The sequence below is a fragment of the Rutilus rutilus genome (assembly GCF_951802725.1).
Source record: "Rutilus rutilus genome assembly, chromosome: 12".
NCBI classification, from domain to species: domain Eukaryota; kingdom Metazoa; phylum Chordata; class Actinopteri; order Cypriniformes; family Leuciscidae; genus Rutilus; species Rutilus rutilus.
The window spans coordinates 22317340-22605697 of NC_140217.1; the positions used below are offsets into that span (position 1 = coordinate 22317340).

At 38.8% G+C, this 288358-nt stretch overlaps 5 protein-coding genes and 1 long non-coding RNA gene across 15 annotated transcripts; 2 read left to right on the forward strand and 4 right to left on the reverse strand.

Moving 5' to 3' along the window:
- The first annotated feature begins 100779 nt into the window (after nt 1-100779).
- Nucleotides 100780-101198, forward strand: LOC311301694. Its single transcript, XR_014629490.1, has 3 exons — nt 100780-100866; nt 100940-101008; nt 101132-101198. It is a non-coding gene; the product is annotated as an uncharacterized lncRNA (long non-coding RNA).
- A 14621-nt stretch (nt 101199-115819) lies between these two features.
- znf326 (zinc finger protein 326) lies at nt 115820-121412 on the reverse strand. Of its 4 annotated transcripts, none has more exons than XM_084424954.1 (13): nt 121255-121374; nt 120584-120630; nt 120401-120464; nt 119729-120092; nt 119486-119651; nt 119314-119330; nt 119199-119244; nt 119018-119099; nt 118536-118683; nt 118335-118434; nt 118056-118186; nt 116373-116458; nt 115820-116271 (listed from the first exon to the last, which is right to left on the reverse strand). In XM_084424954.1, the coding sequence occupies exons 2-13, from the start codon at nt 120609-120611 to the stop codon at nt 116151-116153; spliced, it is 1353 nt and encodes a 450-aa protein (XP_084281080.1). In that variant the 5' UTR covers nt 120612-120630; nt 121255-121374; the 3' UTR covers nt 115820-116150. The 4 variants fall into 4 exon arrangements, with proteins under 4 accessions (XP_084281080.1, XP_084281082.1, XP_084281081.1 ...); XM_084424956.1 differs by having other exon boundaries at nt 116363-116458; XM_084424955.1 differs by lacking the exon at nt 119314-119330 and having other exon boundaries at nt 116363-116458; nt 119199-119260; nt 119482-119651; nt 121255-121412.
- Nucleotides 121413-123568: 2156 nt separating this feature from the next.
- lrrc8db (leucine rich repeat containing 8 VRAC subunit Db) lies at nt 123569-134133 on the reverse strand. Of its 2 annotated transcripts, XM_084426131.1 has the most exons (3): nt 134067-134133; nt 133517-133840; nt 123569-129773 (listed from the first exon to the last, which is right to left on the reverse strand). In XM_084426131.1, the coding sequence occupies exon 3, from the start codon at nt 129769-129771 to the stop codon at nt 127255-127257; it is 2517 nt and encodes an 838-aa protein (XP_084282257.1). In that variant the 5' UTR covers nt 129772-129773; nt 133517-133840; nt 134067-134133; the 3' UTR covers nt 123569-127254. The 2 variants fall into 2 exon arrangements, with proteins under 2 accessions (XP_084282257.1, XP_084282258.1); XM_084426132.1 differs by lacking the exon at nt 133517-133840.
- A 4513-nt stretch (nt 134134-138646) lies between these two features.
- On the reverse strand, nt 138647-153438 carry lrrc8c (leucine rich repeat containing 8 VRAC subunit C). The gene is made up of 3 exons (XM_084426133.1): nt 153236-153438; nt 146670-146811; nt 138647-141686 (listed from the first exon to the last, which is right to left on the reverse strand). Exons 2-3 carry the CDS (start codon nt 146805-146807, stop codon nt 139446-139448), a joined length of 2379 nt encoding a protein of 792 aa, XP_084282259.1. The 5' UTR covers nt 146808-146811; nt 153236-153438; the 3' UTR covers nt 138647-139445.
- Nucleotides 153439-159892: 6454 nt separating this feature from the next.
- LOC311300796 (kynurenine--oxoglutarate transaminase 3) lies at nt 159893-167799 on the forward strand. Of its 5 annotated transcripts, none has more exons than XM_084425373.1 (13): nt 159893-160080; nt 160992-161073; nt 161156-161300; nt 161382-161531; nt 163076-163162; nt 163237-163362; nt 163432-163552; nt 163651-163727; nt 166543-166632; nt 166724-166910; nt 167027-167100; nt 167177-167263; nt 167472-167799. In XM_084425373.1, the coding sequence occupies exons 2-13, from the start codon at nt 161015-161017 to the stop codon at nt 167526-167528; spliced, it is 1260 nt and encodes a 419-aa protein (XP_084281499.1). In that variant the 5' UTR covers nt 159893-160080; nt 160992-161014; the 3' UTR covers nt 167529-167799. The 5 variants fall into 5 exon arrangements, with proteins under 5 accessions (XP_084281499.1, XP_084281501.1, XP_084281500.1 ...); XM_084425375.1 differs by having other exon boundaries at nt 159922-160080; nt 161009-161073; XM_084425374.1 differs by lacking the exon at nt 159893-160080 and adding an exon at nt 160642-160803.
- A 4619-nt stretch (nt 167800-172418) lies between these two features.
- On the reverse strand, nt 172419-235231 carry pkn2b (protein kinase N2b). Of its 2 annotated transcripts, none has more exons than XM_084425596.1 (22): nt 234796-235231; nt 209213-209513; nt 194924-195078; nt 189157-189280; nt 188905-189062; nt 187503-187716; nt 186645-186830; nt 185443-185552; nt 183789-183932; nt 183615-183690; nt 179629-179806; nt 178178-178304; nt 177403-177527; nt 177229-177304; nt 176987-177078; nt 174962-175138; nt 174811-174873; nt 174648-174724; nt 174415-174557; nt 173960-174067; nt 173695-173775; nt 172419-173614 (listed from the first exon to the last, which is right to left on the reverse strand). In XM_084425596.1, the coding sequence occupies exons 1-22, from the start codon at nt 234814-234816 to the stop codon at nt 173411-173413; spliced, it is 2940 nt and encodes a 979-aa protein (XP_084281722.1). In that variant the 5' UTR covers nt 234817-235231; the 3' UTR covers nt 172419-173410. The 2 variants fall into 2 exon arrangements, with proteins under 2 accessions (XP_084281722.1, XP_084281723.1); XM_084425597.1 differs by having other exon boundaries at nt 188905-189059; nt 234796-235217.
- Nucleotides 235232-288358: the final 53127 nt, after the last annotated feature.

The window sequence follows — 288358 nt, forward strand, 5'->3', positions numbered from 1 at the left end:
AAGCAGGACTTCAATTCTATGAAAGTTTTATTTCAATTCACAAACAGAAGACTAGGAAATGCAGGAGAAAACAAAACTAATCATCTTAAACAAGACTAGAAGATTAACAATGAGACTCAGGCATGAACAGAACAGATCAAAAACAAACTTTAAACGTGATCAAACAATCTCAAAATATGACATTTATGTCCTAGGAATTGTTTTTTATTACAGGCTAACAAATTTCAAATAATTTTGCTACATGATACATTTTAAAGTATCTTGGAAACTTTTTAACTTGCCTTTATTTATTTCTGCTACTTTTCAAATGACTTGTACATATTTTCCCCCATCCCAGTCAAAAATATATATTATTTTCCACCACAACAATAAGTTTATTCCCCGACTAAAGTTTTTCAAAAGTTAGTGTACTGAGTTACCAAGGACTGACAGCATTAATGAAAAAACATAATTAAGATGAATGAGAATTGTGATGTTCAAAGAAAAAGAAAAATCAAGGTACATTTTAGAATTTTTTGCTTGTGAAAATAACCTTTTATTGTGTGTCAATTTATGTGCACTGTAAATTCTGAGTTGAATCTACCCACATTATTTGAGGAAACTATATTGAACAAGCAATAAATCAATAAGCCTTCCTGTAGTTCAAACAGTAGAGTGTTGGCGCTTGCAACGCCAAGGTCATGGGTTCATTTCCCAGAGAAAGCAAGAATTGATAAGAATGTAAATGTGTACCTTGAAATGCAATGCAAGTCGCTTTGGATAAAAGTGTCTCCCAAATGCATAAATGTAAATTGAAAAAAGTTATTGCCTCACATCAACAGCTTTATTTAGGTTCAAACTGGTTGCCATTAAGTCTCTGCCTTTTCCTCCTGATTAATTATTTTTTCCTTTGTATTCCACTGTAACAATAAAAGAAAGGAAAACATACTTGTCACATACTGCTCTGAGACACAAAGGTTGAGGATCCAAATGCAGTATTTATTTGAAAGGGTAATCCAGACGTAATCCAAAGTACAGGCAAGGTCAAACACAGACAGGCAGTCCAATCAAACAAACAAATAGGCAGGGAACACAGGCAAAAGGGTAATCCAGAGACTGACAAGGTAATGAGACACAGGTGGATGCAATCAGGGATGATGAGTCCATGCAGTGAGTTATGGGAAATGTAACTGGTGGCTCTCAAGGGCACTCCACCATCCGTCTTCGGCCATCTTGTCCAAAGACACAGGCGCAGAGGCTGCCATCTTGTCCGAAGACAAAGGTTGTTGCTGCTTTCATCTTGTCCGAAGACACAGGCGTAGAGGCTGCCATCTTGTCCGAAGACACAGGTGTGGAGACGGCCATCTTGTCCGAGGGCTCTGGAAGGTCAACCTTGACCGGAATAAGCTCAGGCTCGGCAGGCATGACGTGAGTAAGCTCAAGCTCGGCAGGCATGACGTGAAGAAGCTCAGGCTCGGCAGGCATGACGTGAAGAAGCTCAGGCTCGGCAGGTATGACATGAGGCTCAGGCTCTAGTGTGGGAACCAAAGGACAAGAAGGTACATAAAACACAGGACTAGCAATCATCAGACCTGGGCATGCTGGTGACTGTGATGGGCCAAGCTCCGTGGCCACTGGATCTTAGTGTGTGGTGCCCCTCCCCCAAAAAACGTTTAGGGGACATGTTCTCCTCAACTTCCCCAACAGTGAAGGAGGAACCACTTAACAACAAAGCATAGTCTATGTATTGTTCTAGAATAAGTTTGTTCTGTCCTCTAGGCATAAGCAATCTTATGGGCTCAGCTAAGCCATGACAATACAAGTCCTTAAAAACTGTATCTTTCCAGTTTAACCAGTTGGCGAGAGCACAGAACTGTTCAGTGTAGACCTCTATAGTAAAGGTACCTTGACGTAGAAACAAAATTTCCTCTGCTGGATCCATGTAAGGTGAAGTCTTCTGTCACGTATCTCTGAGACATAGTGATGTTATGTATGACACTGAAGCTTCGATGTGCGTATCGTAAATGCGACACGATTTCTAGTGAAGCCCCGTATCGGGGTGTGTATTGGTTTACTAGAGTCACGTGATCGACAACAAATGAAGCCTCACTTTCTGTCCAATCACGTGCACGTTTCGCTTTGGGTGTCAGAAGGCTCAAACCCCAGATCTTATTTAACGAGTCATTGTTGGCTCAGTCTGGTTGATGGGTTTGTGAGGAGAGAAAATGAATTTATTTAATGAACAAATCAAACACAAACATGTAAGGCTTTTATTTGTACACATAACATTGAAACTATGGAGTGTGTTGTGGTTGCTTCATCTGCCAGAGCTTCTAACACAGGCTTTTGGCTGCTTTATTTTAAATAAGCACCAGATGGCGCTTTTCGATGGCGGAGTGTCGAGTTCTCGACACTCTTGAAGCTTTGAATCTTTTCCCGGAACAGTCAGGGGAAAGCCTCAGTGATTCAGTGACAGAGAGGCTTAATTTCCCCATCCCTACTGAGACACAAAGGTTGAGGATCCAAATGCAGTATTCATTTGAAAGGGTAATCCAAAGACGTAATCCAAAGTACAGGCAAGGTCAAACGCAGGCAGTCCAAACAAACAAACAGGCAGGGAGGAAACACAAGCAAAAGGGTTATCCAGAGACAGGCAAGAAATCCAAAACCAAGAGACATAAGACCAGGAAAACGCTCAGAGATGCAGTGTAAACAACTAACAAGACTTCGCAGAGAGTGAATGAGAAAACCAGGCTAATAAAAGCTGAGACTGACAAGGTAATGAGACACAGGTGAGGGCACTCCACATCAGACTATTGTCATTCCCTCATAAACTACATTTCCCATAACTCCCGGACTCATCATCCCTGATTGCATTCACCAGCTTGTGACCGCTACAATACTGCACATTTCTGCCCTACAAAGGCAAAAGACCTTAACTTGCCTGCACTTTAAGGTGTGGAACTGAAAAAATGACTTTAAAGATTGGTTCTTTTTTTTGTCCTGCCAAATTAATTATAGGTAGGACACTGGAAATCTGGCAATTAGATATTTTAGTAATGAAAATGATCTACATAAAAAAAAAAAAATTCTTGAGCTCAAACTTGTCTTTTGACCACTATTTTAAAGTTACTGTACTCTGCCTCTGTATTGTCAGCAAAAAGTGAGAAGTCATGCCAAGGCAAAAGGCAGTAACTTCCACATTATCTGAATTTGGTTGCTGATCACCATTAACAAAATCATTATAGTAACACCTGTATAAAATCTAGTGATCATGGCATTTATTTTGTATGATTTACAATTACTTACAGCCATCTACTTATTGTTATCCTGTGCTTTGGTTGCATTCTGATGGCATTATTAATACATTAGACATGACAAAATACCTCCATAGCAGTAAAAAGTATCTTCAATTGGTACCGAGTGGCATAAGACTTGCTAAGCGCGCGTTAAAAATGATCACGATAAAACAGATCCTCATGCACATTCGACTCGGGGACTGGTTTATAACGGTGGACTTGAAAGACGCATATCCTTTCGGTAACCCTTTCTTTTACAGTCCCCTAATTACTAGGTATTTACCTGGTAAATATATGGTAAGTTATAGTTGGTTATTGGTAATTACCACAGGTAACAAGTATGTAAATGCAGAGAAACTACAAACTAACTACTAAGTATTTACCTGGTAAGCATATGGTAAATTATAGTATTTTAGTGTGTAATTACTTAAGGTGATTAGTATGCAATTACAGAGAAACTACCAGGGAAAAAAACACCACTGTTAAATATCAACTCAACAAAATACTGTGTACTTGTTACCTGTTTAGGTTGGTAATAACTCAGATTTAATTGTATACTTCCTCAGAATGTAGGCAGACTATTTTTAGAAACACCTCCAGTATTACCCATCAATTCAAGTTAGGTTTGTAGTTATCCTAGGGTTATGTTGGTAACAGTCCATGTTTATTTATTACTATCTTGAAATTAAGACGGTAGTTTCCAATAAATTACCTTGTCTTACATAGTTGTTGTTCATTGCTACACCCATTTATAGAGGGTTTATCAAATAATTTACCTTACACTTACCTGGTAACTACCCCGCAGGAACAGTTTTCCCTAATGTCACGGCACATCTTAAATACTGGGTATGTTCTTGCAGATGTTTTTACAATTTACTCAGTAAGTAAAGTGTAACTGTACTGTAAAATGAAGCCTTGTTTATTTCCATGGTATTACCGGAATTGTACCATATAACTTGATCATTCCCTTTTCCATATAGTCACAATTTTTTACCTCATATGTCCTGCAACGTTACCAAGGAAAACATGACAATTTACTCAGTAAGTAAAGTGAAACTGTACTGTAAAATGAAGCGTTGTTTATTTCCATGGTATTACCGGAATTGTACCATATCATTCCCTTTTCCATAGTCACATTTTTATTTATTTGTTTTCCTAGTATGTCCTGCAACATTACCAAGGAAAACATGACAATTTACTTGGTAAGTAAAGTGTAACTGTACTGTAAAATGAAGCCTTGTTTATTTCCATGGTATTACCAGAATTGTACCATATAACCTGATCATTCCCCTTTTCCATATAGTCACAATTTTTTACCTCGTATGTCCTGCAACGTTACCAAGGAAAACATGACAATTTACTCAGTAAGTAAAGTGAAACTGTACTGTAAAAGGAAGCCTTTTTATTTCCATGGAATTACTGGGATCTTACCCTATAATCTGTTATAGCTACGTAACTGTAGCTATTACAGATTATAGGGTAAGATCCCAGTAATTCCATGAAAAAAAAAAAGGTTTCCTTTTACAGTAACGTTCCAGTTTCACTTTACTTACTGAGAATGTTCAACGTGATCTCATGAGAATACGTGTGTATTTTTACGTAAAGTGTAATTCTACCATACGTACATTTACTTACGTTTTATACACACAGAAACGTATAGTATTTACAGCACTAAAACGTAAAATGTTTGCATAACAGCACAAAAACATAAATTATTTACGAATGAACAACTCTATACCGACGTACATATTTGTATATTCTTATTTATGCATATTAAAATCGTGGCATTAATGTTTTGACTCTATTGCATTCAAATGTCTTATCAATTACGTTTTCAGTCGCATTTATGCAGTTTACTCAAGAAATAGACTAATAACATTTCGCTCTGTTCGTGCCTTCTGCTGCAAACTCGTTTCGGAGGATTAGCATGCAGTTAAACAAGAATACACTTTAAAACCTTAAAAGTACCTTATTTAATCGTTTAACCATTTTAATATTTAGTTTATTTACAGTGAGACACAAAATGCGTTTTCTCCAATAGAACAATAATACACCAAAACCCAACATAAATTCACAAAAGACATCAATTTTATTATAGCCTACTTGATATAATCCAAATCTTTAGAATTCATACGTTTGCAAGAAAGAGATCCAAATTCAGCCCTTTATCCAGTGAGTGATCTTCATCTCCATTCCACAGGCTTTAACAACAGCGCAGTCTGTAACTGTCAAATCCCGCCGCGGACCCGCGCTCGTGATGATGAATTCAAATTCAAAAATTGCGCCCTCAAGAAGCGTTACGACATGTTTTACGGCAGTGATATCAAACGCTCATTGGCTCTCGCCTGTTGGTCTATGTTCGTCACAGATTGCGACATGCCGTATTTCAGTCGGTAAACTATATTTGAAATGGAGAAGCGCGCGCGCCTTCACACAGAGCGAAGCCGGATTAACATTTTCATGGATTAATAACTTAAATTCTGCTCTGTACCTCATTCAAAACTATTATATACTGAAAGAGAGGACTGTGACTGCAACACATCGTCATGTGAACGACTTTTGGTACCGGTTTTGACATTTTCACAATAAATAAATTATTGTGATTACACATATGTTGTTTTTCTTCATAACTGTAGCCTATGTAGTTTTCTATCTTTGAAAATTACGTGTTAATACTACGTATTAACAATGAGACCAGGCTGGAATGTTTTAGTTAAGTTGCAGAACACACGGTAAAAGTTTGTGATTTCAAAAATGTTTAAGCAGTAGCAAAGGATGTGGTAAGAGTCTGGTAATACCATGGAAATAAACAAGGCTTCCTTTTACAGTACAGTTTCACTTTACTTACTGAGTAAATTGTCATGTTTTCCTTGGTAACGTTGCAGGACATATGAGGTAAAAAATTGTGACTATATGGAAAAGGGAATGATCAAGTTATATGGTACAATTCCGGTAATACCATGGAAATAAACAAGGCTTCATTTTACAGTACAGTTTCACTTTACTTACTGAGTAAATTGTCATGTTTTCCTTGGTAACGTTGCAGGACAAATGAGGTAAAATTTTTTGACTATATGGAAAAGGGAATGATCAAGTTATATGGTACAATTCCGGTAATACCATGGAAATAAACAAGGCTTCATTTTACAGTACAGTTTCACTTTACTTACTGAGTAAATTGTCATGTTTTCCTTGGTAACGTTGCAGGACATATGAGGTAAAAAAATGTGACTATATGGAAAAGGGAATGATCAAGTTATATGGTACAATTCCGGTAATACCATGGAAATAAACAAGGCTTCATTTTACAGTACAGTTTCACTTTACTTACTGAGTAAATTGTCATGTTTTCCTTAGTAACGTTGCAGGACATATGAGGTAAAAAATTTTGACTATATGGAAAAGGGAATGATCAAGTTATATGGTACAATTCCGGTAATACCATGGAAATAAACAAGGCTTCATTTTACAGTACAGTTACACTTTACTTACTGAGTAAATTGTAAAAACATCTGCAAGAACATACCCAGTATTTAAGATGTGCCATGACATTAGGGAAAACTGTTCCTGCGGGGTAGTTACCAGTTAAGTGTAAGGTAAATTATTTGACAAACCCTCTATAAATGGGTGTAGCAATGAACAACAACTATGTAAGACAAGGTAATTTATTGGAAACTACGTCTTAATTTCAAGATAGTAATAAATAAACATGGACTGTTACCAACATAACCCTAGGATAACTACAAACCTAACTTGAATTGATGGGTAATACTGGAGGTGTTTCTAAAAATAGTCTGCCTACATTCTGAGGAAGTACACAATTAAATCGGAGTTATTACCAACCTAAACAGGTAACAAGTACACAGTATTTTGTTGAGTTGATATTTAACAGTGGTGTTTTTTTCCCTGGTAGTTTCTCTGTAATTGCATACTAATCACCTTAAGTAATTACACACTAAAATACTATAATTTACCATATGCTTACCAGGTAAATACTTAGTTGTGTCTCTGCATTTACATACTTGTTACCTGTGGTAATTACCAATAACCAACTAAAACTTACCATATATTTACCAGGTAAATACCTAGTAATTAGTTTGTAGTTTCTCTGCATTTACATACTTGTTACCTGTGGTAATTACCAATAACCAACTATAACTTACCATATATTTACCATATATTTACCAGGTAAATATCTAGTAATTAGGGGACTGTAAAAGAAAGGGTTACCATCCTTTCACATTCAGATCGCCCCTCATCACAGGCGCTTCCCAAAATTTGTGTTCGAAGGTGTCGCGCTCCTTGTACGTTCACGAAAAACACAGTGCTTTCCTCAGACTCAGTGGGGAGCGCGTTCTGGACTACCTAGACGACTAATGCATTTATAGCACAACCATCTGTGTTCTGCATCTTTTCAGTATGCAGTAGTTTCAGCTGTCTGCCCTATTATTGTGCATTACGGAGCATTCGAAATGCGTTTCTGTGTTTGTAACTTGAACGGAAGCTTGAAAAAGGGCCCGAACCATGAGACACAGATCCAAGATGGTCGTTTCTCACCTTTACTTGAGTACAATGAAGTACGGGCAACTTTCAGAAGCCGGCCTGCATATCGGCTGGAGGGCATCCTTGGCCAGTAGGAATGCGATGACAGCGCGCACGACAGATGCAATTTCAGAAACACTGAAGTGTAACGAACAGCGCTGAACATGGGCGGGCGCCGGGCGAACTGAATCGTCTAGCCGAGTCTGCTGGCACAGAGGAACCGGCTGGATCGGTCGGGAGCACCATCTAGTGCTTCAACGGACTGACGCAAGGGGACCAAGGGTACCACAGAGTGAGGCAGCGAGGTAGAGAACAGGGACACAGCTCAGAAGGCCAGAAGGCGGCCCGAAGCGGGGTCTGAGTGTGTAGTGTAGCTCTTACCTGTCTCTACATTGCAGCAGAGAGTGCGTGAGAAGGCGTGACCGGGTCCTCGAACCACACCCAACTGCCAGCTGGCGATAGAAGAGGTAGCTGAGGGGTGCAAGGCTTTACAGGGTCGCACACCGCCAGTCTGGCCCTCTTGGGACCCAGAAACAGAGGATATTGCTCTTTCTTTGAAAATGTAGTGGCGGAACAGACACATACACAAACAAAGACTCCTCCCGGCCCTCCACCGGGGGAGGGAGTGGATCGGTGACCATCTCCAAGAGCTGTCTCCTCCAACCCTGAGTGGCCCGCTCAGGAGCGCTTGCGCTTACGCTTATCACCTGGCTTGGTAGTGCCTGGAGCGGGCTAGGCACCTCGTCTGGGTGGAGGCTGCTGCAATGGCTCAGCGGGAGCAGAGGCGGAGGGACGCCCTCGATGATGAGTAGGTGGAGGATCTGCCCCAGGCGGACCAGTGGAGGCAGCAGAGGGCCCCGGGGGCAGGATATGCCGGATGGCCTCCGTCTGCTTCTGGGCAGCAGAGAACTGTTGGGCGAAGTTCTCCAATGCATCGCTGAATAGCCCAACCTGTGAAATGGGGGAGTCCAGGAATCAAACCTTGTCCGCATCCCTCATATCCGCCAGGTTGAGCCAGAGATGACGCTCCTGGACCACTAAGGTGGACATCGCCAGACCGATCTGGCACACAGGGGAACAACCTCTGCAACACTTTTCAGTGAAGCACTCACCACTTTCGCCCTCAACTGGCCGTCAACAAACATTCTTTTAATAAATGCTGTTAAAACAGCAGTTGAGAGCTTCCGTAGCTCACGATCACCGCTGCACTCGCTGTAGAAACACCAGCACTGGGAGAGTCTTCCATAAGAACACCGACAAACTCCCTTGTTATCCCTTGTTAACGCTCTTCAGAGACATCAGACAGATCAGATCGGCTCCAAAGCGAAAGACAACTGGTGTGTGCATCCACTTCCGTATTTATACAGGGGCTGCGGGGCGGAGCGTGTGATGCAATTCTATTACTATTCTTGGGACCTTATGTGATTTTTTTTTTTTTTCTTTATTAGATTATAGAATAGAAAAGCAGGTGGATTAGAGCAACAAGTAGCATCAAGCTACATGACACAATTTAAAAGATTAATATTACACTTTTACTTAAAGCTCACTTTAAAACACCATTGAGTATTTGTATCATATTCCGGTCGCGGTTTAAAATGGTTTTAAGTCAAAAAAAGATGTTGAAATATGTTTTATTTAGCATTTTATATGCAGCTAATGGCTACTTCTTGCCTAGCATGCATACTGTAAACATTCTTTATTCAAATGAAAATACCCCAAATCGCACGAAAATCACACACAATGCATTTATTAGCTTCCTGTTTCAGGTGAAGAGGTGTGTCTTTAGCTTTGTTATCATGGAGGTCAGAATGAGGAAGTGTACACAGCACTGCGTCATGCAGAAGGACAGGATTATGGTCACGTGAGATGATGAGAGCGCTGAGATCATAACTGACGCAAATCAGGAAGAGGAGACACTCCACTCTTCCTGATTTGCGTCAGTTATTATGTCAGCACTGTGTTCGCTGTTTGAGCTCTTCAGATCGCATAATTCAGTGGAAAATGAATAGAAACGTTATTCTGTATGACGAAATATTTTACAAACATGTGATGATAAATCATTATTCCTCCAAATATGCGCACCATTGGACTAATAGCCCTGGCAGATGCTGTATATTGCATGTATGTGAACACAAATAAACCGGAGAAGATGTGAATGACTTCTTTATGAGTGATGATTTCTATTCAAAATAACGAATGTTACAGATTAATTATTTTGCACTCCTGGCATAAATTAAGAAATGAATGTCACTGCAAAACAGTTTTATCATAAACAGTGGTCAAATATTGAAGCTGGAGTCTTAAATCTTTCTAATGATGCTCAGTTTGTCCAGATCAAGTAAGAGTGTAATGTTTTAACGAGTAATGAATGTTGAACAACAATAATCTGGGGCCGTCTGTGATCTTTGCCGCGAAAGGGGTTAAAATCTATAATTTGAAAGATTTTCATGTAGTCACACTAATGCTAGCAAATGTCACTGCTGGATGGTCAAACAGCACCAGTATTACACTAAATACTCCAGCAAATCAAGGTATTTCAGACACAGAACTCAAGTGTGGGAAGTCTTAAAGTGGCCCTAATTCTCACAAAGGCACCGTGACTAGAACAGATGCCGGGCATACACTGCGGTATGTTGACGTGTGTGTGCAAGTGTGTGTTCTTCAGCTACTCTATGAATACATGAGAGGTTGTTAACTCCGCCTGAGCAGCACATTAACAGGCCGCATTAGAATGAGTTTCATGGGCTTCTGGTTGTACATGCCCAGGAATGATGATGGAGCCCATTAGCAGGAGGAATGAAGGCATTGCACAGAACGATTGAGGATGCTGCGCTGATGCCTGTCTTTTCTGTCTTTCTTTCTCTCCCTCTCATCCACTCTCTTCCTGGCCTAATTGCTATGAAGGCCTGCCTGTCCACACAGACACATATACACTCATCCCTATTCGGCCTTGCAGAATAAATCCCATCTTTCCCTTGCATGGGGTGAAATTTAAAGAGATGTATTATATTTTTATCACCTCCTGCTCCTCGGAAAGACACTGTGTATGATTTTTGCCCTCAACGTGGGATGAAGTCTAATTACATATTCCACAGGGGGTCCAAAGGAGCCATCGACCTGCCGAGACAATTCCGACACCATCAAAGAGCTTATCCTGTTCTTTGACTTTTTAAGTGGAATGAAGCAGGGAACATCATATGGTTTATGTATGCAGCAAAATCATGTTTGGAAATCATTCTTCAGATGCTGAATGTTTTACAGGCTAATAACAGAATCACTGCCTTGCATTTTGCTCTAGGCTGGATAAGAAATAACACTCATCCTTAGAGTGAAAAAAATAAAAGTTTAATGAGGTCAGGTGTGAGCCCAATTTTTAATAGGAGCATCATCTATTTGTTTAGAAAATGTTATATGCTGTGTGTTTTTGTCTAGAAAACAAGCCTGACAAATTACTGTTTCCTTTTAAGGGAACTCGTGCTGCATCGGAAGCTGCAGCGATTGCGTCTTGAAGCATGTGTGTAATCAGTGCAATGGCATGGCAGGACGTCATCCTGTAGCGTGCAATGTCACTACCAGGAAGCTATAAAGAGCATTTTGGACCAAACAATGTCAGCTTCTGTGCCTTCTGCAAGTGCTCTGTGTTCATAGACACCATGCAATCACAAATTTGGAATGTGTATGATGTTTTAATAAAGTTATTAAAGGGACAATGTGTAGGTTTTTAGGTATTTTATTATCTAAAATCAATATTTTTATTCATAAATATGTCCTCAATGGTGTACAAATACCTCTGCTAATTATCTGACTTATCCTCATAAACGAATAATTTATTATCTTTATATACATGGGACGGGTAGCTCCACGGAGGCTTCCATGTAGTTCCGCCATCTTGAAAAACTATAATAGCAGAGAGGGACAAAAAGTACTAGGCCAACACGTTTCCACAATGCGTTTTCGTTCAGAGCCAGCGTCACGTGACTGAAACCAGCAGAAGCGGAGCAGAGCAGTGAGAGACGCTTGTCACTGCCCCGGCAAGTTTAAAAGGCTGCACTGTATGGTTGTTTATAATGGAGGAGTCCATACATATGCTGAGTCACAGGATAAGGAGTCCTCGTCGTCGAAAAAGTCCAACATAGACCGTAAAAGGAAACATGACCGGAGATTACAAGGGTTAATGTCGGGATTGCTAATTCAGGAGAAAGCTTTCAAAAGAGATGCTGAAGTTGTCTGCTTTCTTCTCGACAGGTAAGTCAATGTTACGGTCTTAATTACAAGCTTTTTTTCATTGCTTGGTTGTGTACTTTATTATATAGACAGTAGAACATTTATAGCTAAAAGTTAAACAGGCTCTTTGATGAATAGCAGCTATTGAGTAAAGTAGAGAAGGCCCTAAAAACAAGGTTGTAAGTTTTGTTTGTTCAAAACTGTAACATTCGTTTGTTCGTTGTGTGTTTGACACAACGTTGTGTGTTTGAGTTTGTTTGAAATAACAAACCAGTTCACCCGAAGGAAAACGTACTCGGTTACTAACGTAACCTCGGTTCTCTTACGAGAGGTTCTCTCGTACTGCGTAAATCTTACGCTAGGGGAACACAGTGTAAAACGCCGTGCATGCTAAGATCCAGCACCAAAGACCCAAGGGCATGTGCCCGGGTTCATATAGCACATGATCATAAGGGACTCACAGAGAGTCCAGGAAAGAGAGGCTAGAATAGCATCATTCCTGTAATAATAAACATCCTATAAGGAGCAATTATACTGATGAAGAATCATACAGCCAGGGCGGCCCTCGGCCTGAGCTGACGAATATAGTGGGTCTTACACACTGCCCACAGAGCTGCGCGATCAGACAGCGAGCATTTGCTCGAGCAGTTTCAGTATTCTGGGCCGAACACATCGGGGCAGATAGTACCGATTTCAGACCGAAAGCAGCTTAGCCTGCAAAGCGGGAACCTCTAGGTTATAAAACCTTATAAATGTAGACGGGGAGGCTCAGCCTGCCACCATACAGATATCTTGTAAGGCAATCCCACTAGACCAAGCCCACGATGAGGCCACACCTCTCGTGGAGTGTGCTCTGACACCTAATGGGCACTGCAAGCCCTTAGAGGCGTAAGCCAGCGCAATAGCATCGACTATCCATCTGGATAGACTCTGTTTCGACACGGCAAGTCCCTTGGAACGTCCGTAGAGTGAAACAAAGAGCTGCTCCGTCTGTCTGATGACAGACGTGCGAGACACGTAAGCCCTTAATGCCCAAACCGGGCAAAGGAAGCTGGCGTCCTTTTCCTCGTTAGAGACCGGCAGAGCAGACAGGGAAATCACCTGAGCCCTAAACGGTGTGTTGAGGGATTTAGGAACGTACCCGTGCCTTGGTTTGAGTATGACTTTCGAGTCATTCGGCCCAAATTCCATACATGTCGCGCTCACTGAGAGCGCTTGTAAGTCCCCTATGCGCTTTACTGAAGCGAGAGCCAGAAGAAACACTGTTTTGAAAGACAAGTGTTTGATATCTATTGATTGGATTGGCTCAAATGGGGCACTTTTCATGGCCTCCAAGACCGTGGAAAGGTCCCAAATGGGAACTGAGGGAGGTCTGGGAAGATGTAACCTCCTAGCTCCTCTAAGGAAGCGAATGACCAGATCGTTCCTTCCCAGTGACTGACCAAGCGTTGGTTTTGAAAACGCTTGCTATAGCCGCCACGTAGACTTTGAGCGTGGATGGGGCTCTGCCCTTATCCAGTAGCTCTTGTAGGAAGAAGAGAACCTCCGATACTCCACAGTCTTGGGGTGAAAAGCCGCGTGCTGTGCACCAGCTAGAGAACACAGACCATTTTGAGGAATAGAGCCGCCTCGTAGAGGGGGCTCTAGCCTGCACAATTGTGTTTAACACTCCCTCTGGGAGATCAGTGGGTACCCGTTGATGGCCCACGCATGTAGGGACCAGAGCTCTGGGCGAGGATGCCAGATCGAGCCCTTGGCCTGAGAGAGGAGGTCCCTCCTCACTGGTATTGGCCATGGGGCAGCGTTCGTCAGCTGCATTAGAACTGGGAACCAAGCCTGGTTCTTCCAGAACGGAGCGACTAGTAGCACTGAGCATCCGTTTTCCCTGATCCGCTCTAACACCTGGGGTAGGAGCGCGACGGGGGGAAAAGCATAGAGCGGGCAGCGGGGCCAGACGTGGGCCAGCGCATCCCTGCTTTTGGAGAAAAACTCCGGGCAGTGAGCGTTTTCCTGAGACGCAAACAGGTCTATTTTCGCTCTGCCGAATGTCTCCCACAGCAGTTGAACTGTCTGCGGATGTAGAGACCATTCCCCTGCCGGAACATTGTTCCTGGACAGTCTGTCTGGTCCCACATTCAGGTGGCCAGGCACATGCGCTGCTCTGAGCGAGCGCAGATTGTGCTGAGCCCATAACAGGAGGTGTTCCGTCAATCTGTAAAGGTTTCGGGATGTGATGCCTCCCTGGCGATTTATGTAGGCTACCACTGACATGTTGTCCGAGCGGACCAAGACGTGGTGTCCTGCTATTTGGGGGCGAAAACGCCTCAGCGCATTGTCGACTGCCATCATATCCAGGTAGTTTTTATGTGCAGAAGCTTTTCCCGTTCTGACCACTGGCCGAAGAACGGTCTGCCCTCGAGCAGCGCTCCCCATCCCGAGGTGGAGGCGTCCGTAGACACCACCTTCACACTCGAGGAAGTCCCCAGGCTTACACCTGACTGGTACCAGTCGGTCGCTGTCCAAGGTATCAATGCTGAGATGCATTTTGGATCGACCTTGAGGCAAAAAAGACCAGAAGTCCACGCTCGGCGCGGTACTCGCGCTTGTAGCCAGAGCTGCAGCGGGCGCATGCGAAGCAGACCCGGCTGAAGAACTGCTGATGCTGCGGCCATGAGACCCAGCATCCTCTGAAACCTTGAGCGGGACTATAGCGCCACTGCGGAAGGATTCCATCATGCGCTGAATAACCAGTCTGCGCTGCGGCGATAGTTGAGCTGTCATAGACAGCGAGTCCAGTTCTGTGCCCAGAAAAGATATTCTCTGACTGGGAGACAGTGAACTTTTCGCCTAATTGACTTCGAGACCCAGATTCTCGAGATGCTCGAGTAAAATGGTTCTGTGTTCTATGAGCTCTGAGTGTGACTGAGCTAGAACCAGCCAAATCGTCCAAGTAGTTCAAAACTCGCATTCCCCGAAGTTTCAGGGGGGCGAGGGCTGCGTCCATGCACATCGTGAATGTACGGGGTGCTAGGGACAGGCCAAACGGTAGTACTGTATATTGATATGCCTGGCCCTCGAAGGCGAATCTCAAAAATCGCCTGTGACATGACGCGACGCTATTTGTATTTAGAAATACGCGTCCTTCAGATCTATTGACACAAACCAGTCCCCCTGGCGAATTTGCGAGAGGATTTTCTTGGTCGTGAGCATTCTGAACCGGCGTTTTGAAAACGCTTTGTTCAGCTGTCTTAGATCTAGAATGGGTCTGAGACCCCCGTCTTTTTTCGGTACCAGAAAATATCTGCTGTATAGCCCCTTTTCTTGCTACTTCCTTTTCTACCGTGGTTTCGATTCGTGCCGCGCAACAGCGGGGACGTCGAGCGAACTGTAGCGAATAGCCTCTTTTTATAATGTTCAGCACCCATTCTGATACCCCGGGAAGCTTTGCCCACGCATTTGCATGGATAGCTAGGGGTTGAATGAGATCTGGGCTCTGGCCGCGACATGGTGGCAGCCGGAGCGCTCCGGTGTGCTGAAACACAAACATCGCTCTTGTAACGTTCGAGGCGGGGGGCGCGCTGATCACAGCGGGCAGCCTGCCGGCGCTCGACTCTCCTATTTCTCCTATTATATCCTGTTTGCAGGCGTGCATGTATTTACAACAGGCTTGTTTACTGCAATATTGACATTTCCAGTCGCCTGAACTTAAGAGGGAACTGAGAAATGTGTGAGAAATGGAGGTTAGTCCGGTCTCGACGGGACTAAAACACTCTTTTTCCTTTCGCCGGTGAGTGACGCGTGAATGGGCGAGGGTAGCTTTCTTGTAACGTAAAGAAAAAACTAACCCCGTGACCGTCCGCTCCTGACATCCCCTGTGAACGGCGCAGTTTGCGCGGCTCGAACAGAGGGAGAGAAGGTATCATCCCCCACAGACGTGGCTTCTTGGTCGATATCCACGACGGAAGCGGCGGCAGACGGCGGCCACTGTCCATCAGGAAGAGACTCTAGCGAAGCAGGTGAAGCAGGCGGGCGAGCCGGCGAGCTTTGCGGGTTGGGGGAGGTTCCGGGACCCGTTGAGCACGGCGCTTTTTACGGCGCGGTACCGCGGCGGGCGGAGGTGCAGTCTCGGAGAAGGATACCAGGCGAGTCCTCAGAGTCACCATAGGCATTAGCGAGAGCTGCGTGATCCTTACCAGGAAAAGGGGCGTCTTGAAAAAGACGCTCGGCTCTTTTAGTGCAATGAGAGTGTGTGTCGCGGCAGCGAACACACACACACACACACACACAAAACACAGTAGCAGAGAAAGGATATAACGCCGGATAGCGCAGCAGGAACGGCGACTGAAGGCGGCGCGGCCAGCGGCTTCAGATGCAGAGGCTCGTCTTGCTGAAAGGCTTTCTCAAACGGCGCGGCTTCTTCTCTCAGGATCCAGCGATGCGCGAGCTCCGCTGAAGAGATGAAAAATCAGTGAGCTAGCCTCTCGAGCTATATTTATAGCCCTAGGCTACGCCTGTCTCGGCGGGACGTGACGTAGTGGGACTCATTGGAGCTGACGTCGTTAGGGCCTCATCGATAGGCTGCTGCAGTTGCCGCAGGGCAGCCAATAGGCGCGCGAGCTGTCTCGCCTATGTCTGCATGCTGCCGCAACACGTTTTACATTATTTCAAAATTAAGGATAATTTTTTTGGCTTCAGTATCTCGCGGAAAAGAGATTTTCCCCTAGCGTAAGATTTACGCAGTACGAGAGAACCTCTCGTAAGAGAACTCGATGAAGTGCTATTATAAGACATCCTTTCATAGCTTTTTGGTACATAACGGCTACCGTAGATGCAACACGCATTTGAAAAAGCGAGGCGCTGGAGAGCATTATTTGTTTGAATGCAAAATACAATTTCACTGCTAGATGGGAGAAATTCCTACACAATGTCCCTTTAAGCGCAATAAGCTATGAAAAAGAACTCATTGTGGTTGGTGCTTGTGCTGACTGACATACACCCGAGGCGCACACAATAATGCCAAAATGCCTGTTGTGTGGAGGATTCACATAAACATAGTTGGTTATGTCACGACCTGATCATCAGGTTCCTGAGAGGATCGAGGAGACTGAATCCTCTTCGCCCTCCTCTCGTTCCCTCTTGGGACCTCTCAGTGGTACTAACTGCCCTGCAGAGTGCTCACTTTGAGCCTCTGCAATCAGTGGAGCTTAAGTTCCTGTCAATTAAGACAGCGCTCCTGGTTGCATTGGCCTCCATCAAGAGGGTAGCGGACCTGCAGACTTTTCGGTTGACGAAGCGTGCCTGGAATTCGGGCCGGCTAACTCTCACGTGATCCTGAGACCCCGATATGTGCCCAAGGTTCCCACCACACCCTTTCAAGACCAGGTGGTGAACCTGCAAGCGCTGCCCTCGGAGGAGGCAGACCCAGCCTTGGCACTGCTCTGTCCAGTACAGGACACTGCTCCGTGCTTACGTAGACAGAACGCAGTGTTTCAGGACCTCAGACCAGCTCTTTGTCTGTTATGGTGGGAAGCTGAAGGGAAAGGCTCTCTCCAAGCAAAGGTTGTCTCACTGGCTAGTGGACGCCATTGCTTTGGCATACCAGCAGCAAGGTCGACCATGCCCCCTTGGTGTGACGGCCCACTCCACCCGGAGTGTGGCATCCTCTTGGGCTCTAGCGCATGGCGCCTCGCTAACAGACATCTGCAGAGCTGCAGGCTGGGCGACACCTAACACATTGGCAAGATTCTACAATCTCCGAGTGGAGTCAGTTTCTTCTCATGTACTCGCTTCAACCAGCCGGTACTAGATTCTGCTCAGGTGTCTTCGCTTGCTCGCCATTCCTCTCCACGGATGGGATACATGCGATATTTTCCTCAGGTGAGCCTTATAAGCCCTGAGTTTCCTTCAGCACTGTTGACGTCAATGCCAGTTATGCCACCGGCAGCTTTCGCACTTGGCTAGGTGCCTCCATGTGCATGGTTCCCCCTTTGGGCGACCCCCACATGTGTATTTCCACTGTAAGCCTCTCTGAGCATGTGTCTTTCCCTCGGCAAGCCACCTTGCCACCCCTGGGGTTGAAATATTCCACCTGCGGCTGGACACCCCAGTGATACTCCATATGCAGCCCCTCAGGGTCATATGTGTATTCCAAGTCCCCCCCTTCGGGTTGGGCATGATTGCATATTTCCTCTGAGATATGCTTCCCAATGTACCTTGGTATTCCTGTGTTAAGTAGGAGTCCTTTGTCCGTGCCAGTCTCACGACAGGGAGCTCAGACTTACGCAGGGCACTGGAAGACAGCCGAGGTGGCGTGATTAGACTGGGAACCCCATTCGTCGTCACTGACGTAACTCGTAGTGACCACGAAAGGGAACGTTACGTCTCCCTGCCACTTCCGCTGTACCGCTGGAACGCTTGAGTTTAGTCTCAGCTCCTCAGCGAAGACATATCTGCATGTTGCCGGCGTACTTCCTTATATACCCACGAGGTGGGGCGGAGTTACGCTATGCAAATTCCGCAGACCCATGGCATTTCATTGCCATTGGCTCGTTTTATATACTTGAAGATGATAGGCTTTCTAAGCGAAACCCCATTCGTCGTCACTGACGTAACGTCTCTACTCAGGGAACGAGGGTTACATACGTAGCCGAGACGTTTCTCTCTCTCTCTCTCTCTCTCTCTCTCTCTCTCTCTCTACCACTTTCCCCATTCTTCCTGCTTCTTTGCCAGATTATTGTTTGTTTGTCGAGGCTCGTTCCTGTACTATCAGCAGTTACCTTCTACTCAGCTAAATCCACTTTTGGAGAACCTCGTATTGTCTTGTCCTGTCTACATGTTAGTTAAGACTGTTCTCTGCCCAGCCATCCCGCTGCCTGCATATCTGCAACTACTGGCCTAAGACTGTGTCATCCTCGCTGACCACTGCCATCCAGCTTGGAGACCTTTTGCTGTTGAGCTTCACTAGCCAAGTTATCGACTTTTGTGTTTACCAGTTCTGCGTCCGCCTGACGGCAGACTGTTTTTGTTCCCTTTTCTATTAAATATCGTTTCTGTACCTGCCTTCGCTCTTGGGTCCTCTGTTTATCCTGACAAAAACTTTCTTCAGCTAAACAAAGACAAGACTGAAGTCATTGCGTTTGGAAACAAAGATGAAGTTCTCAAGGTGAACGCATACCTTGATGCTAGGGGTCAAACAATGACCCCTTGAGTCAGTCCTAGAGCTCCTTCTGTCCGATTTTAGGGAAAAATCGGGTTCATCGGAGACATCCAATAGATTTCTTAGGCACGCCGAAAGAACACCACAGACACAGTGTAATCGCCATGGAAAAATCTCAAAGAAAAACTGGGAGTTGTGAAAAATATGATACACCGGTGTTTTGCCAGATGAGAAATGTATCTATGTACCATCTTTTTACTCTTTTAATTCATTGTATAACTGTATCATAAATCTCTTTTAATTCCTTTTATAATTGTTTTAATTTTCCTTGCTATTATTTTGTGATTATTTTAATTCATTTCTGTGTAAAGCACTTTGAATTGCCATAGTGTGAAATGTGCTATATAAATAAACTTTCCTTGCCTTGCCTTACAATCGGTAGGTGTGTTGTCTCGCGCTCTGGATGAATCGTCAAATGTATATGCATTCGGAGGACTATAATGATAAAAATCTATTGAAACTGACCTTATTTCTGTGATCTTCCACGGTTAATATTTGAAAATCGGCTAGTATGTCCCAGGTTAAGTGACTTGTGAAAACACTCTCAAAGACGGAGGAGATTGCTTGAGTGCATTGCCAAAATGAACCCCAAAAGAAACTCCAACCTCCTTTGACCCCTATATGTCTCAAGGACGTATATTTTGATCATTTTCACAAAAGTTTCATGGCCCTCAGTTGTATGAATATCTGAATATGCAATAAATCAAAAGAAGGAACAGACCCTCAACTTTTAAACCAAAAAAAAAAACTTCTAGCTTAATTTATCTCTTTTTTATCAACACTCGAATGTTGGGTAAGTTTCTTTTTTTTTAAAGCAACATTTTGAGCAAAAAGCTCAATAATAAATAATAATAATAAATGAGTACCTTGACTCTGCTAATAAAACCTGCAGATTCAAGCACAACTAACATTTATATAAAAATACAACACAAATTCTAACCATTAGAATAGATTTTTGCTTAACTACTAAAGTACTAAAACATGTAATAATATATTATAAATACTTAATAACACCATCCTAAAATTTGAAAAGCCTATTTTTTTTTTTCTTCCTCCATAATGGTGGTATTAGTCTACAAGGGCACATGCATTTACATTTAATTAAAACATCCAATATGTAGTGCGTTTTAGAAAATCCTTGAATCTGGGATGCCTGCTTGACATATCTAATAAGCAAGGGGGCCTGCTGTACACCGAAGTTCCACATCTAATATTTCTTACATGATTGACACACTCCCTTATGTCCACTGTGAACCCCTGAACCTGCTTAATAAAACATTTGCCTTCGAAGAGCAGCTGAATGGGGAGGAGGAGATGGGTTTTAACGCCAAAATAATGCCGGCACTCTTTCGTTTTCTTTCCTTGTCTTTCTCAGAGGACTCCAGCACCCCCGCCCCCACTTGCACTCCCAGTTACATCACAGGGGGTCTTGGCAACCTCATTAAAATCAAGCAGATCACATGTAAAGACCAGAGGAAGTGGTCCATCCCCTCACTCAAAGCTTGGCAGGCTCTGGGGTATCAAACTTTGAGCAGCCCTCACTGGTGAAATTGCGAGCAAAGGCATCAGATCAGTCAAAACAACAACGTGTTAACATTGCCTTTGAGCAACCTATAACTACAGCACAGTACTGTCCAGCTTGCAATAGCCATTCTGAAATGATTACAAGTATTATGATAACCATTTGGTGCGGATTGTTTTGTTGGGATAGTCATGCTGCTTTTATAGCCCTAGAAGAATGAAATTTGTCATTTGTTTGTGTTGAGAGTATAAGGGGAAGTTCATGTGGTTTGATAGTGCTGACGTTCTCAATTAATGGTTAATAAGAGATTAGCATGCCTCTGTTTAATGAGGATGCTGCACATTGCCGTTTGGCTTAGCATGGATTCATATCCAGTAATTGCTTTCAAAGGCATTCAACTGCACTCTTCCGGATAAGCATGCTCCTTTATCCCAGGGCAGAGAACAAATGTTGTGAAGAAACGCTGCTAAAATGTATAATTGGGGCTTGGCAAAGCAGTTATTTATTGAACAATTTATTTTTGATGATATGTTTTATTATTCACAGGATTGATTGTTTAAAGAGAGTAAGTAAAGCATGCTCTTGCAAGTCATTGCGTTTGTTCAACTGTCTGCTGCTGGTCGCATACATTTCATCTTTGCCGAGCTTTTGTTTGCATTGGGCCTTGGCTTCTTTCCTAGTCGTGTACTAATGGTTGGAGCTTTGCAGCAACAGTAAAGCTATCATTATGTGTGTGTGTGTGTGTGTGTGTGTGTGTGTGTGTGTGTGTGTGTGCCTAATATTTTGGGGACAAATTTGTACCCAGAGATGAGTTAAACCTGACAAAAACTCCAAAAACCTCCTTCTGGGGATGTCCTCATTTGTAAAAGGGGCATAACATTTAAGTAAATGCAATTTTTTTTAAATCTTTTTTTTTTTTTTAAGTAAAAGTAAAAGTAAAAAAAAAAAAGATGTTACAAATTTTAGTTTTCCGGTGGGGTGTGTGTGTGTGTGTGTGTGTGTGTGTGTGTGTGTGTGTGTGTGTGTGTGTGTGTGTGTCAGTATTTTTCCAAGGTCTTTACTATGAAGCATGAGGTCTACAACAACCAAATAACTGCAATAGTGAGGTGAGATCTACAAGAATATATTTCTTTATATAAATGAAATCTAGCAAATATATAGTGATTTGTATTAATGCATAATATAACAAATGATTGACTTTGAATTCTGCAGGTTAACTGTATAACCATCTTATACTGTTTGAATATTTTAGCTGACTTTTGTGTCTGACAGTTGCACATTAGCTAATGTGAATCATGATGTCAGAACTGATGTACTTACTAGTTTCCCACTCTTTAACCAGGCTTTGAAGGACATTGAAAAATTAAGAAAAAAAAAGAAGAAAAAAAAACTATTTGGTGCAAAAATAAATAATTATTAAATAAATAATATACAGCTCAAAGTAGAATTTCTAAGCAGTTTTCTCATTTACACTAATTTGGTGATTGCAGCATAACACTCACAGTAAACAAGCTGCTACACTAACACTGATATAATACTAAAAGTAGCCTATGTAACACGCAGAAATGTGTGAAATTATACATTTTAATTAAATGTTTTGGGGTACTACTTTATATTTTCACTTTTTAGGATTGTATAACAACATATGATTTAAAGGGAGGACTGTTAATGAGAGAAGAGAATTAAACTGCAGTAGACCTGCTGGTCTGTGAAGGTTGTTCAAACAGCCCTCTGGCACCAGGTGAACAGACAAGCCGGGAAATCAGATGCAAGACTGGATGAAACAAGCGTGACAGTGACCAACATTCAGCAACTACGGCATCCTTGCCTCTCTTAGCCTAGCCGGAACATTCGTGCCCCAAGATGGCAACACTGCCAACTAGTCAACCTGCCAGCCATGTGGGGATAATTAGGTACGGGACTCTCACATCTCTCCAGCTCTCTCTGTCACCATTTCCAATCGAGAAACAGAAAGGAATAAAACTACAATTGCTATGATGTTCTGGATATCTCTCAGTTTGCAGTGCTATCGTGAGGGCAAGAGGGAAGAGGAAGAAGAAAACCCCTCAGGAGGAACTGACATTGCTGGACACTTCCAAACACCCACTGCATTCTGGGTAGCCTTGCCGGAGTCTTCTCACAGCAAGAAAATCCTTCCTATCATAACGCTGAGGAATCTTTGACACCTCTTTTACATGTTTGTATCATAACTTGTCAAGAGGAGGTAGATGGTGTCCATCTAAAGCACGACCTGGCCAGACATGAATTTGATTTCTCCATGAGCAATTCATCTCTACTCTGTTGCTGTGTCTTAGAAAAAGATAAGAAAAAAAGAAAAAAAAATTGACTATACTTAACTCTTCAATGTGGTTACTCATGGAAACAAAGAATTCTTATTTTTGCCAATATTTTTTTTTATTAAATAAATAAATAAATAAAAGTGTGATCACCTGTTTGGTTTGAAAATGCTGTAACACTCTGAAGGTCCTTGCACACTGAGTCCGAAATTTTCGCATGCGTTTTTTCGTATTCGGGAATATTTGTGATTCGGTGGCTCTGAATTTTCAAAACACCATTCAAAATGCTTGCTACGGACACGAAAAACGCAGAAAATCGAACCTGATTCGATTTTTTTTTTTTTGACGGACGAAAGTTTCGGAGGCAGTGTGCAAGCGTGATTAACATAACGTGAGGTCGTATTTATTTTTTAACGTGCGAAAATTTCGGATGCGAATTTCGGCCTTCACACCACAATAAGGTATTTTTAATCTTCCGTTAAAATTAGTTATTTTTACAGCATTTATTCATCTTTCTTAATGTTAGTTAATAAAAAAATACAATTGTTCATAATTTATTCATGACAGTTGATTTTAAAAAAGTATTAGTAAATGAACAATTAAAATGATAAATACTGCAGAAGTATTGTTCATTGTCAGTTTACGCTGATAATGTTAACAAATGAAACATTACTGTAAAGAGTTACCAAAACCCAAATGTAATTTATCTAAAAAAAAAAAAGAAAAAGGTTTGCAGTATAAAACTTAAAAAAAAAATTATATTAACATGTTTTGATATGTGGCATTACAAGCCTATGAATGTTAAATGCAGATAATTTTCTGTTAATAAAGAAAAATGTTAATTCTTATTTAAGGCACAGCTGCAGTGAAAATCCATGCTGAATTCAAGACAACAGAACCATATGTTTGGTGCTAAGAAGTAATTATCATAGATAATACAGATTATTTTAATAATCAGAAAACAATATGACCGTTTTAAAAGGTGTTATCCTTTATCTCAGCCACCGTAAGGTGTTACTCTCCTCAGAATTCAGGTGTTACGTCTCTCTTCTGCGTAAACCCATCTGTTTTTTAAGATGTTTCTTGTGCGAATGATTTCAAGGTAATTATATATGCATTGTGCTGGCCAGGCGAGACCTAGCTGCCTTCTGGTCTAAATTATGCCAATACATATGTTTGTTGCAGTGATACCACATTAATAAATGATGGAGGAGTCTCTCCATGCTGTGGCAACAGAGCAGCACAGTAATATGCACTATATGGCAGAATCATTGAAAGACTATGGTACAACAAGAGGGCGTTTTGGCAGATTTACAGATCATCATCTATAATACATTGTTAGTCTTTCAGCTATGCACAAAAGCCAGATGTTCTTTTTATCAGTCAGTCTCTGGGTTGTAAACATGCTGAAAGAGAGATGGTGAGGAGGAGAGAGGGAAATACATTTAAAAAAAAAAAAACGTTTTATGTTATCAACACAGGCTGTTTGGATCTAACAACAAAAGGATTTTTTGAGTTTGCGAATTGTTAAGAAAAAGAGGAGCTTACGTCAAGGCAGATCTATCATTTGGCTAATTCACACAGGGCCGGTGGGCTGGTTGTTTTCAGGGCCCAGCCCTGCACACTTCATGTTTCTGTCTTCATATAAACACACCTGAAAACAAGGGTCAACATGGGAACTTACTATGACTGTGTGCAAGCAATCACCGTTTCAAGGGGTGCGTTTGAACACCATCTTGGCGAGCTGACAGTGTAGTGTCCCAGAGCAAAAACAAACAGCTGTGGACATATGGGTAGGAGGTGCAAGACGCTCCTACTGCAGACTGCCTTGGGAAGAAGGGCCAGATAGATGAATGCGAGCTGCTGCGTTCTCTTTCTAATGGCCCGCGTGGTGGTAGTGAGCCCTGGTGGAGAACTCAACATTTATGAGTGTGAATCTTTAAGAGCTGTTCTGATGAAAGCCAACACTGGGCGCCAACTCTGATGCCACGGCTATAGATGGGTTTTGGAGGGGGGGTGGGTCCATGCCATGAAGATCCACCCCAGGGCATCCTCCACACAAGAGTCGAGATAGACAGAGAGACCTGATAAATAAATCAACTTAAAGGACTGCAGAGGGTTTGAGGCCTATTTCTCTTCTTGAACCCTAGTTTTGAGACAGACGGTGGGAGGGAGAGGGAATGAGGGGGGTGGGGGTGGTGAGGGGAAAGCAGGCTTCTTCATGGCTTCGTCCCAACAGGCATCAAGGACCAAAGACACCAAGTCTGTGATTCTTTCAAGAAATTAAATATATTCACTTATCTGAAAGGCCTTGGCTCAAGATCCTCATCATTTTCTTTAACGTCCGAGATAAAAGCGTAAGGACTTTCCCATTGGCTTTCAATCGAAGAGTGCTTTGAAAGCTCATACTTGATTTGAAGGTCTCTTAGAACTTACTTTGGGACAACAAATTCTGAACTGCCCCTTTTCAAGTGGAGATGAGTAGAAAAGAGATTTTTTTAAAAACATCAGGGAGCTTTCAATTACCACCCCCTCCCTCCCTCCCTCCCCTTAACTTTAGAGGCTGCAGTACTTATTCAAACTTAATTGAACAAGACTAGAGTTTTTCCTGTGGTCTTATCCTCAGTCTAATCCACTCAACTCTGGTTCAGAACTTTTATGTGTTATTATTTATTCATAGCAAACGCATACTGCAGAGTTCAAAACAGCGACAATAACAGTATTGTAATTAATGATAAACAGCTGTGCGGAGGTGAGATGATGCATTTACGTGTTGACTGATGAGGTACCTGTTTACTTCCGTTGGTGAAACTCTTCTAACAACACACTTTAACAGCAGGTGAAAATCTCTCACAATCAAGGAATCATGCAGAGGAAAACAATAGACAGTAAAAACAAAAGGGAATAGGAACGAAAGTGAATATTTACATTTAATTAAAATTTGATCTAGAGACAATTTAAAGCTGTGTTCATCCATCCCTGTCTAAAGTTTTGTTTCCTGTTATTTTCTATTATTATTTTAGTTTTTGAATGCTTAGTCATTAAGTAATTCTAGATAGATAGATAGATAGATAGATAGATAATCAGCTGGCAATCATTTGACACTCAGGAAAGCCATGTTTACGTGACATTTTGAAATAATCAGGGGTGCGCTTCACAAAGGCATCGTTGGCCAACTATTTTCGCAAGTTCCATCGTTATCAGCATAGTTCAACGAGTCGTGTTTCCCGAAACCATCGTTCCAACGAACGTTTTCAAACAGCATCGCAAAGTTGTGTGTTCGGAACGACAGCTCTCCACCTGTGGTTAGAAGCATAGTTTCTAGTTTGCATGACATGTGGACTTAATAAATCCTTATCTTGAGCCAAATAAGCAAGCTGACATTCAGTACAACCTGTGTCTTTAAAGCTACACTGTGTGATATTTTCCCCCATCTAGCGGTGAAATTGTATATGACTACCCAGTGAATATTAGTTTCTGTTCCTTTCAATTCCGAGGGCGTTTTAACTCCTATGGTGGCCGTATTATTCCAAGATTAACATGGCTTCCAGTTCGACTTCATCCATGAGTGTTCCTTCAAGTGATGAGGTTAGAACTATTCATCACCTGTGATCCGTTACAAGGTAAACAATACTTTTTCACCATTGACGTGATTTATACTATTGTAGAGGTCGTTCTGGCGTTATGCACAACCATGCTATGGTTAGACAAACAACTATAAAACTTCGAATTTACACAAATAGGCTGAATTACCTGTCGAGAAGAAAGCAAGCAACTTCGGCGTCCGTTTTAAAATCTTTGCTCCTCATGAGCTCTTTCCATCTGGGAAAAGTTACTCCAATATTGACTTTGGTCTTGCTGATTTGCCTGTCGCGTTGACGTTTTAATTCTCTCTTTCGCTTCCTTGGTGACTCTGCTACATGTCCTCGAAAATAGGCGTGATCCTCCATCAGCAATCTTTCAAATCTGCCGGCAGTCGCGAGTAATCTCCCCCTCGCATTCGTCACAGTGTCACTGAGTGTAAAACGCGAAAGGCGAAGCTTGAATTTCCAGGTATGTCCCTCTTTGGCGAATGTATTTTCAAGATGGAGGTGCAACATGGCTGCCGCCATTCGAGCAACTCGCTCATATGTATTATAAATGGCAGATTTTACGCTTACGAGAATACTTTATTAGTTGGTGGAAGTAATTACACATGAATGAGCACATATACTTTTGATAGAACAAATTGTTTTTGCTAAGAATCAACTTAAAAAGTTACACAGTGTAGCTTTAATTTAGAATACATAAAAATGTCGAACGTCATTTACGACTTTTTGTTTGTCAAGAGATTTAAAGCACTGTTTTTGAAGACCGCGCATGTGTGAACGTGCTCGACTATGTAAGAACGAGCCTATGATTGAATCTGGAAATAAAGCAAAATAACTGAGAAAAATTTGAAATAGTCCTCAAATGCCATGTCTGTCATTTATATCAAAACATCTAGCGTTAATTCGAACACAAACAGTTTCATTAAAAGAAGGTATTACTCCACCACGTGCGTGACCAACGTGGTTAAACGACCAATTTGCGACAAAATGGTTTCGGGAAACAGTCGTGACTAGCTAGTTGATTTCTTCAACGATGCATCGATTAACTATGATAGTTAAGCAGCGAGTTACGTCGTTGTTCGGGAGACGCACCCCAGGTTTGCTCCAGTCTTGATGTCAAAACATCTTCTTGACTGATCCAAAATATTGTTGGGAAACTATCAGAAGTGATATCGTGCCACCTTCCCTCATCAGGTGTTGCATGTTTTTTTGTTTTGTTTTTTTAAGCATCTAGCTTCTCGTTCAGCTGTATGAGATGAGGATACATGCATGGAGCAAGTTGGAGGGTACAATTCTTTACCTAATCCCCATCAAAACACCCACTCTTGCTGGATGTGCACCAACAACAAGAACTGATGGGAGCAAGTGTTCTTGTCATAATTCTCCGAGTACGAAATGAATGATTGCTACTTCCTGCTTCCAATTTATTGTGAAATGTTCTTGTTAGTCAGACACGCAGATGTCAGGCTTTATTCATTAAACACGAGCATAATAAAGATATTAGTAAATTGTTTATAAATGCATTCCCATGTACATTTCTCCTTTAAACTGTTTCATGTGTGACGCAAACAGAAATAAAATTGTGTAGCGTTTATACGCCCACGTATAAATATTATTAATTATTATTCATAACGGAATATGACCAATAACTAATATTTTAATTATGTTTAATTATCTTCAGAATTTACTGTAGCAGAATCAATAGTATGATCATTTTATCAGTTCATCCAATGAACAGAAAGCATAAACAAGTATTAACTCTAGGAAATATAATATCTTCCTGGTCAAGAAAGACTTAATCCCAGCTAACAATAAATTGCGAAGTAAATTAAGGGTAACAGCATAGGTAACTTAAATCGAAGTTCAAGACAATAAATCTGATAAGCACATACACAAGTAATCTCTTTTCAAATACAAACAATACTTTATTGATTATATATAACACATAAGCTAATATCTAACACACAAACACACACACACACACACACATTCATACGCGTTGCAGAAAGGGATAGAGTGAGGAAAGAGTGGGTTTAAGAGTGAAAGGATGAAATCTCACGATTCCATATACACTAGACATGACCTGAACGAACCATCAATCATTAATTTAATCCTTCTATCGTTTTAGGCAGGTTATTAAAGTTATATAAATACACCAGTTAAGATTTTAGCCTGCATGGAGGTACTTGCGTATTTGCTTTTGGGGATTCCCTTTTTGTTGCGTGAAAGGGGTTTTCCCGGTCCGTTCGGTCTCCTCGTGCCTGATGTCTGGATCACGTGGTCAGTCACGTGGTGTGCTGGCGGAATGAAAGTCTTTGTTTGAAGCTGGCTTTGCAGAAGAAACGTGGCTCGAAATCTTGTCGCAAAACTTAACTTAGAACCGACACTCACAACGAAAAGAAATGAAACTAAGAAAAGAAAGGAAATTGAGAGTAGATGATGATGGCTTGAATGAAGCTATTTAACCCATGTTCTTCAGATCTTGATTTGGGTTATTTCGTTTGCGCGTTTACATGGTTCCTATAGAGAGAGAGAGAGCTTCGAGAGCAGCGAGAGAGAGCAGCGAGAGAGCGCAGCGAGAGAGAGAGCTTTGTTTTTGGGTCTAAGGTTTTAAACTAAAATTTTGTCCAACCTCCAGGATGAGTTCTGGCCAATTAGACACTGGCTGAATTTAGGAGGTGACGTTCTTTTCAGTTCTGATCGTAAATCATGCTTATCTGTGCTCTCCTTACTAACAGAGAGAACAGGGGCCACAGTTTAGACATGATTTCTAATTAAAAGAAGATCAAAACATATTACACCGATATCATTCAAGCCATCTTGCTAGTTGTGTTCGTAAGATAGCATTGATATGAAACAGTACACACTTTCATTCATTCACTCCTTCTAATAGTTAATATAATAACTATTACCTGAATTAAATGGGATCAAAACATATTATCTTATTAAAATATACATATAAGTGGTGGAAACAACCCAGGATTAGGTAGTTGCATGATTGTTTGATCATGAGTCCATTGAAAATTGTTCTTGAATGATTGTATGTATAGTTATTGATAAGAATCAGTTCTCTGGTGAAGAGACAGAGCTCTGTTTGTTCAGAGGTCTTAAGGAGGAGGTGGTTCAGGAATGTTGTCGGGGGTTTCAGTAACATCTGCTGGTGTCGATTCTTCTTCTAAAGGGTCTTTTGCAGACTCTCTGGCACCGGGATGGGTGACTTATGGCTCTGGTCTTGGTGATTTGACTCTGGAATGTGCGGACACTGTCTTTATCTTAACCAGTCCTGGTAGGCCATAAAGCTAGCCATTGACCAGTTATGTGTTAGTGCCGGGGGCTCCTTCAATTAGTCAGACCGGTGATGATCATGAGACGTTCTGAACAAATCTTCCCCCCCTCAGTCATCGAGAAGTAGAGAATTTGAATTAATATTCAAAAAGACGATTAGTTGGTGGTTGCTTTCTACCCATTGTCGCTACAATTGTGTTTCATAGAAAATGCCCATTGTGTGTCCTACAACTAAATGCTGAGAAGTATTACAAATAAAATATACATAATAATAATAAACAATGGTTCACATGCAACAATAATATAAGAAAACTTTTTTTCTTTTTTTTTTAAGAAAATTGAGAATGTGTGTTCTCCATTTGTTTTCTTCTGTTTTGTGTCTTGAGTCTGTGTTTATCGGATCACATAGTTCAAAACTGGTTGTTTTCAAATGTAATATATAAATACAGTACATTTGACCTGACTTAAAATCGATCTATTTTTCTGTTTGCTGTTGTATTGAATGCCAGTTTAGAGGGCAGGTCTGCAATGCTAATACAGGTAAACAAAGGATCTGCTTAACAGCGCTATTCTCTCCAGAATTTCATGTGTATTACAAGTTTTGGCTTGTTTCTGCAACACACACTGGCAGCAATGTTTGTTTCATTTTGCATTTTTAGGTGATGATGCCACAAATATACCTGCAAGACTTCTGTAAAAGCAATTGCTGTTGTAGTACGGCAGAGGAAGGAAAATAAAAGATATTCTCACCATGCTGCTGTCACATGCTCACTGACAGCAATTTTGATGCGGCAACAATAGCTTCTGATTCCTTTAACAGCTGCTAATGTACTTTCCTTTTATTCAGTGATCCAAGAGCAAGGCGTGAAATGAAACCCCGCTTTTCGCTTTCTTTAGACCAAATTTTTTATATATATATATTTTCACTTGTGTCTGCAACCAAAGTCATTTACATCTCCCAGGGCAAGGGGGTGGCATTGAGGAGGGTGTCGAGCAAAAATAAAATTCATAAAATCTCCCTCTCTGTCTTTTACTGTAACAAAAGATTATTTAAACTGAGGTTTACTTACTGCTCAACATCCCTGGCCTCCTTCCAGGGTCCCATTATGAGAGTGGCTGCTACCTAATCAACAGAAGCACCTCTTCATCAATACATTATTAACAAGCCTGCTAGAATGCAATGCAGGAGAATGGCCCTCCTCTGGGAATAAGCTAAGAGGAGACAGCCAGAACGCAGCTAGTAAGTGAGATAGAAGAGTATACACAGGCAAGAGATGATCTGCATGTTTGTACTAGCAGAAATAAAGAAAGATGGACCTGTTACCTAAAATGCTGAGCAATTGTCCTCTTTACAATTATCATACCTAATAAATTATTAGCTAAAAAATATATCAATTTAGAACTCAGACATTGAATGGAAAATATATTTGGTTATTTTAAGGTGACATTGTTACACTGCAATTACACAAATAAGTAGTGAGTTGTATTAATTAACTACATTTACTCAGTATGGGGATATGGTTAGTGCTTGGTTTAGGTTTATTACTATATTAAGTACAGTGCCCTCCACTAATATTGGCACCCCTGGTAAATATTATCAAAGGCAGCTGTGAAAATAAATCTGCATTGTTTATCCTTTTGATCTTTAATAAAAAAAATAATAATAATAATCACAAAATTCTAACCTTTCATTGAAGTAAAGCAGTTGAAAGTGGGGGGAAAATCTCATTATGAAATAAATGTTTTTCTCTAGTTCTCCAATTATTGCAACCTCCTTTTGCCAAGATAACAGCTCTAAGTTTTCTCCTATAATGCCTGATGAGTTTGAGATAGAGATTAGAGATCATTCCTCCATACAAAATCTCTCCAGATCCTTCAGATTCCCAGATCCATGTTGGTGCTTCTTCTCTTCAGTTCAGCCCACTCATTTTCCATAGGGTTCAGGTCAGGGGACTGGGACGTGGCAGATGCTTAATTTTGTGCTCAGTGACACATTTTTGTGTTGATTTTGATGTTTGTTTTGGATCATTGTCCTGATGGAAGATCCAGCCACGGCCTATTATAAGATTTCTAGCAGAAGCGGTCAGGTTTAGATTTTTTATCTGGATAGAATTAATGATACCATGTGTCTGATGTCCAGGGCCTTCAGCAAAAAAAAAATAATAGCCCCGCAACATTAAAGAGACAGCAGTATATTTAACCGTGGGCAAACCTATATGGTGGGTTTGCTGCCAAAAAGCTCTTTTTTTTTGTTTCATCTGGCCATAGAACCAGGTCGCTTTTGAAGTTCCAGTCTTGTCTGAAAACTAAATATGCTGGAGTTTGTTTGTGGATGAGCGAGGAGGATTTTTTCTTGAAACCCTCCCAAACAACTTGTGGTGATGTAGGTTCTGTTTGATAAATTTATTTTGGGCTTTCTGACCCCAAGACTCAACCAACTCTCTGCAATTCTCCATCTATGATCCTTGGAGAGTCTTTGGCCACTCAAACTTTCCTCCTTGCCGTGCATTAAAGGAGAACTCCGGTCAATTTTAACATTGAGCTCATTTTTGTGTAAATTTGGAGTGCTGTCAATACAGAGAACAACGACAAAAATCGGTGTTGCCTACACCGTGTTATCCTCTTTTTAAAATTTGCACCCTGTTGACTTCAATGGGGCAAGTTTTAAACCTGCTTTTAGCCTCTTAACATCCTTGATGTGTCATTACAAGTGCACAGGTCATGTGAGTGATTCCTTCGGGGTGAACGCGGGTGAATCTGACTGCAGTAGATGTGAAAGATATTAATAAAAATGATGTTATTTCAGCCAGCGCACATACCTGTATTTACATCCTGTTTTCGGTCGAAGTCCATAGTAATCGATTGTCGAGTTCACACGCATAGGTTTAGTTACCTATGATCACGCGCGTGAACTCGACAATCGATTACTATGGACTTCGACCGAAAACAGGAAGAAAACACAGGTATGTGCGCTGGCTGAAATAACATCATTTTTATTAATATCTTATATCTAAATATCTCACTCTGAAGGAATCACTCACATTGGCCTGTGCACCTGTAATGACACATCAAGGATGTTAAGAGGCTAAAAGCAGGTTTAAAACTTGCCCCATTGAAGTCAACAGGGTGCAAATTTTAAAAAGAGGATAACACGGTGTAGGCAACACCGATTTTTGTCGTTGTTCTCTGTATTGACAGCACTCCAAATTTACAAAAAAATGAGCTCAATGTTAAAATTGACCGGAGTTCTCCTTTAAGACAATATAAACACATGTCCTCTTCCAGGCAGATTAGGAACATCTTTAGTTGATTGAAATTCCTTAATTGTTGCTCTGATGGTGGGAATTGGGATTTTCAATGCTTTGGCTATTTTCTTACTGCAGCCTGTGAAGCTCAACAATCTTTTTCTGCACAGCAGAAATATATTATTTGGTTTACTAATTGTAATGAATGATTAAGTGAATTTGGCCTGTGTGCTTCCTCATATTTATACTCCTGTGGAACAGGAAGCCATGGGTGTACAATTTCATGCTCTTAGCCACTCTGGTGTGCAAAAAAAAAAAAAAAGGGTGCCAATAATTGTGTCAAGATCTTTTTGTTTTGTCTTGTTAAGGGACTTTTATGTTGAAATGCATTCTGAGTTTCCTGTGTTTGGTTTCCATTCTTCTGTGGTGTCATATTAGTCACCATAGTCACCCTCATCAGTTCTAGCTGTTGTTAATTATCTACTCATTGGTTTGTGTATTTAAGCTCTTGCTTTTCGAGTCATTTTTATGAGTTTTCAGAGTCATTGTTGGTGTTGTGTGTAGTTTACCTGTTTTTTTTTTTTTTTTGTATGTTCCTGGTTTCCCTTCTGTGTTGTTTGAATTTTGTCTTTATGCTCTCAGTTGGATTATTTGCCTTGATCTCTAGTCTGGATTGTTTATGTTTTGCCTTTTGTTATTAAATCTGTGAGAGCATTTGGATTCGCCCTGGCCTCATCCTTGCCCACCTGTTACAAATTGTGGCCAACATACATTAGAGAAAAACATTTATTTCATAATGTGAGTTTTCCTCCACTTTCAATTGTTTTACTTCAATGAAATGTTAGATTGTTGTGAATTGTTTTAATGAAAGATCAAAAGGATAAACAATGCAGATGTATTTTCACAGCTGCCTTTGCTCATATTTAAGGGTGCCAATATTAGTGGAGGGCACTTAAAATAAGGTATTACCAAATATTTTATGTAAAATTACATTTTAACACATTACCAGTATTAATACAAATTAAAAAGTACTTAAACTTTAATCAGGAATTATAAAAAGATAAGTATTACCATTACAATTACAGTATTTAGCATTACTTTAAAAAAAAATTGTACTTGAAACATTACTTGAAAATGTATAATGAAATTTACCAAGAATTGTGTGTACACTCTACTTGAAAACTTGTTCTGTTAAATTTACTGAGTGATTTTTTGGAGTAAATCATTTGACTATTTTCTAAAAATACATTCAAATACAACATAGAATAACTTGAATACACTTCTAATATAATAAACATTTAATTTATGAATTAGTAATTTTCCTGACAACATGACGAAGAACATGATTTAAAAAACAAACTTTATTAAAGCACTTTGGGGTAATTCTGATTTCTTAAAGGGGTCATATGATGCTATTTTCAAAGATCATTATTTTGTGTATTGGGTATAATAGAGTATGTTAACATGCTTTAATGTTCAAAAAATTCATTATCTTTTCACATACTGAACACTATTGTAGCTCCTCTATGCCCAGTTTGTCTAAATCGCGTAGATGTTTATGATGCCCCTCCTTCCGAAAAGCGCAGTATGCCCTGATTGGCCAACTGACCCAGTGCATAAATACATATCACAAACACAAACAGCTACATAATGCACTAAAGAATAAGGAAACCATGCAAACACATCATATGACCCCTTTAAAAAAATGCAAAAAAGCAGTTTTATTAAAATATGTAAGATATATACACTCACATGTACTGAATTGAAAATCTAATTGAAAATGGCATTTAAAAAACAACATGAATTATTGAGTACATCTATAAGAACTAAGCTTTCAAAAACATTTTCTGATTGGACAATCTCATTGGTCATTGGCACAAGTAAGCCATTTAAAGGTTAATTTTTCTGAAAAAGTGTAAAGGCTGGGGCTCTGTGGCACTATCATAAAATTGCTCTGTTGGTTTGAGCATCCTAACCAGTTCAACACACCAGTTGGTGTGAGTGCGGGGCAGGATGTGTCTGGATGACCAATGGCAGGAAGGGGTACTGCATGTTCAGGAAACCTGTTTAAAAAGAATCTGCATCTTTTTTCCTCTTTTTTTTTCAATTCTGTTTGGTTGTTACAACACTAGATATACACGACCTTTAAACATAACAATTAAGATGTTGTAAAAAATACTCTGATAAAAAAAAAGTATATCTTGCCTTTCATAAAAATCTTCATCTTTAACTGGCCTAATTAATTGTGATGTTAATATTGCATTAGTCTTTGCTTAGCTGCACTTCTATAAACTCCATTTCTGAAAACAATGCTTATGATATGATACCTCTATTTAGAATTAGAGGATTATTTATCTGGATGACACAAGTCATTCCGATTTGATTCCATTTACACTATAAAATCAACTGTTGAGACTATACAATAAAAAAATGTTATGTCCCTGGTCTCCAGCCTCCTTCCCCACAAGCGCTTTGTTGCATTTCCATTTACGATGAATCTTATTTTGACTTTGCCTCTGCTGACCTCCATTTTAGCCATCAGACTTGCCTCACCCCCTGCTCCGTGTCTTGCATTCATATGCTTTTCTTCATTCCTCACACATCTAATTGACTTCATGTCTGATCATGTAAAGGATGCTGTTCTCCACCTGCTCCACACACTAACACTGAATCCTCTAGTGCTCTCACTCCATTAACGAAGAACAGCACCAAAGTTCTGCTCCCTGCTATCAAACCAGTGACTGCTAAAATCTCATTTTCAACTCAATTTAACCTGCTACCCCTCAAGGGTGGTGCGATTATAGCAAACCTGCTCTGTCACACATAAATTAGGACACAAACTACCTATAATGCTAAAGGTTACCTAATGACAGACACAATGCATTTCACAATGCCAGACAATGTCTGAGCTTTGCTTGTATTTTCTACCAAAATTAATGTAATGTATTTCATCCTCTCTTTTTTATGGGTTAATGCAGTATTTGTAAATTAGTATCATTTACCTGTACTGTTATAGGCCTGTTCTCATTAGTGTCATGAGATTTAATTATGGATCCACTTCTTACGCAACCTTCCTAGTCATTAAAGATCGGGTGCGTATGCATTTATGACACAGGATATGACAATCCCCTTGTGAAGGACCCGATTCTCTAATGACATATTATGTAATATATGTGCGCATAAAGACAACACATGTTGTTTCCAAAGTTAAATTATTGGATTTTGTTGACATTGTAAGCCAAAATTATTAATTCACTTTGTATTACATTTTCTCTGCCCAGTATTACAATACAAGAGAAATATATATATATATTTTTACACCTTTCATTTAAACAAAAATTTAAAATATATACACACTGTATATTAGTCATATTTTATTAATATAAATGATAATTTTATAGAATTATTTTATTTTATTTTCATATTATTTGTATTACTTAAAAATGTTTTTTTATTTTTTTATCCTACATTTTTAGATAAATAGATAATAGATAATCTTTTTTTTTTTTTTTTTTTTTTAAATGGTCAAGTCTACAGACCCCCTAGTAGCCCAGTGGAGTCCCCACACCCCATTTTGTAAACCATTCCCCTAAAAACTATTCCTGAGATAAATTGTTTCTTTCTTTCCTCCATATCTGAACATTCTATGTCCATTCTTAATAATATGTTTTCCTATTTTTCTTTAAAAATCGATGCCTTGGATTGCCATTTGAAATAAAAGACAACTCCTTTATATTTCTTGTATATTTTCATGACACAAAAAAAGGTTGCTAATATATGTTTGCACTTCATTCAGTGCAGTCTGATTAGTACTGCCAGGCCTCATGTTCCTACCAGCATACTAATAACATCTATATAGATAAATTCATTGGCACTAGTTGCTGGGTGTTTACAACAAAACTTGCTCTTCATCTGCTTTGATATATGTCATTCACATAGCATATGGTTTGATCTCTGTGGTTCTTGCTTTGAGCTCGCTGCTCGCCTTAAGCAAATGTATAGAACACCCTTAGAGTCACTCAATGTAATGATGCCTCACACCTGACAGGCCTGATGGTCTGTGGATCTGTCTCTCAGTCTAAGATTACCACTATTGTCAGATTTAACCTACACATCAATAAGTTACTTTGGGCCACTATAACATAAATGAGTTGTCTGTTCTTCATATAGTAAATGAATCATTTATACTCAGGAATAATTTAGAGAGGTGATGTATCCTAACATTTTTTTTAACAAACCAGAGCTGGCTATGTGGTATATGTCTGCATGAGAGATCACTAGTGGATGCTCAAGTTGGAGGGTCTCAGCAGGTCTTTGGGCCTTTTCATTCTCACCTCATTCACAGCTCATTCACGCTTGGCGAAGCGTCTGCTTCCCATTAACACTGGGTCATACTCTCTCTCCACACTCCCCATCTCACACTGACATCCTCAATCTGCATGCAGGACAGCAGTCTAAGCAGGGCCAAGCCACCCCACAAACAACACTTACTGTCCTCACAACCATTAATAGCAAATCAGCTCTACAATGAACATTCATCTGTATTAGGATATCCTAATTTTTAAATAGTATTTTTAATTTTTAATAACAGAGATATTATTAATTAATTAATTAATTAATTATACATTCATAATTTTACAGAGATCGGGGAGGATTTCTATTTGTATATGGCATGACTTATGTTTCACAGGACTTACCATGTGCAACTCTGCATTTGTTGGGCTTCCAAGGAACTTGGCAACTATTGTGTCAGAAAAAACATACATAATGGAGCTGGATATAAGATGCAAACGTCAAAATGTATTTGTTTACAAATGATGTGCAATAGTGTGTTTTGAGGTCATTGCAAGGTCTTTTGTAATCGATAATTTGCCTTGCAATTATAATTTGTGTGAATAGGAATAAAAGTTGTTGTTCCAATTCAGTCAGTCACGTTCAACATTACATTGATACTGACATATTGTGGTTTCACTAGGGAGCCCCAATCACCTCTGAGTAGTGAGAAAATGGGCCAATGAAAATTTGCAAGTGAGATTTGCATGCCAAGCCACTCCTCCTGGACATATAGGAATATAAGCTGCGGGCAGCTCACTCATTCAGATTTTTGATTTGGAGCCGAGTGCTTGTGCACAGTGATCACTCTCTTCCAATCGCATCACAAAATAGCTTTGTTCCTGATTGAAAGAGCATTGCTCCTGATCTAAAAGAAAATCAGACTCAGCTATGTGATTCAATTTGCCAGGCATCCCCCCAGGTTCAGTGGCATCCGGTTTACCTCGGAGGCAGGCAAAGACAAACCCTGTCCTGCGTGCGGAAATTGTGGCCCTGCTGGCGAAGGACGCAGTAGAGCCTGTCCCTCCAGCCGAGATGAAGTTGGGGGTTTACAGCCCATACTTCATCGTACCCAAGAAAGGCGGGGGGTTATGGGCGATGTTGGATCTACGAATCTTGAACCGGACTCTTCACAAGCTCCCGTTCAAGATGCTAACACAAAAACGCATCCTCACGTGAGTTCGCCGGCAAAATTGGTTTGCAGCGATCGACTTGAAGGACACGTATATTCATGTCTCGATTTTAACTCGACACAGACCGTTTCTCTGGTTTGCTTTTGAGGGTCAGACATACCAGTGCAAGGTCCTCTACTTAGGGCTGTCCCTGTCTCCCCGCGTCTTCACCAAGGTTGCAGAGGCTGCCCTTGCCCCGCTAATGGAGGTAGATATTCACATTCTGATCTATCATGACGACTTGCTCATTCTAGCCCACTCTTGAGATCTGGGGGCAGTTGTGGCCTAATGGTAAGAGAGTCAGACTTGTAACCCGAAGGTTGCGGATTCGAGTCTCAGTACTGGCAGGAAATGTAGGTGGGGGGGTGAATGAACTTCCACTTCCACTCTTACTACCCACAACTGAGGAGCAAGGCACCTACTCACTGCTGTGTGTGTGAACTTGGATGGGTGAAATGCAGAGCACAAATTCCGAGTATGGGACGTCACGTCACTTTCACTTTCAGTAGGCGCGTTTCCATTACAGATTTGCGCAAAACATTTGCAATTTTTTTCTAAATGTCGACAAAAAAATATTGCGAAATGATGCCGTTTCCATTAACCGTTGTTATGCGACTAAAACGTCATTTTTTCCTCTCACGATAAGTCATTCCAAAAATCATGGTGACGGATGTTGGTAGGTTTACGTATATATCCCAGCCACTGCACTGGCCATTAATCTAAGGAGACGGATGTGTGTTATCCAAGCATTAATGGTAATAATGGATTGTGGCATTTCTTTGAGGTTTAGAATCCAGTATCTGTAATTCTTTTGTCTTTTATGAATTTAATAAAGAACTCTATCTCGTATTCTGTCCAAACATACCGCACCTTCTACGTCAGGTGACCTGTAAATGCGCAAAACTGTTTCCATTGCGGTTTTGCAAGATATTTCTTTTTCGAATTGCCTGAAAACCCACCTCATGCGAGCATAAAAACTATTTTGCAATAAATGGGAGTTTTTGTGAAATTGACGTATTTCCATTAGGCGTATTTTCAATTCGCAGTTTCAATTTGCGCAATTTGAAGGGCAATGGAAACGCGGCTACTGTTATGCAAACACATGGACCTGGTGCTTAGGCACCTCAGCTATCTGGGGCTTCAGGTCAACTGGGAGAAGAGCAGGCCCTCCCCTGTGTAGAGCATCTCTCATTCAATATGACGGTGCATATCATCAACAAGGTCACACAGTCTGTGCTGAACTGCCTGAATACATCCAGGGGGAATACAGAGGTTCCACTGAAACAATTTTAGTGGAATATCAGTGGAATTTCAGGCTACTGTGGCATATGGCATCCGCAGCCACGGATACGCTACTCGGATTGATGCATATGGGACCAATCCAACACTAGCAACATGGCTGAGTCCCGAGATGGGCATGGCGCCATGTGGTCATCACTCCGATCTGTCGCCGAACATTCAGCCCTTGCTCAGACCATGCCTTTCTATGGGCCAAAGTGCCCTTAGAACAAGTTTCCAGGCACATTGTTGTTACAAAAGATGACCCCAGAATGGGCTGGGGGCATGCAGTGTGCTTTGGGCATGCAGCTTTGTGGTCCTGGATGTGACCTCGACTGCAATGGCATAACAATTTTCCTAGAATTGCTGGCAGTGCTACTCACCCTGCATCGATTTTGACCATTGCTTCAGGGCAAGCACGTGTTTGTCTGCATGGACAACACTATGACGGTTGCGTACATCAACCGCCAAGGCGGGGTATACTCACATCGCATGTCACCATCTCCTCCTCTGGAGTCATCAGCGACCTGGGCCACATTCATATTCTGGGCAAATTCAATCGTGCACGGCCAACTCGCTCTCACGGCAGCTCACTCTTCCAGGAGAATGGAGACTTCATTCCCAGGTTGTCCAGCTGATCTGCAGTCAATTTGGGCATGCACATGTAGACCTCTTTGCCTCCCGGGAGTCCTCCCATTGCCCACTCTTTTACTCCCTGACCGAGGCACCCCTCGGCACGGATGCATTGGCACACAGCTGGCCCAGGGGCTAGTTGGCACACAGCTTTCCCCCAGTGAGTGCTTGCACAGACACTTTGCAAGGTTAGGGAGGATGAGGAGCAGGTCTTGATGGTTTCAGGTTTTACTGGCCCACCCGGACCTGGATTTTGGACCTGATGCTCCTGGCGACAACCCCTCACTGGCGGATTCCCCTGAGGACCGCACGCAGAGCTTCAGAAGCTCTGAGCAGCTCGTTGTCTGCTTTGGAGGTTAGCAGGAGGGAAAGGCCGTCACCAAACAGAGGTTGGCCCACTGGATAGTGGATGCCATTGCCTTGGCGTACCAATCTGATTGTGCAATTTCCTCCTCCTGGGCGTTGGTGCGTGGCGCCTCTTTGGCAGATATCTGCAGAGCTGCGGGCTGGGCAACACCTGATACCTTTGCAAGATTCCATAATCTCTGGGTGGAGACGGTTTCTTCCCGTGTGTTGGGTACAAACAGGTAAAGTGCGGAAAGGCACTATCTCGTTTGCAGCACCATTAGGGGGGATAGGAGCATCTTCTTTGCTCTCCAGGTGAGTTCCCCACTCGGCAAACCCTGAATTGAGTTTCCTCCGAACATCCTTCGGCTGTCAGACGCGGCGGAGGCGTCTGACACCAGGGCCCGTACTCGAGTTGCATGCCTGGTCGTCAGCCCTTATACTGGGCTAGTTGCCCATATGCTGCGATTACGTCTAGGTAATCCCATATGTGTATTCTTCTATGGTACGGTTTCCCTGTCTCTGCGTCTGTAGTAGTTTCATCCCTGTCTAGGCAGGACGTACCGCAGTGATATTTCAATATGTTTCACTGCCCCACAGGTCAGTCCATATGTGTTTCCACATGCTCTCCATGTCCCTCTCCTTTGGACAAGGTACGCTTTCCCAGCGTTATCAACACTAGTCATGGCTAATAAAAAATGGGAATAGGGAACCAAAGCACTCTTCCTGTGAAATTACATTTAAAAGGAACAGCAGGTTACAACCGTCTCCATGGTAAGCCTAGCCCCTTCCATCCTGTTGGTATGGAGGACTATTTTTCTTGGGGCTTAAGTGGGGTGCTGGGTAGGTACCAAACTCAGGCATTAGCCAAAAGGGCACGCTACAGCTTGCCAGCATCTGCGTCTCCAACACTCGTTACACAGTTCAATGGCTGTGGTGCTTTCAATAGGGAACTTGACTGACTGAATGGGAACGTCTTGGTTATTGATGTATCCCTCGGAGGAGATGAAGATGTTATGTCCCTCCTGCCACAACCCTGAACCACCCCACTACTGAATGGCCGGGATCTCTGTCTCGGCTCCTCAGCATAAACCTAAATGAGTGAGCTGCCAGCTAGCTTATATACCCATGTGTCCGGGAGGAGTGGCTCAGCATGCAAATCTCACTCGCCAATATTCAATGGCCCATTTTCTTACTACTCAGAGGTGATTGGGGCTCCCAAGTGAGAGCCAAAACGGCAGTATCGATGTAACGTCTTTGTTCCCTCTTTAAGGGAACGAGGGTTACATCAGTAACCGAGACGTTTTACTGGCTGTTGTGCTCATTTCAGCTGGAAACTACAGTGAAATTTATGTATTGGTACGTTTTTGCAGTTTTGCAGAAATGTAGGCACTACATTTCTAATGATCCTGGATTTAAATATTTGCATGAATTATTTGCATGCATGAAGGATTATTAGGAACACCTGTTCAATTTCTCATTAATGCAATTATCTAATCAACCAATCACATGGCAGTTGCTTCAATGCATTTAGGGGTGTGGTCCTGGTCAAGACAATCTCCTGAACTCCAAACTGAATGTCAGAATGGGAAAGAAAGGTGATTTAAGCAATTTTGAGCGTGGCATGGTTGTTGGTGCCAGACGGGCCGGTCTGAGTATTTCACAATCTGCTCAGTTACTGGGATTTTCATGCACAACCATTTCTAGGGTTTACAAAGAATGGTGTGAAAAGGGAAAAACATCCAGTATGCGGCAGTCCTGTGGGCGAAAATGCCTTGTTGATGCTAGAGGTCAGAGGAGAATGGGCCGACTGATTCAAGCAGATAGAAGAGCAACTTTGACTGAAATAACCACTCGTTACAACCGAGGTATGCGGCAAAGCATTTGTGAAGCCACAACACGCACAACCTTGAGGCGGATGGGCTACAACAGCAGAAGACCCCACCGGGTACCACTCATCTCCACTACAAATAGGAAAAAGAGGCTACAATTTGCACGAGCTCACCAAAATTGGACAGTTGAAGACTGGAAAAATGTTGCCTGGTCTGATGAGTCTCGATTTCTGTTGAGACATTCAGATGGTAGAGTCAGAATTTGGCGTAAACAGAATGAGAACATGGATCCATCATGCCTTGTTACCACTGTGCAGGCTGGTGGTGGTGGTGGTGTAATGGTGTGGGGGATGTTTTCTTGGCACACTTTAGGCCCCTTAGTGCCAATTGGGCATCGTTTAAATGCCACGGCCTACCTGAGCATTGTTTCTGACCATGTCCATCCCTTTATGACCACCATGTACCCATCCTCTGATGGCTACTTCCAGCAGGATAATGCACCATGTCACAAAGCTTGAATCATTTCAAATTGGTTTCTTGAACATGACAATGAGTTCACTGTACTAAAATGGCCCCCACAGTCACCAGATCTCAACCCAATAGAGCATCTTTGGGATGTGGTGGAACGGGAGCTTCGTGCCCTGGATGTGCATCCCACAAATCTCCATCAACTGCAAGATGCTATCCTATCAATATGGGCCAACATTTCTAAAGAATGCTTTCAGCACCTTGTTGAATCAATGCCACGTAGAATTAAGGCAGTTCTGAAGGCGAAAGGGGGTCAAACACAGTATTAGTATGGTGTTCCTAATAATCCTTTAGGTGAGTGTATAAGCAATTGCAAAAAATTCAGTTTTCTGTGGTTTTAGAAAAAAATGTGCTTTTATTTAAATTCAAAATAATTGCATTTATTTAAAATGTAGAACTCTGAGCTTATAACTGAACATTGGATATAATGACTTATTTACACTCTGAATTAATCTGTTTATAAATGCTGATCATAAAACACTACAATGCTTCAGTTTAAGATAAGGCAATATTGTAAATAATAATAATAATAATAATGATTCTGCAGCAATAAACTGACATTGTCATTCAATGACTTGCTGATTTTAAAAAGCCCCAGAGAGACAGAGACATCCTGGGTTTAAATGTGTGTGGTGTATCAACAAACCATACATTTTACAGCAAATTTCAGTTTGTGCTTGTAAAGTAATCCCTACCAACAGTGGATTATAGCGTGAAAATCTCAGCCCGCCATTAGTGAAGTGGTTAAGATGATGAGAACTGTCCCTCTGCTCCCAAAGCTGTCCCCAACGGCAACGCAACGTCCCTGTGTTCCCCTCACCTTCTTTATCTGCAGACTTTGACAAGAGAGATCAGAATCCCGCAGATCTATTTGGCGTCATCACTGAGTCACTCACAATATGTAAATATATGAGAGGGGATCTGTACCTTCATCCATTATAGATGAAGGGAACCCACAGCCGGGAAATAGGTCTCTTTAACCATCATTCTTGGGCCCTTTGTGCCTGTGGCTACAGAGCCAACAACTGAATGTAAAGCTACTCACTGTACATTTTTGATGGCTTATTCGTATGGCCGAGACTGATTTATAAAGTTGTTACAACTTGCATGCAAATCTACTCATTGATTTTCTGCAACTGTAATCCACAATTGAATTAGTCTTATTTAAAATTTTGTATCAAGATTTAATTTATTTTCTGAAAATAAGATACCATAATTATCCATGGCAGCAAGATCATAATATTTATAATAATGGTAATTTACTAAACATTAAACTGTAATTTTCAGTGTTTTGTAGTACTTTTGGACTGTACTCACACACACAAGCTTATAGAAAGTTTTTTAACGATCAGGACCTAAATTCTTCCATCAAATGCAGCACAAAATGCAAATTTGGATGTAACTACTTAATAGCACCGCAAAAACATGCCTTCAGTATGTCTGAAGGAGTCTCAAGGCCTTCAGTTCACTAGCATGTATCATGTGCAACTAGCTGTGATGTCAAAAACAACTAATAAAGAAAATGTATAAGATCACTTTTTCAATGATGCTCTAAAAAAGTATCACTGTTAAAAGGGTCAATAACAAATAAGTGTGTCCTCAATAAAGAAAAGAAAACATCTTTTAAAAATCTATTTTAAAATGTGTACCAACTTCCTAGAAACTGTTTGTATTTATATTGGTTTCATATTGTTTTGAAAAACATTTACAAATTTTTCAAGAATTGTTTAAATTTAATAACTCTACATGTGTTAAAAAAGTAATAGCATATCCTCAAGGTATAACTTCCTTATACCTTGAAAACATGTACGTTTTATAATAAATAAATAAATCAATGTAAAGCATGTTTTTAAATGATGTTTTTCATGATTTATTAATTCATAACATCAATATCAATTTATAGTCAAACCATATGGCATTGTACAACCTGACCCAATCTTATCATAAATAAGTAAAATGATTATATATTTCAAGAGACATATTGACCTTGACACGTTGTCATTTGGGGTCTGCAGGGGTCATCTCGCACTCAGAGGTATGAGCGCGGTGCGCGCTCTCAGTGCTTGGATACGGCGGCTCGCTGACAGCGATGGCTGGTTGTTTTACACACGATGTCCCGGACGGGGAACATTTTGTGGGAAAACTGGGACGCGCGAGCAGCGCCGGGGGTAAAGTGTTTGTCAGTAAGTGTGAGCGCTCGTGAGCGGGCACAGGACTTACATTTATAACATGACCAGTAAGAGGTCATTTTGGCCGTGTGACAGAGCGGGCAGTGAGTAGGTGTGGGATACGGCGGCGGCGGCGGCCGGATAGCGTGGCAGGCACGGATGGCTGAAGGCGGCGAAGACGACCGGCTTCTTCAGACGCTTTCCTCTGCTTGCTAGTCGCTTGTTTCCACGGCGGCGGCTTCTTCTCAGGATTCAGGATGCGTAGAGCTTCGCTGAAGAGAATGAAAAGAGGGCGTAGAGCACGCCCTCACTTGGGCGTGACGTCACGCGGGGCTCAGTGGTTGGCTGCTGCAGTTGCCGCGCGGCAGCCAATGAGCGCGCTAGACAGCCGCTCTAGGTCTGCTAGCTGCTGCACTGCGGTGACAATAAATACAAAAATTAAAGCTGCAGTCGGCAAGTCTGGCAGATTGAGTCGATTTAGCCAAAATTTTGAATGTTTACAACTCTCATGCCCCTCCCCCACTACCAGCGAGCACCCTCCCATCGAGTTCGTGCTCGTCAGTGCGTGTGCACCATGTTTTCTGTGAACGCGTCCGTCTCTTCAGGATCGATTAACACCATGGACTCGGAGGTAGGTTGCCCTGGCTAATCTACCCATAGATAGCAATAACCAAGGAATTGGAAGCTTGTTAGTAGATTTTCTCTCCGCCATCACGCGTCGTACAATCCAACACACCTGCAAACTTCAGGCGTGTGCATGTGATATTGTAACGTGCGCGACTCAGCGCGAGGGGGGAGTGGGATCTGTGGTGTGTGCACGACCTGTGATTGACAGTCAGATCTCACACCCCCCTGCGCTGACTGGACCCGATGATCCGGGAGCGGTGGATTTTTGCAAAATAAATAACGCTCCAGGTGGAGTTAGAAGCTCTGTTTTTTTTTCTAAAATCACCTTATTTATGTTGTTCTGTCGGATTATAGTGTCGATTTCACTGAATATGATCAAAAAAAATTTGCCGACGGCAGCTTTAAGGATAATTTTCTGGCTTCATATCTCGAGAAAAGATGACTTTCCCGTAGCGTAAGCAACTTATGCAATACGAGAGAACCTCTCGTAAGAGAACTTGTTGCAGTCCATTGAGTAAATTCTAATATGAAAATAACTGAAAATATCTGAATCTGATTAGCAGTACATGCTAATGCACTTTTAAGCCTGATAATAGTCAAGTCATTTCTGTTTGATGTTTTAACAGGTAGAGACAGCAGCAAAGCTCTCATTATGTTTTCAAGTATCAAAGCTTTCCTGTGTAAATGCAGGTTTGCCTAAAGCTGTCAGAGCCTCAACTTTGACAGCTCAATTAGGTTTAGAAAATGAATGTTAATTATCAAGAGTTAACACACACACACACAGCGGCTCATTATAATTTAACACAATGGCCATTTTTCTCTCTAAGTTGAATTTGAAGACAATACTGATAACTTGTGCTTAAAAGCAATAAAACTGAATTATATCTCGCTCTCGTCAAAAAACTGATGTATGTTTGGAAGTGATGGTCTCAGAGATCAGTAAACATCCAGCATAAGTCCTCATACACACCTATTGTTAATGAGTGCCACTCTTCGGGTAATGAGCTGGCTCCATCTCAGACAGCATAAACAGCGAGCTGGTGTAGAGAGCTCGATTTGAGCGACAGGGTCACGCACCTCGCCTTTAGCTGAATTAAAAGAGGATCGCCAGTGACGATGTGCAATATTGCAATGCCCGTTTGCATATGTGCGGTGATATTAAAAGGGATCAGCTTCATCTAGTGAGACACAACAACCAACGTGAAGGGAACAGGATGGTTTAATATCACAAATTACTCCCAGGGAATGACCTCCTCACTTTCAGCTTGATTACAGAGCCTTAATTAGGAGGGATTCCCAACTCTCTCCATCCCTCTGTCTCCTTTTTCTCCTTTTCTGCTTACATAGAGCTGGGAGTTTAGTCACATATTCAATATTTACCTTGCACTACTGTGCTTGTACTAAGTCAGGTGGGGGGGGGGTGGTGAGTGAGAAGGGGGAGGGAAGGAGGGAGAGAGGGAGGGGAGGAAGAAATTAATAAAACCTGCTCTTCAGGATTCAGGTGCAAACCAATTTACAAGCTGGCATTTAAAGGACTTTAATTAATATTTTGTCACAGATGAAATTCAATGAGTTTAAAAGCCTTCCTAATGAATATACACATAGTACCGTCATGCTATTTATTTATTTATTTTTTACAGCAAAAGAGGTTGAAAGTCCATTTCCTGACCTGTCTCAAAAGCTGAGGTGCTCAATAATTTAACAACAAAATCAGTTAAAATGGAAATCATTTCCTTAATACAGCTTGTGAAGAATTTGTATTTATTTATTTAATCATTTTTATCCTACATAATGGGATAGTGAGTGCAGTGAAGAAAATAACATGAGAACCTATATTTTATTTTATGGACAGCACAATACTGCCTATTTTGAATGTCTCTCTTAACTTAGAAATGACAATAAAATGTACTTATGTTATATTAAAGCAATTGATTATTAAGCAAGAAAGAGATCACTAAAATCCTTCTTTTGATGTTACTTTACAATATACACAGGCTCTGAAAGGGATGAGAGGGATGGGATGGATTGGATTGGAATTAGGGCCCTATGAAATCTGTTTTATTTCTTTTTTTCATTTTAATAATCAAAAAGAATGTCCAATAAAATGTTTGTTTATTAAATTTATAATAGTGCACTATGAAATTTATTTTATTTTTTTCAGTAATTCTGTGTTGTCTGTTTTAGTTTTTTGAAAATAAATGCATGGAAATTTAACATTTTATTTAATCTTTTAAAATGTAATCAAATTAAACTGTAACAATTCCTTTTATTTTTTGGCAAATGAAGTGCTGCACAACAGAGGTTTACTGTTTAATTAAGAAAAATGCTGGTGATGTGAACACTCAGAGCAGCTCTACAGATTAAGTTCATGCAGAGTGGCCTCATATAGTGCAATGGCAAATGCTGAAAACACCACGAGCCTCGCGTGTGCTTGAGTATTTGTAGTGGACAAAACTGCTCCACTCATTTACACAGAGGCATAAGGGAACTATGTCATGGAATAGAATGGATTTGATGGGTGGATTAATATAGTAATGCATAGTAAAAAGTGTCGCTATGCATGCAGTGTTGATCAGTGTAATATCAAATTTAAAGATATCAAGATATCATCATCAACAGCCAAGGTTTACTTCATGATGAAATCTACATAATTTCACATCCATGTGCATGCAAAATTTTGATATATCCCTAATCAGCCGCAGAAGATGAACTAATATGTAGTGTGAAACTATTCCAAAGCATTAACCCTGAAAAGATGGAGAAATCTGGCAACAGACAGAAATAGGCTGTTTGATGACCTGGTGTCCTAGGATTCGAAAAGATCAGAACATCAGATCATGTGGTGTCAAGCCACTAGTCCCTTAAAAACAAAACCCAGTGTTGAGTGTAATGCATTTCTATAATTAATTACTGTAATTTAATTGCTTATTGCTTTTCATTTGTAAAAGTAAATTAAGTGATTAATCTTAAATGTTCAGTTATTTACAGTTTATTCTGTAATTGCATGAAATGCTGTATAGACAATGGAACAAAAACAATAGTGGATTAAAAAAAAAAACATGTCTAATAATGTTAACGTATGTTTATTTTTATTTATTTTTTTACATGTTTTCCCTTTAAATACTTTGGTCAGTTTAAGAATAATTGATGCAATTTTATATGATTTATTTGAAAGAATTAAAGGAGCAGTTTCATGTCTATCTTTGTATTGTTTAAGTGGTCGAAATTGATATGGGATTTAGAAAGTAATTAGTATCAAGTAATGCAATACTTTTTAGAGAATGTAATTAGAACAGTAATCTAATTACACTGCTGATGATGTAATTAATTAATTCTTTTTTTAGAGCAACTTATAACACTGAGACTAAACCCTATATTGAACTAGAAGCCAGTGAAGTGACGCCATTACAGGAGAAATACTTTCTCTCTTCTAGTCGAGACAACTCTGAACCTCTTTGCCAGAACTTGCTCTTACAGATCAGTTTGGTCAGTTTTATAGCTTCAGAGTTTCTCCAACCCCTCAGCAGGTAAAAGGACACAAGCATATGACCTGCTAGGGGAACTGCTCTTGTGACTCTTTTCACCTGCTGCAGCTCTCCAGGGTGAAAGGTCAACTGTCACAGAGGCCAGGGAGGTTCCCCTTGGGGCATGCTGCCTGGAGAACTTCTCTTGAAGCTGAGACACCTCTGCCTGGTTTCACAGCGCTGCCCCAAACTGCCCTGGGGCATGAATGCAATTCGGTATTTATGGGACTGCTGGGCTATCGCTGGACGTACAAACCGCAATCCCTGTCTCTGTCCCAAAGGAGAGTGCCTCATCGCCCTCCTCTGAAAGAAAGCTGCTGGGGCCTGCCCTAAAGTCCTGAGATTTATCAACATCCTGAATCTTTATGATGTGTCCACCCTTAATACTGATAGGTGATGGAGTAAAAAAAATTACTACATTGGGATCATTATTTAATAATAGCTGAAGCCACAGAATGTGATATCTGCCACAGGTACTGCATAAGTCATGGCAAAACTAAAGTGGTGGTTTATCCCACACGTACAAGTTTATTTTTGCAGTGAGGAACTCCATTAAAACAGATCTTTCATAGATTTCAGAGATCTTAAAAACAGTTTTTCACAGATTCGCCAGATTGTCCATTCTTTGTCCATCTGTAGATCACACAAAAAACATCACTTTTCCATGCATTTACAATGACTAGAGCTTTCAAGCTTCAAAAAGTTTCACAAAAGCACCATAAAAGTATTATAAAAGTGATCCATACATCGTGTGTGCTATATTCTGAAGCCATACAATAGATTTTTTTTTTCACTGATATTCCTAACCATACTCTAACCACTGCAACAAGTCAGTGAGAGGAAAGAATCAGACAAATTAACAATAAATCATTCATTTGTGAAGCAAAAAAAAAAAAAAAAATCGGACCGGAATGAATCGGAGCGTTTTTTCTGAACGTATTAGAAAAGGCAAGGACAGATTGTCAAGATTTTCAGTGATTTAATGTATTTGATTTTTAACTTCTTAAAATTGGTCTGTTCATTTAAATGTATTTTATGGCTTCAAAAGAAAATAATCTTTTACACCCATTCATTGTAATATCATGGAAAAGACAGCCAAAATGAGGGTGAGTAAATGACACAATAATCCTTTTTGGGTAAACTACTACTTTTAGGCCTTGGTTGAAGACTTTTAAAGACGGAACTGCATTATCTTCTATTTTTGCAACCCTTGCATGATTAATGGAGCGATTCAGCAATCTACTAACTCGGAAGTAAAACTGTTTGCTCAGTCCGTGCCTGGAAAAAAGGGAAACATATTAGCAAAAATAAATGTTGGTGAGTGCTATAAAGAGGCCGATTATGTATGTCTCGGGCAAATTGGTGGTAATGAGTCAAGAGACTGAGCTGGTTCACATATATTAAAACAGCGATCATTAAGGCATTTGGGCTTAGATTAATCCTGTTAATGACATGCCGGTGCCACTGGGAATAAGAGAGCCGGCCCCAGATGTCGAGGCTGTGGCTCAACTCGACACGCAGCAAATCTCTGCCTCTCCCTCTCGCATACTCCGCACTCTCTCCATCTTTTCACTCTCATGCAGAAGGGATGCTCCTGCACAGTACCACCACTTCAAATGCAAACGAAGGGACACCATCACAGCAGACTACTAATGAGAGCAATACGAGAAAGAGAGCAAGAGAGAGGTGGCTGAGATGAATAAAAAAAAAGGAAAAAAAAGTGATCTGAACTGCAGATAAAAAGCGGCAGCAGGAACCCTGATGTCCCCAATTAGGAAAGATGTCACCCCCTGTCCACAGAGCTGTAATAAAACCCTCACTCTGTATTCTCCATCACACGGCTCCAACACTGTTAACATTTTAATGTCCTGGGCGTGCATGGTAACACTAATTACTTGGCCATTTGGCTGACTCCAGAATCCTCCAAATGGAAATCTGATCTCGGGCTTAAGACCGTTACATTAAAAAATAATAAGTCATATTTACTGATCTAGCCAGTAGTCATACTTATGATTCAACCGGTTCACTCTTCTTATTGACTGATAGGATCTCCAGTCATAAAAGGAAATGACTGTGTGAATTTTAACAAGGACATGATCCCCGATTGTTATCCCTTTTCCCTTCCCTTCCTCCCTCCCATCCAGCCCACATAACCCCGCTGTTTGAGAGAGGCCATGGCACATTTAGATTTCATCACAGGTGTTTTAAATCTATGCAAATCCTCCCATTCCAATCTTAACAGGCAAATCCAATCATTTAAAGCAATCTCCAGAAGCCATTTCTGCCAACATTAAAATGTATGGTCACTAGTAGAAATTTTTGAACCGTATTGAAAAGGCATATCTGTGTCTGATAAAATCCCATCATCTGTAGACATTCCTTCTGACTCCTGCTCGGGGATAAAACACCTTGTTCCAAGGACGCCCCTCAGTTGTGGCAGATTTGAAATTACACAGAAATGAACAAGCTCCGGTCTCACCCCCGCCGAATTAAAGACACATATCTTTCGGATTCAGCAACCAGTGTATTGTTTTAGGGCCAGGTGAACCCCAAAAAGAAAGGGTAAACTAATTTTTCCCTCTGAGTGCTTTGTACTGTTTGGCGACGGTAATACAAAAGGAAACCTTCGATAAAGGCAAGAAATTAGATTCTATCCCCACATGTGGAGCCGGTAGCACCAGCAGCATGAGATAGAAAAGAAGAGGAGCGAATGTAATGGTTGTATTACCGTGCTCAGTCATGTATTATTAATGTTAACGTGATCAAGGCAGGTGGACGAGCCCAGGAGACATCGCTGCCTAATGAACACAGCCCTCTCTCTCTCAGTGGAGCAGGCCCTGGCAGCTGTTACTGTTTCAGAGCAAGTTGTTAGCCTCTGTACCTGAGCGGGCCTGGCTACCCCACCTCCCCCCAAATGCACACACATTTAATTTACAAATAATCTACAGCCACCCACAATTGACACTGTTCATACTGAAGGGCTGGTGTCCGCTAGGTGACTATACCAGAATGCATTTTTAATGCACAGGTGACTAAAAATGCTCAGGAGGTTCCCTATAAGAAACAACATGGTGCATCTGTTTAAACAGAATAACCACTGATCATATTTGTTATCTGATATGGCCTAAAAAAAAAATATATATATATAAGATGTTACATGGAATGGTGTGTTAAAAAGGTGTCAGTTCACAGGATAATGATGTATTTGCAGGGTGGGAAAATCTAGTCAAACTAAAGGCATGCAACTGAAGTCTTCTAAATTATTAGAACTCCTCTGGATCGCAAGTCAAATGTATTTAAGAGCAGGTGTTTAAAAACTGGAGTCTCCTATAGGATATACTGTACTATTAAAAAGTCATCAAATTTATACTTGACCTTTTAGGAAGGGGGTCCTTCACACTTGGGTTCTTTGGTATTTTAAAAAAAACTGTTTTAGATGATGCATCACTTAATCGCTGTCCATCATCTTCAAGGAAAGCAATAAGCTTGAGCTCTAAGTTCGCTCTATCCCGTTAAGAGTCGGAGGAAGCTGGAACTTTGGAATCCTTAATTATTCATGTGTGGGCCGTACACTATTTATAAAGCATAAAAGGTATAGCCATGAAAAACTGCAGCACAGCATCCTTTGTCAAGGCCTTCAAAAAATGTTGAATAGAAACCTGTGCACAATACCTGCAGTAACTTGCAGGGGCTTACATCATTAGTTGAGTACGAAGCAAACACACACACACAAGAAGAAAAAGAAGAGTGTGTTCAAAATCAATCCCAGACAGACTATATACACTCGGTATATGGCACAAATGATCCCTTAAAACTGTACTGGACCTGCAGAGATTGGCCTTGTCGGTTCAGTTTTGCTTTTCTGCACGGTTGAAAGACAAAGGTCTTGCAGGCTGTGTTTTTAGGTCACATACTGCCCCCTGGTGGAATAAACGATGATGGCAGTTATAAATCAGTGCAGTTGTCTCTGTGTACTTCAGTCAGGGTTAACCAGCCATACTAAAGACAAATCGTAGCTTTTAAAAATGAATGCACAGGGCAAAACAATTTGGTCAACTTTTAAGTTTGTGTGTCTGTTTAAGGAAATCTCTTAAATTCTTAGATTATAGAAATCATGTTGCCCAACATGTCCAATATACATCAGGACAAAAAAAAAAAAAAATCTATAAAACAATTTATTACCCATGACTTACTAGTGATATTATTAACTAAAATTAGCCACATCATTTAATTGGTTTAACTGTTTAGTGTTTAAAAGAAGGAATAAAACATCCATTTTAAAAGTAATCAATTCATCATATTGTTCATCAGTGTTTTTACTGGAACAAGCACAAGAACTAACTGCAAATAAGGTGAGGTGAAATTATATTTTCCAACTACATCAGCCATAGCACTGATCATCATTCCAGTGACATTCTAAAACAAGCTTGGCACAAACACAGTTTGAAAGGGTAATGTCATGAGTTATAAACTTTCTTTTTCAATTTTAAGTGGTTTTAAAATATGCATTGGGATAATAGCAATAAATTGGTATTTTGCAAACATTTTGTGGAAGAAGGAAGGAAGGAAGGAAGGAAGGAAGGAAGGAAGGAAGGAAGGAAGGAAGGAAGGAAGGAAGGAAGGAAGGAAGGAAGGAAGGAAGGGAAATAAAGAAGAATCAATCAATGAATAAATCTTTTGCACAAATGTTATTGTTTCCTGATAATGACCCATAAAGAGCTGCAGTGAGGGCTGGTCATCTTATTTGCTTCACTTAGATGTTAACATTAAGTATTGCTTGAACATTATTTCTCTATATGTTTAAAAGTTAATATTGTACCTTTAATTATACACAAAAAAAAAAACCCAAAAAAAACACTTCATTGCAAATCAGTATTATCTGACCATACGATAAAAGTTAAGCTATGTCAACCATGTGTCATTTTAGCCCAGACACAACTAACATCTTGCCAGAAGGATCGCTTAAAACACCACTCCTCAAAATACAAGTCACATTATCATAGGGTACAGTTTGGAGCTGAGGTAGAGATGGTCTATACATAACAGGAGTCAACCAACGTACAATAAAAGATACACTTTCATTTGAACAGAATCATGGAAACACACAAACATGGAAAGTTTGTAAATGAGCCTCTATGGCGGACTTCACATCTTACAGAGGGATAAGATCTTTCTGATTAGCTAAAATATGACTCATAATCCTCCAGCTACCAGTTTCTATCAAACATACTCTATTGCATCAGGTATAAAACAAATCAATCCACGGTTGGAGTAATTACTGATCTCACTGAATTTAGGTCAAACTACAACAGTTGAACCACTGAGATGTTTCTTGATTGCATTCATCGTCTGATCATACATTGTTATAAACCAAAACCAATCCTCGGAATGATTCGCAGCCAAGTCTCAAACAGAGACAGAAGAATCAAACAGACGCCCTCATTCGCACAAACACAGGAGGGGAATCTTATTAGCTGCTCTACAGACTTTCTGCCAACAAACGAAATGTCAGTTGATCCCTGTCATTACCTCCCAATAAATCAAATATGAAATGTTGCCATGTGTCTGTGATGTACTGATGGTGGATTTAAGCAGGATTTAATTAAATTGTATGTATTCCATCTGAGATTTTTACAAAGTGTCCATGTTTACTTTTTTTGCATGTTTTAGCAGCATGTGTAGTCTCTCATGCATCAGGTTTCTGGATAAAGCAATATTTCCAATAAACTGGGCTGTAAATAAAACAGACCAGTTTCTTCTACTCAGCTCACCGTATTATTCAAAAGCCTCTTCAGTGCTTATGTATTGCAAAAGCTTAGAAGAACAATATCACACATCCTGTTTCTGTTGGACTAAGCAGATACAATAGATAGCAGCAAGGCAGTGGAATATAAACACAAAAATTGTCAGGCCTGCTAGGAAAGAATAATCTGACAGATACAAAGCAATTTTGATAACCAAAAAGTTAACTTTCGCCAGCTACAAGATCACTGTGAGTGTGTCCATGTTTGTTACACGTGTCTGTGTGTGGTTGGTATGATGGCAGTGGTGAGGTCACTAGTCACTTATCATCAGTTTGTAGTACAGGCATTTTGATCATATAGGTATGCTGTCCTGGGATGTCTGTGTCAGAGCAACAGTAACAAAGCCCATGCCATCAACCTGGCTGGAGAAAAATACTGAATATTTCATTACCTGCTCCAGGAGAAAAAAAACACACACAAAAAAACACTCTAGGGCCTGCCATTTCATTACAGATCTGAGTAATACAGAAAAGCTATGGGTAAATAACAGGATAAATGTCACTTTCCATGGATAGGACTCTCCAAAATTATGATCTGAAATTTATTTATTTTTCAACAAATAGTCATGGAAAGTATGTGCTTAACAAACAGGAATACTGATCATCAAACATGTGTATGGATAAAATTGAAACCAATTCTATAAAAAAAAAGTCAGAAAGGAATCTAACAATGGATGGGTGTCACGATGTGGTAACAGGGTTTAATATGAGTTCTATAGATTGTCTCAAATAAAACATTGTTGTATGATTTTAACTGTTGGATACGTTTGAACGTGAAGACAGGTGAGACAGGCCCATTATTTGGTTGGTTTAAAACTAGTTATCTTGATGCACACAACTTCACTTCACAGATAGAAAACTGTCCTAGCAAGATTTTCACCACAGTTCCGTGGTACCGAATGGCCCAGCTCCTTTGTCGCCGAAAGCCATAGCAGAGCACCTATTTGAAGAAAGCCACCTGATCAGCAAGGAATTCCTAGTTCGGTAATTGCCGTTCTTACCGTAACAGGAAAATGTAAAAGGTTTTCAAAACCCTGAAGGCCCAAAAGCGAGATGTTTAGCTCGGTGTGACTTCTGTGTGCAAACAGCAATCATGTCTCACACCCTGCTCAGGGCTCCAGTTGTCATGAGGAGAGGGGCTGTCGCTGACAAAACTGCACAGGGGAGCATCATCTGTGAAATCCCTCTCTACTCCTCCACCGTTCACTCCCTAATCAATATCAGGAGCAACAACACACAGGAAGGCGAGGCCAAGAGAGAAAAACGAAAGCAAAGCAAACAACACATTTTCAGTGGGGGAAGAAAATTAGCGTGCAACGAGATTCTTCCACGCACCTGTCATCATTCGCTTCGGCTCTTAATGAGAGCGCTTCTATTCCTGATCACATCATATTTGTTTTATACAAGACCCTTTGAACAGCTCAGAGATATTGAGCCTTCTTTGATCATTGCATCTTTCTGAATTCCAAATAAGAAATGAGTCTCTCTCTCTTTGTCCCATTCTCTGTCTTTCTTGCTTTGCTCTCTCCTCCCTTGCTGCGACTACTTTGTTTGTTTACTACACAAGACCCATTGCCAGAATTAGCTAGAGAGGAGAAAGAGTAAAATAATGATAGAAATAAAGATGAAAAAGAAAAATGAACAGAGAAGAAGGGAGGGATAGAGCTCAGGAGCATTGCAGGATAGAAGCGTGGGGCGTGAAATTTTCTTCATTAATGTTTATGCACTTAACAAAGAGAGAGGGGTCTAGAGGTATAACATTGCCACGAGACATCGCAGTTAGCAGGGATTTTTTGAAGGCAGTCATATTCTAATGATGACCCTTGGCATGCTGTGGCACTTGGGACTGCCCCCTGTGTGAGGAAGGCTGTTGAAAATTAATCCTTTTCTCATTTCAAACAGAATATCACCCGGCCCCCTGATCACAGCGTCAGTGCCCCCTTTCGTAAGGCCCATTGAAAGAAAAGGCATTGTAACAACCCCAGATCTTTTCAGGCGAGTCCACGAGTCCCACCAGTCCTCTTCTCCCACCACTTCTTCTGGAACACACAGTGACACTGTGACCGAGGGACGGGAGAGGTCTGGATGTTCTCTGGCTGTTTAAAGATTGAAACCATTGGTGTGTGATGGGCTTCTTTGATGTTTGCTAAGCACAATGCCTGGGTGCAGGAGAGTAAGGATAGCGAGAAAGGGAAGAAAAGAAAGGGCGAAAGAAAGACAGTGGTAAAAAGTATACGCACAAATGGGGTAGTGAAATAGAGGTGAACTGAGGAATGGCTTTACCAAAAGGCAATCATCTTTCTCAAAATCACAGTGGAAGTGAAACACTAGAAAGAGGAAAGGAGGAGGGAATTGGAAGAAGCAGTGCAGCCACCCTGACAAAGGAAGATAAAAGCATAGAGGTTGAATCAGGGGCCATGACTGACTATGAAGAAGAAATTACTATGCCAGAGACCACAAGTTCTGCTGCTTCTTCCACCACAGAAAAACTTTCAATGCTTACTCTTGAAAAAATAAATCCTTTTTCACTCTGATTTTGCAGAAGGACAAGGGATACTTGCGTCCAAAGTCATGGAATAGAGAGACTATTGTGAGGTATGCTCACTTGCTATGCTAAAGTGAGCATACCTCACTTTGGGTAACGTTATCCCTTGGATGTGAAGACCTTCATTACTAGACCTGCAGGAACAACTATAAATTCACCTTTGTTTCTGTGTAAATTGTGCTTTACCTTTGCCTTCACCTTGAGAAGCTAGTTTAAATCCAGGAAAAACTGCCCGATGGACCTTCCCCAGTCTTAGTCCCAGAGGCTGTCCAACCCTATAGGCTGGTGAGATCTGTTTCTCGCAGATGGAAGCAATGTCCAGTGATACCATGGTATCAGAGATGCATATTACGCAATGCTTAATTTTAGTCAAATATTGCCATTTCGGAAAACATGTATCTTAAAGGACAATATTCTATAAATCTGCCTAACAAGCATTTTTGGACTTTATGCATGTTCATTACTTAATTGCAAGAGGGATTTCTTCACCCTTAGTACCATTAGAATAGTCTCATCTGGGAATCTCTTTTAACTTGACTCCATGGGGATCGATCTCCATCAAGAAAAACTCCTTAAAACTTATTTTCTCCCAAACCCTCCATGCTGTGTGCCCTGTCCTATAATTTTCCAGACAAATGGGGCTTAATTTACTGCCTGCTTTTTTAATTAAAATAACATCCTAATTATGAAACAGTTGAAAATCAGGGAGAGTGGAGTAAGATATGACAGTGGATGAGCTGTGTTGGCCCATTATTCTAGCGAACTTTGCCCAGTTTTGTTTATCACTGAGAGATGCACTTACAGAAAAAATAATTTCTTAATGCAGAAAAAAATAATTTCTTAATGCAAAAAAATAAATAATAATAATCATAAAATTAATTGGCAGGTCAAATTTATTGTCAAAGCAAACGTATATAGATACGTATGTAAAAAAAATTAAAAAATAAATATATATATATATATATATATTACAAATGTTAGTAGGCTACATTTAATATTTTTCACAAATGGTATTCACAGAAAGAAAATGTCCATATGTACATTAGATTATACACATATAAACCTAAATTATACTTTATAACTCTGACTAGACTTCCGGTTCAGTTAATAATATACATACTGAAATACAATTAGACATATTAGTTTTACTTCAAATATTAGTCTTCTTTGTTTAAAAGGTTGTCATTATTCTCTACATTCCTATTACTTTGAAAGCAAAGAGTAATTAGTTTTGTAACTTTTTTGAAACTGATAGCATTTTCAAAGTGCTAAGACCCCTAAAGCAAGAAAGTCAAACAAAGAGCTTTACCAGTTCAAAGCCTTGCAGAGAGCTATCTCTTCTTTAAGTGCTAATCTTCACTTCTTTAGTTTGGAGTAATCACATGACACTTGGTTTGAGACATGGTGCTCCTGAGGTTTGCTGCTTGTTTTCTTTTTTCTCCCTTTCACACATACCCATGCAGATTGTTTACACTGATCCTAAAGTGGTGTAAATTGAATTCCAGTACATCATCTTACCAGTGGCCTCAAGTGTATAGTGGTGTATGCACCCTCTCTGGACATTAATTCTCTACAGTTTTTGTTAGATTTGCATAATATCTATCTATGAATCCATCCATCCGTAACTGAAATAGGGCAAAGTAACAGCACAGATTTATCAATCCTAGTTGCAATCATCATCCATTAGTACTTGTGTATTAAAGTCTTTTTTAAATTAACATATCCATATAAAAAATGTGATTGACCCTACATTGCTGATTTTCAACCACATCCTACGTTGGTAATGTTTACATTATTGACTATAAACTTGACATTAACGTGTTTCTACCATCCAAGGACAAAGCTAGTGGGAATGGTTGTGTAACCTTTAGCATCAGATTGTCAGCATGACCTACCATGATATCAGAACATATCTTCCAGTGATAGCTTTTCTTTGTCATTAAATTGTGTATGGAAGGATGTGCTAGTGCAATGTAACAAAAAGTTCAAATTGTGTGTGTGTTAGCTTATTCACATCAAGGTCACCTGCTGCATCGAGAGCAAAAATGCATCTTCAGAAAGGTCTGTGAAATGTTAGTCTCTTGTCTTGTCAAAGGTCTTGATCAAACAAACCACTGGAAAGGACAGATGGTGGCTGCACTAGAGGGGGTGGTTTGGGTGCTGAGCTATGACAAGTCCTCTGAGCTGGAAGAATGGTGAGCCGCTGCACTTAGGTGAGTTAGGGATCAAATGACAGCAAAGATGTGAAACCAAAGGGAACATGGCGTGGTCAGGCACCTTTACCCATTTAGAGACAGGTGAGTGGGAAACAGCCTTTCAGTGTGGATGGAATGGAGGGTACACGCAGGTCAGGAGGCAATCATCATTCTAACACCTTTCTGCTCAGCGTGTGGTACCTTTCATCAGACAGCCTCTCACTCTCAGAGCAGCAATGTTGCAGTGCAAAGATTGTGCAGGAAGTCATGGATTCAACCACCACTGACAACAGACGTGAACTCAGAGTAAATGTGTGAAGTACGGCTGGGAAAATTAGCATGCTAATTTCTGTGAGTATTGTGGACTAATTAAGGGATTTTTTATATATTTACTGCTTTACTTTTAACTAAAAGTGCTTTACTGTAGAGTCCAAGTTCAAAAGTACAACAAAAAAGGAAGCCGAGGAAGACCTCACAGAAGTCTGTATATTCTGAGGGGACTCAAGACAGCTCAGGAGGAAGGACAGGGACCCTGGAGGCCACAGGTTTAAGCTTGGGAATAGTTTGGTTCCAAAAACACCTCAGATCTGTTCTTCAGATCTGTCATCTCCACAAAAAAAAAAAAATCCAGTCACACTTTTCACATTGGGGCAGCAACCACAGCAGCCCAAAAAGGCCTCTCCCAGCAGCAGATACAAGCTCTCGGGCAATGGTCTTCAGTCCAATGCTACAATGCTAAATGCTAAATGCTACAGGTCCAATCGATTACACATAAAAAAGCCCACCAGACCCTCATTGGCTAACTAGCCCACACCTACGAAACTATGGAAAAAATCTTTGGGTTGCTATCCTTGGTGGACTGATGCTTTCTCTGTTCGACAGCCGGCGAGGCATACCCATCCAATGCCGTGAGTATTGAACTCCCATCGGATGCTGCAAGAGCCCTCCTGGTCGAGCTACTATGCTTTTCTTCATCCGACTGCTGGAAAAGGCTTACCCGTCCGATACCGTGAGTACTGAACTCCCGTCTGATGATGCGAGAGCTGTCCTGGCTGGGCGCTTAAAATTTGTTCACCCCGTCATCGGTCGGTGGGCCCTCCCACCGGTCAGGTGGCTCAAATCACGATGCACTTTGTCATCAGCTGGTAGGGTCCACCCGCTGCTCCTTGTTTAGTGGCCGGTAGGGCCCACTTATCCAACACAGTGATCTGCTCCCGTCAGAGGCTGGGCAGGCCCTCCTGGTCGGGCGGTCCAAATCATGCTGCTCCTCGTTTATTGGCCAGTAGGGCCCACCCTTCTGACGCCGCTAGCTATTCCCGTCTGAGGCTGTTCCATGACAGTTTTACAGCATCCCTCCTCCACCACCTCTTCTAACTTCTAACTATTCCCATCCCAACCTTGGAGGGGGAGTACTCTAGGTTCGGGCCAAATTCCGAGCTCTGAGCCCTCTCCTCAGACAGCACGCCAAATATGCATAACCTTTACTGATTATATGTACTCGTGAAGGGATCATGAAGATTATCATGAAGAACAAAATGTGTCAGAATCAAAAAGTTTTAACCCTAAAGCCAATTAAATTAATTTTTGTTGAGAGAACATGATGATGCCAACTTCCCATCTTCCCAAGTCATCACTACAGCACACTGACAAGGTACTGTTTAAAATTATCTTAATTGTGTAGCCTGGTATCAGCAAATATTGAAATATGATTAATTGTGATTTACAGTATTGTTTATATATATATATATATATATATATATATATATATATATATATAGTACATTTTAATCGATTTAATTGGTCTTAATTATAAAAATTACATTAAAATTAAACTGGTATTAAACTAAACTGGATTTCAAATAAGTGGGGCATGCAATAGAACACACAGATGGGGAAAGGAACAAGAAATGACCAATTAGTAAGCAATCCCTAAAGAGAAGCCCCGTGTTTAACAGCTAATGAAAAACAGAAGTTGGACTAATGTCACTGCTGACCCCAGTTGAGCCTCTGACAGGACCTGTGCTAGGGTGAGAGGGTGGACTGGACCTTGACAGTGCTAAGCAGTCTCTATAGCATGAACATTAACCCTGTGCTGCCCTCCCCTCCAGCACACATCTGGCAGAGAACTGGACTAGTACCAACTCTCAGCGGGCAATGCCCTTCTTTACCAAAGCATGCTGGGACAGATTGGGTATGAGTGTGTCAGTGCCAAGTTGCTATATTTACAGACGTAGAGAGCTGAATGCCAACTACACTCAACCTCATTTTTACCATACAAAAAGACATTCACAATCAGTACATCCTTTCAATAAAATACATTTCATTTGGCTATTAATTTTAAACAAACAACATGAAACAACTCAGAGCTTGATTCAAAAACTGTAGTGGTAAGGACAAAGGGATACCACCCAATTATTTTTTTTTTTTTTTTTTTTTGTAAACTAAATGAAACTTGTTCCAAAACTATATAATTTTCTGTTTAGTGGAACACAAAAGGAGTTTAACAATTAGGGATGCACCGATACCACTTTTCCCAGAACGAGTCCAATACTGATACTTTCATTTTTGGGACTTTCTATACCAATACCGATTTTCACGGCATTTGTAATGTTTAAATATATTGGCAGAGGCGGGTAGTAAACTTGTAGGCTACTTTTAAGATTAGATTTAAATGTGGGTACTTTTACTTTAACTCGAGTACATTTCAAATGAAAAAAAATTACTTTTAATTCGCTGGGCGAAGTTCCTCTCATTACTTTAGTTTAATGCAATACATGTTAAGAAATGTGTAGTTATTCCAAACGCGCGCTGTCTCTTTTTTCTGGGGCATGAGTGATGCCCCATTGACAAATGAATCACTCTTTTGAGTCGATTCTGTTCAAAGACATTGTTCAGTTTTAATAATTTGTTCAGTTCCCTGTACACACTGAATCATCTGAAGCGGTTTCTCACTCGGTAACAGGAAAGTTAAAGCTGCAGTCGGCAAGATTTTTTTTGATCATATTCACTGAAACCGACACTATGCTCCAACAGAATAACATAAATCAGCCAGTTTTAGAAAAAAACCCTGCGCTTCTACCTCCACCTAGAGCCTGTTATTTGTTTTGCAAAAATCCACCGCTCCCGGTTCTTCTGGTCCAATCAGCGCAGGGCTGTGTGAGAACTGACTGTAAATCACAGTTCGTGCACACACCACAGATCCCCCCTCGGGCACGTTACAATTTCACATGTACACGCCTGAAGTTCGCAGATGTGTTTGGATTGTACGACGCGTGATGGCGGAGAGAAAATCTACTAACAAGCTTCCAGTTCCTCGGTTATTGTTATCTATGGGTAGATTAGCCAGGGCAGCCTACCTCCGAGTACTCCATGGTGTTGATCGATGCTGAAGAGATGGGCACGTTCACAGAAAATCTGGTGCACACGCACTGACGAGCACGAACTCGATGGGAGGGTGCTCTGTGGTGGTGGGGGAGGGGCATGAGAGTTGTAAACATAAAAAATTTTGGCTAAGTCCCCTCAATCTGCCAGACTTGCCGACTGCAGCTTTAAGAACATCAAGAGCGTTGGATGAAGTGGCCTTGGACCTACAGTCAATTAAAAGCAAATATGCAAATATGTTCTATTATTGAAGATGAAGATCTTTATTAGTTGAACATCTGCGTGTGCTGTCTGTGAACGAGATAAATTATATTTGAATTCATTCAGGTAATACATTTCAACCAAACAGATTATTACGACTAAATATCACTACTACAAAGTATGACATTACCAGTTATATTTGGACATATACCTTAGTTTACACGCGCCTGCAGAAATATTAATTTCATTACATTTTGGAGAACAGATGGAAGAAGATCCAAGCAAACTACAAACTTTCCACTGATGTCTGTGAAAAAAGGATGAGCTCGACAAGCTTGTGCCGCTGCGTGCTCAATCCACTGCACGTCTTTTTTTTTTTTTTTCGGCTTATCAGCTCACGTACCAGTTACGTTCAGTTAGTTTTGTTTTCATTAACTTTCCATATATATTCCTAAATTACGTTTCATGCGTTTCCTTTGCTCTAGATTCCCGCCATTCTCTGGTGTCATGGAGATGAATTTAACAAACACAGCTGTCTTCATTTAGTTCATTTAGTCTAATTCCCTCAGTTTGTTTCAGTCTTTGTCCAGTATTGTTCATTTCTGTTTAATACATATTTACTTTATTTTGTAACTCTAACCGTCTTCATCTTCATTGGAAATTAAGCGTGACAACTTTTGCATAGGCCATACTATTTTAATTAAAGCTACAATATGCAAGAATTTTTGGCCTCTAGAGGGCGCTACATTCCAAACAACAACAACGGCGTAGCTTGATGACGATTGAAGGAGCGTGGAATGATGGGAACTGTCGTTTTAAACTCCACCGTGGATGTAAATCAGTCAGACGGGAATCGAAAAATCATGTTCATGGATGAGGCTAAGTTCTTTTTTTATAATGACATGCTTTTTGTGGCGAGGGGGTGTGGTTCAGAGCGGTTCAGCGCGGTCTGTAATGGGAGAGAGAAGAGACGAGCAAGTAGGTCAAGTGCAAATGACGAACACCTGTGTCTTATTGCTGTGATCCGCGTGGAGAGACCGCTTATAAGCCGCGCGCTGGAACGAGAGAGAGACTGAAGAGAAAATTGGACGCAGAGAAAGAAAACCGGTGGATCCGAGCTCTCATTTTTGAACTGTTTTGTGCCGTCGCGGTTGCCACGGTGAATGCGCGTTGTGCACGACTTTTGTTTGTTTTGCTTTATTTTAATAAAGTACGAGTCCCAGTCACGCCGACCCCTGTCTTCTTCCTTCCTGATTCTTGAACCTCATCACACTTTTATTTCATTAAAATGAATTAACCGCAAGAAAAGTAAGGTTTAATACTAAATTGGTTATCATAGATGTTACTGTATGTCTAATTCATTGTTGTGATAACGCAGCGCAGTTTTACGTGTTCTAAACAACTGTTGTAAAAGAACATTCGAACATACCCACATCATTTGCCAAAATACTGATTAATCTTTATGTATAACACATGCTATATTTATTTACATGGCCATAAACACCAGACGTGATAAACAATGTCAATAAACTAAACACAAATCTAAAGCAATAATACTTCCCTTACATAAACATAACTATTACCGAATGCTACATTTGGAAAATATAAAATTAAGCATACTTTGTCGACAGAACCAGCTGCAATCGGTAAAGAAAAATTGTGTTCCATAACGACTGCAAGAAACAAGCTAACGTTTGTTGCTTGATAGACGCTACAACTACAACTTCCGCATTTGTCCAGGACTCCACGCAGTACAAACGGAAACCGAGGGTAACGCGGATATGACGAAATTGACTGGCGACTCCCAGCTCCCCCCTGCTCTAACGCCCCGTTTCCTTGGTTAAAATCGCAATTTTCTCACGATTTAAAAATAGTTGGAAACATTTGGGATATTGTAAGTAATCAACTTAACAAAATATATAACACTGGCCTTGAGATTATGGGATATTTTAATGCAAAATTCTTGCATATTGTACCTTTAATTGATGATTGGTTGACTGCCAATTTGAAATATGAAACAGAACGATTTAATAACGTTATTAACCGGTAAATGGTAACTTCAAATAAGCGTTTCTGTAAAAAAAATATATATATATCCTGTAATCGGCCTGTAATATTCCTGTTAAAATTTGGTTTGTTTCTAGTTTTTGTTTTCATTCCTTCAACCGGTTTAAAGCCCTACCCATAATACACGGTAGACACGTGTTTGTGCAGCGCAGACCGGCTCTATCGCACTGTAAGACATGACAAACTAGTTTTCCAGTCCGGTTTAGTTCACACAGCGTGGGTTTTCTGAGAATGTGGTTGTCTTTGTGAGTCCTAAAAATTTACTGTTGTGAGTTTGTTTATATAATGCGGCTGTCACTCCTGTTAATAACCGAACTGTGTGCGAACACCGTATTAAGGATTCAAATACAGGACTGACAACCGTATTCTGCTGCTGTGTTAATGTGGCCCATTTGATATCCTTGCCCAGTCCACATTAATTTTCATTAAAAAAAAAGACTGACATGAACTTTCTGCTGTTTTTTCTTTTTCTTTTTGTGCTCAACAGAAAAAAGAAAATCATACTGGTTTGGAACATGAGGGGGAGTAAATTATGCCAGAATCTTTTTTCTTTTTTTTAACTATCCGTTTAATATGGGACTTCAGATGTGCGAGCATCAAATGGATTGTTCATATTATATTTTAACTACAACAAACATGATATATGATATTATAAATTTATTAAATTATATAAATAATAAAATCGGCATGAAATATATATAGCTTCAAATGGTTGAAATGAATAATTGGCATCCATCATCAGCAAACATGCATCATGGTGTTCCAGGTTGATGCGCTTTGACATTGAAGAGCTGAAGCCCTGATAGTTTTAAATAAGGTCCTCACAGGCACGGATCGCAAGCACAGCAAGAAGACTGAACTCCCTCTAACAGGGCCTTGTGGCAAGGTTTTGTTAAACCTCATTTTTTTAACATGGGCTATGGGGAACTTTAATCCTATCCATGTCATGCACTATCAAATCTGAACCTGTGGGCATAGATTTGATTGTTATTCAATGTAAAGCATGAAGAGACTTACTAAACAGTGTAAACATGCACACTATCCCTGTATGAAACATGAATTCTAATATAAAATTCCTGACCTCTGGAAACTGTCACTGAGAAGGGCAGATCTTCCTACAGAGAAAGATCTAGTTACACAGACGTGAGACAGAAACAACTGGTTCATCTCTTAAAACTTTATTTGATCGGCCCTGATCAAGATGGAAAAATAAAAATCTAAATAAATATTGTATAAATGGATTTTATCATGTGAGCAAACAACTTAATTACGGGTTTCAGGACTGTTAGAAGCCAGTGTAACCATGCATTTTTTAGTACTACCACATCTACCAAAGCATTTGCCCATAAATATGTCTGGAGGTCTTGGATGAATTTTTAATGGATGAGCAGAGGAGATGAAAGAAAGAATGGTAGGATCAGGGGGACATGAGCATCGAGCTGCTGGCACAAAGCAGAGAGGCCGCTCACCTCCAATCTTTCTCAGTGACATCCTCTATGTCTTATTGCTGTAATTACCCTTTAGTTTGTCACAAGCCCAGTCTCTCATTATCAGGACAGGGAACAGGAGGGAGAGCAGACCCATGGGCCAGTCAGACAGGAGGCGCTAAGGATGTCACCTTACACAGGATTTGCTTATGATGTTGAAGCCTAAATGCATATGGTTCAGAGGGAGAGGAAACAAGGAAACAACACTATAATGAGAAGTGAGTCATAGCCCTTGTTTTAGACACAGAAAAGAATAGTTAATCGTTATATACTTTCTGTCATTCAGTGTAATGCAAATTCTTTGTTACACCAAAGTGTCATCCATTACACTGAATGACAGTATCACAGTATAAATGAGGAATGAGGAAAATGAGGAAAGCTCTATAAATGTTAAACAATAAATGTTTTTATCATTCATTAGCTAGAAAAAAAAAATTGCTCTGAAAGTGATTCCACAATACGTTTCGCTGTGCCGTTCTCATTATAGCTGCGGTGTGGACTTTACTATTCTTTTATATTTAGAAAGTATTATAGTTATCATTATAGTTATCATACTTGGTGTGAGCAGGCCTTTAGCAAGGAAAATAGAAAGGTATATTCAGGATAGCGATTGTCAAAATAATAGCTTACCAATGTTTTTAAACAGAGTTCCCCCTCACTACGGTATGTCACAAGTTCAAAAGAGACCATTGAGGGGATTCTCCACCCAAAATACTCATCCTGATAATGTCATTTATGTTGGCAAAAAAAAAAGTATTCATAAAGCTGTAAAGAGTTAATTTGGGAGCCGAGCAAGTCAGAAACAAAGTGACAAGCTAAGCAAGCACGGCAGGGAGCATCAGAACAGTAGAATAACATGCTTATTATTTTTCAACATCTGCTTCTGCCATCATTTACTCAGGATTATTATTAAAACTAATTTAATGATACAGACTAATACTAAAAACATTGCAATTAAGGAAACAATGGCAATATTATCTGCCTTTTTGACAAAATGTCATTCAGAGTAACAATCCCTGGTCATTCAGCGTAACAGATATATTAATGTATAAAACGATACACTTGTTCTAACCTGTCATTGTTTACGTATATAAAGGAATATGTGATCATATAAATTTTATCATTATTTTAAATGATTTTCACTTCCTTACAAAAACGTATTGCTGATAAATTGGTAAAACCAAGTGCTTTGAAGGATATTAGCATAACGCGTAGATCCAATGATGATAGTATAACACAAGGCTTAATAGAAAGCTAACATGCGACACAGCGTGAAAACGCGCAACATGAACATACCGGACACTGAACAGAACACAGGCAGGAACTTAAATACTTAAGGTGATGATACACAGGGCAACTTTTTGAGCAATGTTGCTGGGCAATCTTGCCGAGCAATTGTTGCTAGGGCACTTTCCCATTGGAAATGGGCAATAAATTTCTATCTCGATAATGTAGATAAGTCGTGGGCCCTAGAACAAAGCAACTAGAACAAAGGAACACATGTGATGAATGGAAACAAACAGAAAGTCCAAGAAAACTGAAACAAACTGAACATGACTGTAACAATTAGCAAAGTATAAATATTTAAAAATTACAATTAATTAGTATTTGGGGGATGCACTGTGATCCTTAAATAGAGTATTTTAATGTCATCAAATTATTCCTGTTTTAAATATGCCTAATACGACTTTCTGATACATGGTTTTACACTGAATGACATTTTAGTGGGTGTCTTCTGTAAAACATGGTAAAAAAAAATATGATAGTAATTATTATTTTTTTTGCTCAGAAAAATATACAATTAAACAGGAAACATTCTAATGTATAGGGGAAAAAAACTAAATTTAAAGCTGTTTAACATTTATTTTGTTGATGCTTGAAACTCCCTTTTTGTATAAGACCCATTTATACAGTTATCCATCTTGGTTTAAGTTAATCCATCCTTCCAACCCAAATAAAAATGTCATTAATAATTATTATTTTATTCACTATATTAATGTAAACAAATAAATAATAATAATAATAATAATTAAAGCTGCAAGCAGCATTTATCGGGGTTCAAGCAGTTAAGGCCGTTAAGGACTTTAAGCACAAAAGCATCAAAAGTTATAAAGTTTTATTTAGGAAGCATGTAACCATTGACATCATAGATGGAAAAGACCATGTTCTAGCATCATTTACCATGATATACCACATTCTAGCATGATTTACCATAGTTTATCATGATTTACCATGGTTTACCATGATTTACCTTGTTCTAACATAGTTTACCATGAATTTATCTGTTTACCTTGATTTACCATGTTCTAGCATGATTTACCATGATATATCACGTTCTAGAATGATTTACCAGGATTCTAGCATGATTCACCTTGATACACCACATTCTAGTATGATTTACTATGATTTACCATGTTTCTAGCGTGATTTACCATGATTTACCACATTACTAGCAATTATGTGAAGTGTCATTGCAAATGAAGTGATAAACACTGTCAAAATATGATTTTGTTATAATAGTTATTGTTATATTAGTGATTTGCACAAAGCACATGTGAAAAGACTTCATAAGTAGAATGGCCAGCAGAGGGCACTAGAAGACCACTTATTGGCTCAGTTTCACTTTAAATTTCATTATTTTTACCAGTTTTCTGCACTAAATCAAACCAGTTTTTCCATGTTAACTCAATAATGCATGCTTACACACACACACACACACACACACACACACACAAAGACAAAAGTTTTTTTTTTTTTTTAATGCTATTGGGATATGTCATTATGAAAATATATGTCAATGGTCTACAAACATTTCACAAAGTCTTTGTAAGCTATTAATCAGATTATTCAGAATTTATTCAGAAACCTAAGACTACACACACACATTATGTTGCAGATACAGATATTTGAAATATATGATGTGATCAAACTGTCAATACTAATACTTTAACAGATGGATTTTGAGTAAATGTAATTGTAAATGTTAAAATAGGGAATGACTATTTTAAACAGCAGGGGGCAGTAAAATACACTTATTGGCTTAATATGCCATTATATTCATATCATTTTCACCTTTTTAACTGTTATAGAGGCAAATTTTGTCCGATCTGTCTGAAAATTTCCATGCATGTTCAGAGTGATATTTCACATGTTCTGACTTGTTTTTAAGAAGGTTTGAACATTCATTAAAGAGATATAGGCTTTCGGGGACACTTGGTAAAGGCCACATTTTGAAGTGAACCTATTATAGCTATCCAAATGAAGTAGTTCAACTTTTTCTGACAATTATTGTTCTAGTGAGTCCAGAGAATTGTATTGCACTAGTTTTTAACATTATGATATGAAAATTATATGATCAGAGATGGAAAAGACCATTTATAGCCAATACAGGCAGTTTACCATAGGAAATATATGGTTTTAAAGCCTTTTAACAGTTATAACGCCAACTATTGTCCGATCTCCATAAAATTTTGCAATCTTATTAATGATGGTATGTCACATATGCTCACCAATTTTTGTGAAGTTCTGAGTTTTTGTTTTGGATTTATAGGCTTTTGATTGCATTTTGCCACGCCCATTTTATAAATGACCCTATTACAGCAATCCAAATGCAAAAGTTCAACTTTTTTTTGATAATTATTGATCTAGAGAGTCCAGAGAATTGTCCTAGACTGGTCTGGTTCCGATCGGGCGAAAAACCTAGGACTAGTTCGCAAAAGTAGGTTTTTAACATATTCATGAATATTTAATGAACTGTTTGATTGACAGCAATGGTTCTAGAGGCAAAGTTGTTCAGCATGAGCAGATCTATCATATGATATGCATTTTGTGACGATAAGTGTAACACCACGTGATTACAGAGCCATAAAACTCGTTAGCGCCAACTAGTGGCCGATTTCTTTCAAAATTCTTACAGACCTCTAGGGGCTTGAGCCGAACATGCCCACTGAGTTTCGTTCTGATCGGCCTCCGTTAACCTTGTCTAATAGGTGCTCAAACTTCATTGGCCGATAGCGGCCATGTTTTTTGAGATACACCAATGTCCTCATAGACATACATGGCACCTTGGACCAAGACACTGCATACCAATTTTCAAGTCAATCGGACTAACGGTCAGGTGGTTATAGCCTGTTTTATGTTTTTTTCATATTATAGCGCCACCATGAGGCCAATCACCGCGATTTTTTTACTGTGACCTCAACTTGAGCTCATACATATGTGTACCGAGTTTGGTGAAAATATCTCATTTCGTTCACGAGTTATAGCCATTTTTGTATAATTAGCTCCGCCTCCTGCGAACGTTTTGATACCCCTTAGCAACCGTGGATCGAAATTTTAAATTTTTTTCGATAATTATTGATCTTCAGACTCCTGTGAATATTTCTGCACTGGTTTGGTTCCGATCGGGCGAAAAACCAGGGACTAGTTCGCAAAAGTAGGTTTTGGACAAAATCCAAAATGGCGGGAAAATTTGCATACCGGAAATGAAATCCTTGAGGCCTTTTTTGTTCGGCTTGACCCAAGGATTCCAAAGATATAAGACACTTGAGTCTATGACAAAGGGTTGATGAGATTTAAGCAAAAATATGCCATTTTTTTGTTTTTTGCACTGTAGCGCCACCTATTGGCCAATCTAGCCCATATTCTCTGAACCTCTCCTCGATTTTTGTACTACCTTCTGGCCAAGTTTCAAGTCTCTAGCACTTACGGTTTAGGCTGCACGATGCGTTTTACGGCAGAATAATAATAATAATAATAATTAAAGCTGCAAGCAGCATTTAGCGGGGTTCAAGCATTTAGGGTCTTTAAGCACATAAGGCAGTTTAGTGAGTTGTCTGAATTTTTGTTTAGGATTTACAGGCTTTTGAGTGTTTTTTGCCATACCCATTTTCTAAATGATCCTGTTACAGCCAGGCCAATGCAAAAGTTAAAGTTTTTTATATAATTAATAATCTAGAGCTTCCAGAGAATTGTACTGCACTGGTATATTTCCGATCGGGCGAAAAACCTAGGACTAGTTCGCAAAAGTAGGTTTTTAACATAATCGCAAGTATTTAATGAACAAATTGATTGACAGCAGTAGTTCTTGAGGCAAAGTTGTTCAGTATGAGGAGATCTATCAAATGATATGCATCACGTGATTACATAGCCGTAAAACCTGTTAGCATCAACTAGTGGCTGATTTTTCAAAATTCTTACAGACCTCTAGGGCCACGAGTCGAACATGCCCACCGAGTTTCGTTCTGATCGGCCTCCGTTAAGAGCAAACTAACAGCTTTGAATTAAAATGGTGAGTTTATCCTGTTGTAAACATCAACCATGCCTGTTGACAGTTCTCTTTTGTGGGAAGGGAATGAAAAGTTCTCAAATCCGCAGCACAGCCTCAGACATAACATTTATATCCATGATCTGCCATTTTCACTATTGTCCTTGCTTGCTTCTTCACAATACCTGCAGATCTTCTGATGATTCGGCTGTGCAGGTCCACATTAACACTGCCTGGCCTAGAACATGGACTGGAAAATGCAAATTTGGGGGGTATAAATATTAATGATCCTGACTCCAACGTCACAGTCGGTGTTATGGTGGGATTCACTCATTTTTCAGCGGTCTTTTGCAAACAGGAGATTTACACATGAAGGAGGAAACAATGGTGTTTGAGGCTCACGGTATGTCAGTTCCATGTCCAGAACTCTTATCATTCAACTATGCCAAGATAAATACAGTTTTCAATTGTATGGCACCTTTAAAATAGATGATTAGTAATATAATGCTTACTTGGAGTCTGAAATGGCTTTAACAAAAGAAGAAAAATATTCTTAGATTTCTGTTCATTCTAATCATGTACAAATAAAGTAGCACAGTAAGATTACATTTATTTGAATGCATTAGTGAGTGTGTGATTGTGCTGTGTGTGCAGCGTGTCAATACTAAAAGTGAAGGTGTAGTTGATATCTTTGGTGATAATATCTGTAGTAATCATAAAAAAACAATTAAGAAATAAAGAATTAAAATTACAAATAATATTCTATTAAGATATGAGTTACAATAACATGATTTGCAATAGTAATAATATCAATAATATATGCACAATACACACAGATTAGACTATCAGGTCTGTGTTTTGCAAAAACATTAGTATTGCAGCCAATGTGAGTCTGTGGGATTTATAAACAGACAAAATATGATTTGAAATGTTATTTTAATGATTTTATTAAGTTTAAACAATATTTCAAATGGAAAAAAAATGAAAAATAATATTTTAGTGAGCAGAATGAACCAATGAGTGTTCTTCTTCTGGTGGTTAAAATGTAAATGAAAACAATAATACTTAAACAATAATACTTAATACACTAACCATGCTTGAACACACACATGCACACAATTTTTTTTGTAGATGTAGATATTTAAAATAAAAGATAGGTAACAAAATGATAATTGCAAATCTCCTCTGTATAACACCATTTTCAGATTTCAAATTAATCACTGAGAGGCAGAATTGTTCAAACTGAGAGCTCAGTAAAAATGAAGTGATAAACTTTGACAAAACATGACTGTGTTATAATAGGTGATTTTCATGCAAGTAATTTTATATAGTCCAAAAACTAATGCAAAAGCACAGATGAAAATATTTTATTAAGTAGAATGTCCTGCAGAGGGCAGGAGAAGACCACTAATTGACTCACTTTCATTTGAAAGACTTTTTTATCCACCAGTAAAACAAAGCAGTTTCTCCATGTTATTTCCATTAAGCATGCTTACACACACAGACACACACACAAACACAAACACATCCATCCACACACACACACACACAGACACACACACAAAGACAAATATGTTTTCAATGTTTTTATGATGTGATATTGTGAAAATATCTTCATCTCCTCATCTTGAACAACTTTGCCTCAAGAATCACTAATGTCAATCAAACCGTTCATAATCATAATAAAAAAATAAAATATATACAAATATCATAATAAAAAAAACATCATAATAAAAAAGATTGCTTCTTAAAGCATTTGTTTATTTCCCAATACTGAATCGAATTAAAAGATCATGCGTAATCCTGCTGCTCCCTCTAGTGGACAACAGTGGTATTATAGCTTACATTTTACAGTTGAGGTGTTTGAATGAATGAATGGGAATTTGTTTTTTTACTTATATCTCAGGAACCAAAAGGCGAAAAATTCTGAAACTCAGAGCATAGATAGTGCTTGAGGAGCCCTGTTGAATGAGACCATCAGGGTGTTTTTGGGCGATTGGGGCTGGGAGTTATGACTGTTATAAGGCATATCTATTCGAGCTATTATCTCTGGAATGCCCAGGGCAGATAACACCACATTTGAATCGAAGCTAGCCAAGGACGTGCCCTTTCCAACGAGCTCTTACACAATGTTCGGGGTGGTCTGGGTCGGGAGTAATGGCCGTTCAAAATCGGGGGTCCCGCGGGCTGGCGATGCGCGGGGGGCGCGCTCCCGAGGCCCGCGAGGACACGTTTCGATCAAGAGCCCGGAGAGGTCCTCACCATCAAAATTTGAGCGCGCAACGACTTTCCGTTTTCGAGTTATGAATGAATTTGTATTCGGGGGCGTGGCTTAAATGCCGTTATACTTTCGTTTCATTTCATTCACTTACTTTCGTCCATTTCCATATCTCAGTGTAACACAATTGTCAATAGTAATACTCAATAGATGAGTTTTGACAAAATGTGATTGTAAATGTTAAAATAATGATTTTATAAAGTCTAAATATGAATTTTATAACAATATTAGGGAGTAGTATGATGAAATGACAGCAGGGGGCAGTAAAATACCACTTATTGGCTTAATATGTCATTATATTCATATAAAGTCACCTTTTGAAGAAGTTAAACTTTTTTTCTGATAATTATTGATCTAGAGAGTTCAGAGAATTGTGCTGCACTGGTTTTGAACATTATGATATGAACATTATACGATAATAGATAGAAGACACCATTAACAGCAAATACAGGCAATTTACCATAGGAAATATATGGCTTTAAAGCATTTTAACAGTTATAGCGCCACCTATGCTCCGATCTCCATAAAAATGTCCATGCTTCTTTAGCATGTTATGTCACATATGCTCATCAATTTTTGTGAAGTTCTGAGTTTTCATTTAGGATTTATAGGCTTTTTAGTGTATTTTGCCACGCCCATTTTCTAAATGACCCTATTACAGCCATCCAAATGCAAAAGTTCAACTTTTTTTCGATAATTATTGATCTAGAGAGTCCAGAGAATTACCCTAGACTGGTCTGGTTCTGATCGGGCAAAAAACCAGGGACTAGTTCGCAAAAGTAGGTTTTTAACATGTTTGCCAATATTTAATGAACAGTTTGATTGACAGTAGTGGTTCTTGAGGCAAAGTTGTTCAGCATGAGCAGATCTATCAAATGATATGCATAATGTGACAATAAGTTTAACACCACGTGATTACAGAGCCATAAAACTCGTTAGCGCCAACTAGTGGCCGATTTCTTTCAAAAATCTTACATACCTCTAGGGCCATGAGTTGAACATGCCCATCGAGTTTTGTTCCGATCGGCCTCCGTTAACCTTGTCTAATAGGTGCTCAACTTCATTGGCTGATGGCGGCCATGTTTTTCGAGATACGCCAATGTCATCATAGATATACATGGCACCCTGGACCATGAGACTGCATACCAATTTTCAAGTCAATTGGACTAACGGTCAGGTGGTTATAGCCCTTTTCATGTTTTTTTCATGTTATAACGCCACCTAGTGTTCAATCGTCGCGATTTTTTTACTGTGACCCCAGATTGAACTCATACATATGTGTTCCGAGTTTGGTGAAAATATCTAATTTCGTTCATGAGTTATAACCATTTTAGTAAACTGGCTCCGCCTCCTGCAAACGTTTTGACGCCCCTTAGCAACCGTGGATCGAAATTTCAACTTTTTTTCGATAATTACTGATAATCAGACTCCAGAGAACATTTCTGCACTGGTTTGGTTCCGATTGGCCAAAAAAACCCTCTACTAGTTTGCAAAAGTAGGTTTTAGACAAAATTCAAAATGGCGGAAAAATTTGCATACCGGAAATGAAATTGAAGATATACATTTTGTCCGTCTTGAGACAAGGATTACAGTGATATAAGACACTTGAGTCTGTGACAAAGGGTTAAGGAGATTTAAGCAAAACCGTGATTTTTTTTGGTTTTTGGCACTATAGCGCCACCTATGGGCCAATCGGGGTCATACTCTCTGAACCTCTCCTCGATTTTTGTACTACCTTCTGGCCAAGTTTCAAGTCTCTAGCACTTACGGTTTGGGCTGCACGATGCGTTTTACGGCAGAAGAATAATAATAATAATAAAAATCAGTACAATTACAATAGGGTTTCAGCATTTCATGCTTGAACCCCTAAAAATCAGCACAATTACAATAGGGTTTCAGCATTTCATGCTTGAACCCCTAATTAAAGCTGCAAGCAGCATTTATCGGGGTTCAAGCAATTAAGGCCTTTAAGGCCTTTAAGCATAAAAGCATCAAAAGTTATTAAGATTTATTTAGCAAGCATGTAACTACTGACATAATAGATGAAAAAGACCACTTACCATAGGAAATATATGGTTTTAAAGCTTTTTAACAGTTATAGCGCCACCTTTGGTCCAATCTCCATAAAATTTTGAATGCTTGTTAATGATGGTATGTCACATATGCTCACCAATTTTTGTGAAGTTCTGAGTTTTTGTTTAGGATTTATAGGCTTTTGATTGCATTTTGCCACGCCCATTTTATAAATGACCCTATTACAGCAATCCAAATGCAAAAGTTCAACTTTTTTTTGATAATTATTGATCTAGAGAGTCCAGAGAATTGTCCTAGACTGGTCTGGTTCCGATCGGGCGAAAAACCTAGGACTAGTTCGCAAAAGTAGGTTTTTAACATATTCATGAATATTTAATGAACTGTTTGATTGACAGCAATGGTTCTAGAGGCAAAGTTGTTCAGCATGAGCAGATCTATCATATGATATGCATTTTGTGACGATAAGTGTAACACCACGTGATTACAGAGCCACAAAACTCGTTAGCGCCAACTAGTGGCCGATTTCTTTCAAAATTCTTACAGACCTCTAGGGGCTTGAGCCGAACATGCCCACTGAGTTTTGTTCCAATCGGCCTCTGTTAACCTTGTCTAATAGGTGCTCAAAGTTCATTGGCCGATAGCGGCCATGTTTTTCGAGATACACCAATGTCCTCATAGACATACATGGCACCTTGGACCAAGACACTGCATACCAATTTTCAAGTCAATCGGACTAACGGTCAGGTGGTTATAGCCTGTTTTATGTTTTTTTCATATTATAGCGCCACCATGAGGCCAATCACCGCGATTTTTTTACTGTGACCTCAACTTGAGCTCATACATATGTGTACCGAGTTTGGTGAAAATATCTCATTTCGTTCACGAGTTATAGCCATTTTCGCATAATTAGCTCCGCCTCCTGCGAACATTTTGATGCCCCTTAGCAACCGTGGATCGAAATTTTAACTTTTTTTCGATAATTATTGATATTCAGACTCCTGTGAATATTTCTGCACTGGTTTGGTTCCGATCGGGCGAAAAACCAGGGACTAGTTCGTAAAAGTAGCTTTTGGACAAAATCCAAAATGGCGGAAAAATTTGCATACCGGAAATGAAATCCTTGAGGCCTTTTTTGTTCGGCTTGACCCAAGGATTCCAAAGATATAAGACACTTGAGTCTGTGACAAAGGGTTGATGAGATTTAAGCAAAAATATGCAATTTTTTTGTTTTTTGCACTGTAGCGCCACCTATTGGCCAATCTAGCTCATATTCTCTGAACCTCTCCTCGATTTTTGTACTACCTTCTGGCCAAGTTTCAAGTCTCTAGCACTTACGGTTTAGGCTGCACGATGCGTTTTACGGCAGAATAATAATAATAATAATAAAAATCAGCACAATTACAATAGGGTTTCAGCATTTCATGCTTGAACCCCTAATAATAATAATGTTGTATTATTTACTGGATAGGCCTGACTCTAAATTGTGACTCTAAATAACGGACTTTTATAAAATATCGACATATTTTGTTAGGGTCCCTGCTCCATCTTTCTATCCACCAAAAGAACATTGCTTTAAATATGTTATGTCACAGATGAATGATCACATCACATTTAATAAACATCAGGAACCATACATAGAAACAACAACTGAAACCTTAAACACAAGACAATGAACAGAGGATGACAGAGTTTACGACAGAGTTTGTTCAATAGCAACAAACAAGGGTTGCTAACTAACAAGACAGCAATTGAAACAGTAACTAAACCACAGGAACTGAACGTAGGCAAAACAAGACTTATTGATAAGTCTTACTGATATTGAAAAAAGAATATCAAAATAAGAGTCCATGGCTGCATCCAAAATCGCATAGTTCCCTACTATATAGAAGGTGAAAAACAGTGTGTGGCAAAAGAAGAATGCCCGAATTCACAGAAATGAAAGCTTTAGCGTAAGTTCTGCCAGGAAGACTCAATCAGCGCGTCATGTATTACCTCACTTCTAACCAATCATGTGCTAACACTCGCAGTATAAAAGATTGGTACTTACTGTGTACTATGTGTCTGAGTTCGCAGATGCTGACGCTGCCAATTACCTCCATCCTTCCCAACCACCACCAAGATGGTACCTTCCCCTTCATCCTCCCCACCACCACCAGGATGGTCCCTTCCTTTACCTCCAGGGGGTCGGCTGCGCCCCTACCTTCGTCTTCAGGCAGAATATGCAGCTTCCGCTACCCTCGCATTGCTCGCTAAGGACGGGGCCTACGCCAAAGAACTTTATAAATGTATGCTTGCTGGGCTGTTAATAAATATACGCTTGTTATATCAATTTATCTCCCGAGTCTTTCTGGTAGAACTCATGAAAGAGTAGGCAAAAAGTACCCGGATGACCTACTTATTCTGGCGAGATTCTGAAGTGCAGCTATGCGCATTTTAGTTTTGCTTTAGAATTAGCGCAATTAGCAATTAGCCCACCCAATTATACAATTAGCGGTGGGCAAGTGATGTAACCGGTGTTGCGGCTGAACACCGGTAACACCGGTAACACCAACAACACTGACTATCACAGCAAGCCTAATTCATACTATATAGAACATACTTTTTTAGCGGTCGTGGAGTAATTACAAATTCAAAATAAGTACCTACTCAAGAGAGAAGGCAATTATGGTTTATGCGATTTGTTCAGCCCATAAGACAGAGACACGGGGAATCGTGAAAGAGATGGGTATGGAGATATATGTATAAATTAATTCTAAACATTACAAACGCAGTTTTTATTAATTTAAAAAATGCCTTTGTGTTCCGTTTAAACATGTTTAGAGTTAAAGAGTTCATTTTCAGTACGTTATGTGAGCACTTCTTGTGTCCTTGTGCCTAAATCAGATTACAATTCTTCACTCATTTTTCACTCTGGGCTGAGGCCAGAGTAATTCAGGAGAAAAACATCTGGCACAAGGACAACACCGCAACAGTATCCCACCTGGGATCTCATCTACACAATCCATTACATGCCTTTCAGTCCCCCAACAAGCAGCTTAAATTACCAAACACATGCCAGAGCTTGCAAACAATAACACCAATAGTCAGCGACGCCTTGACAATGCACAATTATCTTCATTAGCCATTGTCAGTGACGACACACACTTCCTCCTGTTGTATTGATTCAGTCTTCATCCCATGTGTTTTGAAAACCAACCAAGTAATAGTAGCTGTCAGTTGGAAATCATATTCTTTTTGGCCACAATTCAAAGCATTCCTACTGTATGATGTTGGTATTCTGTTCAGGTGTCAAACTCTTTACCACTTTTGGCACTTGCACATGATTTAAGATCACATTTCAAGAATCAGACTGAATGTAGGGTGGGTAGACATGCCTTGGCAAGCTATGGCCAGGTTTAGACTAGTATGGTCTTGTATTCATTAATTAAAGGGGTGGTAAAACACCTTTTTTCGAAGGCTTGATTGTGTTTGTGGGGTGCACTGTAACGTGTTCATGCTTCGTTTTTAAAAATTTGCATTATTTTTCACATATTTAACCATTATTCTACACTGCTCTGTCCCTCCTTGTAAAAACGGTCGGATAATTTCCGGGTTCCATGAAGCCCCCCCCCCCCCCTCCTCAAAAATACGCAATGGGCTCAGATTGGTTAGCTGGCCCAGTGTGTTGTGATTCGCTAACCGCCAAGTGCACGTTGTTCGGAAACATCACGCCCCTTACCTTTACCGGTAGTTTGTGCTTCGGTGTATTATAAACAATGGCGTCAATATTGCCATACCAATTTGAGCCCGAATCAGACCCAGAGAATGTTAGTGGAGAGGATCGAGCAGAACCTGTTCTTTACATTGGCTTTACAACAGTAGCCAAATCAAACACAAAACCATGTTTAGTATGCCTGTAGATAAACAAGCATGTAGATAAACAATACATAAAAGCTATAATCAAAGAATAATTTACACTGATCACATAAACGACAACAACCACAAACATTACAAGTTCGCTGCACTGGTGATATTAAACAGAAGTTTGTATGTGTTTGTCGGATAAGTATGAATTAGCATTTAACAAACTGGTTTGTGGAGCCAAACAGTGTTGTCCTTCGTTTACTTCCTTGCTACAACGTACAATTACAATACGCACTATTACAGGAAAACACATCAACGGAAAAATCATACTTACAGGTTGTGGCTCGTAAACAACAGCTTCTGTTTTTAAAGTTGGAACTGCTCCATCTTTCAGGACAAGCCGTTGTGCGAATCCTGCATTGAACTCATAGATTGAGGAAGCTTTCCTCCCGAAAATGTGCAGCACAGAGAGCGACATTTGGATTATAATTAGGGACTGAGTTAAAAATAAAATGTAACCATTGCTCCCTAACTCCACTGTCCTTAGGAAGACTGAACAAAGTGGACCTGCAATCTGGGTGAAAATAACAGCGTTTTGACGGCATAGCGGCAACGACACTCTACTACCACAACAACTCTTCTCCAAAGCAACATAAAATGGCCTCGCCCCCTTTATTTATTGTGTTCCCAGAGGAGGGGTTTATGTAAATGTTGGGGTTAGTGATGTCACTAACCCTGGAGGAATGTCTTGTAGTCCCTACCGGCCATTTGCTCTAGTCCTTAGAAACTGATCTCTTTAAAAGCAAATATCTCCCTTTGTATTGAACTTTGAGCGTTGTAACTTTGCAGATGTTGTTTATGCTCAAACAGCAACATTACACACTAGCTAAAGTTAAAAAAGTGAAATAACATTCAACCACCCCTTTAATGTGACTGGTAAAATGCAGCACTACAGGCCATTGGTTTTAAAACTGGACTCACAGAAGGCCACAAGAGGATGCTAGGGGTTCTTGGAAAATTTGAGAGAGAAAAAAAAGAATGGAAATAGACTTTACAAAATACATTTTTAATGCTGTCTATACATTAACCGTAAAACTGTTTAAAACATTATTTAGTGTAAAAGGGGCTATACAAATACATTTGAATTAATTTCTTTTTTCTAGGTTTATAGCTAATATTAATCTAATAATGGAGCGAAAAATAAACTTAAAGTGTAAATTGCAGGTAAAATTTTTCACGAAGATAATGCAATGTGTTTATTAAACATAAAGATAAAAACCGCCCACCATTGTTTTTTATACCAAAACGCTGAATATAATATGAAAAGTTGGCACTTTTAACAGTGGTTTTAAGCACTCCCGCTCCCTTCCACTAGATGAGGCGTGACGTCATAAGAGGAACTCACTAGTAGTTACCGGCATAATCCATATTACGCTAGCAAAATGGTAAACCGGTGTGTTTGTGCGGGATGTACAAATTCGTCAAAAACAGGGCACAGGGTCCACAATTTCCCCAAGGACAAAAGGTTGATTCGTGCCTGGGTGAGGTTTGTGGCTTCCAAGCGGGCGGATTTTACTGCTGCCTCTGTGACCAAGTCAGCGATTGGTGCCTGTGCAGTGTGTGCATCTCTGATTTGGACTGACACCATGTAAGTAAATAATGTCTTCAGTCGTTGTCCCTCCTTGCTATTCTACATGACGGCTGTGGTCCATAAAGACTTTGATGGTTTCCCACATCCTCAGTCATTCTCCAAATAGCCATAATACAGTAAGAATCTAGCAGAGTATGGGTTGCGAGTGCCTCTTATGACACCATCACCCAGTTAACGTAAAAAACACGCTACCTTTGAAGAAACCCCAATAAATGTTATTTTAACGCATTTTAAGACAGAAATAATTACATATATGCATATAGAGCACTTTAATTTACACATTAATTGGCTGTGGTGGTTAACCTGCAATTTACACTTTAATACAAAATTTAAAAAGAAAATCCCAATTAATATTGTAATAATTTACTTTGACTTCAGTTGGTCACATTTGGGAAACCCTTGACATTAAAAAGTTTAAAAACTCCTGTTACAATTTTTAAGTTATTTTGGTGGCAAACATCTACTCAATAGCAGCTAACTGATACATGTTTATATTTGCACCTGACAAGCTTTGTAATGCAATATAAATATATGTTGTACAGCTGAGCAAAGGAAACTCATTTTTTTACTAATGTAAAATAGGACATATTTATTTATTGACTACAGGCATTCAATCATTCAGTTTTGTAGCTTTGCGTATCCAAAATACTTTATATTATTGTAACCTTACATTTGTTAATTCATTATTTTATTTCACTATTTGTGACCCTGGATCACAAAACCAATCACAAGTCGCACGGGTATATTTGTGGCAATAGCCAACAATACATTACATGGGTCAAAATTATCGATTTTTCTTTTATTCCAAAAATCATTAGGATATTAATTAAAGATCATGTTGAAGATGAATATGAAGATATTTTGTAAGTTTCCTACCGTAAATATATAAAATATTTATTTTTGTGAGTGAATGCAGCACAATCATGAACATAAATGGACAACATTAAAGGCGATTTTCTCAATATTTAGATTTTTTTGCACCCTCAGATTCCAAATTTTCAAATAGTTGTATATCGGCCAGATATTGTTCTTTGGCTTCGCCTGGCATTTGGCAGGCTGCGGGGATGGTGCGTGCTGGGGCGCCTTCCTGCGGCCACCTCCACGACACGGCCCGGGTGAAGTCTGCTGCTGGGGCCGGGCGGGAGGGGCGGGAGCATGCAGTGAGGAGGCAGCCTGCCCCGCAGCTCTATAGGTCTTCGCCACCAGAGTAGACGAAAACCTACAGGCTTTGGAGGGGTGCTTTGGATCACCGCGCCAGGTAGAAGCGCTCTGGGGACACAACTGCATCGCCACAGAGCTCCCCACCGGGGGGACCCCAGTGTACCCATTAGCCGGTGCCCCGTCGAGGGTAGAGAAGGCGGAAGAGGTCGCTGAATTATCACGGGAAGTCAAAGGGGACTTCCAGGACCTCATGACCTCTTCATGCACCTCCGGGAAGAAAGGTATTGGGGGCGGGGGCTGACGGGTGTTAGCACTCGCCGCCCCCAAAAACCAATCATCCAGCCTTGAGCGCTCGGAACAGGGTGGAGGGTTCCACTCAAGCCCGATGCTCGCCGCTGCCCGAGAAAGCATGACAGTCAATTCCGGATCAGACTCGGGCAATGCTGGCACACCTGAAAGAGGCAGCACAGCAAAGTCTTCATCTCCAGAAGACTCTAGCCCACCTTGTGATGCGGCGATAGACATAGTGTCATCCTCTGGAGCAACGAATGAAACGCAGGGCCCACCCAAAGACTGGCCCGCGACCTCAATACGGCAACCTCGTGGGTTGCAATGTGCCAGAGAGGAGTGTGGTCCGAGGAGGAATCGTCAGAGCTTTGTTCCACACCGTGACCCTCAGATCACCTTGGTCACCAGCCAAAGTATCCCCTCTCGTGGAAGGGACAGATTGTGGTGTGGCAGAGAGGACTCTACCTCTTCGGAGGTCATCGAGTCTCTATCGCAACATTGCGATGGTCATGTTCCCGCAATGAGAACATGACGCATCCACGAAGGCTGCCTGAGTGTGATTTAAGCCCGAACATGCCAGGCAGCGATCGTGCCCATCAGAAGACAATACCTGTGTCACAGTTGTTAGATCCACTGTCTCTCTCTCGTCTTGTGTGTGTGTGTGTGTGTGTGTGTGGTGTTCATACTGAGTGTTTTGTGTGGGCGTTACCGCTGATTACCTGATTCCCTCATCAGCGCCAGCTGCATTCCAATCCACCAGCCTATTTAATGCCTTGTCTTTCGTCTTGTGTTTGTCAGATCGTTGTTCAAGCTTCCTGGTGTCACTGCCTGTTCCATGTTCTCCTCGTGTGTTCCCGTTCTCTGGATTCTGATTCACTTCGTTCATCATCTCACCACTCGGATACTTCCTTCCCCGGAGATTGCCAATCTCAGTCCCTGTGTCACCGCTCTGCTGCTCTGCTGCTGCCTGCTGTCTGCTGGTTGCGATCTGCTTCTGCGATTTGCTGCGCTACATCCTGAGTCAACCATTGTTCTAATAAAGAGCCTTTTACTTGCAATTGCTTCCGCCTTTACTTTACGTGACAACCTGTCTATCGCACCCAGAAATACACAGGCGAGACATCTTTAAAAAGACGTGCCACGTGCAGCTCTTTTAGAGAGGAGAGAAAAAACTCAACAGTGTGTTGAAGCGCCCAGGGAGAAACACACACACTGTTGGCAGATCACTGCACAGACCAGCAGCATACCTTTTATACCCACGCGGTGGGGCAGAGTTGCACTATGCAAATTCCGCAGACCCATGGCATTGTTTTGCCATTGGCTCGTTTTGTAGAACTCGAAGTTGATAGGCTTCGAAGAGAAACCCCCATTTCGTCAGTCTCTGACGTAACTCGGAGTGACTGACTGAAAGGGAACCCCAGTTCCCTGAGAGGGAACGAGACGCTGCGTCATAACATTGACACTATGGGAATGCCCCCCGGGGCGTGACTGGTGTCTGAAGCATGTGTGGAAACCCACCAATTGATTGGCAGGCGGCAGCCCCATGACGCCACATGGAGTGCCCTTGAGTATAAAAGGGTGAGCAGGAGGAGCAGCAGGAGATGCGCAGGTAGGCCTAAAGCATCTCTCTGGGAATCAGGGTTATATTCATAACCTAGGCGTTCATTTTCAAGGGAATTCAGCGCTGCGTCATAACGTTGGCGCTATGGGAATGTTAATACCTACTTCGCCATGCTGAACAAGTGCCTGCTTCACTAAGCTGTGCAGGATATGCAAAATACATTACCAAGTGGGAGAAGGTAAATTAGGAACAATAGGGGACCTAAGACAGAACCTTGGGGGACACCACAGCTAACAGAAGAAGGTTGGGAATTTTTTTTTTTTTTTAGTTGTACAAACTGTGTACGGTTTGAAAGTTATGAAGTTAAACGGAATGGAATACCAGTGATACCAATATCGGATAAACGGTTCAACAGAATATTATGTAAAATTGTGTCAAAAGCTGCACTCAAATCAAGTAAAACAAGAATAGATAAGGACCCGCCATCAGCAGCCATTAACAGATCATTAGTTACTCTCACTAAGACGGTTTCTGTGCTATGCTCAGAAGTGAAACCCTGACTGAAAACACTCTTACAAGTTATTATAACTAAGGTGAGCATGAACCTATGCTCTTGAAATAAAAGGAAGATTTGAGATGGGACGGAAATGATCTAGATTGTTAGGGTCTGCACCAGGTTTCTTAAGAACTGGGGTTATAGCAGCTATTTTAAGGCGAGACACGGCAGGCAAAAACATTGTTTGTTTTTTTCACTGGTCAATTTTGAGATTTTGGGTTTTGGGTAGATTGGTTTGCTGTACGGCTTGGGAAGACCTTAGACTTTCTAGCATGTAATAGAACAGAAATAGAGAAAGATACAGGAACACTTGGTTCCCGCTTGTTCTGTTAACATTTGAGAAAGTTACTGTTATCATAGCGGGGACCCGACACATATCACTGAGAGATGGTATCAGTTGTTTTTGGTTCACTTAGATCAGATAGAGGAGGGTGTGGACGCTGGCATTGTGGCAGAGGCTGAAGAGTTCTCACAGGTTTTGGTGGTCGCCCCTTTTTGGTTTCGCCTACTCCAGTAGGCCTTCCTGTTCCAACTGTACAGTTCCAACCAGTAAATTTTTCCAACTACAGGAAGTTTCTGTACCAAACATAAAAGTCCCATATACAAAAGACAGAGAACTTTAATTAGGGCCTGAAACAATTTTTTTTTTTTTTTACAGTATTTTATCTTCCTTAATTGTTGTAAAATAACAAAGTATGTATATTTATCATTTCAGTTGTTTTGACTGTGGTAGACCGGTTCTCAAAGGCGACTCACTTTATTCATCTGCCCAAATTACCTTCAGCCAGAGAGACAGCGTTTGCGTCATTGACACATTCATGGCCTTGGTCTCTGACAGGGGACCTCAGTTTGTGAACAAATTTTGGAGAGAGTTTTGTCCTTTGCTGGGGGTGACTGTGAGTCTTTCCTATGGGTTTCACCCTCAGAGTCAGACTAAACGGGCCAACCAAGATCTGGAGCGGCCCCAAAGTTAATAACTAATGATTTTTACAATGGAAATGAATCAATCAAAAACTTACTTAGGCTAGACAATGACTTTCTTCTAGAGCTGCTGTACAGCCATAACTATCTTTGTTGCATTCAATTCTTATTATCAATGTAAAGCTGCTTTGAAACAATATGTATTGTAAATGAAGGTGACTTGACTTGACTTGACATTCCTCTCCACTCCATTTGTTATAAGCTTTCTCCCAAATTCATTGGCCTGTTTCCTGTCACCAAAATCATTAATCCAGTGGCAGTCCGCTAAAACTCCCTCCAGCATACAGGAGAATTTATCCCATCTTTCACAAGTCCAAATTAAACTTGTTTTTCATTCTCCTCTTAATCTGCCTGTCCTTGTTCCCCCACTGCCACGACTCATAGATGGGGTTTATTTCAGTATTTGGTGGTCTGGGAGAGTTATGGTCCTGAGGAGATGCATTGGGTTCCTGCGAGACACATATTGGATCACTCCCTTATTCAACAGCTAAAACGTCCTACGGGGAAAGGCACTGTCACAGTATATGGGTCTGTGTAGGGGTGGGCGATATCTCGATATTTAAAATATATCGAGATATTTTTTAAACACGATATGGATTTTGACATATCGTATATATCGATATATTATTTATATTTAATTCTGATTTCGCCACTTTGCTTGTTTGCCTTCTCTGTGCTGTGTGTGCTCGCCCCCGCCTCCTTGCTTTTGCTACCCCTCCCCAAGCGTGTTGTCTCATTCAACATGGCGGCGCCCGCAACCAGCCCGAAGGCTACAGAACTCGTCTCAAAAAAAGGACAACTGGCTCCATTATATGGAGATTAGGGGTGTAACAATACATGTATTCGTATTGAACCGTTCGGTTTTCGGTACGCATTTTTCCTGCCAACCAAAATTTCGTTATTTCAAATGTAGGCGCTTTGCGCGTGAGACGCCGGCGCGACCACAACATTGCCCAACATCAAATGGCAAACGTAATGCAAGCGGAACGAAACTGCTCGTTATTGTGTGGTTGAAGGACCATTTATCAGTTTGGACCAGTGCAGCGCGAGCCAATCGTGATCATGCGACACTGTTACTACACAGCGCTAATAAGAGATCCAGTAAAGAAAGCATTTTGAATTCGCCACAGAAGTAATAACATCGCTGCGAGATCTAGTGAGAAGCATTCACATTTCTCCGTTAACGGATCAAACAGCGCTGACGTGGAAACCAGGAGAATGTGCCATGAATGAACTATGCAGTGTCCACAGATCAGCAACATTCACCATGGATTTACTGTAGTAACACTAACTGCAACCATGGAAGTTTGGCAGGAATAGTAGGCTATAATGCCTTCAAGTAACATTACGTCGGTTTTATTTTGACATTATGAATACAATTGCCTCAAATGTTAATCTGAACTAAAATAAACCTTTGTTTATAACTACTATTACATTTCATTTTTTCCAAGGGGCTGTTTTGTTTTATATGCTCCTAAGAAGAGTCAATTATAGCTCCAGAATTGCTCAAAGTAAAAAAAATATCATACTTTATTATGTTAGTTTTAATTATAAAAAAAAAAAATATATATATATATATATATATATATTATTTAAAAATGTTGCAGAAGCACTTTGTTCCTACATGAACTGCCTACCTCTTTGCACTCCAATAAAAAAGACTTTGTGGTATTTGGCATATTTGTTTTTGTAGTAGGTTTTGGGGGGTTATTTTTCCTGTAAAGATATCGAGATATATATCGTATATCGAGATATAGCAAAATATATCGAGATATATTTTTTGCTCCATATCGCCCAGCCCTAGGTTTGTGTGTTCAATTTTGTGTTTTCCTTGTGTTTCTGTCATTGAAGTGATTTGCTGTCAGCGCTGCTATGGCAACTCATTGAGCTGGTGAGCTAATCAGGTCAATCCGCACCTGCAGCTCATTCTCTGTCTTCTTTATAAGAAGAACACAGTGTGTGCGTTCATTCTTTTTCAGATCGTTATTCTCATGTCCTGTCGTTTTCTGTTACTGCCCAGTTTCTGAGTATTGCTTGGACTTAATCGCTTGGATTACCCATTTGCTATGTGCTATTCTTGGATTTCCAAGGGTTCACTGGTCTGTTTGTCTGCTTACCTGCCCAATTCAGGCTGTCACCACGATGCCAAAGCCTGTTTCATTCATCTGTTTTCAATATCTGACCATATGAGTTTCTGCGCTGTTTCCCAAAAAATAAAAGTTTTCTGTAAAGTAAATAAAATTAAAAATCAAATAGCTTGGAAACGATAGGTATGTTGAACAGAAACCATTTCAGGAATGGCGCGAAGGTGTGTGATTGTTCAAGTCTCTGTGTTTAGATTAGTGTGCTTAATAATGTGCCTCTTTGTCCTTTATTAGGCCTATGTATATTTGGATTATGTTGTAAAAATGCATCAAATCAAAAAGCCATTCTTTTAATCTCCTTACATTCTTTCTTCTAGTCCCATTCAGCTGATAGGGCCACTAAGGGGGAGGGGTCTTTGTCTTCCCAGGTGTGAAACATCAATATTCATGATCATTCACCCTTCACCACATATATGGAGAGAGAATTGTGTCTTTATTACATGCGTGAAAATAAATGATCTGAGAGAGAAAAAAAAGTTTGAGAGAAAAAGTTATCACACTGATAGCAAAAAAGCATTTCATGAGAGAAAAAAAAATATTTGAGAGAAAAGGTTTTCATACCAATAGCAAAAAATAATAATATTTGAGACTAAAAAAAGTTGAGAGAAAGTATTTTCTCATAGAACATAAAAAAAATTATTTCTGAGAAAAAAAATCTCTCTCAAAATATTTTGAAAAAAACTCTCAAATATATCTTTTTTGCTATCAGTGTGAAAACATTTTCTCAAAAAAAAAAAAAGTGTTTCTCTCGAAACGCTTTTCTTTGCTCTCGATGCAATTTCTTGCTCTCGTGTCAGGATTTTGCTTTCACTGTGAGAATTGTGTCATGGGCGGGGCCACGTTCCTATTGGCCAGTCGGGTGAGCATCGTCTTGTCTTGGGAGTCGAACTGAATCATTACACCATTGTTCGGTTCACCGGCATAGATGCCGCCTCTGCCTTAGTTGAGCACAGACACTCCAATGTTTGGGTAAGATGATTCACGGTGATCATATGCCTGGTTCAGATTACAAGATTTTTGTGTCTGTTACGATAGTCACGATGTCAGATTACACGATTTTGACTCCTAAAAGTTTTGTCATGTAGTGGATGGACAAGAAATATGTCAGACTACACGTTGCTTTCCGACCAGTCACCGCGAGCCGTCTCACGCACACATTCACTCACACATACACGCACTCACTCACATACAGACACTCTCACTGTGCTCGCTCGCTCACACACATACACACACACACACACACACTGTAGCTCGCTCGCTCACTCACTCGCGCACACACAATCGCTCACTCGCACACACAGAATTGCTCTCGCACGCGCGCGCACACACACTCACACAATTGCTCTCGCACGCGCGCACACACACACACTCACTGTCGCTCACTCGCACACTCACTCGTCTCGCTCACATACTCACTCTTGGCGAAACACGTCGTGGAGGACCGTTAAGCCGGGTTTTCGCCTGGAAAGCTCTAGAAATCTGACACTCTGTTGAACGAAGTTAAACTGAGAGAGCGTGCCGTTCACAGACACCAGAATGAACGAGTTCACAGTATCGTTCATCAGGCAGTAATACAGTAGGCTACTTTCAGTTCACGTTCACCCAAAATATGAACGAGTTCATGAACTATAGTTCAATGAACGCGTTCAGGCACAACACTGATAGTGCTCTATATAGCCTACCTATAGTGAGAGATACAGATGCTAAACACATTAATAACAATCATTTTAGGTTATAGTTCAGTTATAGGTTCAAACAGGAAATGTATCATATTGACCTTAAAACAAAAGAGTTTATTCTGAGTCCGAGTAAAACTGTACAGGAGGTTGTATGATGAACTAGGGCTGGGCCTGGGCGATATATCGGATGACATTGTTATGCGCATCTCGTCAGTAAAGCCGGTTCCTTGATTAGTAGTAAATCGCCATTGCCTGCTTTCAGATGAAGCGGCATTTAACACAGAGCCGTAGCTCACTGACAAGCTGAGCCATATCGCATTAATTATCGCAGGCAATACGTCCGTGATCATCTAAGATCACCGTGAATCATCTTACCCAAACATTGGAGTGTCCGTGCTCAACTGACAGGAGAGCAAGAAATTGCATCGAGAGCAAAGAAAAGCGTTTTGAGAGAAACACTTCTTTTTTTTTGAGAAAATGTTTTCACACTGATAGCAAAATATATATATTTGAGAATTTTTTTCAAACTATTTCGAGAGAGATTTTTTTTCTTAGAAATATTTTTTTATGTTCTATGAGAAAATACTTTCTCTCAAAACTTTTTTTAGTCTCAAATATTATTATTTTTTGCTATTGGTATGAAAACTTTTTCTCTCAAATATTTTTTTTTTTCTCTGATGAAATGCTTTTTTGCTATCAGTGTGATAACTTTTTCTCTCAAACTTTTTTTTTTCTCTCAGATCATTTATTTTCTCGCATGTAATAAAGACACAATTCTCTCGCCATACACATACAGCCTTACTTACACAAAACAAGTCTTACAAATTTTAAATCAATATAGTTTGATAGTTTTGAAGCAAAAAATAGGCTACAAGATCATGTTTTCAAAAGTCTTGTGAACAAATATTCAGTATGGGTTTTGGACTTTCAGTGGCATTACTTTTTTTTTCACTTACCACACATAAACATAATTTTCTCAAAGCTACAAACTTTTACATACATGCTGCTCACATGTTATTGTAGCAGAGTTTGTGCTGAATACAGTGAAATTTTATATGTAACAGAAATAAGCACAAATGTCAGGGAATGTCAAAACACCTCCAGGGCCCAGAAAACACCTCAGACCCCAGAGGGTTAAAAAAGTTACAATACATTTGATTTTCTATTCAGGCAGATAAATTTGATAACTTCAAAGTGTTTTGAGAATGTGTATGTCCAATGGGAATTAATCAGCTGCAGCATTCAGTAATGAACACAGAAGTCAGGCTGCTCTCCTACACCTCACAATTAGGAGAGTCATTCAAGGCATGATGAAGAAAGAGCTTTATACTTCACACGGCCATCAGTCAGTCAGAGATGATACTAACCAGAACACTCCTTCTTCTTTCCCTCTCTTCCTACCCTTTTACCTCTTTGCTCTCTCTCTCTCTCATATTCTGTCTGGCTCTCAATCTTTTCACATCAGCAACACTTAGCTTCCAGGCCTTGCTAAGGCATGAGACTCCTTGTATACTTTATTGATAATAAATTTATGAACCAAACCTTGGAGGGAGGAGTATTAAACGAGTGAACGAATCGCCGCAGTTCACTTTGCCAAGCCGGCATATCCTTTTCATCAACAAAAATAACTCTTCAAAGGCAGTAAAAGCATGCTTAGAAAGTAAAGGGCCATTTGAGCGAGTATAGAGAGAATTGTAGAGGTGGGGGTGGGACAGATATGATCCAGTATGAAACACCCCCACTCTCATCTAAAAGCTAAACCCAGCCTTTGAAAAACATACAGAGCCTTTAATAATTCAGTCTTTGGAGAGATTGAGTAGCTTCTTTAGCGTAAAAATCTGCAATCTCCTGACATAAGATCAGTCCCCACGGGGGCATCTTGCTGAGTCTCATGCAGTCTCCTTGAGTTCTCACATCACATCTAAGCACTGCGTTCCAAGACAGAATTCTGTACTTACAGCATTCACAATATTCCAAGATTACCTTCCAGATAAATAATTATTGTTATAAACATTGACACATTTCACAAATAGGCAACAAGCAAATTCAGTGAAAAAGTTTAATGTATTGACAATTATTGAAGTTGACTGCCGACTTAATTGCTGTGCCCCACCAATACTAAGCTGTAAATATTTTACAAATTTGCACCCTAAACACATTCATATTTTATCAGGTTTTTCAAGCAGTTTATTCTCAAAGCAAAGTGTTGGACTGCATAATTATTTCAGTTTAGCATTTTTTTTTTTTTTTTTTTTGACCTATTACTTACATAAATACAAGAATTTGAGTTATTGCTCCTTGGAGGGCTAATTTGAGCTAAGGCATGCATTAATTAATATAACCTAGATGGAAAAATGATATCTCTAAATAAGCTCTTGGTGAACATCCAGGATGATTGCCTTCTTCAAAGGAAATTGGGACAATTATTGCACAGAAAGGTGGTTCATATTTTATGCTCTCAGATTCACTCCCTTCAAATTGGTAGGTAGCCTGCCTTCGTGCGAATCTCAGGAGAACATGTTTCACATCTATCAGTAACCACAAATAATTACATTTCATTGGTGAGGAAGAAGGTCAGAAGATGCATGCAAAACACAGAGGGCCACATTAAGTCAGATACCAGTTCAAGGACACACTACAACATGTGTTATTGAAAAAGTCAAACATGCTGATTAGGACACAAATACATTTGCAAATGAGATACATTAAATCTTAAATACTTATATCCAAACATTCAGTAATTTTTTTAACCCTTTCTTTCCCATCCTAGTCTAGCATGGTTTAGTGCCAACTGCCAGTGGAAGGCTTTTCTGCCAGACCTTGTTTTCTCTTTCTTTCTGTTTCTCTTTCTTTCTGTAACAAATGCATTGTCTGCTCATGCTAACCCAATCCATCACTCCTATTCTGGCCATGAAAAAAGCACTTTCCTGGGGTGTGTTTTTTATTTTTGCCAGCACTGCTGTTCCTACAGCACTCGAGAGACCATACTGATGGACACTCTGGTCAACGTAGGCAAGGTGCAGAGGGATGGAGGAATACACTCCCTATGTGCGTCTCCTCCAAACCCCCACTCCAACACTCCCTCCCCAAGCCAACAGCTCTCCCTGTAGGCCACTTCCATGTCCCTTGTGTCTCAGTAGACTGACTCATCCTTATGATAACCTGTGCACTATTAAATCTCCCAAAGGACCACAAGTCTGTCAATGTGCTGCTGTGACAAACAAGAGGGATGCTTTCAAGGAAACAGTGGTGTTGAGGTGGTTATGAGTGAGCAATCAAGAAGCAAACAAAAAAACACACTCTAACTGACCAGAATTTACACTGACAGCTCAGAATACAACTATAAGGTCAGATTTTTTTTTTAAACATCATGAATTATTAGTTCATAATAAATATCATTACATTTTTTGGGGAGTCACACCACCTTACATTTTACAATATGAACTAACCTTAACTTGTAACACGATGGTCATGCTATCTGACATTTTAAGATATTTTTTTCTGCATTAGACCATGACTTTGTTTTGTAAGCAGTGAAGCAGTTTTGGTTAAAATAATAATAATAATAATAATTCTAAGAAATATTGATAAAAGTTTTATTAAAAAAGTTTTAACTTCCAGATGATTCCGTTTTTTTCCCCTTCATTGTCATATCAATTGTCACCCTGACATTTTAATTAAAATACTAAAATGTATTAGTCACTGTATAAATTAATTGCATTTTAATGCATTTTTAAATAAAGATAAAAAAAAATGTCATGTCATTCAATGACCGCTAAGAATATGACTAGATTAAATGTAGGCGTGATCATAGAAGTCTACAAAAAAATCTATTTCTTCACATTTATGTAGGCAATTGCTCTACAAATTCTACTGCCATTGTTTTGACAGATGTCATTTAGACGTTTTAAAGCTTGCTTTTGTGCAAGCTTTGAGTGATGTGGAGAGATGTGTGACTATGTATTTGCAGCAATTACTCTATTAAATCTATTCAAATTAGAGTCTGTTTCAGGTTTCCCCTGACAAAATGAAATTTGATTTCCAAAATGTTCTCTCGTCTTTGCTGCACAAAGAAGCCGTTGGGGATAGAGCGAGTGATCGCTGGAGAGGGAAGTGGGCTGGAAGGCAAATCTAGGTGATGTGTATGTTCTTAGAGTGCCCCTGGGTCTATCTTGGGTAGGCAGGATCTGACAAAAAGATCTGTAAGGAGGAAAAAAATCCTCCACTCTGCTCAAGCACGGGAAATTAAGCCCAGATAAAGATTCTTACTTAAAACACACCTTCAATTCTCGTTTTCTACATCTTTTCTCCCAACAGTCGCAGGAGAAATTACCAATTGTTTCATTATATAAACTCCCAGAAGTACCTGCCGTTAAGACCTGTAGGTTCTGGCGCTGTCCCAGGCTGGCCTCCCTCGGGTATTTGTTCAAAGGGAAACTCCACTGAGCCTCCCGGGGATGTTTAACTGATTGCAACAATAAGTATTTAGAGTATTAACTTCTGTGGGAATTCAACAAGTTTGGTTCTGTCAGAAGCTGAATTTAACTGTCAGGTAGCTTTACTTTCAAAGGGTCCCGACAGAAGTAATGACTATTGGCAGGTGTTTATTTTTTATTATTATTTTATTTCTTCTAATAAACATGCAATTACCATTGGTGCGGAATTTTAAGTCAGGAATTCTCAGTTTATCTCAATCAATTTAGATGATAGTCAAAATTTAGATGATTGCCAAATATAAAAAAAAAATGGAAATTGAAAGCCTTGTTTGATTCTTCATATCAAAACCTAGATCGGAAGAAGGTTAAGGGATTTTTTTATGAGAGGAAGGATGAATTATTAACCGTTTTCAGGCGTGAAATATTAAGTTGAAGTATATAATTTAGGGTTTCACATACAGATGTAATTCATATTGTTTAGGTTCAACATCTTTAAATATAGCAATTTGAAAATGAAATAGATTAAATTTAATTGATTAAAAACTAACATTGTGCTAGTTTGATGATTAGATTTAGTAATTGTGGGTAAATGGATTGAATTCCCTCCTGCTATGACAGTGACATATGATGGAATATAACAAGAGCTTTACAAAAGAGAACAGTTATGTGTCAGTTGACATCAAAAGACAAAAGCCTGACTGACACTGAAATGAATCTTTGAATATGTTCAAAAAACTAGTCTGCTGAACACCGCAAAGCTATACTATAGCGCCCTCTGTCTTTTGCAACTAGTACACAAATCTTCTGGCTAATAGAGACCAAAGTAAATTTCAAATCACATTTTGATACCAATAAAAAATATCCTCTTTATAGCTGCTCCAGCTTTCTGACCTCACACAATCATCAAAGGATAGCAAACTTACCACTGGAGCGCACATGCATGAAAACTGTTACTAGTTGTGAAGTTCCATAATTCAATAAGTTTACATTTTGAATAATTTATAATGAAAAATGTGAAAGTTTAAGAAGCCATACTTGCACAAATAAAAGATATTTCTGGGGGGGGGAGAAGCATGTCTGCATGGTGCCCTGCTGGTGTGTAATTTGTGGTGAGGTGTTCTGGCCTTTTCCAGCCCCTTTTGGGCCAATGATTTTCTCTTGTCTCTGTGTAGCACTGACCTTCTGAAAGGCAGCTGTGTGGTTAAAGCAGTCAATTTCCAAGGCCCTTGTAGCTCAACTCAAAACTCCATTATAGATTTTACCTCCGGGGGAACCAGAGGCCTTGCAAGGTTTTTCACAATTTTACCTGTGGAAAAAACCTAAAAGGACGGGCCACTCTCGAGAGGGCTGCTTAGGGTTGATTGGGGATTGTGAGGGACTGAGAGTGCCAGGTGTGTACCCCAGGACACCAGCCTCATCTTCATGTGATAAGAAGGGGGGGAGGCAAGAGCGAAAATGGAGCTTTAAAAACATTCGGATGGCACTGAACCCTTGGCATGACAAGGCCAGCGCCTGAGGGAGATAATGAGAACACAGCTCAGAATCTGATAGCAGCTACGTGGAGTTTAAAACACCTCCTAGCAGGAGAAAAAGAAGAGAGACGGAAATGGATATATGACGAAGAATGAGCAAGTAACAGAGGGTGGGAAAGATGGAGGCCTCCGAAGAATACAAGTAACAGTTATTAAAAAAACCAACAGTTCTCTTCCCTTGAACCATGTGTACTAACAAGCCAGGCGGGGGCCAAAGACTCAGCCAGATCCTATCAGGACATCTGTCACTTTGTGGTGACAACCTCCTTTAATAAGTGACAGGGCCTTAGTGCTCGTGGGTGCATGCTGGGGGAGGGTTCCTCCACTCTGAGCAATAGAGAGGCCACTGCATCCATCAAAGTCATGCAGAGGATGCCCTTTTTAAAACAACTTGTCCCAATTACAGCCAATAAGCACCAAATGGTGCCCGGAACACCCAGGCGGGGGCATCTGACATCAAAGATGCCAAGTGAAAATACCCGCGTGAGGTTTGTGTGGCAATTAGAGGACGTAAGCTGCATTTCATCACCAAATGTTTTCAAAATAAGTCTTAATTTAGCGGTAGTAGTAAGAAGAAAGACACTGAGAGAGAGAGATTGTAAGAGAGGGAGGGGGAGATGCCCTAAAGAAATCATTAAAGCATAATTACTGCTCATCATCTCTGCAAGTGCTTACAAAGTGCCAGTTCTGGATTTGTGCTCTTTTCCCTTGGGCAACACACACACATAAACATACACACAGACACAAATAAATTCAAGGCCATACCCTAGATAAAAGTTTTACAATCAATCTCTCACTGGGTTTAATGCCCAATTAAAATTGGAGCTTCAGCATCTAGAACAGACTTTTTTTTTTCTTTCTTTGTATATCAGTAGTTCTTTTTGGTATTTTCTAATAGAATATCAACACACATTTATTGCACAGTCTGTCACTTGTCTGTATAGTTAAAGCATATGCTAATAAATTTAGTTTAGCATTGTGATAGTTTTATGATTTTTATAGAAGTTTTTATTTCTTTTTTTTTCTGTAAAGCATATGTGTTCCATTTTAAACTTCTGTCATTTCAGACCACATAATGAGTCATGATAATTCAGTGTGAACAATCATTAAAATAATAAGGTTTTGTCATGTTTGGGTATGTACTGTCCCCACCTGACGTGGAATTGCGGTCTCCTTAGAGGGAAAGCAATGTGGAAATTTAAAAAAAATAAAATAATCGCATATTATATCGTAATAGCAATATTGGTAAAAAAATATATAAATATATACAGTGAGGAAAATAAGTATTTCAACACCCTGCTATTTTGCAAGTTCTCCCACTTAGAAATCATGGAGGGGTCTGAAATTGTCATCGTAGGTGCATGTCCATTGTGAGAGACATAATCCAAAAAAAAAAAATCCAGAAATCACAATGTATGATTTTTTAACTATTTATTTGTATGATACAGCTGCAAATAAGTATTTGAACACCTGAGAAAATCAATGTTAATATTTGGTACAGTAGCCTTTGTTTGCAATTACAGAGGTCAAACGTTTCCTGTAGTTTTTCACCAGGTTTGCACACACTGCAGGAGGGATTTTGGCCCACTCCTCCACAGATCTTCTCTAGATCAGTCAGGTTTCTGGGCTGTCGCTGAGAAACACGGAGTTTGAGCTCCCTCCAAAGATTCTCTATTGGGTTTAGGTCTGGAGACTGGCTAGGCCACGCCAGAACCTTGATATGCTTCTTACAGAGCCACTCCTTGGTAGGGTTGGGTATCGAGTATCGAGTATCGATTGGAACCGGGACTAGCTTTGCGATTTTCCCGGTATCGTTCAAAAGTTTTCATTTCGATTCCTAGTTTCGATTCCTAAAGCTTAAAAGAAAGAAAAGTTTCGATTCACAGTCCGCCCGGCGCCGACCGGAAGAAGAAACCGCTGAACACCAACGAAGAAGCGTCCACCGGAAGTTTTGGTATAACGAGCGATCGAACATGGACAGCGTGCGTCGGCGGTCCAAAGTGTGGCTTCACTTTTCGAAACAAAACGAAATCTCGGCAAAATGCAACATTTGCAGCAAGATTGTTTCGTGCATAGGAGGGTGCACGTCAAACATGATAAAGCACCTCCGAGGTCATGGAGTGCAAGTAAATGTGTGCCCTGTATTTGACGCGCTGCGCAGACCGTCCTCCGCTGCCTCTTCCTCTGGCTCCGACCCCCAGCCTGGCACCGCAGTGACTACACTGCAGTCCGAATCCGGTAAGTAAAACAATACATACAAAAAATAATATGTCTTGCGCCAACATTGAGGCAGCTAACAAATTAGCCCACGTATTTTTTCATAGACAATTTACAACCTGAGATTGCTACAGTTAGCCAGGCTGATGATGACTCCAGGACTCCGCGATGTGCTGAGCCTAACGTTACTCCGTTCACCATAGCGGCAAGGGGGAAGATGTCAGTGCAACAAAAGGAAGAGTGCCACAGAAAGGTCACTGCACACATTGTGAAAAGGCTGCATCCCTTTTCAGAGGTGGAATCACCAACATTTAGGTTAGTTAAGCAGTAACGATAGAGCTAAGCTAATTGATACTGAGCTAGGGTCGCGTTTCATAATATGTTTGTTTATGTTTGCAGGGACATGGTGAAAACTCTAAACCCAAAATACACACCACCTTCCAGGGATTACATTTCAAACACATTAATCCCATCGTGGTACAAGGTTGAGAAGTCAAACATTATTACAGAGCTCAGTGAAGTCAGCGCTGTTGCACTCACATGTGATGGCTGGAGTAGCATCACACAGGACCACTACCTCACCATCACAGCACACTATATAGAAGAGGGCAAAATGCAGCAAAAAGTGCTAAAAACAAAGGCTGTGTACAAAGCACAGACCGGTTGTGTTGTTGCAGAGGAAATTAGTGATGTTCTGTCAGAGTTTGGCATATCTGATAAAATTGTAGCAGTCACCGTAGATAATGCTGCCAACATGGATGTGGCTATTAAGCGCCTGCGATTTGTAAAACTGTGCTGTTTCGCCCATACACTTAATTTAGCAGCACAAAGTCTATACTCCCTAAATTCAGTGAGTCAGTGGGTGGCCAAGGTCCGAACCATTGTTGTGTGGTTGAAGAGGTGCTCAATGGCCAAGGTGGTTCTCAAAGAGAAGCAACAACTTCTACGTAAGTCAAAGTTCACTTTATTTAACTGTTGTGCATTTACAGTGACACGTAATGACTTTATATGTCTGATCTATCTTATTATTATTTATGAGCTCTGCAGTACTACAGTATTTGAATACAATTGTACAAAAGTATTGTTTGTCTCCTAGGATGAAAAAGCATCTGTTATATGACTTAAAAAATTGATGTTATTGTTTTTGTCAGAGCTGCCCCAACACTCACTCATTCTTGACGTGAGAACACGGTGGAACTCTCTGTACCTAATGCTGGAGAGATTCACAGAGCAGTACCCTGCAATTCAGGCAGCCAGCTTGGATCAACGGCTGAGAAAAAATATGGATAGGGACAGGTAGAGATAGATAGAAAAGTTCAGACAAAAAATGCCAGTACACACAAAATACGAATTCAAAGAACAGTATTAGTGAATGTACTAAATCTGCTAGGGAGTGCATATGTTAGGTGTTTTGTTAAGAAAAAAATATAATATTTTTATTACTCCAATCTATGTGTTCTTAATTCTTTAACATACAGACTTGCTCGGCTAACTGAGGAGGATTTTAGGAAAGCTGAAGACTTCATCAACCTGATGAAGGTGCTCTACACCTCAACACTCTGCGTGTCCTCCGAAAAAAGTCCCACATGCGGACAGATTCTGCCTATCCTCAAAAAGCTTGAGGCACACCTGGCTGTAAAAGAGGGAGACACAGTCTTTGTGTCAAGTCTTAAAAAGCAGGTTTGGGCAAACCTATCTAAGCGCTACCAGGTAAGTGACTGAGGCAGGGCACCTGGAAAGAAATTGTTCTAGAATAGAAATATCCTGTGGCTTGTTAAAACATTTAAAGAACACGTGTTTTGCAGAATGATGAGATCAGGAACTTTCTCCAAGTGGCCACTGCATTGGATCCACGCTTTAAACATAAATTGGATGATGATGACACCATCTGGGACCAGATCCAGAGAAATCTGATTGAAAAGGTGAAATGTCATTCATGCACACAACTGTCATTTTCAGCTATTAAAATCTAAATGCTAATTATGTTCTTTGTAGTCAACAGAGGAAGACGGTGGAGCTGATGGGGACACCATGCAGTCTGAGAATGAGGATGAGCAGGAGAGTGTAAGTGTACAATAGCTGATACTATATAGGTTTTCAATTTAAATAATGATCATGCCTTTAATGGAGGTTTTCCCTTTTTTTTGTGATAAATAATACTGATGAACCTTTTGTTTTGTTTTTTAGCAACAGCCTCCCTGCAAACTGCCCAGGAAGACTCCACTGGAGGAACTGTTTGCTGAGGAAGAGGCACAGAACATAGTGTCACAGCAGAGCTCCATGTCCATCAAGAAACAAGTGGAGAGAGAGCTGCAGATATACAAGGAAGTTCCACTGGTCCTTATGTCTGAGGACCCTGCTGCATGGTGGTGGAACCAACAAAAGACTTATCCTTTGCTGTCAAATCTCGCTTTCTCTTATTTATGTGTTCAAGCGTCATCTACTCCGAGCGAACGTGTTTTCTCCACAGCAGGAGATACAATTTGTCCAGAACGCTCACGCATCCTGCCTGAGAAAGCAGATATGATAATTTTCTTGAACAAGAACTGTTCCTGATTTTATAATATACCTGCTGCTAATCTGGACTGAGTTTTAAAAGTTGTCTCTAATAGTTTATTTTCTATTCTGCACCAGGTTAGCCCATCAGTGGGAGCAAGGTAATGTTTAAGTACCTGCAGTATCATACACTGTCATGTGTAAATGTTTGTGAGGTTTTCAAAAATAAAGCTCTCTTGAGGAAAGTGTACCCCTGTGAAAATATATTCATAATTAATAATATTTATATAATATTCAAGTTCATAGATTTAAAATGTATATTGTAGTTGAAAACAGCCCTGTGAGAAATTCATAGTAAAGTTAATAAAAAGTAAAAAGTTCATAGAATTCAAATTGATGGAGAAGGTCAGACTATTTTCTTCAGAAAGACCGTTGGTTAGCTAAGCTCATTTAAAATATCTTAAACTTTTTTTGACCCTGCCTCTTAAAAGAATCGGAATCGAGAATCGTTGGGAACCGGAATCGAAACAAGGAATCGGAATCGGACTCGGAATCGCTCAAATTTAAACGATACCCAACCCTACTCCTTGGTTATCCTGGCTGTGTGCTTCGGGTCATTGTCATGTTGGAAGACCCAGCCTCGACCCATCTTCAATGCTCTAACTGAGGGAAGGAGGTTGTTCCCCAAAATCTCGCAATACATGGCCCCGGTCATCCTCTCCTTAATACAGTGCAGTCGCCCTGTCCCATGTGCAGAAAAACACCCCCAAAGCATGATGCTACCACCCCCATGCTTCACAGTAGGGATGGTGTTCTTGGGATGGTACTCATCATTCTTCTTCCTCCAAACACGTTTAGTGGAATTATGACCAAAAAGTTCTATTTTGGTCTCATCTGACCACATGACTTTCTCCCATGACTCCTCTGGATCATCCAAATGGTCATTGGCAAACTTAAGACGGGCCTTGACATGTGCTGGTTTAAGCAGGGGAACCTTCCGTGCCATGCATGATTTCAAATCATGACGTCTTAGTGTATTACCAACAGTAACCTTGGAAACGGTGGTCCCAGCTCTTTTCAGGTCATTGACCAGCTCCTCCCGTGTAGTTCTGGGCTGATTTCTCACCTTTCTTAGGATCATTGAGACGAGGTGAGATCTTGCATGGAGCCCCAGTCCGAGGGAGATTGACAGTCATGTTTAGCTTCTTCCATTTTCTAATGATTGCTCCAACAGTGGACCTTTTTTCACCAAGCTGCTTGGCAATTTCCCCGTAGCCCTCTCCAGCCTTGTGGAGGTGTACAATTTTGTCTCTAGTGTCTTTGGACAGCTCTTTGGTCTTGGCCATGTTAGTAGTTGGATTCTTACTGATTGTATGGGGTGGACAGGTGTCTTTATGCAGCTAACGACCTCAAACAGGTGCATCTAATTTAGGATAATAAATGAGTGGAGGTGGACATTTTAAAGGCAGACTAACAGGTCTTTGAGGGTCACAATTCTAGCTGATAGACAGGTGTTCAAATACTTATTTGCAGCTGTATCATACAAATAAATAGTTAAAAAATCATATATTGTGATTTCTGGATTTTTTTTTTTTAGATTATGTCTCTCACAGTGGACATGCACCTACGATGACAATTTCAGACCCCTCCATGATTTCCAAGTGGGAGAACTTGCAAAATAGCAGGGTGTTCAAATACTTATTTTCCTCACTGTATATCATAAAAATATCTGTGGTAAAAAGGAAAAAAATAATGACTTGACTTAAAAAAAAAAAAAAAAAAAACACAGCTTCCATGCTTCAAGAAATGCATATCGGATAGTGAGCATCTGCAATTGATTCGGGATCGGGTGGGTCAAGTATTTTATTCTTCATGCGCAGCTAACCCAAGGAAAAGAAGTACGATTATTTTAATTATCAAACACTTGCCATTCATTCTTGAAAATCATATTAGAGACCCAGAGGGTAGATTTACTTTGATCACTGGCCTAATATTTGGCCATCATATTACTGTTAAATGTTTATGCGCCAAATGAAGACTCTCCCAAATTCATATCCAAAATGATTTTGATATTCAATGAACACTGCAAAGGACTAGGAGTCTGCGCCAGAGAATTGCGTGATGAATGAAAGATTGGACAAATCCTCATCAGGCACTCTAGTCAATCCTAGATCCTCTTTGGTTCTTAAAAAAAAAAAAATATGCAAAGAGAGTGGTTTAATTAATAGCTAGAGAGAAATTAACCCTCTTAGTAAAGACTATACATTTTATTCCAATCCCCATCGTTCATACTCAAGAATTTATTATATTTTTATCCAAAAAAATTCCTTTAATCTTACATCTTTTAGTCAAATTGGCTCAATTGCCATTTCAGATCATGCTCCAGTTTAGATACAGTAGATATTACATTAGGGCTTCCGACAACAAGAAGCAAGGTATGGAAACTGAATCATTGTCAGACCCCAAAAAATGAGGGATGCAGAGACAATCCAGGATACATTAGCCTATTTCTTATACTGCTGCACATAAAAAGGCCCTGCTATCTAGACACCAAGAATTGGAAAGGGAGATTAAAAGATTAGAGCATCTACATAGCACAACACCCACTCAAGTCTGTTAACTGGTTCTAGACCCAAACTCAATCTTGATCACACCAATCATATTAAAACATTTCTTTCCAAACAATATTATTATGAGCACCCAAACAAATCTAGTTGACTGTTAACATATCAGATAAAAAAGAATCATTCTGAGAGAACAATTTAGTCTCTAAAGATGTCGGATGGTATCACTACATATGATCCTGCACTTATAAAAAAGGCATTTCAATCCTATTATGATTCACTATATTATTCACAAAACAGTGCTTCACAATTAGAATTTGAAACTTTTTTAAATAATATTTCCCAGTTATTTCAGATGAAGACCGAGATTACACGGTGTCGTTTTTTAAGTATTTTATTAGCTATAATCAATGTCTTTATTCATAAATATGCCCTTGACATTGGTGTCAAATTACCACTGCCAATGATCTGACTTATCGTCGTAAGCAAAAAAATTCTTATCTTTATTTACTTGGAGCAGTGGCGGAAGCAGTGGCGAAGGTGGGCCCACCTGATGCCATTATGGCAGACGAGTGTAAAGATCTCTCAAAAAGAGAGCTTGTTGCAGTTTGCATTCGATACTTGCATGGAGGATTTGTGAAAGAAAGGGTCGTTGGATTTTTTGATACATGTGACCTGACAGCTGATGCGATTTCAGAGAAAATATTTATAGTGTTAGCACCTGGACCCTGTATTGTGCGTGGGATTTTGTGACCTCTGTGATGTCAGGTGCAAAAGGCGGAGTACAGGTCACAAAGCAGTTTTTACACTGTTCTCAGCAGTGTTGCAAAAGCATCTAGACACGTGAATACGTTCTTTGGAACACTGAATTCTGTTCATGGCTTAATGACTGGAAGTAGCCGTCATGCACGATTTATGGAAAGCAGTGCTTGGAGTTAAAATGGTCCGTGGACACGAGATGGGGCTCTAAGTCAGGCTCAGTCACCAAGATCTTGACACTACTCGATGCGATCCAAGAAACATTTACCGGGTATTCCGAAACTAGCCATGGTCTAACTAAACTAGAAGCTGACTCTCTTTTGCAACAGATGCAAATAAAAAAGTTCTGGTTTCTTCTAGTAACTTTTTTTTTTTAGATTAGCAGAAAGGTTTACAATCACCAGCTGTATTGGTCACAAACTGAAATTTAATTGAGGGACTGAAATAAAATTTAAAAGTGTTCAGGGACAACACAAAGCACTATTTTGAAAAAGTGCTGAAATTAAGACAAGACCTGATGGAAAAACAAGACATACGCAAATGAGACATCACTGCCTTGCGAGAAAGGAAACTTCCTGCTAAACTGTCTGCCTCCGTAGTCACAAGCTCTCGTTCTTGGAAAAGGTGGCAACATTAAAAGTGATGAAGATCTGAGGCATCTGTGGAACGAGGTGTTGGATCGACAAATCATGGAGCTAAACAGCCGTTTCCATGACGACACCTATGGCTTCATGCCTGCTGCTGTTGGCTGTTTACCTGGTGCGAACACTTTTGGAGACATTGACTCCAAACTCATAACAGTTGCATGCAAACATTATAGCATAGACATTGGTGATGCTGAGCTTGCAGTGTTCATGCAGCAACTAAAACGGAAGGCGGATGCTGGACAGGAATTCACATCACTTATGGACGTATTGGATAACAGTCCTGAGGACATCTTTCCAAACGTTAACAAAACGATACGAGCACTGATTACTCTGCCAATGACATCATGCAGTGTTGAAAGACTGTTCTCCACTACAAACCACATAAAAACATGTCTACGGTCCTCAATGCTTACTGGACGCCTAAACAATTTGTCTCTTCTCTCCTTTGAACGTGAACTGACAGAGACACTTGATTACGATGAGATCATCTCCGTTTTTAATCAAAAACCCCGTCATCTCAGACTAATATTTATAGGAGCTGGAGTGGAGGACATGTAAAGGAAGGTAGATGTAAATGTATGTAAATACAAAAATGTTCTCAATATTTTTAGTAAAGAAAATCTAACAATAATTCATATAGGCTAATATTTATAGGCCTACTTGACAGAAAATATAACTTATGTTTGTTACAGTGTATATGTGCATATAGTGAGTATATATGTTGTTATTCGCTATTATATTAAATGTTATTTGCTGTTATGGAACGTTATTTTGCGTTGTATTTTTGGGTTTTGTTTATGTTACGGATGTTCTGCACATTATTAATATCCACTGTTTAGGACATGGATTAGAGCTGACTGCTCTTGATACAATCAATGCCCATGAAAAAAATTAAGAGAGTAAATAACTTAATATTGGGTCTAATTTTGTTTAATCATTCTCTTATATCAATTGACTCTGACTAACAAATATTACATATTGCAGGTGACAGATATGCTGAAAGGGCTATATAAGCAGTATCATTATTCTCCAAGAGCTTGGAGAGAGTTAAAGGAGGTGGGGAATATGCTAGAACAAAAGGTATATGGAAGCCCACCAATTTAGAAGGAACAAGGTGGCTACCCCACATTAGCCGCGTTTCCACTGTCGGGCCAGGGCCGGGCCGTGCTAGTGCGTGCCAGGGCCAGTCGCGTTTCCACTGTCACTTCCGGGGCTTGATCGGGGCTTACTCGGGGCCAACGGCCAGGATTTCTGGCCCGTCGAATACCTTGGGCCAAAGCGGGCCAGCTCGGGCTAGAGGAGTGGTTACCAACAGAGGAGGAGTTTACCGTTGGGAGACGGCAGCGCCGGATAATTCTGTCAGCATTTAAGACTTAAAAATAAAATAATTTAAATCGCGTTCATGTTTGAATGCCTTCTGTTTGTGATGCAAAAGACTATGCGCGCTAGCCGTTACCATAGTAAACATAGTAAACGCTTGAAGATACGCATAGTAATAAAAAAAAACATAGCGAACGCTTGAAGAAATCAGACCAATCTTAAAGGCTATCACAGTCATGTTTTTATTTTATCTGTCATAGCCTACGTCGTCTCTTTAAACCGGACTATCAAAAAATAAAGTAACTTTTTTTTTCGGGAGCTTCCTCTGTTTCTCTGACTGAAAATATCTGTATGGGAGTCGAGAGAGTGCTAAAGCTCCTCAGGTCGTATGGCATATATTTGTAGAAATTATCATTTTTTCTAAATGTGATGTAAATATGTCCTGTAACTAAGTTACCAGATAAAGAAACAGACGCGACTGAAAAAGTAAGTGTAACCTCTTTCTTTTGTGAAATAGACCTAACGGTAATTTATTTCTGTGACTAATGTGCAATTTTTACATAAATTAATTCATTATGATCAATGTATCACTTTTTATTGTAAACCTGTGGTAAAACATCGATGCTTGGTTTTAAATATTCAAGTAGCTGCTAAACAAACAAACAAACAAAAAGCTAGCAAACGGCCGCTTTTATCGTGTTTGTTTTCAACGCTGTTTCCAGTGATTTCTGATTAGTTTTCTGATAAAACTTCCATTTGTTGGTGAAATGATGGGTTAGTGTGACGTTGTCGCAGAGAGGCGTGTTACGGGCGTGTTTTAGTGAAGCGCTGTGGAGCTTCTGGCCCGACAGTGGAAACGCATGCCCGGTGCTATTGGCCCGAGGCTATTAGCCCGGCACGGCCCGTTTAAAGCCCTGGCCCGGCCCTGGCCCGACAGTGGAAACCCGGCTACTAAGAGAGCTCTTAACACAGTGATGAAAAACTACAGAGTAGTGTTGACAGACATGGAGAACACAGTAGCAACAAGGCAAGTCTTATTAACATGCATAACGCAAAAAGCAAATAATTATACTAAATGGACAGTTGACCAAAAATTAAACATTCTTATCTATTCCTATTGGTTGTATTTTAAATTGATCAAATTATAAAACATTTTCATTGCTTTCCTCTTACCCTTCCTCTCTAGATCTGCAAGTGCTGACATGATTGGTCGAGCCAAACAATGCCTTTTAGTATTGTAGTTTAGGTTAAATGTCACTTAAATGTCACTTTCTGCAGCTTTAGTCTCAAACTCCAGGAGAATTGCCTGACCCTCCCACAGGCTTTTGCAAGCTTTTGAGGTAGCAGTACTTACACTTGTCAGCATGCAAACAACACCAGGGGAGAATCTTGAGCTATTTCTTGATCACACGAAAGATGAGAGCAAGTTCCAGGCAGTGCAGCTTTCCAATTTCAATGAAGATGGCAAAGGGAGATTTAATAGGTAGATTAGTTAAAATATTATTTTCTTAGAGTGAAAACAGAGCTCCTGAGTGCAGTGGTGGTCAGCCTGCAGAGGTGGTTTAAATGTGCTGAATTAGAGAAAGTCCTGCAGGCAGCATGCTGCATCCTGGATCCAAGAGAGTGGCCAAAGGGTGCAGAAGCATTAGCTAGCTTTGTAAGCAAAGAGCTTCTGTTGCTAACAAACCATTTGCTCAAGTCCTGGGATCATATGGGCTGTGACCACGACACTGCTCAACACATGGAGTGGCTAAGGTGCTTATAAAATCTTTACTTCCAGGCCTTCAGGTAGATGCCTGGAGAGATTTCTTCATGGATGACCACCGTGAAAATGAATACAGAAACCTCTTGCTGCTTATTGCACTATTACTAGTATTACCTCTTTCTACGGCTGCTTGTGAGAGGGGCTTCAATGAAATGAATTAAACATAACTGGAGAATCAGCCTCTCAGTGGACTCACTCCACAAACTCCTATTCATCAACGATGAATATATTCATCAGCATTGAAGGCCCTGAGTTGGCCAGTTTCAGTGGCCAGAGGGTTTTAGAAAGGTGCCATGACTGACCGTGCCAGTAGAAAAGATATTTATTGTTGAGCCCTGGTTACAGCACTGATGAAATACACAGACTCTTAACTGTTAATTTTAAAAGGAAAGGCAAGATACTTGTTATCTCCCTTGATGCTGAAAAAGCTTTTGACAGAGTTGAGTGAGACATTTTGTTTGCAACTTTTGGGAAATTTTACCTAGGGGATAATTTTATCAGATGGGTGGAGTTGCTTTTCTCTAATCCTAAAGCCACAGTGGTCACGAATGGTCTCACTCCAACTCCATTGTGCATAGGGAAAGGTACAAGGCAGGGTTGCCCACTTTCACCTTTGCTCTTCGCTCTAGTCATTGAACCCCTAGCACAGGGGTAAGCAAGTTAATTAAGAACCTAGTTCGGTCCTAGGGAGCTGCTGTCCTGCAGAGTTTAGTTAAAACCATGAAAAAAAAAATAACCCTCACCTGCCTATAGCCCTAGTAATCCTGAAGACATTGATTAGACAAGACAAGACATCATTATTATGCTGATGACGTATTCATATTTATGTCTAAACCAGACCAGTCTATTCCTGTATTGAATATCCTTCCCAAGCTTTTATATTTATTTCAATTTATACCTAATTATATTTAGAAAGCTTTTTTTAAACACCTTTCAAAGTTTATTTGGAATAAAAATAAAAAAATGCGCCGGATTAAAATTTCTAAACTACTGGAGCCAAAAGACAAAGGTGGGATCACCTTGCCAAATCTTCAGTTATATTATTGGGTAGCCCAGATAAAAAATATGATTAGTTGGTGCTGTGAGAGGACCAATTTTATCTGGTAATAATATGGAAGCTGCAGCTTGCTCTCCACTACCAATTAGATTTGCACCATTTGTTAAAGGTCCCGTTGCATGCGATTCCATGTTTCAAACTTTAGTTAGTGTGTAATGTTGCTGTTAGAGCATAAATAATATCTGTAAAATTATAAAGCTCAAAGTTCAATGCCAAGCGAGATATTTTATTTAACAGAAGTTGACTACAAAAAACGGCTCGATTGGACTACACCCCTCTACATCCTGCATTAGTGACATCACCAGAACCGTTTCTTGACTAACCTCCGCCCACAGGAATGCTCCCTCAACTCTACTGGCTACTTGCGCACTTCTTATAACTTAGCCTACTGTGTTTACTCAGCTCTTACGGTGATTTTCTGAAGTAAAACTGACGCTTCATCTTTTGTGTGGTGTACAATAAACTTTAATAAACTCATCAGTACATGTTTGATCATCATTCAGACAGCAGACTTGTAGGCTATTAATAAATAATGGATACATAGCCTACAAGCAGATGACAAATAAGTTATAATAACCGTAATTAAACTACTAAACCATACCCGTTTCATCTCTATACAGCACTCTGACTCTGTAGGCATTATTGTCCGACTCGAAATGAACGCCGTTACAGAGAGTTTCTGATATTATCATCATTCCGTGAGATGAATTTTTCCTGACAGACTGAGCACGAGCCCATGAAGCTCCGCCCCCTGTGTCGTCCAGCAGCACCTCATTTGCATTTAAAGGGGACACACTGAAACGGCTCGTTTTTCTGAGCCCCAAAAAATGTCAATTTAAACATGCTGTAAAAAATGATCTGTTGGGTATTTTGAGCTCAAACTTCACATACACACTCTGGGGACATCAGAGACTTATTTTACATCTTGTGAAAAGGGGCATAGAACGGGACCTTTAAGAATTATACAAAGGTAAAAAATAAAAAAAATATAAAAAAATAAAAAAGATTTCATTATTGTGCTGTTTAATGTGTATGAGATGTAGTTTTTTCCTAAGTGCAAAATATAAATTGTGCTACAATATTTTTTGTTAGACATTAAATGTGCCATATGTACAATTTTAAACCTACATTTAAGTGTATTGTTATGATATAACAGTAACTGTAACATGATTATTGTCATGGAGTAATCAAATGTAGGCTAATATAATTAATTACTAAGCTCAGATGAGTGAATGCATGTTTCTCTTACCAGTTAACATAAGTCTGCGCTTTTGTTTTTATTCATTTTCACTTTTAGTTTAGTGAATTTAACTTTTGCTTTAAAAAGCAGAAGTTTGCAGTCGGCTCATTTTCATTAATACCCACAAAATAACATCTAATAATACAGTTTCCCACATAATCATGTATTGAATTATAGGCTATAATGAGTGCAAGATGACCATTTGGCCACAAATGACGTCCACACAATTCAGTATGTTTCGTTGCATCATGACAAATGATACAAAATATCTATTATAAATAATATTTAATAAAAAGTAGGGATGCTCCGATCGATCGTCCACAGATCGGTATCGGCCAATAATCGCATTCTATGGCCCTGTCCCAAATGGAACCCTAAACCCTTGCAATCTTCCTCTAAGACCCCACTTTTGTGACATAATGGCACTTTCGTGGGCTCAGCAAAAGTGCATATCCATGGCACATCTTGGCCACCCTTTTGAAACCTAAACAACATGTGGACTTAATGGACACGTGCATACGGCAACCATTGTAAGTCCACAAGACCATAAGTGCACATGAAGTGTGCCATTTGGAACAGCGCCTATGACTTGATCGGTAGTCACTAAATTTGGATGATCTCAGTAACCGATTGCAATTTGATGACATTAAAACTGTAAAAAGTCACCACTGACTTTACGCATGTAAACAGTATACAGAATCAAATGAGGCTTTTGTGCCCCGTTCTGCTTTTTAACTTTACAAAACATTAGTAAACCATAATAAATTGCTCATTTTTGTTTAGTGCAGGTTGTTCTTGATTCAAACGAGCCCACACACATAGCATGACCTACTACTTCTGCCATAATTCTGAAGTTCACAACCAATAGACACTTTACTATCCAGTATCCATTGGCCATGGGAGAGGAGTCATGAATACAGGTAAATTACACAACTCACTCTATAGCTCACATGATATCCTCTCTGCGCTCGCAGCTAGCTTTCTTTTTAGATAGCGACCCCGCCCCTCACACCCTCCCGTTTCCTGCCTCCTAAGAACCTCGGAGGAAGAAACGGCGGGGTCAGAGGACACATGAGCGCACGGAGACGAGTGAGCTCATGCCGGCTCAGACCCCGCATGCCTCACTCTCTCCACAGAGAGAGATTTTGCCGGTGCTCGTGACCAAAGCAGACCAGCGCCCCTCCTTTGAAGAAGACGGCCTCGTCTCGTTTGGTGGATCGGAGGAAGACCTCCACGATGACAGCCTGTCATTGACGGCCTCTGAAGGAGAGGATTGGTCGGGCTTAGTCATTGACCCCGCCCCCCTGTCTCAGTCTAGCAAAAGTGACGCCAGGGCGAGCACAGAAGAAGAGCTCGGCCTCGACTGGTCTTCGCCGGAAGAGCCAACTAGAAGCCGCCTCAACGAATGGTTCCTGCCGGGGCGTCAACAGGCCCCTCATCAGCGATCAGTGCTGTTCTTCCCTTAAGTTCATGACGAACTGACGAAGTTTGAAGGTTCAGACTAGAAAATACTTTACAGCAGATATACTAGTTTGGAGTACAACTGCATTTAAGAATACATTTCATCTTTTGTAATGCAAATAAAGAAAGGTGGAAAAATAAACATGTTATATTAAATAATTTATGGATCATCAATTATTTTAATCATTTAATTAATGTGACACTTTTTTGAAGAAAATCATTAATCCCACGTGTCATTCTGACCACCTTTATGCATTTGAGAAGAATTTTTGGTTCATGCATTCTAGGGTTAAAGAAAAGGCTAAGCAGTAAAAAAAATAAAAAAAAAAAGGATTTTGGCATCTGCTAATGTGCCTTAAAGAAAAATCTGAACAATATAGTACAAATAATAATAATAATAATCCTGTCATTTACTCACCTTTATATCTCGTAGGGGGAGAGAAAATCCCTTTATGTTTTGTCCTAGGGGGAGAGAAAATCCCACTCCTCTCTGAGCAACCCATTAAAAGCCTGGGGAGGCAGTACACGGCAGAGTTTACGGACAAAGAGATGGGGGGAACCGTGATGAAACAGCTCTTAGAAGGACTGGCAAAGATCGATCTAAGCCAACTCCCAGGGAAGTACAAGGTCTGGTACTACCAGTTTACGCTCTACAGGAGGGTGATGTGGCCACTGAAAATGAGTGAGATCCCCTCATCCACCGCAAGCAAGATGGATGGAAAAGCCAACGCATTCATCCGAAAGTGGTTGGGGCTGCCACGGTGCCTCTCTGAAACGGGCCTCTTCAGAAGGAACACCCTGCAGCTGCCGCTTCAATCAGTTTGGGCTACAAGCAGGAAGAGACCAGGGGCCGGTTGCATAAACCTCTAAGACTAGTCTTACAAGTTAGACATCAATTTATTTTCTTTAAGACGGTTCATAGCTTTTTTTAAATCAAGTTACATAAAAACGTAGATAAGCCTACTTTGATACTGAAAACTAAGACTGACTGCCCCTGACTAACTGCTAGTAGGTCATACTAGAACTTAAGACACTGTCTTAACATTATGGCTATGTTTATGCAACCGGCCGCAGGCTTGTTCTCGAGTTGAGAGAGTCTGCTGACCAGGCTGTAAGGAACGCAAACCCTAAGGTTCTGACAGGCCGGAAGTGGAACACCCAAATTGAGGTCGACCAAGCCGCCAGTCGTCTGCAACATCAAGAGATTGTTGGCAGAGTACAGGCAGGAAGAGCAGGGCTAGGGTGGGGAGAAGCGCCACGGTTCTGGTCCAAGGCCAACCACTAAGAGAGGAAGGAAATGGTGGTGGCGGAGGTGACAAGAAAGGAGGAAGAGCGCTACAAGATCAAGGCCATGTCACAGGGCCGACAGGGAAGGTGGACAACCTGGGAGGGAGTTGTCAACCGAAACATCACCTGGGCAGACCTGTTGAAGATCCCGCAGGCAAGGCTCAGCTTCCTCATCCGCTAAACCTGCGACATGCTTCCCTGTCCTCGGAACCTTCACCAGTGGTTCGGGAGTGAGGAAGGCTGCACACTCTGCAATACCCCAAACGCAAGCCTCCAGCACATCTTGTCAGGCTGTAAGATCGCGCTCTCCCAAGGGACGCTACAGATGGCGCCACGACCAGGTCCTGAGAAAGCTAGCCGAGGTGATAAAGGGGCATCGACAGGGTAGCAAAGGGGTACCACCAGCAGAGAACCACAACCACATCAGCTTTGCCACAGAAAATGGGGGAGAAGAAACCTCAGGCCAAGAGAAACAGCTAGGCCATTTTCACCTGACCAGAAGTGGAACATGAGAGTCGATCTCGACAGGCAGCTCCGTTTCCCGGTCGAGATCACTGCTACATCTCTCCGCCCCGACATAGTGGTGTGGTCTACCAAGGCAAAATCCGTGCTCCTCATTGAGCTCACAATACCAGCGAGGAGGGGATGGAGGCCGCCTACGAACGCAAGAAGGCCAAGTACTCAGAGCTGGCTGCTGAGTGCTGGGAGGCTGGCTGGAAGACCACCATCTGTCCAGTGGAGGTTGGATGCCGAGACAACATGGGGCTGTCAACCACACGCCTTCTGAGGGACGCAGGAGTGACCGGAGGGAACCTAAAGAAGTCAACCAAAGAGCTAGCGGAGGAGGCTGAAAAGGGGAGCTTTTGGCTCTGGCTGAGGAGGAAAGACAAGAGCTGGGGAAAGAACAACTAACCCTAACAACAGCTGCAGAGGGTAACACCTATCAGCTGCAGGGGGTGACAGGGAGACGTCCCTGTCACTGCTCCGCCACCAGGAGACGTTTCAGGATTAAAGGAGCGAAACGTTGGTGAATGGTGGTTCCTAGCTGATGACCCTGCAGCTGACCCCGGCAGCAATGCCTAGCAGGTGTTCCACCTACCTGTACATTTCACTCCAAACTGTCTGATGTTTTCATCATTGAAACAAAGAGAGTTGAGGTGATAATTGACCCCAAAACGCAGATATAAAAAAGTTTATAGAGCTGCCATTAGTTTGTTTCCTCCAGTAGAGGGACCTCCAGTATTCTAAGCAGTTGTAATGGTCCACGCTGTTAAACGTACCATATGTAATTTTTTCGCCGCTAGGGGTCGCTAACCTCTTACAATAACAAATTCGTAGTTTGATGACGCAACATTTGCTAAGAATTATGGATCTTGACGTCAACGTCAAGCCGACCGATCTAATAATGTTTATGGATGAGTAAATACATAGATGTTTTTATCATGACTGTGATATGAAGCAGGTCGGGACTGCTAAGAGACAACTATCAGCTCCGCACGCAACGCGAGTCCCGCGGATATAAAAGGAATATGGACATTTCATTCTACCGAACTACACGCAAGTGCAGAATTACTACTCACAGGTCAGTTTATTAGACAAATTAAACTTGTGAGGTAACGCAGCGCTGTTTCACTTGGTCTAACATTACACTATAACACTAAACTGCATTTGAATGTGTTGAAATTTATGTTATTCTATGTGTTAAGTTTGTCTGTATGAGACTAGCAGTAAGCTAGATCAACATTAGAATAACATACAGATCATATTCTAACATTTTATCATTGTTGAACTATATAACATTGATTAGTTTTATGTAAATGTGCTCACCTGTTTAATAAAGTACATGTAGGAGCGGTCGAAGTCTCGGACGTGGAGCTCTAGGCATCTCGAAAACACCGCGCTGATATTGATTCTCGTTTTAGTTCTCCTTTTTTATCCAAAGTCTGCTTGTCATGGTCCATAATGTTTGAACGAAACAACAACAGTGTGCAGATAGACATTACGAACTACACAGTTTTCCACGTCTGTCGCCTTGGTTACTATCAGAGGGCTCTGGTTACTATGGCAGTACGAGCGGAAACCAGGGAGAACGCGGATATGACGCCATTGACGCGACAAAACGGAAATAAAGAAACCTGTACAATTGCAATTACAATTACAAAAATTGTGTCTTTGAATTAAATTGCAAATTTCTCCTGGTTTGAAAGTTGTTGGAAACAGTCGGGATAATGTAAGTACACAACAAAAAAAAAATATATATAACATATAGCATTCAAATATAATACTGTAAAGTTTAATGGCATTCAGAACAGTGGCAAAATATTTTTACTCCAAATATGCATATACTACAGAGACAGTACAAATTAATCTCAGACTGCACTGTGAAGAGTATAATTTTTTTTAAAGATAGAAAGAAAATGCCTACACTTTGAGAGGAAAACTAGCCTACACTTATTAGCATGAATCAATGTGGACTGAATTATGAAATCAAAATGATGAAAAATTAATCTCAGGCCTTTTACATTACAAGTTCATCTGAGCATTTGAAGTTATAGAACAAGAAACTACCGTAGAACGAGCCTTTCCCTCTTTTCTCTTTTTCTCCATTCATTACTTATATCCATTCTTATGAGTCACTGTTCTCTTCGTCTTCCTCTGCTTCATCAGATCTCTCGGGGTCCTGAGAATCAGAACTTGTGTCTTTGGCATCTGTTGCAAATGGATCTTCTCCCTGTCAAATTAGAAGAGAAATAACTTCAAATATTCTTTAAAAAAAAATTAAAAGCTTATTTTGTGTTTCAACATGCCACAAATGTTGTTACCTTCATGTACCTCTCATAGCGCACTTTCACATTATCATTATTTATTATGGCTTTGGCTGTGACCACGCTGTCTCTTTTTAACTGCTCCTTGTAAGCCTTTAAGGGGGGAAAAACATGATAAACAAGATATATACGCTATTATAATATATACAACCCAAACAAACACACCCCTCACTTCATTGCTCCGCCCCAAAATGCATAAACATGCAATGCAAGAGTCGATGTCCCTTTATCATAACTGAAGCGAAGCAAAATAATGATACGCAAAACAATGCGAAGATGACGAACAAAAAAAAGAACATACAGTGCACAACAGTACACAAGCAAATGTTTGTTGTTAGCCACCAATAGCACACCAGCACAAGAAACAATGACACTCAAAACTATCCTGTTACTATAGCTAACACTAGAACAACAGCATATCTTAGTTCTGTGAAACATAGCAAAACCAATGTTACTCGTGAATGGCGCAGAAACAGAAAAATCTCATTCATTCACTAATTAAACAGGTGAAGTGTTTATGAGTGAGTCATTGAATTATTTTTTAAAACAATCGATTTAATTAATTATTCATTCAAATTAAATATTTTTTAAAATAGACTGCGGCAATTACTATTTTGTCAGAACCTCTAGTAAATTACGTTTTGTTTAGTTGTATGTTCAAAATCGTGATCTCTATTTTAAACAAATAAAAAAGTGATTCACAATTTAACCAGAATCGTGCAGCTCTAAAATAAATAAATATATTAAAATAATAATATAAATATACAAATATACAGTCAAACCAAAAATTATTCAGACACCAGATATATTTATTTATTTATATTACAGATTATATATTTTTTTTTACTAGTGGGTGCAGGACACTATAGTTAATTTATGTAAGTGAGGATAGCAAAATAAAGTAAACTGTGACATATTATACCCAAAAATTCTTCATACAGTGGACCACCAGTAAAATTTATAAAAAATTTGGGACCAAATATGATTCGCACTTTGACCTGACCACGTTTTAAGTGTTTTTTCTTTAATTGTTAATGTGACCTTTTTACACCACAGACTGAACAAAATTAACCATTGCTTGGTAATTGGTTGACCTAAATTGGTATTATCTAATTGTGTATTTCTTTTAACAGCTGACAGCTATTCAACCTAATTCATTTGTGAGACAGTCTAACAGAAAGATGGCCAAAACCAGTGAAATATCAACTGATTTGATAACTCTGAGGTCTTGTCATATTTTATTACCATTTTCTAAACTATAAAAAATATTTTTGAAGACATCGCTCTAGAACATCATAATGCAACTCGTGTTTCATTGTGATTTATCACTCCACACACAACTTCCCATATTCTGCCAAAAAACTTTATTCTGTCTTTGATGTAATTGCTTTTCAAGTAGTGGATTTGCTTAAATTTAGCTAATTTCCTGAACAATAATTTGTGGTTAAGACAATCAAAAGGTTTTTTTTTTTCTTGTTTTTTTTTTTTTTGCCCAAGAGTGTGCGCATGTTATTTTTTTCGTTAGATACCATCCATTTTGAAACTAAATGAAAGCATGCAGAGGATTGGTGCACAAATGGTAGCTCAGGTGGGTCAAAAACACAAGAGGAGAATACAACAGTATATGCATATATATGAATAAACATGAAGGTTCGGGATATTTAGAAGAGACAGAACAGAGATACCTTACCATTTTGCTCTTGAGGTGAGTGAGTGAATGAAGATGTTGCTGTACAGAGCTGAAAACCACAGGAATGTGACTGTCACATGCAACACAGTAAACCACCTCCATCCTTCTCATGTAATCATCTTCTGTCACCCCTGTAAGATTATGAAGTTTGAATAAAGTGTTAATAATCATCTTTGTAGTTGTGTAGGTTAATAAAGCCTATTTATAAATATATTTAACAATATAATACAATGTATTTATTAATTTCATATTATGCGTATTTATAACGTTACATCATACCTTCCATTATTTTCACCCACTCATCTTTGCTTCGTCCGCAGGAAAACTTTAGTTTGTGTAGAGTAGAGACAGTTTTATGAAATTTGTGAACCATGCAATCCTGTGCAATATTAAAACAGGGTAAATGTACAACAACAACTATAATACAAATCCATACAAAAACCTCAAACAATTAAAAAAAGAACATTTCAAAAGTCTTACATGCAAAAAATTGATGACCTTGTCATCAAATTTGGCTTGCCGTCTTATATAGTCAAGAGTCTCTCTGTGATACGTGCTTTCAAAGTGTTTCTCAATGTCTTTGTCTTCAAACGTGTGGAATTTACAAAAAGCACATGTAAAAGCCCACCTAAAAAAAACACATTAAGAACACTAAGCTGACATAAATTTGCATTTACCTTGACATTTAATGTATTTGTACAACTACTAATGTAAATGTACAATTTGAACTATTTTGTATTAGCAAGTGAATTTAAATTCTTTAGCCTTTCCACAGATGTCACAATTCAACATTTCACTGCTTCTAAAAGGAATACAGCAGCAATTCTCAATTCCTACCTCAAATAATAAATATTTAAAAAAATATTTGTATATATTTAAATAATTTAACTAATATACAACCAATGAATGTAGATGCGGTTTAAAAACACAAGTGATGCCTCACTAGAAATGTCAGTGTTCACCTGTGCTTATCTCCATATTTTTCATGATTCTTCTCTCGTCGTCTTCTGCGCTTCTCTCTGGTTCGAACTTTTTTGCCAAGGTCTGCACACAAATATTAACCCAGATAGATAGATACATTGTTAGATACAACTTTTCCCCCCCAATATAATAAACAATGAAAATATTAAAGCCGTTATATACCATGCTCTCCAGTTGTTTCCTTGCTATTGGAAGAAAAGCAACGGTCCTGTGGAAAATAAAAACTGTAGTATCACAGGACTGATTCTATAATCCACCTTTGATTGTAGATTCTTACCTTTGAAATGTGTGGTCCTAAGAAAAGTAAACAAAGTAAAGCATCATAAGCATCAACGCAGAGCAGCATTTTTGAAAATTACAGTAAAGAACGTGCAACAATTTAGCAGTGGAAACTTTGTTTTGCCATTTTTTAAACCATGTTTGGTCTATCAAAGCAGCACATCACATACCCACAATGCTGCTGATGCTGGGACCTGCTTTGACAATCCTCTTTTTTTTAACCAACTTGCAAGGAGGCACTGGTTCCATCATCTTCCTCTTGGTCCCTCGAAACACTAGAGCAGCTGATGCTGAGTGGTATCTCTCTATGCAAATAGATGGGTTCAGACTTGAGCACTGCAGAAGAGAAGAGACAATTCAACACTAAATGTAATTGTTTTTGTTCAAAATGATAAACTAGATACCAGACGTACCCTTACACCTTGTCCTTCAGCCTCAGGTACAACAGCACCTCTTCCCCGGTAGTTTCTGTGCGCGTATGGGTGCATGTCTCTGCCCCGTGAGCCAATCGGCGCAGGCCGAGAGTGTGAGGGAGAGTACAGGCTGGAGGAATCAGAGAGATTGGAAGTGGAGTATTGACTCTCTCTGCCGCTGTCTGAGAATGGAGACCTGGACCTCTGGGAAAACATGGCATAGGGCCTTTCCCAGTTTGACAAGAGGTCTGCATTCCAGGTGGATGAACAGGAGTCACTGTACCCTCCATTAGAATGATCAAAAACGCTATCTGCATCTTCAGTGCTCGAGGCCCTTTGTTCAAAAGACTCATTGGCACCATATCTGAGGACAAAACAAATGGTAGCACATTACAATATGCACACACACATACATATATATATATATATATATATGTGTGTGTGTGTGTGTGTGTGTGTGTGTGTGTGTGTTTTTACTATATATCTATATAAATTTACAATTTCAACTTCAAAATATATATATATATTTTTTTTTTTTTAAGTTTTTCAAACCTTTTTGTTTATAATTTAAGAAAATGTATTTTTTTTAAAGATCTTCAACAGTTTATATAGGAAAGCGATTTCTATTGCCTGCTAAGAAAAGCACAAGGAAGATCTTCTGACAGTTCTTACCTGTCAGAGCTATTGGTCTCAGACGATGCAAACGATCCAAATAATGTCTGACTGTAGCATTTCCCTGGACATTTAACAAGTGAAAGTGATTATTCGAGATTGTACCTCATTCAGAAACAATAAATACGAGACAGCTGTATATAACATTATAGCAACATAAGAGTGAGAGATTTATGTAATTACCTGGATTTTCAGCTGAGGCCGGGAACATATCTTCTTTATCTTAAGTCCTTTAAAACAGATTGCATAAAGTCATAATTAAAGCCCTGCTTAAATATAGATTATTACCAGCAGGAAGACACAGCATATTAGCTGACTGCTACTGTCAATTAGCTTAAGCAGGGTGTTACCTCCAAAATGTAAGCTTTTAATTCAATGGGTTTTTTTTTTTTAAATGGGCCATAAATAATGATTGAGCAGTGTAAACGTCCATAAGATTCAAATTTTGAATGGGCCTTGTGTGAATTTTGCCCTTGTGTTTGGGTCCTCTGATAAAGATTCACTTGTCAAATCAACTGAAACTGGCCAATGCATTTTGCACCATTACTTCTATTTGAGCAGAATGTGTTTTGTGGTGTGTGTGAAACGTTACATTGTGTTTCTTGGCCAACTCCAGGCATACAGTCGATTTGAAACTTTTTGAATAATGGCTTATTTAGCTAAAGTTTCTCAAACATGTAAGTATGAAAACCAAAGGCATCACGTTTAGTAATTAAATACAAATAACTTAGTTAAAGTTCTAAATACATGTGCAAGTTGCCCGGTCCCAATTTAAAACGTACGAATCCTTTCGTTTCAATTTATTATTATTGTATTTTTAACGAAAGCAACGTTATTTTCAAATGCACACTTACCACATCAACGAGGGTCAATCAGTCCTACTGCGCTAAATTAAAGCAGGTGTCACTGAAATCATTTCCCCCTGGAAACAAACTAAACAACAGTGTCAGGCAACCTTGAGGCTGTTTTTTTGCAACAACTACTTCATAACCATTTCAAGTTGTCTTCCTCTAGAGGGCGCTTGTCGTTCACAAACAGATTTGAGACTGCCTCATTCAAATCGTTGCTGCTTTAGTCTCACTAAGACATTTTATAAAACATGTCATTTTAATCTTCTAAATGGACGGATTTATACAGACTTGCAATATAATAAAGGTAAAATAGAATTTATAAGTGTAAAACTGGCAGAGAAATCTCTATAAAATGATTAAATACAGGACGTTTCCAGTTATCACACCTGAGCAGCGCTGTGAAAGGTTACTGTTACCACGTGACAAGACCGTATGGATGGCGCTTACATCTAGCTCCCTCTCGCTAGTCGCTGGACAATAATTTACACCCATCACAGGGTAACAAAACAGTTTGTGAGAATTGCTGTTATAAGGTACATAACCAATTCGAGAACTTCAGGCCCACCAATTTCCGCCTTTTGTGGTAGCCTATACCCTCTGCTTTATATTATTCACAAAAATATATTCATGGTTAAATATAGTTACGAATGAATTCATATTATGAATTGATATATTATGAATTAATTATTCATAATACAAAATAGTATTCATCTTGTTATCAAATATTGTTTATTTTTGCAAAGAGCAACAAAACAATGTTTGTAACAAAGACGTTATTGTTATTCACCTCTAGAGGGAGCTTAACGACTGTGCAAGGATTCGGCCGAATTGTCCAAAAAAAAAAAAAAAAAAACATATATTTGTTTAACCTGTAGGTGACCTAACCTAAATAACCAAAATTATGCTTATTTGAAAATGTAAACATACAAAAAGTTTTATAGAATATACAGTTTGTACATTATAAAAATCATTATGCCTATGTAGAGTCCCCCACAAAGATAAACCTAACTGAATTTGTGGCAAAAAAAACATGTTTTGATAGTGAGGTCCTGTATTTATTAGAAAGTTTTAACTTTGGGTCTTGGCTTTACGTCCTCGTATACATAGGGGTTTTACTTTCTTTAAGCTGTAATTCAAATTTAAATGTTTCAAACAGCACAGACACCAATGTATTTATTTTCAATATATTTATTATATTAAAAATTGCAAGTTGCAAAGTGAACGTCCTTTAAAACAAAACATCTCTGATTAGGAGCAAAGCAGACTAACTTCACTCTCCTTTCCATCAAAAACAGAAAGGCTAAACCATGAAGGGATGCAGTATCAGGCTACATTCAAGGCTGAAGAGTAGCGTAAAGTAGCTTCAACAAAATTGCCTTCATTCTGAAAATAAGTACTCAGTTGGAATGAACAATAAGTGTACCTGAATGGACACAAATCAGGTATTTCAAAGTTAAACTTTTTGTAGGCTATATAAAATGGAACATACATAAATCTCTACATAAATGAAAACAATCTTTCATTCAAAACATCAAACAGAACCATTTTAACAGTGCAACATAGTTACATTTTACAAAACCTACAAAGTAATCTAATTTCAACTCGCGCAAAACATTGAAACCCATCTTTAGATTCACATGTGGTTATGATTATTGTTAGTCACACATGTATCAAAAATGATTTTCAAGCCTCATCTGGCAAGACATCAACAAGTCTGAAGATTCTTGAGGGGTCAAAAAGATACCAATTACAGATCAGACCCTGCAGCATTTCAGAGGGACAAATATAACACAGTGTGGGATACACTCTTGAAATGTAAAAAAAAAAAAAAAAAAAAAAAAAAGTGAAGTTTGTGTCCTTTTGAACTCCTTTTGGTTTGGTTTGGTTTTAAAATAAGGAAAACACAATGAACTTTATTCCAAATTATTCAATTCATGTTCAAATCAATTGAAATATTTCATTAACAACTGAATGGCTTGAAGCAAACACCACTTAATCTGTTGTCAACATTTTGTACGTCAATACATTTTGTTTCAACAGATTGAGCACATAGTTGCACCTCCTCTTCACAAATCAATGGCTTAAAAATAGAAAATGGTTAAGGAATATTTGGGTGCAACAGTGAAACCATTTTAGTTATAATAGCTTGTTATCTTAAAGGTATAGTTTACCAAAAAAATACAATTCTGTCATCATTTACCCTCATGTCGAAACAACTCAAAGGGTCCAAACAACTTTCAACTACTTTTTATGTTCCACAGAATAAATAGTCATATAGGTTGTCTGGAATGACATTAAGGTGAGTAAATGATGACCAGATTTAACTATCCCTTTATATCTTGACCATGTTTCAATAATTTCAATCAAGAAAACTTTAACAAATCAACGAAGGTTCAGTATAGGAAATCCAATCACTGGAGTGAATATCGGTAACTAACATCTGACAAGTCACCTTTTTGTGCATTTACCTCAAAAGCTAACTGCATGGGCATTCACAGCACAGAGAATGTCAATTGCAAGGTAACTTAAAACACGGATTCACACAATGCAAGCATTTCCGTTACTTTTACTAGCCAGTAAGGGCTAACAGTTAAGCAGATGGTAGTTGTACACATTTACTGACTAAGATATGATTTTAGAATATATATCAGGGCATGTTTACTACTATATGTCTATTGGGAGTTTTTGAGCAGCAAGGACCATGCAGTGTACACATTACAGGTCTGTCCCATCATAATATAGTGTTATATACAAAACATGCACAAGTCAAATGAGGTCACTGTAACTTATGCATTACCTCTCTAAGCCACATAAAAAGATGATGTTAGCAGGACAAGACTATTTTGTTGCCAAGACTTGCATTGCAATGCACATTATTACCATTAGTTTGTACATCATCAAATCCAAATTACATGTTGCTGCAAAAGCATCGATACATTTTCAATGCTGAACACTGTTATTACAGTTCAAAATAGTTTGTTTAATAGTAATTGAATAGGTGGACACAAACTCATTACAGAAAGATGGAACAGACTGTAACTAAAGTATAAAATATACAGTTTGATCGAGCTAGATGGATATGATAATTTGTTATCAACGCAAACATTCAGTCCTCATCTTAAATTATGTTAGTGCACTTTTCACTAAACTCAAATACGAATTTCTTTTTGAGAAATTCCAGGTAGACTCTTTTACCACTTATACTCAAATACAGTAGTTGTGATTAACTTCGTAATAAATGTCAGTTGTTCTGGGTTCTTCCAAACAATGTATACAATCGTTAATGGCACCACAATGCACAATGAATGTGATGCAGACTGTGTGTAAAACAGCTGGTGAAAACAATTAATATAAATGCTAATGGAAAGTAACAGAAAAAAAAGATCTGAATTATATCTACACTGTAACATGGGCAAATAATAAAAATAATAATAAATATAGCTGCAAGCAGCAATTATCGGGGCCAAGCACAAAAAGACGATAAGACATGCCAACATGGCAGGGAGTGTCAGACCAACTGGAACAATGAGCAATTTAAAAATTGAAAGATGATTTTAGGCAAAATAGCTGAATAATCATATATACAGTAATTAAAAATATGATTTAACGGTTTATCACTTTCGACCAATAGGCGGCGCAGTTACGTGATGTGGTGTGGTCAGAGTGAGGTGAAAATGACACATACAAAGTTTGGTGTCAATATGTCAAGGCATTGCAGAGATAAAGCCTGAATAGTAATTTTGGCATCATACCTCAACTTTGCTGCTGCGGTATACAAAAACGAATTTGTCTATCGACAAGAAATCCATATTATTTTGTTGGCCCGGTCTGGAGATGATACGAATCGATTTTGGTGAAAATAGGACAAACGGTCTAGGAGAAGTTCGAAAAAGTATGTTTTAAAAGAAAATGAAGATGGCGGAAAGGAAGTTTGGCTGACTATGCCAAAATTGGTATCTATGTTTTTGGCATAACCCAGGGAATCTATTAAGACATTAATAGATTAGGCAAATTTTTTCAAAAGTTAATAGCATTTTTGGAAATTTTGTTATAACTTTTTACCACAAGGTGGCGCTGCCCCAAAACTTTTGAGTACCTTCAAGGCATGGTGCCGAAGAAACATACCGTGTTTCGTAATGGGACAACAATGTATTCGTAAAGTGTAGCATTTAATATCATGATATTATATTGTAATTAATGGCAATTTCCTTGTTTTGTTCTATAATAGCACCAACAAGAGGCACAATCCCACAATTTTTTTCCATGTGTCTTCAGAGTGTGTACATACATAGTGTGTATGTACATACATACATGTGTGTGTCAAATTTGGTGAAAATATCTCATTTCGTTTTGGAGTTATAGATATTTATATGTATAAATACATGAAAAATGACCCACACCTGATTTTGTTTGTATTTTTCTTTCCACTTACTATTAATATTTTGTCATTTGGGCATTAGCGTATAGCCAACGACCTATTTTCCGAACTTCCTACAGTGGTTTCGTCTCGATTTTTCAAACGGTTTCGAAGATATTGGCAAATGTTTTTTAAGCGCTAAATCACAACGTTACATAAACAGTAACGCCAAACCTAGCATGTTTGGTATCGTTGAACTCGGAAAGGATTCAGGAATCTAAGGAGATGACTCCCGTGAAAATAAGTCAACCACACCCAGAGTTATAAGCATTTTAAAAATATTTTTGCCACTAGGTGGCGTTGGTTCGAAACTTCTCAGGCTCCTTCAGGGCATCGTATTGATGACCCATACGGAGTTTCGTAATGATACGTTCATGCGTTCATAAAATACAGCATTTTGGTACAAAATTCAAAATGGCCAACACCTAAAATGATCGATATGGGAGAATTGGATATCAGTCGACTCGGCATGACGCCCTGAATCTAACGAGACCATTTTTATGATTTTTGGACAAATCTTTCAGAAGTTATAAGCAAAAATATTTCATATTTCCGGACCAGTAGGTGGCGCTGTGCCGAAACACAGCATGTAGCCAAGTCATGCTTGTGTTGACTTGTACCAAGTTTGGTCTGAATGCGATAAAGAATTGCAGAGATACAGCCTTAAGTCTGTTTTTGCAAGCGCTACGTAAAATTTGTTTGCACGGTATTCGAGAACGGTTTGACGAATCAACTTGAATTCCATAATTTTTTGTCGGCATGGTCTGAAAATGATCTGATTACATTTTCGTGAAAATCTGAGAAAGATTTAACCCGTCTAAGACGAGTTTGAAAAAGTATGTTTTTCAAAAAATTCTAAATGGCGGAAAGATTTACGTGACGGTAAATGAAGTCATAGGGTGCAATTGAATCAGCTTCAGCCAAGGAATCAGAGGGGGAAATAATTTTGTTTCTAGCCATTAAGGTTCAAAAGTTATTAGCATAAACATGAGTGCAACTTTGGACAGTTGGTGGCGCTAGAGGGATTGAGTTAGAGACTCCAAATTTTCTATGGTGACTGTTCCGACTGTCCTCTATCAGTGTGCCAAATTTCTTCAATACGGAAGAAGAAGAAACGAAAGAAGAAGAAGAATAAGAACGCCAACGATTTCAAGAGGTGCCTACGCACTTTCAGTGCTTGGCCCCTAATAAAGAAGAAGAATAAAAACCCATGCAAACAGGCATAATAATCTCAAAGATTTGAATAATTCTTAAGAATTCTATGCACTGTGCATAGTTAATGTCCAAAAAGTTTTATATTGGCTTACTGGCAATTTGTTTTGGCCTGTGCAGAAAATGATAATAAATGTTAACATAAGCTTTGATACTGGACTCATTCTACACCTGGAACATCCATTCATGCCAGCAGTCCTGGATAAAATGTATTTCAATTAAAAAAAGAAAAAAGAAAAAAGAAAGAAAGAAGAAGCAGCCTTAAAAAAAATAAACAGAAGTATTGAAACATTGACTCTTGAGCTCTCTAATTCCGTTCCACTTAGAAAACCATGACTGGGCTTTAGGTCTAAACATTTCTTCCCGATTCACAATCACACCCCATTAGCAGTGATTTCCTGACTTATGCTCTCTTTGACCTCTAGGGGCAGTGAATCAAAAAGGTGGTCCTCCACAATGAGACCATTTCGGCGCAAGAGTCGGCACTGGCCAAGCTGTGCGGGTAGGCGATCCAGGCAGTTCCCCTTCAGCTCAAGATGAGTCAGCTGCAACAACTGTCCGATTTTCTCTGGTAGCGACGTGATGCAGTTGTGTCCAAGGGATAGGGTACGCAACTTTGTGCATTTGAACAGCTGCTTGGGCACCACTTCCACCTTGTTTCCTGTGATGGCAAAGTGCTGTAGATTTTGGAGAAACCCCACCTCTGGAGGAATCACTACGATGGAGTTGTTGCTAACATCCAGGTATCTCAGTTTGAGAAGATTGAATAGAGTGGTAGGCAAGGTCTCAAGTTTGTTATGTGACAGATAGAGGAACTCTAGGTTTTTTACGTGACTTATGGACAATGGAATGGAAATTATTTTATTGTGCCACAGTTTGAGGCAGTTAAGCCTTTTGAGGTGCTGGAAGCTGATGACCTCTTCAATGGTACGGATATTGTTCGATTTCAAGTCCAACTCCTGCAGGTTGGTCAAACTAAAAATTGCATGCGGTATCCTCTCCAGCTCACAATTGTACAGCTCGAGCTCAGCAAGATTCATCATCTTTTTCAAGCTATTTAACACCAAGAGTTTAGTACCATCATTGTGAACCACAAGTTTGATCAGGTGGGGTGATAAGTCCGTAATGTTAGTTGGGATCTTGGTAAGGTTGCTTTTCAGATGTAGGATCTTTAGATGCCTCAAGTCCCTGAGGGACTCTAATCCTATCATTTTGTTATTCTCGGAGTTCAAGTTTCCCACCAAGTAGAGCTCTCTCAGGTTCTTCAGCATGTAAACCCAAGTGGGAATTTCTGCTACATCCGTAAACTTGACGTGAAGGCACCGGAGGTGATCGCGGAGGAAACTGAATGCAGTCTGTTCGACTTTGGCGGGGCAGTGGTAAAAGTGCAACTCGTGGAGATTGATCATCTGGGAAATTTTTGCTGTGATACGTGCCTCTGGGATGAGTTCTAGTTTCAGGACCTCTAAATCAGTCAGGTCAAAGACAACATCAGGAACACCCGAGAGCATGAAAAGATGCAGCTCAAGCTTATCCTGTGCATTACGAGTCACGTGTTGCCGTAGTTTCTCAAAGGTCCACTCGTGGTTTAAGCTTATTTCCCGCAGTTTGTTCTCACTTACCTCTGAGAGAAAGACACCAAAACGTTTTGAGTACAACTGGTCATACTGGTCCACCATGTGAAGGAGGAAAGCAAAGTCATTCTTCACATCTGGGATGTCACTAAAACTGCTTTCTTCTCGAACTTTTTCAAAGGAATACTCCTTAAGAGGCCGTCTAAACAGCCAAAAAAGAGTGTAAATGCAAATCAAGCCATAAACAAAAATGAGGACAATGTAGCTAACGAGAAGCTTTTTCAACATGAAAGCCATGTTGTGGGTGCACTTAAATTTGGAGTATCCAGTTAAATGCTTAATGTCTGGCTCACAATCATGGTCAAATTTAATGGAGGTGACAAAGGTCATGGTGTAACACAGAATCAGAATGAATTTGACAGTTTTAATTATAGTCTGAGCAACATAAAGTTTGTAGATCAAGTCACTATCTTCGACATGTGTGCGGAATTTCCTCACTTTCTCAAAAAGTGCTTTAGCTTGCTCTCCATCTTTCTTATCAAGTATAGTCATGCTTGGAACTTCGATGACTGGCTTCTCTGCAGAAAACTTAATACTAGATTTTACAAGCATGGGTGTGGACTGATTTGGACTTCCCTCTTCACTGCTGGTTGAAAAATGCTTTGGTAATGTGGAGGCTCCAGTCAATCTCTGCTTATTCTCTTCTGAGTCTTCACAGGCTGTCTCAGACAATGCCTTGGTTGTCCAAGGGGACTCAAAACACTTCCCCAAAATAGACACAAAATGCTCAATTTTGGAACTGGTCTTTGGATACTTGAACCAAAAGTTACTGCTTACCATAAGAACAATAGTGTGAATGAGAGCTAGATATGGAAAGTACTTTGAATACCATGGGAGGGCAACATGGTAGCACATCTGATTAACAAAGACATACTGCTGAAAATCCAGATTTGTTCGTAAACCCGTAGGCTGAGGTTGCCTGACAGCAGACGACTGTGGGAAGTGTTGGACAACACTGTCGGTTTGTTCTTTGCTTGCGATAGGTGCAGCTGCTAATGTCATATGGCCTCCTCCTGTCCCTGAGCCAAGAGCTTTCTCTGGTGTCCTTTCCGTGGGCACAGGGGTTCGGTCCTCCAGCGCTTCCAGAACAGGAAGACAAACCACCTGATCTTTGGTTAACTGCATGGTCCCGGCAAATATGGCCAGCATAAGCATGACCACACCCAGGTAATCCATAAAGACGTCCCACCATGGTTTCAGTATCCGATAAGTTGGCTGGATGTCATTTAGAGAGGCAACTTCTGTGAGGGTAAACATTCCTACATGAAAACATAAAAACAAGTATTTAGTAAATAGTATTAGTAAGAGTGTCCATGAAAATGACAAATCCTTTCCATGAATGACAAATCTTTAAAAAATCTAGTTAAAAAACACATGAAATCAGCATTTTATAAACTCTTAGAATGTGGCTTTGAATACCTTGAATGTGAGTATAATACACATATTAAACATTTAAAAAAGTATACACATATTTAAATTTGTAAAAAATAATTTAAAAAGAGTCATTAAAAACATTTTTCAAAGTAGACATTTTTTTTTTTACAAATATCATGGATTAGGCTAATAAATGTAATTTTGGGGGAGTCGCACAACATTATATTTTTATAACCTGAACTGCTCTTGCTTTGTCAAAGAGGTCAAATGATTTGACATTTTAAGACAATAATGACTTGAATAAACAAATCAAGTGTCTCAATGTTACGCTCATTTCTATGTGAAATACAGGCTTGACACAACATAAGTCTCAATCTCAAATTCCATTAAATCAATGTACAAATATAAGGAGTGGCCTAATACACCACTAAAGATAACAAATGGTCCCATCGCTTGGGGAGACACCCCTAGTGTCTCTGCCCTGTATCACTTTCCTCTGCACAGAGCTGGATCAGTGCTGAGGCACTAAAGCACAGCATTAGACATCCTTATTAGATTATCAGCCTTAGTGGGTGCATAATGTACTGCATGAAGACAATAGTACTGCAGTGGTGAGTCTTGCCAAAGACAATATTGTCTTTCATATCAGGTTGCAAGACTGCTCTAACATACATGCAATTTGCAGGGGTAATATTGACGAGTGGAGCTCGACTTTCACATTGCTAAGACATAACCGTAAACATCCAATAGGCAAACCCGAATGACCTTCTCACTGTCAAAAAACAATTGACTGGATGTCATAATGATTAATTAACTTGTATTTCACTTGGCTAATCAAGCTGTTATTTATATAAATTATAATGTTTTGAGTAAGATGAATTCATTGCTGGATGATTGAGTTATTCTCATTGAAACAGTGTTATCAGATTACATGTAGTATTACTTAAAACTTTTAATTTTTCTACCATGAGGCCTTAAGCACTTAATTTACAGCCTCTATGGTCTACTAATAAAACAAAGTCTAGACTTGCTTCACAAGACAATCACATTCCTTCCATTCATCACACCAACTATTCAAGTCACAAGCACTTTGTTCTTGGGCTTTGCCTGTCCTACAGATCTTTCGTTCAAGCCTTACACAGGCTTTGATGTCAACATGTCAACTGTAAGGAGTATGTAAGAATTTAAGAAGGATAAGAAAACTGTTTAGGTTTAAAATACATTTTATTTTGTATTTCAGTCAATTAACATGCAAATTCAGTGTGTGTCACAGATGAACATCTTTAAAGGGGTGCAATCCAGTCCAAGCTTCAGTTAGCTGTAAATGCAGAAGTCCTCACCATGTATTTTCCTCTAATTAGTCTCTAATTTAGTGCAATTACACAATCGCTTATTTAGTCAAGTCAGATTGCCGTAAACAACAATTATTACTTTCTTTCGTGTGTTGCCTTGGGTTAACAAAAACACTCATGATTTCTCAAAAGGCACAACATATATGTACTGATGCATATTACATGACAGCATAGAGATACAGTGTATTCGAATAAAAAACCCAAATTCTGGCTGGATATTCCAACATGTTGATCTATTTTGGCAGATTTGTCATTTTACAAGTGTGAACATCTGTAGAGTCAATCCTTATAAGTATATCAAATAAAGTAGAAATTAAGAGCACAGCCACCAGCGAGACTGTGAAAAATATGAAGTCACCTAATAAATTTAATGCTCAAAGACTGGCAAAGTAGGGCTCAACAAGACTTCAGAGAACATCTGAGAATTGCTTTTCCCAATGCTTACCCAAAATAAGTTGCTATACACCAGTTCCAAAGATCTACAGCTGGAAGGTTACGCACACTAACCCTATGAGCTGAGAAGTTAAGAAGGCTTGTTTTTTTGTTTTTTGCTTCTTTTTAATTTTTTTGTTTTTTGAAGAGTATACAATAGGCCTTTTCTGTTCCACAGCAGAAATGCAGTAATATATTATATATAAGACTTTTATGATTATATATCAGACTATTGTAGCCATCACTATACTTGCATTCAGACAGGAAATGTAATATATCCTTATCACTGGTACAGATCCAACAAGCAATTGTCAATTTCCTTAACTACTCTCATCATTCAACATGCTCAACACACCAGTGAACTTTACATACTCTAACCTTAACCACAACAATTAAATAGAAATTACTTATCTTAAGTTGACTTCCCAAAAGCATAAGGCTAAAGGCTCTGTGGCACCTACAAAACAGCTGTGATTATATTAACCAATATTCTGAGTTCAGGATGAGACAACCTGTTTGTCCAAACAATGATATGTTGGAGTGTTTAGTAAACCTGTTTGGAACGATTTGCCATTTCATTCAGCACAGAAATTACTCGCTTCATTTTTAAAGACAATTTGAGGTAAACAAATGCTTTCATCTAAAAATGAATTAATTGTTTTCTAAAACAAAATATGCCAAAATAACAATTAATTTACTTATTTGAAAATAGTCTAAATAATTCCTTATTTCAGAACATTCCTTGAAAATATAACATTACTCTTTATTACTATCCAATCAGTATGGATCACTTTGGATGAGCCAATAGATTTGGACTAATAAATCAGAAATGCATAACTAATTGAGGGCTTTGGTGAGTCTATGGTGATAAGAAGCCTCAGTTTTTAACCTCACCTTGGTAACACAACCCTAATCCACCAAAAACACAATTACCATAACGGCTAGCCTTATTTAACCTTCGTCTGAGCTTTTACCCCGTAACTAGGTCATGGCTGCCGCTGATATTTTCATTTGCTTTTTTTAAATGACACTGCTACTAACCAATCATGTCTTTTCATGTTATCCTGCAAATTTCAGCGTTGGAGTAACCATTTATGACCTATATATATATACACACACACACAGATACATGTAGAGGTTGCTGTAGTTCAGTGAGTTAAAATAAAGTGTTGTGCAATAGTGTAGCTTATGTATTTAATGTCTTTAACGCTAAATATGACCCACACCAAAAAGGCTTATGTGGTAATTAAATAGAAGCAAACATAGTGTGTATGCATATGTATAGAAAAAAAGGATGAAAGGCTGAAACTTAAATTGACTATTATGTTCACATCTGCCAAGTCAAGTGTAAGAAATCAAAATCAATTAATCTAGAATAGAATCAAGTTCATTCAAAAATTATGTTCAGAAAAATATCTTCTGCTCATAAATATGGCAATTTGATATCAACAAATATGTCTCAAAAAGACAGCAAAAGAAACTAGTAAATCTAAACAGGATAAATTCACACTTTTATTTTAATTAAAACTGACTTGACAACATTTGCTGTGTCAAGCACACTGTCCTGCTGGATAACCTTTTGGCAATTGGCACAAATAAGTGTACAATATAATAAAACAAATTATGTAATGTGTATTATGTAGAGTTTGTGCATGGTAACTTCTTATAAGAGACCTGAAATCCATTTAATGTAATATTAGCCTGTGCAACTGTACAATTTGTTGAGTCTCATCCAAAAGTGTCCCAAACATATTGCTTTATGTGCTCTGAACTACTCTGACAACCTTCACTAACACAACCTTAATATTTCAGAAATGTATGCTTAACATAACGTTTATACTTACTGTCTCATATAAACGTCATCAAACGTCATCCATCACCACTTTAATTCCTGAGAATCTGAAACATTTCATCCACTTGTCCTTGCAGTAATGGTGACTGTCCGTTCGCATGGGAGACGTCACGCCATTGTGTTTCTATACCGGGTCACGATATGTAAACGACAATGGCTTTATTTTCCAATGACATGTAAACTGCGAGCAGAACGCGATTTACAGGGACGGGCTGGAAATATTCCCTATGAACGCAATCCGGTGTCCTGTCACGTCTTCGTGGTTCTGTGCAGATTAACGCCGCTCAGGCAAGAAACCATTGGAGGTCTGATGATACTGTTGTGTTAAAGCGGAAAAAGTATCGGTACAAAAGGACAATTTACTAATCATTTACCCGAGAGGGCTTAATGAACATGTAAGGGTCCCCGCTCATCTCATTATTATGGTACATTCAGTGCCGCGCGCACAGCAGCAGAATCAACCAGTCTGCACCAGTTCTCTACACTGCATATCCGTCACATTTAAACCCCACACAAAGACACATTCACAGGCTGATACATACCTCAAAGCAAAGCTGTCATTTTAAAAAAAACGTCAAAGCTTGTACTATGTCCATGCGTGCGATATGAATGAGAAATGTCTGTAATAAACATATATATGCTGTCAAATAGAGGAAGTGTGTGGGGGCGGAGCTAAAGTTTACGGGAGGATTTACGCGCGAAACACCTGACCGGTTTTCTGAAGTTACTAAGCAACCAAACCCAGTATGTTACACTTGAACTGTTAAAGGTTGAAGTCACTTTCCACGAATAGTGTTACAAAATTGGGTCATCAGAAAAATGTTCAATTCTGTGAATTATAGCCTATTATGTAAATCTGACATGGGCTAAGATTGTATTTTTCGTGTATTTTCTATAGGACTTTATAGGTTATAAAACAAGTAGACACTTTATTAAATGTAAAATATATAAAAAAATAAAAAAACGATAGGCTATGTCAAAATTGGCAACAAGGCTGTACATTTATTCTAAATTAAGCTGTCGCTCAGAAAGTGCTTATTATTTGGCTGATATATTATTATTATGATTAATATTATTATTTGTTATAGTGACTTGGGCAATTGGTTTGAATGATTGAAACTGATTAAGCAGTCAGTACTAAAACATGTAAGAAAAAAATTGAGAAAAGATAATAGGATTATTCTCCTTTTCTCATTTTCAGATTTTTTTGTGGCAGATTACAGACGTTAGCATTTTTTTATTATTATTATTATTATTATTAAAATGATCATCAGAGATTATGTTACAGATTAAGCATAGTTCTAAAATAAAGGTGGCTGAACATATGTTTATGGTATATCAGCTAAATGTTAAACTCTGTATACTTTTTGAGTTTGTCACCTTAGAGAACGGATAATATTTAAAATATACAATTATATTATTTAAAAAATGTAAACATGAAGTGAATATAAAGCCTAGTTATTACCAGACGCCAGAATAATAGGGGAAAAACTCACCTTATGCAGGTAAATACATGCCTTTGCATGCATTCTGTGTTGTTTATATGTAAATGAAATCCTTTATGTTTTACAAATGAACCATATGGTTGCAAATAAGATTAAAGAGACTTTGCCTCCCCCAGCCCACTGGGCAGCCAGGTCCTGCTGAGCGGTTGTATTTAATTTCCACATGAACCTTTGGTGTGGGTCAAAGTTAATGTTAAAGTGCAGGTGGTTGTGGATGTTTTGTTTGACTAAGCACCTGCGTACACACAAATGGAGACAAAAGACAGATATCAGAAAACCTCACAGATCTAAGTCTTAGAGTTTGATCGAAACAGAGGGTGACAAGGTGAATCCCACATTCCAATTTGTGCTGCAGGCAGATTCTGGGTATGAGGACGTTTCTTGGCACTCAAGCTCTTGCCTTTTCAGCTACTGTGAAAGACTACTTGTTATACTGTGAAGGCTTTAGCTTTGATGACTCGTCTTTAAATGACAATTTAATGCCCAGTTTCACAGACAAGTCTTAAGCCTAGTCCCAGACTAAAATGCATGTTTGAGCCGTGTTAACTGAAAGCAACCCATATCTTCAAATATGTCAGTGCCATTGTTTTGTCTCAAGATGCACACCAGTAAACTACTTTAATGTCCTAATTTAACTAAGGCCTAGTCCTGGCTTAGTCTAAGACCTGTCTGTGAAAAAAATATAGACTGTGGAACAGCAATTAAGATTTTAGTTATTCAGTTTTCCTCTAATCACAACTTTGCAAGTGTCCATTTGCTTCTATTCACAGCTCCACTTTGACAGCTGCTGCACCTTGCCTTTTCATGGTTGAACGGAGAGCCATCTTCTCTTCAGGGTAAATTTTCAAGATCACACTGTCCAGGGTCATCAGCTTGTCAAGTTTATAAAGGCTTGAGGTCTGCTGCAGAACTTTCTCACTCCTTAATGCAACGCGAATCACAGACCTGCAAAAATATTCCAGACAACAGATTGATGAACTTACTCATTGCTATTGCAACATGCTCTATTTTGCACTAAAAAAACTCGCTAAAATATCAAGTTATTAATAATAATAATTGATTCACTCCCAGCAATACCGACGTGGTCCCCTTAGGGGTCGCAACCCCCTGGTTGAAGGCCCTTAGACTTACTACATTTGGACTGCATCCGAAATCACATACTTCCCTATTTTTTCACCCTAGTACGTGAAAAACAGTATGTGACAAAAGTAGTATGTTCGAAATACCCGGATGATGACCTACTTCTTCCGGCGCGAATCTGAATTGTGCATACGATGGACACTTTACTATCCCATGAGGCCACGGGAGAGGATTTTTGAATGTCAGTGAAGCGACGCAACAGACGCTGGTAGGTCACATGATAAAGGCAACATGGCGAATGTAGTACATCCGGATTACATTCATATTACATATTCATTCAATATTGAACATACTTTTTTAGTGGTCGTGAAGTAATTACTTATTTAAAATAAGTACCTACTCAAGAGAGTCTCCGATTTCGGACGTAGCCTTGGTCCATGGAATCCTGCATACTAAGTGGTGACCAGGGATCAGGCAAGAGTTAAACATCTCCATCTTGTTGGAAAAATTGTGTTGTGTACTCTCTATTTTAGGGTGCAAGTACTTAGCCGCCTGCCGATCTTTTCATGGTGTTGTGTTTCAGGATGGTAATTATACAAGATGTGCTCTAAATAAAGGCATGCGCTGTTCACTTTAGTCATAATTAGAAGACATGCCACAAAAAACCTGAAAGCTGTAACAATAGTATCCAATTAGTATGCTTATAGTTATAGCTATAGCTGCCCTCTGCTAATGCATAACAAACGTGGCCTAATTTGGAGAACATAATTTATTGTAGAGAAAATAGAAGAGTTTGTTTTTACCTTAAAATGTATGATAATTTGTATCAAATAACCACATGCAAGGCAGAGGTAATGGCTTTAAAAGTGGCTGAAGCTATAGTATGTTCCCTCTCCCAGGCCATGATTCAGCTATCAATAGCCATTTCCATCACCGCTGATCATGTGACTGAAACATGAGATATGATGGGAGACAACACCCACATACAAATTATTCTAAAGGCATAATGTTACACTGTTCATGGGATTATTTGAATTATACTAGCATGTGATTTTTTTGTCCATTTGACAATTCATTTTCAGTGTTTAAACAGATAAGACCCAGACTTATTCGAATAATGTCGTCATCATACTGCCCTCTCTCCAAAAATCTAAATTCTGAAATTGCCATCTTGTTTGCAATTGCATTTTTTTAAAGCCGGTAACGTTTCAGACTTTCCGGTTTGTGCATGCATTTGAGGTCAGCAAATTATCCTTAAACATTGCACAGACTCTGTGTTGCATTTACTGCGCAATACTGCCACCTGGGTGACAACTCTCCCTTGAGAATTACAAAACATTAACTGAACTCAACGCAAGGGACAAAAAAACATGCATTTTATTTATGCCGTTTTACAAATTAAAAACACTTTGGTAGAATGCAAATTATACAAAACAGGAAAATAAGGCATATGGTCAGCACTACATTATGTCAGCACTTATATCTAATGGCAAGAAACAACATCCTTCATTTTATGCACAGATTTGCACTTTGGCATCAACATCATTATAACCTTTAACATGCAGACACAAGACCAGAACAGCAACTGACCTTCCTAACCATAGACAGGTCTACTGTTAAAAAAAAATAAAATAAAAAAAAAAACCTATGCATGATCCAAAGCTATTCATGTAGATAATATTACTGAAATACAACATGGAAATCACACAAAAAGGCCATGTAACTCAAGTATTCAGTCTTAACTTCTTAAAGCGCCTAAAGATGTATGAATTCCAAGACACTGAAACACTGATTCAATACCTCTTTATGATGGCAATGTAACTGGCAGTCTGTAGAAAAAGGCCACATACTGATCTCAGTACATCAGACGAGTCACCTCTCTCGAGGCAATATCAGATCAAATACAATGTAATTGCCATGTACATGACCTAAAGACACTCATAATCTATCTCCAAGTATCTGAGAGAAAATACTAAGGAAACTAAAGTCTACCTGATTTATCTTGGTGCACCTTGAGATATCTTTGACTATTTATTTATTTTTGCATGAAGGACATTATAAAATAATACATTTCTTAAAATGCATTTGCATATAATCTTAGAGCTTTGTTTCTGACAAATGTTTTCCTTAAGTTTGCATGAAATTTACAATTACAGCGTACAATACAAGATGGACAAACACTGTTGACTAATATGATGATTAAAATGTCTAAATTAGAGTACATTGTTGGTTTCTGAGAATTTTTTTTTTTTTTTTACAAAAGGCCAAGATAAGGTAAGAGAAATCCCTTCTGCATCTGGATTCTGTCTTGCACTGGAGAAATCAAATCAGAGTAATTGTTTAAACTAGGCAAACCACAGCAGGATACATAACCATTAAAAAAATATATATATAATAATAATAATAATAATAATAATAATAATTATTATTATTATTATTATTTTTTTTTTTTATATATATATATATATATATATATATATATATATATATATATATATATATATATATATATATATATATATATATATATATGACCGTTGAAGCTGGTACCACTAGTATATAAGATGTATACTGCAATGCGGTTATCTTTATCTGCCCAGGCCAGGATCCACTACCAACAGCTGTAAAACTTTTTTAACCTTAAAACAGTGATGCAAGGAAAAACGTGTGAAGTCTACCTGAGAAACAAATGCACAAGGATCCTGCTCTCCAAAAGCTTTATAATTATTAGAGTAAATATGCAGAAAAAAACACACACACAAAAAAAAACACTACTAGTATGAATGATTACAGAACTGTATGTTTTCCTATCATATATACTTCAAACCATTGCAAAGTCCTATATACACATTAAAAAGAAAAATGAAAGGAATGGTCAAGTTTCCAGTGCAAATTCTAATATCGCCATTTCCAGTGCAAAACATGTGGTACAGTACTTGACCTGTAAAAGCTTAATGGATTATGAAAGCAAATGTCAGTCATAAGCAGTGAAAGCATACAATGGAATTGCATGCCACTGTCTGTAAATGAATCCCTGTCGTAAGTTGTCTTTTATGACTTACAGATTTACATTATCTTAGAAAATTAAGATAAAAGAGTTTTTAAATGTGTCTTACATTTTCATAATATACAATATAAGGCATTAAAAGGTGTTCATCCCTAGATATTTAGATTTTCTTTTTTTGCATTAAAATACCATTAAGCTCAAGTCCAGCTTTAAACATGAAATTGCAGGTACTCACCCATATAGATCGCAATACATACTACAGGACGTAACACTTGGAGTCTTGTCTCCTAAGGAGTCAGATTACAACATTTGGCATTAAAGCTAAGCAATCACTCTGCTTGCATTTGCTCCTTGATGTCTGAAGGCAGCGTCTCAAACAGAACGTCTTCAACAACAAGTCCACTGCTCTTTAAGGCGCGACAAGAGCCAAGTTCAGCTGGTAAGATCTCAAAGTGATTACCCTTTAACTCCAAGTGTGTCAGTACACTTAGGAAAGAAATCTTTGGTGAAAGGACAGACAGCGTGTTTCTCCCAAGCTTCAGAGTCTTGAGCTTCTTACAGAAGAAGAGCTCATCAGGAATATTTTCGATTTTGTTGCAACTAACAGAGAAGTATTGAAGGCTCTGGAGAACGCCTATCTCCGGTGGGATAAAACGGATGTCGTTGTAGGAAAGATCGAGGTAGCGCAGTTTGTTGCAGAGGAACAAGTGTGAAGGTAGGATCTCGATCTTGTTATGGCTTAAGTAGAGGCGCTCCAAGCTCCCGAGTTTTTTGATGTGTTCAGGTATAAAAGTGATGCCGTTGTGCCAAAGCTTCAGACTGGTCAGTTTACGGAGGTGCTGGAAGCTGAGGATCTCTTCAATGGAGCGTAGATTGTTCTCCTTCAGATCCAACATTTGTAGATTAGACAGGCTGAAAATGGCATGTGGTATGCGTTCGAGGTCGCAGTGCACCAACTCAAGTTCTATTAGATTCACCATCTTTTTCAGGTTGTTAAGCATGACCAGCTTGGTGCCATCATTGCAAATACAGAGGCGTTGTAGATGGCTGGCCACATCCACGATGGACTGAGGGATCTTGGTGAAGTTGCTCTTGAGTGTCAGGGTCTTCAGCGCTTTGAGCTCTCGTAAAGAGTCCAAGGTTACGTTCTTTGACGCATCAGAACTTAAAGAGCCAATCAGATGGAGCTCTTCCAAATTCCGCAACACATACAACCACTGTGGAAGTTCACGGCCATCATCAAACTTCACTCGCAGCACCTTCAAGTTCTCCTTGAGGAATGAGGTTGCTGCACTGTGGATCTTGAGCGAGCACTGGTAAAGCGAAAGCTCCTGGAGATCCTCTAGTTGGGCAATGGCTGCTGGTATGGTAACATTATTAATGATCTCAAGCTTCAAAGACTGCAGCTCTGTCACCTCAAAGATGGTATCTGGGAGTCCAGACAGCATAAAGAGTTGAAGTTCTAGCCTGTTATTGCTGTTGGTTTGCAGCTTCTGCCGAAGCTTGTCAGCTGTCCACTCGTGGTTAAGGTTGAGCTGTTTCAGCTTGTTTTCGCTCACCTCTGACAGAAACACTGCAAATCTCTTGGAATATAGGGGATCATACTGATCAATCATGTGCAACATGAAAGCAAAATCATTCTTTACATCTGGGATGTCATCAATTCCAGTCTCTTGCCTAACATATTCAAAGGAATACTCCTTGAGAGAAATATAGAACAGCCAGTAAGATGTATAAAGGCATGTGAGTCCATAAACACCAACAAAACACAAATAACAGTAGGAGAGCTTTGAGAACAAGTGGGCCATGGTATGATTGCAACAGAAGTACCGATAACCTGTCATGTCCTGCATGTTCTCAGTGCAGGTAACATTGAACCTAACCTTTGACACCAGAGCACTGTTGTATGCAATTATAAGGATAAACTTGAGCACTTTTACAACAGTCTGCCGGACATACATCATATATAATATATCACCCTCCTCCACATGCAGGCGGAATTTTTTGACCTTCTCAAATAAGGCTTTGGCTTGTTCTCCTTCCTTCTTGTCGAGGACACTTGCTGCTGGCTTGTCAACGACAATCTTTTCAGGTATTGATCTTAAAGACGAAGTCTTCTCCAAGATGCCCTCTCCAATCGGAGTATCAAGGTTTGACCTACTGGCACTGTTCTTCTTGTTTTCCTTCTCTTCAGGATTCTCCCCAGACACTTCTGACAGTGCTCTGGTAGTCCATGGAGAGTCGAAACACTTTCCCAGGATTGATATGAAGTGCTCAATTTTAGAGCTGGAGCCAGGAAACTTGAACCAGAAATTGCTGCACACCATGAAAATTAAGGTATGTATGAGAACCAGGTAAGGGAAGTACTTGGCATACCAATGCAGTGCCTTTTCGTAGCACATCTGGTTTATGTAGTTATACTGCTGAATATCCAAGTTGGTCTTCAGTCCTTTCAACTCATGGACAGGCACTAACGCTACATGATTTGTGGAAGGTGGTGGGCACATCAGCTCGGTCTGGTTTGGAGAGAATGTCCTTTGAGGAAGGCATATGATTTTGTCTTGCATCACCTAAAAGGATAAAAGAGTGTAGCTATCAGAATCAACACAATGGAATTAAGACATACTTAGACTATTGCTGATATTCGATCCAAATGTTTAGCATTTTTATAGCACATTTCTGAAATCTGACTAAAGAAGAGAATGCAACATTGCCATTCTGGAGCAATACTACATAGCATGAAAAAAATGTGGGTGGGTCATCCTCCAGAGTTTTTTTACTGGAGTAGACTAGAGGTGTTCCCGAAGCCAAATACCTTATCTAAAATCTCTATGCAATAATGAGTAAAGTGAATGAGTGAGTAAAAATGAAACGAGCACAAATCCGTCTATGTGTGCATCTCTCAGAAATCAGAGCTTGGCAAGAGTAATATCAACTCAAATAGGCTACTACATCATACAAATGTTCTACGATATATGATATTGTATATTATTGTATGTATATTTAAATGATTTAAGCCTAGTACAATCTGATACTCAATTTTTTTTAAGAGACATCCCTGCTTATTTCAGCAAGACAATGCCAATATTCATTCTGCACATGTTACAACAGTGTGGCTTCATAGTAAAAGAGTTCAGGTACTAGACTGGCCTGCAAACTGGCAAATTATTAATGAACATTCACTTAAAATACCAGCTTGTTTAGTGATAGTATGTGAGCACACAACCTGACCCACCTGAGCTAGATATCAAAGACTAGAAAGACAGTTCACTATTACTTATGAATGGGAGAAACTGTCCCGCCTTATAAGTAAAAGAGCCAATCGCTGATTGGTAAAGTCATTGTTACTCCATTGATCTGTTAGAAGCTCCGGTTCCCATAGGAACCTGAGACTCGCACTTAGGACAGCACATGCGCATTGGCTCTTCTAGCCTGAAAAGTAAGGGTTTGGTGGGACTTCGAATGAGCCAAGTGGAATGAATTTGAGCAGCAGCGTGGAAATCAACGCTATAGCTAAAACGCGGAATGGAGTTTAATTTATTAGGGCATTCCTCAAGTGGAATGGATTTGACTGAAGGCGCTCTGAAAAGTGAACAGACATATGCGCTGAATTAGAGATGGTAAATTTGAGTGGGTCCAATATCATTGGTCTTAAAAAGTGGGTGGGTCTTGTCCCACCCATATACAATGGTTCCGACGCCCATGCTACATAGTGTTATAAAATGCCGCCAGGAGATATGCCGAATCATACGAGAGCATTAGCTCATATATAATGAATGCCATCAGACATACTAGGGGTGTCGATACTAGGGGTGTAACGGTATACATATTTGTACTGAACATTTTCAGAACAGGTCTTTTGGTTCGGTACGCATGTGTACCCAATAAATAGTGTTGTTTTAACTTCATTTAAAACTCCATGTGTGGAACAATATCGTTAATATTTATATACTTTGATGTTGCGAACACAAGAGTGATCTGCAGCCGGATAAGTGTACGATACAAGTTGTCTTAAACATGAGACATGCTTTATATAAAGCACTTCAAACTAAGTCATAAACCTGCATGGCTTGCCGTACAGCAGTGGTTCTTAAAATTATTTGGCCACACCCTTATTTAAACCTTTTTTATTCTTTCTTTTTTTTAAGGTTTAAATCCCCTCCTCCCCATATGCTTTTCTATGGCGGGGAACTTCTATGCCGGGCTTGTTTAGACAATGACAAGTCTGAATAAGAACGATTCAGTGGAATTGTTGTTTGTTGCCTCTTTATAATGGCAGAACGACAACCGCTATTCACGCACTTGAACACTACTGCGACATCTGGGTTTTTTTTTTTCTGCTGATCTCCCACACCCCCTCCCAATATTTAAGGCCTTTTTTTTTTTTTTTAAAGACAGACATAGTTTGTCCAGTAAAACATTGTTTAATTACAAAAAAACAGGGTTTGTTTTCCCCCTGCTGTGCCATTGACATACTGAACCGTGACTTCAAAACCGAGGTATATACCGGACCACTATTATTATGGACCGTTACACCCCTATTGCATACCCACATATAATAAATGGGTTTTGTTATTCCAGTATTTTGTGTGTGGACAAATCTTAATGCTATGTCATACAATAGCATTCTGGTGAACTGTGTTTTTTTTAACTTTGCTACAGCTTGGAGAGATGTCAGTTTTTTTTGCAGGCCAGTCAAGTTGCTCCCCACCAGTCAGTAAACCGTGTTTATGGACCATACTTTGGGTAATCCTGAAAATCTATACCTTTGAGAATTTACACACAGATTAAGAGCTTGCTTCACATAAAAGTAGCATTCATCCATGTACAGTCATTCTAATTATACGAATATGCCCAAGTAATTTTCCCTGAATATAAAAAATAAAGATGAAAGCTAATAAACCTCAAACACATCAGAGAGATAAACCTCCAGTGTGTAAAACGGTAGATGAGGCTCATTTTATGGTTTGAACGTCCAATCCCACACCACCTTTAGATTGCCGGGAACAGTGTAACAGTATCTGATGAGGAGAATATCTTTTAAGATAACCATTTTGGTGCTCTGACATAAGTGTTGTGACTCAGACAGGAAATGAGAAATCATTGCACTGGCCACTTGAATTATCGAGGGAGATGAAATACCTTTGACTTAGCAGAAAAAGGTGCTCAACAACTACTCAGTTTTGCATTAAATATTTTTAAAGGACACACTAGGCAGAAAAAAAAGAAAAGAAAGTATGTTCACTAGAAGTGAAAAGCAGTAAACAAAAGCATTCTGTATTCATTTCAAGATGTGCCCTTCCCCCCTTTTCCTGCAAAACAGTTTAGTTTGTCTGGTAATTGCCATGTGGTTTCTGCCTGCAAAGGCAACGAGAAATGAGAAAAATCAGCTAAAAAGAGAGGGAAAGAGAATTGTGAGAGCTCTATACAGCACTGTAGTGTAGTACAAGCACAAAAGGCAGACTGCAAAGTAAAGTCTGCTAATGAAGCATCAGCAGCTCTGAACATGGCTTCTCTGCATTAAAATGGATGTGAGGCGCAGCAGCCCCAAGTGGCTAATAAAATGTCCATTATGCACTACAGGCCACTCAAAGTGCCCCCAGTCACACATGGTCATTTAGAAAACCATGGGATTATGCAGTGGCATTAGTAAAATAATTAATTAGTAAAAATTTTACTGCCTCACTGAGATCATCATGAACATCCAGTTGCAATTTACAAATTGCAATTCATCATACAGCTGTGCCATTCTTTGATGCACACCTCCAGGGACAGTGGGGGATATCCCTGTCCTAACAATGGGTTCCTGTTAATGTTGTTTGTTGAAACTAAAAATAATTCAGGATCATCTAGAGGAATTGTAACTGAAGGGCAAACTTGCTACTTGAAGCTCCACCCACTAGTTTACGAGGCCGAGCAGCTAGACTACAGGAGTCATTTTGTGTTTATAGAGGGGCCACCATGAGGGGAAGAAGGGGTAATCTTTTCGTGTGGGGTGACTGGAATTTAGCAATTTTCCGTAAGCAAACTCCCACTTCTTCATGCAGTATGCACTGCCCAACAGTGGGCTGTTCATTCACAGAGGAAATACATCTATGGTGTGAAGTTGGTGTGGAATTTATTATTCCATTGCCGTTGATAAAGGAAGACTGTCCTCCCGGTGTCACAGACAAGGCTTAAACCTAGTCCCAGACTAAAATGCATGTTTGAGTCGTGTTAACTGAAAGAAACTCGCACTGGCATATCTTAAATTATGTCAGTGCCATTGGTTTGTCTCAAGATGCACATCAGTAGTGCTTTTTTTTTTTCTCTAAGGCATGTTTATAAAAACTACTTAAATGTCCTAATTGAACTAAGGCTTAACCCGGGCTATAAGCCCTGTCTGTAAAACCAGGCCTGTATGTTTTGGTACTGCTTAAAGTGGAAATGAAGCAGTCAGTCAAGTTAATATTATTTAATAAATAGATTTCCACTCTAATCAAATTATATTTAACAAACACAATAAATGTAACCATTTTTGTTATAGCTTTTGTAGCAAGGTCACCGCCATCTTGCAGTACTACAACCCGTGACATCATGACGTAGGTTGGCTCTGTTTGATTAATGAAGATTATTATAGTTTCGATTCTGGTCTTTGATTTTTCTGCTTAGTTGCTGTAATCGTTACTAGTAATAGATAAAGTCATAATATCTGTCACCAAGAAGATGACCAATAGAGGGCTCCAGTACTATTTGCAAGGCAATTCTGGGCTGATAAAAAAAATAAAAAATAATAATAATTCAGGATTCCAGTAGTGAAGAAAAGGTTGGTTAAAAACTATTGCATGGAATGCAAAAAAAAAAAAAAAAAAAAAAAGATAAATGGCAAGGGAGATCCAAAGTATGGAGTCCTGATTGGTAAACGTGGAGTTGCGATAAGAAATATTTATTTTGCTGTCAGATGGGTGTTTATTATGGTTGTGGTTCATTTTCATTTCTGACAGTCTTTTCGGCAACATGCTGTATTTCCAAGTGTAACTATGGAAATCTTTGGATTTTGTGTCTGAATGTGTATCAGGAAACGAAGCAACTATTCTCCCTTTCAGCGGCAGTTTATGAATATGGACTCTTTTGTCCTTTGCTTTAACACTGTAAAACTAATTTTTACATCCAGGACTAATGCAATAGTGGTCCAGTTTCCATCTTTCACGGTCTCTGTCTTTATCCTTCACTATCAGTCCTCCACTGTCTTCTTTAACTGTCTCTCTACCATTGTTTCTGATGAGCAAGACAACAAACCCTGTGACATCACAGCAAGTGTAGTACTGTAAGATAGCGGTGCTCTTGCTACAAAAGCTATAACAAAACATATTAATTTCTTGGTATCTTTTATGGTTACATTGATCGTGTTTGTTATATAATTAGATTTTAGTTTAAATCCATTCACTAAATAATCTTAACTTGACTGAACGCTTCATTTCCACTTTAAGACTCATTTTTCAGCTAAAAAAAAAAAAAAAAAATAGTAGTTTTCTTTTGGTATTTGGTTTAAAGAGAAGAATAGTCATATTTACCTGAAGAGTGCATCCAAACACACCTATCATGAGCATGACCACAGAAAGGTAGTCTGTGAACACATCCCACCATGGCTTCAAAACCCGGAAAGCCGGCTGCTGTTCCGTGAACTGCCGGAATTCGGTCACTGGAATCATGCTCCTGTAAAGGCACAATTAATAATTATGAATTATGAGCTATGAATATTTTGAATAACATATACTGTAGGGTTTAATGATGTAAACGGTTAATCGATTATCGCTTAATTGTCGACAAGAATTTACTCGATTAAATTAAATTAATTGTCGGCTAATTGAACATTGCAAACGTCACACGAGATTCTCGCGGGCGGCGAGAGACCCGACACAAACTAACTTGAACTCAAATTAATTAATGATGACAAAGACGCCCAATGTAAACTCTGCGGTACTACGATTAAGTACAACAGCTCTACGAGTTCGCTAAGATACCACCTTCATAACTTGCATGCAGCCGTGTTGCAGGGAGGAAGTCTGTCGCCTTCACAACCTACAATCGCTGCTGTGGTGGGAAGGCGAGTATGTGACCACAGGAAAGCGGAGGGCATTACTCAGAGGATTTGCGGCATGATCAAAAAAGATATGATGCCAGTTAGCACCACTGATGGTGAGGGATTTCGGGAGTTAATACACTTCAGGATATAATATCCCTTAATATATAATGACCATAAGTGCTGCTGCTAATGTTTCAAGTTTTTCATACAAGTAGTTTACCAGATAGATTATTATATGTAGGCTTAAAGGGATACTCCACTTTTTTTGGAAATAGGCTCATTTTGCAACTCCCCCAGAGTTAAACAGTTGAGTTTTACCGTTTTCGAATCCATTCAGCTGAACTCCGGGTCTGACGGTACCACTTTTAGCATAGCTTAGCATAGATCATTGAATCGGACAAGACCATTAGCATCTCTCTCAAAAAAATACCAAAGAGTTTTGATATTTTTCCTATTTAAAACTTGACTCTTCTGTAGTTACATCGTGTACTAAGACCGACGGAAAATGAAAAGTTGCGATTTTCTAGGCTGATATGGCTAGGAACTATACTCTCATTCCTGCGTAATAATCAAGAAACTTTGCTACCGTACCATGAGTGCAGCAGGCGTAATGATATGACGCAGCGCCTGAAAATAGTCCCCAGCTCAGTAACTTTCAACGTGACCGGGACTAAGTTTGTCTAACCTATTAGACCTATTTCCAGGCGCTGCGTCATATCATTACGCCTGCTGCACTCATCGTACGACAGCAAAGTTTCTTGATTATTACGCAGGAATGAGAGTATAGTTCCTAGCCATATCAGCCTAGAAAATCCCAACTTTACATTTTCCGTCGGTCTTAGTACACGATGTAACTACAGAAGAGTCAAGTTTTAAATAGGAAAAATATCAAAACTCTTTGGTATTTTTTTGAGAGAGATGCTAATGGTCTTGTCCGATTCAATGATGTATACTAAGCTATGCTAAAAGTGGTACCGCCAGACCCGGAGATCGGCTGAATGGATTCGAAAACGGTAAAACTCAACTGTTTAACTCTGGGGGAGTTGTAAAATGAGCCTATTTCCAAAAAAAGTGGAGTATCCCTTTAATATAGTGTAGGCTAAGCCTATCCATATAGATTTGTATTTAAAATGTATTTTATGTTGCTTAAATGTTTCACATGCAACAGGTGAGCCAGTGCACAATTATTTTTTATGTATTTTAATTTTCTGTGCATAATTTATTTTGTTAAACATAAATGCCATTATCTGTACAGTATCCCAACTGTTACAATAAAACATCAATTGAGCAATATAACATGCATTTTTATTCAGTATAATAAGCACACTATTGATACCGTGAGAAATTTACATTCTCAGGAAAATAGTCGCTTATCAGTTAATTGTTAATCGATCGATAAGGTCAATCAACTAATGATTAATGAATGAATCGATAATTTGCATCCCTAGTAGGGTTTACTGTAAGGTTTTTGCTTAATGACTTCAACGACCAGCTGGAATTGATCAAATTACAGCACAATACATCCTCACTAAAGACAGCTGATATGCTAGCTAGAGTTGACACAATACCAAAATATCAGTGGTTCTCGTAAAAATGTCAGTACTATAGCAAAAACTATTATAATTATTTAACTATTTGAAAATAAAAAATATATATATTAAATTAATTGAGTTATAACTATTATTAGTGTCATCAATTAGCCTAATAAATAACTAGATTGAAAAATGTTTTGACTTCAATTACAATATTTTCCAATTAAGTAAACAATTCTATAAAAGTTAAGTAAAAACTTAATAGATGAAGAACAAATAAACACATTATTCATTAGTCAGCATTTACACTCCAGGACTTAAAGGATTAGGCTAGTTTACTTCTAAATGAAAATTCTGTCATCATTTACTCACCCTCAAGTTGTTTCAAACCTTTCATTTTGAAGTGAACTAACCTTTAATGCAGGTTATCAATCACTGCAATTTTGTTTCAGTCTTGCATGTAAATACGGTTTTTACTCTGAAGTGACAACTTTGCAGTGTTTTGTAAAGAGTAAGAAAAATAAAGCTTTTATTCATATTCTAAATTGTCAATCACTTCTTGTGAAAACTTTGAAGAAACCCTCTGATTTGCACACTGTGTTAATGAGTTCAACAGTCATATCTGTGATTGGCTACAATGTGAAACGCTTAAAAAACACATAGTAAATAGAAACCTTTGACACGCTTCACAAAGCATGCACACAAATAGCTTTTGACTTTTGACAAGACTGCACTAGTCTAAATATAAATTGATGGATGTTTAAAATAAATAAGCTCTGGAATGACAGCCTACCTGAATTATAGTATCAAGCAGATTGAAAGGCACTTTTAATTTAGTTATTATTATTCTCATATTCTGTAAAAAAAAAAAAAAAAAAAAAGTTAGTTCTTGTAGCTCAACTGGTAAAGCAAGATGGAAAAGACATGGGTTTAATTCCCAGGGAATGCATGGCCTGATAAAACGTATGCACTGGAATAAAAGCCACTGTAAAACATTTTATTGTTCTACAAAATTTTTGCAGAAGCCAAATAATTCTCAGACCAACAATAAACATGTTTGCACAGGAGCAGCCCATTTGTATTTCAATAATAATTTCACTTTGTGATAATCCCATTCCCAACACGATCCAACCATCACTAGTATGTAAGGCCGTAACCATGCAGCATCGAGAATATCAAATTGAGAGGGACAATTTAACCATGTCTAATTATTGGGGGGAGCGGGGGAACTTGTCCCCCTCAATGCGGTGGTTACGGCCTTGCTGGTATGTGTCGTCTGGTAATTGCATGGCTCTATGGTTGATTCTTTATTCACTTGCTACATTCAGCAATCAAATAGTTCTTAAAAAAAAAAAAATAAATAAAAAGACTTGTCCAGGTCAACACCTTATAACTGGCTGCTCATTCATGAGCTATGCTTTATGTCCTTTCCCTCAGTGGCCTCTACAAGTAAATTCATTTAAATTCAAATCCATGAATTTATTTGGCAAAACTCCAGGTAATAAGCAAAATAAAATTGCACAAAGCAAATATCTCTTTAGTCTGGATTAAATGTACCTAACTGGGATATTAATACCTTAATGTTTTATTGCAAAATAAAATATAAACAAATGCAAAAGTTGCAATTAAAAATGTCCTATCGATCCTGAAAGACACTGGATAAGAATTTAGGTCATCTTAAGTATTGAAGACACCGTCATGAAGGCTAGCATAAAATGCTCATACTGATTCCTAATGATGAAGGCAGTCCAGCAGACTTAATCTAATATCTTTTGATGCACTTCTTGCATCATGCCCTACACAATGCATATTCCACTGATCTTATTAATTATTGATATTAGTGCTGCATTGGCTTCATTTTGCAGCAGTCAGCCAGTCAAAAAACAAAAAAAAACAAAGGGTTTACATTGATGTACCTATAAAAGGCCTGCACAGATGGAGAGCAATGACAACAGACACAGTAGTGAAACATAAAATGCAACGAGGAAGGGTAGTATTAGACATGTTCATCATCAAAAAGTCCCCCTGTAGTCAATCATTTGTTCCCTAAATCTTTTTTCCTTGAAAAAATAAATAAATTGACATGCCTTAAAATAGCTTAAATGTAACTTTACACCCTTGCCTCATTTAGTATATGCGGTTCCATGAATATGCAAATTGTCCCCGCCTCCACTCACTCCAGCTCAGAGATCCACTCGTTGACGTGATTACTGATTACCACGTGGTTACAAGGTAGTTTGTGACATAAGAAACACCAGTGATTTCAATCCGCGTTTTTGAGACTGTCTTTGGTTCACTGCAGTTTTAAGGAGAAAATACTCAGCAATGGTGTTGACTTTAAAAAGCTTGTTTAAATGAAAAGATTTTCATTAAAAGCTTGATTTTCACTACAGGGGGACTTTAAACACCATTAATGAGTACAATGCACCTTTCACAAAATGCAGACAAGTACCCAGTTGTAGTCCTGCACTTGATGTAACACACCTGAAATCCATTTTAAGTCAGGCAGCCTAAATTACATCAAAATGTCAGATAAACTAAAACATCCCTCATATAATTTACATGCAAGACCAAACCAAACACAACACTTCACAGTCTGTAAAAGGCCCCAGAGTCCAAACGTGATTGCACCAAAGTAAAATGAACACTAAAAATACACCATTGTGTATAGGGGTGCGACAAAACATCAACGCCAAATATTGATATTTTAATTAATAAAATAAAGTGCTCTAAGCAGATTTCCCTGCTCCCAGCATCGCTACTTCAAATGTCCGTTGCTAAACTCTAATCCTTATACTGATATTGATATTCAAATGTAACATTTAAAGCTAAACACAATTTGACTGATTTATGAGTCTATTTAAATAGTGTCTACACATTAGCCAGTTGTCAAGGGAACTCACACACACACACAAATGTCCTTTACAAGTATAGCTACGTATACACACAAAATTACAGGAAAGTGTACAACAACTCTAGTTGCTTAATCATCACAAAACAGTCAGCAAATGAATTAGACAAACCCAACCTCAGCTGACCGTAAATCCTAGAAGTTGTGTACTTGCTGAAAATGTTAGTCATTCAATGGTGCTTACATCAGAGTAAACACAATCAGTCTTCTGCAGGTTAAACAAGTATCCACATACAAGTACTTTTATAAATATTTCTCAAGAAAAAAAAAGACAACATAAAAGCTTGCATATTTAGATGCAATCTGCTTGTGTACTGTGCACAGAATGAGTAACCAAAACCATCATTTAAAAAAAAGAAACCCAGGGCTACAAGATCTTTACTGTATGCAACATGCTTCAACAGGCAGCCGTCTTCAAGCAGGGCTAAATATTTGGACATTTGTGAACAGCTGCAGCAGTTCAAGTATCTGGAACTCCTGATTACTATAGCTGATTTGTTACAAGATATTTTCCACACAGGTTTGACACACTCACACACACACACACACACACACACACACACACACACAAGCAAATAATGTATAATATTCAATAAATGTTAAAGGATAAAATGTCATGACTTAAATGCTAAACTACATCCAATGTTCACACACTACAAGACAGACAATAATACAATGTTGGCAGACTGAATGGAAAAATCCAACGTGTTCTGGTAGACAAGAAATAAGCAGTGCAGAAATGGATGGGAGTAATGCATGTTCCTGCAGACCTGCTTGTTTAAACTAATAGGCTAGCTTTAAGTATACTAAACTCAGATCTGTACCATCTCCTGGAGCAGCTCTTCCTGCCAGGAAATGGGGTGGTTCTCAAATATAGTAGTGAAAAAAAAAAAAAAAACAGTAGGCTACACTACTGAATCACATCCAGTCAGCAGCAGGACGAAGAAGAGCTCACTTTCAGATAGCAGTAAAAGCATGAGCACGGAAGAAAGATGTTTTGTAATGATAGCTGGAGCTGATTTCCTCTACTGCTAATTACGGAAACCGAAATAAACAACATTAATTCACTCTCACGGGACAAAACAAAAACAGTGCACGTTCATTCAATGCGATATTAATTTCATTTAAAATCCGCCCATTTGATTGAAATCTCAAGAGACATGAAGTTATTTTGAGTATTTTAAATGGAGGCCTGTACAATGACTACCATGGGTAGGCTAATATAACAGGCCTAATGTAAAATAAATATAAACTAAACAAAGAATCATTCATGAACTTCAGTGACGCAAAATTCGAATTGATATTCTATGAATCTAACGTTACATCGCCACTTTCCTCGCGGTCCTCAGTTTTCTTTCGTCTCACGTGTCTGTTTTAGTAGTTTCAACAAATTCGCTCCACCAACACGTCTTTGGAACAATAATTGTACCACGTTTCCTCACTGAGGGGGTTTGAAAAGTTAAACGCTGTCCCGAGCGCGTTTCACTGCTTCAACGACTGTCTCACAATTACGTCACGAAGATAGAATAATTCAGCATAAACATTTGCAATCTTAATGTTTGGTCGCAAAACGCCGATAACGTGAAACAAACGGTCCCAGTTTTCTCTCACCTTTAAATGGGTTGAAGGTGTCTAGATGAAGATTCTAGCGGGGACTACAGCATGTCCTTGTGGCTGCGGTTCTCAGTCTCTTCTGTCCTCCAAGTGCTATAGGCTGAGCTGCCTGGGCGGGACTTCAGTACATGGGGGAAAATGAGAGACACAATAGCGTTCCCAGAACCGCCTTTCTCACTTTCCGTTTAGATTTCACGTGTGTTATGTCGCGCTATCTGTCCATGACTTATAAGCAGCACCTCATTGTTACAGGAATTCTCAAGGACATTTCCTCGGCTCCACATCCCCAGTTCCCCACCATTTTAACTAACTAAATAAAGACCTTTCCTATGCGTCACGCTAAAGTTAATTATGGTTTATGGTCCTTAACCAAAAAGCCGTGAGAACGGGCTGGAGAGATTATGGCAAGGCAGTGGTAATTGTAAAACACTGTAATTCACACAGGGTTTCTGACCACATTGAATGACCCTGCAATGGAACTGCTGAACAACAATTTCTGAAATGTTTTAAAAAATATATATATATATATATATATATTTTTTTTATAGACATTGTAAAATAGAGTAACGGAACTTTTAAAAGTATGCATTTTTAGTGGACTATATATCATAAATGGAAACTAACAGCAATAATCATGCAAGTGGTCCAAAAACTATTCATTAGCTACTGCCAGACTCCTCCACACCAAGCATAGCAGACATTAACTTTGTCATCCCACTGTCTCCATAGCCCTTTTAGATCATATGTTTACAGCATGTCTGATTGGCTGCACCATCTGCCTCAGGCTTCCTTGCACGCTCCCTCTTTGTTCTACGGAAACCCTCTTTGACATTGGGCTGCAGAGACTTTAAAAGGTCTTCCTCAACTAAAAGCCTATTCACTGTAAGGCTGGCATTTTATAAGCTCTGCTAAAAGACTGGTATCTTAGAAATGCAGTACAGAGTTGGGTTAGAAAACTTACTGATCTGTGGTGGATATATGTGGAGTGATGTGTACTAAATATATGACTAAAATTTATTTTAAAAGGCATATGCTCAGACAACGTTTCAAAGAAGAGTATCCTGTCAAGGACAAAATTCATGACCCACCAAATAGTTGTTTCAAAGTGATTTATTTCTAGCAAGTGGGAAATTCCAAATATAGTCTTGTAATGTTGCTTTACTCCTACATAGAAGTCCAGTCTATACATTAAAGTGGGTTTTCTTTAACCAGCTAAGGTTTTGCAAAATCATAAAGGCAGAGATAATTTTATTTTATTTTATTTTATTTTTTGTTTTCTTTGGGTAATTGAGGGCCATTGTAAAAGGTGCAATATGTATGCTCTGATTTGGTTTTGTGTTCCTGTTTGTCTGCGTTTCTTATTAGGTTAGTTACTGATTATCACCACCTGTGTCTAATTTAATTATCTTGTTACTGTTCAGTTCTCTGTTAGTTCTCATTAATGTATGGATTGGTTTGAGTTTATCCTGATCTTCAGAGTCTAAAGCCTGTTATTTAAATCGTCTTCGTGAGTGCTGCTTGCATGTGACAAAAGGTTTGTGCTGTGCATTTTAAAGCGATAGTTCATCCCCAAAACAATATTTATCACCCCATCATTCCAAACTACTTTCTCTCTTCTTGTGGAACATAGATATATACAAAAGATATTTTGAAAAATGTATCAATGTTTTGTTTTGTTTTGTCAGTGGTAACCAAAATTCAGTGTGGTAGCTAATATTCTTTTTCCTCTCTCTCTCTTTCTCTCTAGAGAGAGATATGATTTTTGGCATAAAAGAAAAATCGATAATTTTGACCCATACAATGTTGTTGGCTATAGCCACAAATATACCCGAGCGTCTTGTGACTGGTTTTGTGGTCAAGGGTTACACACACACACACACACACACACACACACACACACACATATATATATATATATATATACATACACATACACACACATATCCCTTTAAACTACCCCTTAAAATATACTTTTAATGCACTCAATGAACTGACTCCTAAAATTGGCCTTGTTGATTAGCTTGCATTATTAAACTTTTTTTTTTTTAAATGTGACATTGCCTTATATAATGTTTGATAACATTGTAGCTCAGAAGATGAAGCATAATGCAAAAGATTATAAAGTCTATTCAAATTTTCCATAAATTTTTTTAAAAAACCTGTGAAGGGGAATATATTTGACAAGATGACACTGACAAGATGTTTCCATAAATGTAGAGTTCTCAAAAGTTCTGCAGGCTAAAGATTATCTTTATAGGATCTTGTCCAATTCTGTGAAAAAACTTGAAGTCCATCAGGCCAAGACCATTTGGTCTGCAGATGCAAGTCTATCAGTATTTCTTATGCAAGTTTCTGTGGTAGACTGGGAACTATTATTTTAACTCTACTAGTTCCCTTAGTTCAAAAACAGCATTTCTGAACATAAGGTTGACGTCTTCTTGACCCTTAGAATTTCACTAGCTTCTGAATTAACTTCGCCAGAGGCTGAAGCACAGCGGTTTCAGCTGCTTTTTTCATTGATCCCAAACAGGAACCACTGAGAGTCTCTTAAGAACAATGAATTGTGCTGATCCAGTGGATGAAATATGAAAGCAAAGTCATTCTTGAAATCAGCAGTACCACTATAGCTACTCTCATCCCACATTAGGTCAAAGGATACTGCCTATGAGAGTTTTTGATCATCCACAAGAAACTATAAATGCTAGTTTGGCCTCTGCATATACTGTCCAAAACACCCCGCAGCTTCACTACATTTCTTTTGTGTCCTCCCTTTGAACAACCGGGTCTCCTTTGACAATGATCTTCCATGATGAGCCACGACACTTACGATGGAGAATATTTGGCCAGAGGTGGTTTAGAGCTGTGCTTGGGTAAGCGAGCCAAAATATATTCACCTTTATCAATGCTTATATCAGCAACAAAAACCAGTTTGGTTGATGACTGTACCATTGCTGACATTAGCATACTGCTCCAAGTCAAGCTTATAAACCCATGAAAAAAAAAATATTAATACCTAAATGGTTGGTCAGTGCTACTGATATGTAGGCTAAATATGTTTAAGGACGTGCCTCTTCCCCAAAGGTTGTTTTGGAAACATACTGTATGATCTTGTAGATTGTCATATGAAGTTTTCCTCTAAGCACGACAATTGCAAACATGTAAAATGTGAGAATGACAGGAGACATCCCATCAGGGCTAAAAAAACATGGTAGACTGACAGACTGACAAATGTCTTCAGCTTCCCTGTTCTAGCAGCATGCACAGCTGGTAATTTCAAACCAATCAACCAATTGCTTTCAGATGGTTGAAATGCTTTGTAAAGATTTCATATATATGTGTATATATATATATATATATATATATATATATATATACATATGGGTGTTTCTGCAACTACGGGCACTTTTGACTATCCCAACTTTAAAAAAAATCAACCTCTATGAATTTCAATTTTAACCATCACAGTCTGTAATACATATAAAAATGTACACAAAATAGAATGTAGTCGTTAAGATTTTAATCTGGAACATATTTATTTTTTATGTTTTTCGGGTCATCTTCTTAAAAAAGTGTCCTTACCGCAACGTTACAATAACGTTCATTTTATAAATTTTTCTTTAGTAATTTCTATAAAAAATGTAATATATTTAAATAGCTTTTTTTTGTCTCTACCGCAACACAAGGTCTTTACCGCAACACCTAAATTTGCTGCGGTAAAGACATGTTGCGGAAATGACATTTTTGCTCATATTTTAGCTAATTGGCAGCTAGCAAGGCCTACCACATTAGTTTTGACTCTTAGCATCTTAATATACATGAATTCAACAGTAATATACATTTATTTTTAAAAATGTAGTTCAAAATACACAATTATTAAGCTGAATGGTAAGGACGCACAATAAATACTAGAGCAGAAAAGATGATGTTTACCTTATTTTTTTGGTATCTTGTGAGTGAGGTAGTGTGGTGGCCCAGTCTGTCAGCAATGTGCTCAAATGATAATTTCTGTTTCCATAGAAACTAGACTTGTTTGTGTTCGATAAAATTTCATAATAAAAGCTTTTTTTCATTGTTGCGGTAAGGACTCAAAAGTGTGGGACAGGCACATTTAGTTAAAAAAAATCATAAAAATGATCAGTAAATAAAACCAAGAATTTTAAGATGATGTAAATGAATCTGTATATTAAACAATTCCATTTGAAATAGTCATATTGTAAAAGAATGAGTTAATTTTAAGTATCTCAACATTGAAACCACGGGTGTGGGACATGAGCAAAAATGGCGTTTGGACCTATAAATGCTTCATAATTTTACATTAAATCATATTATTTATTCATTATTTTTTATGTCAAGGTGTGTATTAACACTACATTTATATTTATAAAACATCAAATGACAAATTTTAACATAAATCTAAAATTTCACTCCTGGGACTTAAAAGTGCCCGTAGTTGCAGAAACACCCATATATAGGGTTCACCCATTTATGTCAAATGATAGTCAACATGTTAAAATGTGTTCCCCAAAGGCACACACTATTGAGATCATCTATTATTTAATATCAGGGTTTTATTGACCCCTGTGGGTCTTTGAAGGTACTGCATAGGGAGAAGGTACAGCATAAAGGATTGAGAATTATGTAATAATGTTAGTTTTTTTATTTAGAACATTTAGGGGTTCTTTGGTCAACTGAGAGCCTTTCAACTGAGGAAGCGCCAAGCGACTGCAAACAGTGCAAGCATAACACGAGCTCACACAGTGTTCGGAACCGTTTATCTCATGGAATCAAGGTTACGTTAGTAACCGAAACGTTCCCTTTCGATAACTGTTCACTCACATTGCGTCGATAGCTAATGCTATGGGGAATGCAATCCAACAGCACGCTGTTATAAGCGCAGGACTGTCCAAGCCAAAGGCAGAGAATAGGCCCTGCGATTCTGGCCCAGGCATGGCTCCGATCCAGGGGGCTCAAAAGTGGGGAGCGTGACAGTGGCCACTCCGGGAGCTCTGACTGTTCAGCCTTGGGGTGGGGCTGGGCAGGTATTGGTGGCATGCCACAACTTCTCGTGCGCCTCTGGAAAAATGGGGCAGGTCTCTGGTGGGTGGGCTCACTGGCAGTGCCCGGGCTGCAGGAACCACTCTAACCCCAGCTCCTCGGCGGCCTTTGAGAGGACTAGCCAGCCAGGGCAGGAGAGCCTAGCCAGGGCTGGGAATCATCTGGCACATTTTGTGGCAGGGTGGCGGAATCCTCAGCGGGGTTCAATCACTTCTCTGCATCTGAAGCAACCACGGACATGGCATCATCGCCATCGTCATTTTTCTCAGACCCTTCGAAACAAGACCAACCCACCCGTTTCCCAGGCTACCCGAATCCGACTTTCTTCCTCCTGGGCTTGTGAGAGGAGGGGGTAGAGAAAGGAGCATGAGAGGCGGGATTACTTCCTTTAAAGAAAGTGATCCACGTGCACAGCGATGTGAGACATTTGTGGTGCAATAATTTGCAACAAACACAACTTCAAATATGCTCTTTTATCAAGAGTAAACTCGCTTGATCACTCGCCAGGTGGCCACATGGAAGAGGCGCCTCTCAGCCGAGATTGCTATCGCTGCTGGGCTCTTCAAAACGGCAAGCAGGTAGGCTTTTTTTTCTTGATTTTTCTTCCTGAGATCAGTGAGATGTTCTGCACACTTGGGAAAGATTCTGATGAAATTGCAATCAGTTGCGGCTTATGTAGGCAAATGTGCCCGCCCATTTGGCAGTGCTGAGACGCCATTGGTCTGTGCACTTGCACAGACTTTATTCAAATTTTCAGAGAAAGGGATTTCCCATAGTCAGACAAGGGAACCCTGATTTAATGTAGTAAAGCCATGAATTAACTAAACAAAGTAAGAAAAGTTGGTGATTTAACTGGAAAATAATTCTAAGGTAAATAAAAATGTATTGTATGAATTTAAATGACAAGAAAAGTTGAAATTTAATAGCTAAAAGATTAGCAGAGAAATTAGAAATCTTTGGATGAGCTAGACTGCTAGAGTTAGCATACACTGGCGATTCATAGACAGTTCTATTCAAAGTTGAAATATGATATAGCTAAAAGATTAGCAGAGAAATTAGAAATATTTGGATGAGCTAGACAGTTTAAGAATAGAATCAGTGCATGCTATCTCTTGCAGTTGCATGGAAGTTTATTTCAAAATAATACATTTCAACATTAGCAGGATTAGCCTCTACTTCAGTGAACCTGTAAATAAATAGGCCTTATAAAATGAGAAATTACACTAAATTCCAAGTCAAAGAAGGAAAGTATTGTCTTGATGCTAAAACTTTTTACAGCTTTAATGTGCTGAGCCTGAGATGTATAATGTTAATTTATTTACTGAATTATTAATACTAATCGATTACTAATGAATGTAAGGCAACTGAGTGTCATGTCTGTGGTTGCAGCGCCACCTGCTGAGTAAAAATACATGTTGACGAATGATGTAAAATGCTGAAAGCTTAGATAATCTGTCATTCAGGTTTCCAAGAAAATATGGACTTTATGTCGACAATTGCAACATCATGCAATAAGTAATACATTGTCTAGGTGAGGATACCACCATTAATGATTAAGTTAACCCTGACTACAAAAAAAAAAAAAAAAACTCTGTCTCTGTCCCAAGGCACGTTCTTGCTTTTCCAGCAGGAGCTTCTACTTTTTAATAGAGGCGTTAACAAGAGAGACAATCACAAAGAAAATAGTTACTGCGAGCAAATTGGAAGTCATTTTTAGTTCATGTATCTAGCATGTGCCAGTGTCTAAAAGGTATATAGAGGCGTTAACAAGTGAGACAATCACAAACGTGAGTATAAAATTATTATTAGCTAGGCTAACGTTACTCCATACACGCATGTCAAGCTCTTTGACCTAATTATATATTTTATAGAGTTGGTTTTAAAAACCACTTTAAGAGGAAGAAAACAAATTAAAAATACTTTCAATCAGACGTAATAACTTGTACGTATTCAGGTGACGGTTTTGTGAACTGAATAAAGGCTACCGCAAAACGGACACACTGGGTTTTAAAATAAGCACCCAGGCTTAAACTTTAACCGGTAAAAAATAGGCCTGAATAAAAACGTACAATATTTGAGGAATGGTATTCCACTCTGGAAATAAATAACAGTCCACGCTGTGAGATCTGGAGCCGCACCGCTTGGAAACGTGTAGAGTCACTGAATCGTTTTTGACTCGGTGAACTGATTCTTGGGATTGATTCGGACTTCCCATCACTGCGAAGAAGATAGATAGTTCATACATATTTAAACAGTTTTATGCGGGCTTTAGATTCATTGCATCGAGAGGTCCAAAAGAGAAAGGCCATCACGTAATTTAATTAACCCTTACCATTCCAGACCAAAACACACAGAAATGTATCAGAAACAAGCAATCCGATTGGTCCGTTTTAGAGGCGTGGGACGTATGCGTCAGACAGAATCTGCTCCCGTCAAACACAAAATAGATTTACAAAAACAGCAACCAATAAACTGAAGGTGTCTTATATCTGTGACCGCAATGTTTTGAAGTGAGCAATGAATATTTGATACGATTTCGACTTACTTTTTGGGGGCAGAAATGAATCTACTCCCTATTTTCAGATCTGCTCCACGCATATTACAAGCTAATAGATTTAGAACTTTATCATCCTGCAAAGTGAGTGTAAGTTTGACTGAATTAACGTTACTCATTTCTCTTTGACATTCCTTTATTTAGTTATTTCACTTTCTTAGTGTAAGATGGCATCCATGAAACACAAGAATACGAAAAGAATAGAAGGTCTGGACAAGAATGTATGGTAAGAATCAAGCTTTATTTGCAAAAAACTTTCTTACAGACATGTGTTAAATGTTCTTAATAGTGTTTCATGTGTTGTTTAGGGTGGCCTTCACATCAGTGGCAGCAGACCCTTCCATTGTTAATCTTGGACAGGGTTTCCCAGACATCCCTCCTCCCTCCTATGTGAAAGAGGGTCTCGCTCAGGCAGCAATGGTAGACAGGCTGAACCAGTACACACGTGGCTTTGTATGTTCTATCCACACTTTATTATCATCCTGTATTATGTGTTGAAAAAGCACTCAAATCTGGTTATTTTTCTGTTTTCAGGGCCATCCAACACTGGTTAAAGCCCTGTCAAAAGTATATGGAAAAGTCTATGACCGTCAGCTCGACCCGTTTAAAGAGATCCTGGTAACAGTGGGTGGATATGGATCTTTGTTCAGCGCTATGCAGGCTCTGGTTGAGGAGGGAGATGAGGTGAAAACATATTTAGTACTCATTATACTTATCCACCTTATTCCTAACGACCTTACTGCGATTTGAATTATGGGTGGCACTTCCGGTTTGGGGAACTTCCATTCAACGAATAATTTCAAATCATAAGGTTGCCCTACATCAGGGGTGCCCAATCCTGCTCCTGCCGATTGACTGTCCTGCACAGTTCATCTCCAACCCTAATCAAACACACTGTGCAGGACATTCGATCGGCAGGAGCAGGATTGGGGACCCCTGCCCTACATAAAGCTGATCCGTCAGTTTGACTGGATGAGCTGTCAATTTTCCTTCATGATTTATTTTCAGACATCATGAGAATAATGTTATAATTGGTATTTTAAAGTGACGTTATAACAAGAATATCTGGCAAGAGCTCTTTTAAGTCGCTGCTTTCTTTTCCTCGTGATTTTTTTTTTTTTTTTTTTTTTTTGCAATCCGCTGTAAAAGTATGAAAAAGGACAACATATACTGCACATTTGTGGTCTGTTTTCCGGAATTTAATTTACGGTATAATCCATTAATAATTCACTGGAATGCACGAAGAATCTCTCGTTATTCTCCTCAAATCCTCATGTCTCTTTCCAGGTTTGTTTTCACAGGTAAATGCAATTTAAAATGTAAATGAAATCACGTAATGCTGAATTTAATGAACATTTTTGATTAAAGGTGCATTGCGCAACATTTCATGTTAAAAATACCCGTTTTTCTAACCCATACATGCTTAAACAATTGCCTGATGGGCTGAATGAGCCCTTCTATGATCACTGCAATTGCCTCTATAATCCTGTACAGTAAAATAAATAAGAGGGATTCGGGTCGGAATCGACTGGGCGTGACGTCATGCACGCTCACCTGGCTATGTCTGGCAGGTTTGTGTATTCGCCGCCATTATCCGCATCAGCGAAGACAACTCAAGCGACTTTTGCAAAAGTAGAAGATGGATTCAAAGAGACCGGCTTCTAGTTCATCCCAAACCCCAACGCAAACTCCACGTAACCGCGTGCACAACTCTGGTTGCAGTTTCGCGTGTCGCCAGAAGGGGGCATAGTTCTGCAAAAACTCAGAGACTTGCGCAATGCACCTTTAAGGCAACATATTGTTACATAATACATATATATATATATCTATATATATCTATATCTATCTATATCTATATATATCTCTATATATATATTTATATATTTTTATATTTTTATATTTATTACTACAGTGATATTTAACCCGTCCGTTATTGCTGTGGAAAGACTAGCGCTTTTGGGGTTATTTGATCTGTTGAAATATCTTGATGCTTTTACACTTTTAAATTTCCTTTTAATATTCGATGGTTGAAGGGTGAGTAGATTAATGTCATCTCATTTAGAATTTTTTTTAACGTATTGCGTTCATAGAGCGAGCGTTTCACTGATTGTTTACAGCTTAACGGAAGTTACACTCATAATTCGTGCAAAGCGCCAGGGGGCGTAGGAATAAGGTGGATAGCATTCCACTAGATTATGATTCACTCACTCTCCATTTTCTCCATTCAGGTTATTATTATAGAACCTTTTTTTGACTGCTATGTTCCTATGGTGAAAATGGCAGGAGCCAAACCTGTTTTCATACCTTTGCGACTGGTAGGTTTGCCTTCTCTATTAAAGTGATTGTCATATTTCTATGAAACATAACACTTGATTGACCTGTTCTGTAGAAGTCACCCGCAACAACCAGTATAAATAGTGCTGACTGGGTTCTGGACCTGGAAGAACTTGCTAGTAAATTCAACTCCAAGACCAAGGCTATCATCATCAACACTCCTAATAACCCTATTGGAAAAGTAAGGTGATGTATTGCATTTAGTTCCAAAATGGCATATTAATATCCTAAAGCTCTCTTCCACTCCCAGATATTCAGTAGGAGCGAGTTGCAAGCGATTGCAGATCTCTGCATCAAACACGACACCCTGTGCTTCAGTGATGAGGTATATGAATGGCTCATATATAAAGGCCATGAGCATGTAAAGATAGGTATGTGATATTTCTCCAGCTGTGCATCTTATCTTTTGTGTCAATGGATTACATGTGCTATTAAGAGGTGATGATTCTGCAGTATTCTCTCTGAACAGCAACCCTCCCTGGAATGTGGGACAGAACCATCACTATTGGCAGTGCAGGGAAAACATTCAGCGTGACTGGATGGAAGGTATTTGACCGTTATCTTCATTGTTCATATTTATGTCTGGCTTTACCTTAAAGGAATAATTCTTCCCAAAAATTATAACAGTCACTATTTACTAACCCTCCTCCTGTCAATTTTAACCCACCCCCTGTTATTTTTCTCTGTGGAATAAATAGAGATTTTTAGACTTTAGATTTTTAATTTTAACTCCAGTCTCCAAAAAAGTACAAAAAACTCCATAAAAACAACATACAATGTTGAAAAGAGCTATAAAAAATTATGCATCATGGCAAGTTTGATGCCAAAGCAAGTTCCCATTCTTTTTCTCTATAGGGGAATGATTTTTAAGAATAACTTATAAACATTTAAAAACAGACCTATTGTGAGCTATGAGGTGGTAAATGGTGATATATGCTTTTGTTAAAGCCATCAACACACAATGTTTAATTGTTCTTGGTGAAAAACTACCCACAGAATCTCCATCAATCAAAGAACCAAAACAAGCTAATTATAGGCAATGGTGTTTTGGGGGCCTGAAAATGCAAACTTTTGAAAACCAGTTTTATAGTGCAAGTTTTTTTAAATTATACTGTTATCGTCTCCGTGGAAAGTATAAAAATGTTGAGGTTATGTGCATGCGTATTACGTGTTCAGTCTATAGGCGCGTAGTGTTTCTTTACACATCGCCAACTACTGGCCTTACATGAATAATGCAACGTTTTAGTCGTTTTTGCAGATCTCTGTGAACGGGAATTGTTTTGACGACATTGTCTTCTGTACGCGAAAAAAGTAAAAAATTTTCCATTTATGATATAGTTCATCATTGTGTAAACATACCCAAAGTACAAGTTTTTGAAAACTATACTGTTATCGTCTCGGTATAAACTACAAAAACACAAATGAGTGAAAACTGTGATGTCATGCGCATGCGTATTATATTATTTTATAGGCGCATAGAGTTTCTTTACAAAGTGACATCGCCAACTACTGGCATGGCATGCAAAATACAGCTTTTTTTTTTTTTTTTTTTTTTGTGGATCCGTGTAAACAGGGATCATTTTGACAACGTTGTCGTCTGTACGTGAAAAATGCAAAGGAAAAACTTTCCTGGTTTAATACATTGTTGTCGTGTAAACATACCCTAATTCGACAGTGGTTCCCTCGTCAGGGTTCCCACGGGTCCTTGAAATCCTTGAAAGTTTGTGAATCTGAAAAAAAAAATTCAAGGCCCTGGAAAGTTTTTGAAAATAAACATACATAGAGACAGGTCCTTGAAAGTGCTTGAATTTATTTTGTGCAATAAGTTTTCTGGAAAAAATTCCATATTCACTCCGGTCCCCTAATGTGTTATTTCGCCAACACTTCATGGCCTATGCATATTAGCTTGCATTTACGCGTTACGTTCAGGGTTTTTCCTGCATAGAGAATTATGAGGCGGCCGCCTCCGGCTCTCGACAATAAAAAAATAACTAGGGAATCACTGAAAACGTGAGGATGATTCTGTTTTATTTCATTTAATGTAAGTGGCGATTGATAGCCTATATATAGGCCTACCTAATGTACTGACGGTAACAATGTTGCGCTGTTGAGGCTTGCGCAGTTATTTATTACATATTATACTAGTTAAGAAACAATATAGCCTAGGCTACACACGACCAGAAAGCTGTTTTCCTGAATGCCATCAAGATTGAAAACGAGACTGATTTCATAACAGTTCAATAAACAAATAGTTCAAATTAAGTCACTTACATTTTAGACGCAATGACTGTTTTTGTTCTGTTTCAGCAGCGAAAATAATTCCAAACAGCAGAACCATAGCGCATCTCACAGCAACACTTGTTGCATTACTGAATGATTCAGTGTTTTGAACGAATCGGTTGAGTCAAAGATTCAATTACCCATTCATAAACTGCCTCATTCTGAATAAATCAGCCGTTTGAACGAATCGTTTGAATGAATGACTCAATGACTCGCTCATTAAGACGGTCGCCTGCCGCCTCCTACTGGCGGTTTAGTTTCATAATGTATCATTCTTTTCAACATTCCTTATTTGTATATTCAAAAATATTTCAAATAATCTAATTTAATACAGTTATAGTTTTTCAATGTAAATTATTTAATTTGATTGGTAATAGCCTAGTGTCTTATTATTTTAATTGAATATATTGATCAAATTTAAGAATTTGAAATGAAAGATGGAGCATACATTTAATAAAATTAGGGGAAAAATGGCCTTTATAAAAGGTACAAAAAAATAGTGTTTTCAAACAGTGATGTAATGAAACATTGACAATTTAAGTTTGAAGGGAGTAAAGCCTCTGTTTAGGCTATTAAGGAAATGTAATTTTGCCGAAAGAAGAACTTTTATTTTAAATAAATGCTCATTTTAAATCAGCCTACTTCAGTGTGATATGTTACCATACTATCATGCTTAACACTAAGAATTTGAATAATTGTAATGTGATGATCAGATGCAGATATCTAAATCAAAGAATATGGGCGGTTTTGCGGGTGGATTATTTATTTTTAACAGTGGATTTGGGTGACTCAAAGAATTTGAAGTTAACCAAGGTGTGGGAACCCTGCCTCGTGATTTTCCCATGGGTTTTTATAATGTGTTTTTTTTTTTTTTTTTTTTTTTTTTTTACGAGTAAAATAAGGTCTGTGGTAAACTTGATGAAACTTTGCTCTGCAGCGTAAATGATCAAAAACGTGAATTTTAGCTATGGTCATTAAAAAATATATATGTTTGTAATAAGTAACTAGATAAGAACATTTGGTGTGTGAATGTGTGCAGTTTATGTACAATACAACAATACTTTTTTTTTCTTTTTTTCAGTTGGGTTGGTCAATTGGGCCTGAACACTTGATCAAACACCTGCAGACTGTTATGCAAAACAGTCTCTATACATGTCCGACACCATTACAGGCAAGTTTTGTCTGTTGTTGGTTTTTACGGTGTTGCAATGCACTATTCTATGCATTCTATGGGTTTGTGACATAATTGTATCGCACAGTAGGAGGCTGTTGGCCAGGGTCTTCTTCGGGACTATGAGCTGATGGGTCAACCCGAATGCTACTTTTCCTCTCTAGCATTAGAGCTGGAAGGCAAAAGAGACCGTATGGCAGCCATGTTGAGACAGATTGGCATGACTCCAGTGGTCCCTGAGGGAGGATACTTCATGATAGTGGATGTCACAGCACTCAGTAAGTGGGTTGAAGTCATGTATGTTAATAAGATTATATTTACAGAGGCAAAGGTGACATTGGTTGTGGGCGGTTTAATCTGATTGATGTTGTTCTGTCTTGTCTGCTAAATATAGATCAGGACCTGTCACATATGGGAGACGAAGAACCTTATGACTACAAGTTTGTCAAATGGATGATAAAAGAGAAGGTACTCTCTTTTTTTATATTTTAGGAATATATATAACAGAACAAAAGCATATATATTTTTTTTTTTTTTTTTTAAGAAACTGGCTGCAATTCCTGTAACAGCTTTTGTGGGGGAAGATTCAGTAAAGCAGTTCGAGAAATACATTCGTTTGTGCTTTATCAAGGTAAGGAATGGGTTTACAGGCTTTTACAGTAAATACAAAAGATAATTCGGCTATCTACAGACCGCCAAATCTATACTTAGCTGTATTCCCTTTCTGAATCTGTCTGAATGTTGCAGAGATTATTTTCGTATAACAAATTACATTAAATGCCTTGCCAGTGCTAATAGTATGTAATGGATTTTTTTTTTTTTTTTTTTTTTCACTACAGCAAGACAGTACCTTGGATGCAGCAGAAGCCATTCTGAAGAGCTGGAACAAAAGCTGATTTCTGAAAGCCTGATAATCCAGTAAATATGCAGCACCTGTCAGATTTATAACATATTTTACTTGAATTGTATATTGTTACATCCTCTTACAATGACTAAACAGTGGCTGAAGTGTATTTTAGAGCTTGTGTTTTCTTTTTCAGTCATTTTTAAAACTTGGTGGGATTATGGTTCAATTTTAAATTGATATTGTCACAGGCTACTAGTTGTATTACATTTTCTGAATTTAATTCTTGTATAAATAAAATCCTCTCTTTGTTGGAAATCACAATTTATGTCTGGATTTTTTAAGGTACCTTGTCTTAGTGATGTAGTACTCGAGTCCGGTCTCGAGACCGATTTCTGCTTTCTCGGACTCGTCTCGGACTTGTTCCTTCAAAGACTCAGTCTTGACTCGGTCTCGACCCTTCAAAGACTCGGTCTTGACTCGGACTCAGCATAGGCGGTCTCGTCCCCATCACTAGTCCAATAGAATACATACCACTAGAAATTTTTAATTTGCTCTGCATGTCCTAACTATGATTAAAAAAGTCAGGGTGGGCTTAACATGTTGATGGCAGAGCAGCACTGTTGAAGCAGTTTAGAAAAATAGGCAGAAGATGATGCATGTGGTAGGGATTTTTTTAATGATAGTAAAAGCATAGTCCATATTAAGACGTTAAGACTGCTCCTCTAAACAATTCCCAATCTAGCTTAGTCTGTAGGCCTAACTGTTGATTATTAACTGGGATGATATTAAATCATGAATATGAAACTGACATGTTTTTATGGTCTTGGTCTCGACTCCTAAAGACTCGGTCTCGACTCGGACTTGCTTCCTCAAAGACTCGGTCTTGACTCGGACTCGACTGTATTTGAAAACCAACAGACTCGGTCTTGACTCGGACTCGACTGTATTTGAAAACCAACTTTTACCAACCAACGGTCTCGACCCTTCAAAGACTCGGTCTTGACTCGGACTCGGCATAGGCGGTCTCGTCCCCATCACTACCTTGTCTACATACAAAGTTGACTGCACACATACACTGCTGTTCAAAATTTTTCAATATTGAAGACTGCAGTTGATCCATTGCTGAAAATTCAGCTTTGGATCACATAAATACATTACATTAAAAAAAAAAAAAAAAGATATACATAAATAAGATATATACAAAGATATATATATATATATTGAAATGTAGCCTGAGTGAGCATAACAGACTTTTTTTAATATATATTTTTTATTTTATTCTTACCCCACACGTTTCAGTGGTAGTGTAGGTAGAATAGAATGTGTAGAAGGTGCTGTTAGTTCAGGGCTTGTGAAATGGAAACAGCATGTTGTATCTAATTTAGTTGCATTTCTGATATCAGTTCCCATCAGTATATATCACAATATCTGTGACCCTCCATGCAGAAGTCAGGAATTATGTAGTCCCAGTGTTTGCATTATTTTACAATGTTTACAGTAAATTACATTTACCCACAGAGTACAACTCATATCATAACTGGTGCAGCAGTTAGAAAACATACTTCTAGCATTTTGAGTTATGGTGCTCATATGAGAGAGATAGGTTTGAGTCTGACCTGCAACATGTCCTGGTCCCATTTCTCTGGGATCAATATTTTTCTTTTATGTCTCCAATGTCTTATAGTTTTTTTTTTTTTTTTTTTAGACAATATCATTGGTCAACCTCAAGATGGCATTATTCAACCAAAAATATTTCATATAGGTAGAACATTAACCTGTTTGAACATTAACCTGTCTAGTCTCACACTAAAATGCATGATTGAGCTGTTTTAAAGCAACTTGCACAGAGATTAAAAAATCTTAAAATATGTCAGTACCATTGTTTCGCCTAATTCTATTGCACATTTATAAAAGCTACTTAAATGTCTTAATTGAACTAAAGCCTAATCCTGGCTTAATCTAAGCCCTGTCTAGAAACCAGGCCTGAGTGATAAAAAAAGATATATTATTAGACAATTAATTTGTAGCTATTTGACTTCTTGGCTCTTTTTTGTTAGCAGCAAATGTTCAATGAAGTTAAAGTCCCCCTGTAGTCAAGAACGGTATCCCTTAAAACTCATCTTTGATCACAAAAATAACATATTTAAAAGTTTTTTTTCCTTAAAAAAATCTTCATGCCGTGCCTCATTTAGTGTACGGGGTTCTATGAATATGCAAATTAGCCCCGCCTCCACTCACTCACACCAGCTCAGTGATCCACTCTGACAATCACACGTTGACGTGATCTACGTTTCTAGGTAGTTTGTGACGTCAGAAACACCAGTGATTTCAAACCGCATTTTTGAGACTCTTTGGTTCACTGCAGTTTTAAAGAGAAAACACTCAGCAATGGTGTTGACATGCATTTGTACATGGCTTGTCTTAAAGCATATTAAAAACACCACATTGACATATAAACAACATTAAAAGCTTGATTTTTACCACAGGGGGACTTTAAAGTATTTTATCAGTGATACCCTAATTTCCTCCTATATTTTTGTTCACTTCCTTTCAGCAGATAAAAAAAATCCTCTGAAGCACCAGCAAGTGAAGGGCGCAGCCTCTCCTCTCCAACCTATTTCCCTGCTTCCCTTTCCTCTTCCTGTCTGTAAATCTGTCCCATGTCCTGGCTATCCCCTGGAGAGCATGTAGCCTATTGCTATGACAGTTTTTCAAGATAGCGTCTGGTCACTGACTATCAGACAGAAAAATCAGATTTACAGCACTGTCTGATCAGGTTTGAAAATCTGGTTTAATCGAATTTAAACCTGAAAATTAAGTTTGAAAGGGGTCAGGCTTGCCCTTTTCTTATTAAACTAATATGTTCCGGATGATATAAAATAAATATTTAAGATCTGTCACTAATTGTTACGTCCCAGGGGACTTATGTGTGTTTTATTGCTGTTGTAGTGCTTGTCTCTGTGTATTCCATGTCTTTCCTTGTTGCTCCTCCCACTATCCCCTTCACAGGTTTGGGAGTGCCTCCTGATTTGTGTTCCAGCTTGTTAAGGTGTGAGCGGAGCAGTGTATATAAGAACCCAGAGAGTTCCAATCCAAGAGAGAGACTGTCATCTTCTGGTCCCAGCACTTGTTGGTTTCATTGTGTTTGTGGTGTCAGTTATAGTGGTTAAAAGAAGGTGTGCTAACTTCTATGTGGTAACCTTGTGTTTATAGTAACGTCATCTAACTGGAGTGTTTTTCTTTTAAGTTAATATACTGTTTGGTTGTTTCTTTATTGGGATAATTTGTAGGGAGGTGGATGCCATTTAATTTGAGAATTAGTTTTCTCCTGTGCTAAATAGAGAGGAAGTAAGGGAAGTGTTTTTTTTTTTTTTTTTTTTTTTTTGAAGCTAGGTAAGTTATTTCTAAAAACATTTAATAATTTATTTTGTTATTTTGGCCGTCTCCCCTCCTGAAGTCCTATCTTTATATCCCACTGATTATGTAAAAATAAAACTTGTGAAATCTTTTTACTTTACAAACTGGTGTCCTTGTAATGTGTGCTTGTCCTGGGACCTGGAGACAGGTGTTCTCTCACTCTCTCCCCGCAACTTTTGTTACCTTCCTTTCCTGCCCCTAGACCTGAAACGGATCGCGACACTAATCAAATAAGTACATTTTGACATTTGCCTTGTGAACTCTTTGTACAAATGGTCAGGTGTTCTAGCGTCCACTGAATCACAAGATGCTCTGGAATATTCTCAAACCATGCTGGATAACATGGTGCGTTTTCATAGTACACCTTTTGCACCAAACAGGTTTCTCAAATACTGCAGAGGGAGTATTTCACATGTTTATGATACTGTGCAGAGGAGGTTGTTTAAACACATTAGACACTACCTTAATCTTGCACACAGAAGAGGGAGTTGAAAGTTCACAGAGTGGATGAAGCTTTCAATGGGAAAGCCTAGTTACTCATGTAATACACACCCAGACTGGACCAGTTAGACCCGCAGAGCGATAGTTTGTTTCTTCCCTGCAGCAGTTAGGTGACTCAAACATTAACTGCTTCTGCTTTTTGCGAATTTGTCACATGCCACCCACTGCAGGAAACGGTTAAAGAAAAGTAGCTTATTGGTAAATTCTCCTAGACCGGTTTGCATTTGTCACTGATACAAAATCCCATTGTAACAGCAAGTACTAAAACTAGACCAACAGGTTTGACCAGACAGGTACGTCAGTCATCTTCCACCTGTTGTAAGATTTACATTTATCACATTAGGCTATCACTCAGCAGTAATGCAAGTAATGCCAGTAAATGCAAAGTTATATTTAAGCAACATTGTCTGTCCAAATTAAATACGAACTATTAAACATGTCTTTCGTTATGGCAAGCCACTCATTACATTAGCCTATTTGATAGCAAGCATGCTTAGCTTATGGCGTCTATTAATCCAAGACACACGCACTAAAGGAAAAAAAAAATCAATCAGACACGACTTCAGGTGGACTAAAGTTTTTACACTACATTTTTAAAAGACAGCATATTGTTTCAACCTGCCTTAAGTCTAATTCTGAAGTGCATGTAAACTATAAACTGTAAAAACAATGATGTAAACATACTTAGTTGATAGTATGGGTGTGTCTTTATTAGTTTGTTTGGAGCACACGCATTCTTCTGTGAAGTTCTTACCAAGAGGAACAGACAGAAACCAGGTGTCAGTTGGTGTACAGAATGTATTTGAGGAAGGTTTCGTGATACACTTGAGTGGAATTGTTGGCAGGAGTCCATCGTAAGCTACCTCACAGCTGAGTGAGTTCACTGGAACAAATTATGTCTAACAAGTAGGAATGGTAATCACAGACTAATGAAACCATTTCTATTAAAATGGTTTAATGTTGACATACAACCACAAAATGGCTAAATTGTGAGAAATCGTTGTAAAATGATCTGAAATAGTCAGACTACAAATCTCCTTTAAAAAAAATGTCAACTAATAAAACATACAGCCAGCTTTGGCATGACCACATGCCAAAAATATACATTTTTTTTGTATTCACGAATATACATTTTTACATTCCATTTGAAAAGTTCAGAATTGCTCTCAACTTTGAGCTGCCCTCTCCAAAATGATAATCTTACAATTCATATACGTGTACAACCATTGTCATAACATACAGCAGATCCAAATGGCTAATATTCTAAAAATACAGTATAAAACTATAACTTACATTTCTTTTGATGATTAGAGTACAAGGATGCTTTTATAGAAACGAAAAATTCTTGAAAGATTAATTAAATCGCAGCTTTCTCTCATTTTACCTTAATAAAATTCAAGTTAATCTGTGCTCTTGCCCAAGGTCTTTTTTAATCTAACAAAAAGGGTAGAAGAACATTTGGCAGGAACGCTTTGGTAGGTGTTTCTGTACCTGATAAGTTATTATTTGGAAGCCCTGTAAAGAATTTAAGGCATTAAAGGGAATACATGAAAATAAATTATTCAATAGAATTCTCCTTGAGCTTTCTCCTCTTGTAAGATGTTTCTATTATGGAGAAGAATTTGCAATTTGAGGTCTTGGCCAGGTTCAGATATTCAGTTGTGTGTCTGGCCCCAAAATCTGAAGACAATAGGCACATTTTAGTCTTTGAAAACAGAAAATGTGTTGAAAATGGAGAGAGAAGCTACAGTTGATCCTGATGAATCCTCACAAGTTTGTAATGGTCACTAATCAGTGTCCCAGTGCTCTGACAATGAAAAGACGCCACATTGGGCTACCAAGACTCAACCACTTCATTCTTGTTTCTTAAAGCAGGTTATTACCAATCCCTTAAATGGCACGAGTAAGAGCATAGAGGAAAAGAGGTTTCTTCTCTAATGTGTCCTATAGAAAAGGAGTTTTTCGGCTGGTTCAGTGTTGAGCATGTGTGATCAGGGTTTATGAGGATCTGGGTTAACACCAGTCAGCAATGTAGTCAAAGTCTGCAAACTGCTCCTGCTCGTTGACTGTCAGAACCCTCGGCTCACGAGGTGGAGTCAGTATCGGTGCCTCTGAGGTGAATTCGTCATCGAAGTTACTAACGTCCTCACGGCTTTTGATGGTCGGCACGAATGGAGGCCGGATCTTCTTTGTCAGCAGTCCATCCCATTCCATATTCTAAGGGAGAATAAACAAATGTGTGGTAAGGACTTTATCGGTGACACATGGAAGTAAAAGAGGTAAAACAGATGGCCTACTCTGAAAAACGGATGCCTCTTCACTTCCTCCGCATCTCTTTCCCCTGCACCAAGGCGCCGCTCTGGATTTCTCCTTAACAACTGGATAAAGAGAAAAATGTTTTAAGCTTATAAACATAGCTAGTAAATTCATGCTAAGTGCCATAACAAAAGAGAACTGCCTTTCTAAAAAGCGGTGTTGTGATTTTAAGGATCGCCCTATACAATAAAATGAGGTGTAGCCTAGGACAATAGTTAAACCAAAGCAGGACGTGTCCAAACATACCCTTCTCATTATGGAAATGGCTTCTGTGGAGAGGAACCTTGGATAGCGAACTTCATCATTAACGATACTGTCGAACACCTCCTCTTCATCATCGCCGGGAAACGGGGACTGAGAATAAAATGAGAAATAACCCATCACCACACAATCTCTCCATGTCATTTACAATTACACGACTTCAATGCATAATGCACTTCAATAATTTTTTTTTTTTTTTTATAATGATATAATTGAAACAATTTCAGTGTACTATTTCAGATAATAGAATAATGGAAATAACTGAAAAGCGTCTTCAAGTGAATATATAGCTTTTTATTTCCATATCACTTAACATGAATTTATCAATATTATATCATTATAATAAATACATTTTAAAAAAAAAAAGTTTAAAATAATTAACTACAGTCTTAATAAATTTTCCCCTTGGGATCAATCAAGCACCCATATCCATATCATACCTCTCCAACCAACATCTCAAAGATGAGAACTCCCAGACCCCACCAGTCCACCGCTCTTGTGTACGACGTCTCTGTTAAAACTTCAGGTGCTAAGAACTCAGGAGTTCCACAGAACGTACTAGTACGATCTTTAAAGCCCATTCCTACATGACGGGAGATGGAATGAGTTACACAAACAGTAATGACAAACACATAAATCACACAAACATTAGTAATACAAGTACATTATCTACCTTCTTTGCAGAGACCAAAATCCGCAATCTTAACATATCCCTCAGTATCTACCAAAAGGTTATCTAGCTTCAGATCCCTGCAGAAGAAAATTTATGACAGTCACATGTGGTTCACAGAACATTCATTAAATCTTCAGTTTTTACATTCAGCACTGACACTTACCTGTACACAATTTTATGGTCATGCAGAAATTGCAGCCCCAAGACTACGCAAGCAGCATAAAAACTGAGGACATAAAAAACTACTTTTAGCATTTTAAGTAAGAAATGATCATGTCAAAGTGACAGCAGCAATGTGAAACTCAGTCACTCACACAGCACGAGGTTCAGAGAACACGTCTGCATGAATGTGCATCATCAGGTCTCCTCCTGCTGCATACTCCATGACGAAACACACATGCTCCTTGGTCTGGAAACAAGCGAAGAGGTTCACCAGGAACGGATGCCGGACACTGTTCACGGTCTCAAAGATCCTCTTCTCACACATGAGGCTGTGGATATATATATTAATAGTTAGTATAAATGGATAGTTGATGAAGAATGTTCATTACTTTTTTTAACATTTCTGGTTAACATAGGCATACATACTTTAGGTGCTATATTTAAGATGGTCAACTCTATTAAATGGTCCTGCAGTGTAACAAATGCATTTTTAAAGGTGGAGAAAATCAAGTTTTTAATGTTGTTAATACGTTGATGTGGTGTTTTTAATATGCTTTAAGATAAACCATGTGCAAATTCATAAGTCAACACCATTGCTGAGTATTTTCTTTTTAAAACTCCATTGAACCAAAGACACAAAACGCAGTTTGAAAAATTGCCGGTGTTTCTTACGTCACAAACTACCTTGTAACCAATCCCATCAACGTGCGGGCGAGCTTTAGCATATCATTAACTTTGCTGTGAAGCAGGGGAGTCTCAAGAGAAGCCAGGTTATACTGGTATATTTTTCTGCTGATATGAAAATTCGAGTACATTAAGCAATATAGAGGGTGAATTATGTATATGATGTATATTACGATGCTATGATGAACTATGCGCCTTTCTCCACTGACTATCAAAGTTGTTCAAAGCGTTTCTAAGGATGCTCTTTTTTAGAGTGCAGTTGTCTGACTCTGAGATGGCGAACGGGAACACAGTTTGTGTAATATTAGCAACACATTATTAGCTGTTTTATAACGTAGTCAAGCAAAAGACTAATCCTATTAATCACCGTTGTGTGTGTGACGTTGTAAAGAGCGATACCATCGAGTAGCATTTACTACAGTAAAGTTGGCCGAGAGGAACAGGTATTCTGAGCTGGTGTGAGTGAGTGGAGGTGGGCCTAATTTGCATATTCAGGGATCTGCATATACTTAATGAAGAAAGGGTGTACAGTAACATTAAAGCTATTTTAAGGCGCACAAAAAAAAAACCACACAAAAAAAAAACAACAACAGGAAAACCGTTTAAATATGTAATATTGGTGATCAAAGATGAGTTTTAAGGGATACAACTATTGACTACAGAGGGACTTTAAAAGTAGAAACATTCATGTAGTCTGTTAATTAACATGGCCACATTAACAGAACATGCTAAATCTGCTGTTTTGGAATGGAGCGTTGCATGTCAAAATGCATATAATATGTAACAACGACTAATGATAATGTATGTTACATTACAGATGTATGTAGGATATATTAGAAGCATACAATTTTTATTTAATTTTTCCTCAGTGCCAATCTAAACTTAATGTTAATCTAAAGTCAATTACTGACAAAACACAAATATAAATACATAAAATTATAAAAAAAGATTTAAAGTTGGCACAATTTTCACAATTCTGCATATATCATATATCAACTAAAATGTCCACTAAAATTTGCATTAACTTATGACATTTAGGACAAAGTAAATGAAGACTAAAATTAATAAATACGAGAAGCTGAAACTTTGTGTAGCCCCTAAAGGAACATTGGATGGGAAAACAATATGAGATGGACGGAAGTTCCCCAGAGAAACTTTGTGTCCACTCGCAAAACGGAATGCAAAAGCAATGAAATGTATATCTGTTCCATCAAAATGTCACTTTAGGGGCTACGTAGAAATAGACAATTCAAAAAGGACAGTTTGTCAAAAGACAAAAACTGTAAGAACATTATGCTCTGTGGCTCCAACATGTCTAGTGTACAGCTCTGACTCTTTTCGCCTTTAATAATAACAGGAAGTAAAACAGGAGCAGAATAGTCCCCACTGTATACAATTACTGATGTCTCTACAAATGCTTCCAAGCATCGTCAAGTACATGAAGTTATAAGTATAAGTAACAAGTCACTTAAGCACACATGCATAGCCTTTACCTGTCCACTTCATCTCTTGCAACAATGTCACCTTTTTTCAAAGCTTTAATGGCAAACATTTCTCCAGTGGTCTTGTACTCAGCAAGTAAAACCTGTTGAACAATTAAAGAGATGAGACATTGAAACAATCTCCTGCAGAAATCACAAACTGGTGGTGTGTAGAGATAATCTACAATGCATTACACAATTACCAAATACAAATGGTTAATGCACTGTGACCATTACATTGTCACAACATTTACCTTTCCAAAGTGGCCACGCCCCAGTACAGCTATACATTTGAAGTCTGTCAAACTGAATTGAACTACCTCTTCTTCCCTAAAAGCATGAACATACACTTTGAGCATTTGACTACAGTTAATGAATGCATGTTTATATGTAGGCATGATGTCATCAGGAAATGGGGAACAGACTACCTTATTATTTTAGTTTTTCGTTGAATTGCAGTCAGTTCCAGGTCAGGCTGCTCATTTTCAACCAGACTGTCATAATCTGGTTTAGCTACTGTTTTGTTCAGGAAGTCAAAGGTCGCTAGGGCATCCTGTAGGCAAGAGGTACTTAAGAGTCATTCCAAACCTTTGCAAAAGAACTCTCCTTATGGACAGTTCTGCCAAAAATGAAGATTCTGTCATCGTTTACTCGTCATCATTTTGTTCCAAACCCATGACTGACTTTTGCCCATCAAACACAGAACAGCATGTTGGACAGGATGTTCACGCTGTTCTTTTCCTTAAAACAGGGGCAGTCAAGCCCATAAATGATAAAAAACATATGCCATATGATAGCTTTTTGCAAGGAAAAAAGTCTTCATTCGCTTCATTCACATGACTTGGCATGCTATATTTAAATATACATGAAGGTCAATGAGATTTGAGAGCTGAGGTGAAGATTATCAGTGAATAATATTGAGTTCAATTTCTTTTCCTTGCTCATATTACTTAAAAGTTGTATGAACTACATTAATGGTGCTTTTTGGTCATTTTGAGGGCTTGACATTCAGTGATCATCATCCACTTTCATTGTATGGAAAAGAGTGCTATCAACATTTTGCTGAAAATTTTCCTTTTGTGTCCCACAGAATAAAAATAAAGTCAGATGAGTTTGGATCGACATGAAGGTGAGTAAATGATGACATCTTTCACATATCTCAGTTTTGTGTAAACTATCCCTTTAATACAACCCCTCCTTTACCTGCACCTCTTTTCTATCTGGGATCGTATCCGGTGGTGCTGTTTCTTCTATCTCCACTTCGATGGAGTGCCGTTTTGAGGGAGGGGTGGCTGCTTTGTCAAAGTCTAATTTGGTCACAGTGGGGTCGCTGATGAAGAGAAGACAAATCATAAAAGTTACCGCATAGCAATAGTAACATTATGGAATGCATACACTGGGATACAGACCAGGAATGTTAAGTCATCTCATTATCTAAATATAGAGCTCCAATTATGTTTCCAGTAGGGATGGGCGATATCTTATCGTTTGCGATATACCGCCGAAAATTCTCCCCACGATAAAAATTTGTCTCCTCGCGATATTAACGATAAGTCTAGTTGATGACGTAGTTTTGTGCGTGCCCGATTCACTGTTCACGTGCGGAGTGAAAACAAGCATGGCGGAAGGCGGACGTGAGGCTGAGAAGCTTGTTGTTAAGCGAGGAGCTACCTCCACAATTTGGAACTGGTTTGGTTACAGAAAATCAGATGAGCAGCAAACTACCATAATATGCAAAGTTTGCAGAAACTACTGAACAGCGCGAGCGGGAAGCGGCATATGAGGCGCCGGACAAAAGCGAAACGAACTGCGCGAGCGAGCGACAGTGCGCGAGAGAGACCGAGTGTGTCTGCGCGCGCGAGCGAAAGTGCCCGAGAGAGACCGAGGGTGTCTGCGCGCGAGAGAGACCGAGTGTGTCTGCTGCTCACCTCACGCGAGCAGGGCTTATATGCTCCGAGAACGGACCCTGCACTAGTGATATAAAACACACACACACACACACACACACACACACACACACACACACACAGGTCTGTTAACTTAAGCAATACTTTTAAAAATGTAGTCTAATATTTTTCTGACTAACAAATTACTGACACAGTAAAGGGTAGATTTAAATAAATAAAAACGAAATTTAAATAAATAAAAAAATGAAATTTAAATAAAAAACCGAAATTTAAATAAAGAAAAAAACCGAAATTTAAATAAAGAAAAAAACGAAATTTAAATAAAGAAAAACGAATTTTAAATAAAGAAAAACTAAATATAAATAAAGAAAAAAAGGAAATTTAAATAAAGAAAAAAAGAAAGAAATTTAAATAAAGAAAAACGAAATTTTAATAAAGAATAAAAAAGGAAATTTAAATAAAGAAAAATGGAATTAGCCTAAACAAAACACAACACAACTTAAACATAACATAATCTGATATTTTACAGAAGAAAATAATTTATCGTCATGTGTATCGTTATCGCAATAAATACCTGAAATTATCGTGATAAATTTTTTAGGCCATATCGCCCATCCCTAGTTTCCAGACAGATTAGTCATTGTTTATGAAAGACTGCAGAATAATTTGAGGGCTTTCCGCTACTGATGCTCTTTTAGGAAATTAGTCTGTGTGGATGAGATGGAATGAATTTGTACACATATGCACCTGGGTAGGGAGTGGGCGTCTGGGTGGCCGATGGGTGCCATTTCAGGGCTAAATGCTGAGCCCAGATCAGCCGCCTGAGGACTGAAGGAGTTATTGATTGACGGAATGGCTCTCCTCACCAACCTGCCCCAGGTGGCGATGTTAATGTTCATCTGAGGGGCACGCGGGAACGTTTTACCTAAGAGGAACAAGGTTTGAGATGAAGAAACTTCTGAGCAGCAGATAACATTAGTTTCAAAACCTAGTGCGCTACTTATGGAGGCAATATTTTAAAGGGTTAGTTCACCCAAAAATGAAAATTCTGTCAGTAATTACTCACCCTCACGTTGTTCCAACCATGTAAGTCTTTGTTCATCTTCGGATCACAAATTAAGATATTTTTGATGAAATCTGACAGCTGTCTCACTCCTCCATAGGCTTTCAGAGGAACCGAAACTCGCCGGCCCAGAATAGTTATTAAAAACATTGTTAAAATAGTCCAAGTGACTACAGTGGCTATACATTAAGTTTATCATGCGACGACAATACTTTTTGTGCGGAAAAACAACAAAAATAACGACTTTATCCAACTATTAGTGTTCTTCAATGTGGGCCTCTGACGAGAGTTCACGGGAGCGCCAGGACGCATGCGCGAGAACTGAGATTACGGCGTTCTTCTTCTACTACTAACTTACTTGTTACTGGCTGCTCACTCCTTGGGAGTATTACCGCCATCTACTGTACAAGATGATGTCCCGACATTGCCGGAAGCGCAAAACGGTCTATTTATAAGCAGAGGAAGACGCGCGCTGTATGTAAGCTATTGAATTCGACACTTATTGTGATTTAGGTCTCGATGATGTCAGGACGTCATCTTGTACAGTAGATGGCGGTAATACTCCCAAGGAGTGAGCAGCCAGTAACAAGTAAGTTAGTAGTAGAAGAAGAACGCCGTAATCTCAGTTCTTGCGCATGCGTCCTGGCGCTCCTGTGAACTCTCGTCAGAGGCCCACATTGAAGAACACTAATAGTTGGATAAAGTCGTTATTTTTGTTGTTTTTCCGCACAAAAAGTATTGTCGTCGCATGATAAACTTAAAGGGATAGTTCACTTTGAAAATAAATTTTGGTATGTTTTAGCTTACCTCAAGGGCATCCAAGATGTAGGTGTCTTTTTTTCCGCAGTAGTTTCAATTTTGATATTTTAAGGTCAAACCGTTCTTGTCTGTCAGTCATTTCATGCAGGTCTATGGTCACTGTCTCAAAGAGCATGCACAAAGTCCAAATTAAAACAATTCCCCATCGTCCAAATTAAACAATTCCCCATCGTAAGTACACATTGATGGCCTAAGACACGAAACGAGCGGTTTGTGTGAGAAAACGACCAGTATTTATATCGTTGTCATCTCTTGAACACAGCACACGTCCAAATGATCTGAGGGCGCGGGCGGGTATAGATATATACATAGATGTCGCCTTGGCTACTGCAGTTCATTGGAACGAAACCGTAGCCAAGGCGACATCTATGTATATATCTATACCCGCCCTCAGATCATTTGGACGCGGCTGTGTTCAAGAGGTAAAAACTATATAAATACTGGTCGTTTTCTCACACTATATAGTTTTTACCTCTTGAACACAGCCGCGTCCAAATGATCTGAGGGCGCGGGCGGGTATAGATATATACATAGATGTCGCCTTGGCTACGGTTTCGTTCCAATGAACTGCAGTAGCGAAGGCGACATCTAGTGTATACATCTATACCCGCCCGCGGGTGGGTATAGATGTATACACTAGATGTCACTTGGCTACGGTTTCGTTCCAATGAACTGCAGCAGTAGCCAAGGCGACATCTATGTATATATCTATACCCGCCCGCGCCCTCAGATCATTTGGACGCGGCTGTGTTCAAGAGATAACAACGATATAAATACTGTTCGTTTTCTCACACAAACTGCTCGTTTCGTGTCTTAGGCCATCAATGTGTACTTACGATGGGGAATTGTTCAATTTGGACGATGGGGAATTGTTTTAATTTGGACTTTGTGCATGCTCTTTGAGACAGTGACCATAGACCTGCATTATATGACTGACAGACAAGAACGGTTTGACCTAAAAATATCAAAATTGAAACTTCTGCGGAAAAAAAGACACCTACATCTTGGATGCCCTTGAGGTAAGCTAAAACATACCAAAATTTTATTTCAAAGTGAACTATCCCTTTAATGTATAGCCACTGTAGTCACTTGGACTATTTTAACGATGGTTTTAATAACTATTCTGGGCCGGCGAGTTTCGGTCCCTCTGAAAGCCTATGGAGGAGTGAGACAGCTGTCAGATTTCATCAAAAATATCTTAATTTGTGATCCGAAGATGAACGAAAGACTTACATGGTTGGAACAACATGAGGGTGAGTAATTACTGACAGAATTTTCATTTTTGGGTGAACTAACCCTTTAAAGCATCGTAGACATGTTTTCTAGCAGGGTTTATACAACTAAGGGTGTGTTCACACTTGTTGGTTCTTTTGGTCTGGACCAAAAAAGAAAATTATACATTTAGTCCTGGTTCGCTTAGTGTTCACTGGCATTTTTAACACTGAGCCTAAAGATAAAAAACAAAAAAAATGCTGTGTGATGCTCATTATATGTTATTTATTATATTTGACCAGCTGAGAGCTCACAAAGAGCTTATAAAAAGCTTATAAAATGTGTAAAGGAGTTGAAAGAGTCAGGAATTCCTCTGTTTCACACACAAAGATCTGCTGCAAGATGCCGACGTTTCCAATGCCTGTACTGAACTGTAATTGGGCAACATCGCGACTATGTCGAGACAAACCAAGCATGCTTGTGCATTCTGTGCTTTTAAGGGTCGCATCTTGTGACATCGCGTCATATTTTTGGTTCGTTTAGATGTCTGTGGTCTGTGTTATATTCATATTTCAGTCGACCCGCTTCGGAGTTCATTTGGAAGTGGACCAAGGCCCACCTTTTCAGGGGTCTCTAACAGAGCAATCGCACAAGAGTTCGTTTTAATCAAACCAAACCTGCCAAGAGTCAACACCCAAGATACCTAATTTTAGCTACACTGAGACAACATAGCCTGTATCCTTCAAATAGTGTAAAAGAATAATAATAAAAAAGTTATTTATTTATTTACAGAGAGGTGTTCTAATATCTTTTCTATTGCACTTTGAATTAAGCTGGCCACCAAATAAGATTCACATGCTCAGAGTAGCTGAGGTTACAAAAAAGTACAATTTGGTGCTGCTTTCGAACAGTGTTTTGCTAAGAGACAGTGAATAGCAAAAGAATCCAGAAGCGTAAATTGGATTTATTTATATATATATATTTTTTTATAAACACCATACCAAATACTAAAATCTGAACAGTGGTCTAAAAACATGTAAACAAAGATGTGCAACTCTTGTCTACCAGAGTAACCAGGGCAGTATTTCTGCTTTTCTACAAGCGCCACAATATCAGAGAGTGATTTTACACATTCATTCAGCCTGTCTTAAGTTTTTTTTATGCATTGGTCTAAACAGCTAACGGACCAAAATTACGTCCCAAACATTTGTGTAGGTGTGAATAGACTGTTAGCTTAGCAACATGCTAACAGAAAACTTGAGTCTCCTATGCAGATCACTATTTGTGTGACACCTATAAGTTAAGCTGCCAGTTCCAAATTTATCCTTTATGAGGATCCATGATGGATAAGTGCTTTCTTAGAAGGCAGCTGCCTATGTAGGCAGTAGACAGACAGTTCATGAGATTTTGGAACACAGCTTAAACCAGCTATTCACCCTTTTTGTAAATACATGGTTCAAGCGAGTTCAAAAAGAAGGTCAAAGTTCATTCTGACTTCACCGTGCAAACACTGGTCTCGCAGCAGAGCAATATTGAACCACAGAACTGTGTTAAGAGTAGGCTGCTTAATCTAATCTGTTTGAGTGAACATGTCAACCATTCTCAACACTGAGGCATATTTGCCACTTCATAATCTTACCTTGCTGTTTGGAGAAGATTTTCTTTTGCCTTTGTAGTTTAGGTCGCCTCTCAATAACTGGGTTAAAAAATGTAACCTGTGTCCAAAGAGACAGAGGTAATCTCCAAAATATCCACAACAAGGCCATCAAATTTGTGTATTACATGTCTGTGTGTAGTGGAAAAAATTAATTACCTCAGCAAACAGTGTTCCTTGTGGTTCCAGGTAGAGGCACATGCCATGACGCTGGTTGTCCAGGAAGTCCTCTAGACGTAAAAACTTAACAGCACACAGTGAGCGCCAGTCTCTCCAATACACAGCTATCTCCAGTTCACGAGACTACAGGCCAAACAGAAAAATTATTTAATATATGATATTAAGTATATTACACACTGTATACACTCTTTTTTTAAAGACAAGAATACTTTTATTCAGCAAGGACAAATTACAATAGTGGAGAGTCAAGACTTTCACATTGTTATTTGTTACAAAAATGTGTACTTTCTATTCATCAAAAAATCCTGAAAAAAAATTATCACCACATTTTCACATAAATATTAAAGCAGCACAAATGTTTTCAACTGTGATAAATTATTTTTGACCCACCAAATCCGCATATTAGAATGACACTGAAAACCGAAGTAATGGCTGATTAAAAAAATTGCAATTGCTTTGCAATCATACAGGAATAAATTACATTTAAAAAAAAGAAAACATTTATTTTAAATTGTAATAATATTTCTTTATTAGTTTCAGTTTTTTTTTTTTTTTTTTTTTTTTTTATCAAATAAATACAGCCTTGGTGCACAAGAGACTTACCAACCCTAAACTATTGAACGGTAGTGTACATGCATTTAGGCTAAAACTACTAACGAAACTAGTTTCGTTACAGTGTTGTGCATGGTTGCCAGGGCATTGCTATGTGGTTGCTAGAAAGTTATGGGAGGTGAATCATTCATGTTCAGTACAAAAGCTGAATTTTAAGGGCCTAACACCTCACTGTTTATGCTGTGAGCATGAATCTATAGTATGAGCAACAGTAACAGTGAAGCTTAACCCAGCATGCACCACTTATGAGTATTACTACGGTTCACAGCCAAAGGTCTGACATTTACAGGCCTTTTACAGGTCTTTTCAGAGTCTGTCTGCCATAGCACAACTACTAATTAGAGCTCTCTTGTTGCCTGCCATGAGATTAAAAGATTATGCCGTCACACATTTAAAAGCAAGTCAAAACACACAGACGTGCATGTGTAAGTTCATTCAATAATCAATCCTCAAATATAAATTGAATACAATAACATAGCAAGTAGTAAGCCTCCAAATCAGTCTTACTATGAACTATTTTCAATATCTTCCCTAAGGAGTAATTTAATTTACACTTATTTTGGGAGATGTCAAGAAGAAACATGTGCAATTCCATAAAAATAAAAATAAAAAGTGTCTGAAATCAACCAATTTCTTAATGTGGAGGAATGGAGATACATTATAAAGATGAACAAATAGGGAACTAATGTTGATTGTGAACATAATGACAAACATTAAAAGTAAACTGAGGTTTGCTTATGCAACAGTGTGACTCAATAATAAATATACTGCAGAAAGGGAACATTTCTATATGTTAGAATTAAGAGATTACGAGTGATGACTTCTGATCCGCCTTTTGAGAGTTTCCATAAGAACTGGGTCAAATCTGGGATTAACATTTCCAAAGTTAATTGAGAGAGACTGGAATGGTGTGCATGTGTGCATATGTGTGCCCATCGACTCATGTGTTGAGGGGATTATGGGATAAGACTGTGGTTTGACAACTGTGCAACTGACTTTTATGCAATTTCTCATGCATTACCCGGTCAAGTTCCAGTGTGAACTTCTGGTCCCAAGATTGGTTGCTGACTGGCTTCCAATGGGTCTGTCCCACAACTGTGTTGTCCAGCTTCAGGACGGCACTGATTTCATCTGCCATAACAGCACAAAATACCTCTTAAATTATTTGTCTTTAACAGAGGCATGAATATATTCACAAGAGATTTGTATTTACATTGATTTATTGTGATTCCTAAAAAAAAAATGCTGTGATGAAAATAAAAATATCCCTTAACGACATCAGTCTGCACAAAAAAAACAACCTTAAGACTAAAAGTTTTAAAAAAGCAGATGGAATACAAGAACAGATCTTGTGTAACTGCCTTTCTTGGACAAACTCGATTTAAATGACTGAATTTACAGGGAGATTATCAAAGCAAATATTGATATATTCAGTTACTTGTGATTTAATGAATCTGCAAATCATGTAATGAATCACTAGCATTTGAATTAAATGTAAAAAGATTTTTTTATAATAATCAAATAAATTCCTATTTTTAATCGACAGACCATTCAAAAGTTTGGGATTGTCAAGTTTTTTTTTTAATGTTTTTGAAAGAAAACCAAGGCTGCATTTATTTGACCAAAAATACAGTAAAAACATCAATATTGTGAAATATTACAAAATTAAAATAATTGTTTTCTATTTTAATATCTTCTTAAATGTATTGTAATCCTGTGATTTCAAAAGCTAAACTTTCAGCATCATTACTCCAGTCTTCAGTGACACATGATCCTTCAGAAATGCTGATCTGCTGCTCAAGAAACATTTATTTTTATATTATCACAGTTGAAAACAGTTGTGCAGCTTAATATTTAATATTTATAACATTTTAAATTACTTTACTGTCATGTTTGATCAATTAAATGCATCATAGATAAAAAAGAAAAAAATACTGGCCTCAAACTTCTGAATGGTAGTGTATTCACGTCAGAATAAGTCTCTCTTATTTTCCACACAACTTTATAGAATAAAAGCCATTTTGATGGGGAGACAATGACTGAAGATGCCTTAGTTTGTAATTCGCTATTTGTAAAGCAGACTGTACGTGAGTGAATGTAGTGTAATTTATATTGGTTACTCGATTTGAAATGGTCAAGCCCAACGGCAATGCAAGATCCGTAGGAATGATCTTAAATGGGATTTTCAAAGGGCATTTAAAACAAAATACAAAGCCACTCAACTGGACAGATCATCGGACTTGGATAGGGTTCTGGTGCTGCCAGATTTGTTCTTGTTTCCTCGGCTCATAAATGAGGAGCGTGCCTCACTGGGGCTCCAGCCGGGTAGAGGAACAGCTGCTGTCTTTGAGCGACCCGGGACGTTCTCCAGGAGGTCCTGACAGCCCATGAGCCTCACGTCTAATGTGCCTGCGGATTTACAACAGAAACCCTACTCAGAGCCAAAAACGATGCATGATCTTGAGATGTAAATCACCAAACACATCTATTCTGATTAACACAAGATAATAAGTGTGCAAACAATTACAAATGTCTATTTCAAGACACATGCAGTAGTTATAGAGCCTTATATGGAAAGCACTACATGGTACAAGTCTATAATGGTAACGTAAGCCCTCTCGTTCTCCTTTAGAGTGAAGGTCAAAGTTGTGTGTGATAAAGCCAAGGGTGGGGGAGGGGGCCGCTGGGGCCGAGTGTGTGGACACTGTGCGAAAAGTCGAGTGTGGTTCCTACATGCCTATACCCAGACAGCTGTTCCCCCTCTCAAACAGAGTTGAACGTACAGCACCATGTGTTGTGATAAAGGACTAAAGGGCCCATTCACACGGGGAGGTAATATTTGCAGAGAACAAGACTATAAATTGAAACAATGCATTCTAACGTAGACAAAAATTCAGCTGAACCCCCCATATCTTTATTTGAATTAAAGCCTAGAAGGATAACTTTTACAAGCCCTTTATTAACCTTATGAAGTATTACAAGCTGCCATCATTAAAACCAAGCTAAAATGGGACCAGTAAATAACAGCAGAGTTCAAAACACCTTGAGCACCATGTGACTGTATGAATTTTGTTTTGTTACCGGTCAGAGCAGCAGGTTTGGCCACAGTGCTGTACTGGTTGCTGGTGGATATGATGCTATGGCGGGGACTGAGAGGTGGGGAGGACACCATGGCTAACTCCTCCATAATCAGATTGCCCTTCGGGTGATTTTTGGGCAACTCACTGAGTCTCTGCTCCAGAGAGAACTTCAGCAAGTCTAGCTTCTGACTGGACTCATTCAAGCGGGCTTGAGCCTGCAAGACAAAGTTAGACAGCGTTTACAAATGCATTGAGACATAAAATACACACATTTTAAACGCAGTCAACAAAACCTCCAAAGACCTTTGAAAGACAAACCAGATTTAGAACCTGTCACAAAGATAAACAGTTTTATGTGCGTAACATTGGCAGTGTGAGTGGAAAACTGCATGGTAAATCTATGGGATAGAGTCTGGACGGATGCCACAGTTGAACACATAAACTCTTCACTACCTTGTGGAAGTTCAGGATTCAAATTTCTCTGTGAAATGAATGTGTAACAGAAATAGTTGAAGATGATGTTTGTTTAACTTTTCTTGAATTAATATTTCTTTGTGTTAATTATTTGCTTTAATTCAGTTATTATTGTGTATAGGAATGCACAATATATGGGTACCAAATCAGTTATGGCCAAATACTAGTGATTTTGCCATTTATCGGTATGGGTAAATTTTGGATATAATCACCCTATATTGGATATTTTGCAGTAAATACTGCTTCATATGAACTCTAAAGTGCTGTTAGTCACTTATAACATATTTGTGAATGAGAAGCATTAATAAACCTGTTACCAAAATAAAAGCTTGATGGTTTACATTTGAAAATGAAGAAATTATGTAAATATTGGTATTGTAATATTATAGTTGTGCTATAAAATTGTTTGTTTGTAGCCATGCCAGCTACCCCGGCTATATTCATGGCGAGAAAGAGATTAAAAAGGAACGATTAAAATAGGTTTTTGAATTGTATGTTAGATAAATAAATAAAAATAAATAAAATAAATAAAAATGTTAAACTAGATCTGGTCTTCATTAAAGGGTAACTCTCGCCAAAATGTAACCTAGGGTCTTTTTGTTAATCTACTCGAGGCAAACTTTCGTTTAAAAGCATAATTAGAATGGAAACGCCACTTTTAAGTTTGACCGTATTTTCGTTTTAGGTTAAATGCCTTGTGAATAGGGCACTTTTATGATAGCATCAAAAATCGCTATTTGTAAAGACTTGTAAAGTGAGAAAGGCTGTAAACATTTGGACCTTGAGGCAATACAGGCTATTAAAAATATCTAGTTAAATGAATAACTGGATTAAATGGATACAGAAATGAAAGTGTTTATATAAGCACAAGAAAACGATCAATCAATGAGAAGCAACTATGAAAACAATGATTTAGAAATGAAGCCAACCTCTGAATGAGCTTTCTTCTCCGTCACCTTCCCTGTTCCGAGCAGTTTCATCACGTTTTTGGCACCCTCTTCCACAGCAGACTCTATCCGGAAGTGATGTCGTAGCTCTTCTATCCTCAGGTCCAGGGGACTGATGATAGGCTTGCTTGAAGTTACTGCTAACATCAGATTTATGACTTTTTACCACACTTCTGCCCATTTAAAGTGCAAGTCATAGATATAATTAGAGAGGATATCAGCTATACCACATACCATCATTGTTCTCATAGTTCATCTCGCTGGTCTGGCTGGCTTTAAGGATCTGCATTCTAATGAACTCGATCTTTGTCTTGCTGTCTTGAAGCATCTGCTGAGCTGCTGCGAGCAGTTTGCGGTCCTACAGATGTAGCCACAGCAGAAAAGTAAAAACAGAGGAGTTCAGAAACAAAAGGAGGAATAAAATATGCAGAACCATAGTTTATAAACCTTCAAATATGAATATAAAAGGAGATATGCACTTGAGTTCAATTTCTATTCAGACAACAATGTCAAATAATCCCGATTCACACAGATCAGCGAAAACAAATAAAAACACTGTATTTTGCACACCAGGCTAGTAGTTGGCGATGTCACTTAGTAAAAAACACTACGTGCCTATAGACTGAACACGTAATACGACTGCGCATAATGTCACCATTTTCACAAATTCACACTTTTGTAGTTTACACAGATACGATAGTTTATCATTTTCAAAAACGTGCACTTTTAAACCCATTTTCAAAAGTTTGCGTTTTCAGGCCTCCATAACGCTGTTGTCATGTAAATGAACAGCCAAAATGCATAAAAAGTTTTTAGTTGAAAATAGAGATGCACCGATTGATCGGCTGGTGACCGGAATTGGCCGATTTTCACGTGATCGGCCGTGACCGGCGACCGGCCGGTCAGTCTGACAAATGCCGATTTTATGCCGGTCAAATGCACTTGGGCGCCGCATGATTAACATCGCGCAACATCAGCATCACGCGTGCACACGGAACACACATGTAGGAAACCTCATGAATTACGTCCGTTCAGACCGCAAGCACTTTTTAGCGCAATTTTCCACCGGACAAAATTGCGATTGTTAACTCATGATTTCTGTTCTGTCTGTGCGCACCAATCTTGCACTTCTATCTACTCCTCAACCAGACCACCTAGAGACTTCGGGTTTTCGGCATTATGTTAAGGAAGGTCTAATCTCGGGAACGCACAAAAAAAATCCAGGAAAAGATTTTGGATTTCCTGGGAATTCCAGAAAAAATTCTGTTTTTTGTAAATTTCTCGGCAACCATAATAGCTATCAAGTTGAAACAAATTGCAATCGATAGCTTCTAAAATTTACAATAATATTAGAAAAAAAGATTTGATCAAAAATCTTTCCTTTATGCTTCAAAAATTTAATTTTGAGTGTTGTGATCCCATGACGTGAGAAAATTGCGCTAAAACACTCACTGAGTTTTTATTACTTGTTTTTTTTTTTTTCGCCATGCGTGTTAATCAATGAGTGCATTCACAACGGGAGCAGGAGCGCGGGAGCGTCAAGCAGGAGCGTCGCGAGCAGTGAAGCGCGTGTTTCGGCGCCGAGTCTATTTGCTGCACTGCTCACGCTCAATTAAAGGGAAAGCACTTTTGATGGACAAAATAGCCTAAAAAGGGTTTCACAAAAAAAGTGCCCAAAATGCACAGAATTTGCGTGTTTTAACAAGAACTGGAGTAGGCTATGTCAGAAAAGAAAACGAAGACTAATATTTATAGAAAATGTACCCATTTAAACTTGTTTTATTATTCAGTTTGTACAAGTGATTGCAATAGGCCTGTGTGTGTGTGTGCTTTGAGAAATATCTTTATACTGCAAGGCTATATTTATTTTATTTTTTATTTATATATTATTTTATTGCCATTCCCTGTTTTGATACAGACGTTTAGTTTGCTAAATACATATATAAAAAAATTATTGGATATTGAATGTGAAAAGGAAATGGTTCTTCCATAACACTGCACTTTAGATGTGTGTGAATTACCCACACCTGGAGTAATTTATATAGTTCTATTTTATAGCGTTTATCTGTTCAAAAAAATATGTACTATGCAAATTGAAAAATGTTCTATTACAGAAAAGATATAAAATAAATATTTGTGTGTGCTGTAAAGTGGTTAGAAAAAAATGAAATCGGAATCGGCTAAAATCGGTATCGGCAGGTCAAACTTAATGAAAAATCGGAAATCGGAATCGGCCCAGAAAATTGTAATCGGTGCATCTCTAGTTGAAAACAGTGTCGTGTAAACTGCACCTCAGATCCCTTTTGAGGCGCCCTAGAAAATCCCCTTAAACATATTCTTAAACACCTGTCAGCAGGCCCGGATTGGCTAATCGGGAGCACCGGAAGAATTCCCGGTGGGCCGGTCTGTTTTATTGGCCAGGAGGGCCGGTGTTGTCATGGCACTGGGTTGAATGCTTTCCCTATAGGCTCCAGTCATAGCGCAGCCCCCTTATTATTTTCTCGCAGCCCCACAAAAAAAAAATAAAGTCACTTTGTTAGAGATGTGCTAACAAAAAATAAGAGATACAAAACGAGGATAATAGCCTAGGCGCAAAGGCGGCGCTGAAAAGGTCAGAATAATAAAACATCTCTAGAAACTGAAGCGGCCAAATAGCCTACGAGTCAGGGCCGTACCGACCATTGAGGTCTCCGAGGTCCGGACCTCGGTAATTTTTCCTGAGTGTATAATGAACGTTGTGAAATAATTGCCTAAAATTAACTCTAATTTGGTGCTGCAATGATTCGCATATCGCGACGATAACCGACCTCATCATCTGAGCTGCTTCAGCACTCGAACACCGCTCGTCGGCAATGGCAAAATGTTTGAGATGACCGATCAAAGCAAGCGGGATTTAAGTTCACAGAAGCGCGAGCTGCGGCCGCGCGCGAATCCCAACGCGATGCTTCACGAGATAAGGTGCAAGTGGTTAAACTAAACAGCTGTTTTACGATAGAAATGTTAAACGACCGACATAAATAATCGCTTTGCAAAGAAGGGGAGGGGAAGGGGAGATTTCAGGAAGGGGAAATTTACAGGTCAAGATAAAGAGACTGAGAGAAGAAGAACGAGAGAAGGAGATGGAGATGAGAGAGGAGAGCAGGTAGAGCAATAGCCTATTACATACTGTGTCCATAATGAGAATAACTTTATTACAATGGATTCCTATTTAACACAGATGTTCTTTGCCAATGACAGTGGAAAAATAATATGCCCCCGAACCCCCTAGCAAGATCACTTTTGGGACCTCTGTATTTATAAAACCCTGTCTACTGATATTGCACTGAATAGAAAATGATATTTTTGAAAAATACAATGAATTACAAGGCTGTACAGAACAGTGCACTATTGCAGACTTAGGCTCAATCCCAGGTCACCCCTTGCCCCTACCCCTTGGCCCTTGACCCCTCCGTTTTGCGTGTTCCCGTGAAGGGGTAGGGTTGTCTCAATTCTCTTTTGGTTGGAGGGGCAGCACTAGGGGTAGGGGGAAGGGCCAGATAGCCCTTGAAAGATTGGGCCTTATATACTGAGGGTTTAATTACATTATTTTAGTCAGTCGGGAACTAAAGTGGGCCGGTCTAAGGCATGAAACTCCAGGGCTGAAAATGAGTCCCACTCCGGCCCTGCCTGTCAGTTTGGACAACTGTAAAAATTGTTTTAATAAAAATGTGTGTCCTGAATGTCTGTTTTATGTATTAACTGTTTAATAAAAAAAAGTATCTGAGGCCATGCTGTATTGTGCATATAATCATAGTTGAAACATGACCTACCATACCTTCATTAATTCATATTCTTAGTATGTCTTACTTTTATGATAAGAAAAAGTTATTAAAGTAAAACCAACAAATGAAAACCTTGCCGTTTGTCTGAAGTGTCAAGGGATGTTTCCTTGTCACACCAAGCATTCAAATCTAGTGAATGTGAGTGAGTCAGGAGTCTCTATGGACTGAACTTCCTGTAAGGCTGACGTTACCTTAGAGGCCTTTCCTCCGGATGTCTAAAGCAGCTGGGAACCTGCATGAAGGACTCACCCACTTAATTTTGACTGACCAAACAAAACCCACATACCGGTTAATGTGTCATTTTTTTCAGGGCCTAATATTAGCTTAACCAATGGTGTGAGTTTGGGACAGGGTTACCCGTATGGCCCAGCATTAAAAGACAGGGAGTTATGTTTGCATGCAATTTGATTCGTTGCCACAAGTGGCGCAAAAATGACTTTAAAAGTTCTTGAACAGAGCATTCAAGAACGGAGAAACGTAGGAGTATCTCTTAATTAAGTCATGTGCCGCAGTGCTGAGCATGTTTTCGTGACAGCTTTTTTACAGTACTAAACTGTTCATACATCTGGAAATGAGTCAGAGTCCCTTGTTCTGTCTCCCTGTGTTTATCACTCCATATATTTCGCCCACAAAGACTGTGCTGATTTAACACAACTCCTTTGTGAGTCCAAGATGATAATTTTAGCCATAGAGCCTCTTTAATTAACCGTTCTTGATAAAAGGCAGGAAAGGAGGGTCGGACACTCCAGACCAAAGCCAAATCAAACCGTGGATTCCGCTGATACAACATGTATGTAATGAGACACACTACATGTACAGTAACCAGCACTGATTCCCTGAGGGGGAGGGTGGAGAAACATAACTGAACTGTTCTATTCCAGTTCTCCTTAATGTCAGCTGCACCCTAGGGGGTTACTACCACGACATTGGCATATGTGTATAAATGAGTCTGGTCTGGCTTCCTTTACCTCTTTTGGAAAAGGAAAGGAGATTTCATCTAATTTTAGAGAACATATTTGCTAACATCTGTTTTCATTTCTTGGGATGAATCTCTCACAAGATCTTTAAGAGATCAAACGGTTTATCTTCTAGAGCGAAGTACAGTATTTAGTGTAATTTAGACCTGAAGTGTATTTTTTTTTTTATACAGTACTGTACAAAAGTCTTAGGCATGTTAGTATTTTTTAAGAAAGTTATTTATATCTTTTTTGCCATTAATTGTAATAATCTGTGAGATTTTTTATATGCACAAGCAGTCTAACAACACCCGGTATGCTCCACACGGAGATCTGATCTCGTATCATAATCGATTACATTAAGAAACAGAAAAAAATGAGAGACTAAATCCACAAGAACTGCTCTAAGACTCTTGAAGAAACCCACCGGCAAAGCTACAGTACTGAGCAAAGTTTTAGGCACTTGTGTGAAAATGCTCTAACGTGAGGATGCTTTCAAAAATAATGTCATAAATAAATATGATCAATTAACTTATATTAACTAAATCAAATCAATATTTGGCGTGACCACCCTTTGTGTTTTTTTCCCCTAGCTACACTTACACATAGTTTATCAGGTAGCTTTGCAGGTAGGTTTCTTAAAGTGTCTTGGATACATTGCTACAGTTCTTCTGGATTTAGTCTGTCTCAGTTTTTGCTGTTTCTTCATGTAATCCCAGATGGACTTCGGTGATGGTGAGATCAAGTCTCTGTGTAGAGCATACTGTCTGTTGTCAGACTGGATTACTACAATTGATGGAAAAAGACATTTTTGGAAATCTAAACATATTTCCTACTGTGAAACACTGGCTTAAAACCAATTTTTCTTCTTTTGTTAAAAATACTAATTGGCTTAGGTTACAAGTTTGCCACTTGAAGGTTGATTTAACTGAAAAATGTAAACACAGTGGCTCCATCAGTACCAACACTGCAACATTGGCTCAATTAATGCTGTGAGTTTGTTGTAGAACTATTAAAAAGGGGGAATGTTCAGTAAACCTGTTTAAAATTTGGCTTTTTTTTTAATAATTGCACTTTGTAACAGTCATACAAAACAAAAACAAAACCATCTTGGCCATTCTTTCCAGAGAATTTATGTCCATCAAAATGATTGTTCTTATCACAAGCAAATACATTAGACCACACAATCCACACACCACAGATTCTCTAAGCGCAGGCTACTACCTTGGAAGAGCCGTTGGAATACATTTGTATCATATTTTCCGCTCCCTGTTTCACTTTGAGCTCGATGTCGGCCTGTTTCTTCAGAGCAGCCAGTCGGCTATTGTTGGTGGACGTCCGGGCTTCACTCTTGGGGGTGTCTGGGGTTAGTGGGTACTCTGACATTGAACAAACACAAATCAACATCAAAGAGTTAATAATGCACTAAAACAACAATAAATACAGCATGTTTGAAATGTTGTAGAAATTACAGCGACTGCAAACATATGGGCAGGAAATGCACCCAATATTAGCGAAACCACACTCGATCCTTCAGGGCAGGTAGAAAATGCTAAATGCAGGACAGCTAGCATGAGCACAACATAATTTTATTACGATAGTAAGCCACAAACAACTACACAGAAAAACAAACAAAGTGTAGCTGAGGATGATTAACTTAATTGTTTGCCTGTTTTTGCTTTAACCTGCTACCCTTTAAAGGGTAGTCTCATACAGCCAGGCTTTTAAATGGCAAAAGGTCCAGTTCACATTATAGCTAATTCTGTCAACCTGAACCACATGCTTATCCAGAAAGAAATTAACTGATGGAATATACAGTTCTGCTTGTGGATATCTTGTTTAATTGCCTCTTAAAGGCAGGGTCGGCAGCTTTTTTCAAAAAAATAAATAAAAAAAATTCAATTTATTTTTAAACTGTCTTTATATACCAATACATAATTAAAATGTAAGTACTCTGAAAAAGAGTATAAAAATCGAGTGTCTGTAGTCCTCTCAGGGCTGCAATAAACACAGCTACTTATTCCATTCACTCCCACCCCCTCCCTTCTGGGCTCCTTCCAAAGCCACGCCCCCAAAACACATGAACGCGCGATGCCGACCGCTCAGCTGGAGGAGGACGCGTTTGCCAGCGCCGAGCGGAGAGGAGCGCAGTGCATGTAGTGACATGTCAGAATGTCTTACATTTTAATTATGTATTGGTATATAAAGAAAGTTTGAACAAATTTAGAAAAAATTTTTGGGAAAAAAACTGCCGACCCTGCCTTTAAGTGCCTTAAAGGATTAGTTCACTTCAGAATTAAAAATTCCTGATAATTTACTCACCCCCATGTCATCTAAGATGTCTGTCTTTCTTCAGTCGAAAAGGAATTAAGGTATTTGAGGAAAACATTCCAGGATTTTTCCAAATAATGGACTTCAACAGTTATCAACGGGTTGAAGGTCCAAATTGTAGTTTCAATGCAGCTTCAAAGGGCTCTACACGATCCCAGCCGAGGAATAACTGTGCTTTCACACCGCCGGCGAGAGCGTCAAAGTAAGAAGTCATTCATTTTCAATGTGAGCTGGTTACGTGCGACGCATCTTGGAAAGTGTGGGCGTCGAGGAAAGTTGAAGTCAGGGCTATGGCACGATTCGGCGACAACCAATCGGAATGTAGAAGTCCTCCGCTTGAGAGGATTCCAGAGAACGTAGTCGTGTAAACTGGTTCTGACCAAACATTAGTGCCCATTTCCAAGCAGATAATTGCTGTGGCGGGTTTCCCAATAATATACAACATTTCCTCATGCATTAAGGCTACACTTCAACCAGGACAGTAATTGTAATGTAGGCTGCACACAAATTAACGTGTTAATTAACAAATTAACAAGACCAAGGCTAGTAAACGTCTCCTATAAACTATGTTTAAATTAGACTAGGACTTAACCATGAACACAAAAGGTTAACTTATACCCTACTTGTGGTCAGTCTGCACAAATACCGATCAACATGCTTGTTTGCTTTGTGGCCCCTTTAAATAAAGTTTACAAGACCAAGTATTCGCTCTACGTTAGAGCGTCCACGAATCTTTCTACAGCGTTGTTGGCAGGGTGGCAATAGAGAATTTTGACACACTCGCCGGCGGCGGAGTGAACACACAGTAAGGGTCTTATCTAGCGAAGGTCTTATCTAGCGAAATTCTCTCTCTCTCTCGAACAAAACATTTTTCATGAGCTGACCTCAAAGATCTAAGACTTTTTCTATGTACACAAGAGGCCTTTTACTCTCAAACATTGTTCACAAATCTGTCAAAATCTGTGTTAGTGAGCACTTCTCCTTTACCGAGATAATCCATTCACAGGTGTGGCATATCAAGATGCTGAATAGAAAGCATGATTATTGCACAGGTGTGCCTTAGGCTGGCCACAATAAAAGGCCACTCTAAAATGTGCAGTTATACAGTACTGGGGGGGTCTGAAAACCAGTCAGTATCTGGCATGACCACCATTTACCTTGCGCAGAACAAAACACATCTCCTTCGCATAATGTGGAATGTTGGCCCACTCCTCTTCAATGGCTGTGCGAAGTTGCTGGATATTGGCAGGACCTGGAACACGCTGTCGTATACACCGATGCAGAGCATCCCAAACATGCTCAATGGGTGACATGTCCGTCCGATTGTTTTGCTAGATAAGACCCTTATTTCTTTGGCTGGGATCGTGTAGAGCCCTTTAATGCTGCATTAAAACTGCAATTTGGACCTTCAAACCATTGATAACCGTTGAAGTTCACTATATGGAGAAAAATCCTGTATGTTTTCCTCAAAAACCTTAATTTTTTTTCGACTGAAGAAAGAAAGATATGAATATCTTGGATGACGTGGGGGTGAGTACATTTTCATGAAATTTTTCTGAAGTAAACTAATCCTTTAAACTAATCTAAGCACCTCAGACATTAGCGTTTAATCTGAGAAAAAAAAAAGAAAAAGAAAAGGAAAAAAAAAAAGGAAAAAAACCTTAAGGAGATAAGAGTTGTGACGACACAGAAACAATACTATTATAATTATCTTATGGTATTTCATAAGATAAAGAACATTTGACCTCCAAGCCAAAATTTCAACTTGTTAAAACATGTAGCCAAATACTATGAGGGTGGTTTTTGTTTAACTTTAGCATTTGATGAGTTGTGTAATAAGAAAAAATGACAATGATGTAATGACACCCAGTGAAGGACTTGTGCAGGCAGGAAAAATGCAAATGTTCTCTCAGGTGACAGTGTGCCAGTTTCTCAAAGACTCTCTGTGAGAACAACTAGGCCATCATGGAAAGACTTGCACAAGATTGAGCAAACATAAACATGAACAGAAAACACCTTAGGAGAAAAACTGAAAGAACGGGGCAAAACTGGATAGTCAGTATGAAAGGTTCTTCATCTTTACCTAAACAAGCAATAGGCTACTAAAACTACTCAAATTCGCATACGATTTAAAACATGATCAAGTTAAAGGCAAATGGCTAATTGTGTCATTTTCTTCCTCTGAAACTCTCTCTCTCTCTCTCACACACACACACACACACACACACACACACACACACACTGTCTTCAGGCTTGTTTTATGATGAGCTGAGGTTCAGAATGAGGAGATCATGCACTCATGTCCTGACAAGAAAACTTAACCACAAATTATATACACCTGCAAAGGTAAGGTGGAAGCCCAGTTTCTGACATATAGCTCTGTCATGACATATAGAGGACTAAAGCAAAATATTAATATTAATAAAAATAAAATTCAGTATCACCAAAAAAAATTGATAGCTGACATGACATGCAATGTGACATGCAATACTAAATCTACGGTTTTAAATAGCATTAAGCTAATTATTAGCCATGCAGCTTATATAACCTGAATACCTTAAACACAAAAATTTGTTTAAAACTGGTGGCCACTCACAATGACTAAAACACATTTAAAATAAGCAAAATCCACTGTCGCTTATCTCAAGCTTGCTGATTTAAAAACTGTCCAGTGTCCACACAAATATGCAAATCTTTAAACTCTATGCACTTATACACAAACATTAAAGGGTTAGTTCACCCAAAAATGAAAATTCTGTCAGTAATTACTCACCCTCATGTTGTTCCAACCCCGTAAGACCTTCGTTCATCTTCGGAACACAAATTAAGATATTTTTGATTAAATCTGAGAGTTGTCTAACTCCTCCATAGGCTTCTAAGGAACCGAAACTTGCTGGCCCAGAAAATTTATTAAAGACATCGTAGACACGTCTGTGTTGCACGTCACCGCGTATCACACATGACCAGCGTCGGCCAATAGTGAGCCTACGTGGTGACGTGCAACACAGACGCACTACGCTTAAACACTACGCGAAAAGACCCGAGGCCCAGAGAGAAGGAAATGAAAAGTGGAATAAAGTCGTTATTTTTGTTTGTTTTTGCGCACAAAAAGTATTCTCGTCGCTTTATAAACTTAAGATTGAGCCACTGGAGTCACTTGGACTATATTAACGATGTCTTTAATACATTTTCTGGGCCAGCAAGTTTCGGTTCCTTAGAAGCCTATGGAGGAGTTAGACAACTCTCAGATTTAATCAAAAATATCTTAATTTGTGTTCCGAAGATGAACGAAGGTCTTACGGGGTTGGAACAACATGAGGGTGAGTAATTACTGACAGAATTTTTGGGTGAACTAACCCTTTAACATCCAATGTAGCCAGCAATTATTTAAAAGCATAAAAAAATAAAATAAAAAAAGATATATTTTATTAAATTAAATTAAGCATTAAAATCCATCTTAAATGCACCAATCTGATCTTTTCACCAATCTGAAATCATTTGACTTGGATCAGATGACTCCCTGCATGATTCACATGTTGGGAATTCCCATGCATTTACTCACTGCACCTGAGTACAAAGTGATGAATTCAGATTTCTGAGCAACTCATCAAGAGAGTATAGTCCTAATAGAATTCAGAACATTCCTGTATAAATGGTTGGGACATTTCTGAATAAACTAAGACATGCTCATTCTTTTTGTTGTCAATATGCTCACTTGCACCATTTATACTTATTTCGCTTCTCCCATTTTACATGTTCTGGAAAGAAACTTATGCATAGAGGCTTATATGCCTTCCTTCACATTATTATTTTTTTGTCCACTGATTTATACTTTTAAAAATGTGGAGAGAAAAAAAATCCTTTGTGCAAATTGTGAAATGGACATTTCACAACGACTTGGCATTTTATAGCTCAGGAACTGCTTAGGTTAAACATCCACAGCTATAAACATTCCATTAGAGTGGATATTAATCATATAAAACTGTAAAAATAAGAGGAAATTAAAGAAGTTTTTATATGCAAAAAAAACTGATTTATTTATATGCATTTTTGCTGTGTACATGCTTGAAACATTCAATCGGTACCTGATATTAGTAGGCTATGTAGCAGAGAATCCCGTTGTTTTTCAAACAGAGATCACGATTCTGAACAGACAACTAAACAAAATAACATGTAATTTACTAGAGGGGTTCTTACAAAATGTTATTGGCTATAGAGTATTTAAAATGTTCGATAACTCTGATTATAAAATGGTTAGTTCCAATCCTTGATTCTGATTGGTCAATAGCTGTGCTTTATTCACGATAAAACACGGCTATGACCGCTTCACCCAACGGTTCTATTTATCACTGTGCCCTTAGCAACACCCTTAGCAACCACACGTATCAACATAAACATAGAAAAAAACGTAAGAATTAAAAAGGCTAACATTTTTTAAGTAAATTTCGATTTACTAGGTGGCATGACGATGGATGAGTGGTTTGAGGAACAATTTGGAGAGACTTCTACAAATATGAACCGTCATGCTGAAGTGCTGAAATGTAACATTGATACATTCGAGAAGACTCGTAATGAAAAAAATACCGTGCAGCAAACCCAATGGGCAGTGAAACGCTTCGGTGACTGGTGTAGTGAAAAGGGTTGCAGCTTTGATTTGAAACAAATCACCAAGACGGAACTCAACGCACTTCTCCGTGACTTCTACGGAACTGTCAGAAGCTCCAAAGGCGAAAAAGATGGGATCCGTAGCTATGTAGCGTTACGTGCGGGTCTTAACAGATTCCTGAATTATCCACCTTTGAGTTTGTCCTGGTGTCTGATGAGAGACAGCGAATTCACCTCATCCAATAATGTTTTCGTTGGAGTCGTAAAGACAATGAGAAGAGAGGGTCGTGATAAAACGGAGCATCACACACCGATTTCTACTAAAGATTTCAGCAACACACCTGAAGGACTCGTAAACAAAGTCTGGTTTGACGTGCAGTTACACTTCGGACGTAGAGGAAAAGAGGGGAACCGAGAACTCATTCCAGACTCATTCCGCATTTTAACAAACAAAAATGGTCTAAAGTATGTCACAATGAGCTTCAATGAAGACACAAAAAACCATAAGGACCCACATGACAGAAATAAGGAGAGCAGGCGTGGCTTCATGTTCCAACAAACTGGGAACCCGCTTTGTCCCGTTGCCTCTCTAGATAAGTACTTTTCTCTTCTGCCATCTAACCCCCATGCTTTTTACCTTCACCCCAAAAAGCAAAACCGCTCTAAATGTGTTTGGTACGTAGATCACGCAGCGGCACATAAATCATATTAGCTATTTATAATTTGTGTTAAATCTTGTTGTGTTAAAGTTTTTTCTCGTTTTTGACTGTTGCAGGTACACAAGAGAGCCTATGGGTGTGAACTACCTCGCAACAATGTTGCCGAGAATTTGTAAAGCAGCAGGCACCTCCAAGGTTTACACAAATCACTGCCTTCGCAGCACCATGGTGCAGAGATTGTCCGATGCTGGTCTCGAATCGAGGGAAATTATGTCTGTGAGTGGACATAAGTGTGAAAGTTCACTACAGAGCTACTGGAGGCCAAACTTAAAACAAAGAAAGCACTGGAGCGACATTCTTGCTGCAACAGAAAACACTGCTGACAGTGCTGAGCCCCAACTAAAGAGAACCGCGTTAAATATCACCACAGTGGAGCCGATTGAAATGAGACAAATATTTAATGCGTGGTGTTCAAATAAATGTAAATAAACAACAATAAAAAAAAAAGTATCTCTTGTTAGGCAGCATTTTAGCAACTAAATTAATAACATTAATAGAATAGATTAAAGACCTAACTTATCTATCAAAATATGTGCCCTTGTGTTTTTATTTAGGCTATGTAAATATTTAGTTTAGTGCAGAGAGAAAATAACGGAATAAAATAAATAAAAAAAACGTTTTCTTATGCTGAGAGATAAGCTATGCCTATTTGTGTGAGGAAATTTCACAAATATTGTGTTGTAAAAAAAAAAGAATGAGACAAATTTTGAGAACGGTTTGTTGGTTTATTTGAGCTTTCATGCATATTACACATTGGAACGTTGTTGTTCACGGTCAGGGACTTTTTTTCTAGCGGAAGGAATGCTTTTATTGATTTAACTTCATGAAAGTTGCACTAATAATTTTTTTTTTACTTTAATATTGTGTGGTAACCGTTTTATAAAAGCAATAAGGTACTCGAGGCAAGTGCTGTATCGTGAATAAGTAACGGCTGAAGGGGTTGCAGGCACTCCGCGAAGCACAGCCTCTCGTACCTTATTGCTTACATAAGAATTATAAAAAAAAAAAGTTTGCATGAATGATTCAATGACTCACTCATAAATAGTTTAGCCTAATTACTGGATGAATCTGTGCTTATGAACAAATCTCTTGAATGAATGATTCAATAAAATACATTTAAAAGTGAACTAAGTAACTTTACCTTAAAGTCCCTGTACAGTCAAAATTAAGTATGTGTTCTGAGTTTGTCACACCACAGAAACATGTGTTATTAGCCAGCCAGCCAAATTTGAATGATAAAAAAAGCCGGCAAGTACATAAAATAAGCTATCAAAATCTTGAAAAAATGAGCAGTAGTCTCTGCTCTCAAACGCTGGGGGCGTGTCCGCTGGCTGCGCTGAAACCACGCCCACTCGCGGGAAAGCTGCCGTCGCCACACTCAACTGTCACCGCTACAGCCGGAATGGATGCTCGTAGGTTTTACAAAGCCATGTTCGAGCCTGGACTAACGTTACCTACTATAATTATAACATAAGCACACAAGGCAACTTACACTCATTGGTGGGCACGCACTGCCGACGATGGCACCAGTTGTCGGCGCGACGGGAGGATGAAGGCCGAGGCGGGAGATAATCGGTTCGGCCCCATTCACCAGTAACAGCGGATTATCTGTGAATCCCAGTTGTCTCCGACGAAAGTTTATAAAACTATCCCGTGTAAAATGATCACTACAGAGGCGGGTTTTGGCGGTGATCCTCAGCACTCCATCAAGGTGGCTCTTCACAAAATTAATCCACCTCTTCTTGATGTGATCGTTTTTCGTAAATTTAAATAAGGACACCGATCTGTTTTGTACATGATCGCATCCAGGTAGTACTCATTTCCGTGACGAAGGCATAGCTAGCTAGCAAACTGTAGGCTGTAGTAACTAATAGTACTGACAGTAACTCGCGATCGGCAAACTGATGTGAATGAATGTGCTATATTGTTAGGGGAGGGGCAGCGTCAGGGGCTCCAGTGCGTCATCAAGTAGGGGCGTGTCCAGGAGCTCAGGGGCTTCAGTGCGTCATCGAGCCCCCGTTTTAGCCCCGCCCAAAAAATCCGGAACACAGCAATGGTGAAAAACTGTTTAACGGTCTAACTCGACAATTCAGTACTTCACAGTTCACAGTCTTTGTAATATGTTTTAGTAATACATTTCTAACATTTATAATGTGTTTAGAATTTTTTTTTAGAATTGCCTTTACAGGGACTTTAACCGAACAGCTTCGGAGTAATTGGAATAGTCATATGACTTTTTTCGGGTTGAATGGTGGTCGTCTCGCACCCCCACAAGCGCCTGTGAGCCAAAAAACCACCCTTGCAACTTTGGGCCGGCGGGCCGCAGGGTTGGCAGGATTTTTCTAAAAAACCTTTTCCCAAATTTGTTTAAACTGTCTTTATATACCAATACATAATTAAAATGTAAGTACTCTGAAAAAGAGAGTATAAAAATCGAGTGTCTCTAGTCCTCTCAGGACCGCAATAAACACAGCTACTTATTCCATTCACTCCCACCCCCTCCCTTCTGGGCTCCTTCCAAAGCCACGCCCCCAAAACACATGAACGCGCGATGCCGACCGCTCGGCACTCGGCACACAGCTGAGCGGTCGGCATCGCGCGTTCATGTGTTTTGGGGGCGTGGCTTTGGAAGGAGCGCAGTGCATGTAGTGACATCATGTCAGAATCACATGTAATTAAATACCTAACTTTATCATTATGAATATAAACATAAGCTAGCATATCGATACTGGTAAAGTTTAAAATATATTGAGTTTGATTCGGTAACGAGCTAGTAACATAAGGCAAAGCTAAAAACAGGTTGCATTGATACACGTTTTCCCATTACCATCAGTTACACTGTGATGAAGGTGAATTTCGTGTAAGATTCATAACATATACGGTGTTTTGCATGTAAGAGCTTCCACGATGAAAGCACGTTGCACTCCGGTGACAAGTAGCCTACCTTTCTACCTTACTAGTTCCTTTTTTTGCCTTGTTTGCCTTCGCTGACTGTATATGCAGGTACTGGGAATTTTGACTGCTCTTTCTCTGCCATTATTGTGATTCTTCCTAGCTTCCGTGCCTCTCTCCGTGCCTCTTCCCCTCCTCGAGTCAAACGGGCGCGCGCATGTGGGCAGCTCCTGTAGCGGCAGGGGTGGTAGCCATGGTAGCGAGGGAGAGTGACAGTCGCCCAGCCAATCATTTCATTCGTTCCGAATGGAAATAAGTAGCTGTGTTTATTGCGCCCTGAGAGGACTACAGACACTCGATTTTTATACTCTCTTTTTCAGAGTACTTACATTTTAATTATGTATTGGTATATAAAGAAAGTTTAAACAAATTTTGACTTTTTTTTTTTTAGAAAAAACCTGCCGACCCTGCCTTTAAGTCAGTTGTCACCACCTGGTAGTAGGGTTGAACGATTAATCGCACTTTACATGTAATCGCACTTAAATCGAGATGGCTTATCGCGATTTTAAAATCGCAAAGGCTGCGATTATTTTTTATGCGCAGCTTGTCATTGATGTATGGCTCTGTAAACGCTGCTCCATCTGAAAGCACTGTGAGTTTGAGTCACTTATAAAGTGCATTTGAAAAAACAACACGCGTCAAACATCTTTCCAAAACATGAGAAGCATTTATGAACCTCTTGTCCAACAACAGACAACATTTAATAACATGCATTACTCCAAACTCACTTCATAACGACAGTTGAGCATCCTTCTGTGAGATGATATGCCTTCTTACACAGAATAAGGCAGTCGTGTATTTATAAGTCATGTTTAATCAAAGCGTTTCAATCTTCTGTTTATTCAGCTACAGCGATAGGGATTTCCTGGAATGATGCGCATTATTGTACTTCTGCGGCGGGGCATATTTATCGTGTTTGCATGAGAGCGCCCTCTGGCGTTCAAATGGGGCAGTATTTACTACCAATCAGCCGCACTCCACTGACAAGCTGCGCATAAAATCGTTCAGCCCTACCTGGTAGCGTAACAATGCGTCAAACTACTTTCAAAAGGTGATTTACTCTATTTTGATCGCTCCCGTAGACGTGTTTATATCCAAACTATAAACTTTTCTCCCAGCACTTCTGTGATCATATGAATATATTTTTTACACAGAAATAACAAAACTGTGGTTGAAAGACTTTTTGTGAAGCTGTTTTATACCAATACTTTACATGATAACTGCTCTCTCTGGCTCATCGGCAGCACGGACACAGATTTTAATGTTCCGCTGTGATTTTGTCAAAGGTTTAATAGATCTTTTAATGATTAATCGTGCAGCTCTAGTACGTTATGTGCATGAGTTAGGATTAGGCTAGATGATGTAATTACAGCAGCTTAATCTTAATAGCTTATTGGATTATTAAAGATGTTGATTTATCTTATTTTTATCTTAGCTGTTTACAGTCGCAGTCGCATCTCCAAAAAATCCATTTTTAATTGATTATTAAATTGTTTAATAAGGTTTATACATGCTAGTTACCAAGAAAGAGTTCAAGATAAATCTTTTCATTACTACTGGAGCTGCTAGTGTGCTAAGATTATTATTATGTAAACAGTTACTGGAATGTGCATCTCGCACCATGCATTGTAGATACACAGAAGCATCATGCCCAATCATGAGCACCTTTTTTTTTTCTTTTTTTTTTATAATGATGTGTGATTCATCATACCTTTTATGATACATCACAAGAGCAGCATCTTTGAAATATGCATTCATTTTGAACTGTTTGGCTATATGTTGTGCATGCAAAATTAGGAAAAGCGAATGTAAACTGTATTTGCAGTTGCGCTTCAAACACATTGATCAATAATATGCTAACAAAAACTTCAGTGAAAGGTGCGCTGGTTTTTCTTTGTGTTGTGAGCTGGTGTGAGAGACTCATCAACAATAAACGCAAGCTCTTATCAGCCATATCCAACACAATTACATTAAATGTGATTAATAGTGGATCATTTCACATGCTTCTGTGTCAAAGTGTCTGTTATCAGATTTGTTAAACATGCGTTTTCTGTTCATGTGTGCCAAGTAGGAATGGGTAACGAGAACCGGTTCCATTTTAGAACCAGTTCCAAATTTGCAAGAACCGGCTATTCGATAAGACACAGACATTCCGATTCCGCTTATCAGCTCCTGGGAACATTTGAATGTGATTTAAACCATTCAATCACAAATGACTCACGCTCTGTTTTCTGTGCTCTTCACACATCCAAAACGTGCGCACAGAAAAAGTGATTCTAATGTGATTTTAAACAAGCGCGAGACCACTTGCGCACTGTTTTCTGTGTTGAGAGTCGTCTCGCGCTTGAATGGTTTAAAGTCACTTTTATCACTTTTTTATGCTTTATTGCATCAGATATATGTCTCACAGCTGATTGGTCCAGTTTTGGTTGGTGATCTCTAACCCAGAATAAATTCTGCCCCGGAGCAGGAAAGCAGTTTAGTGGAAATTAGCAATGAACACTGCTTAAAGCCAATCCGCTTTCTTAAGCCTGAAAAGTTTGCTCAAAGCCTCAAACTAAACTCAAACTTACCTGGGTAGGAACTAAAACCTGCTTAATGCAACAGGCCTTAAGAAACATTTAATGCATCAACATGTAATCAAGTTGTTATTGCAATCTGACTAAAAATGAAAGAAGTTAGCCTAATATTGTGGTTTGTATAAACATACAGTACAGTGATTTTCATGAAGCATTTGTAGACCTGACTAGGAAAAGTCACATTTGCCATGGGTTTCCCCACTACTAAGTGCCAGGATAGAGACACTTCCTGTCCTAATTCTACTCTAATCCCTCTATCACCCTCACCCTCTTGAAGATGGGCAGGTTGCTTTTACCAGACCAATAAAAACATACATTTAAACATTTAGAAAATGCATTTAAACACACCATACCATAAACGTACCGTACATTGATTTGAAAAACCTAAAAAGAGTCAACAAATGTTTTGGTTTGATCTGTTCAGTCACACCAAGAACAAAATCTATAAAGATAACTATAAACAAAGTTTTAAAAATCGTTCTAACTGGGAGTCCACTCAGTCCACACCAAAACTATAACAATAAGGATACAGAGGAACAATAGCCTACTGTTGGAATCACTTTCATAGATGAACAATAAAAGCAATTAAAATACTTCCTACTTTAAAAGCATGTGATGCAATTATGTTCATGGAACATAACTGAAGTGCACTTAGAATAAACAAGAGTCTACCGTTGGTGTAGACGGTATATAGATATCGTTTTGGCCTTAACCAAGAACAAGGAATACAGATGGTGAGACAGTAACAAATGCATGCATCTACAGAGAAACTAAAGACACGATTCTAAATGCAACAGAAGTCCCCTGAAGCAATGCCAGAAAAAAAAATACAGCTTTATAATCATGAGTCTGCATTCATCATTTCAAGTCCACAAGAAGTCACACTATAATATGTCACACCACAATGCCATGAGCCAAATACAACACTACCACTTACACACACACAGATGCAAAGACAGACACTCTTGCCATATTGCTTCTTTGAATTAATTTATGATTAACTTGGCAGGTCATATTATACTACTGTAGTATTATCTATAATAAAGTTCAAAGGGAAATAAAGACAGCCGCATAAATAAAGTGTTCTTTCAGTAAGCGGCTGATGGTATAAATAAGAAACAACATAAAAATTCAAAAGCAAGCTGTTTGTATAAGCAAAAAGGCAAATATAAAACCATCTATTTTGGTTAATCCCTTAAACCTCTGGCAAATCATTAACATTGGTCTTTGTTGTGATTTTGTTTTTTCAAGAGTATATTACAGTGTAGAGTAACATCCATGGATAACTGTTGTTTTGGAAACAAAGCCCTTGGTTGTACAACCACAGTAGAGCAAAAAAGTGCTTTTGTTGCACCAAGGTACAGTGACAGTATTCGACAGTAATAACATGGTACTTGAATGCATACCATTATACTGATGATAACAATATTTATATAACATGTTATTTACATGTACCTCAACAAGGTTCAATTACTGCTATGGTATTACCACAGCCCAAAAACATGGTATTGCCAAGGTAGGTACCATGTTAGCTACATGGGTTCTTAATAGGGCTGTGAAAAGATTAATCGAAGAAAATATATACAGTATATTTCTTAAATATATACATGCATGTGTGTGTATTTACATATACAAATTTAATTATACACAGTACACACACATTATTTAAACACAAACTTTTATTTTGGATGCGATTAATCGCGATTAATCTTTTCACAGCCCTATTTCTTAAAGACAATGCCAAACTAGTTTTGAAATCTGCCCTTGCCCCACATGAGATTTAATAGCATTTTGATTTATTTGAACTTTAGAAGAAAACAATCGTGATAGAGTTGGTAAGTTTGATTAATTTCCATGCATTGGTTCAGTCTATCGGTTTAAATCAACTGACTCATTTTTCATTTAAAATTCTCACATGGAATTTCTAAGATTTAGTACAAAAAAAACTAATAACTACTGTTTATTACTATGGATTGCTATATTAGTACATACAAGCAAAAGAAAATGATTAAATATGGTTCCTCCTTTTTAATATTCTACTACTTGCATTAGACATTTTTAGTCTATTTGGAACTTATGGGTCCTCAGATTGAATGACTAAAAGGAATCTCCCCCTTTAAGCCATTTTGGTGCAAATAAATAAATAAAAACATGGGGATTTACATTTAATATTGTTAAATGGCTGGAAAATATCAAGATAGATCAATCAGCCCTAGTAATATGACCAAAAAAAACTTTTGGTAAGTTTTTGTCAGTGATTAAAAACAAATATACAGTATACAAAAGCTAAAGAGACATGGATGGAGATGGAGTAAAGTCAGCCATACCTACAACCTCCTCTGGGTCCTTCACCACTATGTGTGCGTTCAGTTCCTGAAGCTCCTGATGCAGTTCCTCCACCTTCTTGTTGGACTTTTTAAGCATGTTGTCCACATAAGCCAGACTCTTCTTATCTGTGGTCACCTTCCTCAGGTTCTCGGCTCCTTCTTTGATCTTCAGCTCTTTGCGGATCTCTCGTTTTATCTGATCCTTGATCTCATCCAACTTTTGTTGGACCATAGTGTCTGAGAGGTCCAGATTATGGCCGAGACCCAGACGTTCCGAAACCATCTGACCCCGAGTGTCACCCTGAGGAGCAGGAGAGAGAAAGAGATAGCAGAAATGTTTACAATTATCTGAAGCGTTCATAGACATGGAATGCATCCTGGAATGTAGCATCGTTCTCAAGATGCAACGTAATGGCAAGTTCTCAAAATAATAAGTGGTTTGCATTCTCTGAGTAATATCCTTCTATACTGCAGAAAGATGGGAAATCACTTTAACATACACGGTGGTGTGTAATGATCCGGTTCAGGTTGTTATGCAATGGAATAAAGCACTAGCTAATCAGCTTGAGGAGGCCCAGAGAGCTCCCAAGAACAATGAAACACCTTCAGACAAGCACAAGGTTCAATGGCAAATAAGAGTGTACATGATTGAGATAAAAAAAAAAAATCTAGTTTAAAATACATGTCCCAAGTTTTATAGAATTCTAGTTTGGAGTTAGAGAAGGAGTTGGTTTTATTTGATTTTGAAAACAATTTTATAAAAAAATTTTTTTTTACAAAATGTTTACATTCAATAACTCTAAAAATGTCATGTGTTATAAACATTAAGGCAAAAATAAATTACACCTTAAATACAAGGGAGCATACACAATTTAACTATTTCTCAAAAATGTTGTATGTTACGCATAGCCTATAATGATATTAGGGCTGCAACAACTAGGCTAATCAATCAATCAAATAAATCAACAATGAATTTGATTAATCGAGTTGTTGCGTCTACTCTGCAAGCCTTGCAGTCACGTCGCTTTAAGGTAGTGATTAACACATTTCTAGTATGGACAATATGCATACAGAAAATAGTGGAGGTCACATAGTGAGCTGCTGCAGGAAAGGAGCACGACCCAAGTTATCTAAAACATGGGAATGCTTTAGCCTATATTTATAAGTGCTTCAAACAAAAGCATAAGTGTTTAAAGGGGTCATATAATGGTACATGCACTTTTACAAGTTGATTGTACTGAAATGTGTGTTGGCAGTGCCTGTACACAACCATCATAAAATTATAAAAATCCATCCAGTGTTTTTTTTTTTTAATCTTCTTATGTTTTCCCCCCATCTCAAATCAAGCCGTTCGATTTTGTGACGTCACAAAATCGACGCCCCTCCCACGATTGTTGATTGACAGCAGCGTTTCAACACAGACCCGCCCTCGCTCGTGATCGAGCTGTCAATCATAGTCCGCACGGACCGGCGCGGTCATTGTTGATACGCTGGAGCACTGTCTATGAGCAGAATGGCTTCTAAGCGATTGTGGTGTTCTGTTCTTGGGTGTAATAAGGAACACAGCAGTCATTTTGATGTTCCTAAATCCAAACCGCTGAAGACGCAGTGGCTGAGTGTGTTTTCGAATGGAATATTCCCCACGATCAACGTCAATGCTTTCATGTTTGCGCAAATCATTTCACACACCAGACTGCTTTACAAACGAGGCTCAGTATGTTATAAAGCTGGTTTTGCTAAGAAGCTGCTCCTGAAAAAAGGATCGGTACCAACTATTCGTGTTCCTGCTGCACCTCCAGAATAACTGAAGTGAGTAACGTTTTATTAACCTTTATATTAATATTTATATTAATCTTTGCAAATCGCTTGCTGCACGCTTCACAATGAATGCGGCCGTTTACACTCAGGGTACATTACGGCATGTTTTCTATGTACGACGTTCTAAATATAATTCATAATCCCACGTTTATAATGAACAACGCGTTATGGTTATTGTGTTACAATCGGTGTATGCCCAGAACAGAGGGGCGGGGTGAGCAAAGCTCATTATTATTTAAAGACACATGCACTTAAACGGCGTGCTGAAAACAGAGCTGTTTTTGACCAGGTAAAATGAGTGTTTTCTTACAATACTAATGAGAATTTTTAATTAAAGTATACTACAGACTTTTAATTTAGACCCTAAAGAATCATATTAGCTTGTACAAAAATGGCATTATATGACCCCTTTAATACAGCGTCCCCTTTTGGGCTTTGAGAGATGTATGTGCCGTTTAATGCTTCTGAGATGAGTTTTCCTCAGCGCATAACTAACATTTTACGGTTATATAATTATCTGTAAATGTTAGAACATTTCCATTTTGCATATTCTAACAAGCAAGTGTCCATTGAATTTCACAGACTTCAGTAAATGAGCATTTAAAATGGTAAGCAATCAGTTGTTTTTAGGTTTAGAATGTAATGTTTATATTTTAACAAATAAACCAAATAACGTTATTTTCTAGAGGTTTTGTAAGTTTTGTAGCCAATCACAATCATATCTGTTGAGCACGTGAACGTAAAGTCAGAGAAAGGTGCGAATCAGCAAGTTAGAAATTGCTTAACGCATCTGAAAACCAACAAGGTTTTGTTTTGTTCTATGCAAGCCGCATGCTCATGAATCCTTACATTATATCCAAAATTAAAGGGGACCTATTTTTTTTTTTTTTTTGCCCATTTTTACAAGATGTAAGATGGAATAAATATCTCAGGTGTCCCCAGAATGTGTCTGTGAAGTTTCAGCTCAAAATACCCTACAGATAATTTATTATACCATGTTGAAAATGCCAATTTATGGCTAAAAAAAAAAAAAAAAAACATGCTGTTTTTGTGTGTGTCTCTTTAAATGCAAATGAGCTGGTGCTCCCCACCCCATTTCCAGAATAGGGCAGAGCCTTTACATCTCAGCTTTGGATAACTATGGCAATAAGAAATCAGGAGAAACAATGACTGTCAACGAAATAGTGGTGTTCAGCACTATACGCATTGAACAGGAGTCAGAGTCTGATAAAGGAGAGACTCCGGCAGAAGCAACAACTTTGAGAATAAACCAGGAAGTTTCTGAATGTTTTTTGAATTATTTATTTAGTTGAGTTTTTTCAGCTGGTTTCCAGCGATGGATGTACAGTTGCAATGTTCGCTATGCGCTATAACGAAACACACACACACAAACATGTTGCGAAACAACCGTTTTTTGGGATCGACAGCTTATAAATGTATTTCTGGGTTATTTAGCTTGTTTGCTGTACACCTTGTCACATAGCAGCTTTTAGACATTGTTTTGTTTTTTTGTTATAAATCATAAATGACAAGGAGGCAGCCTCTCGCAATGCAAAGTCAATGGAGACGGTTGGATCACAAAGGTGTTTTTCATTGCATTTTAAAAAATCTTTCCTTTTTATTTATTAAATTTGCTTTGGGGGTTGGGTCATATTTTTTAAAAGGTTTAAAGGGGTGCACGACAAAAAAAAGTTTGAGAACCACTGGCCTAAGCAATGTGACGTCACATAGAACAAGCCGTTTTCAAGCAATGAGACTGTTGAGGTTTTATGGGGATTTTTTTAAGAAAAAGGAGCGGGTGGATTTATCATCATTATAGGGAGGCTACGTACACAATGAATTTTGCTTAATAGGTCTCATTTATGACTGCTTTTTTGATTATATAATAGGTTTTTGCAAGAGTGACATACTTAAGAGATTGACATACTTAAAGGGACAGTTCACCCAAAAATGAAAATGCTGTCATCATTTACTCACCCTCATGTTGTTCCAAACCTGTATGACTTTCTTCTGCTGAACACAAAAGAAGATATTTTGAAAAAAGTCGGTAACCAAACGACTGATGGACCCCATTGACTTCCATAGTAGGAAAAAAAAAATACTATGGAAGTCAATGGGGACCAGCAACTGTTTAATTACCAACCTTCTTTAAAATATCTTCTTTTGTGTTCAGCAGAAGAAAGTCATACAGGTTTGGAACAACATGAGGGTGATTAAATGATGACAGCATTTTCATTTTTGGGTGAACTATCCCTTTAATGATTACAAATGGAGGGCTCTTGTCTGTTCACAATCTGACAAGTTTAGTTTCTGGATTGACAACCGTATTTAAAATGTGCGTTTGAATCGGAAACTGGAAATGCTTAATTCAACAGTTTTTGCTCTGGTACCTAAATTGGTACAGAGAACCAAAATTTGACTGTTTTTGGTACCGGCGCCTACTGAAATCTTGGTACCGTGAAAGTTTATAATGCTTTATAAGCCATTTACAGTCTTTAGCGCGGTTTGTCTGCATCCATCCAACACAACTAGACTACAGTCTTTAGCGCGGTTTGTCTGCATCCATCCAACACAACTAGACATCAAACTGCTTTTGCAAGGTCAATATCAAAACAAGTTCAACTGAGAATAATTTTCCACCATAGGTCGGTTCACAGCCTTCTCACAACAGCATGGCCTGCCCTGTATTCTCAAAGTTCACACAAACATGCCTGCGCGGTGAATAAGAAGACCCCTCCTGAGAAAGATTTATAGAGACACAGCAAACATGGGGTTTGGCATTCAAAGCGTGTGTTATCAGCAGGGTGGGGTCAGCGCACACAGATCACTGACCGAGGAGCCCAACTGCTTCAAATCAACTAGATGTGGCCACACAGAGCGAAAAACAAGTGGTGTGATTTAAACTAGAGGCTTTCTGAAAAAAAGGGAAGTATAAACGTCTGGAAGGTCACCACAAGCTTTTAAGTGCAACAGTCTATAAATCGTAAAGCTATAGACCATATCTGGAAGAAATAAATGTCAGTATCAGTACTGGGTAGAAGAAAAAAAAATATTCTTCGAGGGCTGCAACTAATTTTGATAATGATCAAAATGTCTCTGATTAATCAAAAAAATATATATACACACATACATACACACGTGTGTGTGTGTGTGTGTGTGTGTGTGTGTATTATTTTTTTTGAATAATCGAAGACAATTAACATTGATCACAGTGCTGGGCGGTATACGGGTTCATACGGAATACGGGTGTTTATTTTTGTTATGATATGAATTTTTAATATACCGCAATACCGGTGTATGTCGCTTTAACAACGATCGGAACGCAACGCTACACTGTTTGAGAGGGGTCTCTTTTCACTGTTGCACGGTGGTGAGGGCACAGCTGTATGTTACTAAGCGTGACGGTGAAGATGGATGGGTAAAACTTAGTGCTGGACGGTACCAAAAATCCATATCACGGTATTTTTCAAAATGATACCGGTTTCACGGTATACTGTATGACGGTATTATTATTTTTTCAAGCATGACTGGGTGTTTGACCACATTTTCTACTGATTGAGAGAGGAAATACTGCAGTAGATTGACCTATTTTACTGTCATGAATGAATATTGTAGAACAAATCCACACTAATATTAATACAGGTTTGCAAGGCTGTTTACAAAGACGTACCAGCAGGATGCGCTTTAGGAGCGGCAGAAAGAGTGGTTTCCCCGGTAACGGCTGTACACAAACCAGCGCAGCGCTCATAAATGTTGCTTTATCAGGAAAGATAAAGAAAGATTCAATTGAAATAACATCGAAACTTTTCTAAAGACAGTCAGTTCACTTCAGATACATTCATATAAAAACACCCGCTTCGACTTTGAAATATGCAGTGCTCATGTTTATTCAACGATGTCAATGCCAACCACAAATAGATTTTCCAAAAGGCTGTGTTGATATTGTGAACCAATGTATGGGAAACACTGTAATATAATTTGACAGCTATCAATTATGAACCTATCCATCTTCACCGTCACACTTTTATTTCTCTCTCACCGTCATGCTTAGTAACACTAAGGGCTGTGCCCTCCTCACCACAGAGCAACAGTGAAAAGCAACCCCTCTCACACGCCGTTCCAAACTTTGTTAAAGCGACAAACACCAGTATTTTCAAAATTCATATAACAAAAATAAACAGCGTTATTCGGTATGAACCGGTATACCGCCCAGCACTAGTTAGAACTATAATTGATAGCTGTCAAATTATATTACAGTGTTTCCCTAGCCTGGGTTTCCCCATGCTGCCTTGAGCGCAGCGCGATTTTATTCTCGGACCAGATTTTCGCCTCAGCTAGGAAACCAATCACAGAACGGGGAGGGAGCAGCAAGACGATGACAACATCTATGCGACACACCGAAGCAGTTTGTTTATATCTATGGATCCAACATGACAGACGTAAAAATATATGCATATTTTTAGGAACACATCTACAAAAATATGCCTGTATTTCAAGTTGATAAAATAATTTAAAATCCACATCAGTTTATTTGTGCCCACGCGCCACGCCCTCCCAGGATCTATAACGTTACCTAGGCTACTTTCACTTTTAAAAATTCATCATAACCGCGCGCGCGATCTGCTTGCAGTCGTCAAGATGGATGCTGAGGAGTTGAAGAAAAGAATAGCTAGTTGAGATTGTAAAGTTGTCGACAATACGTCATCAAAAATCAAGTCCAGTGTGTGGGAGAAATTTGGAGTTATCTGAAGAAAATATTGTGAAAGGCTTTGCTGCAAACATTTTCATGTTGGATAGCCGCAAATGTGGAACTTCATCGCCGAGGAAGCACGCAGATAACTGTGGTAACAAAGCAGTTCTATCGAACGGTATTTTTCATATTTAACACTGTTAAAGGGATAGTTCACCCAAAAATGAAAATTCTATCATTGTTTACTCACCCTCAAGTTGTTCCAAACCTGTATGAGTTTCTTTGTTCTGCTGAACAAAAAGGAAGATATTTGGAAGAATGTTTGTAACCAAACAGATTTCAGTCCCCATTGACTACCATAGTATATTTTTTTCCTACTATGGAAGTCAATGGGGACCGAGATCTGTTGATTACAAACATTCTTCCAAATATCTTCCTTTGTGTTCAGCAGAACAAAGAAACTCATACAGGTTTGGAACAACTTGAGGGTGAGTAAATGATGACAGAATTGTCATTTTTGGGTGAACTATCCCTTTAAGTATGTGTGGTGTGCAGGGCGTGTTTGAACCCAAAATGGTCAGATGTAGGCTAGACGAAATTGCGTGGCATATAGTGTTGTAGCCGCGTCTGTTCGATTGGTAAAATGTTATAAGGCTACTCAGTTTTGTGGTAACGTTAGCCATGTTCTTCATGTACCGGCCTTTTGACAGCTTCGACTGAAGTTGTCCTTGTGTTAATTGTCGTGTAATAACTTCTGTATGACCTGGCAATAAACATTTTTGTAAGTGTGTCTATAATGTGATAGTCTAAACTGATTTTATTTCGGGTGCAGGTCAAGTGTCGGTTCTATTTTAAGCGGGTCGGTTGCAGATTTTAATTAGTGCTGCTGTCGGAAAACGGGTCGGGTGCGGTTTTAAGCACTGCGAGTGCAGATTTACAAAATCGGACCCGTGCAGGACTCTGGTGTACACATAAATCTCTGACCCATCGTTGTCTTCTTCGTTGAATATCTGTCGCTCTACATACGTCATCTGGTATAATTGAAACGATTGGCTATGAGCTACGTACAGGCGCATTTGATAGACATTTGTAGTGCCCAATAAACAGCTCTGGGCATTCGTAAACCACGCCTCAAATACGAGAAAATGAACATGTGGTTCCCAGACCACGTCTCAAAGAGAAAGAGGTCTGACGTTAGCCAGGCTAGTGTTTCCCATACGTTGGTTCACAATATCAACACTGCCCACCAAAAAAATATATTTTCCAAAAGGCTTTGACAAAAACATGAGCACTGCGCATTTCAAAGTTAAAAAAATGCAGCGCGGGTGTTTTTATATGAATGTATCTTTGAAGGGAACTGACTCTCTTTAGAAGTTTCAATGTTATTTTCATTTAAAATCTTAATTTATCTTTCCTGATAAAGCAGCGTTTATGAACACTGCGTTTGTTTGTGTACAGCCATTGCCGGGGAAACGTCTCCGGTTACTATCGTAACCTCGGTTCCCTGAGAGGCGGGAACGAGACATTACGTCACTGACGTATATGGGAACTCCTTCCTTCTCCATTTTCACTGAAATCTTATAGGCTAACTCCAACTGGAGACAGCTGGCCAATTGACGCGAACATGCGCTGAGCGGTCCGCGGGCAGTATAAATAGCATGGGCGCGACAATACGTCAGAATCAAGACTGAACGCTAGCACAGCTGATCAAACGGCGAGCACGGCGGCTGACGTAATGTCTCGTTCCCGCCTCTCAGGGAACCGAGGTTACGATAGTAACCGGAGACGTTCCCTTTCAAGGCGGTCACTTCGACATTACGTCACTGACGTATATGGGAACTGTATAGAATCCCGCCGTGAGCGCAGTGAAGATAAGCCCTGAACGGGGTCAAGCTACACTCCCACGAGACAACAGTTCTAAGCCAGCAGCGCCGCTAGGAGCACTCGAACTGATAGGCAAAACTAGACCAAGAAACGTCTGCTCCGACCTTACCAAGTTGCATATCCAATGCAATGAAGCGAAGGCTGCACTGGACAGGGCAGCACAATACCATAAGCACTCAAGCACGAGTTAACACAGTGTCGACGGCAATAGCGGTGACAGCTGCATAACCTTATAGCCATACACAGAGTTAACAGACATTGAAAACTACTGCGTAATGCGGAACAGCTATGTAACAGTCATAACACAGAGTTAGCAGTAATGGTACAGATGGTGGACAACCAAAATGCCTATTACCGCCGCGCCAGCTGCCGCGGCGAAATCACCGCGGCGAAAATAAACCAGCCGCATTTCAAAGTCGTTCCCGAAATGACCGCCAGGTGGCGCAAAGGGACATTGTGCAAAACAGCAGCAATTGCCGCATTTTAAAATGTAAGTGGGTTACGGTAAATATAAAACCCTAAGCCTAATAGGCATATTTTTCATATATATAAATAGGCCTATTAGGCTACAACAGAATAGAACCAAAGATAGAATAAATTTTAGAACTGAAAAAATAGAATCAAAAGTTAAAAATAGAAGCGATATTAGGAGCAATGACGCAGAATATTTTTTACTATTCTATTGAGGAATTAGATAAATGAAGAGCTCTCGTGAGCGATACAATTACATAGTAATTTATAGTGATTTCAAAAGCAGTCCTTAAAAAAAAAAATACATGGAGTGTGGCATAATTTTTGAGAGATTACTCGGAACGCGTTTTAGTTAAGATCCTGGTTTCAATGCCCTTAATCTATATAGGCTAGGCTACTGCTTTAAAAAAATGTCACAACGCGTTTTGAGATTGTTTTGAATTAAACATTGAAGTTTAAAATGTAGTGTTTTGGCACACCAGGCCGAGTGGCGTTACGCATTGTTCAAAAATCAGGTTTTATTCTGGCATGTTGAATTGGCGTTAGATTTTTTTATTTAGATTTATTAGATTTAGATTTTAGATTTCGTTAGATTTATTTTTCTCATAACAGCTAAAATAACTAATATATGCCTTGTCTTAATATGACCTACTTAATATAGGCAATAGGCATATAATAGCCTATATAATAAATTAGCAAAACTTGGCCACTAAATATTTAATTTTCAATTATTTTAATTATCACAATTAAAGTTTTAATTTTATTAAATTGAACAAGCGCAACAATCAGCATTTAATCAAATATTCTAAAAGATGTATTATTAATAATAATGTTATTTCGTTTTTTCGACATGTGTGCGTACAACAAGCAAGATGTGTATTTGTAAATCCGGTGATGCGTGCATTGATTTTTATCAATAAACTAGTGTTTTCTGACAGTGTCGACTGCAAAGATGAAGTTGACGATCGCCATATTTGTAGTGAACGCACCTAGAGAGAAATGCACATAAAGACATAATCAGAGTAGCCTTTTTCTGTTCGTTTTGAATTATTTCGTTTGAAGACATTTCAAGCTTTGTGTATTTGATGTATTTATCATGTCTGTGTGAGGCATACGCTGAGTTTCGTTAAGTTAGGAGGATGAGATGCGCTCCAGCTGACGTGCAATGCAAGTGACCGCGCGGGCGCCTCCATGATTAGTGTCTGTTATATTTGCTTCTCTTACTTATTTAAATCCAGGCAATTGGTTGATGAAAAATTGATTAAAATTAAGATACAATTTATAGAAAACGAAATTCACTTTAAAGAAAGGTTTTCTACTAAACAAAACTTAATGAAGTGGTCAAAATCATGTCTGACCCACTCCATATCCATTTCTCGATGCATCCTATCTTACTCGTGCTGTTCACTTTTCATATTCAACATAGATGGAAAAAAATAACATTATAATATTTTAACAAATATGATACTAAATGAGATTATTTAATGGCTACAACAGTATAGTAAGCCTATAGACTTTTTTTTTAGAATATAATTTTGCTGTGCACTTGCATATTAGTGTCAGCTGGGAAGGAAATATATACCAGACCTCTTGGAACTTTAATTGAATACATAGCGTTGGTAAAGCATACTGAAATTACATCCCTACAAATTTATTAGGCCCTACTGAAAATAAATGTATCGAATTTAAGCAAAGTAGCCTAAATGTTAAGACTGTAAGCCCTTTGCTTTTTACGTAGCCTATAAAGGACTCGTATAGCCGACTTTGTGTTAATTTAATTTGTAAAGGATTTTTTTAACTCAAACATTAACACTGAAATAAATGAAACTAAATTATTGAACATTTTTTGGCACACCACGACGAGTGGCGCTATGCATTGTTCTAAAGCCAGGTTTTATTCTGGCATGTTGAATTAGTGTTCGACAAACGCGGCGGCGCGTTCATTTGAATGAAGAGCGTTTGAGCGAACACACACTGGAACGTTGGGCCATGTCGCAACGAGTGAATCATGGCCGAGTGGTTGAACTTACGTTACGATCATTTAGATGACACGGGTTCGAATCCCGAACTAACTTGGACTTCTGATATTTTTAAATTAGCCTATTAATGCATTTTATAGTCTATTGTTGATGCAGAGAGATTTGTCTAGTTCTAAAACATAGTTTTTTGCTTATAGCCTATTTACAAAATAAAATCACCATGCATTTCCATTTTACACTAAGGAACAAATATTATACAATGACTTTACTTCTGTAGCCTATAATAATTCCAATCGTAATTTCAAAAGCAGTTCTGTTTATATATATATATATATATATATATATATATATATATATATATATATATATATATACATATATAGCCTATGACGTTTAAACGACAAACAATAAAATCAGAACCAGTATTCTGTTGCGTTCATGGTTCCAGGCAGTAATGCATCCACGGCTTTTCAAAATGTCACAAAGCGTTTTGAGATTGTTTTGAATGAAATATTGAAGTTTATAATTAAGTGTTTTGGCACACCACGACGAGTGGCAAACTCTTTGTTTTGTTTTGCAAACTCAGCTAGCCTGTGGGGGGTTTGGAGAAGGCAATAGTTGCTTTATCGTGGGGGTGCAGGACAGAGGTGTTAATGTTCCGTCTTTCATATGGAGAGTGTCGGAGCCAGCCTGATGAGCAGGCAAAGGCAACATTCTTTTAAGGATTAATTAATCTCAAAATCTCCAAAAGTCCATAGCCTGTGTACAGTAGGCCCTATATCTTATTAAATTATATATTGTAGTGTTATTGATTGTATTTAAAGGTTTTCCACACACAATTTCAATTTAGCAGATACAGAGCTCTTTAATTCGCGACCCACCTCGTTTTATTGTAAGGTGAATTCAGCAAGGCGTGTTGTATCTTTGAAGGAACAAAAGCTATTTGTTACAGTTTTTTCTTTCGTGATTTGTGTGGATAACACACAGCGACATATACAGTATTATCAGCTGTATTATTAATGCTTAATTTCGAGAAAGACTCGCCGCGCGCAGTGAGGGAGACCAAACTTCGTAAAAAATTATCCAGCGCGAGAGAGGCAAAGAAAAACGCCTGTTCTTAATTTATGTTGCTTTGAGCTTTTTTCGTTTTGTACCGTTTTAATTTTTTTATTTAGCTGCAATTTCTTTGACAATAGAAATTTAAAATGTTGCAAGAATAAGATTCTGTGTTTCTTATTTTGCATCACAAAGGAATAAACTCTATCGATGCAACCCTGTTTAAATAAATAAACTGTCCCGACACTTTATTCATACCTTGAAATGTGCGATGGGTTTTCAAACTTAATTAATTTTCTTTTTCTTTTACATTTTCATTGTTTATTTTTTAATTGAAAGTAATACTGTATTGAAAGTATTTTTCTGATTTGTTCGATCTGTTTTGAAAAATGTCTTCCGTTGCTATGGCCGGGTATCACTGTCAGTCATCTCAATCTCGCGAATGATTCACACACACAAAAAAAATAATTTAGCAGATTAAAGACGAGCTTCATCATGTTCATTTTCTGGTGCAATCGGCTGACAGTCTTCCTCTTCCTTCATCAGATTCATCAGTGTCGTCTTTGCAGCGGCACAACTGGAATGTTGCAAATTTATGTTGTAATGTACAATTGATAATTAAACAAGATGATTGACTTTAATAAACAGATGCATATTTAAGCATCAAGAACGGAAAAACATAAACACTGTTAGCTACACTGAGATTCGATCTCAGATCGTTGAAGCTCCGAGAGGCTATTGTTAATGCATTGACCACAGAGCTATCGACTGAATAGCCTATAGGTCTACTACTGTTTGTTCGGTATTTGAACCGATTTGAATTCGGCCACGAATTTGTTTTGTTTTATTTGGTTTTAAATGTAGGCCTATTTTTACATATTTTGCTTTCGTTAATGTTAACCAATTCTGTTGTAGCATAATAGGCCTATATTTTTTCCCTAAAAGTTTGTTTTATTCTCTGCCTTGTTTGTTTATATTTTTTCATTTTCAATCAGTCTCATTTTTGTTCAAATAATGAAAAAAGGTTTTTTATTATTTTTTTTTATTTTTAATAAACAGATAGGAAACTTACCTTTTAAAATGCCGCAGTTGCTGCTGTTTTGCCCTGTCACTTGCCCGGTATAGCCTAGTCATTTCGCGAACGACTTTGAAATTCGACTGGTTTATTTTTGCTGCGGCAGTAATAGGCATTGTGGTTGATTATTTATTAAATAATTCAATTGATAATCATAACAACATGTAAGCCTGAATCTAACAAAGAATGCTTAAACCGACTAACATCGGTTAGTAACTGCAAGTCCTGAAAATGTTTTAATTTTATGTAAGTAAATGACAAGTAACCTATTGACATAGCCTTTCTAAATTATAGAAAAACTGGGCACACAATTTTAACGTGTCTACTTTGTTTAAATTTAATGAATTTGAATTCGTTTAACCACAATATTTATCTTGAATTTATCTGTGGCCTCTCAACTCAGATTACTGCCGCGGCAGATTACGTCATAAAGAGAATAAACTGACACTTTTCAAAGTCTGTGATTACAGCGCCACTCAGCGGTAAAAGGCAGCAAATACACATCCCAATTTTGCCGCCGCGGGAACGGCGGCGGTAAAAGTCTCATTCTGGTTGTCCACCATCTGTAACTCTGCATAATGCAGACTACTGCACAGCTGGTGGTTAACAGTTCATGAGTACATGAATAAAACTCACCGAACCCACAACGCTATAGGCAGTGCATCAAACTTGAAACCCTGGCGAACGTGTTCTGAGAAGACAGCCAGCATACCTAAATCCCGTAGGCATTAAGCCAGCATTGCAAGCGTCGAATTCAGTGAGAAAGTCTCAGTATAAAACAGCACGTCCCTAGTACCATCCACCAAGCACACAAACAGCTAGTCAGACTGCTGCCTAGTGATCCACGCACATCTGCAAAGCCCTTACAGGGCCAACAGCACTCTGAGCATCAGCATCACGTGAGGCTGACGGCTCAGCAGAAGGCGGGCAGGGATCAATCTGTGCTCTGAACGGTGTAAGCGACTTCGGAACGCAGCTTGGTATCGGACTGAGAGTGACACTGCAGTCACCAGGTCCGAGACAATGCAAAATATTTCACTTAGAATGAGCGTAGGTCTCCAAAGTGCTTCGCTGGGGCGAGAGCAGGTGGAAAGGCCATCTCAAGGAGAGCTCTCAGCACTTATTAGTGTGAAGTGTCTTGCTCAACTATGGACCCAGCAGCGGACACACAAGAAGGTTCCACAGCTTGGGGCTGGGGTGCCAATCGTGCCGATCGCCTGTAGAAGCAGGACCTTCCTGAGGGGGATTGTCATGGGGGGCCCCATAACTCTCTCAGGTCCATGAACCGGGGATGATAGGCCAGTAAGGGGGTCACGAGGAAACTGACACTCCCTTGTAGAACATAGCCGATGTTCTGTAGCCGACGTACAGAAGTGCAAATTAACACATAACTGAATGTACATAAACAGTGCTAGTGGCCGTAGCGACAACAACTGTGAATATGCAGTTAGATAATAGCCCCATAATAGCATAGCACCTCAGTAAGTACACAACACAGTCGTAGCCGTAGCTAGAACTATGAGTATACGAGTTAGTACAGAATAGCCAGTTGCACTGAAGGAAACGGGGCAACATAACAGCGTAGCACATGTACGTAACAGCATCGGTCGCTGTAGCGCCAACTTAATATACGCAGTAGCTCAGTATAGGCACTGAAGGATACGGGGCAACACCGCAGCATGAACACATCCATGTGCAAATAAAAGCAGCGCAGGTCGCCGTATCGACGGACACTGTGAATGTGCACAGTTCGACTGGGATAGCTAGTTGCACTAAGATACAGGGCAACATGACAGCATAACACAAGTGCGTAAGAATAGCGCATCCATGTATGTACATAAATGCAGCGTAAGTCGCCATAGCGACAGAAACTGTGTAGAGACAGAAACTGAGATGCACAGTTAGATCAGGATGGCTAGCTGCACTGAAGGAAACGGGGCAGCATTACAGCATAACACATCCGTGTACGTACATACATCCAGAAACTGTAAATATGCACGGTTAGATTAGGATAGCTAGTTTTGCACTGAAGGAAACAGGGCAACAAAATAGCAAAAACACGTCCTTGTACGTACATAAGTGCAGTGTAGTCGCCGTAGCGACAGAACTGTGAATATGCACAGTTAGATAGGACAGCTGGTTGTTGCACTGAAGGATAGAGGGCAACATAACAGCATAACACATCAGTGCGCACATTTAAAACATGTGTGTATAATGCAGTGCAAGTCGTCGAAGCGACCGAAACTGCATGAATATGCGCAGTTCAAACATAATAGTCAGTTGTTGAAGGGCAACATAACAGCATAACGCTTTAGTGTGTACACAGATGCAGCGCAAGTCGCCGTAGTGACGACTGTGACTATGCAGTTAGATAGGATAGCTAGTTGCACTGAAGGAAACAGGGCAATGTGATAGCATAGTTACATTAATGTGTACAAAACACAGCGTCAGAGGCATAGCGACATCGACTGTGAATACGTAGTTAATCAGAATAGCCGGTTGCACTGAGGATACAGGGCAATATATAACGGCATAAATCATAGACACATATCAATGTACATAACACAGCGTCAGTGGCATCGCACAACAACTGTGAATACACAGTAATCAGAGTAGCCAGTTGCACTGAGGAAACAGGGCAATATATAGCGGCGTAATCGTAACACATATCAGTGCGTAGTGTGTACACAGCGTCAGTTGCATCGCACAACAACTGTGAATACATAGTAATCAGAATAGCCATTTGCACTGAAGGATACAGGGCAATATATAACGGCAAAAATCATAACACATATCAGTGTGTAGTGTGTACATAAACACAGCATCAGTTGCGTCGCACGACAACTGTGAATACGCACTGCGTAGTAATCAGAATAGCCATTTGCACTGAATGACACAGGGCAATATATAATGGCAAAAATCATTACACATAACAGAGTGCGGTGTGTACGTAACACAGCGTCAGTTGCATCGCGCAACAATTGTGAATACGTAGTAGTCAGAATAGCCATTTGCACTGAAGGATACAGGGCAATATACAACGGCAAAATTCATAACACATATCAGTGTGTATTGTGTACGTAACAGCGTCAGTTGCATCGCGCAACAACTGTGAATACGTAGTAGTCAGAATAGCCATTTGCACTGAAGGATACAGGGCAATATACAACGGCAAAATTCATAACATATCAGTGTGTATTGTGTACGTAACAGCGTCAGTTGCATCGCGCAACAACTGTGAATACGTAGTAGTCAGAATAGCCATTTGCACTGAAGGATACAGGGCAATATACAATGGCGAAATTCATAACATATCAGTGTGCAGTGTGTACGTAAACACAGCGTCAGTTGCACCACGCAACAACTGTGAATACGCACTGCGTAGTAATCAGAATAGCCATTGCACTGAAGGATACAGGGCAATATACAACGGCAAAATTCATAACACATATCAGTGTGTATTGTGTACGTAACACGGCGTCAGTTGCAACACGCAACAACTGTGAATACGTACTGCGTAGTAATCAGAATAGCCATTTGCACTGAAAAATACAGGGCAATATATAGTGGCATAAATCCTAACACATAAGTGTGTAGTGTGTACGTAACACAGCGCAGTTGCATCACACAACAACTGTGACTACGTAGTAATCAGAATAGCCAGTCGCACTGAAGGATACAGGGCAATATCGTGGCATAAGCATAACACACACATATCAGTGTACATAAACACAGCGTCAGTGGCATCGCACAGCAACTGTAAATACATAGTTGAATCAGAATAGCCAGTTGCACTGAAGGATACAGGGCAATTTATAGCGGCATAAATCACGAACACATAACAGAGTGCAGTGTGTACGTAAACACAGCGTCATTTGCGTTGCACAACAACTGTGGTTAAATCAGAATGGCCAGTTGCACTGAAGGATACAGGGCAATATATAACGGCACAAATCATAGCACAGTGTTCAGTGTGTACATAAACACAGCGTCAGTGGCGTAGCGACAACAACTGTGAATACGTAGTTGAATGGCCAGTTGCACTGAAGGATACAGGGCAATATATAACGGCACAAATCATAGCACATATTAGTGTGCAGTGTGTACATAAACACAGCGTCAGTGGCGTAGCGACAACAACTGTGAATACGAAGTTAATCAGAATGGCCAGTTGCACTGAAGGATACAGGGCAATATATAACGGCACAAATCATAGCACATAATAGTGTGCAGTGTGTACATAAACACAGCGTCAGTGGCGTAGCGACAACAACTGTGAATACGTAGTTAAATCAGCATGGCCAGTTGCACTGAAGGATACAGGGCAGCCTGACAACATAAGCTGTAAGCACATCAATATGTAATGTTATGTAGGCCCAGCGTCAACAGCATAAGCGGTAACGACTGCGCAACCCCGTAGTCAAAACTGACTAGAAGGGGGGTAAACACTCACCGGATTGCGGCTGTGCACTTTCCATTGTCAGAGCGGGGCGTCTAGAGACTCATAGCATCCGCACTTTCTCTTTAAGACACGGAGCCATGGCCTTTGCCTCGTCTATCTAGACGCGCGTCTTGCGCACGACTGAGTTACCAAGGACGTCGTGGAAGACGGAGTCTTTCTTGAAGTAGCCTGGCTGATATACCGGGCTAAGTATTATCAACAGAGCCTATCGCGTCGAGTCCTTCTAGCGAGCCCGCGAAGAGGACCGGAGTGGCGACGGGCAGCGTCAACTAGGGTGGGAGAGGGCCCACCAGCGGCCTGCTGGCGGCAGTGGGCCTCATCCCCGCTGATGCCCGAGTTTATTCCCCTGAGGACGCTCACTGTCCGGCACAGCCTTTGTCGTCCGTGAGTGCGGCCTCGGTTGATCCTTGTTAGGGTAGAGCGAGTCAGTAGGACCCGCACATATCTGGCATGTAGGTTAGCAGCCATCGGATGCGGGGAGGAAACATGGTGAGTAACCTCTATTGCAACTTCCACGATGACTTCAGATAAGACTTCTAGCGTGAAGAAAGAGATTCTGACGTATTGTCGCGCCCATGCTATTTATACTGCCCGCGGACCGGTCAGCATTTGCATGTTCGCGTCAATTGGCCAGCTGTCTCCAGCTGGCGTTAGCCTATAAGATTTCAGTGAAAATGGAGAAGGAAGGAGTTCCCATATACGTCAGTGACGTAATGTCGAAGTGACCGCCTTGAAAGGGAACCGCTGTTTCTGCCACTCCTAAAGCGCCTCCTGTTGGCAACTCTTTGTAAACAGCCTTGCAAACCTGTATTAATATTAGTGTGGAATTTTTCCTTCAATATTGACTCATGACAGTAAAATAGGGCATTCTAAGTCAATCTACTGCAGTATTTCCTCTCTCAATCAGTAAAAAATGTGGTTAAAACCCAGTCATACTTTAAAAAAAAAAAAAAAAAAAAAAGTAATATACCGTGAAACGAGTATAATTTTGAAAAATACTGTGATAAAAATGTTTGCTCATAGGCTACTGCCCAGCACTAATTGATCATTATCAAAATTTGCTGCGGCATATCCGACAAAATGCATTCAATTTCACACTAAAGCACACTTGATGAACTATGCATTATGCAATATACGTTTTTACTGCATGTATTAATATGAGCAATACAATTGTACCTTTATCATTAATTTTAACTGCTTGAGGTAGCCACTAGGCTACTAATGTTAGTCCTCTCAGCCTCGACAGCAAACACTCCAGAAAAACTACCGATATGGACTTTTGACGATAGCGATAGTTCCACCAATCAACTATCGGTACCGATATATCGGCAAAACCTATGAATAGGTCGAGCTCTAATTTTAATATAAGAAGCAAGCAGAATACGGGTGTTGTGAATACTATGCAGCGTCTGCGGTTTAAAAACTAAGCGCAGGATCGATCCAGAATCGTTGGAGAGAGAATCTTTTCCCTCCACCCCTATTGTATAGTATGAACAACACAATATTAGATAGATTAAAAAAAAACTGTTCTTTCCTGTATGCCAGGCCTATATGCGTAAAGTGCCAAGTTGATGCTTCCTCTGCAGACTGCTTTACTCTCGTATCACGTGACCAGAGTGTAAGTGCAGTATTTGCGGTTAAATATCGTTTTATCATATTGCGATATTATCGCAAATGCAATTAATTGTTCAGCCCTAATAGTTATTATACATGCTTAATCTTTTTATTTTAGGCTTTTAAGTGGAATTTGACACAGAATTAGGCAACTCGCCAACGATTCCTTGTGACTCCCTCAATCAAAACTCATCAACTTGTCACACATTAATCATATAACAAAAAAACAAAAAGTAAATAAAACGTGTGCATAGTTTAATGACCATAAACCAAACAATAGCCTACAGAACTGGTTCTTACCAAGAAATGGACGATTCCAGCTGTGCACACAGACCCCAACATTGTTCCCTCTTAATAGCAAAAAAAACCTCAAGCAATCTTAAGAGACTTAGAACTCTCTTGAAATATACATTCCCACTCCAAATGTAAAACTATAAAGCAGCACAGAGCTCCAACAAGGACAGCCTGTGATTGTGGAATGTGAAACCAATCCAGCGTTTAAGCTAGTTTTGGCAGCGAAGAGTTCCATTCAAGATATGGCTGATGTCGGATTAGCCTTATGTTAAGCTATTGCTAAATGACGGCAACTTGGACGGAGGTCATGGTGGTCTTAAAATAACGAGGGTCAAAGACTAACAGGCACGCTGCAGTTCCAGCTGCTTTAAAAATCTCCTTCCTCAAATTCAACCAATCAGAACCACACAAAATACTCAATTAAATTTGCCCACATGAGAAAGTTGCTTGTTTTGCGTGTAGATTTAGAATTACGGTCACAAATTGGAAAAAGGTTGATTGTGTATTATCAGTAGTGTAGCACAGCTCACACTAGGGCTGCACAATTAATCACAATGAAACCGCACACGATTTGGCGAAAGGCTGCGATTATTTTATGCGCAGCACGGCTGGATCAGTAAATGCTGCTCCATCTGAACGCCAGAGGGTGCTCTCACGCAGACACTACAAATATGCAGCCTATAATCGTGCAGCACACAGAAGTCACTTTGAAACCAAGCGACCAACTTGAACCTCTTTAGCCATTACACACAATTCATGTGGATTCCTATTGAAATTTCTGTTACAAATTATTTATTTTTTAAACAAATGTAAATGTGACTGGACCTTGAGGATCATGAGTAGGGCTGGAATGATGCATCAATGTAATCCATTACGTTGATTAGGCCTACTTACGCACTGTTTATGTTCATCCCTAATCCCGTAATTTTTTGCAAAAAAAAAAACAAAACCAACAACTCTATAGCAGATGCTAATGGCTAGTATGGCAGCGCCGCTTAAGAGCCAGCACATTTTCAGGACTCACAACCGCATTCAGCAACAGTTTCAAAAATGGTGATGTCCACAACATCAGGAGAAGTTTTAATCACAACTGACAGTGTAATTAAATATATTAGTCTAATCGAGGAGCGAGTTCATCCATCAGATATTTTAAACAACCAACAAGGACTTTAAATGCGTAGTAACCAAGTGCAGAGTACGTTTAAGCCGCACGCATCGCACCATTGCAGCTTCGGTGGATCTACGGATGAACGCAAATAATTTATCCGTCTCCGTGAGTAAACTAAACCCGTCATGATTATCAGGGATGGACGATATATTGGCCACCATATCGGTATTGGCTGATATAGGTTCATTTTAATGTTATCATCTGCCTGATAAGAAAAGTTAGCCGATATATTTCCTTCAGCTGAGACTCTTCAGATGTGCACTGTTTGCCTTGATGGTTTTGAATTACTTAAAATATTATTGGAATCACTTAAAAAAAGACAAATACAGTTAAGTGCAACATCTAGGCTTCATAAAATAATAATTAGAACATTATAATTGTGTGCTTGGGACATAATGTTGAGACTTTTGTTTTTGCTCTCACAAATAGTGCAATATCGGTTATCGGCTTTCAAAAATAGAGAATTATCAGTATCGACCAAAATATTCATATCGGTGCATCCCTAATGATTATACAGTTCACTGTGGCTCTCACATTATATGACGTGCCAGACAACTAGTACGGGTTTGTCGAAAATGCGTTTGTGAGCCCTGCAAATGTGCAGGTGTCAGTTTGGTTATAGAATGGGGTTGTCATACTCGTAAAAAACTAAAACGCTGTATGAACGCTACCATATTAAGCTGTGCTGCCATACTAGCCATAAGCATCTGCTCTAGAGTTTTGACATATGCTGCTCATAACATATACAAATGTACATGAAAAAAAGAAAGGAAGAAATAAAGAATATAAGGACATTGGCCATGTCTATCGGTTGGATTTTTCTCCAGTAACAAATGCCCCACCCTGTGAGAAGAACCTGGCTGAGGAACAAATCCACTCACAGGAAACACAGTGGCCACATTGCATAAACTCCCATACAGCAGACAGCAGGTTGACACATGGCCTGTGACACACTGAGGCAGAAAGTGTACCATTTACCTGTATAATAAGTGAGAATGTGTGAGAAACGTTATGTCACTGACAATGTTAAAGGGAGAGTTCCGACCCAGGTTCATTGGAAAAACGTGCCTTTTTGCAAACCTAAAAAAATAAATAATAAACTGCAGTTTCCAGCTGAAATGAACACTAGTGGCCAACATTTACTCTATTGCGATTACAGCACATGATCCATTAATAAAGACTTTTTCTGTGCTTTTTCTTTCTTGTAGAATGCTATGTTATGACCTTAAAAGTCAAAACACTTCTACCATTGTGCATGATTAGTAAACTATTAAGTTTAAATCACATAACCAGCTCCAAATGTATGGCTTTCTTCTGATATAGTAAACTTGCTCAGTAGCTCACCTGCTACTGCATTGCACTTATGTTTAGTGTACGTTATTTGTTTTATTATAATTATTAACCTTTTAAAGTAGACATGTTATATTCCGTATGTAGCCTATGTACAAGAAATATCTAAATAAGCGGAATCTCTGAAACGGCTGTTCCTCAGTGCGGTCAGAGTTGTTTCAATGAGACACATAGTGGACAATAGTGATGTTAACAGAGAGAGAAAGCCTGAAACTTATACAGAAGATTCATTCTCTCTTTTTGACATTCTGAGTTCCTCTCTATAAGAAAATTACAATGATTGTAATGCATCTACAATTTTGCACCCTTGGTGAGCATGAGTCTTCTTTAAAAAAACAAAAAATAATAATTACTTTAGAGTTTGGTTCACTGATTAAGTGAATCAAAGCTCTGATCTAATAATTATTTTGCATTGCGTTCAGGTTAATATTGCTATCTATTACTATATATAACTGTTAGCCTATATTATTGCATGTATAACTACAAATTACAGTACAAATAAACAAAATAATAACAAACAGCAATTAAAAATATATTTATAATATAAAAGATATTTAAAAAATATATAAATATGGGTTTCATATATTTTTATTATTTTACAATATCACAAAGTTTTAGTGTCCATGTTCAGATTTACTTTTGTGATTATGAAAACTGTACAGAAATTCAAAAAACAAGTTAAAAACTGGAAGAAAGAGGAGCTCCAACATGTGAAGACCTTCACAGAACTATGCTGGGAACTCCATGACATCATCGGTGACTGGCCAGTTCTTTGAGACTCCACCCACAGAAGGGAGAGTCATGAATGAGCTCACAGCCAATGAGGGTTTGAGAATTACCCTTTTAGTTTTATCTCAGAGCTCATCCTATTATGGTTTTACCATGACCCCCAGGACCAACAGCAGTGAAAAGAATCTCCTCTAACCCACTACCGTATCTGCTCCATACTTTACCACGGCAGTTAACTCACACTCACAGCAAGCACATAAGCCAATAGACCTTGTGCTCCGGCACGGATCACTCAGGATACGTCATGCTTTATAGAACTAGATTAGCCTAAACAAAGTGAATATGGTGTTATGTCAGCTGACTTGGCAAGTAAAAATGAGGATTAAAGGAAAGACAGACTCTTCATTAAATGGCAAAAAAAAAAAATTTGCTCTTTCTACACGGTTCTTAAACAGTCTGAGGCTAATTGATGGATGGGATGCATGTTTACCTAGCAACTAGGCCTATGGTTAAATTTCCAATTTTAAGCACATTAAATATAATAATTTTAAACAAACATTTAATTAATAAATCAATCATTCACTCATTCATTCAATTCATATATCACCAGGTTGACCCATAATCCTTGACATTTTTTTTTTTTTAAACAATACAGTCACCCAGTGGATCTGATATTTTAACAGATTTTAGATTAACAGATTTTTAGATTTTAGTCAAGAAAAAAAAAAAAAAAACCTGAATGATATTTACAGCTTTTGAATATTATGGATGCAATTAAGTTTTACACACACTACATTTAGATTTTTTTTTTATAAGCAATTTTAATTTAATTGGTTTTAATTGGTATCAATGTTGAGATGCAATATTATCAACAACTGAAAACTTAGTAGTAGTATATATCTAGTCCTCAAAATCTGTCAGGTAAAGTTAAGTTTACTGCTAAATTGTTATATAGTCAGATGAAACAAAACAAACATAAACCCTGTAACTTGACTGCTCTGACATTTATCAACACAGAAGTCCATTTCATGTACTTCTTTATTGTAACTTCCTATAGCATTTGTATTCTGTAAACTGTTATTTACAGCTATATTTATTTTTGCAATTGATTACAGTGGAATATTGGGCAGTACATTGCAGCCTATTACGTGACTGCATGCAGCCAGAGCACAACGGACTGAAACCAAAACCAAAGGTACTACAAAACAATGAAACATCATGGCTAAACACATTCATCTGACATTTTGTGCATGGCCCAAACGCTTAAAAAAAAAAACAAAAAAAAAAGGTAATACCATTGTAGTCAAACAGAGCACAGCTTGTTTTTTTGTTGGCTGGTAAGTAAATCAATACTATTTAAATACATTTGAAATATGCTAAATGTATAAAAAATATTATAGCCTAAATAAATAGCTTATCCTTACATCCTCTTCCCTCAGCTCTACAAATAACTTCCCACCCAAAGACTGTGGCATTTCTGAGCTAATGCCTCTCTCTCTTCAGTAACTGGTGATTTGGCTCCAGATAAGGGCCATGCCAAAGAGGATACCTGTCCCACACTCCAGCCAAAACCAACCCGCCGGAGTACCTCTGAACATTCATACTAAGAGTATCAGTTAACTTGCTCACTGCAATTAGATGGGGAGGAGACAACCCAAACACAGCAAACTATTCCCTCTCAAATCAACAAAATGACTGGAGTTTAAAAAGGATCATATTAGCAAGTGCCTGATTTTTACTTTCTATATTACTACTTTACTGATTGCTATTAATTGTTTGTACTTTATTCTATCTTGTGGTTTGAAACATACGTCTCATTACAATGACAGTTGTTGTACAATGTGTCACATAAACTGAATGAATAAATGTAAAGGGTTTAGGCTAGCTAATTAGCCTAGTCAAAAAGCCAAAACAGCACAACATGGCATTATATTTGATGGAACATGCCTTTACAACAAGAAATGAACAAATCTATGTCAGACACAAACTTTGGTTAGATTACCATGTGAAGACCATCAACAGCTGGACTAAAACCCTTACGTAAGACAAAATATTAATTTACATCTGACTTTCCATTCGCAAAAAGCCAGTTTATACTTTTCCCTCATTCCCAACCAAATCCAACACTGAATATTGTTCAGTTTTGCTCTTGACGTCAGTTTTATTTTACTACATTTCCTTGAAGTAACTTCCATCGTTTTTAGAAACGCGTTTCATAAAAAGCAGGCAAACAAACACTGACATAGCCTCACAGTAAATTCAGAAGTGTTTCAGGGAGTTGCCAGGGTGGAATAATTCAGGATATGTTACTAATAATAGATTTTACTCCAGATTTTCCCCTCACGACACAGACTCGAAAGAGGGGTTCTGCTTCAGTTTACATTTATTTTGTGCGCACAATTCACTTGTTTAGCTAAATGTTTTTAATCATTTAACATTTCCTTCCTGAAAACAGCTTTTATGGCTTTTGAAAGAACATTATTAGTCAATTTTAGACAGTATGCACACAGAAAACTCCTTTACAACTGTCCTTTTCAAACAGTCAACATAGCAAATAACGTTAATAGCATGTATGCCGTTGAAAGAAAGACACTAACGTTAACTAAGTTAAGATCATAACGTTACATCGTTTAAAAGCTACAAGCGAACCAGCACAAATAAGTAGCCTAACGTTACAAGTAAACTGCTGTCCTGAATGATAACTTACTGGAGTTATGTAAATACAATATCGTTATACAATACACTGTATTTACAATAAAACGGATAGTTTAACTATAGTTATGGCCTGGGATTAAAGCAACAGTTGGTCTCTGTGTCAATATTTCTAGGCCACATTTAACCCTTTCAGACACAGTTATAAGTCACTATCTAATCCTTAAGATAAGTGTATTTTAAAGTAGTAAACAGATGAAAACATGGATGCCGAGATCAAAGTGTGTTGATGTTGAAGCGCGCGGTTAGTAAGTTAAATAAAGATAAAATAATTCTCTCACCTGCACGGAATCGGCCGCCATCTTGCCTCTTAATAACTTTGAATCAAACTCAAAGGAAGCAAAAAGGAGGAATGTCTGTATGAAGTTAAACCTCTCCACTTCTCTCCAAGTTAGCTCGAATTTCTTCCTGATACTGAAGAAAACACATCGGATCCACGACTTGAGCTATTCCATAGCACAGCCGGTAAACTTCCCAATTCCCATGACGCTGCCGAAATATCCTTGTATGATGTATAAAAAGCAATTGGGTAAAAGCTTTAAAAGTTTCAAGAAATCGATGCAATAGTTTTCCGTGACAGATCCACGAATAGGAACGTGGACATGCGAGTGTTTTGAATGCGTGTATTGTTGAACACGCTCCTCTCCCCTGCTCTCCCAGCTGGAGTCAAATCCTACACTTCCAGTCATGTGATCAGAAACTCGCAAGCATTTTCCCATGAGTGTCCATGCACACTGCCAAATATAGAGTTTAAATCATTCTTGTATATTTACTAGAGCGTCGTATCAGATTACATCAGAGCTTTAATGTTTGATAATTACAAAAACACACAGGTCTATAACAGGGGCAAAATTCCAAATTTGTGGAATAACATTTTTACACAATGCTGATACTAGGTGGGGCTATGTGTATTCTGTAGGCTTTAACCTGTCAGAAATGAGTTTATTTATGATATTTATACAGGGATTTAAGTTAAGCACAACATATAGGGCTTGATAATAATATAATATAATATAATTACAACATATTATATTACATTTTATTATATTATTAGAATAATTTAATATAATATAAAAGTATATCATTATAATAATGCTTATTGTTATAAATTATAATATCACATTTACATGTGAATTAGGCCTAGCCTATTAGCTTATTTATCATCCTATTTCTTAAATGTCTTTTATAAAAGACAAAACAACAGTTTTTCTGTTCTGCAGCAAGTTTTTAACCAAGCCAAGGCATAAATATAGTAGGCCTATGTATGTAAATCATTTGGTTTGACAGCTGCATAGTGAAATAAGAGCAAAGAATAATGCACCCATTGTAAGGACTGCGAGCTTGCAGTTTCATCTTCTCACAAATTTCCTTAATTTTCCTCTCCTCTTTATTAATGAACCCTACATTATTTAATGTTTTAAGTTTATATAGATCATTAAAATGGCTCTGTACATTGTTCATAAATCTGTTCAGCCTTCTTTTCCTCTGTTTTCTGAGCTATCTTTGGTTTGAATTCGGTTCATACCATGAGGAGTCATCTCCTGTTTGAAACCTCATAACCACCATTGGCTTTCTGACTTCCCAGCTTCCAAAGAGCTAAGAGCTAGAAACTTCCTGTGGTAACAATTGGGCTTCCTGTGTTAGACCATGTGTTTCTCTATCACATATGATAATCTGCTGTAGCTTTTATAATAGGTTACACCAATAAGCTCAGTAAAGGGACATCGGACTAAACTAAAGCATGAAATGGCAATAGCATCCCAAGAGTTCCTTATTTAGAATGACAGTGTATTATGGATTTCTATGGCACAGTACAAAAAAAAAAAAAAAAAAACTCCCTGTTGTACTGCACGAGGAATCATTGCCTTTTTAAAAGCACAGCATTACCTTAAAACTGCTGTTCTAATAAATATAAGGTGCTTGTTATAAGGTGCTTTTAGCTGTAAGGAGATGAGAACATTACCATAAAAGCATAATGCTCTGTGCGTTCACAAGGGAAAACCAGTAAAACCTGACTCTGGGGCAATAGGGGTAATAATAGCAATTGATTATTTATTTTTTATCTGTGTTGCAATGAGAGCAGATTGGCTTTGAGTCATTAATCATGACTCATATGTGAAGGAGGGATTATCTCACTAGTGTCAAACTTGAGAGAGACAGTACAGTACAGTATAGGGTTAATATTAAACAGAACTGATAGTAAAGGGACATTGAAGAACCATGGAATTTAGTATCATTAAAAAATGAAATGATATTGGTCATTCCCAGTAGTTGTTTGACACACACACACACACACACACACACACACACACACACACACACACACACACGTACACACACGTACACACACACACACACACACACACACACACACACACACACACACACACACACACACACACACACACACACACACACACACACACACACACACACACACACACACACACACACACACACACACACACACTCACTCACTCACTCACTCACTCACTCACTCACTCACTCACTATGGTCAGACTGCAGAAAGCACATGCATTGAGTATAATACTGTTGAATACTGTATTAATTTCAGTGTTGGGAATAGCAGTCCTTCTGGTACAAAATTCCAATTAGAGGTCTAAATAAAATTCTTCCATTTGGCTATTACCATGTATTTTATCGCCATCTAGTGGCACATTGTAATATAACAATTACAATGTGAGATATCTGGTTAAGTTCTAACTTTTTTAAAGTAGGCTACAAGTAAAAATCGTCTTCTTCTTATTTGTTATTCTTCGCATTATTATTATTATTATGAATGAAGAATGAAATTCTTGAAAAGAAAATGTTATTAAATAGTGTGGCATAATCTTTTGTTATATAAAACATTTTAACAAATTAATATCCACAAAACCAATGTCATATTTTGTGCGACCAACATGCAAACCAAAACACCTCATATAGCCTTTTTTTTTTTTTTTTTTTTTATTGTTTCATAATTTATGAATTAATAATTCATGATATTTAAACAACAACGACAACCAAACCTTTTCTCTCTCTCTCTCTCTCTTTTTAACGACATCAGAACGTTTAGCCGTGAATGAATTATATTGTTACGTCATATGGACCCAATACTTATCTGGATATTCCCATGTGTTTTGCGCCATCGTGTGGTAAATTGTAATCTCTAAGAAGAAATTCTTCTGCAGAACACAAAAGAAGATACGAACGTTGGTTGGTAACCAAACGGTTTTGGTGACCATTGACTTCAATTGTATGGGCTTCATTTGGGTGAACTATCCCTTAATCTATGTGTGGGCAGATCACACAAACATAAAGAACACGTGTGACAATATCTGTGACATAAAGAACACAATTTGTAGATCTGACATGTAGCCTATTGATTGTATGCTTCCTCGATTTTTCTCCTCTCTACTTTAATGACAACGAGTTTTCAGGAGCATGCAGTTATTATAGTTAACTAAAACTAAAACCATAAAACGTTGAAATAAAATGGGAAAGGAATGTTTTTATGCCTTTTTAATTAACCATATACAATTATCATTACAGTCCTATAGATGCTAACAGTTTACAGGCTCTAGACAATAATGGTCACAGAATTCATACGACCTCACTCGTATGAATTAGTAGACCTACGACTTTTGTTAAATCGTAACCTACATATTTTACGATTTGCCCTATTCGTATGAATTCTTACGAATAACCTATACCCCTGACCCCGCCCCCAAACCTACCCATCACGTGGGTTTAGACAAATCGTACGAATTCGTATGAGTGAGGTCGTACGAATTAGCCACCTTTTACTCACTCGTACGGATTCGTACAAATTGGTCGTGAGATAGCGTTGGGGAGACAGAAGGACCTGATCGTCCTTACAGTGCCAAACCATGTGTAACCACCACGTGTCCCCCCCAGACATGTTCGAGAACTTGCAAGTTTGGTGGAGGAGTAGAGTAGGCCTAGCATCAAGAATGACATGTAGAATGTAGAATAATTTAATTATGTTCCAGTTTAGAGATATGTTTTTATGTGTGTGTGTGTGTGTGTGTGTGTGTGTGTGTGTGTGTACACCAGAGGGAGCCCTGTCGGATTTTCCTCATTCCTGATAAATATTTCAGTCAGGAAACATCACCTGAGTTTGATGTTTATATATTTTCATTGGTGAAACAGAAGCACAATCTTAATAGATCAATTTCCCTGTAAGATTCAGACACCTTCATTCAACTCTACTGAATACAAACAAATATATATATATATATATATATATATACATACACATATATATATATATATATATATATATATATATATATATATATATATAGGCCTATATATATATATATTTTTTTTTTTTTGCACACTTAATTAAGACAAAGTTGCTCCAGATGTACACCCAGCCTACATAGGATTATGACAGTATCTGTACCTAACAATTAAAGCAATTCATCTTGGTCAATTACAGTATGCTGGGAGGAAGAGTGTGAGATGTATGCATGTTCTCCCGGGTCACATATATCACATTTGGTTATTCTTCATGTAGAGTTTGCATGCTTTTTGCATAAATGAGTGGCTTTCTGCAAACACCACATGTGAAATAGATCTGTTTTTATGCTTCTAAACTTTTGAACTCACACTATGTTACACTACATTAGGATGTCATTTTCTAAAACACTTAAAACACTGTTTTAATTGAGCTTTTAGTTAAAATAGCTCTTTGTATATATACAAAGAGCTATTTTGTTTACCTCTTTGTTTGGCTCTTTTCTTTTACATGTGGCAAATGAAATTGATTCAATTTCGATTCGGATTCATGGTGCATCTGGCAAAGAGATGAAGCAAAATAACCACCAATAAGAAAAAAAGCAATTCAAACCCCAGCAGGTGTTGACCATTCATTCAGAGGTTTTCATTACCATTTCCCCAGCTCATTTATCCATAGCTTATCACAGATATCCATTTTTATGCACATTCAGCACAACAGTTTGCCATTTTCAGTCCTTAATCCCCTATGAATGTGCAGTGAGGGATCAACTTTAAAACATGACAGCTGTCAATGTCAGGGTTAAAGGAGGCAGCACCTAATTTAATCTCCATATTAACCAGAGCAAATAACAAATGTAAATAATTACCCGTGTCACCTCAGATGCTCATAAATAAAATAAGCAAACTTTAGTTTACCAGATAAAGCCCCTTGTTCATGTTTCTTTTTACCTGTAAATTGAGATTTTTCTTATTTGAATTTTGAGCTAATAACATGAATAAAACCCGACAAGCGACAAATGATTATGTATCATCTGATAACAGCAACTTTTAACTACGGAAAGGAGCGTTCAATGTCCATCAGTCACTTTACAATGTGTTTATAAGCTTACAAAGAAACAACTAAGAGACGTGTCAGTGTTAACCTCAGGCCTCACAGATGAACATGTTTTTAAATTCTACATTGAAATTAATTAAGATATTTTTGTTGCATGAAGTCGAAAATGTCAGAATACAACTTATATGACGAAAAAAATCATTAAGATGATAAAAAGTATAAAAAGTATACAAACTTTTTCTGATTTTAGTTTTTGCTGTTTTAAATGACATTAAATATAAAATAAAAATGTATTATTATTGTACATGACAGACATGCATACTGGTATTATAGTATTATTAATAGTGTGATAGTATTATTGCTAATATAAATGCTCCATAAATCTAGAATTAAAATCTAGAACAGACAGACAGACAGACAGACAGACATAGATAGATAGATGGATGGATGGATGGATGGATGGATGGATGGATGGATGGATGGATGGATGGATGGATGGATGGATGGATGGATGGATGGATGGATGGATGGATGGATAGATAGATAGATAGATAGATAGACCCGATCTCATGAAAGTGCGTATCTATAGCACGAATTATATTTCTCGTATCATTTATACACCAAAAAGAGTTTTTGCGTACATATGATACGCACTTTATGGCGTGTAATACGCACACACTCCTCACCCCTATCCTACCCAAGGGGTTTACAGTGCGTATCATTTGAACGCAAAAAAACTATTTTTGGCATATAAATGATAGGAGAAATATAATTTGTGCTATAGATACGCACTTTCATGAGATCGACAGACAGACAGACAGACAGACAGATAGACAGATAGATAGACAGACAGACAGACAGATAGATAGATAGATAGATAGATAGATAGATAGATAGATAGATAGATAGATAGATAGATAGACAGACAGACTGACAGACAGACAGACAGACAGACAGATAGATAGATAGATAGATAGATAGATAGATAGATAGATAGATAGATAGATAGATAGATAGATAGATAGATAGATAGATAGATAGATAGATAGATAGATAGATAGATAGATAGATAGGTTTTTAATAAAATAATCAATTGCACATAGACAAAAAGTTTTTTTATTGCCATAGTATTTGTAATGTTTTGGCTGTACAATTTATAGCAGCAGTTATGAGTTAAAGTGATAATTCACTCCAAAAATTCTGTCATTATTTACTCACTCTCATGTTATTCCAAACCTTTATACATTTCTGTATTCTGTTGATTACAAAAGAAGAAATTTTGAAGAATGTTGGCAATGTCATTCTAAAAAAAGAAATGTTTGGCATGCTCTTCGTCACAATGTTTCTTCTTTTTTTTCGGTACTATACGGTTATCCGGACCACACCTATTTCTCACGTGGTCACGTGTGGTCCGGATAACCCGGATAAATTATTTACGTGTGGTCACTTGTGGTCCGGATAACCGTATAGTACCTTTTTTTCTAAACAAAAATAGTTCTAGTTCTTTTTAACAAATTAATATTTGAAAAAACTTTGAGCTAAGAGTCATATGGTGCGACCAACAAAGCCATGTAGACTTGATATCAGAAAGAGAAACCATGAAGACCCTCCCAAGTGTCTGTCAAGGTCAATAAATCTCTTGAAATATCTAATTATCTGAGTTTTTTTATAACAAGGCAAGGTTATTTCAGGTTGTAAAATGCCATGTGGTGCGATTTCCCAGACATGGGATGACATGGGAAACATTTGATGTTTGTAAAACCCCAAAACAACATTAAAAAAAGCTGGTTAAACCACATTACATTTTTAAAGTCATTCAACTTAAATGTTTCTCAAAACGTTTTTGAAAACCATATGAATCCAACACTAGCACATATGTTTTGAACTAGATTGTTCTTTATTGTGCACCCTCTTGTTTGTCACTGACCCATCAGCTTTTCAACAGGATGAATTATTTCCTTGGGTGGGCTGACTAAGCTATTGTTTTTCTGATCTTGTTTCATTCCAGTTTTGTATTTGTCATATTTGAAATGGTTGAGAACACAATGTGTAATCACAGATTTCTCTTCCATTTCCTTTTGCAGACTGAAGCAGATGGCAGTAGTTATGTTTATCAAGCACGGTACGGGCCAGTGTACGAACAAGGATGTTGTGACATTCATGAGTTCTAGCTTACAAATCCGCCACCTGAGCCATGACGCACAGAACACACCTCATGTTTATACACACTGAGTCAACTCAGACCACCAAAAAATGCATCAAATATTTAGACTAAGGCAGATCTGTTTCAATGCATTCAGCTGCCAAGGGAATTAATGCATTTTTATGTTTTCCATGCCGAGGCAAAGCTCTGAAAGGCCTCTCTCTTAAAATTTTTGTTTTGTTAGTTTGTTCTGTTTAATTTTGCCTCAATGGATGCACATTGATTATGCAAAAAAAATTAAACACACACACACACACACACACACACACACACACACACACACACACACACACACACACACACACACACACACACACACACACACACACACACACACACACACACACACACACACACACAATATACAGTCAAACCAAAAATTATTCAGACACCAGATATATATATATTTTTTCCCTAGTGGGTGAAGGACACTAGTTCATTTATGTAAGTGAGAATAGCAAAATAAAGTAAACTGTGACATATTATACCCCACAATTCTTCATACAGTGAACTACCAGTAAAATGTATAAAAATTTGGGACCAAAAATTATTCACACTTTGACCTGACCACGTTTTGTTTAAGTGTTTTTTCTTTAATTGCTAATGCGACCTTTTTACACCACAGACTGAACAATATTAAGCATTGCTTGGTAATTGGTTGACCTAAATTGGTATTCTTTCATTTTGTATTTCATTTAATAGCTGACAGATATTCAACCTAATTCATTTGTGAGACAGTCTAACAGAAGGAAATATCAACTGATTTGATAACTCTGAGTTCTTGTCATATTTTATTACCATTTTCTAAACTATAGCAAATAAACTGTGATAATGTGAGAAATGCTGAAGGTGTCTGAATACATTTTGGTTTAACTGTATATGTATACATAAAATGTTTACTTCATTTCCAATTTAATCTCTAGAGGGCGATATTGTACAGCGAGTCACTCCAACTGGTTGAAATGTTTATATTGCTGAGAGAGAATTTTGGGATATATATGAGAACAAAGAATATAATGGTACCCATATTTTGAAAATCTTTCATAATTGCTAGCAACTTTCACAGACTCACCAAACAAACATACATATAATGTTGTTCTTCTTTAAAGACACAAAGTAGGCTAGTTCTGAATGTAGTCCAATAGTAAGTGAGAAATCCAAGTGAGAAGATCTGCTAGACATCCAGGGGGTTCACTGTTGCACCCCAAATGATGTCCGTTCTCACACAAGCCATATGGTGCACGCACACACACACACACAAACACACACACACACACACACGCTCGCTGGTTATAACATCTTGCAGGACACATAATTAATTTGCCCCGGCGTCTGCCATTTATTTTCCAACCTACATTTTGTTAATTGGACAGAGGAGGTTAAAATCAAATGATGTCTCCGGCTATGCAAGAGCCTGCTAATTGTACGGAATTTGCAAGAAAGGCTACGGCGCTGGCTGGCTGGCTGGCTGGCTTGCGGGAATATTAAGTCATGAGTGATCTTTGCTGGGTGCTTGAGGGAGACTGTTGTCATTAAATAAGGGAATGTGTCATTCATACATGTGCTTTGTGTGCAGATGAACCTCACAGATGTTCATAGCCTTTATTAATATACTAATGAGTGGAGGGATTATAGTGCTAATGATGTCAAAGGTGTTAATGCCACAATGGACAGACTTGAGGTCAGCTATGCTTGAAGAAATAACAGCACAGAGAGGCCCGGGGTCATACTGTTACTGACACTAAGATTGTTCTGCACAGCTCTAAGCCATGAGTTACTTACACGGGCCCGACGAAGACCTGATGGACGAAACGTTGCAATAAATACTTTTCTGGAGCAGTCATTGTGCGGCCAGTATACGTTTGGTTTTTGCTTTAATCTATTTAAAGCATCGCACTGCATATACTGTAATGTAAAGCACTGTATTTGATGCCATCTGTCTCCCTTCTTCTGACGCATCTCTGATCGATGTTATATAGTCATTGACTGTTTCCTCTCCCTTGTACTCTATCCTGCTCTATGTTCACAAATTGCAAAACTCACTCCCTCATGTTGTGTTATCATGTTTAATGGGGACTTTCCATATAGACATAATGATTTTTATACTGTACAAACTGTATATTCTATTCCCTTACACCAACCCTACCCCTAAACCTACCCATAGGTTAACCCTATAATATAGAGTTTATCAGGACACACAGTCACCCCATATATATAGTGGTACATATAAAAGATAAATTGCTTGTAATGTAAAAAGAATTCATCACATTTGGTTATCCATATTGGAAATTGCAAACAAAGTAGAAACTATATCTATAGAATCTGTACCTATAGAAATCTATAGATGTACCAAATTATTATTTGATTAACCATTAAGATCAGATGGATTAAATAGTAGACAAATGTATTAAACTGAACGAAAAGAGATGAAAATCTAAAGTTTGATAGTAATGGCACTATGAAAGGCAGTTACTGTGAATTTATAGTACTGATGAAACAATTATTTTGTGCTGAGAAAAGGATTCTTTGTGATTTTGTGTACTAACACAGTTGAAAACATGCTGAAATGTTTTTGATGATCTGTTGTGATATTAATATGAGTTTTAAAAATGTATGCCTTGCTTGTGAAAATAGTACCAAAGCGAATAAAAAAACCTTTATTTTGACTATAAGTAACATTGCACCTGCATGACAACTCACTCTCATTAGAGTATTAGTAGACTGGTAGGGTTAGGGTTAGAATAAGTTGACATGTACTTGCAGTAAGTTACTTATAGTCAGTAGAGTGTCTGTTGGAGGACCATCACAATAAAGAGTTAGAAGATATTAAGCTGACAGTCTACTTATACTCTGAAGAGACTTAGTTGACATGTAGTTGCAAAGTTACGTATCACAGAATGTTCAAAAGGGACCATCAAAATAAAGTGTTACCATAAAATATTACTGCCCTTTTGAATGTTATTGTATGTCCAAATGTTTAACAACACTCACTACGTACGGTATTCAGACAGGAGATTTTTACTTGTTGGACTTTCTATTTCTTAAAACACTGACTGTTCAGAGGTAAATTGAATAGCCATTTATTCTTTTACAAAGAATCTTTTCCTGAATTAAACACTAACTGACTGTTTCGCAATTTTCAACAATTCATTTCCATTAGTATTTTTTATCTCTAAAGTGCAAAAGAAAGAGCTGAATGACATTACAATATCACTTAGAATGTCTTTTATTTAACTGGAGGTTCATTTCCCTCTGAACCTCTGTGTTTTAGAAGGGGAATTGTGTGTAATTGTCACATCGATATCTTTATTAATATCTCAAGGAAATGATGTGGGCTTATTGAACATCTGAAACGCTTTTAAATATTTCGTCGTAGCAAATTGCAGACTGACGATCAGTGGGAGGAAAAAAAACAGAGAGAAAGTGATTTTGTTTTTCTTCTGAAGTCCAATTCCTCTATATCTGACTCATGGAGCTGCTCTGAATGTGTGTTCTGTGTTAATCACATTGAATGTGTGTTTAAGCACTTGGGCGAATGGCAACTGAGAACTCGCACATTGAGAGTGCTCTCATCGCCCATCTGTTGTTTTTTTCATTTGTTGTCTTTTTGATTATGGGGTGGAGAGAGAAGGGGGGCTCGGTATCTATCTGAAACTAAATGCATAACTCAACCTTATTGCTACGGCAATTACCAACTAACCATTAACGATAATTTCAGCACTTAATCACAAAAAATGGCACTAATAGAAAATGATGATGGATAAAAATGACGTTAGAATAGAAATGTCCTTGTAAAGCGAGGTAATTAAGAATAAATACATTAAAAATAGGGCAATATGCAAATAGTGTTAAAGGTGATGGACAACGACCAAGAAAAGGACATTACGCTTCTACTTTCACATACAGCAGATTCAAGTTGAGTCCCTATCATTCAGCAACATTACATTGTTTTTCACAGTTATGAATTTAATCAAGCTAATTGACTATTAAAGACAAACTTAATTAGGATTATAAAAAAGAGAGTATATGACTCTGCTTGCTTTTCATTCCTGGTAAACATTAGTAAATGAGCACAGTTATCATCTAAAAGATGGCAGTATGTGTCAGCTTCTTGACCAAGTGAGGGAGGGAGAGAAACACTTGTCGAGTCATATTTCCTTTATCATTCACACAGGAGGTAGGCTATGTGTAGCCTATGGCTTCATGCTGTGTTTGTTCATCAAATTAAATGGCAGGGATAGCGGAACCTGATTTTACCAAGTGCAACATCTTTGTTGATCCTGGAAAAACATTGCAATAAACAATTAAACTGAGGGACGTTTACAGTTTATGTCAAGTTTTGGCCTATACAACCTTGCTTCTATATCTGTGTTATTCACATAATTTCCCACTGAATATAGGGATAACTTATGGGTAGGGTTAGGTTTACAGTTATATGGATATGGTTAGGATTATTTTTTCAGACATGAATGTTGTTCCAGGATCAATAAAATTTGTTGACCAAGGAACACGTCTAACTCTGCAAAATCAGGATGTGCGCAGGTATACACCTACCCAGCTAACAAAAATATCTAGGCCTAATAAAAATGGTTTGCTATTTTTTCCATTAAATGCTCTCTAAACTTTTAATTATTTTATTGGTTATGCTAAAGGTAAGGGAACATTCTATTTTATAATTCTTCAAACATTACGGAAACGTTTCCGAATGTTCGAAGTACAAACTAGCCTAACATATATTTAAAAAACAAAAAAACAAAATGGATGAACATCCTAAAATGTTTGAGGAAAAAATGGTCCATGATATTTTCATGCTAATGTTTTGAGAACATTGTTAAATACCATATAATTTTGAAAGAACTTTCAACTGTCTCCATGATTTGCTAGACAGTGCAAAAAGTGCAACCACTTTTAAATAACAATCTTAAATGCCAACAAAACATCATACAAACTGTAATCCAGTTTGTAATAACCTAAATTAGTTTCCATTTCACACGCATTGACTCATTTAAAGAATCAGCCTCGAGTTGGGGACAATATCTACTAGTGCTAACCCCCACTAAACAGAAGAAAAAAAGCCTCGGGGTTCCTCATTTGTATCTAAGGTAGGCTACAACGCGGCTAATTTAAGCGAGAGGTGCGCTCGAGGTGGAATACGAAACGGGAAAGGGCCTAATGAGGCTTTAAACCACGGACCGGTACGCGAGGGGTTAACGACATTACAAATTACGGCAGCGGAAAGTTGGTCGTGTTCCTCCGGGCGGCGGCACCGCCAGACAGCGCGAGCGCAGCAGCTGCGCGCGGAGGGGCGGCTCGCGCGCAGGGCAGAGTGCCCAGCGCAACGGTCCCCGGCGTTGTTAATCACGCGCTTCCCGCCCTCTCTCTCCTCGCTGTGCTGATTTGCAAGAGCAGATTAATCAGAGCGCGGGGGCCTTGATGAAATTTTGCTGTTATTGTGCCCAATTTTAGCAACATCTTTTATTATCTTCATTATTCATTTATGGGGGGAGGGGTGTGCTGCATGGGGATGACGGTATGGTGAGGGGGGACCAGTGTCAATTATGCAAATGACATTTTCGTGTTTTTTTCGCAGATTACTTTATTTGCCCGACATTGTTTGTGCGAATTTAATTATTAAATATTATTACGCTCACGTTTCCGTCAATTTTCTGAGGCTTGGTTTCAACTTGATTTCTCCTCCAGCTGCTCTTCTCTTCGATCTGTGCCAAAATCAAAGTGGCTTGGCTACAATAGGGCCAAATAAACTCCCGTCTAGTTAATAAGGATGAAGTTATTCCCTTGTTCTCATCTGCGAGCTCAAAGCAATGATGGCGAGGAAACGCACTGCATATTCATTTTAATGAGCATTAATTGAATTTAAGTTTGCTCAGAATTGACTGCAATTAGGTGCTGCCTTAATGACAAATTAATCTTTCTCTCTTTTATTTAGTGGAATTTGTTTTTCAAAGGCTTTCTGTAGCAGCAACAGAAGGGCGCCCAACAAAGAATACCAATTTCAGCTAGATCCTAGACATGATAGTGAAATTAAAGCTTTATAGTTAGGCTACACTCAGATTAAATAGCATGTGCACTAACTAGAGATTTAGATTTATTTATTTATTTTGCCCATATGGACACTGACAGACTGTAGATTTAAATACTATCAACTTTGGTAATACTTTTTATTATTATTCTTCTTCTTTTTTTTTTTTTTTTACAAATTTCTAATTGAACCTACATTTCACAGTTTGAAAGTGTATGAAATCCAAAGGTTGTGGGTGGGGTGTTGCTTTGCCTCATTACTGTTCTTAGTCAGCTTGAGAGAGAGAGAGAGAGAGAGAGAGAGAGAGAGAGAGAGAGAGAGAGAGAGAGAGAGAGAGAGAGAGAGAGAGAGAGAGAGAGAGAGAGTCATATGCCGTCATCTGGTTGGATCACTATACCAGCTTCTAAAAATGGAGGTTGGTACATGCTGATTGGCATTCAGAGCAGCAGACGGAAGTAAGTGAAAGAGACTTCTTCCCAGATTTGGTGGCATTTTGGCGAGGGAACATAATATCCAATGCTTTTGCTTTTGTATATCATTTTAATTATATTTTTTATTTATTTTAAGATTTTCATTTCTGTATTTAATTGCCCAAAAGGTTCTTAATAGTAAAAAGGTTTTTCAGATTATTAAAATGTCCTTCACACAACTGTTTACTTAATGTTCTTTGGGGAACCCAAAATGGTTATTTTATAGTATCACTGCAAACCCCCCTTTTGGAACTAAGAGTGCAAATTTTGCTTGATCATTCATGTGTTTGGATTTCGTAAAAACAATATTTCTGGCTACTCTTGAGGGCATTGTATGTGCAAATGTGTGTGCGAGATACAAATTCCACAGCTGATGCTTCTGGCGTCAATTCTCAATTCTGGTTGCATGCATGTTTGCTTTAGGAAAGGGTGAGGGCCCGTGGGAGCCTGCCACATGGACTTAGTAAGGGGGTGTCTGGATAAGGGTAGGGGGTGGTGTGAATAATGTGTCCTAGGGCACACTCTTCCTATTCCTCTTCATCCGATTACTCATTAACATTAGCCCACCTTGTGGCACGCTGCTATTTCTGATGCAGCGGGGGCACACACTTGCATGTCCTCCCCTTTCCCAAGTTGTGCCGCTGCTTGTCCTGACCCAGTAGAGCCTGCCCTCACTACCACGGCCTTGTCTTTGGCTGGGAGGAACAGCTGTCTACACTAACGAGGCCATCGCGTCGCAATGAACAAAACAACACGGTGGCATACGAGTGAGCAAGACCGCCACTTGGACTCCACGAGGCCCCGGGACACATAAACAATGTCTTAATGAGAATGTGTGCCATTACAGTAATTAACACAGCTCAACGTCAAGCCACTGTCAGATCTCTAGACTTTCAGGAAGGTTTTGTGTTACACATAAGCAGAGGGAGTTGAACTTCCACCGAGAGGCATTTTCTCGAACCGCCTGCTTGACTGAGGCTATGCCCTCTCCTGTGGATTCACAGAATGGACAATGAATGTTTTCTCATGAAACAGAGCCTGGGATGGGAGTGTTATTTGAACATGTTGTATTGAACACTTCTAATTATGTGACATGTATATTGTGGGCTGATATGAACCAGCTATATTTGTTTAATTAGCATTGTGCCAGGAGTAATGAAAGCTATGAATCATAGGTTAAGTACATGTGTATGTTAAACCACAGCAGTACAAACTCAGAATTACACCAGTGTTTTCCCAGTAATTCCTCTTACATTGGTTTGTGCCAGCAAAAGTTACTGAGAGAGGAAAAAGTTTCTCCAGGGAGTCTATTCTACTATAATAAGTTGCCTTGGGTGTGAAGCATCAGCTAAATCATTTTCTTTGGCATTTTCTTTGTCTTGTTTTACAGTCTAAACTTTTTAAAATAAAAATGTACTTGAGATACAACATTGCATAAGATATTAAAACATGTTTTAGATAATATTATACAATTGGAATTGCATTGGAAAATATATATTTTTCCATTTGTTTTTAATTTGTTTATACTTAAAAGAGTTTTGTCATTAATTACATTCATGTTGTTCCAAACCCATAACACTTTTAGTCATCTTCGAAACACAAATGAAGATATTTAAGTTTTCTGAATAATTATATATGATCATGAACAGATTTAATTTATGTTTTTATTAACAAAAAATTTTGTTAAATGCACATACCACATCAAATATGGTCAATGCAAGTTCAAAAGTGCTTGCTTAATGCAATTCATATGGATTTTAGTTTTTGGTATTCATTTGTGTTTTGAGATGAATAAAAGTCTTATGTATTTAGAACAACATGAAAGTCAGTAAATGATAACATTTTATAAACGTTTTTGTTATTCATTTGTGTTTTGAGACTAATAAAAGTCTTATGTATTTAGAACAACATGAAAGTCAGTAAATGATAACAGAATTATGATTTTTGGGCGAGCCATCCTTTTAAAACCATAGCAGCAAGACAAATTTAAAACTTAGGGATAATGTAAAATGAATAGGTAATATTACAAAATAATCATCTTAATTGTAATAAGAGCAATCGGGCCAAGAAAGGATATTTATTTACGTAATATCATAACATCAAGTGAGCCATGTGGTCATAGGCATGAGCCATGTTTTTCAGACGAGTATGATATTCCTTTTATACAACTATAAACAAGAATTTAATATTGAGTAACACAATTTAGACTCAATATTGCAGGTCTATTTTTGCTCTGCAATGAAACCATTTCCAAAGATGTCAAAGCCTGATCAATCAGCCAGCATCTCTGAGTAACACATCGTTCATAATGATTCAATGTGTTTGGTTCAAATTGGTTGAATGGATGATTCAATGACTTACTTATAAAGTCAGTCACTTGTTTGCCAACTAGTTGGGTAATGAATGTATGTATTTCTGACATGCTTGTGCTCACAAACACACAGCTACTGGAATAAAACCTTAGAGCGCTCGATTGATGATCTCCCCCTTCTCTCAGAGCATTTGTGTATTCTGGAGCGTTTCTAATTAGCAATGAATTATGGGGCTTAGTGGTGGAATAAAGTGTGTGTTTGTATTGGAAGGGGAAAATTAGAACTAGTGTGATTGAGATTCAATATAGTGGCCTGGATAGTTTTCCACCCTCCTTTGTTTTGTCCTACATTGCTATAATTACAGTGTCCTCACTTTGATATGTGGTGAATTTGATTATGAGTCCCTTGAAGAACAGATGTGTAGTGCATTAGCAAGGCTGTGCAAATTCAGTGAATATGAACTGAAACCATAACAGGTGCACCTGGCAAAGAAAAATGGTAGTTAGATTAAAAATAATGATGAAAAGAATTGGGGGAAAAGTGTTACCATCCCATTAGTGTCTTTAATAACATTGTTGGTTCAAGTATGGAGATACATTGAAATTCTGAAGTCATAGCGCTTATGTACAGGAGCCTTGTATTAATGAGTCATTGCAGGGCTATATTATGTTTAATTAGCTGCTTTATATAATGAGGTGGTAATTTCTAATGAAGGGAATTCACTGTGAGTGGCATATCTGTAAGAATAACTCATGCAATCAGCAGTGCTCGGACCCATGCAACTGCAAATGAGACTCGCTTACCTCGAAATGAATTACTTCTCTGCGCTTTCTCAGAAAGTCCATTAATTAACTCTCCTGACATCAAGGTCTTTTTCTTAATTTCATGTACCATTAGCATAATAAACACAATTTGAGTTAGCACAATGCGATCAGTTTAATGGATGCTATTTATTTTACTCTATTATTTAAAGGTCTGGTAATAGGAGGAAGAAACATAAATTTAGTCATATGGCCCCTTTATGAGGAATTCCCTTCAGAGCCCTGTACTATCACAGATGTTCGTTAAAGCTTGATCACATACATTTGGCCAGTGTTTGTCGACTTCATTAATTTGCACAGTGGAAAGGCTGTAATTTCAGAACGTATTGGGCAGTGTAACCCTACTTCTGTACTCTGGCTTTCACATTCATTACAAATAGACATTCATTCCCACCAGTGAAATATCAGGCCTAATGTTTTTGTTGTAAAAGGAGGATGAATACAGTAATATATTCAAATACAATTTATACATACAATTACTTGAATAATGTCTCTTCAATAATGAGAATGTTTTTTTTTTTATGTTTTTTTTTTATGAATTTAAAAATAAATCTAATTTGTTTTGGGAAATAATGATGTGTACACTAACATTTATTCAAACTCAATGGGAAATATATACAACCTTTTACTTCACCACATGACAGTTTTAAATGGTTGTTAAATCAAGAACCATTAAACTGAAATCTGTAAATTAAAGTTTTTCAAAACCATAATAAACAAAACATAAATACAGAGAGTACATTTCTAAAAACATTTATTGGTGAAAAGAGTTTCTTTATCATGGACACTCATATTTGTCATTATACTACAGAGCCGTTGAATGCTTGAATCTGATTAGTTGACAAATGTTCTAAGGTGTGCAAAAGTAGTTCCAGACAGGTTGTTACGATCTGGCTGTGTAAATACATCTCACGATGAAGGAGAATAAACACAGCGGTCTTTATTAAATCCACCGACAGAAACACAGGATTTCGCTGGAGAATAATATAAACACAACCACTTCAACATAGACAATGACCGACAACAACCTGAACCAAACAGGAAGTATTTATACACATAAAGACATGAGGAAACTAAATGGGAAAAGCTAGATGAAGATTAAAGGTTGTATCAGTGATTTCAGGCCCAAAAAAAATTATCACATTCATCTAATCTTTCCTAACGATCCGCTAGCTGCCCGCCCCATAAGCATGCCGTCAAAAAAAACGTGTCTCTGTAGGCAGCCTAGGCTCTGAGATCTGCACACAAAAACAATTGGTTTCACCAACCACTCAAAACCAAAACAAATAGTGTTCCAACCAATTACCGACAGGGGGAGGGTGTTGTGAGGTTTAGTGCTCGTGTACGGCTGCACGCGAAGTCGGAGCTGAAGAAGAAGCTGGCTCAAAACTTCACAACACCCTCCCCCTGTCGGTGATTGGTTGGAACACTATTTGTTTTGGTTTTGAGTGGGAAAGATTAGATGAATGTGATTTAAAAAAAATTTGGGGCCTGAAATCACTGATACAACCTTTAACTGATTAGTAACCATAGAGACTATGAGACTAGAGAAATGACAGGAACGAACTAAACAGAACATAATCGTGAATTCTTGATCGCATTACAGTTCCATATCACTTTGCCAAAGGATTTCAGTTATTTCAAAGATCCTCACAGTCTACAACAGCAAAAGAACCAAAACCCACAATAGCCGCGTTTCCATTACCCTTCAAATTGCGCAAATTGAAATTGCGAATTGAAAATACGCCCAATGGAAACACGTCAATTTCGCAAAAACTCCCCATTTATCGCAAAAAAAGTTTTTACGCTCGCATGAGGTGGTTTTTCAGGCAATTCGAAAAAGAAATATTTCGCAAAACTGCAATGGAAACAGTTTTTGCGCATTTACAGGTCACCTGACGTAGATGACGCGGTGTGTTTGGACAGAATACGAGACAGAGTTCTTTATTAAATTCATAAAAGACAGAAGAATTACAGGAAAACTGGATTCTAAACCTCAAAGAAATGCCACAATCAAGACCTCGACGCAGAAATGAGTGAGAAACACCCAGAAACACCTCATTTGTGCCGCATAAGCGTCTTTCCTTATCATTAATGCTTTGAAAACACACATACGTCTCCTTCGATTAATATGGCCAGTGCAGTGGCTGGGATATAGAGCTGGTAAGTCCCGCCCATCCGTAAAACCCCAAGTGGACCTCTAGGTTGAAAAATCGCAAATGCAAGTGAATGTGAGAAAATTATTATTTTCTGGTCCTGTTTGAATTGTGCCATGAATGTGAACATCTGTGAATTTTTTATATAATTTTTCATGTTACGAGTTTGACAGTATATTGTATGATTCTTTGGCTAGCAGTTGTGGAAAAGACATAACGAGAAAGACTACATGTCGCCCATGTGACGTCACCCCATAACACATTTTCCCTCCACTTGTCAAATCACGGTGCTAATGCTGCCATAATCTATGGAGACAGATCGAGATGCCTGTGTGTTTTGTACCCAAATGTCACCATTCAAATCAAATGGGCTGTTCTTTCTTTCAAACGCGTCGAAAGCAGCGAAGAGTTGTAGTCCACAAAGTGCTCTCACACAAAGTCTAACCGTATCAAACTTCTACCCGCTAAATTGTAGCATTCTTCACATGAAAAATTATATTAAAAATTCACGGACAACATATGTTCACATTCATGGCAAAATTCAAACGGGACCAGAAATAATTATTTTCTCACATTCACTTGCATTGACGATTTTTCAACCTAGAGGTCCAGTGGGGTTAGCGGAAGGGGCGGGACTTACCAGCTCTATAGTACATAAATCTACCAACGTCCGTCGCCATGGTTTTTGGAATGATTTTACTTATCGCGAGAGGAAAAATTTAGTTTTAGTCGCATAACATCGGTTAATGGAAACGCCGTCATTTCGCAATAGTTTTTTGTCGACATTTAGAAAAAAAATCGCAAACGTTTTGCGCAAACCTGTAATGGAAACGAGCCTAATGACACTGACCAAGCAAATAAATCTAAACAATATAGGATAAAAAATATATATATATTTCCATGTTTTTTTTCCACAAAATTAGGTTTTATTATGTATTATGTATTTATTATTTATTGGAAAAGCACATACTTTCTTTCTCCCACTTTCTCTGCACTCAAACATACACACATACAGTACGCACACACACGTGCACAGAAACGTAGTTGATCTGACGTTTTTTTTCAGTAAAATAGTTGAACAACTTAAAAGCCACATGACATTTCTCATCAGCAAGGTAATAACGGCAATGTTTTTGGAGCAGATAAACTTACAGTTTCGCTATTTGTATAGACGCGGGTGCCGAACACTGTTGAGAGAGACATAGATTTAGGTAATTCATACATGCTTAATCTCTCTCTCTCTCTCTCTCTGAGAACTGCATTAATAACTGCATTACTCTGCTCTCAACGACTCAAGCTTCCATTACTAGCTCTAAAATTACAATTTGGAATTAGCAAAGGAGGCTTGGGATTAGATGTTTAAGAAATTAGTCCTACACACAAGAGCATTTTACAAGGTCGTTACACCTTGGTTGTGCATTATTTTCTAATAATTCAACGGCCCGTTGTCAATTATTCCTTACTTGACCTGCGTATAATTAGACATGAAAAAAGCGTACATAAAAAAGTCATGGTAGATAAGTGCTCCGCCTATCCTTTTTCTTTCCCTTCCTCCCCAGTAAGCAATAGCCGTCATTTCACCATCTAGGTTAACTATAGACCCAATATAGTCCAGCTATGAATAAGCCACTTCTAGCCAAAATAACCTTGAACTTGGTTACATGTCATTTTTGCCAAAATAACTTGCGAGATTCCATCATGTAAGCAAAGTCAACAGTGATTACAAGGTGTTTGGTTTCATTTCTTTGACATGTTGTCTAATTGATGACTAGTCTATTCTTGGGCTATGATTAGAAGTCTATAAAATTTTCACTGACAGCCCAAATTTAGCCTGGACGTCAGGGCTGTGTTTGGACGTCTTTTAAATGCAAAATTGCTTGCTGGGTCTTCCTATTCTCTGTTTTTCTTTTAAAAAAAGCTACCTTCATTAAAACAATACAGGATATTTAATTCCTAGCAGCGAATTAGTTGTGACCTTATAAAGGCCTGATCTGGAGGTGAGACATGATTAGAGTTATAGTGGAGGACAGATACATCATTATCTCATTGAGTCTTCTACACTGCCTGCTTGCAGAAGCGTGTTCCAACTCCGGCTGGCTGTTCAGCACTTACTCTCCTCTTAGGACCCAGGACAGACTTAATCATCAGTATTCCACAAGCGGGAACTGCCCTCCAGTTCTCTTCCCGTCTATTAGAGATCCGGCTTCTGCCCCATGGTAATGTACCAGTCCTCACTAGACTCCTACTGTAAATGAACTGCCCTAATGTGGAGGAGGACTCACTTACTCCATGTAGAAAATTGAATAAATTAGGCTAGGTGAGGACAAGACACAACTTGTATTTATAGAATACTTTATGATTTCCAATTTGGTCTGACAGTTTGTTCTATGCGCCTTTTCATTGCCATTCGGGGTTTATTAGTAGACAGTGTGTCCGTGCGCTCTACATAGTCAGGCAAAGACAAGCTGAGAGTTATGGGTATGGTAGAGCACTAATGGGAATCTATTCAGTCTGAACTAGCCACGTTTCTTTATGAATGATGTATGTCACACTGAAAATATTTCGAGTGTTACCTTTGTTAGCGAGGACAGTGCTTCACCCAGCTTCACAATGCATAAAAATGTTTTCTGTCCAGTAATTTTAGATAGAAAAAAAATACTTTTTGTCCCACATATTCCAGGAATGTCAGCTCAGAGGAATGAATAATAGATTATGTCCTGTCCTGAGCTCTTATCAATTTGCTCTAAATCTTTGCGACCATCTTGGCCTCCAGATTTTGTCCCGTTTCCTGTGACACAAAGCCTTTTTGACCAGAATCAATTATCTGTGGCTTGCTGGGGTGCTGTCTCATTAAAGGCAGGTTGGGTTACCCCTAAGCTCTGCTGGTCATCCAGTGGCGCCACACGCACATGGCTAATGACTGGAGATCGATTGGCCTGTAACCTGAATGCTGTTTGTTTTGGTATAACATTTGCCATGCTCACAATGGCTCATGCATCGCAGCAGACAAACGCATGGCTCACAGGGGAGGGCAAGTCAGAGTGCATCATACTGTATGCCAATGGTTTTTCGAATTGACACACAATTCCTTTCTTTCCCATTTCAATGTCCTATCTTTGAGAATAACAAATATTACACTCTGATCATGTTATAATAAAGCAACAAATCTTAAAATGAAATGGGTAAAAACCGAGTCTAAATCATTCATTTATTATTCAGACTGAATCTGTCCACTTTTTGAACTGAGAAACATCTCTTTTTTTGTACTGTATGTGCTGATATAAGCAATTGAAGTGTGCCAAGTTTTTTAATAGCAATGTTAGAAATGAAACATACTGGAAATGTTTACGACTTTATGATTTTTGCGCAGAATCATGGCTGCAACAAAATAAATTGGGACACAATTCAGTTATTATTATCAATTAAAAAAAATTATTAACAGCAATGCACAGATGTATTCTCATGTACAGATACATAGCAGCATACATTCCACCACCAGTTTAAATGCCTTTGGGACAGAATGTAGGTTAGCCACACGGAATGCAATACCTGGTTTTATTAATCACAGTTGTTTTATTTACACAAATGTAGACTTGTTAAAGTTGCTTCAAGTTTCTTTCCATGGCTGTTATATGGTAGGGGGCGCTATTAAGCATCTTCTGAAAGAGGACTGAATCTCCGGATCAAAACACAAGTGATGAAGAAGCAGAAACAAGCTAAATCATATGTAAGCATATGCATATGTAAAATAACGTGATCATCAAAAATAAACAGCATATAAATCAAAACTGCCTAATGTTACTTAATAAAATGTCGACCCAGGATGATCTTTGGGGGTGTTTTGATCATCGTTCTGAATCCAATTCAGATGTAGCCTTTGACAAAAACATGATTTTGTCACTATAGTCAAGTCACCTCTTGACTATTTATAGAATACTTTATGATTTTTTATGACAGTTTGTTCTATGCACCTTCTCATTGCCATTCGAGGTTTATTAGTAGACAGTGTCTCCGTGCGCTCTACATAGTCAGGCAAAGACAAGCTGAGAGTTACGGGTATGGTAAAGCACTAATGGGCATCTATTCAGAATCTATTCAGCCTGAACTAACCAAGTTTCTTTATGAAGCATATTTTCTCAGATTTTTTTTTTTATATGAAACTTGCCCATTTTCAAGTGTTGATAAAAAAGGAATGCATGAAGCTAAAATAAAATGGGTTTTGCATGTTCAGATATTCATACAACAAAATATTCTGGGGACCGTGAACATTTTGTGAAAATTATCAAAAATGGTGGCGGTGGCTGGCAACAGTTCTCGGTTGTACAGAAACAGACTGAGGCGATTAAACACATCCTGCCGCGTCGGTCAGCTGCTGCCTCCACCCAACCATCCGCGGCATCTCAGTCTACTCGTCGCTGAGGTCGTCCTCATGCGTCTGCCCTCGCTCCCACACCGCAGCAGCCTCCACCTAAGTGGCGCTGAGGAGCCAGTAGCAGACAGGCCACCTAGCCCGTCCCGGCCCCCGGCAAGAGGGGCGGCAAAGCCAAAGGTAAGCGGCCCTCGGACCCGGAGATGGATGGGACTGCTCTTCAGGAGATGGTGAATGCACCTCTCCCTCCCCCGGAATAGGGCCGGGTGGAAAATCTTGTGTTTCCTTTTGTTTGTGTTCCACCACTGGCGTCAGCGGTGATATACCCAAATATTCAATAAAAGAGCAATTTCTTCCATCTCTGGGTCCGAATAGAGGGCCCTGAGAGCGGTGGGAGGAGAGAATCCTCTCCACTCTCATCCGCCTCTTCTATCGCCAACGGGTAATTACTTCACGGCCGCTAAAAAAGTATGTTCTATATAGTATGAGTGTGTGTAGTATGAATGTAATCCGGACGTACTCGCCATGCTGCCATTATCAAGTGACCTACGTCACTTCACTGCCATTCACAAATCCTCTCCCGTGGCCTCATGGGATGGTAAAGTGTCCATTGTGTGCACACTTCAGAATCTCGCTGGAAGTAGTTGGTCATCAAGGTACTTTTTGCCTCTTTTATGAGTACTGTGAATTTGGACATACTTCTTTTGTCAAATACTTTTTTCGCCTACTATGTAGTATAGGGAAGTATGCGATGTCGGATGCAGCCTATGATTACTGGTAAGAGAACACTGGCTTGACTCACATTGCACGTTCATTTAGACAGTATGCAAGATACTACTGTAAGTTGCTGTTTGAACTGAACATTTTTCGAAACATTTAATTGTAAGTAAATGCTGTTGTCAATCCAAAAAAATTGACAGTGTGAACGTAACTTGTGTGTTCCAAAAACACGAATCACGAAAAAGTCACCATGCAAATGTTGTACTACATGCATCAAAATGATACTGTACTGTCAGTTTATATACTATAATAGCCATTGCAAATCTTGCCATTTTAAGGACACCAGCTACAATTTGGTTAGTTTTGTTTGGTTAGTTTTGCGGTGAAACCTCTTTATGTAATACACTAGTGGAATGTACTGTTTTCTTTTTTCTTTTTGTCTTTTAGAGAAGCAAGGAGGCTGTCGATCTGCACCAGTGATAAAAACCTGTAAACTTGAAATAAGTCCTACACTTTCCTGGCATAAATTTGGTGAGTGCTATAAAGAAATGTTGGGCTGATCCAATATTCTCGAGTCCAAACTTTACACTTGTTTGGAATTTATGAACTCCACAAAGTAGAAATAAGTGCACAATGTTTGCTGTGGGAGGAAATGAAAATGCAATAACAGTAAGTATCTGAAATCTAAAACCATTTTCTTCCTGGACAGTGTATATGAATTGCCCATAATGTTTCATTCAGCATTTCTATGCCTTGAGAGTGTCCTGGGTGCCCTTTCCACTGTCCTTTTTATTCATTACATCTTTAATTGTACATTATAATTGGGAGATTCATGTGGAATCCACCATTGTCAGTACCTTTTGACCTGAAGGCCCGTTCACACCAATAACTAAAAAAGATAACATTCTATTTATTATAAACCTGCTGCAATTTTCTCCAGCTTTAAATGCTCAAGCTCTTTAAAGCAGGATGGTTTCTAATTGGCTGTCAAAGTTTTTGAAAAAATCGTTGTGAAAGTGACTTCAACGATATCATTTCTCTATTGTTGCAGTTATCATTATAGTTGTAGTCTGGACTCTGCTAGTCCTTTACATTTAGAATGATTTTTAAAACTATATTTTTATCGTTATCCTAATAGTTATCATTCTTGGTGTGAAATGGCCGTAACAGTTGTAAACAGTAATCAAAGGAAAGTAAAAACAGGGAGACTCCAAAGGGTGTCTTGCCCCTTGAAGCGTGCTTCCCCTAATTTTGTATGATATCCCTTAATTAACAGGGAAAGTCTGCAGATACTCCACTGGTTTTAATCAGCTCAATACCCAGATCTCATCCCCCTAGAACATCCAACATAGATCTAAAAAGTGATAGTAAGCCACGTTTTTTTCCTGCTTTCCTTAATTTCTTTCAGAGTAGCATCAGTTTTCCAATGCCCAAGGAATTCAAGTGTTTTCCTCATTACTAACAGGCTTCCACTGGTTTGTATTTGAGTGTATCCCGGGCTCTAACCATAACAGGATGATTCCCCAGTGGGCTGTCTGTCTGAGAATGCACATTCAGGGTCATGAAGAGCTGAAAAATTGACCAAAAATGTGACTGGAGTGAGTTTTTTAGTTCCTATGATTATTAACATCTATTCATAAAGAACTAGTACTGTGGATGTCTGTAATGTTTATAGAATATAGCAATGCTAATTTATATGAAATACAAGCATATTTCTGGGATAGGCAATATAATTATTAGTGAGCCTGTATATTGCACTAAATTTAAAAGGTTTGTTTATTTAGGAATTTATTTGTCCTTGATCTCTCTTTTTTTAAACTATTTTTTTTCACTGTCCTTTCTGTGCAATTTCCTCCCTTCATTCAATTACAAAAATGATGTTTTTTTTTTGTATTGTTTTTTTCTAACCAAAAGAAAACACTATTTTCTTTGTCTTCTACATGGGTAACAAATGTTATGTGCATTAAAACAGTGATTTTACTAAATGTTTTTTTTTTTTTTTTTTTTTTTTTTAGGGCTGTCAAAGTTAATGTACATATGTAATGATTTTAAACACCTCAGCTTTATACACACTGGTCAGAAAAACTGAGTAGCCTTAGTTTTTTAACAGTAAGAAATAAAAAGGCAACTCTATCTCTCATTTACTGTGGCCCAATATGTTCAAGAAGCTTGTATTTTTGTCTTGTATTTTGCCTTTTCTTGTATCTTACTCACTATGGTTTATTGAGGAATATTCTCTGTAAAACTCTTCTTAAACTATATTTATTATATATAAAAAAAAAAAATGCTATACAAATCAACTTATACATCTAACATTAAAAGAGGGTAAAAAAAAGAAGAAGAAGATATATGCTGTTAACTTAATTAACGTAAATATTTTATACATATTTAAATGAATGATGTTATCTTTAGTACAATGACAATGTTGTACAGTGACATTCTGGAAACAACTTTTTATCTTTGTAATTTAACACTTAATAGTTTATATTAATTTTATATATTTAATTTAATATGCAACAGCAAGTGTTTAATAACCGTCTCATTGAGACACTTGGAATACTATTATTCATACTTTTAATACATTTCTAGAAGATAAAAACACGGTAATCTACTGTAATGGGATAGCTAAAACATAGCTAATGATTCTGATGGGATTAAAGTCATGGAGAAGCTGTTTTATTTATTACTGTTCCAGGATGTTGTACTTGGTGAAGCTGTGGTGACCAGAAGCATACAAGTATTTATTTGAATTGCTGCTCTGACTGTTTTTGAAACATGGATATTTACTTATTCATTCAAATGGATGCAGTGCTGTCTGTAACCTTCCTGCTGCAAAGTGAATGTCGTGAACTCTCTCTCTCTCTTGTTCTACCTGCTATGTCATAGCCAATGAAGCTGCTCTTCTAGGCAAGTGATGGAAAGTGACACAAACAACACAACCGTCAACCGCTGAGGTTTCAGACCAGCAGCCCACAGTGGAACCGAGTCCCATAAAACTCACTTTGCAAATCCAGAATTATTAGTACCTGGCCACAACATATCGTTGTGGTCGAGAGAGGGGGCAGTACCTTGCTATTACTCATCGGCATCTCGGATATCGTTTGGACAATGCAAAGTAGAGAGCCTGCAGATCAATGCAGCCCTCTGCAAACACCATTAGTACACAACAGCATATGATCAGTTTACTGAACAAAAAAACATTGTGCGGCATCCCTGCACTCAGCATCCCTTTACTGGAAACAATTGATGCCTTGTTGCAATGAAATTAATCCTCCGAATTCATTAGCTGAATCAGATATTCAATCGACGCGACCCAAAATAATTATGTGGCGGAAAACGAATGACAAACGACTCCTCTGCCTAAGCTTTCCATCCCAGACAAGACTGCCTTATTTCAAACGTGGAAAATATGATACTGGCCAACCTCATCATAATAACAAAACACCAGCCACATCTGAATCTAATTTATCTCTCATTTTAGATTTGTCAGTGTCTTCTTTTCTTTCCAAGGCTCCAGAGAGAGGAAATGAGACGTGAAAGGTGCCAGCGTGATCGGCTGTTTGGGTATCTGTCTGTGCTATTGCCATCTACAGAGCAGTTATTAATCCCTCAACAATATTATTGTATGTTATGCTTACTAATTGGGAGGTGAGAGAGACCGAACGAGTGAAATTTCGAACTGCACCCTGTGGATGTTCACTTTCTGCACAAATATATCGAGTTGCTTTCTCTCCAAACATGATCGACATGTTGGGACTCCAGTCCGTTGTGAAGAAAATGCTCTCCACACATGATCGACACAGTGAAACTCAAGTCTCTCTCGTCGAAAATATGATCCAGAGGGTAAATTGCCAACAATTAAACAACGGGCCTCTATGGAGAGTGTGAGAAGCGAGCGCGCAGCTCTTTCACGCTGTCTGAATAAAGTGTGGCCCAAATGCATCTAATTAATGGGCTTCTTATGAACCATGTCCAAAAACACCTCTTTAAAATGTGCATTATTTTAGGCAACATAAATTGGCTAGAAGTTAGTCCGGTGCATCGCCAGAATGAGCACTACACAGTCAATTAGTTTAAAATCCCCTGTACTCCAGAATAGGTTTGCGTGAACTTTCGAGGAATCGGAGCCGCAGAAAATAAATGACACTGCAGTTATCCCAGACAGCCTTCTCTTCACCCGAAACACAGGGAGATGTACAGCAAATCCTCTTTGGGGATGAAGGTGATGCAATGACTGATGAAATAGCAAATATTTCCAAGCCATATTCACATGACAATTAATGCCATTTTAAACCAAACTCACTTTCCATTCAAATCAGTGGCATGCTGTAAATTCTTAGAATCAACAGAAAGTTTTTGGCATAATGCATTCTGATGAAAGAGAGGCATGTCTAGTCTGTATGCGTCATATTGGATGGGAGATTGTAAATGAACCCAGCTGACATGTGGTGTTATGAAATGAGGTTATTTATCGCACATCCTTTATCGTGTGCCAGACGCATCCCACACTAAGCCACGGCACAGCTGTTCTTCACCATTTCACGCCTTTTTGCTAATTGCACAAGCACACTAATGATGACCTATTTCCATGGGTAATTTTAATCCCACAGAAACAATGTGTGGCTTCATAATATTATCAGGAAATGAGAGGGTATTCAGAGGAAGGGGTTCCATTGACAACCCCCTTAAAGGAGAACTCCGGTCAATTTTAACATTGAGCTCATTTTTTTGTACATTTGGAGTGCTGTCAATACAGAGAACAACAACAAAAATCGGTGTTGCCTACACCGAGTTATTCTATTTTTAAAATTTGCACCCTATTGACTTCAATGGGGCAAGTAGTAAGCCTGCTTTTTAGCCTCTTAACATCCTTTAAGTGTCATTACAAGTGCACAGAAAATGTGAGTGATTCCTTCCGAGTGAACACGGGTGGATCTGACTGCAGTAGATGTTAGAGATATTAATAAAAATGAAGTTAATTCTGCCAGCGCTCATACCTTTGTTTACATCCTGTTTTCGGTGGAAGGCCATAGTAATCGATTGTCGAGTTCAAAAAAATCCTCTGTGTGTTCAACATCTGATTCGGATGAACTATCCATCAGATCTGATATTCTCAGAACACCACACAACACCGTCATCGGCTGGGCTGACAGTCTGAGTCTCCACTGTTGCTTAGTTACCTATGATCACGCGCGTGAACTCGACAATCGATTACTATGGCCTTCCACCGAAAACAGGATGTAAACAAAGGTATGAGCGCTGGCTGAATTAACTTCATTTTTATTAATATCTATAACATCTACTGCAGTCAGATCCACCCGTGTTCACTCGGAAGGAATCACTCACATTTTCTGTGCACTTGTAATGACACTTAAAGGATGTTAAGAGGCTAAAAAGCAGGCTTACTACTTGCCCCATTGAAGTCAATAGGGTGCAAATTTTAAAAATAGAATAACTCGGTGTAGGCAACACCGATTTTTGTCGTTGTTCTCTGTATTGACAGCACTCCAAATGTACAAAAAAATGAGCTCAATGTTAAAATTGACCGGAGTTCTCCTTTAATATTATCTTTTCATATTTCAAACATGTTTTAGCCTGCACAATTCTTCATGTTTAGTGGGTTCAGGTCAATTTTAAAGGTTTTTTTTTAATTTATTTTTTTATGTATACGCTAGCTCTCTTAGTTCCCAAATGCTCTGACTGTGACCCTGACCTACGAGAGGAAATGAGATTGTTCCCCTCTTGTTTCTGTAGACCAAAGTGTGTTGAGAAAGATCAATGGTCATCAGCCTTCCATAATGAGGTAGATGATGTGACACAGATGGTGGTCAATTTCTATTTACTGATGATTTTGGACCCCCTACTCCCCCTTTTCTCTCTATCGCAATTGTTAATCGAGAATGGTATAGATAACACCTCTTAATATCATGCACACAGAGCATAAAAATACTGTACAGCGGGGCACTATGCAGGCATCATGCCATTTCACGTACCAACTCCAAAGTGGGTTTTTGATAAAAAAATAATAATAATTCAAATCTTTGATAAGTGTCTTGTCTAAAATGCTGCAAAAAATTGCCACACACACACACACACACACACACACACACACACACACACACACACACACACACACACACACACACACACACACACACACACACACACACACACACACACACACACACACACACACACACACACACTGCCACACACACACACACACACACACACACACACACACACACACACACACAGTATTCCTATCGTTACCCATCACAGAAAACTTTTTGTATTTTTACATTTTTTAATAAAAAAAAAATGTTTAGTATGTTTATTTCATGATATGAATTTTGAGGACATGTCCTCATAATGTAGGGGGCATGGCCTGAAACCTGAATACACATGTAGTCTAATGCAAACATTTGGAATGTATATTAAATGTATCACATTGTTGTTGTTTAAATAATACATCACACTGTTGTCTTTATATACTGCTGCTTTATATATGTGAAAAGTGGGGGGCGCTAACAATGGCATCTTGTCGGTGCCAATAGCCCCATGGGCAACGCACCAACATATAGCGCAGTTGTGTTTCGGGCGTCCCGAGTTCGAGTCCCGGCTTGTGGACCTTTCCCGATCCCATCCCCCTCTCTCTCTTCCTGTCAACTAACTGTCCTATCATAATAAAAGGCAAAAACGCCAAAAATAAAACAACAACGCCAACTTGCAAAACCTGAGCCATAAAACACTCACTAACTGTTTATTATTTCACCAAAGCCTATAATTTGTGGAATAAAAATGACCACGTTTCCACCCAAATTTCCCACATCACATGACATTATGTCCAGCGTGAGGTCAGGGGCCATAAATATTTCAGGGACGTTGTTTGGGCCTGGTGACAGAGCCAGCAGCCCACAGTTCGCCTCACCGCCTGAATTAAAGATGTGTTCTGTTCAAACACTGTGACTGCCTCAGATTAGCCCCAAACAGTAATCTGTCACTTAGCTGCAGCCTGGCTGGCCGTTTGAACTGATGTAAACTGGCCCTGTCTTGATGCTCCACCGGCCAGTGTAATGGGGATTCATTGATCCACTGGTCTCTCGCTGATTGAGTTAGATAATTAAAAAGCCTTGTATCTGTTCCATTAAGGATTGTTTGTGTAGCTCCTTTATGTGCCTTGTACTTATTCCTCTGTTGGAAAGCAAAAGCTTTGAGGATCCCGTCAGCTTTCATCCTTTTAGTGCCTTTTCTCTCTTTTTTAAGCATTTAATACAATTGTTTTGCTGTTAAAAGACAATGATTTGTTGATTTAAAAACAGCTTTAAATGTTAACTTTAAATATACTGTTATAAATATTTGAGTGAAAGAAAAACAGAAACATCTCGTATTCGTTTTATCTTGAATAAGTCGATAAAACAACATAATATCCAGTGATCACAAAAGTACAAGTAGAAAAAGATGCATTCAAAGGCCTTCAAAGATCAGATGAATTCTGGGCATCACTCTGAAGAGACTTCTTGAGTGTGTGAACATGAGCGTGTGGGCTAAGATGTGGCACTTGTTTGCGTAATCTGTCTTCTTTTATAATAATTAGACAAAGAAATGACCAAAAAATGGTCCAATTTGCCGTGTATGGGATAAGCTGTGCCATATCATGGGGCAAGTTGAATCATTGCAAAATACATAAATAATAAAATAAAATAAAATAAATTAAAAATAAAATAAAATAAAATAAAATAAAATAAAATAAAATAAAATAAAATAAAATAAAATAAAATAAAATAAAATATTTTTTTTAACACATCCTGAATAATAATATATAATAATAATAGTAATAAAAAACGCCATGACATTTCTCAAAATATAATCCACGGAATAAAGAAAGTGAGGTTTAGGACAACATAAGGGTGACAGCATTATCATTTTGTTAGATTCTTAAATTATCATTTAACAAACATCCATAAACCACTAATGTCAATGTTTTAACGTAATTTTTTTTTTGAATGTAATACATTTTTCAACTTTTATTTTTAAAAACTTTTTTTCTTTTACATTTTAGATAGAAAAACAAAAAAACATTTTTATTTTTTATTTTTATAGGACTGAACAAGCTATTATATTTGATGGAATTATTATTACAACCATCAAATATAAATACATATGGAAATAAATATAAAATGTTGCTATCTTTCACAAAGTTTTCATAACTCTGAAGCGTATTCAATGCATAATTCTGTTAGGAAATTATTGATTATTTTATTTGATGTGGATAAAGCCAATATACTTGTATTTTTGATATGGCTGAAAAATTTACTAAAACTATTAGTCAAACACAACTTACCTCAAAGTTAGAACATTGTTTTTTTTTTTTTGTAATGTAAAAATGCTTCATTAAATAATCTAACTAATCTAATGTGCATAAATTATCACATGATAAATATTTTTGATTTATTTTCCAGATCAATTTGAAAAATATTTATTTTTTAATGGTAAGATATTGTATGTAAGCCCTCTCCTAAATATAAAAATTGTATATGCAGGATCCTAGATTAACCATTGTGCTTCAATTAAAAAAAGTAACTCTGAGGTCCATAGAGGACAAAAATGTATAAATAAATAAATAAATCATAAAAATTTGAAACTTGTGAGCATAATTTAAAGCTTGGGTCTCATTTTAAAGAAGACCCTTGGCAGATTATTGTTGAAGTAAAAAAAAAAAAGATTAAAAAGTAAAAAAAAAAAAGTTATAAAAGGTATTTAAGTTCATGAAAATTATTTCTGAACATTATTTTACATCAAATATATATTTTATGAAACATGTTGAACTTTAAAACTGCTATAAATCTAAATAAGTTGTGTTCCAAATTTGAGGTTGATATCTCCAAAAATGAGCTTTCAGTAAGATTTTGTTTGGGTTTAAGTTATAAAAACGTCAAATTATTTCCAAGTTTTTTGCCACAAAATTACGTTTTATTATGTATTATGTATTATATTATATATCTCAACTGCATTAGTCTGCTATCATTGGCTCAAGTCTCCATTACTAGCTCTAAAATTACATTTTGGTATTAGCAACGGAGGCTTGGGATTAGATGCGTAAGAAATTAGTCCCAAACACAAGAAAGTTTTAAGGACAAAAACCTGACAAACATCTTGAAAACCATCATCTGAACAATGTTTTGAGGTGTGGTAACTGTAAAGCAGAATAATTGACTCCGGGCCATTGAATTATTAGAAAAATAATACTCGCTTCGCTTCGTGGCCGCATTACCACCTCGGGTGTGCATTATTTTTCTAATAATTCAACGGCCCGGAGTCAATTATTCCTTACATAATTTATCTAATTGGCTGTAAAATATGCAGAAGCAGAAAACAGGAATAAAGCAAGTACTTGCCTAATAGGCCAAACCTGAGAAAATGGCACCATCTGGTAAAAATCTTTTCATTTTGAAGCCTTTGCCAACATACTGAAAGCATATTAACAAAGACTGTATCATTTTATAGTTAAATGGCCCTGGGATTAAAACTTGCAGTTTCAATGGGGACATTTTTGTAATATGTACCAAATGTAAAATAGATTTATTAAAGGAAATGGGGGTGAAATAGTAACATTTCAATAATAATACACACTTGTGCCAAAATGTATGCAGTTGGCATTATCACAGGGAAAATGATCAAAAAACCATAACTGAATAAGACAAAAATGTCCAATAGGACACACAAGGGTTAAGACAAATCTTACCCCACTCTGCCCTGTGTGAGAGACTAGTGTTGTGGAGGTGCGGATCAAACCCGATGACGAGAGTGGGTCAACGAAGCATTTATGCTCTAGATGGTGCATTTCTCAGCACCGTCGGTCCTCTTGTCCTCTGCTGTCACCGTTAGCCGTGTGGGCCCTTCCTCCTCCTCCTCCTCTTCGACAGCGGTGATGGCGTCTCTGTCTGCGGCGGGGCTGAAAATAGCAGAGCGGCTCTCATTAACAGATTAGGTGTTGCAAGGAATCCGTGCGGTCAGAGCTCCAAGGCCTGATATTGTTCCTCCAGGATAGCAATTATGGCTGATTGACATGTTGGCACACGGGGGAGAGGCCTGAAGACAGTTCTGTGATGAAGGACAAAATGCTCTTCCTCATGGGCTCAGACCAGTGCAGTTGTGGCATCTTGGCCTACCATGCCTCGCCAATCCAATCAGAGCAATTTGTATCAAACAGTGCAGATGTACAGGAAGTGTGAGGAGGTAGTTTATTTGTCCCTAGAACACATTCGCGCACATATATTCCGCAACACAAACACACTCGCACAGTTCCTGCAATTTGTTGAGCATGAGGTTCTGCATTAATAATAGATGAACTTTGTGTCATTGTCAGTGGTAGTGGAATGATGAACATGATAGCCTGATGTCAGCTCCTGACTGTATTACTCACTCAGGGTTTGCTGTTTGCAGTTCCAGGAAGCCACAAATTAAACTCTGTCCAGACACTGATAACCTATGTGCCTCTCCACGTCCCTCACCTCTCTGTCAGGGCAGGATAATGATGCCTTTTACAGTCTCACCTGCATGAGGCAGGATTTTACTTATCAGTGGAAGACTGGAAGAGTCATCATTGTAACAGCTCAGGTCACACTCTAAAACTTAGAAATAACAACTCGAAAATGTTCACGTCTGTGACTCTGAGAGCGGGAAAGTCTAAGGCCTGAGACATGGACTTGGACTGCAAGTGTACGTGAATGCGGAGCATGCATTAGCATTTTCTGGAAACATAATTATTACATTAGCATAGCTTTCTGTTTCTACGCTCAGCTTTCTCTTTAGGGTTAGCTGCAGTCATGGCGGGAGAGCTGAACAAATCTGTTTCTTCAACTATGGGCACTTTTAGAAACTAAAATCTCTTAACTTTTCACACTATTTTATTTAATCTTCAACAGCGTATACATGAATATGTGTATAATTGAATTGAACTTAGCTAAATGATGACACTATATTGTCTCCTGTAAAGCTGTAATTCTAACCAAATTATTGAAGAATATTACAAGTTTGATGCTGTTTCCCCCATTTATTACTGTAAAGCTGCTTTGAAAAATCTGCATTGTATGAAGCGCTAAATAAATAAACGTGACGACCTGATATACAGGTTTGTATATACCATTTTTTTTCTGAGTAATGACAATTCCCTCTAGAGTGTCATTTCTATATTGAATTATGTATTCTGTGTTGTGGTGGACATGAACTTCTTTGGAATAAAATGGTCTACGTTTTGTCTTGCTATTTCACAATTACAATTATGCATCAAATATTTTTTTTAAACTTTTAAACAACAATATATGATGCAACAATAATAATATTCTGCTCACAAGGGAAACTTACCTTGTTGTTTGTATTTCACTCTCACTGTTGTTTCCATGCTAAACAAATACACTAATAAAAAAAAATTAAATTAAAATTAAAATCATTTATTAGAAAAAAAAAAAAAGTTTGATCTGGTGGAAATGACACCACAACTGTACGTGGGATAATCCTACATTTTGAAAATAAAATTACACATAAAATACAGAAATATATATATATTTTTTGTTAAAATTATCATTGTTTGAAACATGTTTATAATATTTTTGTATTTTCATAGCTTAAGGTGGGATAATGTCTAAATATACTTTGAAAAATAATAAATTCAAATTATGCTTCATCTTTCCAAGTAAGTTTAAATGTGCAACAAAAAATATGTGCAATAAAAATATATATTTACTATTTGTTTTCTAAGTCAATCTTGAAGAAACTCAAACATGTCTGTATAACAACATCCAGTTCAACCTCCAAAAATGATAGCCTCCTTGGGCAATCAGGTTTGCCATAGTAATGCAAGAGTGTGCATTATGTACAGCGAGACCCTTGGTCAAGCATTTGCATTTACATGTGTGTGCTCGCGTAGAGTAGACTTCCTGACTCCATATATGTTTTCACATGCGATCCGTATCAAACGTGAATCCCTTACGGCAGGGAATTACGAATCTCCTTGCAGTGTTGGAGTGGCAGTTCTCATTTGGTCATGTGCTTAATTAGTGCCTCAGTCTCTCCCTCCTGTTGTTGCCAGGGTGGCACCTGAGAAAAGAGAAGAGAGGAGAGACCTTCGTGCCGTAATTATTGCCCTAGCCCTCCCCTTTTGATCAGGACTGGCTCACTCTCTCCAGGGCTTCACTCCATGGCTGCTAATCAAATAAATGTGCCCTTTAAATTAATGTTGTGTGTGATTCCTCCCCTTGCCCTTCCCTAGCTGTTTAAAAGAGAAACATTGTGAGGTCCCTGTAGTTGCCCTGACTCCATGTCTTTTAAAGCTTGATGTTTGATGTTCATTAAGATTTTTTTTTTTTTTACTCTCTGGTCTTTTTTCGTGGTTTTCAAAGGAAAAAGATACCTCTGAATTTCGAAACATCAAAAAATCCATCAACAGAATCAAGTGAATTTTTGATTATTTAACTCCAAAGACTTCAAGTCTTCACTTGCATATGAAGAACATTTTCACTAAGTTGCCTCTAATCAGGAGAGGCACAGAGGGGGGCAAACCCCACCAAAAACTTTGGTATGTTTTCTCAGTATTCTGTATTAATGACATATATTTCATCATGCTACAAGCCAGCATTCCAAATCACCTCAGCCATGTTCATTGGAAGACTTCAAGACAGTGTTAAACTTACTGAAGAGTTTCTCACAAAAGACTTCTGCAGGTGCTTTGGGGAAGGATAATGTGAATCAGTGAAAATGAGGTCATTCTAAAGGGCCCCTTTAATGCTCATTTACAAGTTAATAATTTAGTTTTGGGCTCCCAAGTCCGGTGGTTACCCCCGCCCGAGACGACAGCCTCTGCTGCAGTTCCCCCGGGCTCCTCCAGTCATAGCCAAGATACCATCACTGAACTCTCTGTCTGCCCTGTCACAGCAAGAAAGCCATCTCTGAGCACTCTGTGCCCCCTGTCACAGCCAAGGAGGCCGTCCCTGAACTCTCTGTGTTCTCTGTAGCCCCGTTCGGCTCTGTTGCCATCACAGAGGACATCTGTGAACTCTCTGTGCTCCCTGTCATGGCCATTGAGGTCGTCTCTGAACTCTCTGTGCTCGCTGTCTCTGTTCCACCAGCCCCACCGTGGTCTCCAGCTCTGTTGGCCCCACCATGGTCTGGTGGTCTCCACCACGTGGTGGTTTCTCTTTTTGCTGGCACCACTCTGGGCCTTTACAATGACTGCACCACTGTGGTGACGTTCAGCTTCACTCTGGTGGTCTTCTGTTCCATCTGCTCCACCATGGTGGTTCCCAGCTCCGTCTGCTCTGCCGTGTTGGTTTCCCGCTTTATCAGAGCCTGCTCTGCCCTGGACCTCTGGCTCTGCTGTGGCCTCCCAATTCTCTGGCTCCATTATTCTCCGCAGTGGATCTCCATACCTCGGACTCCACCATGATTTCTCCCCTGGCTCTTCCATGGTCTTCTCATTTGCTGGCTCTGCCATGGTGGTGGTTCCCTAAGAGACAGAATATTTCATGTTCTGTGGCTTAGGCCTTAGTCGCCTAGTGGAGGATGTGGATGTTACAATTTCTCCTGTGTTTTGTGTTTAAGGACTTTTATTTTGAAGTGCATTTTCTGTACCCATTGTTTCTAGTGTTTCCTTTCTGTGTTTAGTTTCTGTTTTCTGTTGTTTCCAAAGTTGCCCTTGTTTGTTACCATAATGATTGATTACGCTCACCTGTGCCTTGTTAGCCCCTTGTTATCCTGTGTATATATACCCCTGTGTTTCAGTTGTCTTTTATTGGCCATTGTCTTTGTGTTAAATTGCAAAACTGTTGCGTTTGTGTTTCTCTGTTGGATTATTCTGCTCCTTCGCCATTTGGATTATCTCCTTTGGTAATTTATTAAGTGTAATGCTTGCAAATAGATCCTCGCCTTACCTCTCCTCTTCCCTCGACTGATCCGTGACAGTCAGCTGGCCAAGTCTGTTGTGATTGGTCAGCTGCTTAGAGAATACCACTTACCTTACTGTGTTTGTGCTTCTGAGGCTTCATGAGCAGCTCTGAACAGTATTATATCAGTATTATACTGTATATGTATTGTAACTATACCATATATATTAGAAAGTCCATACAATGTTTATTTTTTTATTTTTTTTGGCATTGAAAAAACAGTATCTCATTGACTGTGAATTCACATACCCAACAGTTTTTTTTGATGACAAGTCAAAGGAGCCAGTAGGCAGACATTATGCAAATGTGTAAAATTGTGACATAGGTTAATCACAAGGCTACAAACGAGGCATTTAAGGAAAACTTTGGTGTGGACTTTGTGCTTTGTAAATCTGCAGATTGTTACATTACACACTAAAGGGAATGTAAAATAAAAAAGCATAATAGGTGACTTTAAAGGTGCATGAAAGGTTGACATCGACCATGCTAAATCTCAAACCTCTGGGGAATCACCTATTAAAAACAAAAAAAGCCAAAGAGAGGAGCTTGCAAAAAGAGAATACGACAGAGCTCGTAATAAAACGAGAATCAAGATTGACTTGACTTTTCGGAGATAGATAGATTCGGTGAGAACTGAGTGATTTGAAATGTTGAAAAAGGCTGCGTTTACACTTGGCATTATCATGTATCCAGATGTTGTCCACATATACATTGAAAAGAGAAGTGTAAATGCGCTTCTGATCAGAATGTTATCCGATCAGCGTGTCCAGGTTCGGAGGTAGTTGAGGACGCATTGTGATCGGATCTCAGTGTAATGTAAACGCAATCCAGCCATTGTGTCTGCATTCACAGGTGGACGTCATACAAAACCCCACCCACTGTCATTATGCCCCCTCCTCTCTCCAGGACTTGCTGCACGTAGCTGTGTGGTCTTGCGATACAGTCGAGTGTGAAGTACATCGCAAATATACTGAAATGTTTGCCTTCGCACACGAAAGTTGCAGAACTATTCATTTTCTGTAAAGAACGCCATTTTTCCCACCACAACTGGCAACGTTCTCTGACCTTTTGTTTTACCTATTAGGAAATGAGACATTTGTACCAGTCGCACTGAGACATTTCAAATGATACCAAACATGTATAATACTCGATGATAATTATTCACATCAAACCATATGTATTTTTGGGTAATTTTCATGTGGTCTCAGCATGAGAGAGAAGGAGTGGGGAAGAGGGGGAGAGATGTATTCTGAGGTGAGACTTTGCGTCTCAAATGGTGAGTTCAAATGGTAATTTCCAGCAAGATCCTGTCTTCTTAGGGTCTGGTCGCTCCTCAACCAGACTGTCTGGCATTTTCTAATTTCTCAATTCTTACAGACCCATACGTTTTTCTTTACCGTTTCCATTACAGCATCTATCCACTTTATTAGTACTTGCAGCGTCTTCATCCTCCTAATTTTGTGAGATTTGTAAAATGTCCCCTGACTGAAAACTGTTTTTAAAAGAAAACCCACCACTTCAGGTCGACTTTCCACCGGAGCCATCCTTTTTTTTTTTGCGGGAATGCGAGATCCGATCTGTTATCCAGATACAGAAGCCACTTGATGTGGACAGGTGTAAACGCACTGTGTCCAGATTGGCTTATGATTTTAATCAAAATGTCATAACTGGACTTCAGTTATGATAACTCTCAGAGTGAATTGTTTCAGCATTAATTGGCATGGGGCATAGAATATACATAGGCTTGATTTTGGTGGATGAGATCCAGCTTAGTCAAAAAAAAAACAGAAATGGTAGAACCCCCATAGCAGATCTCTACAGATGGCACTGGGGAGGAGGAGGGATACCAGAAGCTTTCATAATCAGAACCAGAACCAGCATTCAGTTAGAGTTTCATGTCTGAACTTTGTATTTTTTTAATTACAGACTTCTCTTTGGTGACTTATGCTGGACTTCTCAAAACCATTTAGCCCACTTAAACCCCGCCCTCAGCAATCTCACGTTCGTCTGCCTCCACCAAAGACCCCATCTCAAAATCCAATCAACAACTGATGCTATCAACAACTGTCCCAGCCCTTTTTCAATAATCCGTTACACCTGGTTGTACATCAAAGTATGGAAGAAATGATCAGTTTCATCCTGACTTTAAAGCAGCTCATCGTACAGTATAGACTGCTATACTCGGAGGACAAAAGGTGGACTTTGAAAGTGATAGCTTTTAAAGAGTTAAGCACTGCAATACAATTTTGCCAGTGTTTTAGCAGATATATACCCACTGTGGTTGGGAGGGTTAGGCAGCAAGATACCACCTCACTTTACGGAAATCAACCAGATGCATAGTTTCAGCTCTCATGTTGTTTTTGAGTGAAGTATGTCCAGTAGCTGTTAGCACAACTTCTTTAGATATGCTGTGATTTGTAAAAGTGGGCAGCATGTGTTGCAATTCAATGTGTGGATGGATACTCTGAAATACCTCCAAAAGGTGAATAAATTGTGACCACCCCTAGTAGATTGTTCAGTTTCATGCATATTGCATAAAATGTACTAAGACATTTCCAAAATCTCCAAAATAACAAGCTCTGTTATGCTAGCTTCTACACTATTTCAGGGAGAGAGAAATAAAGTTGTGCTGACAAGGTGCCAAGCTGTTTGGTGAGTTCTTCCTGAGTCTGGATTTGTGAGGTTCATGGCATTGAATCTTTAAAAGACTATTTGAAGACTTATGTTGAAAGAAAGAAAATATATAGTTGAGCATGATTTTATATTCCACAGATATAAGCTATACCTGAAAAAAAATTAAAATAAAATAAAAATTCCTGCAGTACAGACAATTACTTGATTATAGCCCTTTTGTGAGACACGTTTAAATTAATTTAGATATTTTTTAAATAAATATAAAACATTTCTGGGGGATGTAAATGGAAACTTTTTTTTCTATTTTCTATTTTTCATCATCTTGAACACCCTTGTTTGCTATTGATCTATTTATAAGTATATAGCCTAGTGCTGGAAATAAATTCTGACCATAAAGTACATTCATTTTTCACTCATTTCTTTAATGTTGTCTGTATACATTTACACATAATCATGCCATAATGTGAAATGTTGTGCACTAGTCTATTATTTTAATATTATCAGACTTACCTTCCCTTAAATGTGAATGTTTATTATGTATATTTGCCATATTACCATGCTCTAATCAAGGGAGAGTGTGTAGACTATAGAATGCATGAAGATGTCAGAGATCATTAACAATCAGTAGAGTGAGTCAATGAGTTAATTTACCAGCAGGTGGTGCTTGCTGCTACTGCTATTCGCTGAACTGTCAGTATTCTCATCTTTTGATCATCTTGATCTTCTTTTGAACTTTTCATTCAAATAATATTATCTTCTCTCTGTGTCCAATGCCAACTTCTTTCTTTTCTTTAGCAGTGCTTTCCTATACATTGTAATTTGAATGGTCACACTTTAATATAATGTGTCCTTTTTACAGTGTAATTACACCAAAACGTACTGAGTAATATTAATTAACAACATGTTATTATATAGTTAATGTTAGAGTTTGTTGCTTGTAATTATGCATCACGTACTGTTATTAATATAGTACATAACACATTCAATATGTGTAACAAGGGCACATTAAAATAATGTGAGGAATGAGAGGTCAAACTTTCATAGTGCACTTCATGTTTTAAAGACTGTGTTTTTATCTTTTATTGACATGTTTCATGTTGTACCAAAAGCACAAGGAATACATTATGGAGCTGTGATATATACAAAATCTTGTTCTGCAGGCTGGATAGAATTGTTATAAAAAAAAAAAAAAAAAAAAAAAAAAAATCACAGAACACTAGTGGTGTTTGCTCTGGGCATTGGCTTGATTATTTACTCTAAATAAATGAATGAGATTTGCACTGTGGATACATTAGTAGCACAGTTTGAAGAAATTCCCCCTTTGGAATAATAATAAAAAAAAAAACTTATAATTATATGAATATAATTCAATAATATGATAAAAAAACATAATGAATAATGTATCTCAACAAAAACTTTAAGTTGTGTTTTCCTCTATAAAATGGTAACGTCTCAGGTTACGACTGTAACCCTAGTTCCCTGAGAAGGGAACGAGACGCTGCGTTGATGATGCTTTGGGAACGCCCCTGCGTGATTGCGTCTGAAGCACGTATGTCAACTAGTTCAATGGCAAGAGTGAACATCATGGGCGGATGACGTCATGACCAGGAAAGGATAAAAGCACTTCCGCTCTGACCGGCGTTAGCTTCGATATAGCTGAAGCAAGTCGCTCACAGGAATGCAGGAAGTATGGCAGGGCGACGCAGCTTCTCGTTCCCTTCTCAGGGAACCAGGGTTACAGTCGTAACCTAATGTAGCGCGTGGCTCGGTTTCTAGATCTTACAATTTCAGACTATGGACCAGACTCAGAAGATTTTTTTGGATCGACTCGTTGAAGCAAATCTAGCAAAATTTATAGTAATAATACATTCAAATAAATAAATCATTCAGACTACTGGACTGCAATTAATTAAATAAAAGGTAAGTATATTTTCTCTCTTTGTTGGTTACTGGAATAATTATAGAAATGAAATAAAATAAAACAATTAAATGACAGAAATATACAGTATTTCAATTAAATTACATATACCAGAAAAACACAATCAAAATTTCCCAATGTCACTTTTCTAAATCTCAACCTCAATATTTCAATTTCAAATTCAACAGTTGTTGTTTCAATTTCAAAAATAAGAATGTTCATCAAAATGGAAACTCCAGGTAAATTGGAAAAATATGCAATGTGTGTAGTTCTGTCCTACCCAGTCAGAAACTTTGTTTCTCACAACTCTTTTTACAGGTTTCCAGGGACGAAATGATGGGATGGCTCGCCAGTCCAACCAGGGATAGGAAATCCACAGCAGGACAGAAATCGGAATCTCAGCAGCAATTCAGGAACTCTCAACAGAGAATTAAAAAAAAAAAAAAAAGAAAAAAAAAAAACGGCCTTGAAAAACAAAGCCAAACCCATCTATTAGTGTCTCATCCAAATAAACCTTTTTAAACAATCAATATGACTCTCTTCAATCATTTAAATATACACAACATATGCATGCTAATCACCATGTGCTTGATTAACACACTAATCTATATACAGGGCTAGCAAGCTAGCACCGCATGGCACACACTTCCCAACAGAGAAAAACACACAATCTCAACAAATAATACGTCTCTGCATTATTTAACGTAACTACATGCAATCATATAGTATATTATAAAACATTTTCAACATTTTTTCATATTATTATCCACTTTACCGATGCATTGTTCACATTACTATTACAAAAACAATATTCTCATTAGTTAAACACTTCTCATAAAGAAAATAGTACTCACCAAGGAGAAATATAGATCAAGGAACAAAAGAAAAGCAATTTTCCAAAGGAAAGATTTGAAAATTTCTCCTAGCATGGTTATCTCCTTCCACCCTTAAAGTTTACGTGGCTGCATTTGCGGCTTACCACGTCCCTGTGGGTAATGCATCTCTGGAGAGGGACTCTCTGAATATTCGTTCCCTCCGTGGAACTTTGAGGCTGAGTCCTGCAACTTGTACCCGGGTTCCGGCTTAGGAACTTGCTATAGTCCTAGAAGGACTATCTGTGGCTCCCTTCGAGCCCCTGGAATCAGTTTCAGAAAAGTTTCTGACTTTTAAGACCATTTTTCTTCTGGCTATTTCGTCCCTAAAGAGAGTCGGAATCCTTCAGGCCCTTTCGGTTTCTCCCATCTGCCTTGAATTTGCACCTGGGATGGTCAAGGCATTTCTTTACCCTAAGCTGGGCTATGTCCCTAAAGTGCCAACCAATTTACCAAGGCCTATCGTGTTGCAAGCTTTCTGTCCTCCTCCTTTTTCTACTCAGGACCAGGAAAAGCTGAATATTCTATGTCCAGTGCGAGCACTTGTCCACAGAGCTGCCCCGTGGAGAAAATCAGATCAGCTGTTTGTCTGCTTTGGATCACATAAGAAAGGTAGTACACGGGCCTCTGTAAAAAGGGACTGTGTGATACCATTTAGACGCACCACTTTTGGACAAAACGTATTGTCAATAATAGGCGGTAAACTCTGGAATAGCTTGCCCCTCCTGATAAGAGAGTGTCCTACATTCAGTACCTTCAAAACTCACTTAAAACAGTGGCTCCTAGAAAACCAGAGATGTACTCACTTTTAACTGTCACATATTTAATACCCATACACTTTCACTGTTAAATTAAATGCAGTATAGAGGTGGATGAACAATGTCTTTGTTATCGTGTATTTTTATTTTGTTTGTTTTGTCAATGTATATTGTTGTCCATGTATATTGTCCTGTTATAGTGAATGAATGCTGTATGATTGTTGACTGTCTTTATGTTAGTTTTATGTTACTGGCCTAGGGACTGCTAATTCTGGCATATTTACATGGTGTATTTTTATACAACAATGTTCATGAATATGCATGGTCCCTATCAAATTAACCAATAAATAAATAAATAAATAAATAAATCATCTCCAGGCAGTTGATGTGCCAAGAGAGATGATAACTCCTCCACAGACCTTGAGCTGAGCGGCCTTCCATTACCACTTCCACAGAGGGAAGCATCTGTCGAGAGCGCAACTCGATGGCAAAGAGCTCCCAACACTGGACCCTGGGATAGGAACCAAGGTCTCCTCCATATAATCAAGGCGCGAAGACACCGCCGCGTGATCTTGATCATACGAAGTGGGTTTCCCCTCGGGGAGAACCCTTTCGTCCTGAGCCACCACTGCAAAGGAATCATGTACAGCAGGCCAAAGGGTATCACATTGGATGCCACTGCCATGAGGCCTAACAGTTTCTTGAACTGTTTCACAGTGCGTGACTGGCCTAGCTTTTACTCTTTCTGGGCTATAAGGATAGCAGCTACACAAGCGGGTGATAGGACGGCCCGCATCATGACCGAATCCCAGACCACACCAAGGAAAGTAGTTCTCTGTACCGGAGAAAGCACACTCTTCTTGGCATTGAGTCTCAACCCCAATTTTTGCATGTGTGCGAGGACAACAACTCGATGCCAAACCGCCACTTGCTCCGATTCCGCTAGTATGAGCCAGTCGTCGATATAGTTCAGAATGTGTATGCCCTGCAGCCTGAGCGGGGCCAGAGCTGCATCTACACACTTCGTGAACGTGTGGGGTGATAGAGCTAGACCGAATGGAAGCACCCGATATTGGTATTCTTTGCCCCCGAAAGAAAACCTCAGGAACTTCCTGTGCTGAGGGAGGATGGAGGCATGGAAGTATGCGTATTTAGATCTATTGTGACAAACCAGTCCTCGGACCTGATTTGAGTCACGATCTGTTTGAGTGTCAGCATTTTGAACTTGAGTTTCTTGACTGTACGATTCAACTGACAAAGATCTAGTATAGGACGCAACCCCCCATCCTTTTTTGGAACAATGAAGTCTCGGCTGTAAAAACCCGATTCTCTGTCGGGTGAGTACACCTACTCTAGAGCTTCCTTCGCTAACAGAGCTTTCACCTCTTGCTCCATTTCCAGAGCTTGCTCAGGATGCACTAACGTGAGCAACACCCTGAGAACCGAACTGGATTCTGTAGCCTTTCTCTACGATCTGCAGGACCCACTGAGATATATTCTGTAGATTCTTCCACTCTGTCAGATAATCTATTAAGGGTACCAGTCTCTCAAGACTGACCTCTGGTGTAACTGGAACAGCCACTTCGTTGACCTGAAGACTGTTTTTGAACCCCCCCACAGAGGGTGCGAGTTTGACGCAGCGTCGAGTTGACACTGCGCTGTGTGCTCGCTGGAGACCGCTGCGCCCAGAGGCACCAAGGGTGGTGGGGTTGGCAGAACGGCCCCCTGAGGACCCCGAGGTGAAGTGGGCACTGTATACTGAGGTGTATACCACTCCAACCCGGTTGGGGCTACCCTCAGAGGTCTGACACCGCTGGCGGTGAATAATTCCTTTCTATGTAAAGCTTTTGAATAACTGTTTGAATTTCCCTTGTTTTTATTTTGTGATTATTTTTATTCCTCTCTATGTAAAGCACTTTGAATTGCCATAGTGTATGAAATGTGCTATATATATAATAAAAAATAAACTTGGCTTGCCTTGCCTTGGCTTAGCTTGAAGAACGGTCCTCAGATCCGGCTTCTGCTTCGAAGGCTTCGGCTGAGAGTGTTGGCCCTGCCCCCAAGATTTTTGCCCAACAGCCCAGCAGCCCCAAGGGGTTGGGATCGGCGAGGAAGGTATTTTTTGAACGCCTCTGCTTGTCTCTTGGCCTCCTGGAACCTCTTGACGACTGTATTTACAGAGTCGCTGAAGAACCCAGAGGCATTTAGTGGGGCATCCAGCAAAAAGGCTCTATCTCTTAATCTTTCATTTCAGCTAGATTAAGCCATAAATGCCTCTCAGTGGCCACCAAGGTTGCCATAGACTGCCCTATTGCTCTGGCGGTCTCCTTAGTGGCCCTGCACTCCTTAGCTCTCGAACTGCATCGGGCCCTAGCCCCTCGCTCTCATCCAAATCCCCCAGCAGGTCAGCCTGATATGCTTGCTGGACTGCCATGGTGTGTAAGCACGCTCCTGCCTGACCTGCTGCCGTATATGCTTTCCCCACTAAGCTAGATGTTGTTTTTAGTGGCTTAATGGGTAGTACTGGGGCCTTCAGGGACAATGCTGAACCAGAGGCCAGATAGCTGTCTAATGTCTGTTCAGCACTGGGCATCGTCCCATAGCTGTATTCTTTCAACCCCCGGAATAAATATGTACTTGGGGGCTGAAAAGTGGGGATGAATATGGCTTATTCCATGATCTGGACAGCTCACTGTGCAGATCAGGAAAAAATGGAAGGCCCCGTGATGGAGGTGATTCTTCTAATTTGCTTTTGGGACAAGCGCCTTGTTTCTCGGCTGGCCAGTCAATATTAATTTTAGCCACGGCACGAGTCTTCACCTCCATCAGCTCCTCATATGGAAGAGGTGGCGAATCCTCTTCCCCCTTATTTTCACTTTCAATGCTCAGCACATCTAATTCCTCAGAACTAGAGCACTAAAGCATTGGGCTCTCACCCTTGACACCGGTGAGAGAGCGCTGGATCCCTCGGGTAAAGGAAGAGAAAGGGCGGAGCCCGTCTCTAACCCCGCCGAGAGATCCATTTGCGATCCCCAAGAATGCCTTCTCCGTGCTGCCTCAGCAGCAGCGGGTACGGATCCCTGAGGATCGCAAGCCTGGCTACTTTCCTCGAAAAAGTGACAGGCGAGAGCGGAGCGTGCGAAGCGAAAGCCTCTCACAATGCTGACAGTCAGCCGCCTCGAAGGCTGACATAGCATGCTCCGCTCCCGAACACATAGCACACAAATCATGTGTATCCCCACCTGTTAAATAACGCGGGCAGGGAGAAGCACACAATTTAAATGATTGCATTTGTTTCGCCATGAAATACTGAGTGAAAAGACAATACAACAATATAACAGACAGTTTCAACATAGAGCGCTTGCTGAGGCACAGAAGCTAATGCCGGTCAGACCGGATGTGCTTTTATCCTTTCCTGGTCGTGACGTCATCCGTCCATGATGTTCACTCTCGCCATTGGACTAGTTGACATACGTGCTTCAGACGCAATCACGCAGGGGCATTCCCAAAGCGTTGTCGACGCAGCGCTAGTTCCCTCGAAAGGGAACTTAAGTTTATGCGTGCAGTGACCTATGAATGAACTCACTGTTGATTTAAGCTGTCAAAGTGGCATGAGTTGTCATACACACAGTTATCAACCTCTGATGGGAAGTGGATCTTAGTGAAAGAGATACTTTCCCTGACTGCTGCTTCAGTTTTCTCTCATTTGCTTTCTCTTTAACTTCCTCTCTTTCTGTGGCTGAAAACACTGGCTTTTTGAGAAAGTTTTTTTTTTTTCTCTTTAGGTGTGAGAGATTTATTTCAACAGGGTGGGTAAAATAATCACATGACTGAATGAGGCGTACTGGTGTGTCTTGGACACATAGTCACCTTTTTGGATCCGCAGTGGATTGTATCAGATGTGTTGAAAGTATTGGATGAGTTCTGGGAGAAACTTTAGAACGTTTTTTTTTTATTGGTCAAATTAAACAGTGCCTCAGTGTTGATGGTGCAAGGATTTAAAATGACCCTCTTTCAGATCCATCTTAAACAATCTCTTTAGAAACCACCCTTAGTGAATGGTAGAGATCAGCTTAAATGTCATAATGAAATACTGTATGTATAAAAACAATGTATTTGATGTCCTTGACATCCTTGATTTCTGAAGGATTGTGTGATACTGAAGACTGGAGTAACGACTGCTGAAAATTCTGATTTGCCATCACAGGAACAGATTACATGTGTTCACGGTCAAAAATTGTCCTTCCCAGTCTGTTACATTTGTGTGCTCAGTTCTGTTTCGTTTATCTGTTCCTGGAGTTCCCTAGTGTCTGTTACTTTGTTACTTTGGTTATTTTATATCATTAATAAACCTTATTTGCACTTGGATCCAACCCTCCCTGGTCTCTGAGTTCACCCACTTTACATCAACATTTTAAAGTCTACATAGGACATATGATCATATAAACAAACTACAAATTTGTGTTAATGGTTTTGATAGTCTCTTATGGTCACCAAGGTTGTTAAAAAAAAAAAATTAAAAAAAAAAACGTAAAACTTTTTGTCAGAGATTACTAGTATTTAAAATAAGTGATTTCTATGTTATATATACAGTATTTTAAAGAAAACACTGGATATATATACACGGGGTAACAAGCTGACAACTTGGGAACAATCAAACACTAATTAACAGTGAAAAAAAATAAATAATCTAACAGGACTACAACAATGACACACAGGACAGGAGACAGGAATGTTACAGCTTTAATGTGGAGCTTCAGTTGGGTGTTGTGCACTCATTGCCAGCAAAACAGATAAGGCATTGAAATATATAGTGATATACAGTATATAGTGGTACTATCAAATAAGAAATTGACAGAAAAGCAGTCGCCGAAATTGTTCATGACATATGGCACTAACCCAGGGTTTCTTATTTGAAGAAGACAAAAGTGCAGTTTTCACTTCACAGCGTTTACCTTGAGTTTGGCCTTTGGTCCTCTGTCTGGCTCCTTTCTGAGTAGGTTCTGTATATTCTTCTTCACCCATCAAGTCTCGACTGCCCTGCTGTTTTAAGTGGAAGCGCTGTCATATTTCTTCAGGGACATGATAATCACTGATATTACTAGTGCACTACATGGCTGTAAAGGACAGACTTGCTTCTTTATAAGGATTTCTCTGCAAACCTTTTTATCTGTCTCAATGGGAGGTCAAAGAATGGCCTTTGAAACAAAAATGCGTTGTGGCATTGTCTCCTTTAATCTTTTGGCTCCGTTTTGATATACAATGCAAATTCTGCTTTTGCTGGGCTGGTAGGTGATGATAGATAGGAACATTGTGTTTAGATGTTTACAGATGACATGACCAGACGTGAACTGTAAGAGGGCATAGTAATGGACAAACTCCATGACAAACTGTTCATAAAGCCTGATGCTTGCTTGTATTGATCATCATTCTTTTATTTTGTTTTATTTTATTTTGTTTTATTTTATTTTTAATTCAAGCTTTGAGATATATCATCCATGTCAGCCATGATTGTCTATTTTGACCTATTAGCTGTGTTTCCACTGTCAGGCCAAAAGTGAGTGAGCTAGTGTGTGCCAGGGCCAGTCACAGTCACATTTCCACTGTCACTTCCAGAGCTTGATCGGAACTCATCGGGGCTTCCTCTGAGCCAACGGCTAGTGGTTTTTGGCCCAGCGAATACCTTGGTCCAAAACGAGCTCGAGAAGTGGTCATAAACAAAGATGGAGTTTACCTGAGTCAGGACACAGTCAACACTGCTGCTCATTTCCCATGTTTTATATCAGGCGGCCAGCTAGCTTCAACATTTAAGAGATTTAAAAAAAATGTCAGATCAAAACTCACTTTCAGATAATTGAGAGTGTTTGAAATATCATCCTTGCGATCCGATGGGGATTCTGATCACTGTTTGAGGCAGAAATATATTTATATGTGATGCTAAAGGCTACTTATGCTAACCAATAATGTTAGCATGTTAGCAACAATTTGATGACAAATCATATTATAATCGTGCATTGATTTGATTTTATGTTTTATCTGTCTCCCTGTGCCTTTGTTGATACTGGAATAAAGCATCCGCATGTCATAAAAACCATGCACTCCGGTTAAAGGCACAATATGTAACTTTTTTGCTTTAAAAATAGCAAAAATCACTATATCTATGTTATTTAAAAAATTTTGTGTGTACTTACATTATCCCGACTGTTTCCAACAACTTTCAAACCAGGAGAAATTTGTAATTTAATTCGAAGACACGTCCCGTTTCTTTATTTCCGTTTTGTCGCCGTCAATGGCGTCATATCCGCGTTGTCCCTGGTTTCCGCTCGTACTGCCATAGCAACCAGAGCCCTCTGATAGTAACCAAGGCGATCAGACGTGGACAACTGTGTAGTTCGCAATGTCTATTTGCACGCTGTTGTTGTTTCGTTCAAACATTATGGACCATGGCAAGCAGACTTTGGATAAAAAAGGAGAACTAAAACGAGAATCAATACCAGCGCGGTGTTTTCGAGATGCCAAGAGCTCCACGTCCGAGACTTCGACCGCTCCTACATGTACTTTATTAAACAGGTGAGCACATTTACATAAAACTAATCAATGTTATATAGTTCAACAATGATAAAATGTTAGAATATGATCTGTATGTTATTCTAATGTTGATCTAGCTTACTGCTAGTCTCATACAGACAAACTAACACATACAGCGCTCGCGTCGCGTGTGGAGCTGATAGCTTCATATCACAGTCATGATAAAAACATCGATGTATTCACTCATCCATAAACATTATTAGATCGGTCGGCTTGACGTTGACGACAAGATCCATAATTCTTAGCAAATGTTGCGTCATCAAACTACGCCTTTGTTATTGTAAGAGGTTAGCGACCCCTAGCGGCGAAAAATTCCATACTGTACCGTATAACTCATAACTCTTGTTTTCTGCTCATGAGCTCCCTCTGTTGCTCTGGCTGAAAGGATAACAGTGAGGTGGGAGGGATCACTAAACCTCTAAATTGCATAATTTCATGCAAAATGTATAGAAATGCTCACTCTTTCTAAAGAAATGTGACGTAAACATATGACATTTTACAACTATTTTTCTAAATGTGTAAGCCTTTGAACTAAAAGCCTTAATTGAGTTATTTTGTGCATTCCTGTGATTGCAAATATATGGAAGCAGGTGCAACCGAATAGGTAAGTGTTCTCTTTTTATGTGAAATGATAAATACCAGTTTGGTTTAGCATGATTGATGTGCACTCCTGACACAAATGAATAAATTACTGTCACTTTAAAAAAAAAATTTAACACATTGGTCAAATATCGATGCTGGAATCACAAGTCTTTAATAGAGCCCAACCGATATGGATTTTTGGGGGCCGATGCCGACATTAGGGAGTAAAAAAAGCTGATATCGATATATCGGCCGATATTATTAATATCGCGTCTGGTGTCTTTTTCAGGCAGCAGCAGACAAGCAGTCAAGCGGTGTCTTAATGGTAAGTTGCTAACTAGACAACACCAGTGCGGTGGTGGCTTGAGTCTGTTGAATGGTGATTTAATGCTACGTTGTCACATGGTGAGACGCAATGCTATAAAGTAAATAAACAATGTCCCTGTCTTTACTCTCACAACGAGCTTACCATACTTGTTTGTTACATTAGTTAGCTAGTCATGTTTCATACCTTGTCAGTGGAGTGGAAGCTAATGTGTGTGCATCTTACACCGTGTCTGAAGAGACCTTTTACTGAAGTGAAAGGGTTGGCTGGTGTCACTACAGTGACACGGGTCGCCAGTAGCAAACAATGGAGTGCGTTCTGCTGGACAAACTATGTAGTTACACAATTTACCAGCATTTTATCCACGTTATATGATTTGTAAAAAAAATAAAAATCATATCGGCGGCATATCTGCATCATATACACCGATACCGATATATATCTGCGACAGGCTCATATCGGACAATAAAATCGGCAGACCGATAAATCGGTCGGGCTCTAGTATTTAAGTAAAGACCAAAAGTTCTGTTCTGTCATGCTCATTTTGCGATCTAGCTATTTTTCAGTCAACTGGTGAAATGATGGGGTTGCGTGACGTTGTTCTATGGAGGCGGGATATTAGCCCGACAGTCGAAGCTCAACCTGATTTTGGCCTCGGTGCTTGAGGTCCGAGGCTATTGTCCCCACCCGGCACACTGCTGGCCCTGGTTCGCACTGGCCCAACAGTGGAAATGCAGTTATTGTTTCCTCGTTTCCAAGAAATATGTTTTCTATGGCAACATACAAGTTGATGCAATTTTTAAAGTGCACATTCAATGACAATATTTTCCTGTTTAGACCAAAAGACAGGAGTTCTCATTGCCTTGTTCCATCAGTTTCAGGTAGAAAAATTGTTCAAATTGTGTTAGTGCGATAACACAGCAAAGATGAACTACTTTGTCACCATGTCAGAACCCATAGAGCTAAACCAGCGCTGAAAAGAAGCTGGTTCACAGGCATCTACCTCAAGAGTGTCTTTACAGCTCTAAAAGGTATGATTGCACATGACGTTCACTTCTTACATGCGTAACACCGTCTGGTTTCATCTCGGCCTTGATCGTCAAATAACCGCCGCTCCTCAGAGTGTATGAATTCAATTTATCCTGACAGTGATTCTGTGGCTGTTACCAAAAAGCACTGGCCTGGGATATAATTTGATAATAAATAGACCAACAGTTTCCGCAGTATACATTTTGTTCACCTAATGGAGGCACAAGAGTGGCAGGCACTCAGATCTGCCCTGATGGGACGATAACACAGAAAACACTTCCATTCATTTAATCACAGACCTTTCTGTTCTCAAAGACAGAAAGGGTTGAGACTAATGACTCATGAGCAATAAGCAAGTGTTTAAGTAAATGTACTTGCAGGGGAAAAAGCTTTTTCCAAGTGGCATATCAATATTTTAAATAGAGTTTCTATCGCTGTCTCTACCTAACTTGATTAGTTGTGTGATGTGTTCTGACAGGCTTGTTGTTCGAAATACCCCATTAACTGTGTCTGTCAGCTTATTTTCCCCTGGTAGGCAGCATAACACCCATATATTTCATAATTTGTTTTGCTATCAGGGCTGATTTGTAAATGCGCAAATTCTAATTAGTAGCAGCCACTGTTTCTAATTTATTAAATATTAAATGAATCCTGCGGTGGATGCTTTTCTCTTCCCAAGATGGAAGTTATGCTATGCAAATTATTGAGCCTTTTAGGTTGTCAGCACTTTTTAAATGCACCAAAAATGCTTTATTCCTGGTTTGTTTGTTTTCCCTCTCCAGTCGTC

Bases quoted from the DNA above. Each gene is read 5' to 3' on its own strand.
- znf326 (XM_084424953.1), bottom strand. From the start codon at position 120,611: ATGTTCCCGGCCTCAGCTGAAAATCCAG. The intron at 118,187-118,334 runs GTATGATGTAAC...ATAATCTTACAG, and splicing joins GTGGGTGAAAATAATGGAAG to GGGTGACAGAAGATGATTAC. The intron at 116,272-116,372 runs GTACATGAAGGT...CTAATTTGACAG, and splicing joins GTGAAAGTGCGCTATGAGAG to GGAGAAGATCCATTTGCAAC.
- lrrc8db (XM_084426132.1), bottom strand. From the start codon at position 129,771: ATGTTTACCCTCACAGAAGTTGCCTCTCTAAATGACATCCAGCCAACT.
- lrrc8c (XM_084426133.1), bottom strand. From the start codon at position 146,807: ATGATTCCAGTGACCGAATTCCGGCAGTTCACGGAACAGCAGCCGGCT. The intron at 141,687-146,669 runs GTAAATATGACT...TTATCCTTTTAG, and splicing joins TGTTTGGATGCACTCTTCAG to GTGATGCAAGACAAAATCAT.
- LOC311300796 (XM_084425371.1), top strand. From the start codon at position 160,854: ATGAATCTACTCCCTATTTTCAGATCTGCTCCACGCATATTACAAGCT. The intron at 163,163-163,236 runs GTAGGTTTGCCT...CCTGTTCTGTAG, and splicing joins TTTTCATACCTTTGCGACTG to AAGTCACCCGCAACAACCAG. The intron at 167,101-167,176 runs GTACTCTCTTTT...TTTTTTTTTAAG, and splicing joins AATGGATGATAAAAGAGAAG to AAACTGGCTGCAATTCCTGT.
- pkn2b (XM_084425596.1), bottom strand. From the start codon at position 234,816: ATGGCGGCCGATTCCGTGCAG. The intron at 189,281-194,923 runs GTAGTAGCCTGC...CTACATCTGTAG, and splicing joins ATTCCAACGGCTCTTCCAAG to GACCGCAAACTGCTCGCAGC. The intron at 173,776-173,959 runs GTATGTTTGGAC...CTCTTTATCCAG, and splicing joins CCATTTCCATAATGAGAAGG to TTGTTAAGGAGAAATCCAGA.